General features: G+C 46.7%; 4 protein-coding genes, 2 long non-coding RNA genes and 2 pseudogenes across 7 annotated transcripts; 4 read left to right on the top strand and 4 right to left on the bottom strand.

Moving 5' to 3' along the window:
- Positions 1-4448: 4448 nt before the first annotated feature.
- LOC144134089 (tubulin beta-4 chain-like) lies at positions 4449-10935 on the bottom strand. Of its 2 annotated transcripts, none has more exons than XM_077667078.1 (7): positions 10226-10935; positions 9411-9519; positions 8270-8380; positions 7110-7354; positions 6761-6960; positions 4821-5257; positions 4449-4676 (listed from the first exon to the last, which is right to left on the bottom strand). In XM_077667078.1, the coding sequence occupies exons 1-7, from the start codon at positions 10280-10282 to the stop codon at positions 4522-4524; spliced, it is 1314 nt and encodes a 437-aa protein (XP_077523204.1). In that variant the 5' UTR covers positions 10283-10935; the 3' UTR covers positions 4449-4521. The 2 variants fall into 2 exon arrangements, with proteins under 2 accessions (XP_077523204.1, XP_077523210.1); XM_077667084.1 differs by having other exon boundaries at positions 8270-8377.
- An 8029-nt stretch (positions 10936-18964) lies between these two features.
- Positions 18965-22511, bottom strand: Fen1 (Flap structure-specific endonuclease 1). The gene is made up of 9 exons (XM_077645552.1): positions 22254-22511; positions 22062-22164; positions 21827-21993; positions 21539-21648; positions 21083-21219; positions 20924-20990; positions 19725-19856; positions 19106-19192; positions 18965-19033 (listed from the first exon to the last, which is right to left on the bottom strand). Exons 1-9 carry the CDS (start codon positions 22333-22335, stop codon positions 18965-18967), a joined length of 954 nt encoding a protein of 317 aa, XP_077501678.1. The 5' UTR covers positions 22336-22511.
- Positions 22512-47939: 25428 nt separating this feature from the next.
- Positions 47940-76911, top strand: LOC144113299 (DENN domain-containing protein 11-like). The gene is made up of 9 exons (XM_077646287.1): positions 47940-48383; positions 49333-49432; positions 49512-49670; positions 55865-55997; positions 67170-67308; positions 67374-67499; positions 67562-67712; positions 67777-67839; positions 74658-76911. Exons 1-9 carry the CDS (start codon positions 48167-48169, stop codon positions 74854-74856), a joined length of 1287 nt encoding a protein of 428 aa, XP_077502413.1. The 5' UTR covers positions 47940-48166; the 3' UTR covers positions 74857-76911.
- A 606-nt stretch (positions 76912-77517) lies between these two features.
- Not1 (CCR4-NOT transcription complex subunit 1) lies at positions 77518-222979 on the bottom strand. The gene is given in 45 exon segments (XM_077646286.1): positions 77518-77760; positions 81280-81414; positions 88268-88400; positions 94954-95203; positions 103628-103885; positions 103951-104334; positions 105891-106130; positions 112547-112750; positions 112752-112791; positions 114818-115242; positions 118387-118596; positions 118703-118819; positions 118955-119059; positions 129568-129714; positions 134328-134483; positions 135862-136002; positions 140973-141128; positions 145600-145947; positions 146035-146145; positions 146237-146353; positions 146528-146707; positions 146769-146912; positions 156636-156851; positions 156923-157001; positions 160775-160885; positions 160963-161087; positions 161175-161347; positions 183593-183612; positions 183614-183706; positions 183708-183896; positions 184074-184235; positions 186006-186157; positions 191136-191378; positions 192544-192651; positions 193384-193519; positions 193598-193725; positions 197911-198081; positions 203447-203672; positions 203895-203950; positions 204267-204379; positions 205717-205860; positions 209393-209573; positions 214700-214798; positions 216148-216255; positions 222563-222979. Coding segments are annotated over 45 exon segments (7200 nt in total). The 5' UTR covers positions 222665-222979; the 3' UTR covers positions 77518-77696.
- Positions 159873-160638, top strand: LOC144113298 (uncharacterized). Its single transcript, XR_013310723.1, has 2 exons — positions 159873-160124; positions 160469-160638. It is a non-coding gene; the product is annotated as an uncharacterized LOC144113298 (long non-coding RNA).
- Positions 222980-229719: 6740 nt separating the features above from the next.
- On the bottom strand, positions 229720-230889 carry LOC144134083 (uncharacterized). The gene is made up of 2 exons (XR_013315119.1): positions 230531-230889; positions 229720-229841 (listed from the first exon to the last, which is right to left on the bottom strand). It is a non-coding gene; the product is annotated as an uncharacterized LOC144134083 (long non-coding RNA).
- A 7394-nt stretch (positions 230890-238283) lies between these two features.
- LOC144134073 (uncharacterized) lies at positions 238284-239954 on the top strand (annotated as a pseudogene).
- An 18258-nt stretch (positions 239955-258212) lies between these two features.
- LOC144112713 (uncharacterized) lies at positions 258213-261764 on the top strand (annotated as a pseudogene).
- Positions 261765-263501: the final 1737 nt, after the last annotated feature.

Below are 263501 nucleotides of genomic sequence, written 5' to 3'. Positions count from 1 at the left end.
TCTTTCCGCACGTCGCCGAATCGCACGTAGCTGTGCATAGAGCACATATATTGGTGTAATGGGATTTGGCGCCAAGTTTCTACGCGATTACTCTTGCGTAGCCGTAATCACGCATTGTTCCACATCTACTGGGGTAGTGAGGCACTCACAGCTCGCTTCTAAAACGCTTCGGAAAGAATTCCAGTCAGTGCAGCGAGCCATATGTCACGTGGAAGACGGTCAAGCCAGCGAAGCTGTACACATGTTGGTTTGTGGTCACTGCCGTAAGTTTCGACATCAGCACACCAAGTCGTGGATAATGATAGACGCCTTGATACCAATGCCAGGTCCAGACAGCTGCTGTAGGCAGTTCCGCGGAAAAAGGTCGGCGACCCGTCATTGAGAACAACAATTTGTCCAAGAATGTGGCAATATTCGCGTTCGTCACCGCTCTTCCCAAGCAATGTTGATGATGCGCATTGAAATCTCCGACCATAATATGGGGCTGTGATTTGCTGTCCAGAAGTGAATGTAGTCGTGTTGCGTCAAATGTACTCCTAGGTGGGATGTAGCCACCGATAATGGAGGTTGTGTGCCCATTCAGGTTCACAGTTACAGTAACATACTCGTTGCTGCTGCCTCCAGGAACTGGATGTTGAACGTAAGCCAGGTCGCGGCGAATATATACTAGAACTTTGCTTGGATGTCCAACCGCTTGGATATAAATTGCTCACATCCAGACAGGCGAAAAGGAAAGGCGGTATTTGGCTCAGATATCAGAAGCACTGGAAACCGGACCGGTAGTGAAATATTCTCTGCATGAGGTCCGCAAGGTGGCTTCGCAGGCTTCGTGCATTCCAATGAAATTTTGCAGGCGAAAGTAGAGCCATGATTGCTGTCTTCTATTAAACAGTTGCAAGAACCGGCGCTGCTGCGTCTAAAATTTGGACAGCTGCACTGGCAACGGGCGTGTCCACACCAGCAATGATTACTCGGAGGTTGTTTATTAGTTGCTTAAGCATAACCCGGATTTGGGCATCTGTGGTAGACACAACCGGCGGACGGATTGGCGGACGCCCTCAGAGATTACATTGTGCGTTGGTTGAGGTGGCCATGCTGCAGAATCCTCCTGAGGGGTCGGAATATTTGGCACTTGTGCAGCTGGAGCCGATGGCTTCTGCATAGAAGAGTGGCCCTGTTCCTGTTGATGCGTTGTCGCTTCATTTGCTGTATGAGAGCTTTTCTACCGGTTCCGTGTACGCCTTCGCGAGCGGTAAGTGAACCGAATTTTCTGCTTTTCGGCGAGGAGAGAGATCTTTGACCATTTTCTTTAGAATCTTCATCTCTGTCTTTACTTTCGGACACTCCCTTGAGGTTGCCTCATGAGGTCCCTTGCAGTTTGCACATTTGGGCACTTCAACTGTGCATGCAGGTCCGTTGTACTCTCCACCACAACGCAGGCAGGTTTTCTTGCTCGTGCATGCAGCGCTCATGAGTCCCAGCTTCTGACAGTTTCGGCACTGCAGTAGGCGGGGTACATAAGAGCGCACTGGATGCCTCACAAATTCCACCTTCACGTGTGATGGCAAACTGGTGCCTTCAAACACTAGTTTCAAACACTTGGATTGCCAAAACCGGTGAATGTCAGTGATTATAACTGAACAAGATAATAGGTTCATCAAGTTCATGTCTTTTATCTCGATGTCTACACCAGAAATCACTCCCGCTGTAGCGTGCAAAGAACGAGCAAACACGCATGTTGGCAATCTTGACAGAGCCGTCATCTTGTCCGGTTGGAGACGCCAATAGATAGGATATTCCTTCCCGCATCAGTGCGCACTTCCTTGACTTGGCCCGGAACCAGCCGTTCTAGGAAAAGAGTGAGAGTCTGCCTGTCGATGGAATTGACATTATCCTTATCACCGACACGCATTTATGAAATCGTGTGAATGAGCGGTTGCGCCCTCACACTGGCCTCATTAACTCACTTGGTGTTCGAACTAGACGGGTTATAGGCCGCTTCGTACACTCTGCCCACACTCTCTCGAGGTCTAGCGGAGCTTCCTTTTCAGGCGCAGGCTCACGATCACAGTGTAGCCAGCATTGAATTCCGTGTCATCTGTGTCGGAGAAACTAGATGACCCCGGTAGGCACACAGGACACAACGATGAAAAATGAGACGAAATAAATTGTACTTTGGGTACGTTTGAAAGCAAACGAAATTTCCACACAGAAATTTTCTGATTCTGGCGTGCGCTTTGCGGACCATCTGTATATATGCACTGCACAGCATTTTTTTTCTTTTTCAGCATCGCTGAATGTGGCACAACGTTCGCGAAGCTTACTCTATTGCCACGTTTTGTGATACTTGAACTGCGCCAAATATAATTTTACGTGCTGTTCGCACGCCTGATTCTGATAGTGTATGTAACGAGTGCGGAAAGTCTAGTATTTTTTTTTCTTGGCAGCCGTCTCCAGACTCATACATTCCAGAACCCAGTTATGTGTAGTCTTGATTATCCGTCACAATATTCAAATGTGTGCAAGCTATGTCACCACAACGCGGATCTCAACAATATATATTGGAAATGCCCTTTTTCCCCCCTGGAGGGAAAAAAAATGTCGCTTGACCAATGGGAGGTTCTTCTATTCAGCACCGATCTGATGATTCAGACAAAGGTCGTACAACTGGCCGAAGACGCCGCCACAAGCCAGGACATTCTGGCTGTCGTTTAGGCGAGGGGCAGAAAGCCTCTCAAAGTGTTGGAAATAAAAGTTTTACTATCCATATGCAGCCAAAATTGTGCGTTGCGGACTATACACTGCGTGCGGACTGTATACCGGATATTACCGTAAGGCGATAAAAATGCAACGAGTTCCAATCCAGTAGTGCACGAGTTGTCGCCGAATTTCGCGTTACACTGCGCGACCTGGATGCTATTTGACCACGAAAGTCCTCGCAGTCGCCGACGGCAACAGATGGCACAGATCCTTGACAGTAACCTCGACTCGCAGACAATCAGTCGTAACTACACCAGCGGTAGCCCCATCGAGAAGGCTTCCCAAATATTCCGTCATGGGGGTACCAGCTGAGAGCCACTTACCATGACATGGGCTCTACACACCGGGAATCAAATCACGAACGCCACAGCTCGCGGTCATAAAACCAAGCGGTAGTCGACAAAGTGGGAACTTATCCTGTAATGCAAACGTACTACGGAGACATGCTTGAGCCCCCTAGGGACATCAGGAAGCGCTTTCCTACCTGCCATGCAAAACTTCGAAGGATCACTTAAGCTCCGCCCTAAGGGTATAACGCGGTAGCGCAATCGGTTAATTACCATATATGCAAACGGTCGTTCTCTACTTTGCATCCAAAAATACCTGGGCATTCAATACCTGGGCAATCAAGAGCTTGCGATTTTTCACTCACAACACCGAAAACACGAACATCGGCACTGTATTTTCGGGTGAACGGGGCCTTTACCGCTATCGCGTTAAGAGCTGGTGATGCTGACGCTAAACTGCTATAGAGACAAAGAGCTGTCTACCCCAGGCCCTCGCCGGAAATATCGCTCCCGCCTCCAACCATAGGGCTTTCAGATCACGAAAGCTCGCGTGGCTTCCAAAGCACCTACCCTCCGTTTCTGTGGACACCACGCTAAGGGATTCTGAATCAATAGCGCAGAATTCAACACGGGCAATGTTCGTTGAGTATTAAGGGTTGAGGGCTCCTCACAGTGGCGAATCGCCAAAACCTTTGACGACGAACCTTTCTGCGCTGCGTCCCGGGTTAGGGCTATGCCGTTCACAGAAGGACGAGATGGTTCGATCACTACAGGTTCAGCAGCCCCGAGGAGCTCGACTATCGCTGAATAATGAATTAGTGAAGCAGCCTCAAATGCTACTTGATGTCCTGTCGGCGTCTTCTCAACGTGTTTTCCTTCCCTCAAGTAGAAGAGCCTCTCAAGGAAAGTGATTCGATCGTCCTAGTATTGACGAAGATCCCGTCACTGAAATTTTTGTTAAAAATCGTAAAAATATGAGACAAAAGATGATGGCTAGATAATACGCCAAAAAAACTTAGTAAAATAACACTGAGAATAATAAGCAAAATGTATTCTCCGTAGCGATGTTCTAAAAACCGGCTCGTCTCATATCAGTTTCGACAGCACAGAGAATTTTCCACATCATCAGACAGGAGGTATCCGAGACCAATAATAGCTCATCAAAACTTGTTTTCCTTAAGATCACCTTGCGTTCGCTCTAAAAGTGGTTCGATGAGAAGATTTTAACAGATTTTAGAGTTTCGTCAAAATGCCGAAAACGCCGGTCACACGGCTATTTACAGATGTGCGCACATTGCAATACAGTAAGGTTTAGCTGCTTTGCGTGACCATCCTTGTGACGCAGTCCGGGCCTACGACATACTGAAGTGCACAAGCACCTGGCTCAAAAAAAAGGATCCATGACAAACAAACACTTTATTGTAAAGCGAAAGAAAAAAGCAGTGCACACAAAAAACTAGGCCTCTGCCTGGGTCTACTCGAATTCCCCCTCGTCCTCAGCTGTCGCCTCCTGGTACTGTTGGTATTCTGACACCAGTTCGTTCAAGTCGGACTCTGCCTCGGTGAACTCCAACTCGTCCATGCCCTCTCCGGTGTACCAGTGCAGAAAGGCCTTGCGGCGGAACATAGCTGCAAAAAAAATAATATATCAAGCAGGCGGGGTCGCACTCCTAGAACTGTCCCCGAAAATGCGCTGTTCCAGAAAATCGACAGCAATGGGCAGCTACAATGAAAGCATGTGCTTTTAAGAAGCACTTTCAACACGATGGTCACCTGTAAACTGCTCGGAGATCCGCTTGAAAAGCTCTTGAATGGCTGTGCTGTTCGCAATGAAAGTAGCAGACATCTTCAGACCTCGAGGCGGTATGTCACAGACAGCTGTCTTTACGTTGTTCGGGATCCATTCAACGAAGTAACTCGAGTCCTTGCTCTGGATGTTGAGCATCTGGTCATCAACTTCCCGCATGCTCATTCGGCCTCTGAAGACTGCAGCAACTGTCAGGTAACGACCGTGGCGGGGGTCGCAAGCAGCCATCATGTTTTTGGCATCGAACATCTGTTGCGTCAGCTCCGGCACAGTCAGAGCCCGGTACTCCTGGCAGCCGCGGGACGTGAGTGGAGCAAAGCCAGTCAGGAAGAAGTGGAGGCGAGGGAAGGGCACCATGTTAACGGCCAGCTTGCGAAGATCAGCATTCAGCTGCCCAGGAAATCTGTGAGGAATGGGACGGTGCTTGATTAGAAGCCCGCTTAATTCACAAGGGGAGAGAGAATTTACAGAGGTATGTCGGGCGCTCTTGTTTGGGAGCAGTCAGAACAAGATTGTGGTAAGATTATGGAGCAGCTACAACGGTCAGTGGAGGCATCTTGTAGAATGTCGCGATTGTTGCCGCTGTTCATTCAAAGCTTTTGAATATCGGGTCATCAGATTTGAAATTCAGTTCTCTTCACGCCAGTGCAGACAACGAAGCCCAATGAAAGAACGAACTCATGGAAATTTCAGACGTTACATAGTTTACACTTTGCCAGACTGTTCTAGAGAACAGTAAAACTGCATGCCTGTTATTTGCCTCAAATTACAACGGCGGAGAAACAAAGCAGCTCCAGTAAGATAACATGATTTCTTCTGTTGCTGGTTTCGATTCATTGGCAAAATCACAAAAAATAAAAATGGATTCTTCACGTGGTCACTGCTTCGTATCCAGCTTCAAAGGTTATACAAATTACTACATTAGGAGAACATCGATGGCTATTAACTTCACCGGTCTGCCGGTTGTCGTGGCACTTTAAAATTATGTGATCGTTCTCCAGGCCCTAAAACACAATCCCCCAACAATGGCAACCAGTATTCATTCCATACTGACTGCTCAGCAGGCTAATGTGGTACTCTGCTCCCAACGTCCTCAGGAAGTGCCACTATTTATCGAAGAAAAACTTCCATACCAAAACGTGGGAATTTGTATTCCATTTTCCCGAAGAGAAAACGGGTATAACTGATTTCACTGTACGTGAGGCTTTATATGGAGGCCCTGTACGCTAGGATTAACGAGCTGAACGAGATAAATGTGCGCTTTATAAAGGAGAAACAGTTCAAAAAGCATTCTCCAGTGACACACAGCTAAATTATTTTGAAGAGATTGGAGATGTTTGCTTTTTGAACAGAGTAGTTTTTCATCATTTACAGCGCGAGGCCTTAATTTACCTTTTCGCCTCATGAGTTTTCTGAGGTAGAGTGGTTAAACACGGCCATTTTATTCCCAATGTGTGCAATCGCATGCCGTAGATTAGGCGCCGCTCCATTAATCCCGACGACAGCCGCCTTCTCGTTATTGCTGCCGCTGCCGAATTCACTTTCCTTGAAGTGATTTTCAAAGCTTCCTTGAGCAGCTGCTTGGCTGGCTATAGCAGGTGCGGTGTTTGTTAGTTTTTATGCGGACGGTGAGGGTGCTTTTATTTGCTTTCTTGCTCGTCATTGTATTTTCTGAAAATATTGCCACCACATGCACTTTATACATGGAGATTAGCTGTAGTGTATTACTCTAAATATTTTGTAAAAGACCTTGGCGACCGCAGTCTTTGCAGTGCATGTTCCATAATGAACCGATCACTGCCGTCGGAACTAGCAATTCGGCGGATGGTGTCGACCTCTTTGGGCTCTTTATGAACATGCATGAGGCGCTTAAGTGACCCCTTGAACGAAGCTGCGAAATACATACCTCAGGCATGTGGTCACACCCGACATCGTTGCAGAAACCAAGTGGTTAAGGTCTCCGTAGGTGGGAGTCGTGAGCTTCAGCGTCCGGAAGCAGATGTCGTAGAGTGCTTCGTTGTCGATGCAGAAGGTCTCGTCGGTGTTCTCCACAAGCTGATGCAACGACAAAGTAGCATTGTAGGGCTCGACGACAGTGTCCGAAACCTAGAGGTAGCCGCAGGAAGAGAATGAGAACTTTGTGCATAACGACTAATCAAATTTCAAGGAAGACGCCTTATAAAGCAAGGCCGAAATGTCATGTTTGATTTGTTTCAAAGATGATGAAATTGGGTCCTGCAGATAATGTCACACACCTTTGGAGAGGGCACTATACTGTAGGTGTTCATGATGCGATCGGGGTACTCTTCACGGATCTTCGAGATGAGCAGTGTGCCCATGCCAGATCCAGTACCACCGCCCAGGGAGTGGGTCAGCTGGAATCCCTGCATGCAGTCGCAGGATTCCGCCTCCTTGCGCACAATGTCGAGCACCGAGTCCACCAGTTCAGCACCCTCGGTGTAGTGGCCCTTGGCCCAGTTGTTGCCAGCACCACTCTGACCTGAAGGGGCAGGTCGTGAAAGGCGTATACTTGCACAAACTGTATCCTGAAGAAAATCAGTACTGGAATATGCAATAAAGGAAAGCCACTATCCAAACACACTTCACACAGCAGCCCGAAAGGCAACAAAAATTGACTTAAGTGGCCTGATGGCCGTAGCCAATAGGGGGATAAACACCGCATTTCATACGTAAAGTTAAGTTTGGATAATATTAGGATGCTGTTACGTGTGAATTAATTTAATTAGTTTTCAGGCATGTAAATACTATAACAAGTGATGGCTATGTTTCACTCGGCCTTCAGAACTCAATCTCGGCACTAAGTCACTCTGGTAAAAGAGCTATGTGGCAGACAAGACGAGGACAGAAGGAGGCTCTCTGCAGGACCCATCTTTTATCGCTGCCCTAATTTTTTTTGCACTCTGCCAGATTTCTTCCGCTGAGGACTACATCCAGTCATTAATTAATATGTCACATACCCGTTTTGCTGGAGTGATGTGGGGCGTTGTGTTCTGCGGTGTACCAACTGCGGATAGAATCTTAATTTGGAAAAAGCACATATATTGCCACTCTCGTACTTACGCCCGTTTCGCTGCACATTAAAGTCGTGTTGAACCTTCAAGCTTACGCGTGAGTCTTGGGGACCCTTCTAACGGAACTTATAAAAATGACTGCATATTCAACTCAAAGGCACTTGATTTCGTGGCTGCATGAAACTGACTGGCACTTGGACTGGATTGAACTCAACAAGGGTACGCAGTGCGTACAGAGATATGGGCACAAATTTTAGCCAGTTCTGCGCATTAAAGTTTAGTCTATATCGTGCGCTCTTGTGAGTGTGCTGATTTAGTGTGCTTTAAGATGGAATGGTGCAAAATTAAATATGTTGCTCAGGAAATGACGAGCAACTTCTTACCGAACACGAAGTTGTCCGGCCGGAATAGTTGTCCGAAGGGTCCCGAGCGGACGGCCTCCATGGTTCCCGGCTCCAGGTCAACCAGGATGGCCCGAGGCACGTATTTATCTCCTCAAACAAAAAATAAATATCACTTAGGTGCAACAAAAGTACGTTTGTGTGGTTACAAGCCATGCGTGCATCACAAAGAAATAAGCAAAAGAAGCAAAGAAAAGAGATACTGCTAACAATAAAGATGTGACAGCTGATAAAAGCAGCACAATAATAGCCCTATACCCCCTCCCCCCCCCCCCCCCCGTCGAATCCTTAAACAGTAGCTTCAACAATATTTATTAAATTTGGTTGGAGTAGCAAAACCACTTACAATGTGATTAGGATAATTTAAATGCATTAAAATATAGTTACTGCAATTAACGTTGCTTTAAGCCATTCTGTTCTCTATTACTAAACGTTTAATGCGGTACATAGTATTATAATTGGTAAGGCGCTACTGGGTTATCAGAGGGGCAGTAATGCAGGCGTACGGACTACTTTGGTCCACTTGGGGCTGTTTCACGTGCAATAACATCACCGAGCACATGTCTTAACATTTAGCCTACATCGAAATGCGGCCGCTGCCTCAAGATCCGATCCCACGATGACGCTAAAGCCGAACGCCATAGCCACTGAAGCACAACAACGTTACTGTTGGCAAACATGGCGTTAAAACTTTTATCCCACCCACGACAACACGGGGAAACTTTGTCGAGGTGAGACTAACGGTATGTCATCGTCAAACCTGACCAGGTTATGATTCATGACTCCGTCAGCGGAATTGTGAACAATCCTGATTTGTGAGAAAAAAAAATCGTTTTTGATGAAGAACGTTCGAAGTGAACCTAGATGTGCTGAAAAAATGTGGCCTGAACAACTGCACTGGCATAACATGCCGCAAGCAGAAGAGGCCATGACGCGTTCAGTGCGACTAATCAAAATCATCCGCGATCGGTTTTACGGTGTAAAACTCGCCAGGGCGTGCCGCTCAAGATGCTCCGCTGAGAGGCCAGGGGTCAGTTTAACAGCGTTAAAGAGCAAAGCGCGCTCTACGGTACGAGAAAGTTCCAAAGTGAAATTATCAACCGAAATACAGGAAGGCGTGTACCGGGGGCCTCGTTGTAGTAGACATTGATGCGCTCCAACTGGAGGTCGGAATCACCATAGTAGGCTCCGCTTGGATCGATGCCGTGCTCATCGGAAATGACCTCCCAAAACTGCAAACGTGTAAAGACATCGGTACTCATCATGGTGTCACAGTGAGCAGCGACCACTATCAAAGCACATTTAGAGGCATGAATTCGCTTCTAACACGAAATAACTCCAAAGACCTCAAACATCATAGCTGAAACCGGTTCAGGTGGCATTCTGGGGCTCATAATCATCAGCGTTCCTGATGGCGAAAAACTGGCAGAGCCTAAAGCACTTCAGTCCATTGAATAGCGTCAGGCGCAAAACCTAGACGATACGGGAAAAAATCCCATTAAAGTATCCCCGGCCTCCGCGTGATCCCTTTTGAGGCAGTCAGTGGGCCTAAGACTGCTACATGTCTCCTCTCCGCCAAGAACGACGATAAAGGCTCAGGTAGGTGACATAAACCAACAAGACACTCAAATAGCGAGCGGCAAGTAAAATGTCAACTCGAAAACAAAGGTCAAGATCCAGAGATTACACTTGCGCCGGGGCGCAACGTGCTACGCACAGAAGGCACGACTAAGTACAAAAGCAGTGTGGCTACTACCGGCCATGACTTTTTTACAAGTTAAGTACTTAAACCCGTAGCCTGAAACTACATCCTAGAGCACGGTGTTAAGGCCGCAACGCAATCGCTAGCGTAAAACGCTTCGGAACAGGCACTGAGGTCGTAAGAAAGTCGCGACAGCTCCAGCCACGAAATATCCCGAGGCGAAAGAGGCGGCTTACCTTCGCTCCAATCTGGTTTCCGCATTGGCCTGTCTGGATGTAGACTATCTCGCGCATGATGGATGCCACTCCGCGACTCAGCTGCCAAGGTGCCGACTGCCAGCCTGGGTCAGGGGTCCACGTATCTGTAGCCTTGCGCCGCAACGTCGCTAACTTCTTCTTCAACTGTTTTCCTATGTTTACACGTGGCAACTTGATAGCACCTAAGAAAGCGCTACAGGCTGTTTCTCCCAAGGTAAATGTGCCTTTGAGCCCGTATGTAAGACTTTCAGTTCACGTAATAGATGCCGTGTAGAGCATATGCGCAGTACAATACGAACTTTTTCTCGTTGCGGATATCATCCGGCCAGACGGGGTGCTCACACCTGGCTGCAGGGGCGAACGCGCTGGCACGCGTCATGTCCAGCTTTTACTTTCTTTTCTCAGTGCTCGAGAGGTAGAAAAGAAGAGAAAGAGGCTTACCTGAAAAATAAATATCTGGCCGTCTCTTACTGCAAGGTTTCGCCTTTTGTGCCATTGTGTGAGGTCAACAACAACAACAACAATACTCTGCACTGGGGAACGGGAAGAGGAGAAAAAAGAGGGTCAAGACGGGACATGATGATGATGGGAGGAGGCAGATGGAAAATACAAGGGAGAGAAGAAACTTTATTAGGATCGTATGGCGGGACTTCCCTTAAGCTCGGTGGGTAGTTTGCTCATTTCAGGATTCGACTGGCCTTGGCCGCCCGGCGAACTTGTTGGATGAGTTCCTCCAACAAGTTCTGCCTCCAGGATATACAGGGTAGCTGTTGTTGTTGCCCTTACAAAAGATGGCCCGTACCAGCACTAGAGGATCGGCTAAAAATAGGAAGGCAAAGATATCAGTTGTTGTTGGCCTGATAAAAATCGCGCATACTCACAAGAGGTATTGGCCATGACCAGGCGGTGACTACCACTTTTGTAGATTGCATGTGGCAGAAATGAGACGATATTTCGAATTTGAGCAACTCAGTTTCTCTCAGAGATGGTTGAGGGTGGTAAGAAAAGAAAAACAGCAATAGCAATATAATAAAATGAGAAGACCGAAATAAATGGATAAAAGGTGTAGAACTACAGATCATGATGGCAGTCGTTTAAATAATAATAATTTGTTTTGGGGGAAAGAAAATGGCGCAGTATCTGTCTCATATATCGTTGGACGCCTGAACCGCGCCGCAAGGGAAGGAATAAAGAAGGGAGTGAAAGAATAAAGGAAGAGAGAGGCGCCGTAGTGGAGGGCTCCGGAATAATTTCGACTTCCTGGGGATCTTTAACGTGCACTGACATCGCACAGCACACGGGCGCCTTAGCGTTTTTCCTCCATAAAAACGCAGCCGCCGCGGTCGGGTTCGAACCCGGGAACTCCGGATCAGTAGCCGAGCGCCCACGAGGCTGCGCTGGTCAAACGGTGGCGGCGTCGCGCTTACGACCGCCTTGAGGACCCCGAGCGGTATCGGCGGCGCCTCTTCCCAGCACGCTTGCCAGCGGCGCTGCCACCGGAGGACCTGGTTCGCGATCTGCGACCGGAACGGGAGCGCCCTCTTTTGCCTGCGCTGCTTCGCGACCACTTGTGGCCTCCACCAGGGCGCTTGCCGGCACCTCCGGAGTGCAGAGATTTGCTGCGGGGCGGCGGCTGCGACCACTGCGGCGCGTACTCCTGCCCCTAATAGCCGATGCGGAGCCTAAAGAGGGGCTTGAACGCGTATTACGGGACGCAGCACTTGTCTTACCTTCACTGGTTAACGGCCCAGGCTCGTTGCTGCCTGCGAAGTCTACTGCGTTTTTTGCCAAACGGATCTTGGCTATGGGAACTGCCTTCTTCAATGGCGAGTTGCGTTTTGGACGAGCAGTCATTTCCTCCGTGGCTTTCTTCTTTTCATCGCCCTTGGGTGCCCCATGGGACGTTCCTGGTTCATCAGTCTAGTCGACCTCGACTGGAGCTACCTTGGGCGCTTTGCGTGGTCGAGTTCGCTTGTGCTCGATGGTGTCTAGAGACCATTTTACGGCGACGTGGGGACCCAAGGAAGTCGACACGACCATCCTGCTCGACAAGACTAACTACATCGAGCCGGCAGAATTCCCCCTCGACGAATTCACAGAAGAGGAAGTCCTCCGGAAGCTCCGCAAGTGCGAGAACAGCGCCCCCGGGAACGACCGCATCACCTACCAGCACTGGAAAGCCACCGACCCGGAAGCCAAGTTCCTGACCGCAGTCTTCAACACCTGCATCAAGTTCAAGAGAGTGCTCCCAGAATGGAAGGAGTCTCGGACGATCCTGATACACAAGAAGGGACCGGAGCAAGACATCAGCTACTGGCGCCCCATCGCCCTCGGCTCAACGATCGCAAAGCTGTACGCTGGTTGCCTAGCATCCAGGCTGCAGTGTTGGTTCGGAGAGCACGAGACCCTCTCGCGCTGCCAAAAGGGGTTTCTGCCGCACGACGGCGTGTTCGAACACAATTTCGTGCTGCAGGAGCACCTTGACGCGGCGCGGGCCGGCCGTGGGGAGCTCTGCGTGGCTTTCCTGGACTTCGCCAACGCCTTCGGCTCCATCACCCACAACGCCATCGTCGACGCCCTGCGAGGAGCCGGCGCCGTAGACGACTTCTGCGCCATCGTCGCCGACCTGTACCGCGACAACACCACCCGCATCATGGCAAAGGACGGAGCGACGCAGTCCATCGACATCTCTGCCGGAATTCGCCAGGGGTGCCCCCTCAGCGGACTACTCTTCAACCTCGTCATTGATCCAGTGCTACGAGAAGTTCAAGGAGACGAGCGACAGCACAACATCCTGGCCTAGGCCGACGATCTGACCCCGCTGGCCGACAACCTGGAAGAACTTCAAGTCCGAATTAACAAAGTAGCAGCCCTCTCTTCCAGGTTGGGACTTAAACTCAACCCCGAAAAGACCCTGCACCTCTCCGGCCGGACGCCTGTTGGAACCAGGCCAACAGTCTTCGAGATCAACGGGACAGCCATACCAACTATTAATGACTTTGAATCTCAATCTGATTCCCGCGAAGGGAGAGGCCCTTGAATTTCCTTGGTTGTCCAGTCCGCGGGCCGACAGCACGCCTCTCAATTTCGAGGCGCACGAACGCGTGATGCGCGGGCCTCGGGCGAACGGTCCGTTGTGTGAATCGGCCTTTACGACGCGGTTCGGGTGTCGGCTGATATGTGAGATTACCCGCCGCGGTGGCTCAGTGGTTAGTGCGCTCGACTACTGATCCGGAGTTCCCGGGTTCGAACCCGACCACGGCGGCTGCGTTTTTATGGAGGAAAAACGCTAAAGCGTCCGTGTGCTGTGCGATGTCAGTGCACGTTAAAGATCCCCAGGTGGTCGAAATTATTCCGGAGGCCTCCACTACGGCACCTCTTCTTCCTTTCTTTCATTCCCTCCTTTATCCCTTCCCTTACGGCGCGGTTCAGGTGTCCAACGATATATGAGACAGATACTGCGCCATTTCCTTTCCCCCAAAACCAATTTTCAATATTTTTGGCCCCCGAACCACGCCGTAAGGCAAGGAAAATGAAAATAAAATTGGTTTTAAGGAAAGGAAATGACGCATGTCTCACATATCCCGATCGACGCCCAAACCGCGCCGTAGGTGAAGGTAAAGCACCCTTCAAAGCCAACACCGTATTCACTAGACGCGCCTTTGTTTATTCCAAACCATCGTGGTGACATGACGGTGGGAGTGGCTAGTGAGTGGGTAGTGCGGGAGTGACTAGTGACTAGGGAGCGAGAAATATCATTGGCGAGGCGCGCGTTGTGACTTCATGGGACTCCTCGGCGCACCGCCACGGCGAAATCGCAAGTTCGCGGCCAGTAAAGCTTTCGCTTTAAAATTTGGAGGACGCTTAAGCTTTGCCTATAAGAGCAGGACGCGACTGCGTGTTGCAGCATTGCCAAGGAATCCACGGAACGCCATCGTTTTTCGGTGCGACCGCTTGCCCGGACAATTTAAGGAAACATATCTTGGTGGAAACTCGAACCGCGCTGTAAGGCAAGGGAAATGAAAACAAAATTTTTTAAGGAAAGGAAAAGACGCCTGTCTCATATGTCTCGGTGCACACGCGAACCGGGCCGTATGAGAGGGAGATTGAAATGAATAGTAATAATTGGTTTTCGGTGAAAGGAAATGGCGAAAATGGCGAATGACGCAACGCACGACGTGTTTATCTCGTGGTACCTGACTATATATGTCTTAGTCCTCAAAACTCCCGCCACTTGGGAGAGCCATCTGTCGGGCCAGCATCAAAATGTGTGTGTAAAATCAATATGACGTAGAGCTGGGTTGTTTCGTCTGCAGTTAAAAAGGAACTACGCTGAGACGCAACTAAGTATTGCTGTTCTGTTCTCTGTGTCCCTGTCAATTTATTCTTCCCTTCTTTTTTTAACGGTAGATATAAAATACGAACCCTGTGGCTCTACCTCCCACCGTATCCGTGGCCTCGTGGTAGAGCATCCGCCTCGGCTTCGGGAGGTGTGGTGGGTTCGATTCCCACTGCCGCCGGTTACCCTCCGGTCATGCTCTAATGGGTACAAGCCATTCCCTGGCCTTGTGCCCGGCTTTCTGGGGTGCATGGCATGAGAAAAGAGCCCGCGCCTTCAAATCCCAACACTATGTGAGCCCTGAAGGGGAGGCCAGTCATCGTGGGGCTGGAGGACTGGTGTTCGCTCACAACCAATCCCACCCCATCATTTGCTTGACTGATGTGTTGGTTGGGTGGCACATCAAGGGGCTCCTTCTTTTGGTTCTTGTCATGGCTTTAGGCCCGTTCATGGTTTATGGCGATTTAACGTCCCAAAGCGACTTAGGCAGTGAGGGACGCCGTAGTGAAGGTTGACGGGACTCTGGGGGGCATGATGAATCGTTTGCAACATGCCGAGCGTCGCTAGAGTCGTTTCCATGAGGGGCAGGGTGGGGTCAAGGTCTGCAGTACACCCTACACCCCTTCAATCGGCACAAGGGGTGGCGCAAATTTTATTGTCGCCTATCCTCCCGTCCCCTACCCTCCCCTATGTCCCCTATCCTTACATGGCCGCCGGAACGGTTTTTGGGTAAGAAACTAGGTGCAGCGCTGGAGAGTTCTACAGTCTGGGAAATGCCGCGAGTCTCCTTGCCGGTTCTCCGAAGCGGCTGCTGCACAGCGCGGGATGAAACGCAGCCATTCCAAGGCTTCTGTGGCCATTTTTTTAGTATCGCCTTTACCGCCGCGGCTATAGTTTTAGTTTTGTTTCAGCTGGCCATGCCGCAGCGTCCCTTAAGCACACGTGTAAACAGTAGCGCCATCTAGTTACAAGACGTCAAAGCACATCAACGCTCGGTGGAGAGAGAGAGAGAAACTTTATTGGCGCCAAAAATTGGTCGATTCAGCGGGACCCGGGTGTCTTCATGTTGAAGTTCCGAGTCTTCCAGGGGTAGTGCCCTTATTCCAGGGCCCCACTGAGTCTTGCTACCTCATACGCATGCTGGACCAGTCCTTTTTGGACCGCCAGTACGCTGCTGGTGAGCAGGCACTGTTCCGCATTGGGCTCTTTTAGTTTATGGAATGAATAATTGTTTTTACACTTCCATGTAATATGGTGTAAAGTGGGGGTGGCTCCACACCACTTGCATGTGTCCGCGTACTGGTTCGGAAACATTTTGTGAAGTATGTGTAAGTTATGAAAGCTTCCTGTTTGCAGTCTACACCAGCCGACTGCCTCATATTGCGTTAATAGCTGGTGTGGTGGAGGATACGCTATCCTTTGTAGTGATTTAGGATTTCCGCGTACGGTGGTTCCACCGTTGTGGTGGGCTCAGGGTCAATTGATGTATCTGCTCGGTTGGCAAGCTCGCGAGCTAGATCGTCGGCCCTCTGATTCCCAGTCACCCCGGTGTGCCCCGGCACCCAGAAAATTTTGTGCTGAATTTCTTTGTTCAGGGGTCCCGCCTGGAGGATGATGCGTAGCACTCCCTTGCTGATCCTACCATTAGTGTAGTGCCTGCATGCTTCTTTGGAGTCAGTGATTATTGTGAGCGATTTATTTCTGCGGTATCCTTCAGCTACTGCTAGCGCAACAGCAGCTTCTTCCCCCTCGGATACTCTGCAGCCGCTCTGTGATATACAGGTGACTAGGTCCCCTCGATGGTTCACCACCACCGATACTACTCTGTGTTCCTTCGTGTTTCTGTTCCATCGATGCAAAGCCGCATCTGTGTATATTACATTTTTTTTCAGCTAAGTGCTTTTCTACATACTCTGCTCTCGCAGCCCTTCTCCCTGCGTGCAGATTAGGGTCCATGTTGCGAGGGATTGGGCACACCCTGAGTGAGGAGCGCTCGGCCGGTGGTTGGCTGCTGGAGCCTGTACATTTGGGCCCCCATTTGAGCTTCCTTTAGCTCGTCAAACGAGTTGTGGACTCCCAACTTGAGGAGCTTCTCGTTTGACGTATTTCTTGGTAGATTTAGGGCCGTCTTGAAAGCCTTCCTGAATTAAAGTGTCTGCTCGTTCATTTTCGTGCTGTGTCATCTTGTGGTAGGGGAGTGAGTATGTTATGCGGCTGACCACCAGGCTCTTGACTAACTTGATCGTGTCACTCTCCTTCATGCCAAATCTTCTCTGTGATACTCTGGTGATCATTCTGCTGACCTGTTGCATTGATTGTTGGAGAAGGCTTAGGGTGTGGCTGCACTTCCCGCTGCTTTGGATCCACATTCCCAACACTCTGACCATGTTGCGTTCCGGGAGAACCTCACCTTCAATTTTTATGTTGTATATTTCTTTGGATGGTCTCTTGCCCACTCGTAGAATTTCCGACTTCTCGGTGCAGCATGCCAGGCCTCTCCCTCTGACGTAGTTCTCCACGCATGTGGCTGCCTGCTGCAGGAGATCTTGTTTTTGCCCTGGGGAGCCCTGACTGACCCAGATCGTTATATCATCGGCGTACATAGCGTGCTGTATCCCCTCTATCTGACTCAGCTATATGCCTAGCCCAATCATGGCTATGTTGAAGAGGACTGGGGAGATCACTGAACCTTGCGGGTGGAAGAAAATTTCATCCCTGATTACTGATATCTAGGGTGAGTGCATCAGGAGCCTTTTTTTGTTCCAAGAAGAAAAACTATGCAAACCAAAGACAATGTAAGAATTGACTAAAAGCTAGAAAACTGCTTCGCCTGGTGTCGTTGCTACGAGGAAAACACACTGCATATAGTTAGGCCTAGGGGGTTGAAAATCACCAAATTGTCTGAAAAACAGCGGCTAGTTGTCGCTTATGTATATACCGCTGCGTGTGGGGAAGAGTAGGCGAAATAAAAGCGAACCGCTACCATTTGAGCGAGTTATTGCGTCGGAGAATCCAGCGGCGTCATGTATTCCGAAGCGGGCGAGTAGGGCGCCGCCATCTTGTCAACGTGCAAAGAAATGAGCTTTCACTGTTGCTACGGGCACCTGCACTTGCTCGAAATCATTGGTCACCTTTCGCACAATTTCTGCATTAATATGCCGTGTCCCAAATGATAAAATCGAGAAAAATCCTATAAGACTAGAAAAAGGCTAGCTTTATGCGATTTAATAACAAGTCTGTGCATTCATTGATAGCTCTGTGGTACATCGCGTCATGCAAGATAACTAGGCATTGTTTCAAACAAGTACGCCAAAGAAAAATATGTCACAAAGAGCATCGTCGCCTGTAATCAACAAGCACCACTGTACAAGGCTCACATCAAACAAGTATATAACAAAAAAAAGCTTGTATCATCTTACTAGGCTTCCACCTTGTAACTCACGAAGGCCGCGTATAAGTTAGCTTCTGATACTTATGTCACCGTGCAAAATCACTGAGAATAATTTTTAAATCAGTCGCATTTACGAGTCTAATATTAAGTGCACTTCGCTGATGGATGTCCGGTTTAGCTTCAGCAGATGTCCAATTGGTTATACAGGTGCCCACAAAAGTATTTAGAACGCCGATATCACGAAAAACTTTAACTTCCTCGGTGGCTAGAAACGCAGCCAGGCACTGAGGGGTGCATTGTGCAGGTCGCGCTGGGAACAACAAAGTGCACCCTTCGGTTCATGGCTGCATGCTTGTGTAAGCACGACATCACTTGCCTTGTCCAAAAAAGAAAAAAATGTATATAAGGAATAGTTTTCCCCATTTCGATTAGATTGTGTTTGTACTGTTTCAGCCCAGTGTGCGCATGCACCTCCCAAATGCGTTTATGTACCTTAGATTAGTAGATGGCATGATTACACGCTGTGCTGTCTTGCCCTTCTTCAAAGACCTTTGTCTTTTGTACTGTTGTAACCACGTCAAATAGCAACCAACTCGCCTAAAGTTTTGTTCTTCAGAGGAGTAGCAATTTGGGCCTGTTGGTAAGTCATGACGAGGTGTAGAAGCGCAAAAACACAAGAATACAGCAGAGAAGTGGACAGAACACCCTTGTGTTTTTGCACTTCCTCGTCAGTTCTTTGTTGCACCTCGTCAGTTCTTCAGAGGCCAGTAACCTTACTGTATTCCTAAATGGCTATCATTTAGGAGTGTACCAGTGCAGAGTTTACAGACAGGCACGTTTCTGACAACAGCTTCGAATACATGCTGCATTATCTTGCCTCTAAAATCAAATTTTTGCATGCAAGTTTTTTTGTCCAAATCAAGCACAACACAATGTGCTACTAACGAGACCAAACCTGCTCTAGAAAAATACAAAGCAGCAAGCAGAATCACCTGAAGCCGTTCTCTTCACAAAGAAACTTGACAAGGCCTTCTTCATCGGGATCACCCCATTTCAGCTGGAAAATCAATGCCAAATAATGCCAGTTGAGTCAATAACCATGTACTGAAAATGCTTTATATAGCCTTACTTGAACTTCATCAGCTGCAGTAACTTCGGGCTCCAAGAAAAGCTGACGGGCTTCTTTGTACGGCCAGTCTTCAGGCACAGGATACTTCTAGAAGTAACACATCCTTTCAATATGCATCTAACTACTCAAGAGTATTTGTACAATATAAAACTGTGGAAAATGTGTTGGACCAGTTTTTGAGCAGGTTATAGACACTAAACAAACTTACAAGACAGCTGACTGCACTAATTAGTGATGTCACACGCAGTTAGATACCTATCCAAATGTCTAAAAACATTGACCGGGCACCATCACAAGGCTGAAGAACAGGTTTTCACCTCAGGTGCAATGGCCTTGTACAGCAAAATGACGGCAGGCTACAGAAATGCTATTGTACCAAAACAGCTGCATAGAAAAAAAAAACAGCCTGCTGAAAGTAACTGTTCACTGCAGTACTTCTAATAAGAACAAAAGCATAAACAGAACAAAAACAAACATTCTGGCCTTTAAACGAAGTCACTTTTTCACTATACACTTATACCAAAGAAGCACCTCCCAATCAAAAAGCAGGCATCAAGCCTGCATTAATGCTGTAGCATATTAACATTCTAGATGAGATTTGCATAGGTTTCAAGCATACCTTGGTGTCAATTGAGCTAATGATCTTTTCAATGCACTTGTGCTGCTTGATGAGTTCCAATGCACGTTTTGGTCCAATTCCTCGAATGCTTTCGCAGTAATCACACCCAAGCAGGATGCAAAGATCTATAAACTGTAAAACAGCATGTCAAGATCAGGTACTCTCAGTAAACTGAACTGCTTAGCTAGCTGGTTATTTTCAGTCATTTTGTGGTGCACAGCCCTGGCAGACAACGGACCAGAACAAGGAGGAAACACAACTGGGTCAGCGCAGTTGCGTCTCCTCCGTGTTGTTGTTGGTCATATGCCAGCGCTGCACACCACAGAAGAACACTCTCAGGCTCATAAACATATGTGTTAAAAGTGCTTCACATGTGAACAATACAGTCGAACCCCGCTACTACGAAATTCACAGGGTGCGCGAAAAATTTCGTTGAAGCGGAAATTTCATTGTGGCGAAATCAGCCCAAAAAACAGGTATGACTACACTGTTCAAAAATACCATTTATTTCCAAAAAATTCGGTCATCTTGGCTTGCGTCCTTTAAGTGGACATCAGCGTTGTGTGCGAGTTTCACACTCGGCCAACAACTGCATCGCGATGTCGTCGTCATGCACACCAATGAAAGTATGAATGGTGTCAAATGATTCCATCACATGCAATGCAGACGATGTCACCTTTCTTCCTCCCACTTGAGGCCTCTCGGATTATGCGTGCTTTATCCTCTAAAGAAAGGAACCTGCGCTTTCTGCACGGCGTAGCCGTGCTGGCGTCGAATCTAGCACACTAACACAAATGAAACACCGGACAATCGCACTGCGTCGGGCCGGCTCCTCTGCGCTTCTCTGTCGATGTGATGGACGATATCGAATGGCACCACCCATTCGCACTCGACGCATTGTGGGGCACACATCGATTCCAGCAAGAGTTTTCAGTGAAATTAAATGCCATGAACGTGCGGACGGGTAACATTATGCTTGTTTTGTAGTAAAATAAATGTTAAGCCCATCTCCACTGAACAAAAATTTCGTTGAAGCGGAAACGCACCTGAAAAGGTAATTCATTGTGGCGAGAACTAGCATGCATTGTTTTCTATGGCTAGTTGACGGGGAATCTGAAATATTTCGGTGAAGCGAAAATTTCGTTGAAGCGGCGTTCGTTGTAGCGGGGTTCGACTGTAGTCTTTACAAAATCACATACCTCGTTGCGATTCATTTCAAGCCCACTCAGGACTTTTTCAAGGCTGAATTCCTTGATGGGCATTTTGCTGCAATGATGCATAAAGAGATCACTGGCATCATATCCTCAGTCGTATGTAACGGCACGAGGAAAACAAAGCTATATGACAAAGCCATTTACCGAGCTTCACTGTAAGTCATATGGCGAAGAAGAACGTTAGTGCCAAAAGTCAAACCATCCATGTCCTCAGTTGCAGTTCCATACACTTTGCCACCCTTTACAAGCTCTGCACACTGAGCTTCAGCTTCACATGGAGCCTAAAAACGATAGAAAAGCAGAAAAGCATGGTACAAGTCACACACGCATACAACAATGAGCCTGTAAAAACATGAACAACTAGACAACACAGTATTCCTGCTACTACATAAACTAGGTGCAGTTTAAAAAACGTTTAGCTTGCACACATGGATGATGGCCAAAATGCACTTGAAATGGAATTTTGTGAACAAGAATCAACACCGATCAAGTATCATGTCTTGTTCACAAATGTGTATAACAATTCTCGTCATAACTTTGAGCGCGAGTTACAGGTTCGTGGTCAAATCAATAAAATGTGACCATCAAATGTCAGCTTACTTCAATGAATGGGACGCCCATGAGGCTCAGAAGTTTCTTGCAGTCTTCGCTATGTTGCTTGGTCACTTTCGCAAGTCGCTTGCTGAATTTGTTGACTTCCTCCTGGTTTCCTAAAGAGAACAAGCGAGAAAGGCATGAATAATCGTCGTCTATGTCATCACATAACATGATGAAACATGAGCACATTATAATCGCTCTGTAGACCAGTCATTTCTCCGCAGTAAGCGGCTAGTAAATATGTCGTAAACGACACAACACATGCATGACACTCTGTAAAAAGCCACCTGCCTGCCTCTTCTGCCTTCTCAAGCTCCTTCTCTGCTGCTTCCCTGCGTTCTTGGCGTTTTTCAAGCTCCGATGACTTCATACCCGGCGGTTTTCCATCGAACACGTAAACTGGTTTGATGCCGTTTTCAATCATACGAATGGTTCTGTAGAAGAACCAAACAAGGTGGCTGCCGAAAGAAATGAAACATGCGCTCACATTAACTCGCGTCATCGAACGCCGTCTACACGTGCTCACCTTGTTGTCTCCCCTTCACTGTTAGTGAGCATGTTGTTTTCCTGACGCACCGCGATCAGAAATTGGTACAAGCACATCGAAGCATCGATTGCGATTTTCCTTCCTGGAAAAGCATGGCACAAGAGTAAGCACAGGCTTATTCACAAAACAATCTTAAATTAAAACTTGACGGACATTGGAAAGAGGATATACCGAAGTAGTTCTTAATTTCAGATTCCTTAATCGCGTCCGGAGCATTGTCAGCGATCACCTTCGCTAAACCCGTAATTCCCATCCTGAATGACCTTATCAAGAATCACCCGGGGGATGAAAACCTCACAAAACACTATCCAAGCTGCCCAGGCCTAAAAACAACTAGAACTGCCGCAACTTCCCAAATCTTCCTTTGCAACAAGAGCGCAGCAGCTCTCACAACTATACCGCGTCGCAGAGTCAATCGCGCACGCGCTCCCGCCAAAACAACGCAGTTTCTTGATGATGATGATAGTATTACAGTGTTTCTAAATACTCTATGGCCCATGTAACGTAAACAATCTTAATAAAAAATTATGAAATTATTATTATCAAACATGCCATAAAATAGAGTGAATTGCATTATTTAAAATATTTTCTTTATTTTAGGTAAATAAGCATAGGCACCTAAATTTAAGGTGCGTGTTTTCTTGTTTGTAAGATGCGTAAGGCATTATTATACATGGATTATTACCTAGTATTCTCCTACGATCGCTAAATAATTTATAATCGCATTTCTTTTTCGTGCTGTTTCGGTTTCGGCTTCAACAATTGAGCGAGGGCTGTAACGTCACATGTACTTACAGGTCACGTGAGGCATAAAAACTGCAATATAATCCTTGCTTCCACATTCGTTGTCATTCCAGCTCTTGATGAAGGCTGGCTTCAGCACTGCTGTAAATTAAAACGATGAAGAAGCGATTATATGGACGTTTTTTCATGCCTCACGTGACACAAAAGCAAACTGCGCAACCATCGTTCGGCTATTGAAACCGACAGACGGGCTAAATTGATCAACGTCCCGACTGCTCTCCGCCAGGTATTTACACGCAGTGGCGAATGCTCCGCGAGTTCTACCTTGGACGATTAACAACTGGACGCCCTACTCCAGTTGTTGTCAACATAGTACTGTGCGCGTGTGTTTTTATTGCTCCATCATGAACTAATCATGCGCACAACCTGGACACATTTCTTATTGTGTAAATTGTTTGTGTATATTACCTCTCCCCCTATCCTCTCTTCCTGTCTCCTCACCTCTTTCATTTCATTTCTCCATTCGGCCTGCTATCCTTTATTTCCGCTGCCCCAGCTCAGGTGCTTCAGTGTCGATGGCAGATGCCAGGGCTAGCAAAAATCTTTCCTTCCTTTTTATTATTATTTTAATTAAAAAACACTTACTACTATTGAAACCGAAACAGCATGACAGAAAAAAATTTGATTGTAAATTATTTAGTGGTCGTAGGCGAATGTCACATGGTGATTCATGCATAGTAGTGTCTTCTGCATCATTGTAGAGAAGAAAAGATGTCAACAGAATTAGATGTCTATACTCCTTTAAAAGTAGAGCAATTCCCTGGGTTCGTCCTTCTTCCTGTACGTCTTGTGCCTGAGAGAAAGTAATTTACTGAAAGGGAAGGTGGAGAAGTCGGCCGGTGGTAAGGTGACCCTGGCCTGCTACTCCACACTGGGGAAGGGGGAAAGGGAGAGTAAAGGGAGAGTGAGGATGCGAATGAAGGGTGACGATGCCATAGTAGAATGAATTACATGGAGTGTCTGAGTTTGAGGAGACTACGCACACACTGGGTGACACTCACTTCGCGAGATGAGATGTAGCACATGGAGCCTGGTCGCATTCACAGGCTCGGAAAGCAAAGCGGGAAAAGACCAGTCATCTTAAATATCTCCAAAATTTTGCTGAAAAGAAAGCAATACAAGAAAACGTGACGAAACTAAAAGGGCCCGGTATCTTCATTCAAAATGACTATTCCCATTCAGCTCTTAAAAAAACGCAAGCTGTCGTGGGAAAGTGCGAAGGCAGAAAGGGATGCTAAAAGGAAGGTTTTGCTCGTGCATAATAGGCTGAGAAGCGAAGAAGATGTTTTCGTTTGGGATGAAATGCAAAACAGGCGTATTCAAGTTATGGCTACTCACCCTGTGGAAACTCAGGATATGGAGTGACCCGCTGTGGAATCAACCGCTGTGGAATCACCCGCTGTGGAATCCCAGGCATGACGTCACTCTCAAACTCAAAAGAAACATGTGCATTTGCTAAACACAAATGCTCAAAACGTGATTAACAAAGCAGACAGCCTTGAAATAGCTTTACTCTAATATGATCTACACATCACTGTAATAACATAAACTTGGCTTCACAGTGAAATATTTGAAGACGAAGTTTTTCCTCCCACATGTCAGGTATTGGTTTGGTTTATGAGGGTTTAACGTCCCAAAGCGACTCAGGCTATGAGAGACGCCATAGTGAAGGGCTCCGGAAATTTCTGCTACCTGGAGTTCTTTAACGCGCACTGATATCACACAGTAAACGGGCCTCTAGAATTTCGCTCCATCGAGATTTTACCGCTGCGGCTGGGATCAAGCCCGCGTCTTTCGGGCCATCAGCCTAGCGCCGTAACCACTCAGCCACCGCGGCGGCGTATGTCAGGCATTCCGAAACGACAGGTCATCTATGGGAGGTGGTGTGGCTGTGCTTGTTAAAAATCAAATAGATGCTTTCATTCTGGGTGATGTCACTGACCTTGAATGCTTGTGCCTAAAACTGACATGCTGGGGTTATAGCTTTGTTCTGTACGCAATCTACAATTTCAAAAGAGCCAAACTCTTCTAATTGGGGATTTCAATTTACCTGGCGTCAACTGGGAGCTGTTTCAAACACGTTCGCATCATAACCAAAGCATCGATGTCATGTTTGATTCAAGGGATGGATATATATATATATATATATATATATATATATATATATATATATATATATATATATATATATATATATATATATATATATATATATATATATAAGCCAACACGCATACAAGGATCGAGTAGTACTGTTCTAGATTTGGTATTCATAAAACGTGATATCGCTGAATATTCTGTACATGCTGAGCAGGGGCTCTCTGATGATTATTTAGTAGATGTTTGCTTTCTTCTGTTATCGCCTAAGAAACGTCAGAATTCTTCGATTAAATCTTTCAAAGATTACTCCCGTGCCAATGACGCCTGCATAGTTGAATATATGGAAAGCTGCCTGAGTGAATTCGTTGACTCTGACGCCTGCGGCCTGTGGGACCGTTTTAAGCGCATGTGCCATTACTGATTGCAAACTTTGTGACCAACAAACGAAAGAAAGTAAACAAACAGACACCATGGATGACGCGTGATGTCATACACCAGAAGCGTAAAATTAAACAATTAAAAAAAAAAGCAGCGAGTGCAACCTGGCATAATCAAGAAATTACAGGATAATATTTCACATTCAGTCCGTAATTCCAAAAATCCCTGTTCCAGTTTACGTCTCTACCAAACTTATAAAGAACGCATCAGAAAAGTTCTGGAATTACATAAGCGGAAAAAAGACAGATGTCAGTCAACAGTTCCAGTTCATGTACATGACACCGAAGTCAGTTTCGTTTCTTACGCTGGGATATTTTCTATGCTACTGAACTTGAAAACGAAAAAAGCATGTGGCCATGATAACATTCCGAGCATTTTTCTGTGAAGATATGCCGAATCAGTTGCAACTTTGCATTATTGCGAACTGGGAAATTACTGGAAGACCGCCTGAATCGTCCAAAGGAGATCTTTTAATGCTATCAAACTGCCGCCCAATCTCCCTTATTTCATCTTGCTGTAAATTAATTGAACCCGTTATTGCTAATTGCATAAATGAATTCCTAAATCGGCACTCCATTTTATCCAAATTTCAGCATATTTCTCGTAAAGGATATTCAACAGTTACCCAATTAGTAACAATCGTTCACTCGCTTGCATTGACCTTTGACTTTAACTAGAACTGACACATTTAAATTTTCTGTTTTTCTCGCATCCCATCATGCGAGTGGAGTTCACCAACACGATTAATGTCAGCGCATAGTCATTCCGCATGCCTTCTTTTTTTTTTAGTAGTTCATTTTACTTGTGCCCTTGTAGCTGCAATACCTACATATTGTAAAGGAAGACTTCAGGGAAGACGTTTATTCTAACCCGCTGCCAGAGACGTGCTCCGAGCGATCAGCCCCAAGCGATGACGATGGGAATTTACAGGTGAAAGAAAATGAAGTCGCATCCAGAGAGGCGACAACGACGAAGGCGCACACAGTGCTCACGCTAACAACAACAACGACTAACTACCCGCGCGCTCGAAAGCCTGGCCGCGATTAGTCTGATATAGGGCGCCGAATGAAAGGCTTCAGGCCGGAAACGTGGACAAATTCAGTCCCCCATGTAACAACGGTCCGGAGGAGGATCAACCGGAGTGACGCGGTTGTTAACTGGCGAAGCTTGGTTGAGCACCAAGTAGGGACCAATTAAATGAGGCTGAAACTTGTCGCAAAGACCAGGCGCCCGCAGAGGGGTTGAAAGCAAGACCTCGTCTTCAGGGTTGAGCGCGACAACTCGGTGCGTCGTCTTCCTGGCAGGCTTCAGTGTTCAGGCGAGCAAGGTGGCGGCATCGGGCCATGTGGGAGAGGAATTGGTCGGGGAGAGACGGTGAGGAGCTCGCAGGCGTCGAGAAGGGTAGTGGGAGAACGGCCATAAACGAGAAGGAACGGGGAGTAACCAGTGGTTCGTTGCAACGCGGAACTGTAGGCAAAAGTGACAAAAGGAAGAACGGCGTCCCAATTCCGGTGCTCAGGTTCGACGTATACATAGCAATCATATCTGACAGGGTGCAATGGAATCGCTCAGTAAGGCCATTGGTCTGGGGTAGTAGCTGGACGTCATCTTGTGAAGTGTAGAAGAAGCTTGCAGAACTTCGGCAACAACGGTCGGAAGGAACGTCCGGCCGCGGTCACTGAGAAGCACCTGAGGGACGCCATGGCGCAGTACGATGGTTTGGAGAAAAAAGGTGGCAACTTCGGGCGCGTAGCCATCAGGCAATGCTGCGGTCTCGGCGTAGCGTGTCAGATGGTCGATGACAGTGACTATTCAACGATTACCTCGTAAAGTCATGTCATATGTAGATCTTGTCATTTAATCTTGCTATCATGTTCGTAAATTTTTCATGCCTTGTTCTGGGAGTAGCAATTCTCTTGCTTTTATGCATAAATGTAATCTTTTTCTGTACATATATTTTTTCTTGTTAGCTTGTCCTGGCTATGATAGCGCACTGGTGGCGATAATGTACTGGCGTATAAAGGTGGTGTTTTCCGCAATAAACTCAGTTGATAGTAGGCGCTCTTTCTGTCTCTGTGTCTTCCTGTGTTCGTTCCCTTGCGCCATTGAACTTTATGATGAACCAACTAGCCCAACAGCAAGTACTTCTGCAACGATTACCTCGTGTAGAAAAAGGAAACGGACCATACAAATCGATGCCGACGACGGCGAACGGCGTGGCGGGGCATGGTAGAGGCTGCAGATGTCCAGCGGGAGGTGAAGTCGGCCATTTTCGGCACTGGCAGAGCGGGCAAGATGCGACGTATTTAGCGACGCTGGAAGAAAGGCCAGGCCAGAAGAAACGACTCTTGACGCGGTCATAGGTTTTGTCAAAACCTAAGTGACCGGCCGTCGCGTCATCGTGGAGGGCCTCCAAAATACGGGAGCGAAGTGTACGCGGTACCACTGGAACCCAGCGGGTGCCATCAGGGCAGTAAACGGAGAGGCAGAGCACATCATTTTCGAATTTGAACTGGTGAAGTTGCCGACGCAACCGAGCCGTAGGAAAATAATAAGCTCCCCTGGGACGGTCGACTAGAGAGCGGCAATACGCATCGTTGCGTTGATACGACGCAAGGGCGTTTAAATCGTCAGATGAGACGCAGGGGAGGGCGCCGAGGTGCAGAAGAGCTTGCGACGATGAGGAGTCGCTGGGACAGGTGGAAGGTGGTGTTGAAGAACGACACGAAGACTCCAGAAGCGGTGCGTTCGACCGGACTTGTAGGTGACGTCAAAACTGTATTGTTGGAGACGAAGAACCCAGCGGCCAAGGCGGCCAGTCAAATTTTTGAGGCTAGACAACCAGCATAATGAGTGATAGTCCGTGACGACCGTGAAGTGGCGGCCGTAAAGATATGGGCGGAATTTATGAACTGCCCCAGGGCCGGCCTTACCTCATTCGGCGCCCTGTGCGAACTCCTGCCAAGGCACCCCCCCCCCCCCCCCGCCCGTCAAACTCATCTTTTCTTTATAGTTACCTTTTTTTTCGATTCATTTTTTTTTATGTGCGGGACGCCTGATATTAAAACAAAATTGTTTTGACAGTTCATTAACGCGACCTGTGTATTTCTATGGCTGAAGCCTGAAGGGAGACCGCGAATCAATATAGCGCCAGCCAAAAGTCGTCACCATGACTCCGCCCTAGGTTATACCTAGGTCCCAGCGGGTAACAGACCGCCAACATTACAAGCAGCTGATGCGGTCTAAGAACACGCACGCAAAGAGGCTTATCAGTGAAAAATAAGTTTATGCATTTCCAGACAACTTCAGTTATTCTTCAAGAAGGTTGCGCGCACGAACAAAGCTAAAATATTGGCTGTCTGATTGATTTAAACCATTATAAGAAACCAGCTAATCTAGAGGCATGAATAGAGTGGACACCAAATCGACACGTATAGTATATAGCTGTTCTAAGATAAAAAGCAGCAATTAGTTCCTCATAATGATGGGCCCAATAAAGTGTCCATCTATTAACGAAAAGTCGCATAGAGCTATAGCTAGCTCTCTACTTATTGAGCGCAGTCGGTCGACTCCGTTGTATTGCTCCCAAGCCCTTGAATTAGCACACTGGCAAAACGCTGTGTACACGCACACGCCCGCACATACACAGTATTAGATGGAGCAGTATAAAGCCAGTTTGTGCCTGCCTGAGCATTTTTGCCGGCGTACTGGGCATTCGCCTCCAGCGTGCACTTGCGACCTTGCGAGCCAAGAATGCAGGCATCAGAGGCAAAAAAGAATCAACTTCGGTCATTTGATGAACTTATCTGTCCGTGCGTCTTTATTTTATAATGCACGAGGTACAATAATGCCGCCTTAGATTCTCGTGCTGCGTGTTTTTGTGACGATGGTGTCAATTCAGTTTTTTTTCCCTCTAAAATGGCGAGACACGCTGGCGTGACCGGGGCCTCACCAGTGCGCACGGACAGGAAGGTCATCGCACAGAGAGCGCGGACCCCTCAAGCTGACACCTATGGCGGCAAAGGATTAGGTTTCTTTCTCCCCCTGCGCTTGCCCGGTGGGAGTGGGGACACGAGTCTCTTGCTTGAAGCCCCGCTGGCTTTGTTGCTGGCGGTGGCGTGCTAGCTTCGCAGCAGGCGACATGCGAAGAGGACAGCGAAGACAGCGGCACTGGCCGATCGTTTGTGTGAGTCCTTCGGATCCGAGTCAGCCGAACCTAATGCTTTACGCCCGACAGGGTCGGCGCCCCCTTCATGCTGGCGCCCTGTGCGACCGCACTGGTCGCCCACCCCAAAGGCCGGCACTGAACTGCCCAAACGACAGCAAGACAGTCTTGTTGCTCAGTGATAATGTAGCAACGTTCCTCAGGTGTCAGACTGCAGCTGGCGAACGCAATAACTCTTTCGCGAGAAGTACCATCACGCTGCAGAAGAACAGCACCAAGGCCGTGGCCGCTAGCGTCAGTGTGTATAGAATGGTGGGAGCAGCATCGTCGAAGTGGCCAAGGACAGGGTCGGAGGTGAGAGCTTGCTTCAAGGCTTGAAAAGCACTTTCGCATTGCTCAGTCCAAACGAAAGCACTGTGAGCGGTGAGGAGTTGATGCAGTGGCGCGGCAATGCATGGTAGCGAAATTTCATATAAAGCGCCGAAAATAAGAGGACAGACAGGGGAAACTACGCAGTTCTTTAGTCTGCTGGGGACGGGCAAAGTTCAGGACAACGGCAAGCTTGTCAGGGCCGGGTCGAATTCCGTCCCGGCTGACAAGGTGGCCCAGAATTGTGATTTCATTCCTGGCGAAACGGCACTTTTTCGTATTGAGTTGAAGGCCAGCAGAAGCGAGGCAAGTGGGCACTTCATCGGCGCGGCGTAAATGTCGTCTAGGTAGCATAAGCAGGTTTTCCATTTCAGGCCGCGAAGGACTGTATCAATCACGCGTTCAAAAGTAGCAGGAGCGTTACGCAGTCCAAACGGCATAACATTAAATTCGTAAAGGCCGTCGGGAGTAGCGAACGCGGTTTTTTCCTAGTCTGCTTCATGCATGGGAATCTGCCAGCAACCGGAACGAAGATTCAGGGGGCAAAAGTATTCAGCTCCCTGGAGAGAGTCGAGGGAGTCATCAATCCGGGGCATATATATGGTAAACGTCTTTACGAGTAATTTTGTTGAGTGCACGGTAATCAACACAGAATCGCACTGACCCATCCTTCTTCTTCACCAAAACCACCGCGGAAGACTAGGGGCTGGCGGAAGTGCGAATAATGTCTCGGCGGAGCATATCACTCACATTGTCGTCGATGACTTTGCGTTCAGATAAAGAAACGCGGTACGGGCGGCGGCGAACAACCGAGGTACCTTCGGTCAAGATGCGATGCTCGACCACAGAAGTCTTGCCCAGGGTAGCAGAAGTCACATCAAAATTTTCATGTGACTTTGATGTGGCAAGCACCAAGGCTCGTAAGAGCCCTGATGCTTGGGACTTGCGAAGCAAGTCCAGTAACTTTTGCCGTTGCGACGCAGGAAGTGCTGGATTGATGGCAGAGAGGACGGAGTGAGAAACGTCCGCTGAAGGCGCCGACTGGGATCAGAGCGCTGTAATCACGACGAGGGAAACCGGGTGCATGTCCAACGTGCAGGAAAAAGAAGTGCCTTTGGATAACACAAGAGGTTCAGGGGAAGTCTTCAAGGCAGCGACGACGGCTGATCCATATTCAAACCAAACTAGGCTAGGCGGCAAGGCAATCAAGTCCCCTGATCAGCTAGGTTTTGATCACAAGGCGCGATGCAGGGACTTCGAAAAATTTTTTGAAGGGGGGTGGGGGTGGGGGGGGGGCAAGGCTTCGAGTTTATTTTGTTATTTATTTAGTGCTCATTTACATAATAAATTTTATATTATTACCTGTCACGTTGGGGTGACGAAACTCTAGCAGTCAGGGAGACAACGAAAAGGCTTCCAAAAAACTGTTTAAGGGGCTGACTCCCGCCCACTAAGAACTGAATGACTCGGCGGCGGCAATAGTCACAATTAAGCGTGCTGGGCGGTCATGGAACTGAATGCATGCGGTTCTTGGCCGCGTTCAATTTAAAGCTGGCAACGAACCTTCGAGATAAAGAACCAACAGCAACTATACAACAATATGGAAAAATGTGGAAGCATTTGCACGTGACCACGATCAGTGGAGATAAGTCTGGTCGCATCTCGCGTTACAAAACAAAATGATAAAGCCGCGTGCCTACGGTTTTGAGTGCGATCGAACAAACGGTGCAAAGATTCACGGCAGTATAGAACGAATTGAAATGGGAAACTTTATAGATGGGAAGCTTTATGCACGAGGAGTGATCAATTGCATTAAAGAAATTTGTTCAGTTTGTTTAAATTCTGCTAATCATGATCATGTACACGGGTCAGACAGTCGACTTCTGTTTGGACATGACTGGCTTAGGTTAGTCGTTTACGAATTGACACCCAGCGGGCAAAACCGTATCTGCAGCGGCAACGAGGCGATGACAGGCCTCGGGGGCTTCAGAGGATGGGTTGCTCTCGGTCATGTGGACGATGAGGTCGCGGCAAGAAATAAAAGCACTTGCGGCAGACAAGAAATCCTACCCAAAAATCATAAGGTAAGCGCAAGGAGACAGCACAGCAAATTGTACATGGTGACGGACACCGTCAACAGAAACCCCGACAGTGCACTTTGCGGATGGGCGAATGATGACGTCGTTAGCTCCACGCAAAAGAGGCCCATCGTACGGCGTTTTCACCTTACCGAAGCAAGAACGTAAGTCTGCGTGAGGAACAGAAACTGGAGCGCCCGTGTCTATCAAAGTCTCAAGTCGTAAACCTTCAAACCGCACTAATGGCATCCTCGATGAACTGCACCAGTGCGCACCTGGCGTCCTCGATCACCGGAAGCGTACCCTGCCGCGTCAGTTTTTCGTTGCCTCGACTCGCGCCCGGATAATCGACGTCTCGCAAAAGGATGCAATCCCGGCAAGCATTGCGGGACGCGTGCTGCGGAGAAGCCGCTTTGCCCGTTCTGTGTTACTCGTGTCTGCGCGCAGTCACGCGATGGAGCAGAGAATACGGATGATTGCCGCAATTAATAAACTGGTCGAGGGTTTGACGGCATACCGTCTGGTCTAGAATCGGGGTGATGAGGAGTACTGGTCACTGGCCAAAGTCAATAAAGATGGAAAGACGTTTCGGGAGCACTACGGCTCCCTTGTTCACTATGAAGCAGTCGGCGCAGTATGTTGCCATGAAAACCAGAGCCAAATAATACTCTTCTACATGCAGCAGACGACCCGCAATAACGCGCGGAAGTTGGCGAGCCCTTCCCGGTGACTTTTTCACGCTCGCACCCTCCTCCGTTGCTCGCAACTGCGTATACAAGGTGAGAGGTGGCCATTGGTTGTATTCTTGCAGACATCAGGCAGCTACCGTGGCGGCGGCCAATAAGCCGCTGAGCTCTGGCGGGTCGCGAAGCTCCGCTCCCAGAGGGGGTGGGGTCGACGGAGGAGCGCTATACCTTCCAGCGTGCAAAAGTGACGAGAGGAGAGGGAAAGGCGCAAAGAATCTAAAATTCAAATTTTTACTACAGATAACACAGGTTCTACAAAGCGCATTTAAAAAATTCTTGCTGGACACTATTCATGAAGCGGCGTGCTTTAACATCCCAGGCATGCCGCAACTTTATTAGAGCCCCTTTCACAGCCCGTTTAAGCTGTATCTTGAAAGCTAGTGGTGACCGTCGGGGTTCCGTTGATTAAGAGGCACCCCCCCTCTTTTCGAAGAAGGATACAGTGGAGGGCGACTGACTCATCTCCCCTCGTGCTAACCCCTTCAGTCAGCAGAGCAGAAAGTAAAAACGGGGTCTGTGAATGAGCGTTTTGGGTTGGAAGAAACCTTCTCTCTCTGTGTCTCAAGGTATGAGAGTAATCGACGCCACTGTATTTGAGCGAGCCGGTTGTGCGAGTTGTCCAGAGCAACATGGCTACCGCTGCTGTTAGGGTGGACCCGGACATCGTCACTTTTGCCTGTATGCTCAACGATGAGAAGGCCCTTGATGAGTTTTGGCGGGAATACGGGCTGCTCCCAGCAGCGCCAACAGCCCCGCCATCGGACCCGCAGCGCCGCGGAAGACTGCTGAAAACCCAGCACTTGTGGGGGGGTCTGCGTAGACCTCGGCTGCAACCCCGGTTAGCCAACCTGCACGGGCTCTGTGGTGACACGGATGCGAAAGTGTCCGAAGGGTCCTCGGCCCACCTTCCGCTGCGGCACCTGCCGGAAAGAGCTCTCCCAAGAAAACAGAGAATATGTCCTTCGCGGCCGTCAGGCCACGGCCAGCTTCCTCGTTTTCAGGGATGCCGCCGACCGGCCCCATGTGAAGATGTCGCGGTGTGCAATCATTTGGCTCATGTATACGCCACAGCCAAAGGAATGAACGCCACGCTAGCTTCTGAGTGGAGCCGGGTGAGGTTTAAGCTTGGAACGGAGGCCCACGCGCGCACGGATTGGACAAACTTCATTCGTGAAGTTGTGGCCAAGGACTTGCTGCAAAGGCCACGCATGTGCGGCCCCGGGGAGGAAGTTCAGGTCGACGAATCCCTGTTCCGCGGTCGACGAAAGGCGAACCGGGGTCGTCTGATGGTTGGGGACGGCGTTCCAGGCCGTTTCAACGGGAACTACGGCGGTGTGGAGGATTGCGGACCCTGTGTCGTCGGCCTGTACCGGGTTTGTACGGAAGAGACCAGACTAAGGAGTTTCGCTGGGGTACTGCCCCCGGCCTGCGGCGTCCTTCGGTACCTGTGGAGAATCCTTGCCAAGCGTGTTTTAAAGACCCATGGACGTTTTTCTTCAAAAACTTCTTTACAGTTCGCACGGCGCGTTCCGCGAGCCTGTTGGACTGTGGATGATACGGTGCTGTCCGGAGATGGGTTATGTTATTCAGCTTCATAAACTCCTGAAATTCAGCACTTGTAAATTGCGGGCCCTTATCAGAAACCAGCGTCCGGGGCAATCCGAACGTGCCGAACAAGGTGCGCAGGGCTTCTATGGTGGCCCGTTTCTGGCGATGCGCCCGGGGATTTCTTGGGGGGCATAGGCGCTGCTTGTACGCAACTGGGACACGACTTAAAACCATGTACTCAATCTCGTTATCAATCCCGGGATACCACAGCAGGGAGCGGCCTAGCCGCTTTATTGAGCAAATACCTTGATGAGAATCATGCAGCAGGCACAGCAACTGAGAGTGCTTTTCAGTAAAAGTGTTCCGACGAGAGGAAGCCCTCGATGTGAGAAGGTCGCTCTTGGCCGTACTCTGCGCCGTGTTTTATAGGGTTTTTCTTCCCTGAAATCCTTAGATGGAGGCCGGGTTTGCTAAGGAAGACGTGTCCACACACTCTCTCCCCAGGCAACAGGCCCCCGTCACGTGTTGAGCTTGGGAGGAGGGTGCCCTCTACGTCGGGCAGTCACAGGATGGATGGATGGAAAAAAGGTCCATGTGACATGCTCTAGTGTAGGTTTACCCTGGCACCACGGACATTCGTCTACGTATTGTGTAGGGAAAATATTGTGTAGTTTGTGCAGGTGCGGGTAGGTACCGGTTTGTGGTCTGCGCCAGTCTACCGCCTCCTCTTTGATTAGCCTTCTGTGTGGGGCTGGGTAGCGTTTCCGCTGACCCCTGTAATAATCGAGTATGTCTGAGTACGGGGGGGTAGCAGGGTCAAAGGTGCCCATGGTGCAAAGTGTTGAGTCTGCTGGGTTGACGTGCTCTCGAGCTAACTCGTCTACTGCCACGTTTCCCCTCATCCCCTCATGTGCCGGAACTCATACTATGTTATGTTTAGTATTTATGTGTCTTCTCGTCGTGTGTAGAATATGATTGCGATGCTGTCGATCTTGCCTCTTGTGTAGTTTCTGCATGCTTGTTTGGAGTCCGTCACTGTAGTGAGGTTTTGTTTTGTCCTGTTGCGTTGCCGTAGAGCAATGGTGGCCTCTTCAGCTGCCTATATATGCTTGGGTTGTTTATCGTTGCGCTGGTTATTTCTTTCCCTCCTTCGTCTGTTACAACGGCGATCGTTTTGCGTTGGTGCCGGTACTTAGCTGCGTCCTTGTAGACTACGCCATGGGATTGTCGCTGAATTCCCTGCTGAGTGCTCGAACTCTGGCATGTCGTCTTTCATGGTGTATATTGGGGTCCATGTATCCGGGTATGAGTCTTACCCGGATGTTGTTTCTGTCTTCATTATTAATCTGTTCCTTGTCTTTTTGTGTGCCGAGGGGTAGCCTTAATTTCTCCATTAGGTAGGTGTCTTCCCGTTCTGGCTTGAGTGAGTCTGTCTAGTTGCGCACTACGTTGCGCTTCTCGTAGTTCGTCGAAGCTGTTCGATACTCCCAGTGCCATTAGCTTTTCGGTTGGTGTGGACATTGGAAGCTTGAACGGCGTCTTGTACGCTTTGCGTAGTATGGTGTCGATTGGTAGAGTCTCTTGCTTGTTTAATTCGTGGCAGGAGAGACTGTACGTTACCCTGCTCGTGACGAGACTGTCTATGAGTCTTTGGGTGTCCTGTTCTCTCATTCCCTTCTTTTTGCTGCTGACTCTTCTCACGATTCTGGCGACTGGCTCTGTTGTTTTCTTAAGAGAGGCAATGGTTTTGCCACATCGTCCTGTGTTTTGCTGCTACATTTCAAGCACTCTGACTTCCGTTTTTTCAGGTATTGTCTCGTTTCCGAGTTTCAGGGTGATTTGGGAGTCGTAGTTTCGTGTACCTTTTTTTATTCTTATGTATTCTGATTTTTCTGCTGAGCACGATAGTCGTCTGGCCCTGGCGTATTGTTCAGTATGGTCGATCGCTCTTTGTAGCTGCTCTTCTGTTGCGCTAGGGAGCATGTGGTTGTCGATATTATTATGCCATCTGCATACATTGCGTAGCTGATGTTTTCTATTTCGTCGGGTACTTTAGTGAGTCCTATCATCGCTACGTTGAATAGTAGCGGTGATATTACTGAGCCTTGTGGGGTGCACTTGTTTGGCACCGTGAAGCTCTCAGATATTGTGTTTCCGATGCCTATCGTAGCCATTCGTTCCGTCAAGAAGGCTTTGACATAACGGAAGGCTCTGTTTCCGCAGTTTATGTTATTGAGACCTTCCATGATGGCCGCATGTCCCACGTTATCGAAGGCTCCCTTTATGTCGAGCGCTAGTACTATGTGTTCTCCACTTCTTGGTATTTCAGTAAGGACTTCCTCCCTTAATTTTAGGAGTGCGTCTTGCGTATACAGTCCCCTTCTGAAGCCAAACATGGAATCAGGGTAATATTCCTTGTACTCCATGTAGTTTGTGATCCTTTCATTTGCCACTATCTCGTGTATCTTGCCTAGGCAGGAGGTTAGGGAGATTGGTCTGAGGTTTTCGATTTGTAGTCTTTTGCCCGGCTTGGGTATCATAATTACCTCTGCCTGTTTTCATTCCGCCGGCACGATTTCTTTTTCCCGGATTTCGTTTAGGTACTTGGTAAGTTCGGCGATGGACATGTCTCCCCTGCTTCTAATGGTAGCGTTATTTATTCTGTCCTTTGCGGCTGCCGTATCACCACGAGTGACGTCACCACGGTTTGCAGGTGGTCTCAGATGTTTCTTATCAATGCATGGGCCCGGCTGTCAGCTTCCCCTTTGGAGACGAATGCCGATGTCAGAACATGATGACTGGACCCCGCTGACCCCTGGTTCTTCTCGACACGGTCAATTATGCTGCCAGAGCTGCGTCGGCGGCTTTCAGGGAAGGCTAGCTGGCGTCGCTGTCGAGGATAAGTCGGGCATTGACCCCGCAGCGGTAATCATTGGTAGTCCGTGGGGGACTCCGCTGCAGTCGCGCAGGGCTGTCTTCCAGCTCCCCGTCAAAGTGGCCAGGAGGTGCGATCGAGGGGAACCCCCCCCCCCCCTTTTCTTTTCCCCAGACAAAGGGCATTCGGTATGCAGCTGTCGCGAGGTTGTCGCTTGCTCCGGCCCGTGCGGCCAGAAGTACGATCACAACACCGGTAAACTGGTAACAAGATTAGGCATATTGTGATGAGCGCAGATACCTTCCACTTCGGCTGCGATGTGAAACCCGCTAGGCCTATAGCGACACCTAACGAGCGTCGCGTGGGTGCACATCCTGATTTTTGCGCAGGGGCGAACGTCGTGACAGCGGTCTTTTTTTGGTTAATTTCTGTTTACAACGCCTAGCACAGAGAATGAGTTAGCAGCACTGAGGCATTGCTGTATGGAGGCGAAGTGTGATAGCGGCTCTAGGCGGAGTCTGAACGGGTCGACGCGTCGTCGGCATGGTCGTATGTATCGCATGACGCAGGCAGCTGTCAGCATCCGGTAGCTGCACGTCGAACGTGCCGCGCCATTAAGATTTTCCACAACTACTCTGGGCACGCTTTTTTCGCTGGCTGCTAAGCTGGGGGAGCGGCACCTACACGAGTGCGGCACTTCCAGGTATTGCAGGAACGTCGCTTGACAGCACGACGGCAGTGACGAGTTAGAGCTCGATAACAAGCAGTGATATCTGAGAGTCATGATCATGCATCGCACGGGAAATTGCCATGCAACTTTATGATCATCATCCGACTGTACTACAGCCGCTTTGATATTGACATAATGACACTGCACACGCAGGCACTAGCTCAGTGCGATGTGAATTTCGGCAGTGCTAAGTTTTTTTCAAGATAAACTTGTGAAACTTGGGCGCTTTTACCAGCCATGATGCAATACTTGATGCAACCGCCCAAACACGTGACATTCTTTCTTTTCCGCTCACACTTATATATAATGTCCTTCGGCCTTACATGATGGCATTGAGACTGCGAATACACCGAGTGGTAAAGATGGCTGCCAACGAACGAAACGCCGGTTTACTTGCGCTGCTAACAGGGTTCAGCGACTTCTTTGACTGGAGGCCTATTCAGTTCGTTGGGTCCCGTCCACCTAGTAATGTGTGCGACGTTTGCGGCGTTCTCTCTAGACGTGCCAAATTCGCTCCCTGCTCCCACGTCTTCTGCGTCTTTTGTAGCACCCGGATTCAGTTAATCGGCGCAAAGTGCCCCATTGACGGAAAACAAATCTGCATCGAGGATGCTGCTGAGATTCGCATCGACGAGCGATCATTCATAGGCTACCCAGTGCGCTGCTTCAACGCTGACCGCGGCTGCCAGTTTGAAGGAATTCTGGGAACCCTCAAGGAACACTTCCTGGAACGTTGCAGTTACAACCAAGCAAGCTGTAAAAAGTGCGGGCGACTGCTTGCTCGATGGCAAGCTGTGGAGCATCGTGTCGGCTGCAAAGTGGGCGGCATTCCTGCCGCGATTAGGGCGCTGGAAGCCTTGGGCCAAGTAGAGCACGCTGAAGACAGGCGCAGCGGGACTCTGAAAGCGCGTGACGCGCATAAACGCACAAAAAGCGCTGTTAGACCGTCGCGACAGTCAGCGCGGGTGTGCACAGAAGACGTGGACAAGACTGCCGCAGACAAGCGAAAAGTTCCACAAAACGGCCCACTTCTGAGCAATGCGGCTCACACCGTCCATGGAACTCGGCAGACACTGGCAAAAAAAAACCCTTCCAATGCTCGGGGCAATAGTCGCAATAATTTTCTGACCGACACGACAGCAGTCGCCGCTTCTGCAACAGACGACAACGAGGTCATGGTCAGCAATGCTTCGTCAAGAAACGTCGTGGTCTCGGCGAAGTCCGTTCGTGTGGTTTCACAAAATTTTGTGGGCAACATTTTCTGCTCAAAGGCTCGGCCAGTTTCGACGGCTACTTCAGTCTGTAAAGCGTTATCGGCCGGAGCAATAGCAGACGCCTCTGTGCAGAACAAGCTATCTGCGCCAGAGAACGTTTTGACAGATTTAAGCATTTGTACGTCGTGTGTGCCATCAGGTGCGCCGGAAGAGCACGCAACCGGCAATATTGCGACACAGTTATCTCCGCAAGAAAGTCTTCAGCTGGACAAGGAAGCTTCACGGGGCAACATCACCGGGCGCTCAAGCGCCCCTGCCGAACTTCTAATACCAGATAATACTCTTGCCGTGGACGTCCGGGACAACGGACTGCCTTCGGTAGACAGCGTGGCGCTGTGCCTCGCTAATGCGGTCGAAATGCCTCCCCGCTTTACGCAGAGTGTTGGAAAAGTGCACAAAGGCTTGGAACTTGGTGCACATTCAAAGCAAGAAGCCAACATCCAAGGGGACATATTTGGGCAGGAAGACTCATTAGCCCGACGCAGCGCAAGAACGACCACGGCGGCCCAAAGCAACTCAGCGGACCTTGCAGGTGCTGACGCAGTCCCAGAAGGAGGCTGCGCAATTCAAAGCAATTTGGACGCTGTTTAGGAAAGCTTGGCAAGTTTTAACACGAGCAGTGCCGATGTGTGCAGCCGCCTTGCTTTGGAACTGGCTACCGAGGACGAGACCGTTGAAATCCTGCTTCCGTGCCTTATGAACCCAACCTGCATGGCAACGTGTCGGTTCGCTGATGTCCTGCGCGTGAGCAGTGTCCTCCAAAACCAGGACTCCGTCCAGATCCTGAGTGACGAAAATATGTTGTCTGGCTACACGTTCCACACATCCTGTCGGTTCCGGCGATCTGCGGACGCCATCTTCTTGGCTTTCGAACTTTCTTTCTGCTCAGGTGATTGCGACAATTTTTGTCAATGGCCTTTCGACAAGACTATATTCTTCAAACTAGTGCATCCTCGAGTCGGCGCGTGGAGTTTTCCCGTGACGCCGCGTGCCGGCGTCCCCGCTGGTGCATACGCGAAACCGCAGCCCAATTCGTCCAATCCGAGCATTGCTACAAATGAGCTTTCTTGGAACGTTCTCGCAGCGATCGGCTTTTTTGCTGACGGAGTCCTTCGAACTGACATCATATTTCGATAATGGGCCCATCATTAGTTCGCTCTTTCTGAACTTCGCTTTTTAGACAGTCATGCCCACACCTCTCGTTCACAACGCAAACATCCATGCCAATAAAATCTATCGGAGACGTTGATTATATGGGTATATTTTAACCGCGAACTGTTGGCGCCGGTTCCGATGAAGTAATTTTGCAGCTGCAGCACTGCAGTCCGTAATGTGTTACGGTATACACTTAGCTGCTCATGATCGTTACGTAAGTACAAATGGCGGAGTACTGCTGTACTCCGCTATCAGATTGTGCCACACTCTAAGAAAAAAAAGGAGCGGAAGGGGGGCGAAAGGCTTTCCGGGCCAAGTGATTTTCCACAAGTATTAGTCCTTTGCGGGGCTCCCTTTGGGGTTTACTGCAAAGGGTCTAACTGTTGCTCCCCTAAGAAAAGGAGTGAAACCGGCAGTTCCAAAATATTTCGACCCCGCGTGCACAGGGAAGTGCCCACACCGTGAGGAGTACTCCGACATTTTCCACATGGTGCGGGCATACCGATGAACCCCAAACCTCGGGAGGACTGGGAGGCGACCCTGCTCGGCTGCTCTGACCTGGAGAGCGAAAAGGCCCTGGTCGGGCGCACGAGCAGCAGCTACCGCCAATGGGCTCCTGTAATGAGCAGCCCGCCTAGTGTTTCTAAGGAACGGCCCCTAAAAGGACCGCTCCACTCGCTCCACTTCGGCCAATAAATTTTTCAGACAGCCGTTTATAGAAAAATGCAAACAGAGCGTGATTTGCAGCGTAACTTACAGCGGGATAGTTTGGTTTATGGGGGTTTAACGACCCAATGCGACTCGGGCCATGAGAGACGCCGTAGTGAAAGGCTCCGCAAATTTCGACCACCTGGTTTTTTTTTTTTTTGACTTGCACTGGCATCGCACAGAACACTGACCGGGATAGTTTCCAACAGCACTTAACACACATAATAGCAACAAAGGAAATAGACGCGCATGAAAATACGAGGACTACAAACCAGACATTTGGATTGGTAACCGAGCGCGGATATGACTAGGCTACCAAGAAATAAAAGCCTTATATACGAAGCACGCACAGTGCTTGGGTTTATCGCTCGTAGTATTGCTGTTTAAAGCAAAGTACGGTGATTTTGCTGTCATATGCTTCTGCAACAAGCTACGGTAAACCTTAATGCATACGCACAGCGGTCTAAATCACTTTTTCGTACAAAAAAGTGCCGAATCCTGAGTAGCTTTCGGACGTGAAAGGGGCTCTCTGCAAAGTTGCGGTATGTGTAGGATGTTAAAGGACGCTGCTTCACAGACATCCTCCAGCAAGAATTTCTTAAATGCTTTTTGTGGAAGCTGAGTTATATGCAGTCAAAATTTGAACTTCCGTGTCTTCGCACCTTTTCCTCTCCTCTCTCCAATTTTCACATGCCAAAACGTCGGCGCTCCTTCGCCGGCCCCACCCACTCGGCCCATCCCCTACCTCCGCCGGCTGCCGACGCGCGCGGAGCGTCCGCAGCCGTAGTAGCTGCGTAACGTCTGAAAGAGTTTGGCGCAGTGAACCAATGATAACCCCTGGCTGCTGACGTCACTTGCATGACTTGACGTCGTATGCCAGGTTTCGCGAAAAAACCCGGGCACCACGCGTCGCCGCGAGGTGTGAAATCCGGAATTTGTAAAAATCTGTAGTAAATTCGCTTTTGAGGTCTTGTACGCGGCCTGAACGCTCGGTGGCCTGCACTATACATAGGTGCTTGCTTGATATGTAATTAAGAGTGCTCTGTGGACACTTCTGTTATGGTTACAGATGTTTACTTAGGATACTGCATTTTTGCATGAGTTTCACAAGAATGATGTTTGTTGCTTTGTCTTTTCAGAAATCCAGTGGGTGGGATGGATGTGCATCCCAAGTTTGTCAAATTCGAAGTCAGATTTAAGATACTTTACGTATATAACCCTGTCCTCTACTGATGTACATCAATGACAATAAAATATGCCTGCTATGCATTAAATTGATTTACATTTTATTGCCTCGCGGAAGTAAAAAAGCTTGCATGCACCATATATACGAATATCTGAAAAAGATCCGGCACCGGACGTCCGCAAATGGGCGTCCGATGGCGAGACAAACGTATACTTTTGGACTCCTATCGGACGGCCGACGGACGTCCACCGGCTGTTTGCGGATGTTCAGAGGACGTCCGGAACACCATAAACGGACTTCCGTCGGCCGTCCGATCAGTGGTTGCTTGGGTTGTGATTAAAACATTATAGTAACGTTCACCAAGTTATATTAGCTCAACGTACGTTGCTTTTTGATGTTGTTCCAACGATGGCAGATGGCATGTTCCTAACCAAGTTTCTGAGCATGTGGCTGAAACGTTAGCAGATAGTGTTGTCTTTATAACTTATGGACACGTTGTTGTAACGTTGGAGTATGTTGAACAACATTATAAAACATTTGCGGCATTTTTCTTGCCATCACTGCGATTTTCGGTGCCATCTGCGAGTACACGCACACGCCGCCGACTTTCCTCGTAATGGCACTATTCTTTCACATTAAAATACCCGCTAGCCGCCTTCTCACTGCTCGTCTTCGTTTGCTTACGCGGAACTAAAGATACGAATGTGACAAATAGTTTAACAACCCGCAAAATGCTTGTGTTTAGCATACGTAAGTGTCCATACGCGTATTATATGTAGACAGCGTCAATTTATCCTCTTTCCTAACCATATCTGTGCAATCTAACCTGACGCAAAAGCGGCTAAACGGAGGGGTGGATGAGGCTGAAGCCTTTAAATCAGGCGGTAGCTCAAGCCACCAAGCCATGACTTATGAAATTTCACTCTGTCTTGATTTTAACCACCAGCCAGATAACCTTCGCTTGGTTACTTCGACCCGCTTGAAATCTATTATTTCTTCACTGTCCCGCTGCTTTCCACTGTAGGGTGCAGCCCTTTGCAGAGAAGTGTGTGCCCAGCCGTTTCCTCCTCCTCCTTTCCACACGCACCGCATAATGTATCTATCTCGTGGTGCCTGACTCGATATGTCTTAGTCCGCAATACTCCCGTCCCGCGGTCTCGAACGACAATTTAAGACCTTCCCCTAGAATTATCGTAGATATTTTCTTTGGCGATTTCCTGCTTAAATATTTTGTATGCTCCCAGCGCCGATTTCGTCAGCATCGCTGTTTTCCACACAGCTCTTTGTTTCTTGAACCTTTTTCTTAACCGAGAATTGCTGATCCCCCAACAGCTGTCCATGTTTTTTGTCAATTTTCTAGTTCGCTTTCTACATTTTGTGTCGACATTCCTCATGTACAGGTAACTATAAAAAATTTACTAGCCCCCCCCCCCAACTTCTTTTCCGCCATTTCTCTCAATCGCTCTTTAAATGCTGTCTTACTGCTAGCTTCTCTGCTCTCGAACGACGCCCAATCCATATCACCCTATACCCCCTGATTTGGTATACTGTCATATGTGCTCACCTAGTGTCACCGTTTTCTTCCTCGTTCTTTGATATAGCTTCAAGGCAACACAAGACTGCTTTGAAATTTATCAGAATGGCCTTACATGATTCAGCGTGTCTTGACCACCTGGTCTCAGAAAGACTTTTCAAAACAAGCTGCCTGCCAGTTCCGCCCATGCTGTCCAAAAGATACCTCCATCGCTTAGGTGAGGCAGCAGAGAACGCACACAGTCTCTGAATTACAGTGAAAAATTTGACTGCGTCAAGGCAACTGTCAACGCTACACGCGCCAGATATGTTCAGTGAATGACCAGCACAAGGGTCGTAGACAGCCAATTCGTTCAGGTGTTTGATTTGAGCTTGCAGTCCTTTGTATTTTCCTGACATATTACTCGCATTATCATAAGCTTGACCCCTACAATCACCAATTGAGATGCAATTGGTAGTCAAGAGGGGCATCACGATATCGGAAAGATACAAGCCGGTACGCGATTCGATTGGAACAAATCCAAGAAAGCGTTCGTACACTTTCCCATTTAAATAGTATCGTAGAACAACTGACAGCTGATCAACGTGAGTAAGGTCTGGAGTCGAATCAACAATTAAAGAGAAGTATTTTGCGCGTTTCAGTTCTTCAACGAGACGTTCCTTGACAGCCTTTGCCATATCCTCGATAAATTCATCACAAATGGTTTTTGACAGATACGATCGGTGACCTTCTCCTTTGTTCCCGTAGCGTTTGATGTGCTCCTCTAGAAAGGGATCAAACTTGGCAATGGCCTCAAGCACTCCCATATAATTGCCATTTCTCGGTGAACCAAAAATCTCCTCACTGCCCCTGAACGCTAGATTGCGCTCAGCTAAAAGCTTAACTACAACGACTACGCGCTTCAACACCTCTGTCCTGTAAGCGGTCTCAGTGACAAGATGCTTAACCAGCTCCTTGTCAATTGTGCTGCTCGAGTTAGAGCGGCCGAGCCACGCTGCCACGCAGTTCCGGTGATCGACGCTATTTTCATTTGCGCAAACCTTTTCTTCTGCTCTTTTCCAATCAGAAAAGCCGTGCGTGGTGAAAGCACTGGGGTTGCTTGAAATCGAAATAGTTTGCACATGAAACATTAAACGGAACCTTTAGACTCCGAGTACATTAACCAATGTCGCTCGTACGGCTCCCCATTTACAGCCTTCTGCACGAAACGATGAGGTGACATATAGCGTTTCTGAGTTTTGTATTGCCTTTCGGAAGACGGAAAATTTTCTGCCCGATTTTGAAAATACAATGGCCCTTTATCAAGGCATGCACTCCGAAAGCTGTCAGTAATAACGTCCGGCCACTTAGCAGGGTCACTTCGGAGAATCTCGCAACGTACTAGCTGCGGGGGTGTCTGCACATCTCTGTTGCCGCAACGAGAAGCCGTCTCATTCGTCCTCTCTAGGCCCAGTTTGTGGGTGGGAGCATGATTATTTAAAGCCAAACTAACAGGAAACAAGTGAGTCGGTTCTTGGAGTGTTGTTTCCTGGCGCTCGTCAACAGAAGGAGGCTCATCGGGGAGGTTTGGCACCTGTTGATCAGCAGTAGTAGAAATCGGGCGTGGCGGACCGGACACTTGGAGCTCTGTGGCAGGGGCCCGGCCGAGTAGCATAGACGCTGCGAACTCAGGAACAGGACAGGGCTCGGTTAGCGTCGGTTGTTCAGAATTATGGACGACCGAGGTTGGCACCGTTTTCACAGGATCCAGACAACCAAGATGAGTCAGACCTTGCTTCTTGCCAGGAAACCGTGGTGATGGAATTGGCAAGTCCTCCACAGAAGCACAGTCGGTACCATTGGGACTATTGGGAGTTTGACACGGATTCTGGGTAGAGAGATCATACTGTTCCGTGGAAGCTGCATTCAGTAGGTAATTTGCCATCTTTGGCAGCTTCTTTTCACGCTCTTCTCTTTCTAACTTCGCCTTTCGTTTAGACGCACCACTTTGATGCTTCCGACCGAGCATTTTCGCATGAATGGATGCTTATTGTTCGCCGCACCGGGCACTTCGTCAGTCCGATGCGACCGCAGGTGTCCAACGGTGGCCGTCCCGATGACTGGCGCGCGCTGTCCGGATGGTCCGTGGCTGGGCGAGAGTGGTGCATCCCCCAGGAGCTCCTCAGCTGGCGGGCTTATGCAAGCTTAACCGGCGGCTCGGGGCTGAATCGCAGCCCGCGATCAACTTCCTTTCATAGACGCGCGCCGCGTCTGTCGGTCACTAGCGCCAAAGCAGGCGTTCACATACGCATAGAGTTCCTTGTACAAATTCCCGTTCCGGTCTCGTCTTCCTATTGGCTAGGAGCAATCGTTTGTTCTGTGAGGTTCTCGATTTTTCTTTCGCCCCGTCGACGCCGGGCGCGAGAACGAAGGGGAGAGGGCGACTCCTGGCCAGTCTGACCTACTTTTTCCGTCGAGCGCGCGCGAGGGTGCGCAGCCACTATAGGCAGGAATGGGCCCTGGAGAAAGGCCTTTGTGTCCAGCTCTCCCACTTCCCCCTTCACGCTTCCACAACCCTAGCCCGAGCAGTGAACATTCCATACTCCACGGCACGCGGACAAAAGCACGTGTGAAGTCTTCTTTCTTTTCCTGCCGACTCTGCCAACAGACTCACCATCATCTGCTATCGGACTCATCCTCCCCAGCCCAAATTACCATCACGGTAAAGAAAAGTCGAATGGGGGGCACTGTTGGGTACTGCAGCACGTCCTTTCTATGAGAAGGACAGCGGCGGAACTTTTTGAGAGGTGGAGGGTGGCGTGGTGGTGACGAAAGGCAAGGGAGATTTTAGTCCTCGTCTCACCTTACATGTTTTAGGTGTTTCCCCCTTGCCCCTCCTCTCCAGACAGCACTGGGCAGACGGACTGACAGGAAACCACGAAAACTCTTCCAAGAAAACGCACCTCGCTTCGTAAGAAAGAGGGCCCCGACGAGGTGGTGGGGGTTCCTGTTTTTGCAGCTCGACAAGCTCTCCCCAAATGATCAGGCTAAAGGCATGCTGTTACATTAGGATAGGATAGGATACACTCTAACAAGGTCTTTCGGTCAGACAGAGGTTTTCACCTTCAAGCAGATGTCTCCCTCCGTCTTGCAGAGGTCAGCGCCCCTATTCCAGGGCACCGCTGAGTTTGGCCGCTCGCTGGGCATGGATGACCAATCTTTGGAGGATTGGGTTGCCGCTGGAGAGCCCACTCTCATATTGCTCCGCACTCGGATTTTCTGAGCCATGGAATGCTTTATTTCTGTCACATTCCCAAGTAATAAGGTATAGGGTGGGTGTTGCACCGCACCATGGGCAGATGTCCCTGTATTGGTTCGGGAACATTTTGCTAAGGATGTGTAAATTACATGTGTACATTAGGCGGGGGCCCCGTCTGCTCGTTCTGGTTTTCTCGCTTCGTACATGTCGCTCGAAGTTCCCTTGCCCATGGTTCCATATACTAAGCAGGTTAAAATGGGCCCCCTTCTACTGTCCGAGGTGAGGCCCTGGGCTGCAACCCCCTTAGCCCCCCCCCCCCCCCCCCCAATCCAGCGCTGTCTGTACCGTAGATGTCTATCAAATTCTGCAAAGGACGGGTGCCAGAGGGCGGAGGAGGGACGGTGCAGAAACCGAAATTTCTAAATTTTGCGGCCATGTGTCAAGATTAGATCACGTGATATGGAGATGCGTTCGTGCCCCGGGGCGCAATGCGATTAACACTATAGCGATAAGTGGGAGACCACGTTTATCTGAAGCTCCAACGAAAAAATTCAGCGCTTCGCCGTCCGCCTGGCGGCCGAGGCTGAAGACCTCTTCACCTAGACCAGTGCCTCCAGAAGCACTGCCTAGACGGGGACGGATGTCCTCCGGTTGCTGTGCGACAGACTGCCTCGCCGCACGCCTGCGTGCGGACCCGGAGGTGGCTGCCGCGCCATATTCGGTAGAAATAAATGTTATTCCTCCTCCTCTGCAAGGATAGAGGACTCTGTTACCTATCTTTTTCCCGCGCATCGAGGCACCCTTTTTTTGTTTCACTGATCGCCATCTAGTGGAGATCAGTGTTATTATTATTATTATTTTTAGCGCGATGCAAGCGCCTTTCAACGGCCGCTGAGAACACCATTCGGTAATCCACGAAACAGCGCACCGCTGCACCGCTGCGACCCGCCTCGCGAGTGCGCGAGTCTGTGCGTCATACCGTGTCTCGCATGGATGGGAAGTGTCGAAGCAGTTTACCATACGGTGGAGTTTCATGTCCATAGTGTACCAACTCCATGCGTTTAAGAATGGTTCTACTGAAGGGGTCGACGTAATACTGCAGTGACCGACCACTCGTTCGTATTACGACTGCAGAAATGGCAAGACGGAAAGGGGCGACTGATCGAGCTCCGCTCCTCTCGGATGATGAACCAATTGATGGGTACAGCACTTACACGAACATTTCATGCCAAATGAAATGCCAACTGGGACCAGCGCTACCAAGGACTGACAGTATTAAGACCAACAAGCTAGGAGACGACACTGTGTACGATATCGTCGGTGTATTTGTGATTGCATTCGACACTCGAGCTGGTGAGTCCCACAAAATCGGCGCTTGTCAGCTACGTTAAACACAACTAAGAGCGTTAGCGAAATGTAGCGTTTTCTTCAGCTTTTTCCTGGATTACCATTTAGTCGTGTAGTTTGTTCTTAGCATTCTTTATATATTTTTGTCTTCTTTGGCTGGCTGTCACGTTGCGACAATATGGTCCGCCACGTGAAAGTTTCGTTTGCAAACCTCGCACTGTTGCACCGTCTTTCGTGAGTCATATATTCATATTACGTTTCAACTCATAAGTGAGCGTGGCACCTACTGAGGACGCATGTGCAGCGATTGAAAATTGAGCTCTGCTGAAGTTTCACTGGCCCTCGACTCTTCGACTGCACATCTTCACGCGTTTCCCGAGGAGGCGTACCAGACTCGCCCATCTTTAGTGCGGTCGCCTGCACGGCGGTGTTGCTTGCTGCAGTTTAATCTATGAACTCGTTGCGAACATACAACAGATTACTTTAGGCTGCTGAATGACTTCTGAAGCTGTGAGCCCAAGAGACTTCTTTCTGGGTCATGTTTCCACTATGTATTGTTTTTTGACTCAACCTTAACACTGAGTAACTTGCTGAATAACATGATGTAATCGTGTCATTTGAAATAATAAAATCGCGCTTTAAAGCATTGGCTGTGAAAGATGGCTCCAGGAATCCACGATTGCGAGTATTTTTGCGTTCACTTTAGTATTGTTTTCTAAAGGTGCATGGAAAAGCTACATACATTCATGATTATATGTCCAGTGTTGCATTGTGCCCCCCCCCCCCCTTTTTTTTTTCTCGAATTTTTTTTTAATGCCGTCGTAAAGTTATTGTTAACATTTAATACCAAGACCATGCATCAAGAATGTGCACCATCTTGTGCATAGGTTTGTGCATTACCTGTTTTGTGGTGTGCATTTCAATGAAATATACTTCTTCATTGCTTTCTTCATAGGAAACACTGTGGAGTGGTGGTTACCAGATGATTTAGATGTGTCTGGTATCGAGTTCAAAGCCATGACCAGTGGCGCTCACAGAGTTCATACAGACTTTATGTAAGTATCTTACCAAATACTCGCATTGTACATATGTGTTGCTATTTGTGAAACATATTCTGCATTTTTGTTTTCAAAGATACTTCAAGAGGAAAAATTACTATGGGCTATCCTGCTTTGAGAACATGAAAGTGGAGAGTGAGCAGGAGCGTGGAGCACGGATGAAGTCCATAGGGGTTCTTGCGAAGAGCTACTCATTGTTGCATCTCCATAAGGCATTCCTGCAGAAGCAAGTACGGTACGCACACAGCTGTCTTATTGCCCCCGCAATAAGTCTGAGGGATTGACATTTTGAATGCTGACTGAAAGATGAAGTGCTGCCAAAAAGCTCTGGCAATACTCTGGTACATACTTGGCACGCAGTACTGTGGAAACTGCGCAGGTGCTTTAATGTGGCTGCACGATGGATGGACGATGAATTGCGAACAACTTTTTTTTTTAACACAGCTTTATGTGGTGATTGTGGCGAGCTTTTCTCACGGATCATCCCTGCTTCAAATATGTGGTGGAGCGCGGAAAGGAAAACACAAACACGAGCAACAAGTAGTACTTGGCAAATTCCTGCACCTTCATTAATTCCGACAAACTGCAATGAATAATTAAAGAAAATACTTCTAAACATCTTAGGGGAAATATGCAGAGAATTTCCATAATGGCACAGGGAAGAAGTGTCCAAAATAGGGATTTTTTGGATTAAGTAAGGGAATTTTTGGTTGCAGCATGAAACACATTAGTAATGACTAGGTTTTTTAACTTGTTCATTTTAGCAATGATTTTTGGAGTGCTAATCCCTGCGCGTTGCAGCCCACCAGTGGACTACCCTTTAATTTTCTTGTGTGCGGCTTGACTTGGCCTACCAATGAAGCAGTTGCAAAGCCAGCTTCCATGAACCACCAACAGATGGTAGTAGTGACCTGGCATGTGTGCTTTTCGTGGGCTCTTTGAAAAGTCTGAGCTGCCCCATAGCTTTATTGTGTAACTCGTTATTCGTGGCCGCACAGCATGAATACACGATGTCACCCAGCATTGACTCACGATGCAGTGAACGTGTTAATCACAACTGCCGTGGCCAATCGCAAGTGCCCTACAAAGGAGCTGGCAAAGTAAGCACACAAGCGATAAATCTGAAAAGGCATCATAAACATGTCTGGACCCAACTATTGGGAAAATTGATAGGAAGGCACACTATATTTACTCACAGTAAGACAACTAGGAATACATGGCGTGCGTCTCGCAGATAAAAAATGTGTTACTTTTCAAGGGCACTGAAACAATAAAAAATAAAGGAAAGGCAACTACAAACGTGCATTCAGAACAAAGATGTGAAAAAAATCACTGGAAATCTAGCGAAATAGTTATTAAGGCTTGTACTATAGGTAAATATATTACTTGTAAACTTGTTTAAGAAAGCTGTATTAGATCTTGAGGTTGGGAGGGGTTGGAAAACAAAAGCTAATGCACTTCACAAAAATGCCGCAGTCATTATGCATTGTAAGTAGTGTAACTTAGGTCATGATTCAGTTGTGCTGTTGGTAAGCCAGACTAACAGATATATGCCGATTGTAAGTGTAAGATGAAAATTGGAGAGCTTTTTTAAAAAATTTTAACTTTTATTGTAAGCTACATTGAAGCTTTATTTTTAATGACAGAATCTTTACTTCATATGATGTGCATCAAAAACCTTTATATGTCACTGGATAAGAAGTTGTGTGTCTTCACGTTAAAAAACAGTTATTCAAACGAATTGATGGCTGCAATTCTGCTCGAAACTGTTAACTACTGGAATTTGTGGGTCCCAAGCGCCTACATTTTGTATGCTGATATTGTGTCATTTTAATTTAAGGGTTATGTGTGTGTTCAGCAATTCGTATGTGGGAGATTTTCATGTTTCTCTGTCACGTATCTTAGAACACACTCATGCACTGCCTTTTTGAAGAGTCCCCACTTTAGAATTCTAAAGGCTAGAAGCAGGCTAGAAAGCCTGGAATCGTGTTTTAATGCAAAAGTATCTTAATTATGTTTCAAAAAGTGTAGTATGCTTTCATTGTAAGCATTGTTAATTTAGTTGCTTGATATGCCTTGGTGTTAGTCAGCTTTGAAAAGAGACATCTTCATAATGTGACATACAGTAGACTTTCAATAATTCCGACTTCAAGGGATCACAATTTTTTGTTTCAGTTATCAGAAGTGCACCTTAATATTATCCAAGACTAAATGTGATTTTCTTCATGGATATCTATGCAGATAGCATTTTGGGTCTGTATGACTATGCACATGTAGCTAAAAGCTTCAGAACAGCATTAAATATGGCTGAAAGACAGTGATATGCTTACTAAACCAACAGTGTCCAGCTGATTGTGTGGTTGAAAAACTGTAATCGATAGTGGACTGGTTCCCCTATAGAGAAAAACCATGTTAGTTGGTATCTCAGGACTTTAAAAGAGTTAAAATTATCCAAAGACCAAGTCATCAAATGGGTGCAAAAAATATTTCAAAAACCGAAAATGAAAAAATTGGCAATGGTCGTCAGCTTTTGAGTGAAAACTTTCCGACGATTTTCTGCAATTTGGTAATGGTGTACTGCATGCCCACTGTTGGGAATATCAAAGCAGAACGGCTTCAAAATAGGAGGTCCTTCTTTGTCCTCCTTCACAGGTGCTACGCAGTAAAGGTGGAGCCCCCTCACAAGCGGCAGTGCCTATGTGAGAAGGCTTCACCACACAGCGAGCGGCTCGCGATGAGCGCACATTATCGGCGCACTTCCTACTAGCAGAGGTCTTGTAGGTAGTGAGTGTAAATTTTGTCTTCTATTTGTGTTGAATGCACTTAGTAACTGCGATGAGGAATTGAATGCTTATTTGATAAGAGGTCATTGTCAGGCAAGTTAGCGTTGTGCCAGGTTTTAGTTTTGTTAGTTTTGGTATCTAATATCTGGATTATTTCTGGAGAGAGGATTTTTAAGTTCTTCATATTTGTTCTTAGTGCTTCTTGACAAAATGATAAGCAATGAAAGCTTTACGTTGTAGAGCAGTCACTGAGACAGAAGTATGATCATCTATATATTTATGCATTCTTGCTGCCCTTTGTACTACTTAAGAGTGATTCAGTCTTGTTGCACATGCGGTCCTGGTGCGAGAGGCGGAAAATTGTGAATTGTAATCCTGATTAAACTCTTACACTGCGAGGAGAGCAGTATACTAGGTGTTCCTCCTAAAATGTTATGCAATTTTTAAGAATAGCTTCTTTGAGTTAGAAGAGCGCTTTTTTCAGCATAGCATTGTCAGCAGTGTAGCGTATCAGAATACAGCTAAGACGTGCTAATTAATTAGTAGGTTGGTTAACTAATATTGGATAACTTTTTAACTATTGCTGTTAGTCCTTGTATATTAAGAGGTGTGTAGGCCACCGTAAGTAATATCCATGTAAATTTTTAGAATTTCGAAGCAGTTACCCTCGGCACTGTGACCCAACAAATTTTGTTTACATCACACCATAATGCATGCGCTTTCGAAAAGCTTGCAGGCAACGCAACTAATTGAAATAGCCAAAATTTGTTAGGCCACAGCGCTGAGGGTAACTGTGTTTACAAAATTCTAACAACTGAGATGCCTGTTCCTTACGGTAGGCACACACCTTCCAATAAATAATGAGACTAACAGTAATAGCTGAAAGTTAACTATTCATTATTATTTAACAAGCCTACTAGTTAGTTCGCATTAGCTGTTTTTCTGATGCGCTACATTGCTGACAGTGCTGTACTGAAAAAATTGCTGTTCTAACTCAAAAAGCCTATTTTTAAAAATTGCAGAACATGTCAGGTGAAGCACCTGGTATATAGTATTCAAGTTACGTGTAATTTGTCCTGTTAAGCTAACATACTCCTGGTTTAGTACCGTAGCTTGTCAGGTTGAAAAATTTTGCATAGATTGCTTTGTCTGCAAACTCATCATTGAAGCACTGATTGGAACTTAGCAAGTTGGTACATGTTGAAATTGGGGAACATCAGCAGGAGTATGGGTAGGTACAAGAAAGGGAAAATAAGAAACTATGCTTAGCAGTGTCATGTTTCGGCTACCTTTCACCATCACTGTTCATATTTCAGCTGATGCTCTATAGTTTTGTCAGAATTCTCCAATAAAACATGCAAAAAAATTTGCTGTGGTTTAGCTCTGGTTAAACCTGGAGTGACGCGAGAGCTACATCTGCCTGGCTACGCTTATGTTCGGCTTGAAATTGAAGACACGATGGTTTTGAACACATAGTAGTCACATAACGGCTTGAACCGTGTGACCAACCACATGACCAGCCACGGCGCCGCCACGGAGCTCAAGGGGTGGCCACGGTGGCCATGCTAAAGGCTCGAAGAGCTGGCGTAGTGTAGCTCTTGATACAAAAGTGCAGCAACACTGTAGTGTTTAGACTGTCAAAACGTTCACCCACTCCAGTGCTCTTTTGGAGCTGCAGTCAAGAAAATAAAAGATGTCCGCAGCATTAGCCAGCACAAATGTTACTGCAGTGTATAAAACTGCTGCAGTTTTAGTCAATTTGCTTGTGAGTGCCTCATATCAGCTGATGAGAGAGAGAGAAACAGCTTTTATTTTGAGCAAAGCTTGGTGGGAGGCCTTCAGAGGGCGGAGCCCTTAGTCCAGGGCCCCATTTGCTGTAGCCATTTGGTTGACCCGGGCAACCAGGTCACGTTGGTCGTGGGGGCTGTGCTGAACAGGACAGCTTCCCACAAGGACGGGCAGGGGTGGGGTATGGGGGGCATCGAGGGAGGATGGGGTGCTACAAGATAAATATGAGCTGGTGCTACAGGATACATACGAGCTAGCTCTCCGAGACAGTAGAGTTGCCCTGTCTTACAAATAGAATTATACTGAGAAAGGAATAAGAGCACTGTGTCTTGAGTTCGGCTGTAGTTCCCTGTATCTGTAGTAGCGCTCTACAGCTTGGTTTGGTAGAGCATAATTTGGCGGTGCATAATTAGGGCCCTTTGTTTTCGGGTTTTATTTTTTCAAGAATTTAGAGGGCAAAAATCAGGCGATAATTTCTTTAATTCAAATTCGGGTACATGTTCGGTTATTCAGAAAAAATTTCCATAAAGAGGTTTTTTTCTGGGGGGGGGGGTTCTTTTTTTTTGCAGCAAAAGGCAATTTACTCTTAAGTGCTCGTTTTTGTGCAGGACACAAAATACCCTATTTTTTCGTTCACTAGTTCGCAAACAACATGGAAATGACAGGTTGGACAGAAAAAAAAACTGTCAACCAAATTATTTCTTTTTTAACTTATTACAGTTATTTCATCGCATAAACTGTAATCAGCATTTCATGTGCATGCAAGACCTGCCTGCTTTGTACACTACGAAAACAGTCATTGCGCTTCACAGACGCTATTTTAAATGGACAAGAGCCTTGGAGAAGGGCGTCGTTAGTGTGGATAGCGCTTGATACGTGATGGCGAATAAATGCCTAGGCAGTACATATGCTTTGTCATCTCACTTCTAAAAGTTAAGAGTTTTCGAACGCATTGTTTCGGTACACAGTCGCGAAGTGAAGAGGACGTTGTTCTGTCACTGTGCTGTTGACGAGGACAAGGACGCTGCAGCTAGTGCTGGGGTGACCTGGTTTTTGTGTGCTCCCTGACTGCGGCCTGTCGCGCCTGCTACTGAGCTAACCCCCCATAATATTTGAATATTTGGTGGAGGTGCATAGTCGTGTCATGAATAATGAGCGTTAAGAGAGGTTTAAGGCCACCACTTGAATGAACACTCCTCTGGAATAAACATAGAACAGCTGCTAATTTTCATGCGGTTTGTTCAGTTTCGTTCAGGAAAACTTTCATATATATGTATATCGTAACAAGCTCCTCATTCCCTTGCCACTGCGTGCACTCTAGAAGGGGAATTTTTGAGGAGAAGACGGGTTCAACCTGAATTTTAAGAAACGTGCTCAGGATGTGAAAATCGGGTAAAGTCGAGGAAAATGAAGGGCGCTATGCATATTGTGCCACCTCTACTGTATCATTAGATTCATACATGCGGAAGGATCATGTAAACCATGTCTGGAGTGCCAGGTGCTTTGGAAGGGTGGTGCAAGCTTGGTGCAGAAGCAGTTGACACTGTCACACCCTGTCTGCTTGAAGATATGGCAATACTTAACTGTGAACTGATGGTGCCAGTGAAACCAAATTTATATATGTTTCACTTTGGCACTAGATGCCGTGGGGATTTGATAAATAGCCTTCATAATTGATCGGATCAGTATAGTTTGTGTACATTTATAAAAGAGAAATGGGAAGCTGGCTCACTTTGCATGGAAATGGGTAGCTTAATTTCTATTAGGCTTTCTTTTTTAATGTGAATTGAATAAAGTTAATATCTAGTTCCCTGTGGTGGCACACTTCATTTTACATGCTTTTCTTTCCTACTTGCAGACAACTGTTGGAGAGGCCAGGAGTATATGAAGACCTTTTTCAGTTTTACCTGGCACATAAGTCTCCACCTGCTTTGGATACCTTCCTTGGTACCGCCTACAAATCTATCTGTGATGGCATGCATTCTATGGAGGTAATTATCAGTGCTTATGAACTGCCATATGATAGCATCAGTACTATTGCATCTCTGCATAAATGTGTGGAAGTAGATTTTTTTAAGAAAAGCTTGGTGGGGCCTGATAAATCTTTTCTGCTTACCAGGACTTCATTGTAACAGAATGCCTGAAACAGCTGCTCACTTGAAAGCATATAGGCATGATTGTTAATGGGACATGCGGGTCTTTAACATATTTGTTATTATACCGCAGCGGTGGCCAAGTGGTTGAGCATCCGCCTAGTATGCGGGAGGTGCGGGGTTCGATCCCCAGTGCCGCCGGGTACCCACCGGTGATACAATGGGTACAAGCTTTCCCCTGGTCTGGTGCTCGGCTTATTTAGGGTGAAATGCTTGGGAAATGGGTCTTTGACCCCACCTTGAGAAAAAGAAAAATACCTTGTGACATGGCGCTCTTTGGCCATAGCTGCCCTTGCGCCATAAAAAATCCATAATCATCATCAGTCATATTTATTATTAAAGATATGGTAGTGAAATTAGGCGTGTATATATGTTTCTTATTCCTGTTTTCAAAAATATAATTAGTTTCAGTATATCTCAATTAGTTCCTATATTATAGAGAAATAAGGGGTCGTTACAACATTTTGGTGTCTATTTTTTGGTTTCGATTGGAATGGGGCCGCAGCCAAAGACCTGCCATCTGGAGCTGTGCTAATTATATTGTTTTTGAAGTACATCGTCATATAAAAATGTTAAATTTTGTCCAAGCAACTTAATTATGAAGTATAGTTAGGTGACATTATGGTTCACAAAATTTGAAATGTTGGCTATGGAGGCGAAACGCAAAGGCACCCTGTGTTGTGCAGTGTCAGTGCACGTTAAAGATGCCCAGGTGGTCGAAATTATTCCGGAGCCCTCCACTATAACACCTCTTTCTCTCTTTCTTCTTTCACTCCCACCTTCCTCCCTTCCCTTGTGGTGCCGTTCATGTGTCCATGGAGATTTGAGACAATTACTGCGCCATTTCCTTTCCTCAAAAAAACATTTTTTTCACTCCTCCAAACAAAAACAGAATAGCTCCACAGTTTAGTTCTTTCTGAATTCAACGATATAAGGTTAATTGAAATTGCACCATAAAAACATAATAAAAACTTCCGTAAGGCTATGTTGGCAAACAACACGAAGCTGAGAAAATCGAATTTGAAGTATGCGCGGCCGACCATTCGGAGGTCATTGTAGAGGCCTTAAAAAAAGTGCGGAATGTGGACGTTCCAAAAATATTTCACTGTAGTGAGCAATACCAGGTAGTGGGAAAGAAGCCCAGCTTTCAAACAAAACCAAGATGGCGGCAATCAGGCACGCGGTTGTGGGAAGCGACGGGCACGAATTCCTGCTGCATTTCGCTCCCAAATCGTCATTTCTGGGCTTCATAGGTGCGAAATATATAGGCATTTTTGTCGTTGGAGGTCAGCTATAGACCTTGAAATTTTTTAGGCAGGAACTTTTGTGTATTCATCCCGAATATGCCATTTTTGCAAAATCGAAATTTTTGCACTTTTTGATCATATCAAAATCCGCGTCTCCCCGTAAGCTGCTTATTAGGCAAATATACTATACAGGGTGTTTCACCTAAGACTGTTGGCAATCTTTAAAAACAGGCTTTGTGAGTTAGAACTTAGAAGAGCGCACTCTTTGGCACAGCATTGTCAGTAGTAGTGTGCATCAAAATGCAGCTAAGACATGTTAACTAGCAGCCATTAACTAATATTGAATATTTAACTTTTTATTTATTTTTTCCTCAAAGGTCCCTTTCGGGACATTACATGTAACTATCCCAGTTAGGCTCCTCATTTATTGAGAGGCTCGTAGCCGACTGTAAGTTATATCCATTTTCGAAAATGCCGTTCTCATCGCTGCTGCAGCTTATGGAATTTTGGGGCCTCATATGGGTAAAAGCGAAACTGCGCGTCCAGAAAGAGCTATACTCGTGGACAAGTTTTTTTGGCAATGCAGTAAAAGGTAGGCAGGAAAGGGAGAGATACGGGCCTTTGTCCCTGTGCCTTGGTGGGGTGAGGTTTTCATTGTTCGGGCTAGGGGTGCGGAAAGGTGAAAGACGAGAAGTTAGAGGGACGGTGCGGGGTCGCTAGGGCTGAAAAGCCTGGTTCCCATGGCTCAGGGACAAAGGCTCATCTTTTTTCTTTTCCTGCCTAGCCTCTGCTGCATTGCCAAAAAAGTTATTCCAGACTATAGCAAAGCCTACGCGCACCTCACACAGTTGTCATACAGTGCCCGGCTGGAAGTGGCTAAAGTTCTTAGTTTAAGCTTATCAGGGGATTTTGGGAGCAGCAAGTGGGCAGAGAGCCACGTGACAGGCATGTCGCTGTGTCATGTGCGCACGTAGGCATGGCTAGCACTCTTTCTGGATGCATGGTTATCGCTTCTGCCCATGTGCAGCCCCAAAATTGCATGCGCTGCAATGGCGACAAGAATGGCACTTTAGAAAATCTTAAAAACTGGTATGGATGGTGGGCTCCAAGCCTCTCAATAAATGGAGCTGGAATAGTTGCAAAGTTAACTATTCAGTATTAGTTAACCAGCCTGTTCGCTAACACATCTTAGCTGTATTCTGATGCACACCACTGCTAACATTGCCATGCCGTAAAAAGCACTCTTGTAACTCAAAATATTTTCAAAAATTGCTGAGTCTTAGATGAAACACCCTGAATGGAGCACAGCAACAGTACATTGTGCATAAATTGCACATGGTAGCTATATTCAGTCACATATTTTATATGGGTTTATTTTTCTGCAACAGTCGCTCATTTGTCCTACACAAAAACATCTACTCAAATCTTCCCGAAGGCTGTTCACAGCCTTTGTGTTTCTGGCTTACTAGCTTGCTTTGCTTAAGGAACAGGAAATACTGAATTGCATGTCTCTTGCAAGGCTCTTTCTCCACAATTGCTAATACCAGGGTCAAAGGACAAAGATCGACAACAGTGCAAAGATTCACAGCGAGATGCGGCCCTGTCACTGATGGCTCCTTTTGGAAGCTCAAGCCATGATCTACGCCGCTGCAGTCTGCAGTCCCTGGCCCTGATAAGACCCGCCCTTCTCTCCCAAGTTCATTTTGACGTGAACCAGCTGTTCCAGAACGTCGCCCCTGCCCGCCCAGCCTATGAGTGATGCTCAAGCCTCAAGAAATGCGACGCCTGGAGAACTTCTGACAATTGCCTGCTGTGATTTTATTATGGTGAGACTGGCCATATTCTTTGTCACAGCCTGTATCGATGTTTCAGTCTTCATGGTTTTGCCATGAACACACCATGACAAGGCTCCAGCCAATGCCCACATGAAACAATGACTACCTGTGTCGAGACGAGTATGTGCTGAACCGCCTTTTTCGCTAACCATTGCCATTGGCCTCCCGCTTCGCGTCGCCACCCGGCAGCTATGCAGCTGTGGTGCGAGGATGGTCCCCCAGACAGTGTAGGGGAAACTAAAGGCAGCAACCTTAGGAGGTGAGGTTGCTCAGGAGTGGAATGCCAAAGCTCCTCCACCAACCACGCCGCATGAAGACGGTGCCCCCACTACACCTATGCCGCATACAAAGACAAGCTCGAACACGATGCGATCTGACTTCAGAATGACGCTGCTGCCCAGCGAAATCACTGCGATGTACCCCAGCCATGACCGCAGCACCTGAAGCCAAGACCGCTCCAAGGCCAACTTGTAATGTGAAGACGCGAACCAGCAACATTGAAGTGGCTGTCGATGGTCGCACAGTAATTGCGTTGCACACAGGAGCGGTCTAGTCTGTCATTACTGGACTGTTTGCGACTCGGCTCAAGAAAGTGACAACTGGTTGGGAAGGCCTGCAAATCCGCACCACTGCAGGCCACCTTATTACGCTATCAGGATGATGCACCGCACAATTTGCCATCAACGGAGATACCTATACTGTGGTCTGTTCCCGAGATGTGATCTTAGGCATGCACTTTTTGACTGAGCATCAAGCAATCATCAACCTTTAATCTAAGTCCATCACATTTTAAAGAATGAAGCTGTATCTCCGATCCCAACCCCAGAAGGTCAAACAGCCCGCAATGTACTTAAACAGGTGAGCGACCCACCCCGGTCAGATGTCATGGTTTCCGTAGGAGTGGGGAATGCCAAAAACTTCAATAATATCATCAAGGGGAGCACGCAGTTGCTCCTAGGTTGAGGGGTTGCATCGCAAGAGGAATCGCCCACTTCCAGAATGGACAAGCTGAGGTGCTGCTGACAAACTTCAACGAAGAATACAAGCACATCAACAGAGAAATGATGATAGCTTTCTTAGACAAACTGTCCGATGTTAGAGACTCCTTTGCCCTCTCCGATGAAATCTCAGATGATTCACCTAAAGAAGACCACATGCGAGTCTTCAACATAAACCCAGCCCTGCCCCGGAACAGACAAGACCAATTTCGCATTCTTCGAAGCTACAGGGAGTGCTTCTCATTGTTGATGAAGGTCCAACAAACTCCATTTGCTAAGCATGGCATTGTAATCAACAAGCAAAGCACGGCCAACCTCTCTGCCAAAGCCCCTACCGTGTGTCGCCGCGAGAACGCCAAGCCATCCAGGATTAAGCTGAAGAACTGCTTCATGACTGCATCATCCAGACGTTGAAGAGCCCCTGGGTAGCACCGATTGTTTTGTTGAGAAAGAAAGACTGGATCTTTTCAATTCTGCGTCGATTACTGATGACTGAGTGATGTAACAAAGAAAGATTTGTGGCATTACTTATCTCTCAAACTAATGGGCTAACGGAACGCCTAAATAAAACAATCGCCAACATGCTTGCCATGTATGTTGACGCGGGACAAAAGACCTGGGGCGCCATGCACTTCACACCCACAAGACCGCCATCCTTCACCATCCCTGCGAACCTTCTTGAGGAATTTCTGCAGGCTTCGCACCATGAGCCAACAGCTGAATTCACAAAAAGTATTAATGGCCTCGTCTGTCCACCTATGTCGCACACTATGCCAAGAGTTGTCGTATCTGCAAACGCTGCAAAAAGCTGCCAAGACCAGCAGGATTTCTTCAGGCAGTTCAACCTTCAACGAGAGCTTTCCAGCATATCGACATGGACCTACTTGGCCCCTTCCCCAAGTCAACATAGTAGCAACCGACTACTTTACCCGCTATGCAGAGAGAAAGCCTTACCCCATGGCAGCGCTGCAGAAGTTGCCAAATTATTCGTTAAAGCATTCTCCTTCGCCACAATGCCCCTGAAGGTTTCATTACAGAAATGGGAACTGTGTTTACTGCCGAGCTCACCAAAGCTATCCTGCAGTACAGTGCAACGAGCCACCAAAGGACGACTGTGTATCTTCCACAAACTGATGGGCTAACGGAACGCCTAAGCAAAACGATTGCCAACATGCTCGCCATGTACTGACTATTGCAACGCTAAAACACATCGTAAAATGCTTACCTTGCTTAAAGTGCTTGCTTATTCATACCGAAATTTGACAGAGATGGCATACGATTGTCTTGCTTTTTTAACACCAAGCTTGGATGATGTACTTGCCTGATTAGATCAGAATAAGAAATCCGTGTCGGCTGCAGCATTGGTGACCCAAAACAAGCAGCTTTCGCATGGGATGGATAGAGGGATGGATGGAAGATCGGAGCATCCCCTCTGAAACAGGGTGGTGGCAGTTGCCACCATGCTCAGCATTTTTTTGTTTTGCTTTATATTGCTTTCAGGGTGTTATTGATTTAATAAATATGTCTATAAATTCGCCATTTTTCTTAAATACAATTTTTAATTCTGCGCTTGTAACCTTATGTCACCTCCCTGGTTTTGAGCCACCAATCTTCCAATCACTTTTGCTGACTTCACTGCAGATTCATTCACATGATCATTTTTATCTCTAAACCCTAGGGCTTCAGGGAGAGTGACTGTGCTTACATCGACAACTGGATGGATACCACCACTGGTATAAGATGTTCAATTGTTTCTGCAGATTTACCACAAACTGCAGGTCTCATTGTCTTGGTTAAATTTTCTTTTGTAGCGCCGTGTTCCTAGGCACTCTGATCTAGCTTCAAAAAGTAGGTCACTGTCTCACGAGTTATCAGAGAACGTTTCCTTCTTGATCTGCCTTTTCCACTTTCTTTATAGCTCTATAGTCTGTGTTTTTTACCTCTCGCTTAAGACTCGTTATTTCTCTGTTCTTGTTTCCTGCATACTTACTGGTCAATTTCCTAGTCCTTTTCCACCACTGTGAGTTAGTCCAGTTAAGATTAAGAAGCTCCTTTCCATTATGCTGTCCTGGGCTACTTCTCCATTTGGGAAGTTTACCCTATTGCCACTCCTAAATGTCTAATCTGCAACTGATGTAATGATTTCACAGCGTCATCTCCCTGTAAACATTTTCCCTTGCCATCTTAAATCCATTCCTCCACTCTTTGATTCTTTTTACCCAGACAGCTTATATGGCTCCATAATTTTCATGGCCCACCTTTAGTTGCATCATGAACTTCAGCTATCCAGCAATCAGTGGACATCTTTATTTTACTCTGGATGAGGATTTGTACTGGCAGTTTCTTTTGTCAATAAGATTCCCATTTTTGGTCCATTTCTTATTGAGAAAACTGCGCCTCCTTTGCCTCTGTGTTCTCTTGAAGCCACCCATTGTTTGATGGCCTCTTTCATTTCCTTATCCACCCAGCTTTGGGGCTTCCTCTTTCCTTTCCAGTGGTTTGTCAGTTTTACTTGTTTCATTTTCATACCGATGAGTAGTTATTATAATTCCATTCTTCCATGGGGCACTTCCCTATTGCTTCAGTGCCTGCTGCTATTACCGCTATTCGTTCATTTAATTTTGCACTCCCTTTATGTGCTTTCTGCATTTCTCTTTTCATCAGGGCTCCCATTTTCAGACTAATACATTTATAATCGCTTCTTAGACTGTACTCCTCCTTCTCTATTTCAATTTTTGCAAGCTTGCTACTGATTCCATGAGACATTAAGCATTAGTCAACGGTTGTCTGCCTCTTCCAGAGTTCTCGTACAATCTGTGTCTCCATCCAGATCCTTGATGTGGCTATTGTTGCCCCCCGATAAAATACTACTACTACTACTGGTAGTGCCATCTGGTGCCTATCCTAGGGACAGTTATTTTATTCCAGCAGCCACAGACCAAACTCTTTGAACTTTGGGGAAATTTGTGCAAATGCTTTCTGTGCTCAGTATTATTAAAGCAGTTGAGAAAGCATCTTCAAATGAGCTGCTCCCCCACTCATATCGCAGCTTAAAAGGTAAATTAACCGTTCCTCGAATAGGCACCAGATGGTACCACCAGTATGTTATGCGAAAGCTGCTTGTCTTGGGTCACTGATGCTGTAGACTATGCAGATTTTTAATTCTGATTGAATCAGGCAAGTACATCATCCAAACTTGTCATTGAAAAAGCAATGTCATCTCTGCGTCAAATTTCTGCGCAAATAAGCGAGCGGTTTAAGCAAGAGAAGAATTTTACAGTGCGTTTTTAGCGTTTCTCAACAGTCAGTATGTGCACACATCACACGACCTGGGTGCCATTCTTCCCTAGGTCGTCATTGCCTACAACACCACAGTACAGGAGACCACCCAGATGACGCATTTTAGCCTCATTCATGGCGGGGACACAATGGCCACCCTTGACACCATGCTTCCAAAGATCACCAGAAATGGCAGCCCTGACTTCGCCACCTACCTTTAGCATGCAGAAGCCTGACGAATTGACCAAATACGGATCAAAGACCAGACGCAGACTGATGCCAGATGCTACAACCGACGAAGATGTAACGAACCTGGAGACCGAGTCTGGGTTTGGACAACCATTCGCCACTGTGAATTGAGTGAAAAACTTTTCCAACACTCTTTTGGCCTCTACAAGGTTCTTCGCCGATTAAGTGAACTGGACTATGAAATCATCACCGATGGAATAATCAGCATCCCGACGCCACCGCACAGGACCAGAAGTTGTGCATGTCGTGCGTCTCAAGCCGCATTATGTGCACTAAATGACGCTGTATTTCCGTTCTCAGCATTTATTTTGTACTGTGGGGGTTATTTTGTGGCCATGTTTCTTTGTTTTAAAGCATCTGGTTGATGCTTCTTTGAGAGTGAACTAATTCCACGAATCTTTTTGTAGTGTTTGTTTGTTTACTCTCAAAGCTGCCAGCACTCGGCTCTATCATTTTGCGACGCGAGATGTGACCATACTTACCTTGAATGATCGTAGCCACACGCAACTGCTTCCACTTTGTTCTATGTTGTTGTAGTCGCTTTGGAGCCTTATCTCGACTGTTCCCTGCCAGCTTTAAAGGGCTCCAGAAAGGGGTGTTTGAGCTTGGCTTTAAGATGCTTGCACTATGTAGAGTACAGGCCACCGAGCGTCCATGCCACATATCAGGCCTCAGAAACGGGCGGAAAATTTACAATACATTTTTAAAAATTCCCGCTTTCGCACCTCGCGGCGACGCGCGGCGCTGGGCTTTTGCGCGAAAACGTGGCAGACGACGTCACGTCTTGCAAATGACGTCAGCAGCCAGGGGTTATCATTGGTTCACAGCGCCAAATTCAGATGTCACGCGCTACCGTGGGTGTGGCAACTCCGTGCATGCCGCAGCCGGCGACGGTAGAGGAGGGGCCGAGTGGGGACCGGCGGAGGAGCACCGCCGTTTTGGCGTGTGAGAGGAGAGGGAAAGGCGCGAAGACACGGAAGTTCAAATTTTGTCTGCATATAACTCAGCTTCCACAAAACGCATTAAAATAATTCTTGCTGGGGGTTAATTATGAACCGTTGTCTTTTAACATCCCAGAAATATCGCACTTTATTGAGACCCCTTTTCTGGGTCCCTTTAAATTGAGTGCGGCGGAGAGCAGCAGGCATTGTTGTCACCACCAAGTGACAGTATCATGTGCAGCCCATTTAATGATGTTCTTGTGGCACTGCAAAAGATTGTTCTAGCCAATATGTACAAGTTTAAAAGTTTGTGACGAGTTTTTTGTAGCGGGAGCTACGCTAGGCTACCAGTCGAGCATTTCGAGGCAACCGAAGAGGAGCAAAGGGCGGCGTGCGCTTTGCCGTCGCCGCGGCCGCGTGCCCGCTCCGCCGTCAAAGCCGAGCGTGACGACACGCGAATGAGCAGTTGTGCGCATGCGCCAATGCCATCATAACCAGACAGACCCCACAGCTGCGCCGCGTTTATCGTCGCCGCCTCGCCGCACACCGCTCTATCACCCGAACCCCGCGTCGCATGAGCAGGATTGCGTATAAAAGGCGGAGATGTAGTGGGCGTTTGTATCACAACGTTTGATTTGACATGCATGCAGAGGAGAGTCCAGCCGCTGCTAAACGGCGGTATAGACAAGAGAAGATTAACTCTTCAGATCCTGAGTGTGGAGTTCGCTGACTTTTCTGCGAACTCGTTGGTCTTGTGTTCACAAGGCCGCTCCAGTGGGGTGGGAAGTCGTCAACAAAGGGACCCGTCCCGTCCTGGCCTCCCCTTCGTGCGGCGGACGTCCTTGCTTACTCCACGCCGTCATGGGCATAACCCGTCTTAAGAAGCCTAACCATGTACAGCTGTCAACATGTGGTCGCTGTTAAGGGGTTGACAAGATTTCGGCGCCGCATGAGATACGGCTGAGTATTAGCCGATTGACCGGAAACCCACTATTCCCGTAACGACTGTGTTCGTCCCTTGCAGTGTGTTCTGTAAACACTTTAGGGATCGTTTTGTCGGCATATGTTTGTCGCGTGTATGACAGAGAGAGGAAAGTGGTAACGGCTGGGCCATGGGTGCCTTGGGAGAGGGTGGTCGCGTTTGTGCTGTTGGTGTACTTGATTGCAACCTCTCCTTTCCCAAATGTTTAATCAGCACTCTTTCCCCAATCTGTGATTAGTTGGCTTAATCCTTATTTTCCTTTCCCTGACCACTGATTGGTGAGGTGTGTCGCTTGTAATCTTATTGGTGGCTGTCCCCGCTAAGGGCGGAGACAGAGGGTTTAAAAACAAGCGCGCTGGGTTGAACGAGGGCTGAATTCGTCTGATCAACGATTTAGTCATGTAAATAGTTTTCTCCTTTCTTCGTTGCTTCTTGTTTTATTTATGTAGTAAATAAATAGTTAACCTTCTCCTTTCTTCGAGTAATGTGAATGTTTGCGAGTTAGAACCACCGGGTCACATCTAGAAACCCCGATTTCATCATCAACAAGGTGTTTCCTCTCATCACCACCTGAAGAGGGAAACTCAACTCTGAGGTTGTCGCCTGGCAGTTGGCTTGAACTAAATAAGAACGCTGAAGTCTGTGTACGTGAAGCAAGGTATCACCGCTGTCAGATATCTGCCTTCGATTGCGGTGAGTAATGGTGAAGCCTGCTGCATTCGGCTTCTGCAAAGCGGTATTATCATCCAAGGAGTCTACGTGGCACCACGAACACCTGTCAAGCAGACGATTGATGTGGTTGCCATGTGTATACCAGCCTACGGCGCGGTTTCACAGTTGTGTGCGACTTTGGGTGATTTTAACAGGAAACAGGACTCTCTTAGTCAGTTTATGAAAGAAAAGTTTGAATTTAATTTCGCTTTGCACCCTCACGTCCATATTACACAATGGGGAACTACTATAGAGCTTGTATACTAAAGAGGCTTTACTAAATCGAAATACTGTATCGACAAAATTGAGACCGCTGCATGCTACTTCGGGTAGTCTTCGTCTCTGTCAAGCAAAATGAATAAAAGATGTGTATACCCAATGTCTCTCGTTTCTAAATGTACACTGACCACAACAAGCTCAGCCAGGGAAGCATACCTCTCGCTACGTATATCCTGGCATAGCCGAGCTAAGCCACTGTCAATTCTTTTCTTTTCCTTTGAATAACCCCCAAACTGTTCAGCTTATTAGTGTTTAATGTAACATAGGTCACCGTAAAGGCTATTTGGTTTTATATGCTTAATTCATGCGTTGTGGTGACCTAAGGAGTACAACTTTTTTTTTCAGTGCCATAATGCTGATTGTGGCTTAGCTTGTACTGCTGTCAGATTTGCTCTTGCTGTTGTGTTGTACTTGAGTGATTTGAGTGCATGGAAAGTTGAATCTGTTAATGCTTCATCAGTTCCTTATAGATTTTTTTTTTCTCTTTAGATTACGCACCCAGCAGGTTGCTTCTCCCAGTTCCTGAACTTCTTTGGGGAGAAAATATTCCTTCTGTGGAAGTTTGCGCTGCTGAAAAAAAGGATCCTATTTTTTTCCCCTCCACCAATTGGTGTGATTTGCTATCGTGGTAAGTTAAATCATGCTGCTGTCTGCTAGCAGTAATCCCCATTGCAGGTTTTCTTTTCCTTCTAGTGTACTGTACGAGCACCTTGGTTGCTCACGTATACCCCGACGTAGAAACATGCCTGTGCCCACCAAATTTCTACGTGAATGTCACCGATGTGGATGCCCTGGCAGAGCAGCTCTCCTATGTGGCTTGTATGCTTTTATTTATTTTTTCGCAAAAAGAACATAAAAGTACAGTAGGTTCATTGTTTCAGGCACAACTGAGAAGATCTTTGAAACAAAACAAAACCTGTTTGACCTATTTGTTGATCAGCAAAATTTAAAAGTTCATTCCTCTTTGCACGAAAGGTTGCTGGAACTGAGTCCTGCTGACAGGCTGAAATACAACCACCTCTTAGAGCTCAGGTAGGAAACATGACTAGATGTTGTAGGCTTGTATAAAACTTTTTTTTTTTTTCCCTTTATCCAGATCCAAATGCCAACCATTGCTAGCTGGTGATTCTGATGCTACAGATGACTCCTGGTTTACTGGGTATGTGTCTAATGCTGTTGGAAAATCATGCATGTGGCAAAGTAGCAGGTAGCCTTGTCTTGTGTAGTTGAATACAGCTTAAGTCTGCAGTTTCACTTTCCTAATTTCTCTTTTATTGGCTTTTTTCTTTTTAGAGGCAGTGAGGGTTAACCTTGTGTGGCAAGCTACCCTTCATTTTCGCTCTCAGCGCAACACGAACGGGACACAAGACAAAGGACTAGCACAAACAGGCGCTGTGTCCCGCTCTCAGCGCAACACAAACAGGACACAGCGTGTCCCGTTCGTGTTGCGCTGAGAGCGAAAATGAACACTTACCAACTCGCCCAAATTTCCGCCTTGCTGAAAGCTACCCTTCGTTCTGTCGTATTGGGTTATAGTTGGGGTGTACAGTTGGTGAGGGAAGGGCTTGCTTTCAAGTTCCTGCCCTGCCCCCTTGTTGGGCTCTTTGGTGGGTGGCTGGCACTGCGGCCAAAAAACACATGCATCCTATGGCTCCCCGTCTCCCACAAAATGATCGCCCCCATAAAAGATAGTACTGGCCGATGTAACCGCCCAGTTGGTAATGAAACAAGAAGCGTTCTCGAAGTATCTTGTGATACACAGTGAATAAGCAGAAAAGCCAGCAAGGAAAATATCACCATTCATAGTTATAAGTCTCTCACGGCAGCCTTGGGCCTTGGCTACAAGGTGACGAAATTATCCAGTGGCGATATACTCCTCCAGATGTAACAAACTTTGAAAACATTCCTGTCTCTGTTAGTGCACATCGATCCCCAAACACAATCAGAGGCGTCATTTCAGAATATGATTTCAGGACACTAACCGAAGAAAAAATGTTGGAAGGTCTTAAAGAACAAAACGTCACAGAAGTCCGCCAAATAAACATCTAAAGATGACAAGGAAATACTCACAAAGCACATAGTCCTGAGTTTTTCCTCCAGCCAGCTCCCAGAATCAATAGATGTAGGATATCTGAAAGTAACTGTACGGCCCTTTCTCCCAAATCCCCGACACTGCTTGAATTGCCAAAAATTCGGCCATGGCCCTTACAGTTGTCGCGACCGCATGACCTGTGCCAAATATGCATCAAACGATCACGAATCCGAGAATTGCAACGCTGTGCCGCAGTGCGCGAACTGCGAAGGGGATCACCCCGCATACTCGAGGTTGTGTCCAACCTCGAAGAAAGAAAACGAGATAATAACCATAAAAACAAAAGAAAACATAACTTTCAAAAAAGCATGTCAGCGATTCAGACGGATACAAGGCACATTCTTATTCACAGCAAGAACAAATTTCGCGGATGTGGTGCAACGGGGCGGTGCCCCACACCAAGCTTTGGCACCTGCCCAGGCCACGCACAGTGAGCCTGAGGCAGGGCCACCCGTGCCCTGGGTAGACGCAGCGAAAGCTACCCTGCCACCCTAGAAAAAGGGCCAGCCAGCATGTGGGCTGGCTGCCCAACAGGCTTCCACCAGTCGAGAGAGGTATACAAACTGCACACCTATGGTCTCTCCGCAGGCCTCCAGAGCCTTGAGTGAGGCGATGGACATAGCGCTGAGCTCACCTCCACTGCAGCGGAGCTTTCTTGAATGAAAAAAAGGGAAAAATCCCAATAACGGGCCCCAGAGAAACAGGGATATAAGTTTCTGAAATACATTTCAAAAAAATTCATCATGTTATCCTAATACACTGGAATTTTTGGGGGACTATTAAATAACTTAAACGACATTAAAAAAAAAATTTTAGCTGCATTCTCACCTGTTTCCTTGTGTATACAGGAAACAAATTTAGGTGCCCCACACACAGATATACTCAAGAAATATAAAGTCTTTCGCCGCAACCAAGAGAAGGCAAGCCGGCTCTCCTGTGGAGTTGCCGTCATAGTAAAAAATGATGTTGCAGCTCATGAGCTTTTACTAAAGACTAAATTTGAAGTTGTAGCAGCCACTCTGCTTACACACAAAACAATAACTGTGTTGTATATATGTCGAACCCCACCTTCTAGTAAACGTGCTTGAATTAGGAGACTAGAGCAGCTACCAAGCCATGGTTAGTAGTTCGGGATTTTAATGCTCATTCACGTCTTTGGAAGAGTGGAAAAACCGATTCAAGAGGCCAAATCATAGAGGATTTTATTCTATGTAATAACATTTCCTTAATCAAAATGAGCTGTATAGATTTATCTTTTAGTTCATCCTCTGTGTTTAGCGATTTTAAATGGGATGTCATCGACAACCCACATGGGAGTGATCACCTTTCTGTACTAATCACCTTAACACCTGCACGAGAATAATAAACATATCACGAACTGTATTGTAACTCTGCGTGGCGTGCCTAGCTATTCCTCATTCATGAGGAGTAGTAAAATAAAATCACTAAGTTTGGTATACGAAAGAATGTAAAGAAGCAAAAAAGAAACAAAACAAAAGTCTGGGGCATTTTTCATTGGCACCCAACAGAAGAGAAAATTTAAAATTGGTTTTTTGGGAAAGGAAATGGCACAGTATCTGTCTCACATCTCGGTGTACACCTGAACTGCAGTGTACACCTGAACTGCACCATAAGGGAAGGGATTGAGGAGGGAGTGGAAGAAGAAAGGAAGAAAGAGGTGTCGTGGCTAGTGAAGGGCTCTGAATAATTTTGACCACCAGGGGATCTTTAACGTGCACTGACATCGCACAGCACATGGGTGCCTTTGCGTTTCGTCTCCATCAAAACGCTGCCGCCGCAGTCGGCTTTGAACCCGGGTACTCCTGATCAGCAGCCGAGCGCCCTAACCACAGAGCCACCGCCAACAGAAGAGAATTTCATTAATTTTAAAGGCCCAATATGTTCGTTGCAGTGCCGAAAAAAGTTTATGGCAAAAACGTGTCGTCCATTAATAGCTGAGCACCTTCTAAAGAAATGTGGGAGAAGGTTCAAAAGCTGACTGGCAGCTACTCCCCATTCACACTTCCCCTTCCGACAGCCCAAGTACACAGACAGATATAAAAGAACAAGCAGACATTTTGGGTGAATATTTTTCTGAAATTTCCAGTTCATCACACTACACAGAATCATTTTTAAAATACAAACACACAGCCGAAAAACAAAGGCTGCTGACAAATGGCAGTAACAACGAATCTTACAGTTAAAAAAATCCATACAGTGTTGTCCGCTGGTAAACGGACAGCACCTGGCCCTGGTGAAATACATTATCAAATGCTCGCCCACCTCTCTAAAACTGCCGTAGAGGCACTTGTAAAATTTTTTAATAAAGTTTGGGCATCGGGGAAAATACCCGAAGCACGGAAGAAAGCCATTATTGTTCCATTAAAAAAAAAAAAAACCCCACCTCTAGTAGTTATGGGCCCATTGCCCTTACCAGCTGTCTTGCGAATTCCTTTGAAAGTGTCCTGAATATAAGATTAAGTTTTGTCCTTCAATCCCGCGAACTTCTTGACATCCATCAATGTGGTTTCAAAAAAGCATGCTGCACAACCGACCATCTGGTTCATCTCAAAAACACATTCCGAGAAGCTCTTGTACACAACACTGTCTTGTTGTCTTTTTCGGCTTAGAGAAGGCATACGACATGACCTGGAGGTTTGAAATTCTTCAGGACCTGGCCGAGCCTGGCATCCGCGGCAGGATGTTGAACTGCCTTAAAGACTTCTTGTCTAAGCGTTCATTTAATGTCCGCCTAGGCTCAACCCTTTCGAGGGATTTCATTCAGGAAAATGGAGTACCTCAAGGATGTGTTTTAAGCACAATGCTATTAATTGTAAAATGAATTCTATTTAGGAAAATAATTCCAAGGTCCGGTATGTATTCAGTCTATGTAGACAATCTTCAGATAGCTTGCACGTCCTCCAATGTATCAGCATGTGAAAGACAAATACAGTTAACAATAAATAAACTGGCAGCATGGGCGGACCGAAATGGTTTTCACTTTTCTCCACAGAAAACATTGGCCATCCTTTTCTCACTCAAACGAGGCTTACAGACGATCCCACACTGCACCTGAGTGAAACCGAATTACCAATAAAAAATAAACACAATTTTCTTGGCATAACTTCTGACAAAAAACTTACTTTCCTGCCTCACATAAACGCATTGAAAAAGAAAGCTTCCCAATCTCTAAACATACTCAGTCCTTTCACGCCAACACTGGGGTTCTGATAGGACATGCCTTTTGCAAATTTATCGCTCTGTTGTACGCTCCTACTTACACTATGGTTGCATAGTGTATGGTTTAGCAAGGCAGTCATAATTGAAACAACTGTACCCAGTACACAATTTAGGTTTGAGTCTTTCAATTGGTGCATACAGGACGTCGCCCATAAACAGTCCGTATGTAGAAACTAATGAACCACCACTTGCAGACAGAAGAACAACGCTCACATGCTCGTACGTCCTGAAAATCTGTTCATTGCCGAAACATATCTGTTATCCAATATAGTTACAAAGTGCCCATCTCGAACACTGTTTACCAACAAGCCGCAAACAATCAGACCACTTCTCCGCTCTGAAGAGAAATGCCAAGAACTACACGTAATCGACGCATTGCCTAATATTTCTCAGAAACCTGATCCACTCCCGCCTTGGTACTGTCTGCCCTCTGTTTGCGACTTCACACTAACATCATTTCAGAAAAAACAAACACCTCATGAAATTATAAATTACAAAAATTTTTACCACTGAAGGAAAAATGCAGGGAATGCACTGCATTTTATACAGATGGTTCAAAATCAGCCCAGCATGTCGGAAGTGCAGTAATACAAAACAAATGGGACAAGACAGTAAGGCTGCCACAGTGTGCATCCATTTTCAGAGCCGAGTGTTACGCATTCTCTGTGGCTGTAGAAAGAATAATAAATGAGAACATTGAGAATAGTATAATTTACACTGATTCTTTAAGCATATTCGCAGCACTTCACCATAGGAATGCAGTTACGATAATAATCGGCGATATCATACACAACTTAAGAGCCACAACACAGGGACAAGAAAAAAATTTTGCTGGTATCCGAGCCACGTTGGAATCAGTGGAAATGGGAAAGCAGATGTATGTGATGCAAATGCCCAGCACAAAGAAATCAACATCGTAAATGACCCCTACAGAGATGGAGTGAAATTGGTACGATGCAAGCTGAAAGGTAAATGGCAGGCTAAATGGAATATTGAAGTAAATAATAAACTACACCCAGTAAAATCCTTTATTTTGTGTTCATGTACACAGTTCGAGAATAAGGAAAAAACATTTCCCGCAATTTTTCAATGAACAGATTCCATCCCCGATTACTCTTAGAAGAAAGTTCACCCGTCGAAATTTCCTGCATTATATCGTTCTTAAAAGAAGCAAAGCTTCTAAGCCAGTTGTAGTATTTTAAGAACTTTTAACTCCCACCTACCAAGCAAACAAACAAGTAGTCTGTTAAAACTTGTGTTCGTTATACAATAAGCTATTCAAGAGAAAAAAAATTATAAGCTCTAGAATTTTGATACCTGGCTTGTTTAATAAAAGCTGATTTTGTTTATTGTTGTGATGGGCTAGCGGAGTAATACAGAACACCGCAGACTGTGGCCCAGTGTTACCAACTGCAATTTCTTTTTTAAGGTTGTATCCTACTATAGCTGCTGCAGTTAACAGAGGCTGCAACTGAAATACAAATTGGAGACAGAATGAGTGCGATGCAAGTGACATGTTTGAAGCAAATCGAGACCTTGGCGATGGCAAATGCCAGTTAGGTTTACGGGCCTTGCAGTTCCTTCAGGCTCTTTTTTTCCATAGCCCGTCAGGGAGCTATTATAGAAGTGTGGTGTAGCACTAAACAGTGACCACATGTCATCTCCAAGCTTTTCGTATTGCAGTTGCAGGCTTGGCCATGTGGTGTTATGCAAAATGAAAAAGAAACTGTAGGGCACGAGATGAGGGTGGCGATGGCAGTGCTGTGAATATTTGTTTCGAGCGAGAGAATGGTGTTCATCAACCTTAGTCTTGCAAGATGGTCTTGTAATTGACAACTGCGATGATGACCCATACTTAGAAAGATATTTTTGAATAGTAAAGACATTTTCTGTGGGATGTATGGCAACCTTGCAGTTAGACAAAATCTGGAACCTCTGAAATGTTGAACATCTTGGGACCAGCAGACAGACAGACAGGGTCACTAGAAGAAGTACACGGGACAGTGCTGGACTAACAAATGAAGTTTAATTAGCAAATGGGCAACCTAGGATACCAAACGATTGCACAAGTATCAAACGCGCAAAACAGACGTAGCGAGTCACCGCTGCACTGCAAACACGTTCAGACTTATTTGGCACACACAACAAATGACAACTTTTTGTTGTTTCAAACCTACACTAGTGCACTGTTGTTTGTTTAATAACCTTAACTCTTAATTTTTGAGCAACAGTGATTGTGCACTGATGCACGTGTTACTACTTTGCATCTCTATATGATCGGCTTCTAGTAGCTCCCTCTCTTCCCTGTTCTTTCCCCTTTTCTGTTACTGAAATTTTGTTCAAAGCCGGAACACAGTTTCCACACTGTCTACAGGACAGGGGAGCTTACTTTGGTCACATTTTTCAGTGAATTTTTGTGTTCTCAACTTCTGAACATGAAAATGTTTAGAATCTTAAATTCATAATTCCTCGAACACAGTTCAAAGAGAATTGCCATATTTTCTTTGAATTGCACTGAATGTTGATTGGTAAATCAAGATCTGCGAGATAGTGCATGCGTTTTGAGCAAAAAAAAGAAAACAGTCAACTACATAGCCTGCTTATTAATATCCCGACACTGTTGTTTTACTTGCTTCTGTCTGCAGGTTTTTCATGGCCCAAAACACGCAGCTGTTCAAAGAACTGCTTGTAGTGTCCAGAAGCACCGAGAAGTTGTGGACCGATGAGCACATGCACAGAGTGGGCCTTGACCCCCATGGTGACAAGCTGTTTTTAACAGAATTGGTGGAGCGTTACGGCATAGACATTGTGCTGATTACAGACAGTGTTTGTTGCCCAGCATGACTGTGATAACTGCATAACCTTGCTACGCTTGCCCTGGCTATATTCCAGCTTTCATCCAATAGTTCTTGTAATCAGGTGGTCAAAGTTAGTTTCATGCATGCATGTTGTATGCTTTATTTTACACTGCAGCATGCTACTTACTCCAAAGTAATTGTGTAGTATTTGCGATACCTTTTTGTACATTTCGTGAGCATGGGTGAATAGCGTTTCATTAATTATGAATGCAAAAGGTAATGTATTTTGTGGAAAGAAGAATGTTGAATACTCAAATAATGGTGCAGCTTATGTGTTCAGTATATGCACAACAGGAGACATGCTGTTGGCACTACATAGGTTTATTTGTTGCTTAAGTGCAGGCCTTCCTTTTTTTTTTTTTCAAGAATACAGATTTTTTGGTCTGTAGTCTGAATGCAAGGCTTAAAAACTTGCAAGTCAGTGTACAAGTTCCTCATGGAAAAACCACCCAAGGCAAGCAGTTCAATAAGTATTCCTCATGTTCTAAGTCGTTTTGATCTTGTGATGCTTTACTGTAGAGGAAGTTTCTGTTAATTCTTATAGCGCTATTTTATAAATAAAGATACTATAGTGATAAAAAACTATGGCAAGTTTCTTCCAAGTCTAACCTGGCAACCACGTTCCTCACTCAGCCTACAACTGGCAACTAATGCCTAGAGTCAAGGTGTGTGTCACAAGGCTTGTGGGCCTATTTCTGAAGCTTAGCAGTTTTAAATTTTAAAATTAATTTTAAGAAATTATTTTTCCTTTCACGTACCATGTGGGACGTTGGCGCAATGCTGGTTCATTGTGACGACAGACAAAAATGCTTGCAGTGCTCTCAACTGAAAGCTTGTTGCAAGCCCATGGTAATAGGGAGACCAAACAGTGGAGCCAGAGAACGAGATGATAGTGCTAAGAACACGATGTAACAGAAACTAATTTCCTGCCCAATAATTGCAGCCAATGAACTAATAGATACTTGTGTCTGGTGAGTTCACAATGCGATAGGCCTCCATCACTTCCTTAGTGAACCAGTTGACATGTCCAAACAATACCACTATCTTATCAAAAGCTGGGAGATAGCCACCTGTGCACAGGGTGCCCCTATGCTCTCAGCCAAAGGTTTCATCAGTCTTGGCCATGCAAGGATGGCTGCATGTCAGATAATTCACAAAATACGCAGTGTTTGCAAACTGGGTTCCTTGAGGTGTTTTTTGGGTTTCCCAAGCACCTAAATCCATGTGTGCTTCAACTTCTGCCTTTCCTTTCAGGCACTTTTATTTTGAGACTAAGCATACTGTTTCACTGTACAGCCAGTCATTATTAATTGAAATTGGGCATTTTCTGAGGTGCTGCGAGTCTGTATACACTTTTTGCTTGCATGTCTGGCAAGAGATGGAAGCCAAGATGCACAGATTTCTCAGTACCTCTTGAAAGCTGTTATTTTAAGTTCCTCAAGGTTAAAAAGATTTGAACCCCTGAATGAAAATAAGGAAATATGGCATGAACTTCACCATATGCCAAAGGCATTTTCTGCAGCTCATTTTTTGTGCACAGCTGGACTAATGTGTCAGCAGAGCGCAAAAAAATTAGAGCAGCAGCTTTTTGCCTTCTGCTAGTAATGCGAGCACCATTTGTCTCCTTTCATGCATTAGTCACAGTGGATTATCAGAACTGCGTTAGCAAAGGCAGCAGTAACTTTTAAAATTACCTGTAGAAGTGTTGCACAACACCTTTACGAGGCAGTGTTTGCCAGTATGTGCAGCTCCGCGCAACAGACAAGCAGTGATCACCGAATTTAATAAAGATGGGTGCTTGAATGGATATGTAAAATCTCCAAATAATGAGCACTTTCTCTGTTTCAGTTTTCGAATTAAATGTTTCCTTTCAACATAGTGATTTCCTGAAAACTTTTTCCTGCCAGGAAGCAGCAGGCAGGGAATTTTCAGAAATTTGTGCACTGAACCATGGACATAAGATGCCATGTTCGAGCTAATCTGAGTCAACAATTTGTTTGCCCATACTGTACATGAATAAACAGATTTTTATTCAAACTTGTGCAGTCTAATGTTGCTTCTGTTTCATAGTCTATTTGCATGTTTGGTTTACATCGTGTTGCTGTTCCTACTTTTAATTACTTTTTTTCTGTTTGTGGGTGCCATGGCATCATACCAGAATACTGAATGGTGCACTGTGTTCAACCAGTGAATACCACGAGAATAAAAAGAAAACATTTGTATTGTGCGTCCTGTCCACACCTTGCCTAGCGCTAGCGTGCTTTTTGCTAGTTTCACCCGTCATGAGTACTGAAACATGTTCAGAGAGGTGTTCCACTTATTTTACTGAGCACCCATGTATTGTGCATTATTAAAGCATGCTCTTGTTTACAGACCAGAGACATGTTTCAAACAAATTACTACCTCTCACATTTTGCTCTGTAGTACAAAAACAAATTGCAATATGAACAGACGCCTCTGAAAGTAACACCTGTTATTTAAAAACTACTTTGGTATCAAAATTCCTATATGCCACGTGATTCTGTGACCTATATTTTTTATTAACCATGCACATCTGAGAGCTTTTTTAAGACTGCATGAGACAGTGCAGCTAACATATGTTTGGGACCAGTCATAGTATCCAATAGTTTCAAGAACCAAACATGCCTTTGCAGTACCACACACCATTTATTTTCGACAAAAGACAGGTCAAGTATGTTTCTTTCCCTTATGTACAATCTCCCCCTTGTAAAGCCTATAAAAAAATGAGTAGCATACAAGATGCTTTCCAAAATGATTAGTGTAGAAAGAAAAAGCCTATACAAGATGGGAACCTTCAGCTTGTTGCTAACCAGAAGGCTCCGTGGGTGGCTTCTGCTGCATGCAAGAGCGTGCCACTGATTCGAAGAGCCTGCAAAAAAAATAATAACAGGCAATATTACTGCTGGTGAACAAATATGCACAGATAAGTTAGACGTGACAATGTACTTGGTCCTTACGAATGTCAGCAGAGAAAAATCATGCATAAGGGAGCACCGCAAACCCTTCAAATCCAATCTGGTGGCTGCCAAACAATATAAATTTCTCAGCAAGTATAACTAGTAATGGATTTCACGCACATATAATAAGGTGCATGAAACTGGTTTCGTTTACTCATTATACAGCAAATGACCACCAGAGTGATGCAAGACTAGAGTCTGATGCTGCCTTAAAGATTTTCATCTGTGTACTCCACTATTCGACCAAGGTTTTGCCAGTAGCGGAAATGGCCAAGAGCATTTTAAAGCAGGCTATGTAGAAGGCAAAATCAATTTGAGGCAGCTTTCAGCTTTCTCATGTTTTGTAGCAGGAGCCCTACACTGAGAATGCCCTGGTTTGAAAAATGACAGCATACTGCACAAGATTTGAGTGGTGTAGGGTTGTAGGCAGTCATCTTGGTCAGCTATGCATTTTTTTTTAAATGCGGCCAAGTTTACTTACTGTGTAACAATTTAAAATGAGCGAAATTTTGTACTGGCAGTAGAGCAAATTTTTTCTGTACAGAAGTTGCAAAGTATGTTGACGAAACACCCATTTTCTTTAATACCACTTTAGTGTGGTATCTTTTCTTCACAAGGAAAAGTTGCACATAAAATTAAACGACATATTTGGAATCGGCACACATACATATGCCCTGATGGTTTCATAAATGGGACTTAAATTTATTAATACTTTTTTGGTAAGTGCCTTTTTTGGTAAGTGCACCTTGCCCCCTTAAATATTCCTTCTTATTAAACAGATATTCAAAGCCATTTTTCCTTCTCATTCACATTCCATTCCTATTCAAAAATTTCCATGTTCACACACCCCTACTTTTTATTGTTGCAAAGGTGTACAGCAGTGTACACGTGCGTACAAACCAAGAAGTGAGCATGCCATGCCTTGGCATTGCATAAATGGATAATATAGCCGTGCTGCATAAACAGCGATTTCGTCTCTTTCAAGTGCAGTGTTCTCAAAAACGACTGTGACAATGCAAAAATGGGAAAATAGCATACCTATAGCTGTCACTTCCAAGCCTTGCTGGAAGATCAATGAGTGTGGAATTTTTTTTTTTTAATAACTTGAGAACGTTTTGTAATAGCTGCCAGGGTGACAATAAACGATTCATTGTCATTTGCCACATGCATGCTTGTTAGTATATTTCAAATACCTATGCACTTCAGGCATAATTATTTGCAATTGTATATAAATTCGATTGCCTCATATCTGCTGTCAACGCTCGCCTTTTGAACAGTTTTGCAGCGGTTCAGACAGGTTCTGCCGAACTTATTCCTTGGACACACTGCTTAAAGATGAAACGCATGCCAAGTAATGACAGCGGCACTTCGGAGCTGCAGTGAGTTATGCAAAGCATCAGAGCATTTGCTTGAGTGTACAGTAGGCTCCTGCCTTTTCCACGTGAAATATTTAATCTGCAGACATAGCTTACCTACATTCACGCGACAAATGCCTAAGAAATAGCTATAAATGAATATAAGGCCATTTTATAGCAGTAGCTAGTGCCAGGGTCCTGCAGTGCTGATGCCGCTTTGTTGCCTCCTGACTTGCCGCTGTGCACCTACCAGCAGCTTCTGTCCCTGTATCAAACTTCCTCAGAAGCTTCATTACTACTAGAAAGGTATTGATGGACTCTGGTAGCACTACAAATAGTAACTGACTTCATTTTGTCAATCGCGTTCAGTGAAAAAAAAAAAAGTTTATATTGTAGCTTGAAGCCAAATGCTCACATGACGAATTGTTTACTGAGTCATGAAGCACTGTAAGGTGGCCATGCAGGTACCTCCTTACTGGAAAAGTGCTGTGCTGGCAGCAGTCGATTATTGGAGGGGCAAGGCGCAACAAGACTGCTCGCGAAATGGACATAAGAAGAGCAACCTGAGCTGCAACACAAGTGGGACTCTGCCATGCTCACTCGCGATGCCTGAATGCAAAGCATTGGTTGTGGAATGCTATCAGAAACACAGCGTCCATGAAGGTGCAAGAATGAAGCCACAGCGCGCAGGCCACGGGCTGGCTTTAAGCCCAATCATTTTGTTGTAGGCGTTTTTCTCGTCTTCTGTGGCTGAAGATACGCACTTTATAGATTGTAACTGACGAAAATTGTGAACGGTCATTATTAGGACTTTCTTGCGGCACTGCAACATGGCCCATAGAGCCAATGTCTAAGAGCGCCTGAAATTTCGGACGCACCGCAGCTGACTGCTCAATTTTTAGGACCTCATTCGCACTTGCCACCAATGCTTAAGCCACCATATTATGTGTACAGTGCAACCTTCTTACCACGCGCACGGCTTCACGGAGATGATGAGCATGGAAGAAAATGGTGGTGCATTTCAAAGCGAGGTTAGCTTACCCATGCAAAATGTACTGCAATCCCGACTTTTCTACTGACATTTTATTTTGATGATAGGCAAGATGCATATTAATATACACAAGCCACTGCAGAGTGCACATCGTCGGTAACAACGGAGATTTTGGCTCCAGTCGCTAGGCCTAATTACGGAAATGAACGCTGATGGAGCACTTGCTTCAGCCTTTCGTTAGTTCTTACCGTTCCCCTATCGTTGCCTTCTTGTCGTTTCGGACTGTGGGAGCAGCGCAGTTCCCACAGCAGCCGGTTCGCTTTCACGTCTAGACTTTGTCCCAGCCCATTCGTTTGTCGGCGATGTGCCGAAGGCCACCGTACATTGAGCTCAAGAAAGCGGTCACCGCGCGTCACATATACAGACGACGGGCACCAAGATTTAGTCGCGAGGAGCTTCAAAAGTGCACATAACTACTGATCACATCCTCAGACATATTGGGAATAAGTTGAAGGGATTTTTTTTCAGTCAAATTTGATTTTTCGGACTGCCCGATTTTAAGAGCATTAGCTCGTACTACTTACGTTTGTCAAAGACTTGGCAGTCTGCAATGAAGGTCAAATTGACCAAAACAGTAACCACGTGACCACACTATCACATAACAACAGTGGGTGCGTAGCCTCTAATTGACACTTATGCTTTTGATCCATTATATATGTGCCGGTATAGTAGCCATCGTTAGCGGTATAGCCGGTATAGCAACTTCGCTAGCCTATTTTCACTTTGCTAAAACTGCACCAAGTATCTTTTTGCTTGCTACAAGCAGCTGGAGCAGTTGGGCAGAAAAATGAAAATACCGCAAAGCAATAAAGTTGCACTTTAGAGTGGGGCTGAAAAGAAACAGAAGATCGTTCTTGGATCAAAGTGCACCGGCATAGAAAGCTCCAAAATTTTCAATACCCCAGACAACTCCAGTGCAACAATATCAGAGAGCCATGTTTTTCAGATGCTTCTTTGTATAGCAGTGGAATTAATTTTGTTTTTTTAGGCACATGAAACATGAAGTTATAAAATGTTCCGCTTACTTCTCAATCTCAGGTGCACAGCGCACGAATTCATGGGTCCAGAACTTGAAAGTTGGGTTCTTGATGAGGTCAATGAAGGTTACTAGGAGACCCCACGGGTGTGGACGATTTACAATGAGACGCTCTAGCAAGACCCTAAATAAAAGGAGAGCAAGAGAATACACATTAACCAAAAAAAACATTAAATGCTGAACACAACCACCTCTTGCTGGTTACTGCATAGTTTCAACCATCAGGCTATATATTTTACATGGATGAAAAATTCAGTGCGAAAAGACAAGTACAAACGAAGAAGTTGACAGGACAGCGCCAGTCCTGTCCACTTCTTTGTTCGTCCTTGTCTTTTTGCGCTGCATTCTTTAACCATGATCACTGACCAACAAGTCCAAACAGCCACTTTAGTTCAGTTTTTTTCTACACTGGGCTCTTTCCTATCTACCTTGAGCAAGCAAGATGCTGCCATAACCTGTGTGAACCTTATCGAGATTTCTACTTGCAAGGCCAGGATCCTCTCCTTCCATCTCAAAAGGAAAATTGTGCCATTTGAAGTGCGGGTGTTGTTCGGCCCTGTGGAGCTGTCTTGGGGACATGCTCGACGTACAGCTCCAGTCCTGTCCACTTCTTCGTTTGTCCTTGTCTTTTCGAACTACCGGGTGCACGAGGTATTTGAGCGGGGACATGCTCGACGTACAGCTCCAGTCCTGTCCACTTCTTCGTTTGTCCTTGTCTTTTCGAACTACCGGGTGCACGAGGTATTTGAGAACACTATGTTGACTTCAGACACAGAACCATATGTCCAGCAAAAATAAACATATTTCTATTAAACTTTGGGAACTGCTTCTGTTACCGTTTATTTGCACAACTGCTCAATGAACCTGCTGTCCGCAGCAATAACCGATTCAATTCAGGTTCGGAACTGACTGCATGCTCGAATCAGGTGGTCCTAAAAATGTTGGCCATTGAGTCTGCAATGGTGGCCTTCAGCGCGTCTTTTAATGTTATGTGGCTGTTTGTTGGCCTCCCTCTTAATGATCCAGACATAGTAGTCCAGCAAATTTAAGTCTGGAGAAATAGGAAGCCACAAGTTAGGAGTGACATGGTCATGAAAGCTGTTGGCCTGAAGGGCGAAGTATTCCTTTTGAAACAGTCTTTATCCAGGGTTTTACAACGATGTCAAGCACCCCTACATACATATTAGCATTTATGAGGAGTCCTTCCACAAAAAAGTATGGTGGCATGATGTCACCCTCGTGGCTGATGACAGCTAACACCATCACAGATAACGGAAATTTTTTGCATGCATCACTGTAGGCACTGCAATCAGCACTTGCGAAAAGCCACCGTTCATTATGGGGGTGTTTTTGGTTTTGGTAAAAGTTCTTTTCATCTGATAAAATCAAAAACTGGGCATTCCACACTCCTCATACTTTTCAGCTTGCTTAGCAAGTGCCTGGACCGGAGCAGATGATTCTCCAGAGTTTTAAGGGACATGTATTGCCTCATGATGTAGGAATGGCACCTCAAGTCCTGATGCACAGTGAGCCCGACGCCGACACTGACTTGGAGCTCTTTTGCAACGGCCCTCATCGATTTCCTGGGTCATCAGACGCTGGAGAAAATCATGCGCTCCGTCGGAGCGCATCTGTTCTTTCTACACTTTGTAAACGAAAGATTTTCCTATGTTCAGAAAGGTGGCACTTTCCAAGTCTCTGTAGTGTATGGCCAGGGTGAAAAGACTGCATGGCGTTTCATTTGCTGTGTGAACTTGTACGCTTCTATCGTGGAACAGATTGTGCAGAATGAATGATAAGGCGTCAATATACAAGAAGTTGCACACCTAGATAGGTGTGGCGACATTCCTGGTGTCTATGGCAATAGAGAATAGTATTCTCAAGTACCTCGCGCACAGAGTATACCCAAGAAAACTCTGCCATGTTATGAGTAGTGCAACTTTCATTTCTGCCCATTTCTGAAGGACCTTTAAAATAAATATTGTGTAATTAATACTAGTCCTTGTCTCTCTTACATTTCCTAAAATTTTCTCTACCTCTAAAAAAAGAGTGCACATCCACAAGTTTCAATGTTAGCTGGACCATACTGTACATCTCCTTCAGGTGCCAATTAAATCTGCTGAAGCGAAAATTCTTTTGCATAAAAGATGATCAGTAGACTAAGCAGAAGTGATGTGCAGAAAATTATGCAAAAATATTCATATTTAATCATATATTATTCGAGTCCACATTTGTGGACATGGCGCCTTAAACCTGATACATGAACGTAAAAACTGCTGCATTTGCTTGCCTTTTCAAATTGATCGTTAGACATGAATAAATGTTTAGCTGTGAGAATATCCGCTTCACGGAATTATTCTGTAGTTCATGACTTATAAAACAGATAAAGGCAGCCGTTCTGTGACAACAGGCAGAGAAGAATTCAGTATTTTGAGCACCGAATGCGGCTTTAGATGTGCAGCCTTCATGCCGGCCCCGTTGTGTAATTAACAAGTTCAGAAGTTGGGGCCAATGGTTGCTTCCATCATAAGTAATGCTTCAAGTCCGGCTGCATCGAAGGGGCCCCGAGTGATCTGAGCACAGGTAGAAAGGGGGAGAGAGAGATAGCATCTTGTGGCCTGTTTTACACATGCTTTTTGCAAAAATGAGAAATCCTTTTTAAAGGCCATTGTTTGCTCAATTTATGTCAGAGACCTGAAACAAACTGTCCCCTCACACTACCAATGTGCTGATTGTTGTTTTCCAGCCTTGGAGCTGAGAGGCCAGCTCTGAACTGACCATAGTGTAAGGGCACGGGTTCCGCTTTTTCATCCCCTCTTTGTGTAGTGCTGCCACTTTGTATTTTTCTCTGTCTCTGGTTTCATGCAAAATGTAATGATTCTTGCTAAAAACCGAAGCAAAATTTTCAAAACGATAGAGAAAAAATGTTTTGACCGTCACTGAAAATGGTTGCTTCCTTCGGATTCATGCGTTCTACAATCTAGCACAGGTGGTCTCGGACCTCATTTTGAATACTCGCAGGGCGCCTAAGACCCTCCTAGACCTCCCTGACTTTAAGCACTGGTCATAGCACGTTGTGTTTGTCAGCAGCGGCTCAGCTAAGTGGCGGTTCTTTGCGACCATCTGCGGGTCTTCGTTGCTCGGTCGGCCGCACTTCTTTGGAGGTGCTTCTCCATTGCTATTTTCATAAAAATGCTTCAGCACTGGAGTCATCCAATGTTCTCTTTGTATAGACCTCCTTCACCCCGCGACGTCATGAAGATGCGGTGGCACCGATGTCAGCAGCGACTTTCGCATGGTAGGTAAAACAGGTTCCGCCTGCCAGTGCCTACCGCAGCTGCTGCAGCTACCGGCGGCTGCATCATGCCTGCGCACTGCAGAAGCAGCATGTATTGACCAGCTGCGTCACTGTTGGATCCGCGTAGTAGAATAAAAGTAAACTTAAATTAGCCTTGACAGGTTTCTCGCAGATAAATACCGCATTAGGAAACTAGCTAACAGGGAATGGGCCGCGGTAGTAAAGCGCGAAGTCTGGGAGTCGATCGGCACTGCCACTCAATGTACAATAAATAGCATGCAAGTTACTGCGTTCATTCACCTGGACACCAGCATAGTACACGTATAACTACGCAAAGAAAAAAAGCACATATGTAGCTCCACACATATTTATCACCTTGAGCCGGTGTGCACGGGGCGAGTGATGCTAATCGCAGAAGATGTGAAAGGTCAGAAAACGATCCGTAAAATTTATTCCCTCGTTTATGGCCTCTTTGATTTCGCTTTGGTCAAAGAAATGCGGCACTGCAACCAAAGAAAACCTCAAAGAAATTACCTCACAATTTTCGACGACCGCACATCTAAAAAACGTAATTTAGATCTTTCTACAGAATATTTTGCTATAATTTTTCGTCACGAAACATAAGAGCCCAGGGCTAGGAAAGAAAAAATCCAAAAATAAAAAAATTTCAGCAAATCGACCAGTTTAACAAGGGGAAAAGTCTGCCTAGCTGGTGCGTGATCTTGCGGCTAAAAACAGTGCTTAAGCGAGACAGAGGAGATCGGAGACACGACGCTGTCCCCACTATTAGCACTGCGCGACAAGTGTGTCAACAGACTGTGAGTGCACGTCTGCTCCGCCGAAACAACGCCAGCACTTCCCCTTACTACTGTCCCGAAGTATAATCATTCTGGCAAGTGCCGAGTGTCAAGAAGTTATTTTATTTAATGCTTAGCGTAGAAATGCGTTCTGTTTACTACTAACTATATTTACAATACACAGTGACGAACTATTTCTCTGAATACGCCGCAGGTGGCCAACGCGAGCTCGTGTACTTCGAGAATTACTAAGTTGAAAGCGTCAACCATTGCTGTGATTCGCAGAAACTGAAAACATGCCTACAAGCCTTCAAAACCCGTGCTCAACACCTCTTTAAGACGCCACTCCCTGGCCTTTTGCCTACCGCGAGCCCGCTAGCGACTGCAGCGCCACCTCATTTGTTTGCAAACATGCAAGGAGGTCTATAAGGACAGTTTTCAATGCCCGTGAGCAGTAAGCCCATTTCGTACCATACATGCACAAAAAAACGGCGCATTGTGGGGAGAAAACGCCACTTTGATATCTTCGGCATTAAGGTGACCTGTCCACATTTGTGGACGCGCCACTCTGAACATCCACCGCAGCACTTTTTCTTCATCTATGACGATTAAAATTGATGTGCCATTTCACATTTTGAGCCCTGAATTGCATTATTCGTATCATTTGTAAAGATAGAATGCAAAAAGTAAAGCTATTTACTCGTCCCGCCAAAAAGCGACGTGATGCGCATTTTTTTTTTTACAAACCCATTTCGCTGTAGGTGCAAGTGATGGCGCCATAACTTGACAGGGATGGTCAAAACGGTAAGAGCGTGGAATTCAAAGGTGGAATTTGCCTTGCGTGGGAAAATATCAGGAGGTTTAGGTGGCGTCCACATATGTGGACGCACCACCCGAAGGGGATATGTGATGACGCACCGTTTCCCTAAACCACACATCCATAAAAAGCCAGCAACATGAATTATGCAAGAAAAATACAACCTTAGCCACCTTCACAAATTACCACTGTATCAAAGTACTTCCTGCAATGTCATGATGCCACGGTAAAGAGGTCTAGAGATTCTTACAGAAGTGATACATTCACAATGCCACGGTGCAACATGGTTTTGACAAACCTCTATGGTGTTCCATATTTATCAACTAAACAGACATTGAGGTCAAACTAAAAGATATATATTGATTACCATGTTCTGATCACAATAGGGTATAAGAATACACACACACACACACAAAAAAAAACGAAAACTACAGGTATCCCTGCCACACACTTTCACAAAATGCCTTTGTTTGTTCACAGACCTCTGAGGCTGGGCCACACCATCATGCACGTCAGTAATCACTCGGTCCTTTCTATCAGATATCACGAGTTTGAATTGAGTGGCAGGAAAAAATGTTACATTTTTACCTACAATTTTTCAAGCAATACTTTCATCTTTTACTGACGAGCAAACGTCACTGGAGACAAAAAAATCAAACTATCAACTTTTACACAGAACAAAAATCGGGTGGAATTGTTTTCGATTCTCTTCAATGTCCTTATGTCAGAATCATACAGTATAATTTCATTTCGTGGCCAAGGCCAAAGGAGTGGTTACAAGGCACACTGTAGGAGAGGGCTCAATTACTGTATTTACCCGATTCTAACAAGCAATTTAGTTTTGTGAAAATCAAACCTTGAAATGGCATGTGCATTATAATCAGAGAAAAAACCGAAAGAGCACCACGAACTCCTGCGTCACTGTTTTGGTTTATGGGGTTTAAAGCCCCAAAACTCTGGCTACGAGGGACACCGTAGTGAAGGGCTCCGGAAATTTCCACCACCTGGGATTCTTTAATGTGCACTAATATCACACAGTACAAGGGCCTCTAGAATTTCGCCTGCATTGAAGTTCAACCGCCACGGCCGAGATCGAACTCGCGTCTTTCAGGTCACCAGCCAAGTACCATAGCCATAGAGCCACGGCAGCAGCTATCTCCTGTGTAATTACCATCACAACATGCAGGTTAAGCCTTTCTCTGCTGCAAGTTGGCATGGATGGCATCTTGGAGACATAGGCCGAACTAATTATATATTTTGCTGTGTATCAGTCAATTCTTTTTCTACAAAGACCATCCGAAATTGTGGGGCCAAGCAACTGGTTGTACGCGCCTCCTGCTGGTGCCTGCTCCCTCCCGCATGAATGCAGGGAGCTCCATGCAGAAAAAAAGTTTATTCATAAGCAAATTGGTTCTGGCAATGAAATTTTTAACTGCACGTTATTGAGCCGGCTCATCGTGGTTGCTTTCCCAGACGAGCAGTAGGTCCTTGCAGTAGGCAGCATTAGAGACCTTACTTTCGGTGGCCCCCAAAGCATGAAGGGTGCCAGAATCTGAAACTACAGGACCGTTTGCAGTTAGGTTTGCTGCTTACCAGGCTAGTCAGCCAAGCTGCACCAGAGTGTGGAAGGTGTGCTATGTAATTGCTGTTGATGTCCATTTGCCTCCAACTGCTGACCTCGCGATTAAATTTTTATGCATCTGTTGTCTTGGGGTACACTCGAAGCGACGATAGTGAACCATCAAGAGAGCGACAAGGAGCAACGCAAAAGCAGGTTATGAATGTTACCTTAAGGTTCTATATAAAATGTGCTTCTTCCATCTTTGCAACACTGGAAATCAGTTACGCTTTAGAATCTGGTAATTGCAGTAATTTTAACCCTCTAACAAGGACAAACATCCACAACTTCACTTCTGTTCATTAGTAACCATACTCTTTGTAGACAACTTCAAGTTGAAAAAACAAACCATGCAAACAGCATGTTTTATTGCTACATGAAAGCAAGCATGAAAAAGCAGAAAAAAAACAAAGGCCTCTACGACAACCTGCATTTTCAGCAACTTGCCTTGTTATTTGTTCCTGGATGGCTTCAGTGTTGGCTTCCGCAAATAAATACAGCAGAGTACAGCTGAAGTAGTGCGTGTGACTATTGGGATACCGCAGCTGGTTAGCAATCGCATTCAAGAAGAGGTACCGTCCTGCATCAACATGAAATGGTTTTACATGCACTCAGACACGAAATTAGAAAGGCAGTGCACTGACATCCCACACGCAAAAAAAAACATCTCACTAAAAAACAGCTAACTAAACAACACAATACACCGAACAGCACTACAACCACCTCAACATGCGAACACCACCAAACTGCTACAGCCAAGATTACATAACAACGTAGAGGAAATAATTGAAGTGCACTTATCCAATCAGCAACAAAAACTGAAATACCCCAATGCAAAGCTGACAACCCTCACATCCCACCTACAAACAACCTACAAATGAAACCACTCCCCTGAAACATGAACCCACGACCACCAAAAACGTTGAAGGAAAGAATGCATGTCCTACCTCACCAGACTACACAACATAAGACATCCTACAAACAGATGCAACAACACACCCGCAAATCCTAGGTACCCACATAGCCACCTTCCTAGACACCGCCACTACTTGAGAAGCAGCAATCCTCGGAACCACAAACACCACAGAAGCGGAATGAATCTCTGTATCCATTAGCACACATCTGCACACCGACCACAGACCATCTGTAGAAATTCTCAAGAAGCATACAGATTCTTTTGTAAAGGCACTGTCCTTTCAACTTCAGCCCACATACTATTTTACACTACCAGCATGAACGCAACAAATCAGTGCATTCAATGCGTTTGCCCATGAACTTAGTATTTGGGTGGCAGTGGATGGCCTCCCCAACGCATACCCATTGACTCGCACCCCAAATGAGCCCCTTGACTACTGCACCATCATACACCACCCACTACATGTAAAGTTGCATCATATACCCTCCTCCCCACTCCACACTAGACAACTTACAAAGCACTCACCAGAGACAGCTTAAAACCAACTCACTCTTTCCTCCTTACTGTACCACCTGCGAAGCAACACACCCTCACTCCACTACTACATCTGGGAATGCCAAAGCCCAATCTGTGTTCCACCCATTCACACCCTCATCCCAACCTCCTGGATATCACCCTTTTGATCACATGAGCAAGCGAATAGCTTAAGCCGATCGACTGTGCCAGGCTGGAAGGGAAGGTCGAGAGGACTTTTGGACTAAGGAGCCTTCTCAGCAAGGAATTAGTTTATTCTCTCTCTCGTATTAGAAATCGCTGCACATGCCCTACAGTGTAGCAATGATAATGGCTGCTGCAGAGCACCAACATCCCACCCCTTTGAAAAACACGATTTATGTATTGTGAAATCCACATAAATTTTTGTCAAAATTATTTGTTACAGTTTACTGGCACAAAATTTTATTTTTATCTAAAGCAACAAAATCCTTTCACTAGGAAGAATTCTTAAGATCATTTTTGTAAAAGAATTCTATTGAGAGTTAAAAGACAATCTTATTTATTTAAAAGCAAAAGGTCCTCTTCAAAACCCTGAAGGCTTATTCCAATCACGCGTGCAAAAATGTCAACTAGTTTCTAGCAGTTTTATTGCGCCGAGAATTGCTAAAAAACATGAAAAATACATCAATGCACACATTTATCTACACAGTTAACCACATGCACAGTATACATTTCTGTACATGTGATGTTATTCTTTTTGTATGGTACTGCATCAATCTAGCTTTGTTTAATTTCGGTTGCAAAGACCCTCCACTATTTTGAAGAAAAAGAAAGTAAGGACAACATTTGCATATTTATCTTTTTCTGAAAAAAAAATTCCATTATGAACAGATATTTGATTAGATTTTGAATAAAAAATTCCAATATTCGCACACCCCAGTAGTTATCTTGACTTCGCATTACATGGCCTGCCCAAGCCCATTTCTTCCTCTTGATTTAGACTAGAATGTCATTAACCCGCATTTGTTCGCTCACCTACTCTGCCCGTTTCCAGTCTCTTAATGTTACACCCATCATTTTTCTTTCCATAGCTTGCTGCATTGTCCTTAACTTGAGCTGAACTCTTTTCGTTAGCCTGCATGTTTATGCCTTATAGGTGTGTACCGATAAGATACAGCTGTTGTATACTTTGCTCTTCAGGGATATTGGTAAACTGCCATTCATGATCTGAGAGAACCTGCCATATGTGCCCCACCCAATTCTTATTCTTCTAGTTAGTATTTCAATCTCATGATCCGGATCAGCGGTCATTACCTGCCCTAAGTAGACATATTCCTTCACTTCCAGCACCTCGCTACCACTTGTGAACTGCTGTTCCTTTGCTAGACTGTTGAACATTACTTTGCTTTGCTGCATGTTAATTTTAGACAAACCCTTCTGCTCTGTCTGTCTAACTCATTGATCACGCTTTGCAATTCATAGCAAGACAGTGTCATCAGCGAATCGCAGATTATTTAGGTATTTAGACCTTTGCCCTGCAGTGGGCGCAGTCAGGCTGACGACGACGATGATACAATCCCGCTTGACACGAATTCGTAAAATGCCCTAGCCAGAGTGCATCTTGTGGAATGGGCAGAAATCCAGATGTAACAAACAAGCCCCCCATTCCCCGTGAGTGATAACAGGAAGGCACCAACACTGGTAATCGGCGGCGCACGGGCCATACATTGCAGACACCATGATCGCCAGTTGCGCAGTGTGCACCGCAACTATACTCCGGGGACAACTTTTTTTGCAATGCAGCAGAGGCTAGGCAGGAAAGGGAGAGACAAGCCTTTGTCCCCATGCTGTGTGGGGAAGGTGGGGGGGTGTTTGGGCTAGGGGCATGAAGCAATGAAATGGGGGGAAGATAAGACAGTGTGGGGTGGCTGGGCTGAGCAGCCCACTCCCCAGAGCATGGGGACAAAGGCCCATCTCATTCCCTTTCCTGACTAGCCACTGCTGCATTGCCAAAAAAAGTTGTCCTCAAGTATAGTTAGTGGTGGTGTGCGGCACATTGGTGACGCTGCGAAACATGCCGCTGGCAGTAGGCGGCGGCACAGTACGGCCGTGGCTCAGCCGTTCACATCATCTGTAGTGGCGCGGGTGAGAGTTCGAAACATCCGGAATTCCGCACATTGTTCCGCCGAGATTCTACTGTATACGTAATTCATTTCGACAGCAAGAGCAGTGGGTGCACTTATTATGCAAATGTGTCCACTGTGAGAGATTTCCTATAATACAACAGTTTGATGCAGTCCCCTGAAAGTCATATAATCGAGATTGTACTACACTCACAAACATCAATAACAATAACAAACAGTTTAAATTAAGGAAGATAGAAAAGGAGAAAATAGTCCTCATACAGGGAGCCCACAAGAATGCACTTATGTATATGGTAATCAGTCTCCACAAAGAAGCGCTCACCAGGGGAGTCCGATACAAAGTAGACAAACTGATAGAGGACCACACAATGCCACAATACTTACAATGGCCCCTTCGAGCAGGAAAATATTAAAATCGACTGGGATGAACCACGACTTAATATGACGCCAAAAGGTGTAAATGCTAAGAAACATCAGAAAGACAATATGCATAAAACTGCTGCCCCAGAACATGGATCCTACTCATCACAAAGAGCGGCGCAAAGAGCACTACAATACAGCTTCTCTGGCAGGGAAGGAGTCGCATACTTGGGACGCCACCTGGAGAGGCTACGAGCGATCGTTGATCGTGGTGGTGAATGAGGCTGGAAACCTGAAAGTGCCTTCCTGAAGACATGAAACATCGAGGAAGCAGAGAAAATGATAATAGCGCTTGCCACCACCAACTCTAAGATAATAAAAAGCAGTCCAAAATTTATTTGGGGCAGGGTATCTCCAGATGCAGCCTCCAGCAAACCAAATACCAATGCAGGGTTCAAAATGGGCCCCTGCCCATGCATCCCTTGTCTGGAAAGCGTTGCCCACAACGCGACTAGAGGATTTGCCTGCCGAGCCGTGGGATTGTTACAGCCACCGGATTAGTGAGAGGATATAGAAAATCTCGGTTATGGATTTTTATGGCACAAGGGCGTCTACGGCCAAGGAGCGCCATGGCAGAAGGTGTTTTAGACTGCTCAACGTGGGATCAAAGACACATTTTCCAAACATTTCACCCCAGATAAGCAGAGCACCACGCCAGGGGAAAGTCTGTACCCATTGCATCACCGGTGGGTACCTGGCGGCACTGGGGATCAAACCTCGCATCTCCCGCATGAGAGGCGGATGCTCAACTACTTGGGCACCGCTGTGGTATATAGAAAATCTCGCCATGCACCAAAAATCCTAGAACACTACAAACTAGACAGGCTGACGTACCCGCCAGCACACACATTTTCCACCAAGGTACATTCAATACCATGGAGAAGTTTGCAAACACCTTTCCACACCCTACACTACATCTCAATGTATAACCTGAAACATACCTGAAACACTGTAAGAAGTGTCAACAACCAGAAAATCTTTCCCAGCTGTTATAGGCAGGTCCCTAAGAACCACTACAGTACACCACAAGCATCCAGCTCCCACCTGGCCATTCAAGCCAGGGCCATAGCCCAGGCAGAGGTGGCTGTGGCGGTCCAAGGGCTACCAGCTGGCCAAGAAAAACATCGTCCTCTGCCGATCTGCAGCAAGACCTCCCCCTTCCCAAGCCCAACCAGTACTATTTGATGTACCAATTTGAATTAGAGAAAACCTAGTGCCAAAACCATGCAAACCACAAGGACGAACGACGACGAGACAAGCGCTATACTCACAACTGAATTTTTATTGAAGCCAGGACGCAGCTTATTAGGGTGAAGCTTCAAGGGGAGAGAAGCGTGACAAGGAGGAGAAGGTGAGCAAAGGCAACATCGCTTCGCAGAAACGGGCAGGCAGCCAAAAATCGCACAAGAAAAAGAAAAATTACATGATAGCTGAATCTAAAAAGTTAAACTCTGAGGCAAAAAGAGATAAAGGAACTGATGCACCTACAGCCAAATTCCTTTATGTAGAAAGCCTCCAGGCTAATAATACGCGCAGTCTTTATCTATGCTCTTGCCAAGAATCTTCGTCTCATTCAAACGCGCCTCTCACCCGTCGCAGCTCATTACATGCTAAACCAAATGTGCGCACTTATCTTTTGAGTCAGACAAATTTCGGGCATGGTCCCCCAAACGCTCGTTGATGCAGCGGCCAGTCTGACCGACATAAAACTTCCCACAAGTTACGGGAATAGCATAGACCACTCCTACGGAACACTTGATAAACAGAGTGTCGTGCTTTATCTGGCAACCCCCTTCCTAGAGTTTCAGATTTGGGGACACAACTTTTCCAGCTTGTTAGGAGCCGAAAAAATGACACTCACGCCATACCTGTTGGCCACTTTCCTCAAGTTATGCACAAGACCTCACACAAAAACGACACTCACGCCATACCTGTTGGCCACTTTCCTCAAGTTGTGCGAGGTCTTGCGTGCAACATGAGGAAAGTGGCCAACAGGTATGGCGTGAGTGTCATTTTTTCGGTTCCCAACAAGCTGGAAATGTGCCCCCGAAACAAACTCTAGGAAGCGGGGTTGCCAGATAAAGCACGACACTCCGTTTATCAAGTGTTCCGTAGGAGTGGTCTACGCTATTCCCGTAACTTGTGGGAAGTTTTATGTCGGTCAGACTGGCCGCTGCATCAACGAGCGTTTGGGGGACCATGCCCGAAATTTGTCTGACTCAAAAGATAAGTGCGCACATTTGGTTTAGCACGTAATGAGCTGCGACGGGTGAGAGGCGCGTTTGAATGAGACGAAGATTCTTGACAAGAGCATAGATAAAGACTGCGCGTATTAGCCTGGAGGCTTTCTACATAAAGGAATTTGGCTGTAGGTGCATCAGTTCCTTTATCTCTTTTTGCCTCAGAGTTTAACTTTTTAGATTTAGTTATGTAATTTTTCTTTTTCTTGTGTGATTTTTGGCTCCCTGCCCGTTTCTGCGAAGCGATGTTGCCTTTGTTCACCTTCTCCTCCTTGTCACCTTTCTCTCCCCTTGAAGCTTCACCCTATATAAGCTGCATCCTGGCTTCAATAAAAATTCAGTTGAGTATAGCGCTTGTATCTCGTCGTCGTTCGTCCTTGTGGTTTGCACGGTTTTGGCGCTAGGTTTTCTCTAATTCAAGTATGCACCAACTAGCCCAAAAAGAGGTGTCAATTGATGTACCAATGAAAGTCTTTACGCACCGTCATATGTTCACAAAGAAACACATTGTAAAACTTAAAAGTCTTCTGCAAAATAATCAGAGAAAAACTTAAATCACTCAAGATTCAAGAAGTCTAGACTCATTATGCACAACCTGACGTCTGTTTCAGAAAGTTGAGAAAGTGCACGAATGAGCGTCTTGCAATGCTTCGGCACATCTCATGGGGACCCCGTGGTGTGTGGTTAGTGCTTTACATTATGTTGTATACTAAAGGGAATTAGAATGCCTGTGACAAGTCATTTGAACTCTTCGCTAAGAGCGAATAAATGCATTCATCTAGCTGCAGGTTGAGCAGCATTTTTGTACGAGCCTAAAATGTACAAGGGAAATTGCTAGACCAAACAGCTACCATCAGCAACATTCCTAAATAACATACAACATTAAATTAAAAATTTGTACAAAATGAGCATTCTCACCTTCAGTGTCCAGGTCAACAGCCAAGTTCTGGAATATGTCCATGTGCGATGAATGAGTAATTGTGCTCATACTGGGAGTCAGGCTCTTGCTCTGAATATAAGCAATGGCCTGGGTGCCCACATAGAGCACCAGTGCATTCATCAGTGGCACATTGTAATTAATGCCAGGCTCAGTTGTTGCCTGCAGGTTGCTGCGAAGTTCTGACAGAAATGTCACAGGACCGCGTGTCTTGATGTAGGAATCCAAATCCTGCAACGAAAGCCAAGGAGTTTTACATACAATAACATTCTGTGCCATTTTAATCAAAAAGAAAACTCCAATTTTGATGTCCTCAAGCACATGCAAGCCATTTTACATATTACTTTGCCCCAAAAAACTTCTCACAGAGGTTTATACCCGTGTCAAGCGCACAAAATAAATTACACTCACAAAGAGTGTCACTTGCTAAAAGTACACTCTAGCACATCTAAACGGTGTAACATGAGTGCACTCGCCAAAGTGCGCCCTCAAGTCGGACACACTGACTGCTGAGTATGTAGTCTCAACGGCAGTGATTTTTTCACCATAATAAGTAATATATAACAAAAACGTTTGAGGTCACTGAAGTAACCCGCATTGGAGGAATGCAAAAGCATTGACGCCCCGTTTCTCTTTGGCCCCCTTTTCCTCTCTTTGCTTCACTCGTCGCCTTTGCTCCACTCGTCTCTTCTCACATTTATTCGATTAATCACTGATGTAAATACATCCAATTTCCAATTACCACAATTAATTGTCTTACTTAATCAAGTTCCATCAATTGCCCATTTTGAGTTTTCAAACTTGGCGCCACACTTCATTTTCAAATTTGGCGCCAGACGCTGCCCTGGCTCTGCACACCTTTTGGACATTTTTGGCTACAATTAACTAATCACTCTATTGACATATTTTTGGCACAGCATCCTCACATCATCCTCTCTCCATTACAAGCATTCGATTGGCGCTACCTCTTCTAAGTTTCTCACAACTGCTGCGGATATGTTTTGCGGAAACGACCTTGTCGATATAGCCAGTAAAGCTTTCGCTTTGAAATGCGCACACAAGTTGACTTTAGCTGTTGCTTATATCCTTTATTTGTGCAATGGTTTTATGACAGCGACCAGCAAAACAATACATCACAAAAATGCACTGTAGTCCGCCATGCTATTTGTGGTCCGGATTCTGGACGTGCTAGGAACTTGCCTTGGCATGTCACATTTTTACCAAATTTAATGCGGTCGCAGCCAAAAATTAAGTTATGCTCATTTTTATGTACTCTACTACTCGAAACTGGCATATTTCTGAAGGTTATGTTAACAAATCACCATTTATATATATATATATATATATATATATATATATATATTGTTTTTAGCCAGCTGCCACTGTCTATCTACACGCGCACTCTGTTTTCCTGTTCAGCACCGCATAGCGTAAAGTGCACTCAAGGGACTGAAGTGGACTCCCCATAACTGCACTTTATTTTGCATGCTTGACAGCGGTATTAGTGGCAGTCCCAGTGAACAATTCAGCATTCAAAAAGTCTATACTTAGAACTAACGAGAAGACAACACATAGAATGAAACTGTTGCTAAAATGGTTGTATGAGACAAGTACAGAAAAACCTTGATAGTTCGAACTCGGTTCATTCAAAATCACTGATAATTCAAAGCACCAGCCTGATCCAGCCCGGTTAGTTCATCCGGTGTGCAAAGCAAAAATTCTCGATTCTGGTGAAGCAACGGCCCCTGGGAGCCATGCGCCGCTGCTGAGCGATGCAGATGCTTGGTATGCGAAGCACCCCAGCCCCAGTAGTCCCACCGAAACGTGTGCCTGCGCTTTTCACACTACGCGACCACTCTCACTCCATGCCCGCGACTGGTTTAATGCGTGCAACGCCAGCCCGCGCCAGTGCCGTTTATTTGAGATGTGCCATAATTAGAGGGGTAGGTTACCAGCATCATGTTATTTGCAGTGCAAGTAGTTTTGGACGAGCGGCAGGTAGTATGCGTCCCGTGCCAGTGCTCGTTCCTGGTAGGACGTATAGGGCTCCAAGCGTCATAAAAAGTCGTTAATCCGTATACAACTTGGATCCACTAATGAAAATTCTCACTGCGCGCTGTTCACCCAGCTCTTTTGCACTGGCAGTCTCTAGCTCGGACGAGCGGTAGATAGCGCGGCAGCAAACTTCCAATAATCCCCGGGGCGCGCAGAGTTCGAAACTATGGGACAGTTTACAGTTCAGTTTGCTGCTAGTCAGTCGGGCCATACGCGAATGTAGAAGGCAGGGTGGAATGCTGTTTTTTTTTTTTTGCTTATGATCTCCACCGGCTTCAGGCTGCTGTCCTTGTGATTGCTCATTAGACGTTTATTGCTTTGAGTTGTGCACACGCTGCGGTTCCATCCCACGGGAAACTACAAAGCACGGTGGCGAGATGAAGCGGAGAAAGGGAATGGGGGGGTGGGGAGGGGTACATGACTTTCATTTGGAGCAAACTTTTCTTAAGGGCACAGGGTAAGGTAAAATTAGAAAAAAATCGTTTTTTTTTCTTTTGGAGTTTTAGAAGTTCAATTCTTTCTACACATGTTCCATGATCGCACTTTCCTCAGAAAGCCATATTTACGGCTGAAAAACGCTTTTTCCGAAACCAAGTAGTGAGCGGCCACGCCCCCTTTCAAGATTAACGTCAATTTTTTCAACCAAAAAGTCCACCACCTGATTTCAAAACTTGTCTAAAATCAGCTACATATAAAAAATTGTCTGGCAACTATTGTACAGCTCCTCTTTTTTAGCCAAGACAATCCTGAGACGCTTTGCACGTTTTTTCCACGTTTCTGCAACCTTCATGCAGCTGCGTCCGAGTGCTATCCCTTTCGATCAGTATTGTAAATTGTGCCGGTGTTGGTTGCTGCTGATAAGTTGAGATGCCCAGGGCAAAGAAGGCCTTCGTCAGGCGTGAATTTCACGGCAATCGCTACGCTCATCATGAAAAAGCAAAAGGATGTCCACGACCGAATGAGATCCCGAACGCCGAACGCGCCAGCTCCTCGACATCGAAGCTTTCAAGATTCTCTCTGTGCTTCCAGGAAGAGGATGTGCTACAGAGCAGCAGCCAATATGCCTTAATGGACATGGACGGCATTTGTGCCGCAATTACGCAGATTTGTGTGCGCAGAGAGTGCGGTGGAAGTGTTGAGCTCATCGAAATTGTGACAAAACGGGTAGGTGTTGCAAGCGTTTACAGTTTGAACTGTGAAGTGTGTAGTGCCGCACAACGATTTGAGACGTCGAAGAAAGCTACTTCTGGCCTCTATGAAGCCAACCTTAGGTTAGTGTATGCCTTGAGGTCCATTGGTAAGGGAATGGCTGCAGGAAATATACTCTGTGCTATGCTAAACCTTCCTAAGCCGCCAACAAAGTTTGCGAAATACAATCAAGAGCTTCTAGGTCACATCGAAGCTGCTGCTCAGGAGTCGATGAAAAGGGCAGCTGACGAAGCTGTGCAGCTGAATGAGGGGGATAAAGACATCGCAGTTGCTCTTGATGGAAGCTGGCAGAAGCGAGGCCATACTTCCAATAACGGCATAGTCTCTGCGACCAGTGTAGACTCTGGGAAAGTGCTGGATGTGGAGGTTTTGTCTAAACGTTGTCCAAAGTGCAGCATCAAGGGTACAAACAGTGACCCCCTTCATAGAGAGGTGTGCCAAAGCAACTACCAAGGCACCAGCGGTGGAATGGAAGTCGCAGGAGCACTGAAAATTTTTGGCAGGAGTGAGGAGCTTCACGGCGTTCGATACGTCAAATACCTTGGGGATGGTGACAGCAAGGCTTTTATGGCTGTGAAGGCACAAATGCCATATGGTGATTCCGTTGAAATATCCAAGGTTGAGTGCATAGGGCATGTGCAAAAAAGGATGGGCACAAGGTTACGAAGACTAAAAAAAGGAAACAAAGCAGGAAAACTCTCTGATGGAAAGAGCCTCTCGGGCCGAGGCCGACTGACTGATGCAGTAATAGACAAGCTCCAGACGTACTATGGTTTGGCCATCAGAAGAAATGTAGGAAACCTGGATGAAATGCGAAAGGCCGTTTGGGCAACCTTCTTCCACTTATCGGCCACAGACGATGACCCATGCCATGGACTTTGCCCAAAGGGACCTGATACGTGGTGTGCCTTTAACAGAAGTCAGTCAGAGGGCAAGCCATTTTTCCACAAGGAGAGTTTGCCTGCATCTGTCTTGGAGGCTATCAAACCCATTTATAGGGAGCTATCAAAGGCTGAGCTCCTAGAGAAGTGCCTGCATGGGCGAACTCAAAATGCAAATGAGTCGTTCAACCATGTTGTTTGGGAACGCGCGCCAAAGAATGTGTTTGTTAGGCTTCGGACCCTACGGATGGCAACACTGGATGCTGTTCTTTCATTTAATGATGGTAGCATTGCACGGGCCAACGTTGTGAAGGTGTGTGGATTGAACCCAGGGAGCAACACCATCAAGTGGCTGAGGGAAGCTGACCATAAGCGCATGTACTTTGCGGACCGAGCAACACAACAGCTTACAAAAGAGGCCCGACAGTCAAAATGACAAGCCGAAAAGCGAAAAAATGACGGCGACAGTGACTACGAAGCAGGGGGCTATTAAACCAATTACTATGGAGGCGTTTCTGCGAATAAAAAATGGTTTTTCACATCTTTTTTTCTCTTTACGCTCTATTATCTCAAAACAGTGTTTTTTCTTACAAAGGTACCATTATTTCCAATGCCTTTCAAGACAGACGGCTGATTTTTTTTTCAATCATCTACATAAGTGTTGCCAACTACTGAACTAGAATTAAGCAATTTCACTGAGCAGTTATTCTGTTATGAATTGTGAAATGCGCAAAGAAAGGACAGATTTGTGTACTACCGGAAAAAATTTTATTAAAAATCGAATTTTCAACACATTTCAAATATTCTAGTTCAGTAAAAAGAGCACAAAATTTGGCAAACAATGATATATGTATTATTAGGCTACTGTTATTAGTTAGTGAGAAACATGTACCTCAACATGGCCTAAAATGCATGGGAAGTATAGGGCTTACCCTGTGCCCTTAAGGCATCAGGGGCTACGAGTTGGGGTGTCGACTTTCACATGGCAGTATAGAGTAACCACAAAATTTGTCCAATAAAAGTAGCACGTTCCAGCATTGAAATTTTTTGCATGGGTCTCATTCTTTTGCCATGATCGGTGAATGAGAAAACCAGGTTAATTCGAACATTTTTTCCGATCCCAATGACTTCGAATTAACGAAGTTTTAGTGTACTCTTTCCATCTGCAGATTATTCCTTCGGAGCCTAAAAGTGAGTCAGCAAAAGGAATGATGTCAAGACTTTAGACCCTTGGAATGATGTGAACTAGATATTCTAGCAAGAAGGCAGGCCAGCCAACATGCCCACTCCAAGTGCTCTACCAGCATTCGCTTTCATTTATGAACCTGGCAAAACATTACTGCTCACACTTTGTGGCTAAGATAAATGAATAGAAGCAACATGCTACAGTACAGTAAAACCTCGCTAATTCAGATTTCAAAGGAATGTAAAAAACGCCCGAATCATCTGCATTTGGAACCAATGAATGGCTGCCCAAAACTGCCAGAAACTGTTCACGTGAAAGCGAAATTCATTTGGTGGGAACATGGGCAGTTGTTATACCCTTTTATGACGAGAACTGCACGACAATAGGGATTTCTCACAGTTTTGTTAAGTTTTTTAATTGGTGCACACTATCGAGAGTGTCGGAAGCTGAACTGCTCCACAATGGTAAAAGCCTCCATAGCTTCTTTCAGTGTCTTAAAAGTGTAGTGCTGGAGCTTCTTCGCACACGGGTGTCACGTGTGAGGAGGCTTCACCACACAAACAGCGAGAAGCACGGGACGAGTGGAGAGTTTCAGCGCACTGGAAGAACGGAAATACCATGCAGGGGGAAAGCGAGGGAAGCACGCATTGGCACAGGAGCGGCAAGACAGAAAAGTCAGTTTGAATAAACTGAATTTGAATTAATTAAGTGAGTCCACTGTGTTAACCTCTAAAAATAGAAACAGGCAAATTGGTGTCCGTACATTTCTTAACACCATAAGTTCACAGGTTCAGTTTTACTTACAAAAATTTTGTTGAAGTAAACCTTTGGTATGAAAATTGCTTGCTGAAGGGAGAATTGCTTGCATTATTCTATGGTTAGCTGTTCGGGGATCAGAAATACTTCAATACAGCTGATGACAGTTTGCTGTGATCTAGTGATAATGTGATCACGTCAAAATGTTGAATAAGGACCAAGTTGCTGTCTACAGATTTTTTTTTTTTATTGTTGAAGAAATATGAATCATACTGCAACTCAGTGAAATGCAACTGGTCTGAAACTGCTTCCGTCAAAAAATAGCATAATATGAAATTACTTTTGTGCACTAAGGGCAACTGAGCAGTGTATAGAATTCAACGAAGTTCATGAGGCTGAAGGTGTGAAATTTGCAAATAAAATCAAGCCAACTTTTTTCATGCTACCGCTTGAAATAAAGATGCAATTGCTGAAAAAGCCATGATGGGTACAAGCCGCATGATGACGTCACCTATGGGCATAGTACGCTGCATTGCAGAAATGCTCGCTGTAAAAAAAAAAAAAAAAAACCAAGATGACTGCAAAGCTAAAACCTGCGCTATGTGCTTGGTGGCATTAAATGAGGCACGGTAGGACGTGGGCAGAAGCAGCCAAAATCGGACTGCTTCTGTAGATTATGGCATCACATGGCTTCTCTGCAAGCACGAAACCAGATAGTTATCGCCGCTTTAATCAGCAATTACGCCGCCATTTTAAACGCTACCGTAAGATAACCTGGCACAATGAATGCTTGAAGCTTGTTGAATAGACCTCTCCCGGCCTGCATCATCATCGCACGGCGGCTCTAATCGGAAGACTGCAGAAGTACCTAGCCACCCCTAATCAGAAGAGAGGCTTATGGTTTATGGGGGATTAACGTCCCAAAGCGACTCGGGCTATGAGGGACGCCGTAGTGAAGGGCTCCGGAAATTTCGACCACCTGGGGTTCTTTAACGTGCACTGACGTCGCACAGTACATGGGCCTCTAGAATTCCGCCTCCATTGAAATTCGACCGCCGCGGCCAGGATCAAACCCGCATCTTTCGGGTCAGCAGCCCAGTGCCATAACCATTGGGCCACTGTGGCGGCCAGAGAAGAAAGGCGGTGGGGCAACGCACGGCAACATGCAGAACCAATTCATAAGGGAAAGAGGATGATTTTAGCCCCTGGGTCACGCCCTTTTGACACCGCGCTGCTTACACCAGGGAGAGGTCTATTTCAAGAATCATTCAGCTTCCCTTGAATCATCTCTAGTCTAATGCACCACAGCTGCGGCTACAGTGCATGTATTTACTTCTGCCCCAGGTAATAAGTACTCCTTAGATGCATTTTTGCTACATGGCAAAGACAAATATAATTCAAGGACAACAACCACACTTTGGCTCATAGTACTACAATAGAATCTCAATGATACGATCCTGGTTGATACGAATTTCGAAATGATATGAATTCATGAAACGCCCCAGCCAGAGTGCATGCATTGTGCGCGATGGGTAGAAATTCGGATGCTACGAACAGCCCCCCACCAGACTGTGGATGATATGAACGCTTGAGCCGGGATCGCCAGTCGCACGGTGCGCACCACGAGTAGCGAGTGGGAGTGCGCTGCCTGTACATCGCAGATGCCATGATCGCCAGTCGCGGTGACGTGCGACCAGCACAGCACCGACAACGCGAGTGAGCAGTGGCGCGCGGCTGTAAGTAAACCCCGCCAGCCGGAAACGGATCTACGTAAATTCTGCATACAAATTTCATTCATTTTGAATGATACGCACATCAGATACGGATTTTTTTCGGGACCCTGAGAAATTCGTATGACCAAGACTCTACTATACAGAAAAAGTAACCAAGCATAGGTCTAGCACTATACTTTTTGCTAAAAATACACACTCCTTGGCCAGTTTTTTGTGAAAATATCATGCAAATAGCTCTTATGGCAGCTGCTGGCAGCGAATAGCTGGCAAAAAGGCAGCCATTTGTAGTTAAAGCCCAATATACAGCAGGTGTACTGCTTTCACATGTGACACCAATAAAACAGGCGCTGCACTAAAAAATTCAGGGGGCACTTTGTTGACCTAAAGTGCGCGGCGAGGCGAAAGCCTTTAGTGCAGTGTTCCTGCTTGTGTCACTGATGTGTGGTTAAAATGTTGATTAAGTACACAATTGTTTGTGAATCTTAAATGCTAGACACCGGAGGGCGTTTGGGAGGCATCCGTCTGATTTGATGCCGTTCTGCAAACACTCTCCAGCGTCCTTACGCTGGACAACTACATACGCATTCGCAGGAAGTAGCGTAGTCATTAGCACGCTCAGCTGCAGAATGGAAGGATGGTAGTTCGAATCCTACAGTGCACAAAGATTTTTTTTTTCTTATCAAGTTAATTTAGTCATCGGTGTGACATGACTTGAGACCGGACAAGGTCATGGCCGCAAGTATGAGCCATTAAAGGCTTTCGCCTTAAAAGACACTATATCATAGTGCCAAGGAGAACATATGCCTGCCTAACAAAGATTTAACACTGCACTTGCCTTTTTGAAGCTCTGGGGTTGGATAACTGAAGCGAAGTTTGTGAGGACTCTCGGCGCTTGTGTGATCTCTGGCAGAACTTCCACCTTCAGGTTTGGTGTGAAAGGATCAGGCAGCCGCATGTGTCTGGGAAAGGCACTCAATATCAAGTTGCGCATCTGAATGCAGTTAGCTGGAATGAGGTCACAGAAGCCATAGTGGTAGTCACAGAGGAACTCTGGAAAGTCATGCAGCAGTACCAGCAGCACTCGCAATGTACCCTGAAAAAGAAAAGAGTCGTCACTTGCTGTAAGCAGGCCCTTTCAGGCTAGTTTCCATGCCTCACCTTGTATAGAAGCTGAATGGGCTTCTCAAGATCCACATTGCGCAGGAAAGGGGCCAGGAACTTGAATAAATCATTAAGGAGCTGCGCAAACATTCCCCAGGCTTTCTGCTGTGGAGTCAGGGCCAGAACACGGCCCAGGAATACACGGTGAGAGATGAGCTCCAGCCAAGAGTACGCAAATGCAGGGGCCTTGCATGGCTGCAGAACATGCAGCGTGTTGCAGAACGCCATCAGCACGTGAAAGCCAATGGCTTCCAAAACTGGCTCAGGGGCACTCAATTCAAGGAACAGCATCATAAATATGCGGTGGTAAGGAAGCTGCTGGAACTCCAGGCCCCGTGACTCATGATCCTGAAGCAACACGCCAGCCACAATCCCAAGAACCTGCACAAGGCAAAGCAAACGAGAAAATGAATGAAAACCACGATGCCAGAACCGATGTTTCACCAGATGGATTTCAGTTAGTTCTAATTTGACACCAGTGAATAACTGATGCTAGAGACACTAGGAGCTCCAGCTTGCCATACAAGGAACAGAATCTTTATACGGGATGAACCAATTTCAACCTATTCAACCGCATATATATGAAAAGTAGGCATTCTTAAAGGTTATGGACCAACAACTTATGAAGAAGTAACATTACGATGATCATTTTGTACAACTCTGCACAGCACTAAGAAAGCAGGTAGCGTGCAATGGCTTTTGTCATTAGGCTTATGGGCATCAGAGATGCAATCTCAAAGCCGGTGATAACGAAACTGCGCATGCTTTCGGACTTTTATCTAAGCCAAGAAGTGGAGCCAGGTAACGCTGTGTGAATGGTTTCTTTTAGTGCGTATGGTCCTCACTTTGAATGGCGCTGAATTTTGCTTTGCTCGCAATTTTTGAGTAGACATATGTTTCCTGTAAGCTTCACTACCTTGTTTTTGCATACTGGACTTGAGCTGACTTTGGGGAAAAGATTTCGTGAACTCTAATACCACCCAAGCAGGGACAGCAGTGAATGTGCTATAACAGTTGAAGCATGCAAAACTTAGCATTTTTGCATTCCTGCTACTGCGCGCCGAACACTCGGAGGGAATGCCAGTTCAGCCACATGAGCATCCCCCACTGGTAGAACCTTAGCTCTAATCAACCAAATTTCTATTTTGCAGTTTGAGATATGAGCATTAATTCAAGACAACCAGTACTGCACTTGGATAGTGCAGTGTTTTTATTTGATTCTGATAGACTGCACTCTTTATCAGTAGGACCTTGTTGATATGTTCCCAGTTAATACATTCAAACTAAAGAGCAATACAAATGTCCAAGAGAGTTATAGTTTTTCTTCTGCTTCATACGTTCCGGAGTAATATGATTTCTTGGCAAGTACATGCACGGCTATGCATTGTACACCATGTTTAGCGACCAACAGACATCGCGCTAGAACACTAGCCAAGTTAGGAATATGAGACTGGAGAAGGCACGCAGCAGTGACTAGCCGCTGCCAGGGCAGCTCCTCCACACGGCACAAGTGCAATGGGTAGAGGCATCCAGAAAAGACTATGATGAAACATACTCCCAGGCAAAGCTTGGGGTACAAGACATGAAAAGCAGAATCAGCAGCAGACAGTCTCTAGGACAACATCTCCACAGTGAACGATGGAGCATTCAGAAAAGACATACAACATGCCAGCAGGGCTTTTCCACAGGGCATGAGTGCAATGAGCACCCAAAAAACAACTACTATGATGAAATTCTAGCTACTTTTGCCCTGGCTGCCTCCAGAATGGATACTCTGAGAGATTTCTTTCAAGGTAAAGACAATGCAAGTGTGGACAGAAGTCTACAAACAGCAGAACGGGCCCTATAGCCCTTGCATTAACAATAGCTAACCAGCCTGTTTAGCAAGTGATTCTGAATGATCCACTTTCCCGGACATTACGCTCTATACAACTCACCTTGTTGAGCAGGTTAACCTTGGTTGTTGGATTCGATGCATCCCCACTCAGCTTGACCAGCAATGCAATTAGACGCATGTATGCATCAAGAGAGTTAAAACATTTTGAGCGAACAATAGTTGCATTGCTGGGAGTCTGCTCCATGAGGGCCCGGTAACAGTGCTCCACACACATCTCTGTGCTGAGGCGGAAGAATCGTGTGATCAAATCATCTGTTTTCAAAATGCCTTGCACATTCATCTGCAAAAAGGTTTAAAAGTTAAAATTAGCACCTACATGAGTGACGCCAGATGGCCACAAAACAAGTTATTCAGCATTCTCAAGTTTGTAGACATAAAAACAAAATCCATCTTGGAGTCGCACCCTTGCACGGCTTTCTTAACACACATCGGAATAAAAATGCAATTACACAATCTTCGTATTGAGCATAATAAGGATGAACACTTTCCTGCCCACGCCTATTCCCACTGACCTGCTATTGATGGTTCCAAATTTGTATTTTTGCACTTTCAAAGTGAATGAATGGATGGATGAATGGATAAGGCTGAACCCTTTAAATCGGGTGGTGGTTCACGCCACCTAGCCACGAGTGCTTTAGGACAGCTAGCATCAGCCAGTGGGGAAGAGAGGAACTATTTGTTTAAATTTTCTGTTTTGTTTTTCCACCACGCAGTGTTAAAACCCCTCCGGCATCCCCTCCAGAGTCAGTTGATGAGTGTAGTTTTCATGATACCGCCGATGGTGCTGGCAATTGCTCCACGAAAACAGCATGTTTCTGCAGATTGATGATTTATGTGGATGTTTTTTGATGATGGCAGCAGTGACACAAAGTACATCTTCATGTCCACATCCTCTGAACCAAAGGTTGCCCTTCTTGTTCTTCCTTGAGATGCACCTTAGGGCGTTCAGAACAAGCCCCAAAGAATGGAGAAATACGGAAACAAAACTGTGCTTATGCGAGAAGAAAAGTAGAGCAGAAAAAAATTTCTTGCAAGGCACATGCAGCCAATCTGTTCCACAACACCAACGAAATGCTTTGCACAGCGCCACAATACTCACTAGGGCTAACCTTTCTTTACGTATCAAGTTATCCTGTACACAGAATTGCTGAGATATTATGCAGGTCCCTCGTGTATAAAATCAATATTCGGAAATTTCTTTACATTATGTCTGTACGAAGAAGCTGTGAAGTTTATCTTTTCCTTTCTGGTTACAAATTTTTTCAGTAAATTGTTTTTCATATTCTCTTTGAAAACATGTTGCTTGGGACTAATATCACTGGAAAGAGAATTTCCTCCTCTAGAATTTGATACTAAGCACTTTAGAATCAAGCATGTGCTGTTAAAGACAAAAAAAAATATTTACTACACTACCGAAAAATTCCAGGGGTGCACTTAAGTATGCTTAGGTGCAGTAATGCGAAAGCATTTCTCTTACTGCTGCGTGGGTAGTGACAATCATTTCCGAGACATCTGTGCATTCACTAGAGTCCCCTTTATTCAACTTCAAACGATGAAGCGTCGTGGCGGAGTTGAAGCGTTCCCGTCACGCACGCCGGAGCCCCGAGTTCGATTCCCACCTATGCCGCCCTTTTCTTTTCGTTATTTTTAATCAGTTCATGTGGACATGCTCTTTCCACAACTTTCGTTCACACCACTCATTAGACAAGAAATGCTTTCGCATTAAAAACTACTATACTTTCTCGCAGGCAGGTATCTGTTAAGGAGAGAGTAACTTTCATTCTTGGCACGTACTAAGAATACATCTTGGAAAGTGGTAAAAGTCTTGCACTGTTGGGATTCTTGAGGATAGATGTGCTTAAAATTTCCAGCTTTCAGTATTTCTCAGCACGCGCAGCACCTTTGCATATATGCATAGTGCAGCTACAATTTTCGATTGACGCTCTTTTAAGTGAGACTCTTATCGTGATTTGTGTGTTCTAGCAGCACAGATATCCATGAATGTCCCTGAACAGATTTTAATCTTCAATGTTCCAAAATGATCCTTCTTGCCAACAAACACTTCTGAACAGTACTAAGCCAAAGGGAGACTGCAAATGGCTGCAGCACAGACGCACAGCCTTGAGGGTTCAGAGGCGCACACACTGAAAGCCTTGGAGGCAACGGAGGGCACCACAGATACTACAGCAATGCTTACAGCTGTCAGGTAACGCCTATAAACTCATTGTATGCCAGCTCATGCAAGCCGTACCTTGCAAGAAACTGCGAGCTGTTTAATAAGATAAATGATATGAAGTCTCAAAGTTCAAATTACTGCAAACAACTCCATTTTTGCAAAGACTGTGGGGACCTGCCCTGCAGCCCCCTGAGTTTGCTTTCCCGCGAGGCACCGTGCAGCGGCAGTCTCACCTCGAGGCTGAGCGCATTCCCTTGTCAGTTACATTAACTGGCAAGAGAGGGCGCCAGCATCGCTGCGCGGGAGACTGCCAAAGCCCGCGCGCGGGAGAGGGGGCATGGGGGCTTCGGCTGGGATCGTCGGCGCGGGCGGACGTGTCGCTCGCGGCTCCGCTGAGGAAGCGACGGGGAGACAGGCTCCCGTACTCATCCCGTCCGGACTTCGGAGGATATATCCCTTGCCCTAGCGCGGGCGAACATTCGCTCGGAACCTTGCTGGTGAGTCGGACGACCTTGATTCATTAGCGTACCTTGTTGCTAGCTGGCGTTATTTTCTGTAGCAATAAATGCCTGTTTGTGTCAGCCAATGTGTCGTTCCTTTGTTCCCTCAGAGCAAGGCCCGCCGTGGTTGGCGTGCGCTCGGTAGCGTACGCGATCACGGGGTGGGGTCCGGGCGGCTTTGAACCGTGTCAGCCGCGATTGAGTGGGGAGAACGTACTTATCTCCCCAATTCAAACCCCACATCTGGCAGCCCAACGTCGGGCCTGCTCTTGGAACATTGGACGACTGTCGGTTCGGTTCGAGGAACACTCTTTGTCCGGACTTGACAAGTGCTAGGCCTAGAGTGAATTTTGATCGCTAGGACCTGCGGCATGCTTTCTTGAGTGTGAGGTGTATTGCGCTGCAGCATGTTTGAACTTTTCGACATGCTCAGCGCATTTTTCCCTGGAGTTTCATGAGAATCGGTCCGCATCGAGGGAGCGCGAGGCCTAGCGCCCGCGGAGTCGCCGAGCCCAAAACGAATGAGTACGGAAGCCACGTGGGTAGTCCGAGTTTCTGTACATATTTTCTCTACTGTCTCTTCAACTCTGGGAGTCGCGGCTCCGGGAGCCGGGTGGCCTGGGGCCACAGGCTCGCTGGTATTGCAGCTCGGCACCGGGCGCTCCGACACAATCCGATACGGTGGGCGCCGACCGCTCAGAAGCTGCTTTGTGCAGTGAGCGGGGTAGGACCACCCCACAAAGCTGACGTCTCCTCGCGGCTGCGCGCACATAACCCGTTTCGGGTCTTTGTTGTGGTCACGGTCGTTGTCGGAGTGGTAGTTAGGCCTGAGGCTTTTCGGAGCTGCCTGCACCACGTTAAAAGAGACACAACCACCGGACCGTGTCGTTGAGAGGGGGTGCACTTTGCTGCCCACCCGTATTTTTTTTTTTGTAACCTCGCACGAACTGAGCGGTCTCGTTCAACTCAAGAAAGGGCTTTGTTCACTCGAACTTTGCGTTTGCACAGCCGCCGACACGTTTTGCTAGCGAGTTAGGCATTGTGCCACGAGGCCTTTGCGGATGCCGTTTCCCCTCCCGTGACCTACGTTAAAGGCACGCCGAGAGCGTTTCGGCAATTTTGCAGATCCGGTGGAGCCACCCAGGCTTGCTGTCCGGTGCACATCGTCTCGCTGCCACCTGCTGCGACGGCGCGGCCTGTATCCTGTTCGCCGCATCCATCCGGGGCAGCTGTGGCGAGACCAGTCAGCAGTCACCTCCGGCTGCTGCTGCCCTGGCGACTACTGCAGGATCCTGGCCTGCAGTTTTCCCACCGGCCTTCGATTCGCGGGCCTGCGGACACGGTAGTCCGCGGGCCATACGAGTCGTCCCAGCGGAGACCTTCACGCCGCATTTCGGAATACCGCGGAAGTCTGCGTGGACACTGTCGGCGTGACCTCCGCTGCAAGACGTGCCTCAAGGACATGAAGACCAGGAGACTCCTCCATAGCATGTACTTTCAGGTGCGTGGGTCTATTTAAGGGTGGGGGGATGTGGGGACCTGCTCTGCAGCCCCCTGAGTTTGCTTTCCCGCGAGGCACCGTGCAGCGGCAGTCTCACCTCGAGGCTGAGCGCATTCCCTTGTCAGCAAGAGAGGGCGCCAGCATCGCTGCGCAAAAGACTGCCAAAGCCCGCGCGCGGGAGAGGGGGCATGGAGGCTTCGGCTGGGATCGTCGGTGCGGCCGGACGTGTCGCTCGCGGCTCCGCTCTTCGTCGGCGGGGCGAGGAAGCGACGGGGAGACAGGCTCCCGTACTCGTCCCGTCCGGCCTTCGGAGGATATATCCCTTGCCCTAGCGCGGGCGAACATTCGCTCGGAACCTTGCTGGTGAGTCGGACGACCTTGATTCATTAGCGTACCTTGTTGCTAGCTGGCGTTATTGTTTCTGTAGCAATAAATGCCTGTTTGTGTCAGCCAATGTGTCGTCCCTTTGTTCCCCCAGAGCAAGGCCCGCCGTGGTCGGCGAGCGCTCGGTAGCGTACGCGATCACGGGGTGGGGTCCGGGCGGCTTTGAACCGTGTCAGCCACGATTGAGTGGGGAGAACGTACTCCAAATTTCTGCTTTTTCACGAATCGCAAAGACCTCGTGAAAAATTGGACCTGCAAATAATTTTGACAAAAGGAGAGCTAAGGGGCCTGATAACCTTTGCTTGGCAAAATTTAGTACTTGTGAAATACTCCAGCTCACGACTTTACCTGAATTCGTTAAATATTGAGCTTGCGGAAAATAAGTCATTTATATTAAATTGTCTCAGGCACTTATTGTGAATCCTTGCAGCCACTATGCAGCAATTTCCACTCACCTGCTATGTTTCTATGCGTGCTTACAACATATTTTACTATAATTTGCATTTCCTACATGAGCACTACAAAGAGTTTTGAATGTAATAGTAAGGTGGAAAAGTGGGTTTGCCTTTTCTTTGAGAACATGGCAAATGCCCACAACTGCATGATGACGATCATGAATATGATGGTGCTCTTCACAATATGTCAGCACGTCCATATGCGCCACCTGATTATGATATCAGATTGACATAGCTGGGCTAGCAAGTCTGCATGCACACAGTGTACAAGAGAGGCACCAATTTTCTTCTCTGTCAATTTTGTGAATAATGAGATTGTAAACTTTGTATGTACTGGCTAGAGCACAAGGCATAAGCAGCCAAATGGTGCTTAAAAAAAGAATGCTGCCTGGGTTAGAAACAGATTTAGCAAGTTAACACAGTTTTCCTTCGCTGTGTATATTAGAAAATTTTCTAATCATCATTGTTTGTTCACTTAAAGGCCCTTAAGTTGGGGCATTACATAAGTGTGCAAAAGGTCGGGTGGGGAGAGGAATCTGTTACATGTTACAATGGTCAGCACAACCATATTTCGAACCAAATATGAACCGAACATCAAACATATTTGTATTCAAAATTTCAAACATTTGAACACCCCTACTTTTGTTTTGGTTTGCAAGAAACATAAATTGTCATTTCTGTAGTTCAGCATCCTAAAGATGCACATGCGTTATGAGGGACTCGTAGTAGAAGGGTCCGGATTGCTTTAGACCACCACCTGGGGTTCAGTGACGTGCGCCGAAATCGCACAGCACACAGGTTCCTTTTGCGTTTCACCTCCATCAAAACGGCGCTGCAGGCTTGATGTATTACAGTTGTATAAGGTGTCTTATCTATGTGCCTTTCCATTTGCTGCACTGCATGAATGGTTGTGAAAAAAAGTCTCTGCAGTTTCTGCGATGCTAAAAGAGACATCACTGCGCCACGAGATCCCATCAGGCACCATTAGGTACTTAACTGCACTTCCTTCTGTTTAAGATAATGGTGACCTAGGTTGACCTTGAAGTTCCCAAGATTTGGTCTAATTTCCACTCCACACCAGAAAACAAAGAAGCAGACCTTAATTAAAAATTAGTGACCCCTTTAACAAGGCACAACTGAACTGTAGAACCACGCTATAGTAAACTTTGATATAATATAGTAAAGTGAAACTGCGGCCCCATTTCACCTTTTATAGACAACTGTACTTTTTTTTTTGGTTATAGTAAAAACTTTTTTGAAAGAAATGGCTATAGTAAAGAGCCGTAGTGACGTACTTTCCAAGAAATGATGACAAACGGCGCGTGCGAGGCCAACATTTGGAGGCAAATGGATACCAAAGACAATAAAACAGTGCTCTGAGATAGCTTCGCTACCACGCTCGGAAGCTGTGAGGGGAAGCCAACTTATAAAAAGCCTTGGGATCACGAGGCAAAATGTGCAGCATGCATAGAAAAAAAGTAAAGCTGGCTGTGAACGCAGAAAGGTGGCGCGGATCGCTAAGAAAAGAAAGACAGTAAATGTGCAGTGAAAAGTAGGGAAAGAAAGAAAAGGGCGATAATTCGCAGCACAGCAGCACGAAGCGCAGGGAAGTGGCGGCACTGAGTGAGCGGTGCCGCAAAGCACCGCTCACTCAAAGTTTAGCAGGCAGCCTAGCCTTACCTGCTGTACAAATATCTGGAAGGCCTTAGTGGAGTCCTTGCCAGCAGTGGGAGCATTGTACATCGACACCCACTCCCGCAGCAGAAATTCTGTCTTCTCATGCAGACCAGGCGGGTCGTCGTACTCGCGCGCCTGGCTGATGCCAGAGTGCATCATTGACATGGGCCCACTGCTAGGCACACCCCCGTACTCCACTGCGCCCCCCACCACTTCCGCTGCGCAGCATCTCCATCACTTGAGACAACCTGAAAACACACCATCTTTGAATCCCTTCTAAAAGAATAAATGGTTCTAATAAATGGTTTTGCTATGCCTATTTTCTGATTATCTTTTTCAGAGACTGGAGTCCACAAGCCCCAAACTGCACTTCTAATTCCAAGTGGCCAATTCATGTTCTACAGTACAGTATATGAGGTTCAGCTCTAGACCAGAGGTTGTCGTTTGACGGATGTTTATGTGCCACAGCAACACTGCGGACTGTACCAATACACTTATTACATTTATTATGTCACTACAGTCAGTACAACACATCATGGACAGCATGGTGGAATGTAAGGGCTTCTCCAATTTAAAAAATATTTTGAGTCCAAACCTGTACTCATGCATATTAAATCTGTATTAAATAAACGTTATACATTCGTAGCATTCGTTTTATGCTTAAGGGTACAGTGTAAGCCCTATACTTCCCATGCATTTTAGGCCATGTTGAGATACATGTTTCTCACCAACCAATAACAGTACTCTGGTAATACATATATCATTTTGTTCCAAATTTTGTGCACCTTTTACTGAACTAGAATAATTGAAATTTGCTGAAAATGTGATTTTCCATGAAATTTTTACCTGTAGTGCATAAATTTGGGCGTTCTTCGAGCATTTAAAAATTTATAACGGAAAAACAGCTTAGTCAAATTGCTTAATTCAAGTTCAGTAGTTGCCAACACTTCTGTATATGATTGCAAAGAAAATCAGCCGTCTGTCTTGAAAGGCATTGGAAATAATAGTACCTTTGTATGAAAAAACACACACTTCTGTATATGATTGCAAAGAAAATCAGCCGTCTGTCTTGAAAGGCATTGGAAATAATAGTACCTTTGTATGAAAAAACACTGTTTTGAGATAATTGAGCCTAAAGTGAAAAAAGACGTGAAAAACCATTTTTATTCAGCTTGTCGCTTTGCTTGCCAGGCCTCTTTTGCGAGCTGCCGCGTTGCTTGGTCCGCAAAGCACATTTGCTCGTGGTCAGCTTCCTTCAGCCACTCGATGGTGTTGCGCCCTGGGTTTAATCCACAAGCCTTCAAAACGTTGGTCCATGCGATGCTACCATCATTAAATAAAAGAACAGCGCCCAGAACTGTAAACGCTTGCAACACCTACCCACTTCGTCACAATTTCGATGAGCTTAACACTTCCACTGCACTGTCTACACACACAACTCTGTAATTGTGGCACAAATGCCACCCATGTCCATTAAGGCATATTCGCTGCTACTCTGTAGCACATCCTCTTCCTGGAAGCACACAAAAAATCTTGAAAGCTTCGATGTCGAGGAGCTGGCGCGTTCGGTGTCTCATTACATCATGGACATCAGTTTCCTTTTTCACGATGAGTGTAACAGCTGCCGTGGAATTCACACCTGACGAAGGCCTTCTTTGACCTGGGCACCTCTACTTATCATCAACAACTAACACCAGCTCAAAGTACAATACTCATCAAAAGGGAAAGCACCTGGACACAGCTGCATGAAAGTTGCAGAAACGTGGAAGAAATGTGCACAGCGTCTGAGGATTATCTTGGCTAAAAAAATAGGAGCTGTACTATAGTTGCCAGACAATTTTTTATATCTGGCTGAAATCAGTTGGTAGACTTGATTGAAAAAACTGACAACAAACGGGGAGGGTATCCGGAAAGGGGGCGTGGCCACTTACTACTTGGTTTCGGGAAAAGCGTATTTCAGACCGAAATATGGCTTTCTGAGGAAAGTGCGATCACGGAACATGTACAGAAAGAATTGAACTTCTCAAATTGCAAAAGAAAAAAAAACAATTTCTTTTTTCAAATTTTACCTTACCCCTAGTCCTAAGGGGACAGGGTGTGTAATGTGCTTGGCTGGACGGATGACCATATTCAGCCAGCGTCTTCAGCACTGCCAGGTGGGCTTCGCGAAAGCGCACTGCAGTCTCGGGGTCTGCTCCCAGCGAGTGGCCACCCAAGCTACCCAGAATTACATTGTAAGCCCAGACACGTGCAAAATGCAAGCGAGCTACTTACCCTTCCTGTGGCTGCCTGGAGTGAGCATTGATGCGCACAAGCGTCTCCAAAGTATTGCACAGGTCCGACTCCGAGAGGTTGTAGTCACCATGCCGGGCTTCGGAGAAGTAAAGTCGCACCAGTTGCTTGGCAAAATCGACTGCTGGGAAGTTCATGCCATTCTCCATGGACTGTGCCAGATGAAGGTCAAAAGTAGCCAGCACCAAGAGGCCTGAGCGCAGCAGGGGGTCAACCACGTCCACATTCCAGCGGATCTCCTCGCGCAGCTCAAGCAGAAAGCGTGTAATGTGTTTGGCTGCCCATGGATGACCGTAACCTTCAGCCAGCGTCTTCAGCACTGCCAGGTGGGCATCACGAAAGCGCACTGCAGTCTCGGGGTCTGCTCCCAGCGAGTGGCTCAGTCCCTCAGCCATGCTCTCCACAGTCTGCACACCACAACAATGGGCATTGGTCTCCCCTAACCCTTAACCCCAAAATACACAGCTCCCTGTGGTGCCACAAGAAGCTAATTTTGAGCTCAAGTCTTCATATACCAATGTGTACGCCAAAGCTTCTACACAAAATGACTGTCATGCATACACTACAGTTCAGTCCACACCACGATGTATTTAAGTGTTGACGCTGACCGCTCACCCCTACGCAGAGCACACTAAGATAATGTTTGCACCTCAAGGAGTGAACATTGGGTTCTCTACTTCTACGTTGTGGTGGGCACAGTGCATGAACGAGGTCTGCTAGAACTAGCCTTTTGTGTCATGGTTTAGTACCAGCTGCGATGATCGTTGCGCAAGCTCAGGTGGCGGAGCGGGCCGACCAGGCCAACCCTGTAGACTACCGTGGACGATTGTCATGGCCTATGGGCCTGGTGGCTGTGATGTGTTGGCTGTTAGTGCCGGCAGTGCTTTGCATCCAACTGCAGGTCAGGCTACCAGACTTGCCTGATCTACAAGCATTGTGTAAGTATTTTCTCTCTTCGCGTGCATGCCGGCCTTTCGTTGAAATGGTCAACCGCTCAGCATCGTCGGTGTCTGCTTAAATGATGAGCTTGGCGGGAAGAATCATTTTCGCATCACTAAGCTAAAAGTGCCCTGCACTAGTAACTAAAATGTCACAAATGCACTCTTGGCTTCCTTTTGGTCTTGGCGATCGCACATAGTGGCGAGAAGTTCTGCTACCGAACACATGAGCAGGGGTCCGATTCCAGACTTTGGAGGCAGTATTTGTGATGCAGGCGAAATGTGGAAATGTCTGAAATTCCTATGTACATCAAAAGAACCCACGTCACTGAAGTTAACCATGTTCTCAGCACGGCGGGCCTCATTGTGCCACAGCGTTGGCTCATTACACTGCTGAAGCAATGTTTTAAAGTATGTGTTGGCTCTTTGGCCCAAATGCGGCACCGTGCGTGTTGAGGCTGGCGGTTTATCTTTAGGAGGCGCTTTAGTTAACCGTGCTCCCAGCACCCAGCAGTTGCGAACATGAACGAAAAAAACCTAGGAATGAATGTATTTCGATAAAGGCCGATTCACACGACGGACCGTTCGCCCGCGGCCCGCACATCACGTGTTCGTGCGTGACCAAATTGAGAGGCGTGCTGTCGGCCCGCGGACTGGACAACCAGGGAAGTTCAAGTGCCTCTCCCCTCGCAGGAATTAGCGGCGGCCCGCGAAGACGCGCGCACTAGCTCTGACAACCACCGCTCTTGCCGCATTTCGGTGAGTGGCGTTGAGCTGGAGCGCTGTTTTGACAAGCTGCACTACGTTCGCTACCATGACAAAACGATCGACTGGTCAGCAAGACGGCCCAGGCCATTGAGGAATTGGACAAAGGGCCGCACCTGCACCCTTCAATCGCAGTCATGGGTCGGGAGGAAAAACCAGTTTGACCAGCGTTGCAAAACGCTTTAAAGTAATCTGGCAACAGTGGTACACTCAGCGCGTCATCTGCTCTTTTGGTCCGTTGCATCCACTTGACGTCATTGGATCGCAGGCCAGTTTTTAGTAGCGCATGAACACGTGATGCACGGGCTGCAGGCAAACGGACCGTCGTGCGAATCGGCCTTAACGAGCTCCGAAGGGCCCCAGGGCCACATCCTCAATGCTGCTCCACCCATTCATGCAGTCCTGCAAGTATAAAAAATTCCTCCACGTCGACAGCACTTTCAATCCTTCTGTGCACTGTTGCACTTAAATCACACATAACACACTGTGGCACAGAACAATCGCGCAACGCTTGCAGTACAGCCACTGCAAACCGGTGACTCGACCAGCCGATGTTGCGTGGTGACATTTGTAAGTGTTAAAATGCAGCAAGAGGAGCAGCAAACAAGATCTGGTCGTGCCGCTGGGCAGTGTCAACCCCCCCAATACAGTCGACAACTGAAAATTACAAACCCTATTTTTTTTTCAGTCGTGCTTGATTATTCGGACTTTTTCGCGCACTTTATGGGCCATTTTGCAGCACCACGAAATCGCCCATAAAGCTAATGTATAAGGCACCTGAAATTTCTGATGCACCGGGGCTGACTGCTCGATTTTTTGGATCTCATTGGCATTCGCCGCCAATGCCGAAGCTGCTGTGTAATGTGTATAGTGGAACCTAACTAAATCTGCAAGGAAGCTAAAAGGAGCCTTGTAAATGGCAGGGCTGATATTCTCCACGAGTTGGAATACTGTGCTCGCATAGTTTCGAATTCAGACCATTCTTGGATCCTATCCCAAATCTTCCGTCCAGACTACAGGAAAAGGTAGCAGCGAAGACCATGAGAAGCATATGGCTTCACAAAGACAGCGAGCGCAGAAGAAAATGGTGATGTATTGCAAAGCAAGGCCGGTGCACCCATGCAAAAGAACCGGAACCCTGACTTTTCTATCATAAAACTGTCAACAACTCCCGTTTTGATGACAGGCAAGATGCATGCCATTATACACAAGCCTCCGCAAAGAGCATACTGCCGGTTACGACTCTGATTTTGGCTCTAGTTTCTAGGCCTAAATTCGGAGGTCAACGCCAACACAGCACTTGCTCCAACCGTTTATTGGTTCTTATCATTCCAGGCCCTTCGTACTACAGGCAAAGCGCAGCTCCTGCAGTGGCGGGTTCACTTTCGTGTCTAGACTTAGTCCCAGCCCATGCATTCATCGGCGACGTGCCAAAGGCAGTACAGCCATCGTATGCCATGCTCATGAAAGGGCCACCGCGCATCGCGCTTACAGACGACAGGTGGCAAGATTAAGTCATGAGGAGCTACACAAGTGCACTTAACTACTGACCACAATATCCAGCCTATTAAGAATAAGTCGGTGATTTTTTTCGATATAATTTGATTTTTCGGACAATTTTGCATTCCCCTAGAGTCCGAAAAATCAGTCAATTGTATAGTCTTGCACCGTAGTCCATACATAACACATACAAAAACAATTTCAAAGTATTGAAGTTTTACCACATTTAAAAAAATCAGACTTCTCGGATGCACTTTCAACCATTTATCATTCACCAGAAAACGCCTACGTGCAAGAGAGCAAGCAGAACAGTAATGACTGACTGCACCGAGCAGCGATATGACACACCTTCTGGAGGAGAGCCATGGCTGTAACAGCTTCTCTAGAGTTGCGTGCCACCAGTACAGCCTCATGCAGCACATGCAGAGCTGCAACCTGTGGGTTTGAGGGTACAACAGTGCCTAAAAGACCATGGACTTGCTGCTCCAGCTCGGAAACAATCTTGTCATACAGGTGCGTCATGTCATCCACAGAACTCGCAAAGCCAGTCTGTCGCACCTAGGAAAATACAACATTTTATCATTTGCATAAAAGAAAAGCAGAATACGTAGCTTCAGAGACATTAATCATGCCCTAAAGGATGAATGAAAAAATAAATACTAACCACAGGTTTTGGAAGAAACAAAGAAGGCTGGTCTCTTTCAGAAATCGGTTGAAAACCAGGGATGTTCCGGGCAAATTCCTCATATACAGCCATCTGCTGTGGAGTCACACAACCAACCTGCACACACATTAATGAAAAAAAAAGAAAACATGCTAAGAACGGCAATAAGAACAATGTGTCAACTTAGCTCTAAAATTTACTGTTCAGGTGACATTTAACGTGAGGAGTGCAGCACTGTTCTGAAATCCTTGCCTTGAGCCGAATTTGCTCGGGCATCCGTTCTGCTTGATACGTCAGGACAACAGGATCGCAGTAGCGCCGGCCTTCACTGCGAGCACTCTTGCGAAACTCATATTCCTAGAAACAAAAAAATTGCAGATATGCAGTGAAATCTTGGTGTAACGAACTCCAGGGGACCGTGGGAAAATGTTCGTTATTCTGAAAGGTCGTCATAGTGAAAGTCCTACCTTTGAAACGGTACCTCCTTGAACTCGTTTCTTACACAATGCATACGTGATCGTCAGACAAGGCACATTTTTTTGAAATAGTCCGTGATCCTCTTCTGACAGGTGCAGCACAGACTCTGCAGCACAAACGATTCCAGACCGTCCGCATTCTTATGCACGCCTTCGGTCGCTGTGCCGCTTTTGGCTATAAATATGCGGAGTTTTCGCAAGCAGTCCAACGCATCTGTGGCCGACACGGACTCGTCGCAGTCTTCGGGTGCAGCCGTAACGTCATCGTCCATGTCGTCGCTGCATTCCTCATCTTGAGTCGCCGTGCCCTGGACGCTCTGCAGTATGTCATCAGTGGTAAGCTCCGCTGAGGTCCACGTCGCCTCGTCACACTGGACATAGTCGTCAAATGTGACTGAAGGATCGACGGCCAGCTGCTCGGCCACCTCGCTCCAAAGCTCGCTCGAACTGTCCTCCGCTGCCGGTTCATCGGTTTGTGGTTGGCCATCTGTGATCGTCAGGCCGGCCTTCTTCCAGCAGTTTTGGATGGTGGTGGATGTGACGCTCCACCATGCGCCTGTCAGCATTTCCGCAGTCTGTCGGACGCTGATGGCTGTCGAGCGCTGCAGGCGCAGGTTGAGCAGTCGCTGAACAAGGCGCTTCCGGAAGTGCAACTTCACGCTCCTTATTATTCCTTGGTCCAGTGGCTGAAGTACTGATGTGCAGTTTGGCGGCAGATACTTGAGAGGCACATTCGTGAGCCATATGTTGACAATGTGCGCCGAGCAATTGTCCACAATCATCAAAATGTGCCGCCCCTCCTTCCTCATCTTCTCGTTTACCGTCAGCAGCCACTCAGAAAAGACCTCGCGGGTCATCCAGGCACGCTGATTCGCCCTATACTGGCACGGCCGCGACACTACATTTTTCATGCAGCGCGGCTTCGAAAACCTCCCGATCACTAGAGGCTTCAACTTTTTAGTGCCATCTGCATTGTAGCAATACAGCACGGTGGCGCGAAGCTTCGACTTTTTGCCTCCTCTGCACTGTTCTCCTTTAAAATGCATTGTCTTGTCCGGGAGAAGCTGATAAAAGCAGGCAGTCTCGTCTGCATTAAAAACATGAGCTGCTGCGTAAGACTTGACCATTTCGTGGAAGCTTTCCTCCCTCCACGTGGCTGCTGCTACTTCATCTGCTGCCTTCTCCTTGCCAGACACAGACTGCCAGGTTACGCCGTTTCGTTGGCGAAAACGGTGGAGCCAGCCAGAAGACGCTTCGAAGCCGGTGACCTCAAGAATTGAAGCGAACTGCCGCGCCTTCTCCTGCAGCATTGGGCCTGACACGGGCACATTCTGTGCTCTCACGTCTTTAAACCAAGTCAGCACTGCTGTGTCAATATTCTGGAAATCGCCGAGCCGCAGTCGCTTCCTTGATGGGGTAAGCTGAGATTCTTGCGGGTGCTTAAAGATTTTCTCTTTATCTTTGAGAATCGTGGCGATCGTCGACCACGCCACTCCACGTTCTTTAGCCACGACGGATTGGTTCTTCCAGTCTTCTATCTCGCGAAGAATGTCTACTTTCTCGCTCAAAGAAAACTGCTTTCGCTTCTTCGCCGTAGTAGAGTTGTTGAGCTCATGGCAACGCAAACGCCGGCACGCACTTCTAACACAATAATATTGTCACAGGCCAGACGGAGAACAGTCGTAGACGTAGAGGGGGACCGCAGAACGGCCGAGGTTTTTAATCGCCAAGAACAGAGCCAGCTCGAGCGCGCCTCACGCGAACGCGACCACTTCGTCCTCGTCACGGCTTAGCGCGCAGGTAGCTCGAGCCAGGTCCGTGGCATTAGTCCCCCGAAAAAGAAGAGCATCGTCCCGATGCGAGGGTATGTACAAAGCAGAAAACGAACAAAAAGAAACAAATTAAAACGCAGAACCCGAACACAGTTTAAAGTGGAGCGTCATCGCTCTCACGCGAGAAGTATGGCTTAAGTCGCATTACATGCACAATGTCAGTCCGTGGTTGCCGACGACCGGTAGCCACAGTTCCACGTGGAACAACCTCATAATCCACGTTTCCAACACGACGGAGCACCTCATAAGGTCCGAAATATCGGTGCAGCAGTTTTTCGGACAATCCCTTTTGGCGGACAGGGGTCCACACCCACACGTGGTCACCGATGTTGTAGGTAACCTCCCTGTGGCGCCGGTTGTAACGTCTGGAGTCCGTGTCTTGTTGAGCTGTGATGTGCAAACGAGCAAGCTGGCGAGCTTGCTCGGCTTGTTCGACAAAGGAGCCCGCATCTGGTGCCAAGGCATCATCCACGCACGGGAGCATGGCGTCCAGCATCATCCGCACTTCTCTGCTGTAGACTAGACGGAATGGTGTAAAGCGGGTTGTTTCTTGAGTCGCAGTGTTATACGCGAATGTGATGTAGGGGAGTATTTGGTCCCAGGTTCTGTGCTCCACATCCACGTACATGGAAATCATGTCGGCCAGTGTTTTATTCAGGCGTTCTGTGAGCCCATTTGTTTGGGGATGGCATGCTGTCGTTGTTCGATGGCTGGTGTGACTCAGCTCAAAGATGTCGTGGACAAGCTGAGCTGTAAATGCCTTCCCTCGGTCTGTGATGACGACGGACGGAGCGCCAAGTCGAAGCACTATTGCACGCATAAAGAAGTGCGCAACTTCGAACGCTGTGCCTTGAGGGAGAGCCTGCATTTCGGCGTAACGCGTCAGGTAATCGGTTGCAACAGCTATCCATCTGTTTCCTCCCGACGACAAGGGAAATGGTCCGAGGAGGTCCATGCCGACTTGTTCAAAGGGTATGTTAGGAGGCATGATAGGTTGCAACATGCCAGGCGGTTTCAGAGGTGGCGTCTTCCTACGCTGGCACTCACGGAAGGTCCGAATATATCGCTTCACACATGAGGCAAGGTTGGGCCAATAGTAGTTCTGCCGCACTCTGGCAAGTGTGCGCGTGAATCCAAGGTGCCCAGAGGTCGGCTCGTCGTGGCAGGCGAGGAGGATCTCGTGGCGGAGGGCGGCTGGTATAACCAGAAGGTGACTCTTACCACTGGAGGCGGAGTTTTTCTTATACAACACTCCGCCTAGAAGACATAGGGATGGCAGCCTACGAGCCAGGTGGGAGGGTATCGAGGGATGGTGACCTTCTAGATGCTCCATGAGCAGCTTCAACTCGTCGTCCGCACGTTGTTGTGCGATGATGTCGGACGTCGTGACTGCACCAAGGAATGCTTCGTCTTCTGCGTTACCTTCGTAAGGTTGCACGGGTGAACGCGACAAGCTGTCAGCATCGGTGTGCTTGCGACCAGACTTGTAGATGATCGTGAAGTCAAATTCCTGTAAGCGTAATGCCCAACGTGCTAGGCGGCCACATGGGCCCATTTGTTTGGGGATGGCATGCTGTCGTTGTTCGATGGCTGGTGTGACTCAGCTCAAAGATGTCGTGGACAAGCTGAGCTGTAAATGCCTTCCCTCGGTCTGTGATGACGACGGACGGAGCGCCATGTCGAAGCACTATTGCACGCATAAAGAAGTGCGCAACTTCGAACGCTGTGCCTTGAGGGAGAGCCTGCGTTTCGGCGTAACGCGTCAGGTAATCGGTTGCAACAGCTATCCATCTGTTTCCTCCCGACGACAAGGGAAATGGTCCGAGGAGGTCCATGCCGACTTGTTCAAAGGGTATGTTAGGAGGCATGATAGGTTGCAACATGCCAGGCGGTTTCAGAGGTGGCGTCTTCCTACGCTGGCACTCACGGAAGGTCCGAATATATCGCTTCACACATGAGGCAAGGTTGGGCCAATAGTAGTTCTGCCGCACTCTGGCAAGTGTGCGCGTGAATCCAAGGTGCCCAGAGGTCGGCTCGTCGTGGCAGGCGAGGAGGATCTCGTGGCGGAGGGCGGCTGGTATAACCAGAAGGTGACTCTTACCACTGGAGGCGGAGTTTTTCTTATACAACACTCCGCCTAGAAGACATAGGGATGGCAGCCTACGAGCCAGGTGGGAGGGTATCGAGGGATGGTGACCTTCTAGATGCTCCATGAGCAGCTTCAACTCGTCGTCCGCACATTGTTGTGCGATGATGTCGGACGACGTGACTGCACCAAGGAATGCTTCGTCTCCTGCGTTACCTTCGTAAGGTTGCACGGGTGAACGCGACAAGCTGTCAGCATCGGTGTGCTTGCGACCAGACTTGTAGATGATCGTGAAGTCAAATTCCTGTAAGCGTAATGCCCAACGTGCTAGGCGGCCACATGGGCCCATTTGTTTGGGGATGGCATGCTGTCGTTGTTCGATGGCTGGTGTGACTCAGCTCAAAGATGTCGTGGACAAGCTGAGCTGTAAATGCCTTCCCTCGGTCTGTGATGACGACGGACGGAGCGCCATGTCGAAGCACTATTGCACGCATAAAGAAGTGCGCAACTTCGAACGCTGTGCCTTGAGGGAGAGCCTGCGTTTCGGCGTAACGCGTCAGGTAATCGGTTGCAACAGCTATCCATCTGTTTCCTCCCGACGACAAGGGAAATGGTCCGAGGATGTCCATGCCGACTTGTTCAAAGGGTATGTTAGGAGGCATGATAGGTTGCAACATGCCAGGCGGTTTCAGAGGTGGCGTCTTCCTACGCTGGCACTCACGGAAGGTCCGAATATATCGCTTCACACATGAGGCAAGGTTGGGCCAATAGTAGTTCTGCCGCACTCTGGCAAGTGTGCGCGTGAATCCAAGGTGCCCAGAGGTCGGCTCGTCGTGGCAGGCGAGGAGGATCTCGTGGCGGAGGGCGGCTGGTATAACCAGAAGGTGACTCTTACCACTGGAGGCGGAGTTTTTCTTATACAACACTCCGCCTAGAAGACATAGGGATGGCAGCCTACGAGCCAGGTGGGAGGGTATCGAGGGATGGTGACCTTCTAGATGCTCCATGAGCAGCTTCAACTCGTCGTCCGCACGTTGTTGTGCGATGATGTCGGACGACGTGACTGCACCAAGGAATGCTTCGTCTTCTGCGTTACCTTCGTAAGGTTGCACGGGTGAACGCGACAAGCTGTCAGCGTCGGTGTGCTTGCGACCAGACTTGTAGATGATCGTGAAGTCAAATTCCTGTAAGCGTAATGCCCAACGTGCTAGGCGGCCACATGGGTCCTTGAAGTTTGTCAACCAGCACAATGAGTGGTGGTCAGTAATAACCTTGAACTGCCTGCCATACAGATAGGGGCGGAACTTTGTGATGGCCCATACTACGGCCAAACATTCCTTCTCAGTTGTAGAGTAGTTACACTCTGCACGGGAAAGTGCACGGCTAGCATAAGCGATTACTTTTTCGACACCGTTCGGACGCTGGACGAGAACCGCTCCAAGACCGACGTTGCTGGCGTCCGTGTGAATTTCAGTGGCGGCATCATTGTCAAAATGGGCTAGTACTGGTGGTGATTGTAGCCGACGTCGTAGATCGTCAAAAGCAGTTTGCTGCTCGGCACCCCACAAAAATGGCTCCTCATTTCGTGTCAAGCGCGTCAGAGGACTGGCCAGCTTAGCAAAGTTTTTTATGAAACGTCGGTAGTACGAACAAAGGCCTAGAAATCGTCGGACGGCTTTTTTATCAGTGGGAACCGGGAAGTCCGCGACGGCAGAAATTTTGTCAGGGTCTGGCCGGATGCCCTCGGAGCTGACGACATGCCCGAGAAACTTCAATTCAGTAAATCCAAAATGGCATTTTTGCGGCTTTAGAGTAAGATGAGCTGATCGGACAGCTTCTAACACCACTCTGAGCCGCTGCAAATGTTCCGAAAACGTTGTTGAAAAAATGATTACATCATCCAGGTATACTAGACATGTTTGCCATTTAAGGCCGGTGAGCACGGTATCCATCATTCGCTGGAACGTTGCTGGAGCACAGCAGAGTCCGAAGGGGAGCACACGAAATTCATAGAGGCCGTCCGGGGTGACAAAGACGGTTTTCTCCCGGTCCCTCTCATCAACTTCTATTTGCCAATATCCGCTGCGCAGATCTACCGAAGAAAAGTATTTTGCTTGGCGCAGTCTGTCGAGGGAATCACCTATACGAGGTAGCGGATGGACATCTTTTTTTGTTACGCTGTTAAGCTTTCTGTAATCCACACAGAAGCGCAGCGTGCCATCCTTCTTTTTTACGAGAACGACAGGAGACGACCAGGGACTATTCGATGGCTGGATTATGCCGTCATTGAGCATCTCCTTCACTTGCGTTTGGATGGCCTCCCGCTCTCGGGGAGATACGCGATAAGACTGTTGATGTATTGGGCGCGCGCCATCGTGCGTGACTATCCGATGCTTAGTGATGGGCGTCTGACGTACCTTAGACGATGAGGTAAAGCAGTCCTTAAACTGCAGCAACAATTCTTGCAATTGCTGCCTTTCTGTGGGTGGGAGGCCCTCGTTTATGTGAACGGCGCGTACTGCCTCTTCATCAACTTCACCAGGCGTGTCTTCTAGGCATGCGAAACACTCAGCCACCTCTTGGACGGGGTCGACGTGGGCGATGGCTGTGCCACCAAATAAATGGCGGTGTTCATTACTGAAATTGGTCACGAGGACTTCAGTGCGACCGTCAGATAGAAAGGCGAGCCCTCTTGCTACGCAAACACCCATGGTGAGCAAAAGAGAGACATTTGGCTCAACAACACGTTGTCCGCAATGTGGCGCGTCGCAAGTGACCCTAGCCAGAATACTCGCCCGTGGAGGCACCGTTACGGCATCGTCGGATATACGCAGTGCGGCTCTGCAATTCTCGGGGGCGGGTTTGGTGGCAGCGAGTTCAGTTGAAAATGTAACCAATCGATTTCGAAGGTCTATAGTCGCACCATTTTCTCGAAGAAAGTCGAGACCGAGAATGACGTCTCGTGAGCATTCAGGCAAAATGAGGAACGTTGCCACGAACGGGCATCCGCGCACCGTAATTCTTGCCGTACACATTCCGAGCGGCGTAACCACGTGGCCACCAGCCGTACGTATCTGTGACCCTGCCCACGGCATCATAACTTTCTTCAGCACCTTAGCCATCCTACCGCTCATTATCGAGTAGTCCGCACCCGTATCCACTAGTGCGCTAACCTCCTTAGAGTCAATCAGCACGGGTATGTCAAGGGAGACCTTGGTCTTACCAGACCCAGTCGTCAGCGCCGTCTTCGTCGTCGTCATCGGTATCGTGGTCGTCGATTCGGGAAGGGTCAGTCGGCGCGTCGGTGGAAGCTTTTCGGCAATACGGCGTTCGGCGGCCTCGCCTCCAAAGGTCGCCTGTTCTAGTTTTCCCGGTGCGGGCTCGAGGACCCACGCTGTGCACCAGGTCCATAACCGGACTGATGAGGCGACGGATGGCGAGGTGAGGGCGATCGGGACGTTCGGCGCGGAGGAGGTGGTGAACCACGCCGGCGGGTGACGTATTCGTCAAACTCCTGAGGCTGTTCGGCATGCCGCGGACGGGGACTACCTGCAGACAAGCCTCGCAATCCCAGAGGCCGATATGGACACCGCCGGAAGATGTGACCGGCCTCGCCACAATGGTAACACAGGGGACGTCGGTCTGGCGCACGCCAAATATCGGTCTTCCTCGGCGCCTGTCCTCGAGCTTGCCAGTAGGGAACCGGCTGCTCGGCGTGTACTGTGACTACCGAAGGGGCATACGGTGGCGTGCAGGGAACCGGCGCAGGACGGCGCAGCACGTCCGCATACGTCGCTGGCGGCCAAGCAGCTGGCTGTGGTGGCGGCTCTACTGGAGCGACGGGCGATCTGAGCGCCTGCTGAACTTCCTCCCGAATGGCGCTAGTCAGAGAGTCCACAGGAAAAATCCCCTGAAGTTTCTGCAGCTCCTCACGGACCACAGAACGCACGATGTCCCGAAGGGAGCTTGTATTGGCCCCCGAAGCAGCATCCAGGGGGTGTAGAGCCGAGATAGGGTTTAGCTGCCGGTCGTAGAAATTGTACCGTTGCTGGAGCGCCCTCTCCATGAGCACAGCCTCGGAGAGGAACTCGGCGACTGTTCTGGGCGGGCTTCGCACAAGACCGCAGAACAATTGCTCTTTCACGCCTCTCATCAGGTGTCTGAGCTTTTTCTCTTCCGTCATGGTCGGGTCCACTCGGTTGCAGAGGCGCGTCACTTCCTCCACGTACATCGCTACGTTCTCGTTTGGTAGCTGAATGCTACGTTCTCGTTTGGTAGCTGAATGCGAGCGGTCAATTCACGCTCGGCCTGTTCACGGCGATCGCTGCTGGTGTAAGTCTCCAACAGCTGGCGACGAAAGTCCTGCCACGTCGTTAGACTCGTCTCGCGGTTTTCGTACCAGATCCGAGCGGCGTCTTCTAAGCTGAAGTAAACGTTCCGGATCTTAGCACTGTCGTCCCAGCCGTTGAAACGCGCAACGCGCTCGAACTGATCAAGCCAGTCTTGGGCGTCCTCCGAGTATCCGCCGTGAAAGGGCTTCGGGATCCGGGGATTTTGCAGGCTCACAAAAGAAGCAGGTATGAACAGGGCGCTGTCTGACCTTGCTGCCGTGGTCGTAGCCATGGGTGCGCTCTCTTGAGGCTGGAGTCCGAATTCTGGAGACAAGCCGCGGAGCCTGCGGCTGACACGATGGACGGGGGTTCGCACAAGAGGCACCGGGCTTGTGCTTCGGCTCTCCGAGGAAGGATGGAGCATCAGCCGAGAATACCCAAGCGACCTCCACCAGATGTCACAGGCCAGACGGAGAACAGTCGTAGACGTAGAGGGGGACCGCAGAACGGCCGAGGTTTTTAATCGCCAAGAACAGAGCCAGCTCGAGCACGCCTCACGCGAACGCGACCACTTCGTCCTCGTCACTGCTTAGCGCGCAGGGAGCTCGAGCCAGGTCCGTGGCAATATAACCAGAACAAAAACAAGATGAACAGGCCTGATACGGGTAACAGCATGCAAGCAACTGAGAAAACAAGCAAGAAAAACGTGATGCGTCGTCGCCTCCGCAACAGGAAAAAAAGAAAAGGCCCACTTCCGCGTTAATTACTTTTACGAGCCCATGATCCCCGCCTCTCCACTCACAAAACCTGGTGCGTCGTTGCCTCCGCAACGGAGAAGGAAAAAAAAAAAAGCCCCCGCCCGCATCTTTCTCCTCCCGCGCCATCTCAGGTTTTTGCGGGAAGCAAGTTGCAAGGCGCCCGCTCTTCGCTCTGCGTCGTCTGCTAGCTTAGAGCTCCGACTGCCATGACGGATACACTGAAATCTAAGAATCCTCGCATTTTGGGATATGAGTTCGTAGTACTGAGGTGTTAAGATGACACGGAAATTAAATAACGATCGTTATTCTGAAATGTTCGTTATTCTGAAGTTGTAGTAAAAAACCGCACCATAGGTAGGACCGGAATATAGGTCGACCCCCCAACTAACCAATTCTAAAAATGAAAAAAATCTTTTTCAATGAAAAAAGTACTGAAAGTCACCCTTACATTGAAACAAATGAGACTCAACAGGTTGCGCAATGGTGACAGTATTTATTCTCATTTAAATGCTGCTCATAGGTACACCCGGCAAGTTTTTTTAACAGTATCGCGTGCCCATCGACCCGCGTGTTTGTAAGCACCTTATCATTACGGCATAGAGAGGCAAAAACAAAGGAGGTACGCGCATGTGTACACATGCGCTTACTCTCGCTTCTTTCGCCGCTCCGTGCCGTGATCTCTACTGCTTTCACGCGGATGCATTCGGCAGTCACAGGTAGCGATCTTGCATGCAGCTCGCGAACTCCGCAACCTTTCCTTCCAATTCTGGATACCCTGTGGTCCACACACGGAATGATGTTTCCTTCTGGTTGCTGCAATTTGTAATACGCATCTTCTGCCTCAGCCAGTACCGAAGGCTCTTTTCAGATACTCCAAATTTGCGCTGTTCCACCAGGTTGCTTTGAGATTCCGCATACCCTATCGCGTTTTTCTTGAAGGCGACGGTGAATTGCCGTTGGGTTCCGCTCATTTTGAAACAAATTGTGAAAAAGTAGCCTTTAACCAAAATAGCTTTGCAATAACGGAAACGCAAAATGGAGATGCCACAACATCGCCACGCCGCGCTGCTGCTGATGGTGATGAAGGCTTTTGACTTCAGCTGCCCATTGTTGGAAGACTTGCATAGTTTTGCGCCAATGACCGGTATATAAGACGGAGGTCTGCTTTTCGTCATGTTTTTTTTTTGAAAAAAAGTTCGACCTATATTCCGGTTTTTACGGTAGTGAAATATTTTTACATTGAAACTATAAGCAGTCAACATGGGATTTCTTAAAAGTTCGTTAATCTGAAATGTTTGTTATTGTGGTGTTCGTTGTAACGGGGTTTGACTAAGTGCACTACACAACAACAAACTCGTTTATGCACGGCAAAAGGTACATGCCTGGCCAAGCTTCTTGTCAATTTCAGGGATGGCCTTTTCAATGGCAGTCTTCTGAATAAAACAGCAGGCGAGCTCCACATTTTCTTGAGCCACCACTGTAGTCGCCTGCTCCAGGAGCTCCTTCTGAGGAAGAGTAGCTCCTTGAAGCTGTACAATCAGGGAAAATAAGGAAGTTGGGCCAGTATTACATATAGCATTGCCATTATGCACTATAATGATGGTTATCAAGAAAGATATACTACAGCCACCAACCAACTTTTCTCGACTCCAATAATTTGAACTCGCAGAATATTCTGGACATTGTCGAGAGACTACTGTGCCCCTCAATACAATGTGTACGACTTTGCAGAGTTCAAAATTTCTATATTTTGGACTGAATTAGACTAGAGCAGTCACTACTGCAACAATCAGATGACTCTGGCACTGTATGGCGATTTCTGATCTCATTGCTGCCACTCATAATGGCACCCATTTCCTTTCAAGGTGGCCTGCAAAGAAGAGTGTGCAAGAAACACTGACCTAAGCATGCCTCGGTTCACAGTACAACATCCACCTCAGCTCAGGCGCTGCCACAACTCGTAGGTTAAGGGATGGGGCGAAGGGTTATCAGAGGCGCTTGCTTCTGGCATGGTCTGCCCGCCTGTCACTACCGTGCTAAAAAGACTATTTGCAAACTTGCACAATAGGAAGAAAAGTTTGTATATGCCCTTTACTGAAGAGGCAGCTTCAATACCCTATAACTCAAGTTCTATGATATATGATAGGCAGGATGATAAATTTACCCTTACTGCATTCCTTGATGCCAAGAGAAACCAACCCACACCAACACAAGGGTTGTGTGTGCAAAACTTTTCGAAAATTAGTTGGCTAAATATGCTGGTAACAAAAAAGAGTACAAACAAAACAAAAATAAGCTGCTGCACTGAGCCAGAAGTTGATTACGAACATTAAGATATACAAAACGTCGCACATGTTCTTAGCCACCATTCTTGTGATGTTCAGCCGAATACATAATACACTGCACTTTCCGCGGCTTTTCAAGTTAAGCAGTGTGACTGCTGTACCAGTAAAGAATGCAGTTGTGCGAGGACATGAAGTGGAGGTAGATATACGATACACTGCACATTACACTTGTTATGAGTTCTGTTCTTTTGTTATAGCAGAGCTTGCAGTTCCTCATTTTCTCCATTTTTCTTTTTTTCGGTGGGTAGCGAATGGGTTCTATCGGTGAAAAGGGGGAGTGGCTTTTCTTTGGTTCAAATATCTTGGCAGTATGTTGCGAAGAACCTAAATCACCAAATAAAACCACCCTCATCATTTACAAATCAAGCACACTACATAAAATGCAACGTGAATGTTGAACGAAACACATGCGAGTCTCCCAATCGGAACTGAAATCCGAACATCTAAGCACTTTTCTACTCACCACTGTTGTTCTAAAAAAAAAAAAAAGCGGCAACATAAGAACCCACAAAAGTGCTCAGTGTAGCCCTTTGCCTTTGAGGAGCGCACGGCAAAACTGACACCCTGATACAGGGGACCGCCGAACTACGCCTGGTCAGTTTCATTTTCCATGTCGCCTCCTCGTGTTAGGAAAGGAAAAAAGCAAAACTGAAACCAGGAGATTGTGTTACAGGAGCAAACTAGGTGCCGAAGCTTGTCCAGGAGCGCATTCTTAATTTTTGGCAGCAGGTTCAAAATGTTGGTCATATGACCGATGGCCTGTGGTGCGGTAAGGAAAGAGTTTAAAGCTGTTCACAAGAAAAAATTTAAATATTAAGAAGTGCTAAAGGAATTGTTTTACATGCAATTAAATGGCATATTTAGAATCAGCACAAAAAAATACATGTTCCCCGAAGATTTTATAACTGACTTCGTTAAGAAACTTTTTAAGACTCTCTTCCCACCTGAATTTTCATTTTTCAGTTCCCACCAAGTATTTACCAAGTCGGAAAAACTGGTCTGTGTCTGTACAAGGCTTTTGCACGGATTCATTACGCATCCCAGAGTCAATGTTAAAATTTCAGACATAGTGCAACTGCTGTCCAGTTCTGTTAGTTTGCCATACCAACTGTAACTGGCACTTTACTGGTTTCATTTGAGTAAAAGAATGTGAATAATAAAGTACCGCTGCTTTTGACATCTACTGCGATGTCTAAGCACCACTATGACTAATGATTAAATAAGATGCCAGCAGATTGGTTTGGTTTTACCAGGTTTAACATCCCAAACCGAACTAGGCTATGAGGGCGCCATAGTGGAGGGCTCCAGATAATTTCGGCCACCTGAAGTTTTTTAACGTGCAATGATATCACACAGCACCCGTGTCTAGCATTCACCTCCAGCAAAATGCAGCAGTTGCGGATAACCAGGACACATTTATGCGAATTGTGACAAGGGCTTGAAAGAACCTGCGCCCACGTGCTCCATGCGCTCAGCATGGTTCATCAATATTGCGCATCGATACAGAAGGCCACTGTCTCAGCCATTCAGAATCTATCGATAACACTGAAAAATGCGTCTTCTCCGAGGCAATGAAGATGGACAAACATAATTCATGACTATTTCGCTCTGTAATCTGTGTGCAGCAAGTGGCTATCATAGAAATACATTTTTCCCCATCTCGATGTGTTTGATGATGTTAAATTATGTGAGTAGGTCCATTGTGGGAGTAAATATGGTACATCCCCATCTTATTCTGCAAGCACTCACACTGAAGCTCCTTTGCGAGGAGGCATTTCAGTATTAATGTGGTGCGTGTGCTAACAGCAATGCCCTGAACATATGTGCATAAAAACTGATCAATGTTTGAGATGACATGATAGAGCCAGACTCGCTCAAGACGTTTTGAGGCACACAATATGACCATGCAGGCAGCTCATCATTTCACTCAGCCTCCGCCCGAAACTGCTTCCCCATGCAGGCTTCAACAACTAATGCAGCAATGCCTTAGCACTGCTCAACTCATCCCTGTGCACTTGGCAGTAACACCAGAAATGATAAGCATTATCACAATGCTTGCCTCCTACTCCAGAACAAGAGTAGGATGCATGCATGATAGCTGAAAACTTCCTGCAGTGCTGCAATAGACAGTTGTACTGCTGCCAAGCCTTGATTTGGAGCAACTTTTGGAGAACCCAAAAGCATATATTGGAGCACTTTGGAGCACTCTGGAGCAGCTGAACTCCAATTCTAGAAATGGCTTGCCCAACAAGAAGCAAATTTTGAAACAGACAATTATGCAGACAAAAAGTTGAATAATAGCTGAAATATAACTGCCTTTAAAAGACCATTTCTATGGGATATCTTGCACAAAGTACTTCATGCACATTTTTACCTGGTGAGGCTTGCCCGATATTGCGTAGTGCATTTGTTCTCTTTAAGCGGGGAAGAGGGTCTTAGAAAAAAGGTTTTATTAATGAAGCCACAGTTACGAAATTTCAGAAAAAAATGCATTTATGAGTGCAGATTCCAAATATGTTTTTTAATTTTATGTGAAACACGTCCTCGTGCACTTACGTAATATTTTAGGTAATTTTTAGCAGAGAACTTTCAAGAAATTTTCCTGCAGAGGACTTGTTAAAATGCATGCCACTGGTCTATATTGACATCAAGGAATGCAATAAGGGTAGAGTTATCATCCTGCTTATCATAGAACATGAGTTATAGGGTTTTCAAATTGCTACCTCAAAAACTGCAAGACAAACTTTGATTCCCGTTTTTGAGGTGAGACATTCAAAACCCTATAACCAGTTTCACTGTATACAGCCCACAGGGTTTAATTCTGGGCCTTGCAGTGCAGCTCATTTTGTGCCAAGAGCATGCCAGAACTATTCAAGACTACAGGAATTCTTGTTCTCACCCATTCTCAGCTGAAGACCTCCCGGAGAGCAACAAGAACACCACTGCGTGGCTTTGAAAAAAACTCGAGGGCAGTATACTTTTGACAAAGGCTGCACATTCATCCAGTGAAACATGGTAAATTACGATGCACAGAGAATATTTTGTGCTGAATTTCCCTGGCAGATCTAGGCAAACAGCCCAATTCTAGAGCAAGTGCTAAAATTGTCAAAATCGAAACCTGCCAACGAAACACAAAACACATCCCGATGGATCACTGTTATTTGTACAGCACAATTAGTTTTGGATGCCTACCAAACTTACATTGTTATAGCTGTCACATCCTAATGCTCATCCTAAGCCGTTTTACCTTTTGTTCAACCCACAAGGGATGGGATGAATAATGTCACAAAGTGATGGATTGTACCACCACTTGTTTGAAGAAGTCGGTAGAAATAAAACGCTAACAAGTGTAGCACTGATGCATACAGGCACAATGCTGCATAGCTAATTTTTTAAAGAAGCACCAATACCAAAATGAACTCATCCTTTCAATATGAGGGAGTGATGCAGTGCAGTCAATCAATGCTATTACAATCATGGAAGAAAATCATAGACCAAGCTCTCTCAAAACAACCAGTGGATAACACACATCTACTGAGGATCAACCATTAGAAAGTCACTTTCCTCATGTAAATAAAAAAAGCTGGTGCCAATCATATATCAAAACTCGGCATTCAATTTTCAATTCTCATCAACATAAATAAAAGTTTAACAGAAATCCCACCAATGCTATTTCCTAGTGTTCATGTTAACGAGCTGCTGTGACTAGAGACCAGATAAATATACTGATTGTTCAGTATATAATACTTATTTCATGTAGATTCTATGTTTATTTCATGTAGATTCTATGTACTTACCCTCAAAGCAGTGTGAAACGCAGCTTTAAGGTTGTTACTGATGGTCATTAACATAGGATCACGGCAGGTAATCATGGCCATGCCAGCTGTCAGGCTTCGCACCATGTGGTGGGCTGCTGCACGCAATCGAGACTCCTCAGGATCTAATGCAAAGTCCTGCACAATGTATCAGAAAGCAAGAGTGCACTTCATGAAGGTCATGCCTAGACACAAGAAGGACTTGCTTAGGATGTTTCCATCACTAAGAACACCGCACAATGCACCACGGTTCTTTCAACACTTCCCAGTCAAGGGTGCTTTTCAACAGCAGAGTCTCAAACAGAGCACAACCCAAAGGCGATTGTTACCACAGATGATACAGTTTAATCTCACCATATCTTCTCATAGAAAGATAGAAAAAAAAACTGATCGTAGGCCATATCAAACTGTTACATCCATCTGCCCAGTCTTACATACAGTAACACAACCTGGTTCCATTTCTCTTGAGAAACTTTAGAATGCTTGAAATGACACAAAGAAAAGCCGCGTGATATAGTTACAACAACTATAGACGTACACACTCTGCACTGCTATGCAGTTGCCAAACGTTCCTCCCGTAACACACTCTGGTGGTTAGTCGAGCTGCACAGAACATGGGATAGCTATGCTCATCTAGCTTGCGGTGCAGATTTCCAGGAGCACACAGAGGTGGCCAAGGAGGGTAATGTGGAAAGGGCAGCACACTCTTTAATACTTCTATGCTTAGCATGTTTTCAGGAGATGATTTAATGCAATTGAATTACTCAACTCCACAGGCCTTGACATGCTGTTCAGTTGAGCAAAATTACATTGTCCATTATTTTTGTATTTACTACTATTAACAACTCGTGCAAGATATCCTTTAAAAATTTTGTTCACATTAATCAGACGTGGAGAACTCGACACAAGCATGCACTCACAACTGACTATTTTGTCATAATACTATATGGTATTCATACTTTCTGCAAGTAGTCTGAGGTTAGGAGCAATTGCACCCACTGATTACTGTGCAGCGAACAGTTGACAAATTTACCGAACTTGTTGAGAAATCTGTTATGTTTGTTTTGGCATGACTTAATTTCATAGCATACTCTACAATATTATAGCATTTCTCTTTGGTACATTTGAAAGATGCAAGTCCAATTCCTTTGTTTGTTCTCGATGTTTGTTGTCCCTTTGTTAAGGCTTCAAAATGAAGTCAAAGATATTGTACTCAAGTATATACTTTTGTGCCACTGCTATAAAATTCCCAAAAGGGTACAGCATTTTCCAGTCTATGCTGTATTTACACGATTGTAAGTCGACCTGTTTTTAAAATTTTGAAAATCCTAAAAAAAATTATGAAGGGTATAAATGGTATAAACACAAAGCACAAAAAAATGTTGGCATTCAACTTCTCATTTGACACATAACTGCAGATCTAGTTAACAAAATGCACTTCGTGTAGCAAATTAATATGAAATTGTTTGCTACACTTTCACAAACAATAACCTGCAAAACAAAAGTAAAAACACACCTTTCGCACAATCTGGTCACATGTTGTAAGTGCAATCTTGAGAGAACGCTCTACTACTGGCATAATCCATTCCTGAATTGCCCGATCTATAGCTGTGCGCACATACTGCTTCAAGTGAGGGTGTGCCTGAAAGAGTGGAAGCTGAAAAGGAAAAAGAAATGTGGTATATTGCACATTATATGAAAGACACAGTAAAAGCTCATCAATTCAAAGTCACTGGCACTGCAAAAAATAGTCGAATGAAAAGAGCACAGCAAAACTTTGTTTGGGAACATGTTACCTTTAATAGACAAACTTGTGATTACCACATATTGCTACGTAAAAGTCAACCCTCAAAGTATAAGTCTCCATACTTTCCTTGCCACCCCCCCCTCCCCCCCTCCCTAGACCGTTTCGTCCTGCGGCTACATTTTGTTTTGTAGTTGCCCACACATGACTGCATCGCAGGGTGCGTACAACTGAGAGAAATAAACGCTTAAGATGCGATCACAAAGACAGCAGTCTGAAGCCAATGAAGGTCAAAAAAGTTGGGCTGAGGCTTAGCTAAATTGTTAAGCCTGGATATCTCGAAGTGAAAAGCTGCGTGGCGATGCTCGTGGTTTAGCTTAAGGTTTTATACACAGGGTTACAATTTGGGTATACCTTTCTAGCTTTTCCAAAACGTGTTGTCTTAGGTATACAAAGCTTGTACAATCGTCTAAGATCCCGCAAATGCCAGTCTTTCACAAACGTCACACACGTGGCCGAACGGGTTGTCCACAATGTCTGTCGTAAAGACCTTGGTCGCGCTGGCACTTTCATTGCGTTTCAACATGTAGTCTGTGTAGCGGCGAGTCTTTACCTCTTCTCCCTAGCGTCGTCGTCTTCACTCTGTTGGCTGCTAACACTGGTAGCAGACGCGGCTAAGAGCCGCTTTTGAGTGTCTTGTCGTCGTCGTTTAGCGAGACGCTCCTCTCGTTGCTCGGGTGTTTCGGTTGCTCGTTTAGCTCTGGCCTTTTCATTCTTTCTTCGAAACCGCTCTACATCTCCCGAAGTACAGTCTTCGCTCACCTGGCCACTCTGAATTGACGCAGCCAAACGGCGCAATTCAGCGTCCTTTTGCCACCGTTTAGCAAGGCGTGCCTCTCGTGATTCTGGCGTTTCAGCCGCTTGTCTAGCCTTGCACTTTTCATACCTTCGCTGCTTTTGAGCCAACTCCCATGCTACCACTTCTAGGTCTTCTTCTCCTCCTTCCATGGCGAAAGGTGAGACGACGGAGGCAGCGCGCGGCGGCGGCGACGGCGACGGCTGCGGCAGCAGCGGCCACCTGCGCTCCGCGTGACATCACTCTGTTTCACGGTCAGACGACGGAGTCAGCGCACGGTGGCTACGACGGCTGTGGCAGCAGCAACCACCTGCGCTCCGCGTGACGTCACTCGGTTTCGCGCATGCGCAGCTGTGGCAAATCTGTAGTGTGGCTCACGCGAAGCCCGGTGTTGACGGGCCTAGTGAAGCTTTTTGCTTCAAAACTAAAAGCAGCGCTCCAGCCTGCGTTCCACAGCCGCGGGCGGCCCAACTGACTAGCAGTAAACCAAACTGCTAACAAACCTGCAGTTTCAGATTCCAGCAAGATGCACACCTAGGAGATTATTTTGAAGCGAAAGCTTCACTACGGCAGGTTTTCAATGGTAGTGTAGTTCCATTTATGACCTTGAAAATCTTTAGAGGTCAAACCGTGGAGCAAAGTCACGTAGACCATGGTGGCGCATATATGCCAAACCAAGATGGTGGGCCACCCCCCAAATTTCTCGAAGGTCAAGGTCAAAGGTTGAAGAGCTGGGACAACTTGCGATGCTGTATGACGGTGATATCATATAAAAGGAATATGAGTAAACAAGCACATCAATATGGAGACAGATACTCTGCTTGACAACAGGGGCGGAGCCACCGTCTGTGATGTCAATGGAGAGCTGCGTATAAATACCAACGGCGGGCCGGTGGGGGTAGAAACCGGTTTTGCGATGGAGGAGGAAGAACATCCTGCCGTGATGGTGCGCTGGAAAGCGAAGCTTCAACTTTTCAATGAGGCTAGGAAGAAACGCCGTGCCGAAGAGACAAGAAGAATGCGCTACACGCGTCAAGAAACGATGGAAGAGTGCTACGGTGAAGAAACTGCAGAAAGTACTTCAGGCGGTACGTCTAACCAGCAACGCACAGTAGGAGGTTTCTTTCACTTCTCACCAGGTTTAACCAAAGCTAAACCACAGGTAATTTTTTGTGCTCTCATGCTATCTACCGCTCGTCCGAGGAAGCGACCACCAGAACAAATGAGCCCAGTAAACAGCGCACAATTTTAATTTTCTTCAGCGGAGCCAATGTGCATGCATATTTGCAACTTTTTTTGACACACAGAGCTATGTGTCCTGCCAGAAACAGGCACCGGCACAGGGTACATAGTAACTGCCGCTCGTCCAATACAACCTTGGACCCAACAAATAGGTCGGATTCACATATAGGTTCAACTCCCCAAATCGGTCTCTCAGGAAAGGTTGACTTATACACGATGGTAATTAAAGTAATCAAAGGTCCCCGTAACCTAATCCCCTTGAAATGGCACAATGCAAACATGTAGTCAACCCATCATAGGCACGCAGCAAGAATGGTCGCTCCTAGGACATGTACTGATGCTGCTAGCGATGGGAGGTGCTTCAATGCCAGCGCCTCAACTAGACATTGCCTTCACCACATCTGGGCTGAAAAGGAGCGACAAGTACATGCACTGATGCCTCTAGTTTGACTGTGTCTTGACAATGCACTATGAACACATTCTTTTGAAACTGGTATCCACGGCTATGTTAGTGAAGCATATAGTCTTCTCTGCAGTTGCACGCTTCGGCGGTCCGCCAGCAGTGCCATACACCAGTTTTGGGGCTGGGAGTACTGGGGAAAGAGCGATTTGCATATCAAGCATTGGTATCGCTCTGTGGCACTGTCTCCTGGCTCCGAGGGACCGGTGCTTCACCAGTTCGCGGCAAAATCAGGATTGGACAATCCCGCGCAGCATCGTGGATCCTGATGGTTTTGATGGTTGTTGCCACACATGTATGGTGGTAGATTCCCGTCCCGACATTCCGTTTAAAATTTCGCACTCTACTGAAGATGCATGCTTATAGGGAGGTGCTGCCAACTTCTAGGACCTACAAGAAGTGTCAGAAAATTGCTTATGGTACTGAAAAGAGAACTGATTTTGATCTTCAACGTGCAGTACCGTTTACTGGGACATGCCTTTGTGGTTTTGGTTTCTCCGCATGATCGCAACTATAGCGTGCGTGTTTATTTTTATCATTATTGGCACTCTCTTGCTGAGGCCCTAAAACACTGATTTCTATCTTTATAAGCACTCTCTTTAGTTTGTTTATGACCAATGCTAGGGGGTAATACTGCGCTCTCAAGGTATACAGAGTTTCCAAATGTTCAATTCTATCTTTATTGGCCCTCTCCTTCGTTTAGTTCTTGCTGATGCTCTCACAGATATTTTTGCTCTCCGGGTTCACTGAGTTTTGAGTTGTTCAGATACCTAGTAACGCGGTGTTATGGCTGCACGCGATGTCTTGTCTTTTGACAATTACAGCAATGGCTCTTCCACCTTTTTGCACTTTCATCTGATCATGTAACAAAAATACTGCCCATAATTTCTTCATCATTTTTCCCGTCTGTACTCACTTCGTTTATCCGCAATCTTTTTCGAAACAATTCGACCATCAAAGGGTTCATAAGGCAAGCCCGGGCCTTTGCTCCGATTTATCTGGTCAAATTTACTTTAGAAATTACTAGGGCATGGAAAATTTTCAAGTTATCTGCGATTTCAAATTAACAGAGCTCAAATTATAGAGGTTTTACTCTATCATAGCCTGCTTAAATCTTGTGGAAACAGATGAACGTAATGGTATACAAACAGTGGCGGAATTCCACAATGAAGGTGGAAAGTAGAGATGTATGAAGTGTGAAACTTCATTCTGAATCAATTTTAAATAATCACTTTCGAGCAACAGCGAAAAAAATTGTAAAGAAATCAACTACTGCATTTCATAAACTTTGCACCACAAAACCACACAAAAACAAGATAAACTGCAGATGATGCATGTTCGTTTTCTTTCCGGCTGAATATGTGTGTATTTATATCATCTTGAAGGTCCCAGGTTGGGCACATTACATGAGGACCCCGGCGGGCAGCTAAAAACAGCAACAACAAAAAATGGCAGTACAAAATAAAGGTAAAAAAAATCAATGATTAAGATGGCAGACAAAGTTAGATGTAGCTAATGGGGATAGCATGGGCAGGGAGGTGATTATAGTTACTGGCAATACAAAAGAACAATGATCGTTGAAATGCAGTGCAGCAGGCACATGATGGGATGACGGCATGAGTGTGCCTCTGCGTGATGCACAGTCAGATGGTGTGGCTATTATTTTTTTTTAGTTAACACTAAAAGAAAAGAGGCTAAAAGGTATAGCCTAGATTTTAGTGCAGTGATGTGGACATTTAATGAGTCTTTTGAGAAAATGAATCTGGTGGCTTGGTTCTGAATGAATTCAAGTGCATTAGTAAGGAAAGTAATAAGGAGGTCATGAGTACCACTAGTATATACGCATTTAGGAAGAACAGACGTTTAAGATGAAAACGGACCTAATGACCTCTTACAAGCAAGTCTACCTTATATTTATTAACCATTGCTCTCATAACGTTGGGAAAAATTATGGAAGTATTACTAACAATTCCAGTGATGCGCTTGTTGTACTGCAAGATAACACCATAAACAATAAGCACTACACTGAGTCTATGTTCAGCACACTTTTGCCATGTTTTTAAAGGAAATTAAAATTGGCACCTGAACTGCTTAGTATAAAATAGACTTCAGTCTAAAAAAGACTCCCTAATGGGAGTCCACATTACATCGAACCAGTCACATATATCACAATCTAGAAATTTACTACATTTGCTGCTCTTTGTGCATTATATAATAAGCAAAAAGAAAGGGTTAATTAAAACCTCATTGAACAGTGATAAACCTTGGCAACGATGTTCGCAAGTCCTCAGCTATTATTATTAATAGCAAGCCAAGTACCCTCACCTGGCTGTTGATCTGTATGTGCTGGGCCAAGTTGGTCATAGAAAGTACATTGATATCATGGTAAGAAAACTGTGGTTGGGGAAAAGCAGCCATTGATGTACCAGTCACACTCATTGCAGAAGGAACCTCCTCAGGCTGCTGTGGTGCCAGTCCCACCTGCACGAATTGCAACGTATGCGCACATACTTAGAGTAGAGCAGACATGATGAGGTATCACAAGAAATTCTGTTTTGTTAGAAGAAAAAAAAATAGAAAGAGGCGCAACATCAATAAAAAATCAAGACACAGATAAACATATAATTTTATTGATGCACCATTTACGTCTGCCTAATTAGCCTCAATTACATGAGCCCTGTTCTGAGTGCACTGTTGATGTCCAGCTATGCTGAGTGAGGTACTGAATATCACTCAAGTATGAATATCAATTACATAGCAACATAAAAATGACTGTAAATAACACGACAAGTTCTATGACAAGTTCAGCTGTCAATGGCAACAAACCGACATTGTTCCCTCAGGAAGCGACAAAATGACACTGTGCAGGCTTTCCAACTAGAACACACACAGAATATAGCAAACCTCTCCCATAGTGAGGTTTTTTGTTTTCTTGCCTTTCATGCAACAGCATCCCAGCAAATCAAGAACAGAGTTACTGTTTCACACTGCATAAACTGAAAACTAGCGTGCGTTAGTACGCTCAGCTTGTATCAGCAGTTTCTCGTGCAGGTTGCTAAGTGTGGCGAGGAATGATCTGGAGTTACGAATAAGGTTCAATTATGTTCAATTGTAACACTAGGGGTGACTTTTCACTCTTATTAAGAGTACAGGAACTCATGTTATGTTGAAGTAAATACTGAATTACACTGCAGTAAAAATAACAAATGTTACTGTTCAAGTCAGTCCGCTCTCCTCTCAATCCCCACCATACTTGCCAATGACAAAATTTGGGAGAAAACAAGGGAGATGGTGGGAGGGCTGCATGCAATGAGAGGTGTCCAAAGGTCGTATTTGTTAACTTTCTTCAACACAATATCTGACTTCATTAATTTTCAGCAGTACCTTTTCCGAAGAAATCTTTTTAAGTGGTGGCGCTTGTTCAACATATATTTTGGAGTGTCGAGGTTATGTCCCAGTGGCCTCTGCTTTCCGCCTCCACCCCCCGTGCCTCGTCTTGAGCAAGGTAGAGACAGCAGTAGGCATATAAAGATAATTCATTTGCAATATTTGCAGCTCGCAGCATCACCTCACAGCGGACCATTCCTTTTTCTATACCATAGGGTTCTTCATTACCATCCCATAAGATGCACACAACAATGCGTGCTGTCCTAGCGCGCTGCCGCCCTCTAACTTGCCCGACAGAAGGATATTTTGTCATTCCAAAAATGAACAGGTCTTGAAAATAGGCTCCCAACTTACTTGCTGAGCGTATGCGTGTTTTCTCACCAGTTTCGTCTATGCTCATCTGTGGAAACACAGGTGGTGGTTCCATGGGCCACATGCTACACCGTCCCTTTCATTAATTTGAGAACGCAGACGACGGCCACCATGCCCCCGGAGTTGGGGTCATGGGCACCATGCCCCCTGCCCATGCCTTTCACTTTCAAAAATTTCGATCTTTTCTAAACTAGTCGCAAACAGCACTTTGCCCCTTGGGAAAGGTGGCACCTCGTCATAAATATACGAATAAGTCCAAATTTTTGAAGTCCAAGGAACCTGCCAGCAGCTGTGTTAGCTGCAGTCACTCTGGCCTAAGCTAGGAAACGAGCGCATGCTAGCGACTACAACTCATTGACATATTGCGTGCAGTGATTTTATTTGGAGAAAACATTCCGTACAAAGTAGAGATTTTTGGGAGAAGAATGAGTTTGCACAATCTGGAGGTTCAGTCAAAATTCAGGAGTCGCCTGAGAAATTCAGGACAGTTGGCAGGTATGCACCACTACCTTGACTATAATCTTGTTATAATGCGTGCTTTTCTTCCTCTGGGCCCTGCACTGCTCATGCAGTCCTAGCTAGCAACATAGGACTGAACGTTAGCACTGCAATTTGTAAGCACTGCAAGACACTTCTATAAGTTCACATAGCATTAAGCACATCGTAAACAGCGAACCTTGATCAGAGGGTTGATGGAAGCATCAATGTTTTGGTGCACAGGAGCCATCGGAAATGTGAAACACAAAGGAGTACTCATACTAAACCTTCCAGTTGCATGTCGTTGTTAAGATGAGACAGGAGCCCTAACACCAAGCAGAGCCCTGCAAGCCAGTGCATGTGAATGTCATGCCGATGCCATGAATGCTTTTAGTGAGCCTCGCAGATTATTCGACATTTACTTTTTAAGAAGGCTCTATTTTTGGTGCTATCTGCATATCAGCATGGTCAAAAAAATAGTCTGATATGATGAACAGCATAAGCATAATGCACATTTACTGTGAAGCTTTTCCATTTGATGCTTTTTAGGCTCGCTAATGATATTACACTTTACATTTGCTTCCTTTGCACTTCGCTTTCGTTTGGCTGGCTTTGGCTTGGAAATTTTTTTTTGTTCTTAACATTTGTTGCATTATACACATTTTGCCTTGTTGCAACATAATCGCTGCCGCTTCTTGTTGAGATTCTGACTCCTGACACAGTAGGCTTTAACGTTTCAGTGAATCATAACGACAAAGCAGTGATTATATTGCTGTTTTTTTTTTTCATTCCTCACATGACATGACCTATGCTCACCTTCGCCATGACAGCCATCGCTCGGCTATTGAAACTAATACTGACAAAGGTGAGAGAAGAAATTCAATTATAAATTACTGAGCAGTCACCAGTAAATGCCATGCAGTTATGTACAGCAGCGTCCTATGCATCATTATGCGTTATGAATGCATTATGAAAATTAGGTGCCTTTATTCCTTTACGGACAGTGCATGTACACCTGCATGAGCAGGTGCATTCAGTATGCCATAAATGAGAAAAAATTATGCCAAAAAATCATGGACAATTTAGTGTGGTTAGGCAAAATATAGATTAGGTGCGCTAGCACATCAGTTTTCATACTGGTTTCAGTGTTTAGGTTTCACTGGTAGGCACACGACAGCAATAATGCGTTAATGGCCATATATGCGGAATTGGACATTCTCTACTGTATATTCGCGGATAGCTGGGAGTCCTCATACCACTCCTGGCATAGTGGTGCAGCAGTTAAGCAATGCACCACTGCCCTGTGATGGCAGATGCTGCTGCCGGTGAGGCTTGCGAGACCCAGGTTGCTCTTCCTGACCAGCCCCTCACAACCGATAATTATAGGGGCTCTGAAACACCTAAGAAAATACGCTCAGCCACTATACTCTCTCATCGTCTACACCTGAGCCAAATTATGCACTTCTACACACACAGGGAACCCACAATCATGCGCGAAAGTAAGGGCGCGTTTCCACTCGTCCAAAAATCTGGCGAGCGAAGCGGATTCTCTCGCAGGGAAAACTAGGACCTGTTCTATCCTGCTGACGCTTGGGCGAGGCGGAACTGCCGCGCCGCTGCCGTTTCTCGCTTTTCCACACACTTCCCGGCCACCACATCACCGCTCGCGGAATACACAGATATGGTTATAAAAGAGCATAAATCAATGCTGTCTATGTACAATAACCGTATGCTTAGTCGCGCCATCTGCTTTTCAGGACTGGAACTAGTACTGTCAACAAAACCGGCGCTCCTCTTAAGCCTAGTAGCAGCACAATTGTCACTCTAAATAAAAAATAAAGCAAATTTATCACTTATACGTTTACTTATGGGTGAGGTGAGATAAAGCGATGGACTGGTGTCCCATTTATGGCCAGTGAACGCGCTGAAAAAGGCCACGACGACTAATTCATTCCGAGGCGAGGGGTCCTGCGTCGAAGGGCGCCACTATGTTTGTCGCCGCGGCGGCGGGTGAAATCGGTCCCGGCCCGATCGGTCTCGCCGTGCAGCTTTCCGCCTACGTCTGCATCAAAAGCGGCCAACTCTGCTTCGCGCGTCGGATTTTTGGACAAGTATGAACACGCTTTTAGAGAGTCCTTTCCAGCGACTTTTCATTCTAGTGCCCTCCTCCGTCGCTCGCTCCTGCATAATTCTGTTCAGAGATGGCTATTGGTTAGAATCTTTCAGGCGTCACGCAGCTACGATGGTTGCGGCCAGTCAGCATGAGTCGCTCCGGCAGGTCAGAAAGCTTCGCACCCTTGGGAATTCCCACATGCGTTTGTAACCTACAAAGGAGAACTGACCCTTGCAAAAAGTGAGAGGAGAGCAAAAGGTGCGAAGACGCTGAAATTCAAATTTTGTCTACAAATAACCCAGCTTTTACAAAAGGCACTAAAAAAAATCTCACTGGAGGATAATCGTAAAGCGGTGTCCTTTAACATCCCAGGAATACTGCACCTTTATTGATAGCCCCTTTCAGAGCCCCTTTAATTTAACTGCCACCAGCCACAGTGGCCAGTTTTCTCACAGTCCAGTGGGCCTGTGATGATGCCATGGGTCATGTGACCTAGGTGGGCCAGCTAGGGACCATACAGATATAACAGCAAAGTGGCTGAGTGGAAGCTTTCATGCTAACGCACTAAAATGATGAGACACACGCAGTAACAGGCAGCCTTACCTGTGCCACAGGCACTCCAGGGCCCGCTACCGCTGTCACAACCCCTGCAGGGCCCTGGGACGCCAAGGGTGGTGGGACAGCAGAAGGTGCCACAGTGGGAGCCACCACGGAAGGGGGCAGTGGGGGGCTTTCCACTTTATGCCTAGGTGACAGTTGTGGGTCAAGCCGTTTGCGACGCTCCTGATCTTTCAGGATCAGACCAGGCTTCAGATCATTGATGTCCAGGTTCAGGGTCTTGCATAAAACCTCAATCTCAAACTTTAAGTTCAATTTCAACTCTGGTTCTCGGTGCAACTCTGACAGCACATCTAGAATTCCCATGGTCCAAGGATTTGGAGGCTTGAAAACCTGGTGAAAACATTACATATGAGAGCTTAGTCTAGCAGCAACCCAGGGGAAGGAGAGAAAAAAAAAGAAGAAAGAGCTCTAACATACCCTGCTCTTTGCACATGATTCCAGGACTTTGGCAATAAAAGGTACTACATAAAGCAGTTCCTGCTGCCCTTTGTGGTACGCCTCAACGAGCAGGGACTTCACATCCATGTCCTGAAGAGAAGAATATAAATGGATCCATGAAGTTTCAATGCTGAATTAAAGAAAAAAAAAAGGGTGCATCGGATATTAGTGCAACACTTACCACTTGTAGTACAGGCTTGTTCTTTGCCATGGTCAACATCCCTAGCCAATGACCAAGGCTTTTCAACAAAGATCGGTCAGAAAAGTTGGCAAGAGCCTTATCACTTGTCAAAAGGACCTGTAAATAACAAAACAGTATTAGATTAGGTACCAGCCATCAAACTTTACATAGAAAAGCTTCATGAACACTGAGCAATTAAATTAGCAAACATAATCAGCAATCCTTTGAAAATTGGATGTCGCACTATTAGGAAGACCACAGCGGGAGGACAACCCAATAAAGAACGCTTACTTTTATGTTGCGAAAAGTCTCCCGCAGCACAAGTTTAGAGAGCTCCCCTATCTTGAGGGTGTCCAGAAAGTTGGCATACAGAGTGTGGAAGTTAGGCTCAATGGAAGCCCGCTTCATCACCATGTACTGGGCAAACCATGGCCAAAACTCTTCTTTCACCACCTCCTTGAACTCCTCAGTCTGCGAATATAAAGAGACGTACATTTAAACTCCCACTGTTAAATGCACACCCTCCACTTACCTTCTGGGGAAGGTTCATCTGGGAAAGGTTGTTGATGATAAAGGCCACCTTGTCTTGAACAGCTTCTGGTGGTATCACCAGCTTGTCATCCTTTTCTGTGGCTCCCAGCAAAGTGTCTATGTTTGTGGCATTTGCGATAGATGGCTGTGCAAAACGCAGTTCAGAAGAGAAAATCATATCAGGTGAATGCACACTTTGTGGCACTTTTTTTTTTTCACACTCCCGGCGTTACTTTAGGCTAAACAATACACTTAAAGGGCCCCTGACCATGTTATAGCATTTTAAATAAAGAAGTGCAGTACATAGATCAAGTGGTTATGAACACCTCTAAAAAATGCCATATGCACCCTGAAAAGTGGTGAAAATGAAAATCAAAGCCAATTCACGTTAAACTTTCAACAAAAGCCCATCTCCCCATCCACTCCAGTAATATGCGAGTGCACCTGTCGCTGAAAAGACCTGAAGTATTTGACTTCTTGGTCCATCACACAGACTGATGGGTGGCTGGCACATGTACTAGCACAGAATGATGCACTTTCCATGAAGCCCTAGTGTTGTGCTCATGTCTTCTCATTACACACACGCAAGCATGCTCATGCACAATCACGCACAAGCACGCATATGCACAATCACGTACACAAATGCACATGTATGTGCGAGCACACACAAAAGCATTGTTTCTTTTCCACGCCCATGTCTGTTTCTACATTATCTGTGCCTTCTGCCATGTTATCATCTGCCTTGTTCCAACTATGGATGCACTAACTCCACTTAGAAAATCTCCGCTGCCCAGTTGGCACTGCACTTGGGCCACAACAAAGCAAGGAGAATACCAGCGAAAATGACTGACAACCGCCGCAGTGTAACAAATTATTGACGGCACAGTGGTCAGGGGCCATTTAAGACAAAATATGCCCTTCACAAGCAACTAACCATATCCCGTCTATCAAACGGAAGGGGCTCCCTTGTGCAGTACTGGTTAACAATCCCCTGAATGTCACATAATTGTGGAAGTGGCGGTGCTTCAGGACATGCAGCCGGCAGGAACTCGGCACTTGCACTTACGCCAATCTGTGCTGGACAGTGCTGAGCAGTGCAGTAAAGTGCATTAGTGCATGAGTAACAACCAACCCCTGGGCAGGACAGCATGCTTCAGTTTCCATGTAGGGAAGGACAAAAAAGGTTCGCTTAATCACGATTCATCTAGCCCTTGTTTCTTATTTTTATGCATCCTTATGCTGAAGTACTGACACAAAATTTCAGGCTCAGTAGTTACGGCGCTCGGCTGCTGACCCGAAAGACGCGGGTTCGATCCCGGCTGCAGCGGTCGAATTTCGATGGAGGCGAAATTCTAGAGGCCCGTGTACTGTGCGATGTAAGTGCACGTTAAAGAACCCAAGTTGGTCGAAATTTACGGAGCCCTTCACTACGGCGTCCCTCATAGCCTGAGTTGCTTTGGGACATGAAACCCCATAAAACCAAACCAAACAAAATTTCAGTCATCTGTGCAGTTAAACTCATTAAAAAAAAATTGTGTAGAAAACAGACTTGCTAAAGCCCAATAGCTTTAGCAAGGAATCAACGACTGATATCATCCTGCTCCTGAAATAGCAGGTGCCCACTGAAAGTTGCCAGGCCAGGGCACCAGTGAGTGCAGTCAGCCACGGCAACGCAGTGAGCACTGCCATCCAGTAGTTATGGCTAACGGTGGTCAGAATAGACATGACTGCTTCAAGTGGATAGTGTGTAGCAAGTGAAAAGCCACATGCCTTCCACTGCACAATTTGTAATAAACTCAACACATGAGCACTTAAACTGTCAGAAAAACGACTACGTGACATGAAAAGAATTTCGGCTCAAGTTATAGCTAGCATAATTGACTATTCTTCATTAGTAACTGAAAGACACTTGCATCCATTTACTCACTTCCTCTAGAAGAATATTGTTTGGTTGTTAAGAGTCACTTAGGTTTTCCAGCTGTGTATACATTTCTGGACAGTCATCCTTCCTCGACTACTTTCTTTCTATTGGTGATAGCATTTACAGTAAACCCCATTAATTCCAACTCGCATACGGTTGAGCCCACTCATAACGGCTGCAATTGTAACCAATACTAGCTTATTACGAAAAACGGTGAATCTACGGTCACAATAAGGCTATGGCACTGCGTCTCAGATAACACAAGTGTGGCCCACCATTCAGATATAATTAATGAAGAGGCACCATGTACTTGCCCCTGCAGTAAAAAAAATGTGTGCTTTCTGCCAGCGCGGAGGCCGAAGACCATCTCCCAGCTCCTGTGATCTCACCCCAAAGAAAGTGTAAACCCCCAAAAAACAAAAGGTGGCATTGAAACTACAGTTCACCGTCAGCCAAGCACACTCTGACAGGCTACAAGGTCAATCGTTGCATGCTTGTGTACCAGCTGGACAAAGCGCCTAATGTGGAAGCAGAAGCGTTGTAAGCAAGAGGCAGGCACTGTGCTAAATGTGAATCTACTGCACACGGCCGGTGAGCAACCAATGACAGCGGAGAAGATCCACATGGGTAGGCGTGTGATGCCTCCCCACGTGGATCTCCCCCTTCTGCACTGCTACCCCCGTACAGGCAGCGCACAGACAGCGGACGTACGTTCCACACACATACACTGCGGTAGCTGCGTCGCCGCACCTTTACAACTTTGTCTAGAATCGCAGATGAGCGTGCTGACTTGCCATAAGCTGCTGTGAATGCCTCAATGGCTATTGCATTTTTCGCGTCCCTAAAGCGGCTCGTCTGCAGCAAGGATCTCTGCCTGAAGCAATGAACGCACTGGAGAGGTTACAAAGCAGTTTGGTAGGGTCTGGTTTGAAGAAACAGACATGTACAACGCACTTTTAAATAAATAAATGCCAATTTGTGCGATTTTTGTACATTTTGCCTGTACTAGAGCAAGTCCACTCACTAGACTCAGGATACAATAACAAACGCTATCCAGGTCATAGTCAGGTCCGTTATAAGTGGGCTCAACTGTATTTTTAAATACTAGTTAAGTCAAAAGATTTTTATGTCATGTAGTAGGCGCAGCGTGCTTGTCGCTCTACCTCAAAATGCCTTCATGATGAAATTCGAATATGTGGAAACCTAGCCAGTGAAAGTGCGCGCCCTCTGTTGGTTTATGTTCTCTAACGCACTATACTTTGCATGGTTCTGGCACCTTTCAATGCCCAACAGCCATCTGCAATGACCCAACAAGAATTCTACTATCTCCAATAAGTGAAAAGAAAAGCATTAATGGTTCTATTTCACTGATGTATAGGCATGAGCGCAATCTGTAAATGGGCATTTTGGCCTGGCGACTTTTGCAACAGGAACAGTCAAACCTCGATATAACGAACATGGATATTATGAATTATTGTCTATATCGAACCCTTCGTAGATATTTTTGACAAACGCATGCAATTTCTACTTTACATATCAAACGCGGCTGGCCATGAAATGGATATATCGAACTCCCCAGTGCCAACCTGGGCCCGTTTGGATGGCAGGCGAAGGGCTTCGTCGCACTGCACAAGTGACTGCTAATGTGTGCACTCTTTATCTCGCACTTGCCAACAGCGGCATGTAGTGTTGCAGTCCGGCAGTCAGTACGCGTTCACGCCTCTGGCATCCGTCGATAGCGACATGGAAGCAGCAGCGCAGGTGGTTGCAAGCTTGCTTTAACAATCCTGTGCTCACGTCAACTGTCACGGAGGTAGTGAAAACTGCGATAGCTTTCACTCCGACGTACTGCTTTCTGCGCGACACAGCTGTAATGGGGGAAAGGCGCCATAGCCAGCGCTTAACCTGTGCTTGCAGTGCTGTGCGAGAAAGCCAACTTAACTGGCACTCGATTTTTTGCGGCCTTCGGAATAGCCGCGAGACCCTTCGAAATGCCGCCAAAACCTGGGAGAACATCTCTCCCTTTCTCTAGTAAGGATCACCAGAATTGTTGTCCTTTCAATTACTAAATTTCACCTCTATTGCGCGCATTTCTGACAAAATTTTTAATCACTAATTTCGGGCATAGTAACTATTTTACGACTTCTTACTTGTTCGCTATAACGAGGTTTCACTGTAGCACCTTGTACCTAATGACATGAACGCCAAAATTTGCCACATTTGACATAAATCATTGGTCTCACAACAGAGTTATAGCCCCAAGAATGCACCTCTAATAATATGCGTGAAAGCAATAACACATTTATAGCTGAAGAGTTTTGTGTCAGTATACTTACAAGGTGCTGCTATCATGTGTCAGAAAAAATGAAAAGGAGTGTAGCAGGCAAAACCCACAGGCAAGGATTTTACTGGGCAAAAAGGAGAGAGCCAAACGAAGTGCTCAAATGTGAGCTGTCATGCCCAGGGATTTTTCAAGCAGAGCAGAGAATATCAAAGAACCAAAAGCACAAGCAATAGCAAAAGAAAAGCACATAGCCAGAGAGCAGAAGTATACCTTCTCAAAAACAGTGTGAAAAAGATGAATACAGTAAGCACTGCAAGGACTTACAAACCGCAAGTGGGGAGGTTATGTGCCGAGAGGGGCCAACTTTCTTTTCGGCCAGCAAGGGCTACGAGCTGAACGGTCGACCTTTACGCGGCAGTATACAGCAATCGCAAAGTTCGTCCATTAAAGGTAGCGTGTTCCCGCAACGAAATTTTTTGCCTGGGTCAATTTTTTTGCTGTAGTCGGTTAAATCGAATATTTTTCACAATCCCAATAATTTCATATTAACGAGGTTTTTACTGTATGTGCGAGAACACTAGTGTGGCCATTTTTTTCCCCCTGCCACCTAGATGGCTTTGTGCGTTGAAATCTTATTACTCACACACCACAAATCACAAGAACTGCTTAAAGTAACTAGGTGTCTTAAGAAGTGGCTTGTTGCTTCTCAGAAATTTTACATCCAAGGTTGAGACTGACCCAATCAGCTCACTAGGCTGAACACTGCCATCACTAACTAGCAGAGAAGAAAACGTGTCTGCTGTATTAGGTTTTACAGAACGTAAGCAGCTATGGCTGTCATGCATCAAACACAAGGTTAAAAAATAAAACATTGTATTAAAACAACTGTAATGGGTGAAATCTATAGTTTAAGACATTCGCTTTGTTTAAGAACTTAAAAGGGCGAGACAGATGATTAAGTGCATTTTCACCTAAGAGTAGTATTGGGTGAAAAGGGAGGGATGTGGGTGTTGCAGAGAACAATAAAATTTTTCCTCGAGTTTTAAGTTTTGAGCACGAGAAAAAAAATGGTTTAGTTTCACTAAGAAATTGTGTGTCAGGTGTGCGTGTCCTATTCAAAGATTACACAAGACAAACATTCCTGGTGTCTGCATAGCTTCGCACTTCTGCATAGCTTCGCAGCTGCAGACACATTGTCAGCCATCTTGTCTTGGGCAACATTGCTTATGTGACAAAGCGCACTTGCAGAATTTTGCATATCCCCTATTGGGTTGAGACTAGTGTCCTTGCACGCTCTCTTTGATGTACTCACCTTTATCACACTATTTTGTAACACTAAAAGTAATAGGTAAAACACAGCTAGAAGAATGCAAATAAACATTTAGCCATGCAAATGACACCTAGAGGGTACAGAACAGAAAAAGAACATGCATTAACCACTATTTTATGCGCTCATCAACAAAAATTGGCCAGGGACATAAACTTGCTTGTTTTCTCCAAATTAACAAAAGCTATAAGCACCACACTATGCTGGAATTAAACTCACAGTTTATGTCACTAGTGCACACACTGAGCAGATTTTAGCCTTCTGGTCAAAGCTCATTTGTCATCGCCACAATCTTACTACAGGGTCGTTCCATCCCAAAACTGCGCGAGTGCCAAAACACCTATGGCCAAATTGTTTAAAAAGTACATTGGCAACACTGAAAAGCAGCCATAATTCCATCAGCCAGACTATGAATAAGACTGGATGGTACTTGTGCAGAAGTCTTGTCTAAAAATGCTGTCAAACAATATCTGGCCCCAGCCTGCCACAGCTATGCCCTTCCAGTATTATTTTGTGAAGAGGTCTTTAATGCAAAATCTGATCATACTTTGCTTGTCCACCACGTTTAGCCACTCTTTTCCACGCAATGCCCATTTCCTGGCCACTCATTTTCAAAAAGTGAATTAACTGAAAACATCAATTAAGTAAGAATCAAGAAAAAACCCTGCCTAAACTGAGTAGTTCTTAAGTAACTGACTACTGACTGAAGGATGCTCTGACAGGACGTAGTATATACAATCAAAGTTTTAACCTTCACAGTTGCAAGCTTGACATTTTTTAGTGACACATTGCATTTCAGACCGAAGCCAATCATAACAGTCACTGAAAAGTTCTACTATTCATATTGCTTCATTCAGCTATTACTTAAACATTAAATTTGTTATTCACAAGAAAAAAAAAGCTAATCATTAGACGAAATTCTGCACTAAAAAATTTTGTGATGCCTCTGGCTTGCTTGATGTAATCAACATTAAAAATCTCCTACTGTTCACTGCTGTGACTGCTCAGCAGAGCATTACAAGATGCTGCGAACCATAGCCCACTGTTACCAACTGCAGTTTTTTTTTTTTTAGTTGTATCCTGCTATAGTGCTGCTAGTGCATGCACGGAAAAAGTGAAGGTACAGATTTTCCACATTCTTCTCTCTATAGCAGTACTAATTTCAGGAAGTCTGAGAAAAGGTACTTTAAACAGGACTTGCATAAAGTCTTATTGGCTAATCCTGAAAAATGCAGGGATGCACAGTTGCCACCAGAAAAAAATGGGCCTTGCATGGGATCAATAATGAGTGGCTTTCTCACAATTGCTAACAGTAGCAACAAAACTCTCAGTGACAGACAATGAGTAGTGTGCACATCTTATGGCCAAAAACAAAAGACTGCCCTATCAGAATTGGTTCTGCCGGACCCTGCAATGAAAATTCTTCTGCACTACTCTTACCTCTCTTACTTCTATTTTCCAGCAAATAAACTGAGTCATGCAGCTTTGAAGCAGTAACCAAAATAGCCCCTGAGTTGCATATTAGGCATGTCTTAAAGGTGACAGGCACAAAAGCCACAAGGGTGCTGACTTGGTTGTAGATGCAGCAAGCCTTATGGTTGAAGAGTCACTACAATGACCCAGTGGCATGCAAAACTAAACAGACTAGCTTCACATCAGTGCCAGAAAGGGGGATAGAGATGCAGCCAACCTCCACCTTGAGCCCCTGCAATGACCATGCAAATATTGAGATATGCTGTGAGTGTTGTGAGAATGCACAGTCAGCACAAAAATTTTTGCTACTTTGTCTAGCTCCCATATCCCTTTACAAGCCACTTCATAAATGCACACTACACCCAAGCAATAGCAGCTCACCGCAAAGGGTATCAACCTAGCTGAACAGTTAGTAAACCACACTTCATTATAGCAGCAGCCCATCAATTCCATACTGCATGGACTACTGAAAATTCAGAATCTGGGCATACACGTTGCAAATACAAGTACTGCAAGCCATGGGAAATGATCTCGGCAAAGTCAAACACATTAAAAAAATAATAAATGAAATAGAAAAACAAGTCACAGTGGACAAACCTAGCAACGCTTGTGAAATATGTTGTTGTGTGCTGCAGTGATTACTCAAAAGTCCCATTTCTGCCCTTGCGACAAAAGTGGTCTCTTCATCTGCCAATGCAAGAGCCTTGCGAAAACAACGCCAGCACTACATATAGGTCAGGTTCAGAGCTAGCCTGCCCAAGATAACGCAAATGTTAGTGCAGACAGCAAGAAAGGGGCTAGCCTTACTAGCCCCTATTTTGCTGTCTGCACTAAAATTTGCTTTATCTTGGGCAGGCTAGCTCTGAACGTGACCTATATGCAGTGTTGGCGTCGTCTTCGCAAGGCTCTCCTTAAACTTTCTTGCCAACTCCCTGACCAGTTTTCAAGAACTGCAACTAGCACGAATTGCATCAGAGCCAAGCTGCTTCAGATAAGGTATTAGCATCACTCAATGAATTCATTGGCGGTCCTCAAAGCACAAAACAAAACCATGTTTCCTGCAGGGAGTTCATCTTGAATCCTGAAATGAACACTGCATACAAAAGCAGTCTGCTGTGCAGGGTTCTCAGTCCAATTTTCGGGTATTTTATGCTTGAAGTGATCGCATCATGATCCAGAGGAGGCATTCAATCGTTTTTAAGGGCTCCTCAGCCTGCCAGTAATAAGCCACGATATCCACAACAAAGATACTTGTTAATCATCAATATGAGTGTGCTTGGGGTGTAAGCCATGCCTTATACAGTTTCTACAATAATGAGGTGCACAATTGTTAACAGCAAGCGATAAACAGGTAAACACTATGTGAATCCGTACAACCTGATTAGCTTAGGCAGCATGTTGGGCTGGTTTATGCACAAGGTAACTATACGGCTGACAGCTGTTGCCGTACCACTTTTCATGGAGGTTTCTGGCCAGTGCTACAGCAATTCCAGCCCTCCTACTTCCATACACATTTGAGCTTTATAACATCGCCAGTGCTAGGTGGACGGATGGCAAACAACTAGCAGCACAAACTGATAATTCTGAGCTTGAATGCAAAAACGGGTGCAAATGGTGTGCATTATAAGATGAGTATGTGCTAAGGCACAATGGCTTGCCTATACATTATACTCTATCCCATAACTAACTTGCAGCACTACCAAAGGCAGAGACCTCCTCAGCCAGTCAGGAGAGCGCGTTAGACGTGTTCCTTCGCGCCTAGCTGTCTGCGCGTCCTCTGCTCGCGGAGTACACAAATATGGTTAGAAAAAGAGTATAAGTCGACGCTGTCTACATACCATCTCCCTATACACGCTTACGTACGCTAAATGCAAGCATTTTGCATGACGTTACGCCTCCTGCCACATTTGTACTTTTAGTTCAGCGCATGCAACGAGACAGAGCAATAAGGTCAGCCTAGTGGCACCATCTGGTAGTTATAATGGGAAGAATATTTATCAACAAATCGACACTTCCCTTTAGGACTAAAAGTGGCAGAATCATCACTTAAAAAAAAAATAAAGCAAATTTATCGCTGATACGCTTTATTATAGGTGAAATATGTGGAAGTGAAGGCTCGTCGCCCCATTTATGGCCAGTGAATGTACTGAAGATGGCAGCAACAACAACGAATTCAGTCCAAGATGAGAGGTCCTGCTTCGAAGAGTGCCACCATTTGGGAAACGATGTTTTAGAGCACGCAAGAGTCACGCATGCAAAACTCGGAAAATAGCGTACGTAACGCGAGTGTACGTTGAGCTCGACATGAAATAGCGTTTGGCGTGTTCGCACTTTGAAGCAGGCTATACATTGTGGGGCCTGCCCTGCAGCGGAAGAAGACAATTTAGTAAGCGATGCCTGAGCAATGAAAATGTTGCATGGCAGAAATCGCGAAGTGTACAGTGCACTGTCCAACCACAGTACTGAACACTTAAACACAACCACAGCATACCTGGCTAATTCCACAAGGTCAGTATACCACAGACTGGCATGTGATAAAGTTAACTAAATGCTGGGTTGTTATGAACATTTTATACTGATATAAAGCTTCTAATACCTGAGGCATGCAGCACAGGAAAAAATGCCTACTTTCCACAATTCTCGCTCTTCTGCCTTTTCTTTAGCATGGTTTACTGATGCAATGATGCTATGAACAGTTCCCGAAATGACCACCACATTGAAATGCTTTGCTCAGCTAATGCATAACTATAAAACTCTGTCCGCAGGCATGCAAACAGATGATAGAAAATAGAGAGAAAGCAGCTTTAGCTGAACGTAACCGTGCATATTTCCAGGTACATATTAGCATCTTGCCGACGCTCACCTTGCCTCCAACGTTGGTGGGTTTGGCGACAACTCCCGATGTAGCTGCCAGGCCCGCACTGGATGTAGGCACAGTTGCAGGTGTAGTCCGTACAACTGAATTCTGGGGTGTTGCAGCTGGGTTCAGTCCTTGGGCCAGCATGGCAAGATTATGTGGCAAAGTTTGGCCCTGAGGGCGATTCAAGGGCTCTTGAGACCTTGCACCGCAGTCGACATACTGCAAAACCGCATCGTAAGCAAGGATTGCAGAACTTGCAGCGTATGAAATGAAGGAAAGTTATGAATTACCTCTCTCAAGTGCTCAGGAAAGTCTTTGAAATGTGGAATAGATGCCAAGTGCTGGCAATACTGCGGGTAGTCTTTCAATCTGCACCACAGAAAAAATATATATACATATTAACCACACTCCACAGGTTCAATCCCTGCCACTATGACCACATTTCAGTACGGGCAACATGCAAAAATGATGCATCTCTTCTGTAGTCTTGCAATATAGCATCTCTCAACCAGAATGAAGCTTTGGGACACTAGACTTATATCAGAAGTTAACCTTAACGAACCCTAACGGTCGTCAAAAGGTACCAAGGAACACTACATGCCTTGACTTCTGTGCTTTTCCGCATAAGATGCATGCAAAAAAGAGCATGCACACACAAAGCCCTCGGAGAAAAATGCCCAAATTCAATAAAGCTGAACCCAGACATATCGAACTCAAGGGGGATGGTGAAATAGTTCCGAGACATCGACAACAAGATTAAAAAAAAAATTAATGGATAAGCTTATGTGTAACCTAGAAGCACGAGTACATTGCACCCATGCTAGTCACGCGCTTCTTGCTGTAATGTGCCACCTGCTGGCTGCGCACAGCTCGCCAGGTGTTGCAAGGCAGAACCTGCTTTGCATCTAAGCCACAGTGGACAGTTTTGAAATTAGCCCTTGCCTATCATAAGACGTCTTATCCTGTTACCAGAACACTATACATAGAATACCGTTATACATACATAGTTATACACACATAGAATTAACATATGTAATGAACCTACTTTTTTTCCAAAGAAGTTGGCTTCAGTTTGGGGGCAGGGTTCATTACGCAGGATAAAAGTTTTAACAGGTTTTTTTAGGGAAAGTCAAAATTTCATATCATACGTCCACCCGTCCATCATTCATATTGAAAGGTGTTTGCTATGTCACAGCGCGATCCAACCATTTTGTGATAGTCAGTAGCGCCAGTAAATCACGGCGATATAAAGCGAACATGCCGAACAGCATGCACGGTGTTTACGCGAGGTTGAAAAAAACACACTGGATGTTGAGGTGTTATCCATTTTCGCTCCTGATCTCGAGCTTGCCAAATCACTTGGGGGTCTGAAGAGCTAGCCTTGTTCATAGCATTTCAGTGTAGAGGATGTTTTATAGTGTTTAAACTGCCTTGCTCCTCCACGATGTACGAGCACTCGCTGACTTTAAGCATACACAGGGTGATCCGTATTTATCTGTCCGGCTTTTAAAAAAATCTGCACAAACCACTGGTCTATTTTGGCTCCAGCACAGACCACAGGGTAGCTATGATAGTGTTTTCCAATAAATAATTTAACATCGGAACTTGCCTGGACTGACCGGAATCAGTAAAAAACTGGAGTCGTCTGCACGCAGAATTTTCATAGAGGCAAGTTCCGATGTTTAAATTTATTGAAAAACGCAGACTGTCATAAGCTACCCTATGGTATGTGCTGGAGCCCAAACAGGCAAGTGCCCTATATACTCGCGTAATGAACCCACTTTTTTTCCCAGAAAAGTTGACATCAGCTTGGGGGGCGGTTTCATTAGGCAGGAAAAAAAAGTTTCAACAGATTTTTTTTTTGCAAGGGTCGATATTTCGTACCATACCTCCGTCCGTCCGTCTTCCCGTCATTAACAAACTAACGCAAGCGGTCAGACCCGTCAGTACCGCCGGTGTTCAGCATCGTTCACTTAGACGCGATCCTATCCGGCAATTTTGCGGTAGCCGGTGGCGCCGGCCAATCGCGTCGAGATAAGGCGAGCATGCTGAACACTGGCCCTGAAGGTCAGGCGCGCGTTTTTTACGCGAGGATAAAAAAAAAACATACACAGGACAGTGACGTGTGTATAGCGAATGACTATGCCTTACAGCACACGTCTTGGCGGTCTGCGAAGTTCGCCAAGCGCACCACGCTCTACCTCCCCCCCCCCCCCCCCCCCCCTCTTTCCCACCCTTCTGGCAAGAGCTCCCCTGAAAAGATAAACAAGTGGTGGTGTTATCGGCGGCGGGCGGTCTCAGCTGTCTTGGCGCGCCGCCAAGGTGTGCGCTGCGCCCCCCCCCCCCCCTTCCCGCAGGAGCTCTCCTCAAGAGATAAAACAAGTTGTGTGGTTATCGGCGGCCGGCAGCATCTTGGAGCGCTGCCAAGGCCTGCGCAGCGGACGGCGCAAAAACTGAGGAACCATGCAGCTACAAAAAGCTAAAGGCTGAAAAAAAAAGTAAATTATAGCCAACAAAAGTGGGAGGGGGTTCATTATGCGAGTATATACGGTAGTTTGCCCAGGAGAATTTTTTACAACCAAGACAGATAAATACGGAACACTCTGTACACTCTGCATAGTGCAGCCGGGCGCGCAGCAGCGTGCCGAGCAAGCCACCGCCGCCGGCACTTCAGTCAACGGCGCACAATGTCTTGGCGCTCTGCCAAACGCAAAGCGTGGCCCGCATGGAGTTTTCGGCCGGCGAAATCGCGTCGTGTGCCCGGCGCCCGCGCCGGCGTCTACGAATTCACTGCTGCATAGTCAGCAGCCGAGCGGCGTTTTTTTGCCGCCCAGTTGTGCGATGCGCGCGCCCCCATCCGGGCGCGTGCGTTGAGGTCGCGCGCACTTAGTTCTCCCTGTCGCCAGTGGGTCAAGCTACAGTGCCCTCTCATGCTAAAGCCCCCGCTGGGTCTCGCGCGCAAGCTGCGCGTACGCAGGAAGCTTGCGTACGCTGTGAACAGCGTAAATAGGACACTTTTAGTTGGCCGTGCCGTAGCGTCCCTCAGGCGGATGGATGGATGGATGGATACGGATTTTGCCAATAATAGCACAAACTATGCATGGCGATTACAGCTATCATAAAAGTAATTTGTTACAATTTAAAAATTATTAACTTATTTTTCATGCTAGAGCAAACAGCATACTAAGTGTAAAAAGTTGCCGATACAAAACAAGCGCCAGTTTCGCAAACACCGTCCGTAGTAGCCATGGCGACAATGGTTGCACGGATGGCGTGCGCAGTTTCTCATCTTGTTCCGCGGGAACGTTGTGTTCGAAGAACCTCGACATAGAATTTTTCGCATACTATTGTTGGCGAGATTGTTCAACAGTTCTTTCCTTGATGGCGCTGAAGAAAGAGTTTGCTTGCTTTTACAACTCGGCGAAACTGGACCCGTCAATACGAATTAGGACTAAAAGTCGTTTTCACCGGCTGGAATCCTGCCCTTTCCAGGTGCGTACTCAGTTCGCTCATTTAAGTGCGTATATGCTATTTTTACGCTCACTCGTTTGGCTGTTTTGCCAAACTCGCTGTTCATTGAAACAAAGGCTGGTGATGTATGCAACTGATCTCTTTTATACAAGAAGTGGGCATGCATTCGGATCGTGTGCCGAAGTGCAGCGGAAGGAAACTCCGCTCAGTACGACTGCGTCTTAATGCTGCAGAGAGCACCCCTGGACGCCTCATATACTTGCGTCGTTACAGACAGCGTAAATTACTGGGCTTGTTTGTAGCTGCTGTGTGCTATTCTCTTGTTTGTCACCTATAAAAATGAACTATTATGTTTTGCTTTGCAGCAACCCTGACCTATTGGGCTCGGCAGAAGAGTATTAATGCCACCGCAGCTGTCTCAAAACATGACGAACGGGCTCAGCGAGAAGATTCAAGATTCAGGCCAAATGCAGTCTCCATACTCCCATCAGGCTAGGAAAGTGCAATATCAATACAGCAGCCCAGTGAAAAAGTACTGATGGAATTCTGCTTCATTTTACAAAAACAAATTTTTTTTCTGAAAGGGCTGACTGCAAGCCAAGTCTTGGTATGAACCTAGAAAGGACAGTTAAATTCTCGCTGTGAGAAAATGCAAAAGAATGAAAACTAACCTTGTCTTGAACCTGTCCAGTGCGGTGATGCCAAAGTAGTACATCTTGGTGCCATATGGTTTGCGAAGCGCATCCAGCACATAGCGGAGAGCAAGGCCTAAAGCCATGTACCTGTAGAAATAGTCAGTGAATTTCAAATTTATCATGCGAAGTAAAACTTCCTTGAGAATTGTTTTCCAGACACTCACGTGACAAGGCTCTGTTCAATGATTCCTCCAAACAGCTGTGCTGTTATAATGAGCTCTTTTTCCGGATACTGAGGAAAGAATCTGTATTCCTCAAAAAGATTTTTGATCATGCAGTTGAATACATCCTGGAAAGCAAAACGAAAATAATAGCACCTTCACTGATTCCTGGTCAAAAGCAGGGAATTGCCAGGCCGGCACCAGTTTATACTTACTCTCTCCGATTTGATGGGAGACTCCTGAAAGCGCTTCAGCATATCCAACACCTCAGCAATGGATAAGGTGGGGTGCGGAGGATGATTATAAATCCGCTGAAAATATCCATTGGCTTCATCCTCTATCTCCTTAGACACTGGTTGATTCATTTCAGGCAGAATGGTTGCCACGTCTAAGAAAAAAAATGCACAAATGTAACCAATCACCAGCTACCAAAGCCAGAACAGTGGAAGGGGCCGGTGTAATATAGCAAATCTATTCAGAAGATTCCACTCTACTTTTATTTTCCCCACACTGTCATTGGCTCAAGTTAAGCTATGCTTCCCCTATTGCTGGTCTTGAGCAAAATAATGAACAGCAAAGATGGGCCAAGGCATCCCTTCAGCTAATGCGAATAGTGGGAAAAATCAAAAACAGAATGGAATCTGAGCAGAATCCAAGTACTCCCCCAACCCAGTAGAAAGTTAAAAAATGCAATCTGCAAAGACGCCTGATCTGTTGGGAGGCAACAGTAGTCTGGCGGGCACACAAGGACGACAAGTCTCTCTTAAAATGAAAAACTTGGCAGTTAAAAGATCGTGGGCGTCCTTTAGTCTCTTCATAGTGCTGCACATGGTCAGGCCTAGCTGCTGAAATCAGCTCCTAGGCGTCAGGCACTGGCAACGGCTAGCGTGGAAATTTCCTTGCTACCGCTCGGGAGCTGCTCTCCAGTACAGGAGCACCTCCTCTTTCACAATTAACACCAGGTACGTGCAGTGGCCTTTAGTAAACAGCCCCACCAAGCAGGCTGCGATCATTCAGAACCGGCCCCGCGACTCGGCGGGGTGAATGCGCTTTAAAATATGATTGTTGGAAAATATTTAATGCAGTTTCAGCACAGCGGAGACGCGATAGCACAGACGTCTACCACAACAGCGTTGACCGGGCCGGCCGGGTGCCGTCTGCGCATGCGCATCACAGGCGGCCTCGAGCCACCTTCGTTAATTCCTCCTCCATTTTGCATGCGCAGCAAGCACACTGCAGGTCCGGTATGTCTACGCTAGTACGCCTCCGTTGTACTAGAAATCGAACGCGAACGCAACCATAGCTGCCGTCCGTTCCTGCTCCGGTCCATGCCGTTGTAGCAACACCGTTGAATCAACTAACAATCCAGGTGTAAACGGCGGATCTCCTACGGCTCAAGCAGGCATCGTAGCAGTAGTTCAACTGAGGCCATGAAAGCATCTCTACATCCCTTCTACAAGATCGGTCGCTCAGAGCTCCGTTCAGTCTCGTAAGTCCCGATCAACCAGCTTTTCCAGCGGTCAAATGCCGTTCAGCAGTCTGCTAAAAGCCTAAACCTGCAGATCGCGACAACCACACGGAGCCTACACGTAACGTAATGCAAATAAACAGCCGATGAACCCGTCGCGTAGTAGGGAGCTAGGTGTCTGTCTGAGGACCCTAACTCGCCGTGCGTGGACTTACCCATAGCCAGATCCACCACGCAATCAGCGTCACCCTTGGTTCCTTCTTGGCTCCTTATTCACACCCGATCCCCATGCAGACGACGCTCTTCGTGGCGACTCTCAGCTGTAGAAGGCCGGACGCGATCCCACTGGAATCCACGGCCAGCGTAACCACTCAAGTGTACGCACAACAGCCCCTGCCACGCAAGCCTCCCTTCATTCAGCTGCACGATCAACGCCTCTGGCAGGAGCAAGTCCGTAACACCGACGTTCTCCCCGCTTGGACGTCTCAGTGGGCCTCAAGCGCAGCCGAATGGCCACCCGCCGTATCGCACCGCTATGTCATCACCTGTTCGCCGGCTTCGGAAGAATACGAGTGCACGCCGTGGTCCTATCTGTCGCAACGTCGATGCCGGCCCACTCGCCGGCCTCGGCCTCAGTTGGCTTCTGGAGCAGCAGCCACTAGCGCCTTGCTTTTCGCGTTCGAACTGCCACGTTGTCAAGAGGCGCTTACAGACTAACGGCGGCCCTAAGCGTGCCCGACAGAGCGCGTGCGAGCCACGCTCGGCACGCGAGCCACGCGCCATCGGCGGCTTCGTCACCGGTCACTTAATGGGCTACAGCCAACCACGGCTCCTTGGCGCAGCGAGCGCCCTGATCAAAAACGCTTGATGGCGAAGCATACGCGCCCTTTGCGGCGCGGTGCAACTCTTTAACCCGCCAGTGCTGGTACACATATCGCCGCCGTACACTGCCGCCGCGAACCTTGTTCAGCCACCTGTTAAAGCAGCGCATGCGCAATCTCGCTGTTCCAGGCAGCCCTTTGCCACTGAGGCCTAGCACACTGAGCGATCTCGGAAGTACCGCTGCCACAGTACACTGGTTATTCTGACCGTATGGGTGCCCACGGAGTTGCCCCGAGGACGCTACCTATAGCACGCGATGGCAATGGGCAGTCACATGATCCTGAGGCCGTGCTGCCTGCCCGACACGACGGCGACCCAAGCAGCAAGAGAGCACAGACTCCTGAGGCCACTAGGAGCATCCCTCCCATGCGCTGTGTCGGCGAGTCGAACCGCGCCGCGATGCTTCGTCCAGCTATGTTATATGACCCAAAACTAGTGGGGTGTGCGCCAAGAGTCGTGTTCCACTTAAAACCTGTTTCACTAACCTATGGTAGCTGAGCTAACCTACCACAGGTTACTGCAACAGCCTGAAGTGCAACAAGGCTCATCTAACTTAGCTGAATTTTTAACTTCCAACAGCAACACCAGTGTTGTATTCGGACACTGCTACACTTACTCTCAGAAGCAAATACTACAATTGAAAATTTCTAAAGGCTATCACAGGTTTCTAACTGCATCGAAGTATCACGGAAAAAAAAGGAGGACAAAGTGAAAAGTGAACTTGTGACAAGCTTCCATTCAACAAAGCAGCGCAACAAGGTTGCACATCATTTTCTCTTAGAAACTAAAGTTCGCATTCAAGAAATTTTTAAAAAACTGTGCACTCAATGCAGTTATTTCTACCAATAAAGCGAATTCACACAATGTCATTGTCCCATATTCAATGGGGGGGGGAATGGCACAGTATCTCTCTCATATATAGGCGGACACCTGAATCGCGCCGCAAGGGAAGGGATAAACGAGGGAGTGAAAGAAGAAAGAGCTGCCCTAGTGCAGGGCTCCAGAATAATTGAATAATTTCGACTGCCTGGGGATCTTTAATGTGCACTCACAGCGCCAGTAAGGGAAAAATCTGTTTTTGGGGAAAGGAAACTGCGCAGTAACTGTCTCTCATAACTGTGGACACCTGAACCGCCCTGTAAGGGAAGGGATGAAGGAGGGAGTGAAAGAAGAAAGAGATGCCGTAGGATAATTTCGTTCACCTGGGGATCTTTAACGTGCACTGACATCGCACAGCACACGGGCGCCGTTTCGCACCCATCGAAACACAGCCGCCGCGGTTCGAACCCGGGAACAGTTTTTCCCCCCCTCAGAACACTTGTCTCCTGCAATTCACCACCTTTGTCTTGGCCACTCACCCAGACTGGGTATGCGCACCATCTTTATTTGAGGCCAACCAACCAATTCCTACCTAGCACGCAGTGCCATTAATACACTTGTGGTGCAATTACACTGATCAGCAGGTAACAACTATCAAAGCTGAATGAAATAAGGTGCATGGGTTTACTTTTTTAACCAGTGCAGTCTACAACATGTGGCCAAAATAAAGGCTGATTTAGCTTCTCTTCAACCTATGACCATTAATTATGTTATCCTCTATGCTAACCAGCACTGTTCCAGGTGGCCGAAATGAGGGACTCTTTATGATATGATTGTTCCTGTACTTGTTTGTTGTTCTGTGCTTTCTCGAATTCTGAGCAATATTTCTTTATGTTGTGTTGTGTTGGGTTTTATGGCACATAGCAAGGTTAATGTGGCTGCTTTGTGGGAAAGAACTGAAATGATTTAATGTTTTGTTCAGAAGCTCTGCTTCCTTTAAGAATTTAGAAACACAGCAAATGTCAACAAGCGCTTTTCCTCCCAAGAGTAACCTAGGGTGCAGTGGGATGTGTTCATCTTAAAATTGTGGGAAATGTTGATTTCTTTGTCTCTCAAGTTTTGTGCATGAACAAAAATGTGTTCCTCTGCAGAGTTCATAAGTAGGTGTGTCTTGTTTTGTCAGGGTAAAGTTGTGTGTAAGGTGTGTTTTCCCAGTGCAGAATGACATACCACTTCAATGAAATGTTCTTGACATCTGCACGACTTCCTTCTCCTAAAATTGGCTTTACCAGGTGTAGTTTATTATTCACTTGACTATTACATGTAGATTGCCATTTACCCCTCAGTTTGCAAAGCACTAACTTCATGCAGTCTTTAAGGGGATGTTTATTTTCTTCAGAAATATTTCTTTAAACGTAATAGATATATCAGTGCCAACAAATCATACTGTTTTGTAGATCAATTTATGCAGAATGCAATGTAAAATAGTTATGGCTGCAGTTGTCTTTGCTGAAATGAAGACCTCCAAAGTTAGTAAAAAACTTCCTGTGCGCCAAGTTAGCAAAATTTCAGAAAAAAAAAAGTTTGAAACAGACAAGATCTCGTTGCCATAGGCAACGGGGGTCGGCTAAGTATTGAGCGGATGGTCTTGTTTTCCTTTTCCCTCTGCCCCTTTGAGCCTTTTGTCTTGTGTGAATAATGCACGCAGTGAGTTTGTAAATCTAAGGTAATGTCTACGCAGTCTCCCAGCCAGGGGAGCTTCCCTATCGCCTCATGAGATGCTTCTGGAAGCTTTTCAACGCTCTGGCGTCCGCAACATTCCTATGGCGCTAGTGCCAAAGGATGGTGTTGCTATCAAAATTAACAATCTAGGGCCTGTTCAAGCTGCTCTCCAGGCAGCCATTTCCCTTTATGAGGCAATCACTGAGGTAAGGTGCAGTTTGGACGTGGCGTAAAGGATCTTTTAAACTGCTCTTCTTTCGGGTCTCTTCTGGTGGTGTGGACTCTTGCTTGTCTCCAGTTGAGACCCTCGACCTTCTCTCTCTAGCAGGTGCTGTTGGTGTGTGTCGCTGTAGCCGGGAGGTGAACAATGTGCGTTTACCAGACCTGTCGTGCGTAAAGGATCTTTTAAACTGCTCTTCTTTTGGGTCTCTTCTGGTGGTATGGACTCTTGCTTGTCTCCAGTTGAGACCCTCGACCTTCTCTCTCTAGCAGGTGCTGTTGGTGTGTGTCGCTGTAGCCAGGAGGTGAACAATGCGCGGATGCCAACGGAAACGGTTATTGCCACTTTTGTGGGTACTGCCTAGATTTCATACCCCGCAGGTAACTATGGTACAAAATTTGCTTGAACCTTTAAATGTACTCCTGTATAACAACCTTCCGAAAGAAAACAGTGGGTCCTCTGTAGAAATTGTCTATGATAACATTTTCCCGTAAAACGCTGAGCATTTACCACCCTGCATTTTAAATAGATTATTAGAAGACCATTTACAAACCCTACCTATTAGCTTAACGATACAACGATAGCTACTGACGCCTCCCAATGTGATGAAAAGGCAGGTGTGGGAATATATTGCCCACTTCTAGATTGGTCTTTTTCTGTGCGGCTTCCCAACTACACCCCAATTTTCCAAGCGGAGTTTCTGGCGGTGGTGCTTGCTCTTCGTAAACTAGACCCATCTTTCTCTGCAGTGGCTGTCATTCAAACTCTCTCTCTTTGTGCTCGTCCCTTGCTTCGACTATGGATTCTCCAATCTTGAACACGTTCCTATCTTTATTCCCTCCACATTTGAGCCTTGTTCATATGATATGGGCACCAGGTCATAGTGTAACAGCCGATGAAGTTGCTGATAGCCTGGCAAAGGCGTCCCTCAATGGCCCCGTGCTACCTATCGTTCCGGCTACACAGTATATCACAGCAGCGAGGTTTCGAAGACAGAATTTGTTAAGCATGACAACTGCATCTCTTTCAAGATCTGATGATTGCCTGCACGTCAGGTATTCATGGAGCAGGAACTCATGCCATTCACGGCAGCTTGAGGTCTCTCTAACAGGGCTCCGCTGCTGGATCCCACCCTTCAATTTTTATTTGCACAGGTTTGGTTTGGCGCTTTCTCCAGTCTGCGTACTCTATGGTGAACAGGAAGCCATAGACCATTTTCTTGTTGTTTTGTTGCCGCTTCACCATGATGAGAAGATGGTTTTTAGAGAAGCCATTACAACAACTTGGCCTCAGTTTCAGCAGCCCAGTCATATTGTCGTTTGGAGCCACCTTACTTCGGTACAGCCACAAGTCTGTTTTTACCGCTGTCAAAAATTTCTTAATAGAATCAAATCAGCTGCTTTTAAAAATTAATTTGCTTTTAAAAATCAATTTCAAAAACTATTACATACATATATAACGAAATTAGAAACTTTACAGCATTCTCCATTATCTCAGAAGTCATGCGCAACAAAATCATTCTACTGCCATTGGTTACAATATGCTGCAGGGTTGAGCTACAGCAATCCGCCTTTTTCACGGCGCGACTGCGCATGCGCCCATCCCCTGGTGGCGGTGTCACAAAACATATTGGAAGGGTCACGCGCTCCACTCGAGACCGTCCGTGGAAGTGTAAACAAACTGGCTTCTTACGCGGGGTGCGTTGCTGCAGCTGTCGGGCGTTCAGCGCGACGCATTTGGCGATGCATACGACATGTGTTACATGCGGCTGCAATGCCCAATATGTAAAGGGAAGTAAACTCGGATTTTTTCACTTTCCGAACGCTTCCCGGGACCGCCTTCGACGCAAAGCATGGATAAAAGCAGTTCGCCGGCTCGACGATCATGGCCGCCCTTGGGCACCGTCAAGCACGTCAAGACTATGTGAGAATCACTTTGTGACAGGTACGGACGAGGTACTGCGTTTAAATGCATGTGCAGTCTATCACAAAAGGTTTCATTCATGGCCAGGAAGACCTCGAATGTCACCGCGGCATTTAGACTTCGTTCCGACACTTTTTGCTTTCTCAAGCAAGAAGGCCGAATGGGCAGGTGCTGTGAGCCGCTTTCAACGCGCGATGGAGCGGACAACGAAAAAGAAGTTACGAGAGTATTCACGCATGGTGCTAGAATTTCGTCATAATCTCCTATGGAAATTCCCTTGTTTATGCCACTACACCCTGGCCAATCCCCCGGAGTGGGTATGTGCCATGTATTAAGAGGCAGAAGAAGAAGGTGCGTTATGCGTGTGTTCACATCATATCCATGATGAAGAGCGCTGCGTGGTATTGCCGGAATGACTCAATGTGCGCCCCTCGTGCTCGTCTTTATGGACGCGCATGCTTGTTTAACCTATGCAGCGGTGTACTGTGGGAAAATAAAGTTAAATTCTAGAAGAGCTGCCATGTTGCCAGTACGCTTGTGCTTTTGTAGTTCGTGTAGCTATTCGGCAGCGCTTGAGCACAACGATTGCTTGTGAAAACTGTTGTCCCCAGTCGTTTTGTGTGCTACGGCGTTCACGATGTAGTACCCACCTTTTAATGGATGGCAGGCATACACAGCGGAAAACGCCAACCTCACTGATCGGGGATATTTCATTGAACATTATGTTCCGAATGTAGCCTTCATCTCTGAAGCGGCGGCCCTTGCTCAGCTGGCGTTCGCATCGCATGCCGGTTGATCAGAGATACTGAAGAATTCGCTCTTCGGTGGGCACAGCAGCCTGCTTCGGACGTCGCACCGAGCCATCAGTCAATCCTAGAAATCCTCCAGGTGACCAGGTGCTGCCCAGGACACGCCATCGTTGACAGATTCCAACAAAACGTGCTCCGCAGCGGCACTCAGTCCGGCCGGGTTGGGCGCACAGTACCCTTCCAGTGAGCTTCCAGCACTGTACGCGAGGTGGCAGCACAGGAATATGAAAAAGGCGGAGTGCACAAAAAGTGAAAGCTGAGAAAAGCAGGCTTGAAGTTCATTCCTGTGTATGCCTTCTCTATCACCCTGTATGCAATTCCTATTTGTCAAACAAATGCAGCATTATAACCAATGGAAGCGCTGATCTTCTGGTCTCTCCCCTTCATGGCGGTATACTAAGATGATCATACTTTGTCGCCTGAAACCTGTGGAATTCGTGATGCACCGGGACCATCAGAAACGTGATTCGCTTAAAATTTTTTGATGACCACACATAAAAAAAACGTCATTTTCTACACTTGTACAGCATATTTTGCTATATTTTTCATCACGATACAGATGGAGACCCGAGAGCAAGACAAAAAAAATTAATTGAAGAATTGATAATTTTGAACTGGCCATTTCATTTGCCGCTCTGAAATACCTACTCAGGAGAGTAAGTAAACTCGTTCAATCGCAATGTTCTCTCACCATGAACACCTGAGGCAAATAATACACTTCCCACAATCCACAATCGCGCAAAGTTGGAGAGTCCTTTCCGGCGACTTTTTCATGCTCGCGCCCTCCTCCGTCACACGCTCCTGCGTAATTCTGTTCAGAGATAGCCACTAGTTAAGATTTTTTCAGGCGTCGCGGAGCTACCATGGCCGCGGCCAGTCAACAGCGTCACTTCAGCAGGTCAGGAAGCTTCGCACCTGAAGGAATTCTCGCGCGTGTCGGCAGCCAGCAAAGAAGCACTGACCTTCGAGTGTGCAAAAGTGACAAGAGGAGAGGGAAAGGCGCGGAGACGCTGAAATTCAAATTTTGATAACTCATTTTGATGCAGATTTTGATACATAACTCAGCTTCTACAAATGCATTAAAAAGAATTCTTGTTGGAGGATATTCATGAAGTCGCGTCCTTTAACATCCCAAGAACACCGCACCCTTTTAAGATCCCCTTTCAGAGTCCCTTTAATGAGGAAAATCAAACATAAAGCCCTTTGCAACATTGTCGTTGGCTGTGTGTCCCATCGGGTGAGTTACCATAGTTTTGACATTTGACAGATACTGGTTCATATAACTGCACAGTTGTTTTGGCATTCAAACAAGGGTGTCTGCTAACACTCACTACCGTCCACCAGAAGAATAAGGCTAACTACATGAGGGAAAAAGAAATCATACTTTTTGACAGCCAAAGTACGGGGCATGTTCATTATAAAAGCGCATCCATTATAAGAGTAAATTTCTGATTTTTCAGAAATCACTGCTCATAATGTGCCAAATCACAATATTCAAAAAACAATATTTTTGTAACTTAGGGGCTACAGAGTAGCAAACATGATCACATTAGCGCCACTGCTATTAGTAAGCATGGGTACAGCCTGTTTCACATGCAAGCGAACCGCTCGCGAATGCCGCCGCGGCGGCGAATACAACCTCTCTCAAGCGGCGGAGGAAGCTCCAGTGGCTGAAGCGGTGAGGTTTTTTTTTTTATATGTTGGTTTTTGGGGAAAGGAAATGGCGCAGTATCTGTCTCATATATCGTTGGACACCTGAAGAGCGCCGTAAGGGAAGGGATGAAGGAGGGAGTGAAGGAAGAAAGGGGTGCCATAGTGGAGGGCTACGGAATAATTTCGATCACCTGGGGATCTTCAACGTGCACTGACATCGCAGAGCACATGGGCGCCTTAGCGTTTTGCCTCCATAAAAATGCAGCCGCAAGTTGGAAATTTTCGCAGCGGCGATGCGGCAGCACCACATCTCAACCAATGACGGCCCGGCATTGCCACGTGACAAGTAGAGGCCTCATGCAAGACAGCATGTGCATAGACTAGTGTTTGTATGCTTTTGTTTAAAAAAGAAATTATATAAAGTGGCGTTGAATGCTTGAAACGCAATATTTACATCTATTTAAATAAATATGAAAATAAATGACAAAAAAATGCATATATATAACGCTTTTTTGTGTTTGCAGGCCACCAAAACCAGTTGCAAGCCACATTTTGCCAGCAACATTGGTTTTCGCAGTGGTGGGGAAACGCCCAGTGTTAACGCATGTGAAACGAAAGCACTCGAGACGCTTCGCCGCACCGCTGTTCGCTCTATTCACTGAATCGCTTGCATGTGAACCACCCTCAACTCCTACAAGCTACCAAGAGCAGCAGAAGATGAAAAGGCTCTTGAGAAATATGAAAAATCGGCAAACTAAGCGTAAAAATGTGTGGCCTTGTTAAAGTAACATTGCACGAAACAGATTCCACTACATTTTCCACTACAAGCACTTCCCACAAAAAGTGTTGAAGCTTCCATACTTTTTTTGCCCACAACTTATACCCTTGTCACACAACTAGTTCCAATGACCAAAGAGTCTAAATCTAAAGCCTTCAAAACTCTCAATCGTTATCGAACTCGGAGTTGCTGCAGCGTTCGGAGGTACACATTCCTTTTATTTCTCAGTGCACAACCTGCATCATGGTCAAACGCTTATGATCACACACTAATGCTTTCATCTTTACAGCACAAGCAGCCTTAAGTGCCCTCAGAAATTTTTTTTTTGTTTGAAAGAAAGTAAATTTTACTTTGCACAAAGCAAGCACAGATATGCTCTTCGAGACTTACAAGCAGCACTAGATATCTTTCACATTCAAAAAATCTTTAGTCTGAAAATGAAAATTGCACATTTATGAAACATGAGCTAACTACGCGCACAACCTGTGCACACTTCTTTTTGTATAAATAATTTGTGTATATTACCTCTCCCCCTATCCTCTCTTCCTGCCCCCTCACATCTTTCATTTCATTTCTCCATTCTGCCTGCTATCCTTTACTTCCCCTGCCCCAGCTCAGGTGCTTCAGTATCGATGGCAGATGCCGGGCTAGCAAAAATCTTTTCCTTCCTTTTTATTATTATTTAATAAAACCACTACTACTACTACTCCAATGAGAAATCATGAGACTCCCAATTTTCGTTCCACCCTATATTTAGGGGTTGGAGTTCTCAGTTTATATATTTTTTAAATGTGGTGCACTTTTTCGCTGTTTATTTCATAATTCAATTTTCATAATGCATTATGAAACGTTGCTAGTCTCAAATACAGCTTTACGTGCCACTTTTCAGTTCCTAGGAGCACAAGTGGACTTTATATATCCCAAAAATACATGCCTGACTGATCCGTTTAGCAGCATGCGGAAAGCAAAAAACTGCCTCAAGACCAACAAAACTATCACAGGCGGTGGAAAGTGTCAAGCAGAAGCATGCGACTGCTTGCGTTTGAAACTGGTTATTCGTGCTGCCTATCACTGTGGCGAATTTGTCACTGGAAACTTTTCTGTGTTCACACGCTTAAACAGTCCCCTGTAAAACTTTCCTAGTGCTTCACTATGCATGACACTCGCCTGGCTAGCGACTGGCTGTGCACTGAGACTTCATCTTCAATTTCTGCATGTTGTATACCTGCACACCGTGTACCTGGTTTTGGGCAATTTCTCATTTTTGCACCGCGTGTTAACCCTGAAAACATATTCAGCACCTTAAATTCGTCGTAATCCGTACCATAATACAACCATGCCTGTTGCATGCACTTCGAAGCAGACGAGGGAGCTCAGTACTACCCAGGGTAGGGTGCCTCGATGCCCGCTCGCCACGCCTCCGCTTTCAGGGTGAGGACACCCTCTGTAGCACCCCGCGCCGCCGTTTCCCCCTCGCAGCGGCATGTTGGGTCACACGCGTCGGTCGCGTATACTGCGCGCTATGCATGTGGCGTCGTTTTTGTGCGGTTGCGTGGCGATTGCAATGATGCGAATAAACTGGAAATTGACGCTACATGGTTGCTTCGCTCGTGGCAGCAATGTTCTGCCAGTTTTGAATGTTTTTTACATGATGCAGTCGCGGCGAATGCATGCCGATCGAAAAGTTATGACTGGCCGCTGCGTTCCCCACTCACTGGCTACACTGAAAAAGAGCCTGCGGTTATTGGCGCCTCCTTCGTAGTCATAATTTACAGTATCAGAGTCGCCGAATGCTGTTGGATTATGCTACATTTGCTGTTCTAACGTAAAAACTGTTTACTAGATCCCAAGTTTCTCAGGTATGCCAGCAGCGCGGAGGATGACCTGCCGAACATAACTATTTTTTGCATGGTTAACACCCGCTTGTCCAACATTAACTGGGATGACTTTGTCTTATTACTCCGCAATATGTAAAGGATTCCAAGCAGTAATAGGAAATTTCTTTTCCAAACGATCCGTCGCCACACTCTTCTGGGGCGTACAACTGAGGACATGTCTGAAACAATACGTTCATATTTTCTCGTTTGCTAAAAACTTGTTCCGCAAAAAAATTATGCACATGGTCAGAGTTTCCCTCTGAATAGTGCTGAATAGACGTTGATTGATAGTACGATGAGACACCTTGCTGATTATTCAGCAAGACATCTGTCGTTTTTATGGGTTTTTCTTGGAAAGAATTAAAAATAAACGGCCCAGTGAAATTTGTAATTGAATAAGGCAACATAGCAACAAATTTCAGTTGCTAAGATTGGGGGGGGGGGGAGGTTCCGAAAAAGTGAGTTCCGAAAAAGTGGGGTAGAAGGTGCATTTTGTACTGAGGTGTCTCTAATCGGGAGGATAAAAGCGGTGGGGAATGCTGGAAACATGCTAAGCTAAGGCGGTAGTGAAAAATTTTGCGCGTCATGTCGCACCCCTTTGGCGCCACGTTATTTACAATCGGGAGACGTCTATTTAAGAGCCAGCGGATGGGGTCTTGCTCTGTTTGTGGCACTACCGAACCGGCTGCTTGAAGTGAGCTCGTGTTGTGTGTGTTGAAGCAGTCGCATATCAAGCTATGATGGGCTGTTGTGTTCCCGGGTGTTCTGCCAGCACTAGAAAAGGAAGGCGGCTATTTCGCTTTCCTCGAGACAGTGTGAAAAAGTGAGAAACGCAGGTCAAACAAGATGGCTGGAAGCCAACAGACACAACTCCAAAGTATGCGAGGTAAGGCATGCGAAACGCTTCCATTTCAGAACAATATTTGCTGGGGCGGAGGCATAATGCACAACTGAAAAGTTGTACCTTCATAATTACTGAAATTAGCAGTCGTCAAAGGTGACTTGTCGGTCTTCATTTCTTGATTTCTTGGCGAACGAAGCAAAAGAACGGGATGGAGTACTCATAAGTGTGTGCGCGCGTGCGTATTGCGAGCATATCAAGGTGGTGCATATATCTGTGTTAATAGTGAACGTACTGTTTATGAATTTACTATTGCATGCATTTTGGCTGCTGGGTATCACTGCTTTTTGTCGAGGTGATGACGCCACGAGCCTTACACCTGACTGATGAAAGGCTCCAGTTCCTCGTATTACCATGCATTACTTTATTTCAGCTTCATTTTGACCAAGACCAATATGAAGCCAATCGGCAGGATGGTCGGCACCTACTTAAATCCACAGCTGCGCCGACGATTTTTGAATTCAGGCGTAAGGAAATATATACTTTCTCGAAAGTAAACATTTCGACTCAGAAACGTCGGGTCACTAACCTCTACTTATGCTGGATGCTATTTAAATACTCTCCAAGCAGTGTCTTTATGTACTGCGAGAGGATTCTATTACGAAATGCTGATGGCATAAAAAAGTCGGAAGAAATAATAGTGACATTTTCTCGCTGATCTGTCCCATAGTTCCTCCAGATCAGATGGCGGAATTAAGCATGTCGAGACCTGATCACGGGTCTGTGTTTGCTAGCTTATGCATGTCTTTCGAAATCCAAAAGCATATGCGAAATTCAAGACAAGTTTAGTGCTTCGTGTCCTCAACGTAATTTGTTTGTTTTTTAACATTTTCAGCTCGACCTAAATACAGAAAGCCGCCTCGTCAACGAATGTTCCCAGCTACCATTGTCAGTGATAGTGGCCAGAGCTCATCAGCCGCAGAAGAATGCTGTTCTGAGAGCGCTGACAGTGATGTGAGCGAAGAGCATCAAGCTGCAAGGGAGAGTGGAGCACGAACAGCAGATGTGTTTTCTATGTCCGCAACTGAGCTCGTGAAACAAGTACAGGAACTCCAGAATAAGAACTCGATTTTGAGGGAACGATGCTCCCTGACTAAAAAAAAAGATGGAAAGAAAAATTAGAACTACAAAACACCTTCAGAAAGAGATGTCTACTTTGACCTCAAATCTCAGCTTCCTGAACAAAGATCAAAAAGTCGCCCTGCAGAAGCACAACAGAAAGGGCTGTTCATGGAGCCCAGCGACAGTAAAGAAGGCTTTGCAGCCAAAGTTTGCTTGTGGCTCTACAGCATACGATGATCTGCTTGAGCAAGGCAATCCGCTGCTGTCAAGGAGAACACTCTGCAGAAGGCTACAGCATTTTCCATTTCAACCAGGCGTGCTCACTGAAATATTTGAAATAATGAAGACCAAGGTATCCATGATGGCCGATATTGAAAAAGACTGCATATTGTTCCTGGACGAAATGGAGATCAAAAAAGGGCTAGAGCTAGATCGCAGTCCTGATGTTTTTCTTGGAACGACGACTCTGCAGGAGTCTGATCAACCAGCTAATCATGCTCTTGTGTTCATGGTTGGAGGCATGAACAGCCACTGGAAGCAAGTGATAGCTTATCATTTTACAGGTGCTTACGTTACTGGTGACACGTTGAGAGATTTTGTGTTTTCATCTCATACGACTCTGCTCGGAGATCTCTCTTCGCGTACTCTGTGTGACCTGTGACATGGGTGCCTCCAACCGAGCCACATGGAGGTCTTTTAAGTCTGTCGAGCTCACGTAACTCGGTGACTGTGTGCAGTGTTCCCCACCCTTGTGATGAAAGAGAGCTTTACTTTATGCCCGACCCTGCTCATGTACTTTAGAATATTAGAGGACATCTTGTGAAGAAGGATGTCATGCATCTTAGTGAAAAGATTGTGCCAAGATTTAATTTGCTGAGCACTGAAATTTTGATAGGGCATGTTGAGAATTTGATTGAGCATCAGCACGACGAACAGCTCAAGGTTGCTTCAAACCTCGGTGAAATTCATTTTTAAAATGGTCACTTCACAAAAATGAAGGTGGGAATCGCTGTGCAGCTATTCAGAGAAGCCCCTGCAGGAATTAGGTACGTTGTAGATCAAGGAGTGTTGCCATCGAAAGCTGACACCACTGCTTGGTTTTTTGAACTTCTATTCAAGTGGTACACGATAATGACAGCTCGCCATCCGTTGGTCGCCTTAAGGGGACACTGAGGAGAACTCTATCATTTTTTTTTTGGTTAGCAAAATCTGATAGTTCGGCATTTCATGGCTTTGTTGCCGCTTGTCCGGGCGAGAAAGATGCATTTATTTCAAAGAAATTTGGATTCGAAGATGAAAAAGTTTTTCCCGCCGCTCTGATTCAAACTCAGGGAACTCTTATGACGTCTCAGAACGGAGTGACGTGATACGTGACGTAAACGCAGACTCCGTGATTTCTGACGGCTAGCGGTGCGGTGCGCAACCTTCCTTTGCCAGCCGGAGAGATTCGTGGTTTTCATGAAGTAAGGAAAATTCCTCCAAGGTGGCGCCTCTTGTCCTAGGAAGTCATCACGCTTGTACTTGCGAGATTGGCCTGTGGCGGCGACACCTGTATTTTGGTTCTTGCTATTTTCTACATTACAAGAGCTTTGTTTTCAGTAAGAGTGGCGTTTTTGTGATCAGGAGCTGCTATTCTATCGATACAAGCCAACTTCAATTTCTCCTCAGTGTCCCTTTAAGCATGATTGACAAAGAAAAGTATGAGCGAGCAGTTTCAGTTTTGAACCTTGCGTCAGAAGTTTTCTCGGAACACAGCATTGGCGTGCGAAAAATCTGGAAGCCCTGCCAGTCAGGCGTAGTTATGTCGACAGATGTGCTGAAGCTACACCTTTACCTCCTGAAAGACTGCAGGCACAAATTTGTCCTGACTGGCAGGCTTGTCCAAGACTGCTTGGAGAATTTGTTTTCCGTAATCCGAATGCGGGCGCCTGTGCCCAGCTCATATGATCTAAAAAATGCCCTTAAAATTGTGTCAGTGAGCCAGTTTCTAAAAGTTCTAAAAAAATCTGGCTATGAAATTGACGACAGTGATTATCTAGTTGATTTTCTCTCTCCAGAAATACAGCATGCGAGGCAGTGCGAATCTGACGAAAATGAGGAAATCCTTGATGTCGATCTGCACCCAGTGTCTTCTATCGAGGGCGACATACTTTCTCATTTAGCAGGATTCTTAGTTAGGCCAATTTTATCTACTGTGGAACATTGCCTAGTCTGCATGTGCATGCTGACCGCGGAAGAGCCGGAGAACAGCACAAACTCGTTCAGCTGAAAGAGTTTTGTACAAGGTGGGAAAATTTTAACTTACACAAGCCAAGAAGTTCTGAAAATTGTTGAGCAGTGCGAAAGGACATTTAAATTTTTTTCTGAAACAAGGGATATTAGTCATGTCAAAAAAGCCAATGAAGACACTAAGACAAATGATTATGAGTAGTATGGCCCTCCCATAAGTTTCGTGCACACAGCACTCAGAAATTTTCCAGAAACTTGTTGACCGTTTTGTGTCCCTTAGGCTTCATATTTTCGCATGATGGCTGAACACACCTGAACTTCCTGATTGATCCTATGGAAGCAAAACAGCAGCAGGCGCAGGCCTTCAGTAAATGCAAGTTGCCTTTTGTTTTAGAACACAGAGCGGAATGTGTACATTCAATATCATGAATATTGTAAATAAATCGATTATTCTTTGCTGTTCTGATATTTACGTGCTGTGTTTCACTCAGCAACACCGACTCCTATGGTCAGTGCATTTGATCTCCGCTGTATTCCGATGACGAAAAGTGCGAGAGGCTTGGAGTAGCGACACACAAAATATATCTTTTAATTTGGTTTCGTTGAAGTGGACAGGCTGGTCATTACGAGCTGGCATTGCCTTGAACCTTCCCAAAAAGTCAAAATTTCACGGCCGAATAAGCATGTGTTATGGCTATCACGCTCTTGTGCAAAGTGAATCATACACACGCACAAGTTAATTGTAGACTACGAAAGAAAACCACGCAGTAGCAGATTCAACAAAGGTGACCGTTTCACACATTTCTTGAAAGCAAGACAAATTATAAAATAATGTGAGTCAATTTTTGTGCTACCATTAAATAGAGACTCCTACACAGTTTCACTGGTCTGTTTCAACAACACCCCAAACTGGAGGTGAGCAGTGTATGTCAAAATCTTCTGACAGTTGTTCTGCTTTCATATATTTTTTCTCTTATACACTGCCACTGCTTTGTCGCAGTAGCAACAGAGGAGCAAGTTAATGCCCAAAACATCCTCGAAACTGTCGTTGACAGGAAAGCTTGATATCTTATTAGAACTGCCCTGTAGTGGCAGTGTTTGGCGATTATGAAACTCCAGCTCTAAACAAGCAATCGGTGACTGTTGAAAAGCAATCGAGATGTAGAGTATCCGGGTGTACAGATAGCGCTGGAAATGTTACAACCGCTGTGAGGATGTAACGAATGTCATGCAAGGCGCCGAATTTCTCAGCAGATGAGCTGCGAAACATGACATATTTTAGCTTCACTAACTCCGATTCACTGTTTGAAACATCTCTGGTACACCCTTTCTTGTTAGAACACCAGGTTTGCGGATTTTCACGCGATAGTGGCAGTTTTGTCTTCGAACAGCCCGCCGCGCATTGCGCTCTATGCAGCCGAACGGGAGAGGTGTGACCCAACGTGTTGCCGTCGCAGGCAGTGTCCTCACACTGAAAGCGGAGGCGAGCGGGCATCGAGGCACCCTAACCCAGGGGGCACCGCAGTGGCACCTGGGCAGCGCAGAAGCCCTATACGTCACCGATGTTATGATCGCCAGTTGCGCTGTATACACCACAAGCAGTAAGCAGTGCCGCACAACCGTAAATAAATCCCGTCAGCCGTAAGCAGACCTGCATGAATGCATTTCCCGTGCTTCCGCGTACAGATTTTGTTTGTTTTGGATGATTAGAATTTCAGATGATACGAGTATTTTTCATGGCACCGCAAGATTTCTAGTCCCTGCGTTTCTACTGTAAATGGTAGTGTAGCCTAACCTCTGAGATACGCACCCCAAAAACAATGCCCATGCAGATGCACCACAGTTTACTCGTGAAACCAGCCGTTGGTGTTTAATCTAGCTTGTAAAAAGTTCAGTTTCAGTGAAAGTAGCTACTTTGTCACGACTGTTGGTGGCGCCGCTCCAGAGCCGCTGCCGAGCACTTCACACGCGGACGAAACATCGTGTGCGAGCACGGGGGGACTCTTCTGAACTTTCTACTTCACGCTCTGCATTGCCGGAAGCATCAAGCGATGAAGGCACCGCGCGTGTCACGGGTTCTCTTGGCACTTCACGTGACGACGCCACGCCGTCCACGAGCACCGGGTGCACCATTCAGGCGCACCTGGAGCCGCGTTTGTGTCGGAAACATCAAGTGATGAAGGCACCACGCATGTCGCGGGTTCCTCTTGGCACTTCACGCGACGACGCCACGCCGTCCACGAGGCACCAGGCGCACCATTCAGGCGCACCTGGAGCCGCGTTTTGTGTCGAAACATCAAGTGATGAAGGCACCGCGCATGTCGCGGGTCCTCTTGGCACTTCACGCGACGACGCCACCGCCGTCCACGAGCACCAGGCGCACCATTCAGGCGCACCTGGAGCCGCGTTTTGTGTCGGAAACATCAAGTGATGAAGGCACCGCGCATGTCGCGGGGTCCTCTTGGCACTTCACGCGACGACGCCACGCCGTCCACGAGCACCAGGCGCACCATTCAGGGCGCACCTGGAGCCGCGTTTTGTGTCGGAAACATCAAGTGATGAAGGCACCACGCATGTCGCGGGTCCTCTTGGCACTTCACGCGACGACGCCACGCCGTCCATGAGCACCAGGCGCACCATTCAGGCGCACCTGGAGCCGCGTTTTGTGTGTCGGAAACATCAAGTGATGAAGGCACACGCGCATGTCGCGGGTCCTCTTGGCACTTCACGTGACGACGCCACGCCGTTCCACGAGCACCAGGCGCACCATTCAGGCGCACCTGGAGCCGCGTTTTGTGTCGGAAACATCAAGTGATGAAGGCACCCATCGCATGTCGCGGGTCCTCTTGGCACTTCACGCGACGACGCCAACGCCGTCCACGAGCACCAGGCGCACCATTCAGGCGCACCTGGAGCCGCGTTTTGTGTCGGAAACATCAAGTGATGAAGGAGCACCGCGCATGTCGCGGGTCCTCTTGGCACTTCACGCGACGACGCCACGCCGTCCACGAGCACCAGGCGCACCAGTCAGGCGCACCTGGAGCCGCGTTTTGTGTCGGAAACATCAAGTGATGAAGGCACCACGCATGTCGCGGGTCCTCTTGGCACTTCATGCGACGCCACGCCGTCCACGGAGCACCAGGCGCACCATTCAGGCGCACCTGGAGCCGCGTTTTGTGTCGGAAACATCAAGTGATGAAGGGCACCGCGCATGTCGCGGGTCCTCTTGGCACTTCACGCGACGACGCCACGCCGTCCACGAGCACCCGGGCGCACCATTCAGGCGCACCTGGAGCCGCGTTTTGTGTCGGAAACATCAAGTGATGAAGGCACCGCGCATGTCGCGGGTCCTCTTGGCACTTCACGCGACGACGCCACGCCGTCCACGAGCACCGGGCGCACCATTCAGGCGCACCTGGAGCCGCGTTTTGTGTCGGAAACATCAAGTGATGAAGGCACCACGCATGTCGCGGGTCCTCTTGGCACTTCATGCGACGACGCCACGCCGTCCACGAGCACCAGGCGCACCATTCAGGCGCACTGGAGCCGCGTTTTTGTGTCGGAAACATCAAGTGATGAAGGCACCGCGCATGTCGCGGGTCCTCTTGGCACTTCACGCGACGACGCCCACGCCGTCTACGAGCACCAGGCGCACCATTCAGGCGCACCTGGAGCCACGTTTTGCGTCGCCAGAAGCATCGCAGGAAGCCGCCGCAAAAGTGCAAGCAAAGCTGAGTGCCGTGCCCGTGACCGCGCGGAAAATGGAACTGACGGGTGACGGCGAGGCGCTTGCTACTACAGAACAAACGGATGAGTTTGTTGTTGTGCACGGCCCTAAACGCGCTTCTCGAGAATGCCAAGTGCCAGCAGTGCTCTCAGCCAGGACTTTCGGTCCAGCCTGGAACAAGGTTTGGGTTGGCAGCACAATTGGAGCTAACATGCGCTTTGTGCGGTACCGTCGCAAAGGAGTGGTCATCACCGCGGAAAGAAGGCCGCAGAATCTTTGACTGCAACAGAGACAGCTCTCAACGAAGCGGTTTGCAAGTTCAATGCAGGGACCCGCCGTGCTTACACAGAGTACTGTTCGATACTTGGGCTGCAAACTGGCCAACATGCTCTTCGCAGAGCAGCGGAAAAGGACGCCTTGCGGAAAAGAAAGCAGCGAAAGCACTTCAATCTCGAGGCAAGGCATCCAAGAAGCACCGTGTTAAAAAGGACACAAAAGACTACAACCCCGGTGCCTTTTGATGAGTGAAATACAAGGTGCAACTTCGGAAGCCATTTTCTCAAAACTGTTTTTTTTTGTCATTTGCTCTGATTGTTCCGCTGATTTCTTCGCGACCGCTGGGGCTATTTTGATACGGTTTTTTTCGCTGCATTCCTTGAGAAATGCTTCAGGTCGTGACATTCTTGGTTTTCCGGCATCCCGTTTGCTAGACTTATTGATTCGACTAGTTGTTCACTGTTTAGGTGCCCATTGTAATGTCTGCTCATAAAATATTAAAACTAAAAACTTTTACATTGTAAATAAAAAAATCTAAATGTCATGACCTCATCCATTCATTTTGGAATGCAAACACACTTTGAAGAAGTCTTCTATCTTATTTGTGAGTCGCTCAAGCCTGGTACAAGATGAAAAGGAGGAAAATTTTTTAAATAAAAAAGTTGTTGAGATATCAGTTTGAAATTTTTATGGTGATATCACAGAAACATTACCAGTAACCCTGCCAATTTTTATCAGAATCCATGAAGAAATAGGAAAGTTGTTCCCGAATGCCACGTCCCCCCTTAACCGCTAACCAACGTATTCGGTGGCGGCATCCATGGGAGCCACTGAAACCCCCCGCCCACTCGCTGAATAAAAAAAAATCCTGTGCCGAGGCTCAGAATCGAGCCAGGGCTTTCGGGTGTTTGAGGCAGAGACGCTACCACTCCGCCACGACAGCTCATGGTATAACCATCAATAAAGGCGCATCTAGTGAATGCACTCTTCCTATGGCAGAAATCTCCACGCTTTTGCTACGTAATATACTGGCCTAACAGAGCTAGGCCATCAGCAATTTTTCTGAACTGCCTTGTACCTTGTCTCCCGTCCCTAATAAACGATTTCCGCTAAGTGGTTTGAAGTTGACTGGCACAACCGGGAATGGTTTCGCCGGTGCGAGCGTGCGAATACACAAGTGCTGCCTTGTACGATCACCAGACCATCGTGGCATCATAATTTTTCATCGATCGTGGCGATCATCTGACCAGCCTTAACAGGCTCCTTCAAAGGTTAACTAGAACTTGAAGCGGCACTTGGAGTTCCTCTGCTGTTTGGCACTTGTATATCGAGGCGCGTCAAAAACAAAACCACGGGGCACGCAAAGCTCATAGACGCAAAGCGCCATAACAAATCGAAACTCTCCTGGCCGCCTGTGGCGCCGCCAAGCATCGGTTTTCTTTGCTTCACATTCAGGTTGTCTTTTGTCTGCCTTTCTTGTGTGATAAAAGTGCACTATCGGTTTTAAAACAAAACTTAGTTCAATATTGAACCGCGCAACCTTCCTTTCTCAGCCTCAGAGATTCGCGGTACATGTAGGAATAAATATTCCCCCAAGGTGTCGTCTATTGTCTTATGACGTCACCATGATACCTGTATTTTGGTTCTTGCTATTTTCTACCTTACAAGAGCTTTGTTTTCAGCAAGAGCGGCGTTTTTGTGATCAGGAGCTGGTATTCTATCGATACAAGCCAACTTCAATTTCTCCTCAGTGTCCCTTTAAATGGAAAAACTGTTCTACAACAGCATAAAACAAGGCAGAAAAGCTACTTGAGAAAATGGATGTCGGCTTACTCTATGCTTCGTTTGTGGGTGCTACACACCACAATTTCTGTTAACAAATATCTCAAAACTTTCCTGCTTAGATTCAGGGCCAGAATAGAAGTTTTTAGGCTACTGCACCCTGGAGGTTCCCTGCATTTCAGCATGCATAATCCAAGAACTTTGTGAATGTGTTTGGCTTGGACTGCAGATTCATAATAGAGCGACTGGTACAAAAGCGTGGAATCAACACAAATACACTAATCAACTGCTATTCCAAGATGTGCAACACACATTTACAAAGGTATTTTTCAAGCTTGTGCAGCAGAAGCGTTAGAAACTACAACCATTTTCATTTACACCGGGACAAAATTATGGTTTTTACCATCTTCCAGGTCTGCAGCTCTGGCACACTCATTCAAAACCACCTCCATGCTTACAAAGCATATCTGAAAAGAGCTTCTAGAAAGCATGCAATATGACTTGCCTAGTTGTGAACCAAACTGTGGTTCCAAGGCTGGGCACTACACTAGAGAAGCTCGCCGTTTGAGCTGGTGGTGGTGGTCCATTCGAAGGAGTCCCACTTGGTGGTGCCCCAAAAGCTGGCTGGTGAGCCTGGGGTGGCAAATGAACTACCAAAGAGTGGCGGTCCACCTCCCACTCCAAGAGGTGGGGGTTGAGCTGCAGCAGGGCCACTTATAGACAGGCTTCCCAAGGAACTCAACACTTCGAGCTGCTGCCTGCTGCTGCTGCTGTTGCTGCTGTTGTTGCTGCTGCTGTTGCTGCTGCTGCTAAAAAGGCACAATTTGCCCTCATTAGATACGAAATCTATCAAATGCAGCATTACAAAAATGACAGGGTGCTTACACAGTGCAAGTAAATACAGTATTCGACCAAGTTTTCAGCATTATTTTGAACAGTGACAAACAATTACAACGCTTGGCGAGCAAGGCATGATGGATACTCACAGGAGCCTGAGATGGGTTGAGACTGGCTGCTGAAAATGCTGGCTCCAAGCCCTCGTGGCGTTTTTGACAACACCTGGCGGTGGTTGGCGTGGTTTGTTCAGCAGAATGCTACAGTTTCCTGCCATCGTCAAAATGGTTTCCGAAAGCTCTTGACTCACACCACTGCAACAAGAAAAACATGCAACAGGAGGCACCTTCAATCAACTGAAATCTGAAAAAATTGCGAACCTACAACAGTACAAAGTAATAGAAGCACCTTATGGAGCACATTTTAACAGCATTGTACAGACCAAAATATCAGTACACAACCTGACAAACATCAATGTAGACAAACCTCAATGCACGAAGATGCGCAGTACTGAGTGTGATTTGAAATACTTTCCCTTCTTTCCCTTGAGTAAACTGAAAAGCTGAAAAAAAAAAAGCTAAACAACCGTCTGCTTCTTCAAAAGTGTTCTTAGCTCAAACTGGTTATGTCGAAAGGTACATTTATCAAGCTATATTTTAAAATATTACATTTCACTTCGTAATTTTTTTGCTGTGAGAAACATTTTGTATCAAGGACGCTCTGAAAACAGCCTTTTTCCCAGTGTGTCAGAAGTTTTCCAGCTGAAAAAGTTATTGAGTTATAACTTCAAACTTTCAGTGACTAGCTTATAAACAAGTATTTTGTATGTTCCAGAACGGTTTTAATATTTTTTTTCTCCAAGAGATATCACCTTGTTGATAAATTTTTTCTTAACTCTCAACTTTTCTGCAGATTTTTTTCGCAACATTCACATTAAGTATTTGTGATTAAATAAATTTCTTCAGAAAGCACATTCTACTGCCATCATTTCCATGCATTTGCATTTTTTACACCTCGCATATTTTGCAGGAAAAAATTCTGTCCGAGACCTATGAAAAAGTTCATTTTTCCATTTTTCTCACTGTCAGCCAGCGGATTTTTTTTCCGTATAATCATAAAACAGCGGATTTTTTTTTCATATAGTCATAAAACAAACAAAATGCATGGGTAATAACAAAATCCATGGGAAATGGGTAATGCATTCAAACAAATTTATTTACAGATGACAGGTATTCAGGAAGCTGCTATGTTAGGCTGATAAATGGATTCTGAAATATTCTCAATGGTTGAAAAGTTTAACCCAACCCACGATTGGGTGCATATCAGGTAGTGGCATCACTCAGTATGCAGGTGCATAATGCACAACTGATTATCACGGTGTTGACAACGTGCAAGCCACATGCTGCCGCCCAGTTCTTGTGGATATGCAATACATGACTGCCAATTACCGTAGTGGTTTGCAGGCAGCAGAGTCACAGTTGTGTGTAGAACACGCAACATCATCCCATTGAGGCCTTCCTCCTACAATAATACTGGCAGTCATGGCTCCCACATTTGTACCAGCCACAGTGATGAGGGACTATTCAGAACACCCAAAAATCTGCACATTGTACACAATGCACTTCAGCCATGAAATTTTATAAATTCTTACATCAAAATTTGTATCAGCCATTATCATGCTGAGATTCCCATGTACACACACATGAAATGCAACTGCCCTTTGCAGACTTTTTCTTCTCCTTTTTTTGAAATTATCAGCTGCCAAGTTGATGATCATGAATTTTTATGACACAAGGGCATCTACGGCCAAAGAGTGCCATGGCACAAGGTTTTTTTTTTTTTTCTACTACTCAAAGTAGAGATCAAAGACCCATTTCCCAAGCATTTCACTCTAAAGAAGCCAAGCACCAAGTAGGGGAAAGCTTGTACCCACTGTATCGCCGGTGGGTGCCCAGCGGCACCGGGGATCAAACCCCTCGGCGGCAACGGAGTACAGCCCTTACACAAGTGCAGATATTATGTGAGTGCATACAGCATACTTTCTAACATTGTACAATACCGATTAATGATATCCTTTTACTTACCCAGCATATTGCTGGAGACAGGAGAGCATAGTTGCCAATGTTTCGGTTGGCAGCTGAGCACTTTTGGGCAAATTCTCTTCCTTGACAATGCCACCCATTATCTGGGGACACCTTCGCTTCAGGAAACTGACACAGGCTTGTATGAAGGGCTCCTAAAATAAAAGAGATATTGCATGAGTAAAGGAACAGCAAAGTCATGCTGCAGCGATACACAGTTTAAGAACTGTTATAGGACAGTACTATGAAAAATGACAGGAAATTTTTGAAAGGTAATGCAACATATGATAATAAGACTTCTTACATATTTGTTAAAAAAAAGAAATTTCCTAGATAGATAGTGGATGCATAATTATATGGCTCAGAACACGAAAACGAAAAATTGTACACATGCATAGAACTGCTGGCTTGAGATGTAACCTAAATATATTCACACATGTTCGGCTACCAGAAAACCATCATTAAAGTCAATGCCAAAGCTTTTTCAGAATGTTCTCGATCACTAAAGAGAACAAGTACCGTATACTGCTGTGTTGTATATAAAGAAATAGCAACAATTGGAGATCAACTGCTTCAAGAATCTTTGCTCAAAATATGTCACTGGTGTGAAGAATGGAACATGCATTTAAACATTGATAAGAGTGTACTTCTCAGAGTTACTGGAAAAAAAAATGTTCGTAATTACCAATATTGCCTTCACCACAGCCACATTAGAGAGGTCTTACAATATAAATATCTAGGAATTACTCTTAACAACCGATTAACTTGGGGCACTCATATTTCTGAGATCTCTTCAGCCGCTTTCTCTAAGCTTTGTTTCTTGAGACGTAAATTAAAACATACGCCTACCAATATTAAGCTTTTAACTCTTGTCAGGTCCAAACTTGAATATTCTTCTGAAATTTGGGACTGGCACACCAAGAAAGATATCTATCAACTAGAGCTCTTCCAGAGGAAGGCAGTAAGCTTCACTTTTCATAAATATAGAAGATCTGATTCCCCAACACAGCACATGAAAGACAATAACATTACGTTGCTTCATAGGCGCATAAAACTTAACCGTATTTCTTTCCTTCATAAAATTATCACAGGTCTCCCCCAGCATTTCTCCCCCTTCATTCCTCAGGCACTCCACTGCTCGAAGGACCCGCCATAGTAGGGAGCACTCCTTACAGCCTCTTTTTGCTAAAACAAACACATTTAAGCACAGTTTCTTCCCTCAAACAATAGCAAATTGGAACGCACTCCCTGAATCGATTTTTAACTCTCCTAACGTGCAACAGGCACTAAAAACTTTTTTTTGCTTCACTAAAAAGGAAGTGACTCTCCTATATTCAATTTTCAGCATGTATTTCTATTTGCCTTTGCTATGTTGTACATCTTACAAGTTTCATTTTTGCTGTGTGTTGCATGAAATGCTTTCACATGGTGTTGTGATTTGTGTTTTTTCATGTCCCTCCTGCTTGGGCCAATGCTGGCAAGCAGTATTTTGAAATAAGTAATAAATAAATACCTATAAGTCAACCCCCAACTCGCACCTCTCGCTGGCCAAAAAAAAAGCATTTGACTCCAAATATAAGTTAATGATCCTGCCATACTGACTAGAAAGCATGTGTGAATATTCGATAATTTCGAATATTCGGTTGAATAGTAAAGCATCAGATATTCGATTCGATCCAAATGTTTGGTATGGAAAATTTCGAAGCATTCGTCTAGAGCGAATAGAGTTTATGAAACTCTTGCCGTGTGTGGTTTCGTTTCAGTGTATCTCCTCCGGGATGACACTGCGGCGCGTGCAACCAAAGCCCCAAATCTGCGCTGAGTACCTGCGCTCCCGTGCATGCTTGCGGCAACAGACGCGAGTTGGCCGGCACTGGCGCAAACAGCTGGCCAGGACCTGGTGCCTTGTAGTGTCAATCTGTTCATGCACAGTGGCTCCCCACGGAAACCGATCACGCTATGCTAAATCTTTTTAACTGGAGGACGCACAGCTCCCTTGACTTTCACGGAACGAGTCTGAGCTGACTGCAACTGCTACAGGCGCTCTTCTCCGCATGAATCTGCTGAACAAGCGCGATGGCGTGAGCACGAAGGGGAGTTAGTATGATACATAGAGATGGGTGCCCCTTTCCGATGCCTGACATGGGGTGACCCTTGAACACCTGGCAGCTTGCTAATGTCAAAATTCGGGAATGAGGGGGGGGGGGGGGGGGGGGGGGTGATGCGCGCAAAGAGTGTACATGCTCATAGGTACTTATAATTGTCTACGTTAAGAGTGACTTTGTCATTCAGGACTTTCGTTCACTTCGAAAATTTTCCGCAGCACATTTTCTAAAGGCATTTTTAAACATGATGGAACTTGAACAAAAATTTTGGAGTCTCATGTTATGCCCGGTAGTCTCCGGTGCCTTTCTTTTTTTCCTCCTGAGCCCCGTGTCACACATTGAAACGGCAGCAAGCATTTAAAGATAATTTGCTCACAAGATTTGCAGATCGCCGCGACAACTCAAAGAGGACCATTTCTGCAAGACAGTGTTTCTGAGCGATCTTCAGTATTGTCACCAACGATGCACGCAAAAACAGGGGCTGCCAGAGAGCGCTGTCGTCCTCGCTCCGCGTTATAACTTACATGACAGAACCGCACATTTTGTCATTCCCAGAATGAACGGGGCTCAATGACAGCCATGCAGCTCGCAGAATACATGTGCGCAACATCAGCGGTTTCAATCATACTTATCTTTAGCAGCGCAGATGGTACTGCGTGCCATGCACCGCATCGTTCCTTTTTACCTAACGTGGGAATGGCGACAGTTCCAGGTGGCCACCATGCCCTCTTAGTCGAACCCTCTCTGCTTGCCTGTCACTTACACCCCAACGACACGAGGAAAATGGCGAACAGCCCAGAAATGCACAAATGAAGCTCACAGCAACATACTAAACCAATAGGAAACTCAACATGGCACTATCCGCTTCAGGAGATCAGCACCAGATACATGCTGCTCAGTTCGAAAAATCCGATTTTCTTACTTTGCTTATTTAGAAAAACTTTTCAGAAACATGCAATAGCCCCACATAAAAGCTGGCGGCTTCTCATAGAAGTATGAAAGAGTCCAAACTTCCAAACTGCGAAAAGTTTTCTAGCGGCTATAGTAACTTCGGCTGATAACCAGCACGTGCTAGCGATTACGGTAAAACTATAGTTCGCCTATACATTGAACAGCAAGTATTTTTTTTTAGAAGAAAATTCTCGATAAAAAGACAGGGACACTTTTCAGGAGAAACAAGGTCGTGTTCGTGCAATCAGGAGGTTTGATCGAAACCCTGGAGGCTCCTGGACAATACGGGAGAGTTGCCAGGTATGCACGGGTGCGCAGTGCGTACGCCTGTCATGGAGCCGCCACATGAAAACAACAGCTGCACAATGGCGCAATCGTGATTAAGAGCCAAATGGAGGCCCCGCATGTACGTCTCATACCCCACAGATACATCGGCACCACATGCAGGTCGACTGCCCCATTTTCTGATGGCCATTTTTTCAGAAAGTCCACACAGGTTCAATGCATTCTATTTTTTATGTAATGGCCTTGTATGTTCAAAAAATACATTAATTTGAAAATGCCTACTGTGCCATTGAATTTTTCTTGTGTGCCAGAAATATTTGAAATTCTCGCTTCGATATTATTAGAAGAAAATTACTATTCACTTCGAATTCGATTCAAACCAAAAACCACTATTTGCACATGCCTACTGGCTAGCCTTTAATACAAGATGTCTACAGCGCATAGCTCTAAAAAAACAGATAACAGACAGGACAGCTATTTTTCAGTACTTTTTATTAGTCCCATGATAGTGTTAGCTTAAAGAAACAGATGCTTCACAATGCAATCGCAATGCCAGGAGAGATCAAAGGTGATTAAACAGTGCACCTTCCTGCTTTCCAACTCGCATGCGGCCTTTTTGACTGGCCTAGCAAGTAGCAACCCAAATTGTCAAATACAGCTTCGGATTTCGGCACGGCATGCTTCGGAGGTTACTGGGAGGTTACCGTCAGCACAAACGAGCCGGGTGAATGGTGCGGAGTTCCAACATTCATTAGCGCAGTCAATTTATATACAAATAAACTTTTTTTTTTATCGGGGAGCATACTACCCGTGGCTAGGCCGAAGCTACCTAAAGTCTGCAAACAGGTTAGCTCAGTGTATAGGTCAGGCCCCCCAATTTCATATAGTCTTTTTTTGTAAAAGAAGGTCGACTTATACACAACAATACAGAGTACATAAAACCTGCTTTCAAAAAATCTATACATTTCAGAACTACAGCAGAAAACCATGGCAATTACTCAATCATGAGTGGAGTGCACCCACAACTGGCATAACCAAGCAAGTGCAAACTAAGGTAAAGAAAACAATACCTCTTGTATTGAAATATCTTTGCCACAGTGAATAGCGCTAGATTTGCACGGAAGCTTTACTTCAGGCTGCAGTCCAGCTCTATAACTGAATACATGACAAGTGCAGAAATACCACTAAACGAACACTGCTGAACTGATTTAGATGGAATTAATTTAAATGAACTGCCCAGTGAATAACGCTAGATTTGCAAGGAAGCTTCAGGCTGCAGTCCAGCTCTATAACTGAATACATGACAAGTGCCGAAATACTACGCCAAGGACACTGCTGAACTGATTTAGATGCAATTAATTTAAATGAATAGGTTGGAGGCTAATCACAGTTCCGAGATCCAACTTTAATTTGAAACTGGAGCTTTTAAATTAAAATTTGGAAATGAATGAAATTAGCAAAGAATCTTAAGCCCAGTAGTTTGCTACATACGACACGCTAATTCCTGCAACAGTTTAAAGACAGCCCAATACTGCATAATGGTATAGGCCTCGATTGCAAGGGAACCACAGCGAAAATATTCTCCCAAGGAATACGATGACTTCCTCAGAGACCATTATTTCAGCAGTGATAAATGCAGCATCCAGACTGATGGCTGCAGCATACTCAAAATTCGGCATTTTAAGGTGATATCCAAGCACGAGGGAAACAGTAAAGGGGCATTAGTAAGAGAGAAACCACAGTAGGAAATAATACTTTCTGCTCAAATATAAACAGCACCTAAGCAACATACCTTGTGCTCGAAGATCTTGTCATTGAGCCACTTGTCTAGCTTAAGATACTCCCTCCGAGAGGCCAAGCAAGCCAGGTCAATGACCAGAGGAAAGGAGTTGCTGCTGAGCAACACTGACAAGGCCTTCAGATCCTGAGCAACATCCAGAATCCGAGAGAGACGCCCTTGCTCACTTTCTCCACCACGCATGTACCAGTCTGCCATGGTGTGCATAATCAGGGGGCGAACAACGTTGGCATGGCTCTGTAATACACACGAGAAATGAACAAAAGTAAAACAAAAGTAAGTCTCAAGCTTCAGGTTGCTTTGGCAGAGATGATATACCAAAATACCACAATCTACTGAAATATCCAGAACAATTCAGTCATGAACAAGGATGGATGGGGTGCTTACGCATGTGTCGCGGTTTTTGTGAATATGAAAACCTTCGCTGATTTCTCCAGTTAATAGGCACCTTTAGCAATACCATGTAGTATGTGTATGGTATCGCTATTATCAGAGTATCGAAAGCCCGCCCACCACCAGTCCGCATGCGCTGATTGGTCCCGACGCAGCTGGCTTCAGCTTTGCCTACATTGATGCAGCAGCTTCGCCGTTGCATTTGGCGGCAGAAATTTGATGGTGATCTGCTTTAACTGGTAGACGACATGATCGGCAGAACAGCTGTCTAGAAGAAGACAAACCTTGCGGCCTGACTTCTCCAGTACGGCATCCCAAGTTCAGAGCCACTCGATGAAAAGATCACGTTCCATCCAAGCCTTCTTATAAAATGTGTATCAAACCGGGAGGCCGGGAGGCCTTTCGTGTTTTTGAAACAGCGTGGTGACCTGCTTTTGCCGATAACCAGTCGCCGTAGTTTGCATGGCCCATCCATACTTGCAGAGAGTAAAGTCGAGACGCGCACTTTGATGTTCTTTCCACCATGGCATGCACTGCCCTTCAGGTGCACTGAATATTATTATTATTATATAACCCACGTCTTTCATAACCATAACCACTGAGCCCCCGCGGTGGCAGCTCTGTGCTAACAATTTCGAGAGTGTGCATGCAGTAATGCACCCGACATTAAGAAAAATCGTCGTTGACGCGCAGTTTTCATTTCAAAAGAAGAGAACAGTTACTCAGGCTTCTGGCAATTTTGGGGGGGACATTCATAATTTGGACCTGCAGACAATGCGGGCATTTTTCCCGCTGCCCTGAAGTCCGAACTAATGAGGTTTCACTGTAATCTGTCGAGTAGCATCGGGAACACCCGACTTGTTTATGACCGAGAAAGACAGTACTACACAACTTTATATCTACTGAACAGGACAATACAAAAGATTAATTAGAGTAGGCACTTAGCCATAATGGTTGTTACAGGCATCACTTTCACCACAAGAAAATTTAAATTGCACCAGTTCTTCACCTGAACATTCCAGGCTGCTTGTAGTACTATGGCAGAATTTGGGTGGTTGCTGAGGAACACAAACACGAGATTTGTCAAAAGCTCCTGACGAAAACCTTGCATAGGTCCCTGGAAAACAAAAGAGCAGTTTTTGCATGTGCATACAAACAATCTCCCAAGGCTCAAAACAAGCAGAACGTTACATAGCAGTGACGACAAGCAAAAACCTAATCAATTGAAAACCATGGAAGCATACTGTTTTTTGGGCACACTTGCACCCATTATGAAAAAAAGAATGCAACTCCAGCAGCTGCAACACCAATGCACATATTTCGAGCTCGATGGGACCAGGATAGCTGCGGCTCCCGGCCATGCTCTATTCAAGCAGGGGAAAGACTGCAGCTACACCCAAGGTAGTGCTCGTGCACGTCACCAGTCAGAGCCAATGGTCACTGGCTGTGGGATTCATTAGCTACTCCTCCTACGACGTGAGTGTAGGGCTGAGAACAAGAATGAAGGCGGGGATGTCAGACCATGTGGAAGAGTGAATGACAGTCTCCACAGAGTGGTTACCATTGTGGGCTGAGGGTTGGGTAAATGCAGGAAAGAAAGTGGTGTGAAAGTCATAGCTGCAGAGTTGTCTCCAAACCACGACCTATCAATGGGTAATGGTAGGATTATGAAGTTGGGAGTGCCCAAGCATCGAGTGAGGCAAGGCACGATAACTTGCCTTATGCAGTGCAAAAAGGTCAGGCCGGTAGTGATGAACCAAGAGCAGTGTTTAAAAATAAACATAAAAACTCACAGAAATACTGAATATTTCAATAAGTGAAAAGGCACAGCAAAAATTTTTATACTCACTGAAGTCTGGAGAAGCCCAAGCATTAGCAAGTCCGGGCAATGCTGAACAGGATATTTGAACAAGTCGTGTACGTGAGATGAATACTGCACTTTTTCTGACAAGTTCAGGAGGGTCTCAATTAGGTCAAGAGACTTCCTAAGAAAAGAAGAAAGGAAACTCTTTAGAACTATGCAGGAAAAGGATAAATTATTTTTGAAGCAAATGCTTGCTAACCAGTTTGAGACGTCTCTATTATCATCTTCTGGAAGTGCCTTCAGGATTTCCATTGAAACAGGCCGATACTTGTAGTCAGTCAGGCAAACAATGTCGGAGTTTTTCATTATCTGGTGGAACAGCGATACCTAAATAGAAGAAGAAAAAAATAACAAATATTGCTGCACTTGTGCTACTTTTTGAATGCACTCAATTCTGCGAACTCAACCTAGGCAGAATATGCAAAATTAGTTTGCATCCCTTGAATTCACAATGAATTAAAACCTTTTGTGACTAGTAATACAGTTGCCGAGCAATTTTTCGGACTTTGAGGGACCCAGAAAATGGTCCGAATAATCGAAAAATCTGTGAACTTCAAAAAAAACACTTTCCTGCAAAAAACCGGTTTTATAAGTCCCATGCTGCGGCCCATGTTCTGCTAGCAAGCGATATATTGGACTGTACCTAAGCCACAGTCATGCTTTTGTCATGTCCACAACACCTCACGTCACGATGCCAGACAGTGTGACGCGGCCGCAAATGAATACACACGCCGCGCGAAGCAAGAACAGTCAGTTTTCATGGGCAATGACGCTCGCGAAGACCAAGACAAGAGATAACTTATGGGAAGACACAAGATCCTGAGAGTGCACCCCCACCTCTCCATCCCTCCCCCCGCATCTGCTGCCCAGCATAGGGTCGTCCAAGCCGTGGCAGATGGTGCAACTGTCAGTTTTCAACATTATAGCAAGCTCTTTGCAGGCCATCTCGAATGACAACGATGAAGAACCAATAGCCAAGCCTAGCCAAGCCTATCCAAGCCAGTCCGCTCGGTTCACTTCCATCAGCGCCCACTGACTCCGTTTAAATCCAAGTTGGCGCCTTTCACGGCGGCGAGAAACGGGTTGGCTGTGGCAGCAATGCCCGCTCGCGTCTATATTAGGCCAAAAATATAAACTTTCAGTTAAAAGCCGATCTCCACGGTATTGTTCGCATCTGTTTTAGTCCGAAAAATCAAACTTTTGGACTCCACAGAGTCAGAAATATCGGTCATGAAAATGTGCGGGTTTCTAAGAGGTACCTGACGTTTTCTCAGCGAAGTCCAGAATATCGCGCAAGTCCGAATTATTGGAGTCCGAAAAATCTGTCAGCTACTATACCTAGTAAGAGATATAAACCTTATGCACTTCTAGAGTTTCTCAAGATCCTTCCCAGAACAAAATAAAATGCCAGTATACTGTATCAATACCATTCCTATAACACAAGATATAATCGTGAATTATAAAAATTTAAGCCCTCTTTTTAGTTATTCTACAGAGCAAACTCAGTTACACAAACCAGGCACTTAATTACGATAAAATGAGCACGGTGCAGTAGAAACATGGCCAACAAAGAACAGCGTGGTTGCTTTGCGCATGCAATCACGTCGATAAGGCGGTGTGACTATCTGTGGAGGAAGGAAAGGGGAGGGGGTGCTTGGATGTCCATGTGTCCCCTCCATAGGTCTGCCCCACTGCCTTGGAAAATGGATTCGCCTTGCGTCCATTTTGCACAGCGCTATAAAATCATACGCGAATGGTGGCCAGGGCTGCACACTGCTAGTCACTGGAAATTTTTTCCAGTCACTGCACACACTGCTGTGTGAACCATTGGCTGATGGCCCTTATACCCTTTTACCAAGCTTCAAGCTTCTTGGCTGTAGCAGCAGCGCAAGCAGGAAAGCCCACAGCACATCTCTGCGATTCTCTACGTGTGCCTGCACCTTCGTGCCTGTACTCTCTCTGGTAGGTTGGAAACCCTTCTCTACGCAACATTCGCAATTAAGAAGCCCCTCAATGATGCCCTTCAGACAGCGGGACCACAAGGTATTAATAGCGGTTGTAATATATACTGCGCAAGTAACTAGCATAGACAATGCTGCAGTTTGCAAGAAATGGTGCCGCATCCGCAGAGTCGGGGGGCGACTCCGACAAGTAAAGTTAATATTTCTATTGTAAGTAGACATTGCAGTTCTCATTTTAGACCTAAAAAAAAAAAAGATCAACATATGCCAAATTCATTTTTTGAAATCGTTTTAACCAAAACAAGGTAAGCATCTTCCAGATGTGCATCACAGCTTGCTGGCTATTGAGTACGAGTTACAATAAGTGATGAGAGAGAATTGACATAGTTTTGAAGCCATGACTGTGATGACACAACGAGAACATTAGATAAAGTGTCACAGCTGTACATTCTGAGGCATTGCTCCGCTACTTTAGACATACTCTGGTACAGATCAAGAGGCTCCACCACCTTGCCAAGTTTCATCTAGTACAGTCAAACCTGGCTATAATGAACAGCACGATTCACCACAATTTTTTCAATATATGAAGTAGTTCAGTATAAGTAGGGAATGAACTCTTTGATTTAAACAAAAAAAAACTTATAAAAGTAAGCAAAATTCAGTTTTCGAAATACGGTTTTAACCAAAAAAGGCCAGTATTCTTGGCACTCTAGGGATAGCTAGCTGGCTGTTGAGTACAAAATACGCTCAAAGTTAATAATTACCTAAGTAGGCAAACCAAGGGCATGGTGCAACAGTGGTATTGTCAGAAAAGAAGTGCAGTTGTGCGACACAAGATATCGCTCTTCTAGCTTGAGCACCTCTGCAGACGTGGAAGCACCATCTCCTCATCGCCTCCTAGCTACCGTATTTACACGATCGTAAATCGATTCGAATATATCACACATATCACATTTCTGAAAAAAAAAAAAATCTTGGAGGTCGTTTACGCTAGGCCTTTAATAACAGAACGCGATAGCACTATCCTGCGGCCTCCGCTTATTGCCAGCCGCTATCGATTGCCACGCGCGGGCATGCCCGTGGACACATTCCAAAACGAAAACGTATTAGTCACTGGACTACTCGTCCACACTTGCGCCCTCGTCCCCGCTAGTGCTCCCGTCGTGATCGCTGCTGCGGTCCCACAGCTCGTCGTTCTAACATCGTCGTGCAGCGAAAGCCCACACTTTGCAAACAGCCACATCACGACATCGCTTGAAACAGCTGAAAATTTTGCCTCGCTGCAGCTGCCACACCTGTATCACCCTTTGTGAACGTCGAACTTGCGGCCTGGTGCACAGTTGTCCGTTTCTTCGACGTAAAAAATGACAGCCATCCTGAATGTAGCCGTGAACGAAAGCCAGTCGCTTACCGGACCCGGAGCACAAGTGATGAATTACGAAGCACTACATTAAAATCTTGTGAAACGCGGCCAGCAGTAGTCAAATACGTCAGAGCCAAAGAGAAACTACATGTGAGCAGAGTCGGCTCTTCCATCAGCTACCGACACTCCCCGGTGCCGCTGCCGTTCCGAGTGGCGGTGCTGCTGCGATTGGAACAGCGGCCCTTACATCAACTAGCGAAGCTCCCTTCAGCGCCGAGTGTGCAGTTGAAAGTAAACAAAAAAAACTTGGGGGACGACGCCTACTAAGAGTAGAACGCGAATGCATTATCGGGCCACCACCGCTTATCAGCAGTCACAATCTGCGGCCATGTGTAGGGAGTGGGCTGGTGCTGGTTTGCTGCTTATCAACAGGCACCATCGGCTGCCGCGCGCGGGGTGGGGATGCCGGTTTTGCGTGTTGACACAGCAGCTGCTCAAGGCCAGCACCAAGAGCTGTAGAATGCCTGATATTTCGTTTGTCTCGCCTTTATTTATGGTGCGATGCTTTGGTTTCGATTTTAACTCGACCACCCCACTTTGGATTTTCAAATTTTGAAAAATGGGTCAACTTACAATTGTGTAAATACGGTATCACCTGCTTAGAGCAGTTAACCTGTTGCGCGAGTTAATCAACTGCTTATAGGACACTGACACAATACCATGCATTGCAGTTCTGCCTACTGTGATGACTGAGCAGCAGTTCCACCACTGCTATCAACATGCAGACCTCGTGATGCCCCACACTTGCACTCAACCAAACGGTAACATGTCAACCTACTTTTCAGAAGTGAACTTCCACTTCCATTTTTGTGCTCCAGATGCCTCATTTAACTTGAGTTACTCTTTTAACGACGGCAGCAATATCTTCTTCAAGCACAGCACTAAGTACTACCATTTGTACATTAATAAAGGTAAATAAACTGTTCATGCTGACAAAAACGCCAAGATACTGAAACTGAACACAGCAGAGTACTACATAATCACTGGGTAAAGTCAGCAATTCATTTGTTGAAAAAATTTTCCATAGGAAATGCCATAAGAATTGCTTGTGTAATCACTAAGCCACCATACACGTGAATCTCAGAGAAATCCGTCTCGTTCTCTTGCACAAACTTATACATGACCCACCTGAGAGTCAGGGTTTCTCCAAACTCTGTATAGCCGATCTGTAGGGAAGGGCTCACTGCCTAGCCCTCTACAGAGGCCATGCCAGAGCAGTTTCAGACCTTGTCGGTCCTTTACGAAAAACCCTGGGAAGTCCAGTTCACTAACCACATCTTTCCAGTTCAAAGTTGGTACCTGCAAAAATTCACAAGCAACAAACAAACATTTAAATATACAAACATACAAGAGCCATAAATCACTAATATACACACCAAAGAGACAGAAAACAACAAGGTAATTACAATAGGATCTAGCTGGGATCTGGCTACAAGGAAAATCTATATGCATTTTCTTAGAATTCCCTCAGAAAAATTTTTGTCAAGGTTTCAGGCTACTCTCAGCCTCCAAGGGGGATCACTAAACCCTCCTTTGAAATTCAGGCAGCAGCTATAAACTGACAACTGATTGGTTAATATTTAGTATAAACGACAGGAGCCATGTTCCTTAAACAGCAGACCTCTTCGATTTTCAGTCCTGGGCTACTTGCTGGCAACCCGTAAGGACAGCCCCACATCTGCTTCTCGCGGAGAGCCTGAAAGTTGCCAGAAATGCATTCAGTTTCTACCTCTGACAGTTCGCAAAAGAAGTCGGGATAGTCAAGCATGTCCGAAATACTTGTGGTCCTACTTTTCGGTCGGTTACTATGCATACGGACATGTTCAGTGTCAAGAACAGTGTTTCCATGCACTGTTCAGGAATTTTTGTTTGTTCAGTTTACCATATCGTGAACCCACTGTCATCAGCCATGCAGTATTGCAGTAGAACCTCACGTATACATTTTAAAAAAGTGTTAAAAAAGCACCTTATTAGCAAGACATATCCAAAAACACTGAGATTGTGAAAAATGATTTAAAAAGTACTGATGGTTTACTGACCATTTCCTTACTAAAAATGACAGTGAGCACTTGGCGCAATGTGAGATTTTTTTTCTAATACTCGTAAGCAAGCCTCATTCATGTAGTTTTTGACTACTAGTCCCGCAACAAAAAGGGAAAAAGCAGCCAGGAAAACTCTGTTGTTACGTTTAGCATTTTCAAATGCCCCATCTCAATTCTGTACTGCAGAGAAGCTACTCTGGCAGCTGAGCTCACTGCACAGAGTACATGCCTGTGTCACGTGCCCCCTCTACTTCCACTCGTTATTGCATTATCATTAGATAGCTTGCCCAATCACACTTTTGCACTACGAAAGCATTCTGGCAGCAGACTGCTACTGCACTCCTGCTCTTCCAAGTCAGATGCCCGAGCTTGACACGCTCGTATGTCCGTGCACTGTTCATGACACTTTGCGTCATTGCACTCGTGCATTAGCTGCCTGGCAGCCAATTACTGGTGTTGCATGCCACAAACTCAGCCCTGTTATATGCTAGCACAGCTTGTATTGTCACTAAACCTTAAACCTATCATGTGATCAGAATTTGATGGAAGTCCTGCTGTGCTGATGAGGAAAGCAAATGTCTGCATAGGTGCTTTCATGCATCACACTGAAAATAAAAATGTGTGATAATGCTGACTCTGAATATCAAATTCACAGCATACTTTTGGGTGCAGTGCAGTTCATAAAGATGCTCAAGTAGACATGCGATGTGTATATTGAGATTCTCAGGTATGTGAAGCCTCGTGTGTGCTGTGACCACATGCATGTGCTCTGCCGTTCACGGCGGGTACAATACAGTTGCCTAAATGCCAAGCGTTGACAGCATACATTGAGCGCCACTTCTGGGGAAGAGCCAATTAATTTAATTCACACGTGTACTGATGATCTTCAGGATATGTAGTATGTGAATGCCAACAGGTAAAGACATGATCGGCATGGCTCCAGAATAACTCAGTTTTCATTCCAGCATTGTAGTCACCTGCAGCCTACCCCTCTGCACATGCACAGAAGGAGCAGGAGCGCACACGTAGGATCGCTTTGCCAGCATCTGTTATCGGCCTAAACTAGTGGCATTACTCATGCTAAAATCTGAGTTGCCATGTCAAACAGGTTAGCTTTAAATACACATAGTCCAAATGCAATCCATAGCGAACAGCAGACAGAAGACACAGCAGGAGAGCCCAGCTTCTACTACGATTCTGCAGGAAGCTCCTGGCAATTAGCACGCGTGGCCATAATGATATCTTCTGCCAGAGTGGAAGCTGCAGCCAGTCAATTAAGAATCTGGGACACGTAAATCAAAAGGGCTAATGGCAAAGCACACAAAGCGCTGCACTCTTTGCAATGCACTAGCAGCCCCACTAACTCATTCTTCTCTTAAAAATAGGTTGTGGGGACCTGCCCTGCAGCCCCCTGAGTTTGCTTTCCCGCGAGGCACCGTGCAGCAGCAGTCTCACCCCGAGGATGAACGCGTTCCCTTGTCAGTTACATTAACTGGCAAGAGAGGGCGCCAGCGTCGCTGCGCGGGAGACTGCTGAAGCCCGCCCGCGGAAGATGGGGTCTCTTCGGCTGGGATCGTCGGCACCGGGCGGACGTGTCGCTCGCCGGCGAAGAAGCGACGGGGAGACAGGCTCCCGTACTCGTCCCGTCCGGCCTGCAGAGTTTATATCCCTTGCCCTAGCGCAGGCGAACATTCGCTCGGAACCTTGCTGGTGAGTCGGACGACCTCGATTCATTAGCGTACCTTGTTGCTAGCTGGCGTTATTGTTTCTGTAGCAATAAATGCCTGTTTGTGTCAGCCAATGTGTCGTTCCTTTGTTCCCTCAGAGCAAGGCCCGCCGTGGTTGGCCTGCGCTCGGTAGCGTACGCGATCACGGGGTGGGGTCCGGGCGGCTTTGAACCGTGTCAGCCGCGATTGAGTGGGGAGAACGTACTTATCTCCCCAATTCAAACCCCACAAGGTCTAGCATATACCTTAGGCCCATGCAAACCAGCAAAAGAAAAGCTCGCATGATGACCCCATTTATGTTTCAGCTGTCACTAAGCCAGTCAGCTCAGAATTTTAAACCTTTTAATGTAGTACTTATGGGAGCCTAGTAATATACAAACTTCATTGTAGCGAAAAGGTAAAAGATTGTAAAACAGTTTGATAAAGCCAAAGTTTCCAATATAAAATTTCGCCTAAAACGCACCCAACAGAAGCACAATTTAGTCAGTGAAGGGACGGCACCTTAGTCAACTCTTACTAGAGACTAAGTAGAGACCTTTTGCAAAAAGGTTTAATGCAGTTTTGAAACCACTTGCGGTGATTCCAGAGACCACTAAATACAGAGTGCCAAATGCCAGTTGGGTCGGCTTCCCCGCATAGCACTGCCAGCATGCAGCGATGGCAGGTTAAATGCCAGCTAGGGAGGCTTCATCACATTAAAGCAGTGTCGCGTGAAAAATTGGACGCAAGAATGAAAGCTATCACTATATTCACCACCTCAGAGACAGCCGACATCAGTGCACGATGGGCACTGGTAGGTCACAACCGACTGTGCCACTGGTTTCCGGGGCACAATCAAAGGACGCAAGACAAGCGATGCATGGCGACCACATGGCTACCAAATGTTCATGCTGCCATATCTGCCATGGCACTGTTGGCAAGTGTGAGATAAGGGCGCAAACCATGGCACAAGCACTTGCTGCACCACAACCAGTCACTTGTGCTGCGAGGCAAAGCATGCTGCCTGCCATCCGAGCAGGTTTGGCACTAGGCATTTTGACATACATCCGCTTTATGGCTAACCATATTCGACATGTAAAGTAAGATTGCATCTGTTTGTTAAAAATTGGCTGTGGTATAGCTCTGGTTAAACCTGGTAGGTAGCGAGATCTACAGGCCAAGACTACGCTTAGGCTTCGCTGTGGTTAAGCGATGTAATGCTACTGATTATTTACTTGGCTAATCTCTGTCTATGCTTGTTTCATTCCAAAGCTAAGTCTGGCTTCCTTCAGAGATGCCAAACTCGGCACGTCATCTTCTACCACCGCAGATTCACTGTCTGAGGCTGAGCGAGCTCGCCTAGCCACGTTGTCATTACGACGCTTATCGAAACGTTTGACACGCTCTTCTTCGGTCTCTTCGGCACGCTGTCTCCTCTTTGTTTCGTTCTGACGCCGAAGTCTGGCTTCTTTCTGCCTAGCTGACTCACCGTTCTCCATAACGGCCGAAGCACAAGGCAGCGTTTCTTCGCGTCGAGTCAGCGTGTCGGCTGCTGGCGTAGCCGGCAAAAATTCGGCGCTTGGAGCAAGGCGACGCAGGGAGACGATAACTCGTGAGGCCAGATCTCGGCGTCGGCACCGGAAATACCTCGTAGGTGGGGATTAGTGGAGCCAAAAGCGGCGGCCAGTTTCTGCGAAGGCAGCGGAGCCCCTTCTGTACCCTTGCTATTGTCCTTGCCCCCGCATAAGGTTCCCATCGCAGCTGAATGGGACGATTAGCTATGGACAGGGGATAATTGAGGGGCTTTACCCACGTTGTCTCCCCACCCACGTCTGGAGACGCTAGTTCGTATGCCCTCATGTGTTTGGTTGGCCTCTCCTGCGGGCCCCGAGCGACGACACCGGTAGACGAGACGCTGACGTGACGCCGAACAAACACTGCGGCTTGCCTCCCGCTATGCAGAACCGTATGTATATACACACTGCGACAGCCCCTCTCCCTCTACTATGCATGCACACAACTGGCGAGGCGAGCGGCGTCTGCTCCACGACGAGCGCAACGGCGGAGTGACATCATGCCAGATGGCGCGCCGAGCGGTGCGACCACGGCCGAGGTGCAACCACGGCGAAAGCGCGACCATGCTGAAGAGGCGAAGCAGCTGCAGTAATGTAGCTCTCGCTACAAAATATTTAGGGAACAGTTTGATATAGCTAAAAATTCGTAATATCAGTGTTCGTTATACTGAGGTTTCACTGTACATGTACATTGCACAAACTCTGTCTTGATACAGTACCTCCAAAAAACCTACCAGTACAGTCTAGACCACGAACAGTCTGAATGGGGCTGGCTCTGCTCCCATCCCAATCCTTCCACTGTCTTCACAAGAGACAACACACTACATCCACCCAAACACTCTCCACACAACTCCACGCCTCACTATGCAATTCACAGCTGAATTTTTCACAAAAAGCAACTCTCTCTGATTTACAATTTTTTTTTCTCACACAGCTTACATTCTATAATCTCTGAAAAATATTTATAGACTTCTTTGCCCTCTAGATAACTTGATAAAAATTTGAATATTTTATATTTGTTGAAAAATAAAATCAATTCATCTGAAATTACTTAGTATTAAACCTTAAGGCTTTTTATTCACAGAAAAAAAAAATGCCTAGTGATGCGCAAAATATTTTATTTTGTACAAATTATTCGTTAGACTAAGTTTTGCTACCGTTTCGAAATAAGATTGTAGCCATGGCAGGAAAAAATTTTTTTCGCCCAAAACAAGCTGGGATAATGTTTGGCACAGTAACAAAATACACCATAATTTTGTTAAAGGAAACAGAAGATGATCGAGCACGAAGTGTGGATCAGTTGGCACGTTAAAATGGGCAGTTAAGTCGTCAGTAAACCAACCAGGTCATAGAGTGCTTGGATGAAGACATCAATGTTCCAGGTGACATTGCTTGCATTAGCATCCTTGTCAGCACCCCAAGCAGTTGTTGTTGAGGATCCCAAGCCCTGGAGTGGCTCGGAGAGCCCCGAATGAGTGTTGGCCATCATGGACAGCACCCGAGATACCATGCATGGTCCTGGGTCCCGCAGACCCATCTGCACCAGGCTCTGGCGACACTCCTCCACACTGCACCCACATAAACAAAACATCAGCCATAAAGTCCCTTACAGATTCAGGCACACACAACGTAAAATTTTACTGACCACAGGAACAGGCTGGAGTGAGAAAGGGACAAAGCATAACAATGACATGCCCCATAAAAACACTGCTGTGAACAAGTAGTAGATAAAGAAAAGAAGCAGAGCAAGAACAGGACAAACTGCATATGATGCACAAAGACAGCCTAACCTTGACGTGAAGCCATAGCCGACTTCTTTGATGACGTCTACGTGCGACAATTCCATCTGAAAACGAATACACATACGTGAAAAGGTTGGTTGGTTCATTTATTTGGTTTAACGTCCCAAAGCGACTCTGGCTATGAAGGACGCCGTAGTGGAGGGCTCCGGATAATTTCGACCGCCTGGGGTTCTTAAACGTGCACTGACATCACACAGTATGCGGGTCTCTTGCATTTCACCTCCACCAAAACACGACCACCGCGGCCAAAATCGAACCCACGTCTTTCGGGTCTGCAGCCGAGCATCATAACCACTGCACCACTGCGGCGTGGAAAAAGACTGACATGCTTAATAGAAGCTCACACGAGGGCACACTTACTGGTTTTGACATATTTGAAGATGGCTCCGTCATTCCTTTTGCCATCAGCACATCTGAAGCTTCGCCGTAAAGTAGTGGCGCTAAGACTACTGGAACTCTATCCTGAGGAAAATCTAGACACATGTGAATTTGAAAAGAAACCACAAGCACTATAAAAACCCATGTCACAAACATCTTATTCAGAAATCAAAACATTAGCACTTTTTTACCATACGAACTCAGTGCATTCTTTCACTGTTCAGAGCAATCAATACCGTATAAATGCACGTAAGGGCCGCACCCTGTATTCCCAAAGGAAATATTAAAAAAAAGATCCATGTAAGGGCCGCACACAAACTTTCTACGATCTACATGGGAATGGCCTTCAAAATGCACACGCCGTGGCCTCCGCGATCAGCTCCGGCTGCGAGCAACGGCGCACTTGATCACGGAGGCCACGCACATGCACAAGAGCTTCCAGATGCCGCTCAGGGATGGCGCCCAAGGCCACAGGTCATCATAATCATCGTCAACTTTTTTTTGCAGCAAGCTCCCGCTATCCATATCAGCATCAGTATTGCCAGCTCCAGTTTTTTGTGGCTGTCAAAGGCACGGGAGTTGTGCTAGCGTTAGTTCACTGTAGTTCCGACTGTAGTTCCGACCAAACATTTCAACTTAAGCTCGATGGACAAACACCTTAATATCTACACGGCTCGGAGTCTGACTCAACATGGCAAGCATGCGGTCGGCAGGAAATTTGACGAGGCCAAGAAGTGCATCCGACAATGGTGCAACCAATAAGATGCATTGAGGAACACAAGCTGCAAAAAGTGCGCCTTCTGAGGTAAGCCTTGCAAGTTTCCCGAACTGGAAGAAGAGCTGCTCTGCGGTGTGATGGATGTGTGGTTCAACCGCTACGCGTTGACAACGGTCACGCTGCACGACTTCTTGTGGGATGAGCATGCACCAGAGCACAGCACTAGCTCGGAGTCAGAAGACTCTGGGAGCGACGACTGGACGTAGACTAAATGCTGCTCATTCCTTGATTGGTGTGTTTCTAGATTTAAAAAAACATTTTCACGCATTGGATGTATGGGCCGCACCCCAAAAATTGGCCCTTGAATCTGGAAAAAGAAAGTGCGGCCCTTACACATTTATACAGCATTTCATTCAATGCTCGCAAAAAGTGGGCTAGGCTCAGGATATTCTGAACATGTCAGAATATTACTGATCATTAAAAAGGATTACAGATAATTTTTTTCCACTTCAGCTCAAAACTGCACTGTTTCACCAGCCAGAGCAGAAAGAATTCAACACAATGTGGTGCGATTAATGTATATACAGAGCTTGCTTTCGTTTTAATCGGCTTTTTCTAAATATGTACAAAAATGCCTTAGCAATAATCAAATCTCCTCTCTTTCAGACAAGAAAACTGCAATTAGCACTAAAGAGCTGAGGATTGCTTACTCACCTTTGCGGAGGTTTTCGAAGAAAGCCTCCTTCAGTTCATTAGTGACACCGAAATGCTCGGAATTTTTGTTCAACAACTCTACAAGCAAAAGGTGAAGCACCTCAGGAGTGCAATCCTGAAGATCACCCTCTTGGGTGGACGAGTCTGCAAATTATAAATGGAGGTTTCCAAGTTCAAGTCAATCATGGTAACAACTAAAACAACTTGCATGCAGTACTGTAGCAGAAACAGCTGCATGTGAAAATGGCAAGAATTGGGTCTAGTAGGTTGTTCATCAGCCACATGTGACTAGAATGACAGCTTGCTTTGGTTCCAGATCAGTCACATGCAGCATGACCTCTAATACTGAACCAACTTTTCAAGACTACTACGATATACAGCACAGTCACAGTAAAACTCCAAAAGCAACAGTGCATAACAGCATGCCTCTACTTATGTGCATACAAACTGTGTTGCCGCCTTTGCAGCATCATTCAAGAAGCAGTAGCTAAGAAACGCGCGCGACGAAGTCAAGCGCTGCAAAACCACCTACGCAGTTCCATCGTGCCTCCACTTTTAGCCACTGCTTCCCCGTGCATCGCACTGCCGTGCTACGAATGGACGCTCTTTTCTTCCCTTTTCTACTCTTCACTGCACTTCTACTGGCTTTCCTTTCCCAGCGGGCCGCGCCGCCTTCTTTCTACGTTCATAGCCAGCTTTACTTTTTCCGTGCACGCCGCGCGCATCCCCCCCCCCTCCGGCCTCGAAGTCTTTAAAAAGTTGGCTTCTTCTCGCGGCCGTGGAGCTTGGTGGTGAAGCCACCTCAAAGAGCACATTCGGTATCTATTTGCCTCGCATTCCTAGACTTCGCTTGCGCCGAGATATCATCACTCCACGGGAGGTACACCGCCATGGCCAGACGCTTTTTACTATGGCCGATTCTTTGAAAAAAAAAAAAGTGCACTCATCTATGGAAATCAAAACGGGACCGCAGCTTCACTTTACTATGTCCGAGTTTTTGCTATAACAGAGTTTACTATGGCGGGGTTCTACTGCAGCAGAATGTTGTATAGTTACTAACTACAATATGGCAACTACATCAATCAATTGACGCCTTCCTTAGCCATGCCAACTGATGCCAATTGGCGTCAACTTGAGCATAATCATAGCGCTACAAAGAAAACCTAAACAGCCAAAGAAGAAAATTGTCGCAATTTGGGGCTCAAACTCGGGATAACTTGCGCAGGGCAGGTGCTCTACAGCTATGCTAACAAGACGCCTAGCAGCTGGCAGTGCAAGGCCAAAATAATCGACTCGAAGGGGGAGAGGTCTTAGTCCTATGTATTTAGGGAATCTGCCAATGTAGAGTAGATTTCAATTAAAGGAGTAATTACACATTAGCAGTCATCTATGCAGCCACAAGCCTGTTAGAGAAAACCAAAATGGCATTCTCAGAAACTTCAAAACACCTACTCCATCTCTGGGGATTCCCTAAATACAATGGCCCTAAATACAATGGAAGAGGTGTAATCTAGTTCAATTGAAAAGACAATTAAGGTAGTAAAGAAAGTACTACTTCAAAACCAACCATATCTGAGGTGCGTTCAAACTAAACTTTTTCCAAGCAATTTTTTTTATTTCGTCTGCAAAAAGCTCAGGCTACCTTCATTTTTCAACATATTGCACTGCAGAGCGACATTCATAGCGATGACGCCATGAATGCACCACTCCTGCAATTTGGGACATGTTTAAACCGCTGAAACACTGCTGATGCAAGAGTGGATCAGCTTGAAAATGTGCAACTGAAGTATCTTCAGTGTTGGAAAAACCCAAAAGTCACCAGGTGCGAGGATAGACATGTAGGTATGAGGCCTGACAAACCACAACAAAATTTTTTCACAAAGCAACTTTAAAACAGAAGCCATACAATAGCCAAATTGTTCTGATAGAAGTGTGCAGGTGCATTCTTTTCTTGCCATTTTTATCCAAATGCTGGTAGACACTTCTGAGAAGTGTTCCCATAGTCTTCATCCATTACCGCTGTGCCCTTGGATGTAGTTAGTATAATGCCGTTGCAGGCCCCAGAAATAGCAACCATCAGTTTCACAGCACTCGTAGCAAGTAACCTGCAACTTCTCCAGCAGCAATGGGTTCATGTAGTTTCACTGAGCCAATTGCCACTTAGATTCAGGATTGAGAAATGGAATCTATGTTCCATATATTGCAACAACTGAGACAGCACACAGTTGATACCATCATGCGTCAAACATCACCAGACACACTGTAGCGCGTGAAGCCGTCATCAGTAAGCATTCACAGAAGCCATTAGGAGAAAATGTTCCACATTTCCAGGCCTTCATGCAATAGTGTGCACAGATCTTATGGAGATACTGATATTGACAGTTATGTCTTTTACGGTCAGTCTCAATCCCGCATAGGCATTTCATCTCTTTGAGAAATTATGTCGCTCAAAGAGCAGGATTATGCCCAAGGCTCATTTGCTTACACTCACGCGATGTTCAACCTTTATTGAACAGTCGCACCCACAAGAGCACATTTCCCACCACAACAACGACCTTCCCACAGGTCTTACTCAAGTGGAGATGAATTTCAATTGGGTTCAGTCCATGCAAGCAGAGAAACCAGATGAGCACACACTGCACACTGTTCTTGGGGGACAAATTTATTGTTAGTCCTACAGTAGACTCCTTTAAAAAGCCGGCCTCCAAGGGGAGAAAAACCTGTAAGTAACTTGAGAGCTTTCACCCCGACAAGGATGCGGAGTGAAAACAAGCCATTTGCTCCCGACCTAGCTTGGTCAGATATCCTCACCCATCATCTGCCATGCACCGGTGGACATGAGCCAACCAGTGCGCAGAACTGGTCCTCATGGCACCACCCTCCATGTTTCTGACCCATCTGCTCGTAATGGCTGCCAGTGGCGGATTTCACAGATTTGAGCACGATTTTGAAATTACTGTCAAAATAAGTGCTACATTTGGCATGATTCTTCACGTTTCTGAAAAAACAAAATCTAGGACCGAAGCTAGCATGTCCTCGCAGCACCAGAGGTGTCATTTGGAAAAGTTGCCGACAGCAAGCGTAGCGTGCTGGCTTCTCAAGTGAGGTAAATGCAAGTTTTTCCTCTCTGCAATCATTCAGAGGATGGCTCATTGCAATGCAAATAACATAAGGAATACTTATAATTAGTCTTCTTGTGCGTTTCAGTTGTGATGCGGAATCATTTACAAGATTTGAAAGCAAGTAAATATGCTCTGCCAATCTACACTGCCTCATCTGTTTGCAGTGTTTCATCTATTATACAATTTTAGGTGTATGGCTCATGTGAAATGATGCCCTGAAAGGCTAATGTGAAGGGAACGCTTACGATGGTTATATAAATAGACTCCAGTGGCAATAGCGAAAATACATAGCAGCTGGGCAAGCAACTACTTTGGCCTAGCTGCTACTCAAATATACAGGGTACGATCAGGCCGGAAGCAACAACAGAGCTAAAGCTAACTACAAGGGTAGACAAAGAACAGCAGATGGAAAACTATATCCTACTACAACTTTCCATCGGCCATTATACAAGCCAGTATTCAGCCTTTCAGACCTCGAATGCATGCAAAGGCTTAGGCATAAAAATAGGTGCCGCCATTACAACAAACTAGACATCTGCATTTAGGACACTTACCAGAGTCTGTGTAAGACCGCAAAAGGTCAGGCAGCTTGAGCCGGATGAACTGTGTTGCGCAATGACAAAGCTCTGCACTAGACGAATGAAGCAATGAAGTGCCGAGAACAACTTCTTGTACACGATTCAATCTCAGCACACGGCTTATGTGGGGTAGCAGCAAAGGACTTGGTCGAAGACTCTGTGAACACAAACAAACATTCAAATCAAATCTTTATTTAATACCATCTTTCTCCTATAAGCTGGAGGAAGAAAGAAAATACTATAAGTAGGAACAAAAAGCTACAGGAACAGTAGCTTGACGGGGCTCCTGCCCCTTCCTTGGCACAGGTGGCGAACAGACCAGCATGGAACTCTACATTCCAAAAAGGTAACAGGTGCACATCTAATATGGACTGTAAGGCACATGCTCCATTCCCACACCCATGTCAGTATTTGCTTCTGCAAACCAGAGTTTGAAGTCCAAAGACATATTCAATGCTCTTTGTGCACTTCTGACAATTTATCCAAGAAAAAGTTTCTGAAACATTGTCAATGAACCTTCCAAACAGAATGCAACTGAAGACGTGATTAGGGTGACATTGATAAGTCAGTTGCCACTCCTGCCAGAGACCCTGTGAAGTTGTGCGTTTATCTCTGCTCTGTCATACTGCGCACCTAGCAGCTAGCCGGCACAGTCAATATATCATGATTAACCCAACACAGTTAAGTGGCATACAAGGTAACCAAACTGTTTTAAACCAGAAGTAGGCAAATGCCCTCATTTTTACTTTTCCTCCCTCACCCTCACTTTTGAATCCATGGCCCTCCCTCACCCTCATCCTCACAGCGTCCACTCTCCCTCACCCTCGCTAACAGTCGTTTTAAAACTCGTTATTTTTTGCAGTCTGCAATTTCTGGCAATATTACTGAGTAATAAACACATAAGGCAAGCCCTAAAGGCACTATTGGACGAGAGGCTAGATGCTTATATTGTTGTGTGTGTACGTGCACGTGTGTGTATGTTGTTTGAGCTAATACATGCAACGAAACCACCAAGACAATGACAAGTTCCATGCACTGCATGCATAAATGTACCCTGCACTTACAACATTTCATTGTTATTTATATGCCCTGCTAAAATGAGTCAGCACGCTGTTGTGTCTGTGTACAATAACTAATGTACACCAAGAATATTTGGAAAACAATGCAGTAGCGTTTACCACGACAATTACAATAAGTGCTAAGCACAGAATAGACTCAGAAAAGGGAAAGTTTGTAGGTCGATTAATTACCATTAACCGATGACATTGCGACTGCAATGATTGATTGTAAAACATTTTAGAGCTTGGTGCCAAGAGGTTGGGTCTTCTGAATTTCACTGCTTCTAATCTCCCGCCAATTTGTGCGGATTGCTGCATGCTTGTCTGATTACGCTTCCACACGCATGGATGGAAGATGGTGAAGACCATGCTTTCAAACTATGTGAGAGACTGGCAGTTTAGCACGCGTGAACGAGAGTATGTGATGAAGACGATGGCACAGTAAACACAGCTCAAGAGATTAGTAGTTCATACAGGCAGCATGTCAAGATTTCTCCCAACTCATTGTTCATCTGAGAGAAGTGTATGAACCGACCGACATTAAACCGGACTGGCACTCCCTCTTGGTGATGTGCTCAGCCTTACCGCGCGTCTAGTGCTCTGTTGTTCTTTCTTTGCGATGTGTTTCGTGGCGTTTCCTGAAAGCTTTGTAAATTAAGTTAATGTAAATATATAGAATATATTTTCAATGTAATAAATACCAGGCTTAAAAAAAGCTGTGGTGATGGCATAGTGGTCTGAAGCAGCGGCCAGCACAACTGATTTTTTAGCGCCACCGCAGGTTCGGATCCCGCTCCCCAGCTATGAAATTTTTTATTTCTTTAGTGTCTTCCCCCAGTGCAATGACGGCTTTCGCCGCAGTGAGGCTCTTATGCTGTCGCTTAAAATGAACATTATTCAGGCCACTTGAAAATCAAACTGGTTTCTAAAATGCAGCATTTGGGCTGAATAATAGTAATCATTAACTCCCCGAGTCTGGAGCGAACGATTCCTGTGGTTGCCGTTTTAGTGCCCTATAACTCTTCCACTCCGCCAAAAAGCGGATGTCTTATCTGTATGAAGCCTGCTTCTAGCACGTGGGCCACCTTGGTCACATGACGTTGTGACGTCATCAGAAGCTGCCCACCAGATTATGAGCAAACTGCCCACCGTGGCAGTTTAATGATTAGTCGCGAAAGATTCCTCAGGAGCAACATAGGTCTCACAAGTCCCACCGATGGCAGCACCTGCCATCGCAGGGCAGTGGCGCGTAGCACCTCTGCGCACCGGTGCACCTCTGCGCCAGCAGCGGAATCAGGAGTCTCAGGAATTTGTGAATGTAGAGAATGACCAATTCTACCTCAGTAAAAGCCTGAAATGATGCAATATCACGCAGACTTCCATCATATGATATATCAACCAAAGAAAGAGCCTGTTCAGGTAAAGCAAAAGTACAGAAAGTCAAGATAAACCATGCAAACCAGGGCTAGTGGGGCTAGCGCACGGTAATACGTGGTTAACCAACCCCAAGCTAAACCGCCCGTGATTTTGCTTGTACGTCTACGCATTACCCAAACACTGCGTGTCAATTCCCTATCATGCCTGCAAGAAATTTGGTTCCTAAAATCAGGCGCACAATTACGTGGTCACACGTCTCACCAGGGACAGAAATAAACAAGAGATGTTCCTGTTATTTTGAGAGGAACACAACATTTGTTTTTGTTTTTAACACCTCGCACAATGCAAGGCGGAGCGAGCGATGATTCAGACAAAGGTGGTTAAGCTGCTACTTTATTTCCATGGTAAGACTACAGTGGTTGGCTTTGCCCACCACACTGCGACACCGCTTTCCTATACCACAATTCCATCGAGAATAGAAAACAAAGAAGATACGACTGTACTGAACTAGTCACGTAGATGAAAAAATTCCGCACCAATGCCACCAACAGGCTTTTAACAGTGGATTTTCGCAGAAGTATTTTTTGCGCCTCAACCAGCCCCTTCTTTGAAACTTCACTGAGCAAGAATTCAGACCTCATTCTGGGAAACAAAGCTTAGAACTTGAAAATTCAACAGCATTACTAGGTACAATTTCTACATGTTTTACTCTACACTTTGATCATCTGACAGACTAGGGGCTGATAATGAAAATGTTGACTGCAGTACCACGGTGCCCGTTCGGCCGATGGCCACCTGCACGGCCCGGCCAGTGTCCCCTTGTTACCGCACTACACAGGGTCTTTTACCTAAGACTTTAAACGATTTTTCCAAAAATAGGCTTTTTGAGTTAGAAGATCACTTTATTCGGCATACCATTGTCAGCAGTGTAGTACATGGCGGCGACGGAGAAGGTGTGCGGCTCCTCGCCTTTCGTGTTCGACTAGTGTACCTCCAGACTACAGAAGCTACATCATCCCCGGGAACCTTCACCCTAAGAACTAGCACTTTAAAATGGGAATTCATAACGAGCGACACAAACAAAAAACGTTAGCCCGAGTACGGCTCTGGCCACCACCCTCGCCCTCAGACAGTGCATTTTTCCTTCCCTCACCTCACCATGTCCTTCCTCCCTCACCCTCACTGAGTGAAATCCTCAAGGGGTGAGGACGCCCTCATGTGGACTCACCCTTGTGAGGATGCCCACCTCTGTTTTAAACTATGTCCACGCAGTCTTACATACCGTATTTACATGATTGTAAGTCGACCTATTTTTTTTAATCTGAAAATCCGAAGTCTGGGGGGGTGAGGGGAGACTTAAAGTCGATACCAAAGCATCGCACCATAAAGCGAGACAAACGAGATATCAGGCATGCTACAGCGTGGTTGCATTTTTGCCGCATGGCTCCGTCGCATCGCTCTTCGTGCTGGCCTTGAGCAGCTGCTATATCAACGCCCAGAACCAGCAAACCCTCCCCGCGCGCTGCGGCCGATTTCAGTTGCTGATAAGCGGGGGTGGCCTGATAACGCAATCGTGTTCTACTCTTAATAGAGAAGCTTAAGCGTCACCCAAGTTTGTTTTTTTTCTTTAAACTGCGCACTCCGCGCTTAAGAAAGTGTCGATAGTTAATGGAAGAGCCCCTGTTCCAATTGCGGTGGCACCGCCACTCGGAACAGCAGCGGTGCCGGGGAGTGTCGGTAGCTGACGGGAGAGTCGACACCGCTCACGCGAAATTTCTCTTTGGCTCCGACGCATTTGACTACTGCCGGCCACATTTTACAAGTTTTTAATGTAGTGCTTCGTCAATCGTCACTTGTGCTCTGGGCCCGGGAAGCGACCAGGGCTCGGTCACGGCTCAATTCAAGATGGCTGTCATTCTTTACGCCGAAAAAAGGAACTGCAAGCCGGGCCACAAGTTCAAAGTTCGCAACGGTTGATACAGGTGTGGCAGCTGCAGCGAGGCAAAATTTTCAGCTCTTCCACGCAATGTAGTGATGTGGCTGTTTGCGAATTGCGGGATTTCACTGCACGACGATGTTAGGACGACAAGCTGTGGAACCGCGGCAGCGATCACAACGGGAGCACTAGCGAGGATGATGGCGCAAGTGTGGACGAGTAGTCCAGTGACGAACACATTTTCATTTTGGAATGTGCCCACAGGCACGGGCGCGCACAGCGGCTGCTGGATAATGCTATCGCGTTCAACTATTGAAAACCAAGCTTAAACAACCTTTTTTTTTTTTTGGAAATGTGATTTTGGGGGTCGACTAACAATCAAGTAAATAGTATTCAATCTTCAAGCAGATTCTAAATATGCCATTTAATTTCATGTAAAACAAGTTCTTGCGCACTTATGCAATATGTTAAGTAATTATTTTGCTGCAAGGAACTTTCTTAAATGCATGGCATTACTTTTTGTGAAACCGCAGAATGCAACAAGAGACAGCTTCTCAGGCATACCATGCAAGGCATTATGGACGTTCTACGCATGCAGAACTACAATGCCTTTCAAATTTCAAAGAAGCATGTTGCACTAATAAAATTTTTTATGCAAAAGACCTACAATTTTGTCACACACTGTTTTGGCTACTACATTTCCTGGCTTTTATGTTGTTTTTTCCGCAATCCCATAAACAAAACCTAGCAGCGGGTTCTACTGTAACTGCTGCAATTTTTTTTTCCGGGGTTAATAATTACTCATGCCAGCAGCAGGTTCATTTCACACGATTGCTCAGCTGACAGTCATTATCATATAGCTAAGAATATAAAGTTTCAATACAGAATACTTGGTCATACCAATCAACCTACCTTTTGATGATGAAGAGGATTTTCAATTGCAAAGCACACGCTTGACACAAAATTGGGCTTGGCAAGAATGGAGCTGAACTCCTGGATCAAATACTGGGTCTGTTGGATACAAAAGATCAATAGCTATAGCTCCTTATTTTTAAGACTGTGTGCAACATGCACAGGATGGAAAAATCTTGAGCTGTGGAACAAAGACACAAAAATTGAATGGCACAGTCCTGTGAGGTTGCTGCAACAGCTTTTGTGAGATGTGTTAGCATGTTAAATCAATGTTTCATTTTATACATCCAAAAGAATTCTGCAGCTTATATTAAAAGGCAATATCAATTCTGAAAAAAAAAAATTAGAGTTCAAAGGACAATTACAATTCTCCCTTATGTGACATTTGAGCGCAGCTCTGTTAGTGTCTCAGGCTCTGTAGGCTCATTGTTTTGCTTTGCTGGGTCGTCAATACGTCTGGCGACGATATTAGTTCGAAAGTAGCATTATTTGAAGAAGACGACGATGTGTAATGCACTGCACAAGAGTGTGTTGCAGTTTAACACGACGCGTGATCGGCTGCAGTAATAGCCTAGTGCTCTCGTGCAGTGGCCAGCGAAGCTAATATGTTTGAGGCACCGCGGGTTTGAATCCCAGTCACAGCAATGTTTATTTTTATTTATTTATGGTTTGGCTTGGTTCCACGACGGCAGCAATGTGGTTCAACCTACAAACGGGCACTTAACTCTTTCCTTACCGTGGCACAGGCTATTGGCTATATGTCACCGATGTTTTGAACCTGCCGTCCAAAAAATTCAAGCCTGCGCTTCTCGACAAGCTGCGCCATCTAGTTTCCTTCTATAACACCATCTCTTTGGTTTCAGTTTTGTTTTTTCATTTTCTAACGTGAGAAGGTGACATGAAAAATGACACTTTGAATGGACACAACCTGCTCGTTAGCAATCGTGGAGTCAACTGCGCAGCAGTTAGTTGGAAAACCATGTTAAAAACCAGATTTCAATTCCGAAAGCGAGACTTCGTCACAACAGATTTTGGATGATTCGAAATTTCTGATGACAAATATCTTTTGCAAATCCGTGAGAATCGTATCATCGAGATTATACTGTAAATGAAAAGCCACATTAGAAATTTTAAATGGAATGAAAACTAGTAATATACATCAAGTGCAGTTCGAACAAGCCATGATAATGGGTAGCAAAATACATGTACATGTACGCCCTTTGCCAAAAGTAACTTAGCAACAGGTTTCTGACTGTCGACCGTATAACGGAGCCTTTACGGTACCTCTAAAGAACGAAAGGTGTCAAAATGTGAGAACAAGGGTTCACCTTACTTTACACAGATTCAGAGCTTAAGGGCTGCCACAAGTGCTTCACTACGTGGCTAAGAAACAAACCACCGTTGCCAGGTTCCTTTTGGCAAAGACGGTACATGTACTGCCAGCTTACCTGATGGAAGTCCTTTCCGCTACTTTTACCATCTCCACTGAAGTCAACGTGGGAAAAAAGGCAACGAAGCAGATGGCGCTCTGCCTCAAACCCGTGCAGGGCAACAAGCTGAGGGGAAAAAGAAGGACAGCACAATATACATAAAAAATGCATATAAGATAAGGCAGCTAGTGTGATTTTTCAACACATAAGGGTTTTTTTCAGTAAAAAGTGTACTGAGTACAGTAAAATGCTACGTCTTTTTTCAAGGGCAAAAAGGCCAAGATCACACCTCCTGACAATTAGTTTACACTCAACACACACTAAAAAAACAGAACTAAAGAAAACCTACAGGTCAAAAGCTATGCCTTGTTTCAATAAGTGTGGAAACATTTGTCACTGAAAATAACAGGGGTTTACTGATAAGACCATGTCAGATCATCAAGGCAAATTATGATTTTTTAGACTCAATATTCAAGCAGCTTATCCAGGGGTATTATTGGCGATATAAATGCATTAAAAACAAAAGAACTGGTACAGAGTACAAGCTGTCAATTTCTCACTTAATTCCATTATAGATGTTAATACTTCTACTATGGCAAACCTGATCAAGTTATACAGTCACAAAGCCATGTCTTATTCCCAGATTATTACGTCACAGCTGCTACCCCATCAGCTTTGACTAAAAAAGATAATCCTACGAGTACGGCATATAACTTGTGTGCACTCAAGAACTAAAGCCTATGGGCCACTAGTGCCACAAAAAGTGAGTATCCTCCAGGCTTGGGCATGAAACCTCAAATTCAAACTGAAGCCTAAACTTTGGCACAGTTTATGCATTTACGCTATGAAGACATCCAGTTTTTGACAGCACCTGCAGTCTTGAAACTTGTTACCCAGGGCACAAGATTTATAATCCTTGTGTCCTGGGGAACAAGAGAAACGCAGATTTAGCAGGACACAAAGAATCAGGAAATACTGGAGCCATGATCATCTAGTCAAAACCAACCGGCCATAGTGGCTCAGTGGTTAGGGCACTTGGCTACTGAGCCAGAGTACCTGGGTTCGAACCCAGCCGAGGCGGCAGTGTTTCTATGGAGGCAAAACGCAAAAGATGGCCGTATGCTATGCGACCTCAGTGCAGGTTAGAGATCCCCAGGTGGTTGGAATATTCTGAAGCCCCCACTATGGCACCTCTTTCTTCCTTTCACTCCAACCTTCCTCGCGGAGTGACTGGGGTGTCCATCCAGAAGTGAGACAGTTACTACCTTTCATTTCCTCAAAACCAATTTCTCAAATCTAAACCAACTGAATTTTACATCTCAAAATAACAATACCAAAAAAATCAACTAGTACACCTAAATGGCAGGTAGTATTTCTGTGACAAACATCATACCTTTACAAGCTATATGCTTCCATAGCATTGTTAGCTGACATGAGACAAAAGAGGCAAATCATGCTGCTCTCACACATCTCTTTCGTTTGCCATCCCTCGACAGCAGATTCATGTGCAAACATTTCTTATAATGGCACATTTAACATTTTTCATCTAGCATGAACACTTCCTGCTAGAGCACAGAGCACACACATATATGCCAAGCTTTACTCAAAGAAAAACAATGCTTACTGCAGTTTATGGGAACAATTCCTTTGAAATAAAACTGATCTTAAGCAGCCACAAAACCTAGCTACAAAAATAGAACTGTTGTAACAATGTTAAATGTTGTAACATCGAAATTCAGTACTGTCTCCACAAGTCCAAATTACCACTACTTGTCACTTGTGCAATCAAATTTACATCTGAAAGTCTACCTTTTGCAATTGTAACATTAAAGAACAGAGTTTAAGTTGTGCAGTTTAACTTCCCAAAGCGACACATAGGCTATGAGGAACGCCGCAGTAGTGGCTTTGGATTAATATAATATGCGCTGATATCAAACAGAACAGAAGAGTCTTTTGCCCATCGAAATGCGGCCGGGGCCGATAAAAGAACAATTTTGCCGTAATAAAGCACTTCAGCAAACGCAATCACTCCAACAGTCAAACACATTAAACCAGATAAATTATGGTGAAATAAAGTGTACCTTAAAGCAAGGAAATCCAGGTACGACTCAAATGTTACCGAGCAGGAGGGCATTCGCATGTGAGTAGATATATGCACTGAGTTTTCATCATTATATGTCTGTTATATAAGCATGGCAGCCCTCAGACATGCAATGCTCATGACAGGCAGGAACCAAGTAGGGCTGACGTGTCCAGTAGGTGTGCATTAAATATTCCTAGGTCAATCTCAACTTATCTGCAGCGGAGTGGAAGCCATGAGCATAAGGCAACAGCCAAAAAAGTGTGCTGTTCTTGGATGGGCGTGCACCAACCGCAACCTCGCACTCGTAGCCTCCCCTCATCTGCCAGTAAGTTGCTAGACAAGAGTATAAAGACCTTACAGGTTCAACACAGACGACATATGACACATGACACATGAATTTAAATAAATGTAATGACAGATGAACTCCTAAACAACAAAATCTCCACTTGTTTTCGCCATTTTTCAAGTAAGCGCTACTTTTAAATGATTCTAGAATGGTTTCTGGAAAAACTACTTTTTCCTACTGCAAGCTTAAAATATATACAATTTTCCCACATGAAAAAAAAGGGGGGGGGGGGCAAGGCATATACTTCATAACTGAGCAGCACTAGATGAACTCCTAAACAACAAAATCTCCACTTGTTTTCGCCATTTTTCAAGTAAGCGCTACTTTTAAATGATTCTAGAATGGTTTCTGGAAAAACTACTTTTTCCTACTGCAAGCTTAAAATATATACAATTTTCCCACATGAAAAAAAAGGGGGGGGGGCAAGGCATATACTTCATAACCGAGCAGCACTGTTATAAAAGTTGTACACCCCCACAAAGTAAAATGGCAACAAAGACCATTTCCGATAGTACTAAGCCCAAGGGTACCGCTTGGGGCTTTCACAGAGATTCGACAAAAAAAAAAGCATTTACAAGAGTACGCCATGTCTCTCAAAAGCTCCAATCTTAACGGTTAAATTTTTTTTTTGCTTTTTAGAAGAGGAAGAGTATTGAATATTTTCAAAGATTGTTTGTGAACCTAACACCTGAAGGAAAAGGCAGACAGGCCAACAGGAAGCTGTAAAATGAGACAGCTATCTATGTGCACTCACCCACAACCTCGACCTGACACTGTTGGCCTGCAAATGCTGCAAAAGTACACGGTGGGCCACTTCAAATAACCGTGCCACATTCTATGGAAGAGGCCATAGCCCCTTGCTCTTGTCTGGTGACATGCTGTTGCCTGTGTGCTGCGTTTCGGTTTTATTTCGCCTTACTATACACTGTATACGTTGTGTCAGAAAGACGATATTCTCCCTGCAACAGTGAATAGCGATTGTCGAAGGCTATGTGCGAAGTGCAACGATTAAGGAAACGAAAGAGGCCTTTGCTATGGCCACTATGTTCCTTGAACTTGTCCACATCTAATTTTAACCTCTAGCAAAATTTAACACTGAAAGCGCATGGCAACTATCTCCATAACCTGGATGAACCCTACCTACAGGGTCACTGCTGAAGAGCTGTAAGCAATATGTTCATATGTGCCCAAAGGTGCATAAGCATGGATGGGGACCACTTTAAGCATCTGCTGCAACTTCTAAGCAAGTGAATAAGAACGATCCCCTTGCTTGCTCATCTACTGGAGACAGGCTACCTTTCCACGGCCCACTCTGTATATGTGCAGTCCTCAGCACACGTCTTTAGTGCACAAGTGATGCACTGTGCCACACAGAAGTTTGACCTCCGTTGCTGCATTCAAGGTACAGACCTTGTGCCTGCGTGGCTTGTATGCATGTGCATTTGTGCACTGCCCACAAGCAAACTCTAAAACCTAGCAGGAACAATCAATTTCCAGTTACATGCTCTGCTGTGCATCACTTGCATACTCTAGGCAAGCATACTGGGCGTTGACCCATGCCGAACACTCAACCGCGCTTGTGAGAAGCTGCTCTAAGCATGTGCGTGACCACTTCGCACTCACTTGCTTCGGATTTCATAAGGTAGATTGATAGATAGCTGCTCCTAGATGATGCCTGCGACAGTGGAATAGAATATGATGTGGACAGGTGGTGGCAATCCCTCTGATTTTCACCACTGCAGTTACGCATTACAGAAATGAAATACCAAGCAACTGTGGTATTTGTAGAAGTTTCCACAAAACATCCACGAGATTTATGTTCTTGCATGCTCTGGAATATTTCCAATCATCTAAAAAACAAACACCCATTTTACTATTTATTCAGAGTCTGAAAATATAGTGGGTGATGCCCTGGAACGATGATGATATATAACTGCTAGCCACAGTTCCTGGCAACACAAGCAGTATTGCTGATTCATGGAAAATTTCCCATATTTGGTGAAAACCAGAACTGCAAAGGAAAAAAAGGGAATTAAAGTTTAGTCTATACAAAGTGTGGGAAATTTTTGCGATCTCAGTAAAACTCGTTTTGGATGCTGCACTCTGCCAAATCAAGACCATGAAAGCTATGACCTGCAAGAAAGTGCTGTCAGTCATTATACTTGGCTGCATAGCATTATCTGTGATACAGTGAACAGAATATCTGTGGAATGAAACCGCCGAGGGCTCGCGCTTGATTTCCCAGTGCCTTGATGAGATGTGCTAAGACCTCGCAAAGCAGGAACTCCAAAGACATGCTGATGTTCCCTGACGTAACCAAAATGAAAAGGTACTTTTTAACGAGCCACACATAAACACCGAATAGGAACAAATTTTCACTGTAATTCCCCATGTGAACACTGAGATGAGAAATTGGACTTGTATTGTTGTCATTATTGCGGTGGCTGTGCTGCGCATATCACTCGGGAACCGTGAGCTCATGTGGAGAGCTGTTGGGCTAACTTTGCAGTAACAAGAAAGCATATGAAGTTCTCCATAAATGATGCAGTTTAGTTAAGTTTAGAGGGCTTAACATCCCAAAGAAACTCAGGCTATGAGGGACACCGTAGTGAGGGGCTCCAGACAATTTCGACCACCTGGGGTTCTTTTAACATGCACTGACATGCACAGAACACAGGCCTCTACCATTTCACCTCCATCAAAATGCGACCGTCGTGGCCAGGATCGAACCCGCGTCTTTTGGGTCAGCAGCTGAGCCCCATATCCACCGAGCCACCACGGCGGCTTTCCATAAATTATACAAAACTAGTCTGAAAAGGTTTTTATCTGCGCAGCGTGCATCGGAATAAAAGGAGTGTGGGAAACAGAGTTTCCTTTCTATGCTCTAGAAAACTTATACCAGCCTTTTGTCTATTAATGGTCAGAAACAGAGGTCTGAATCACACAAAATTGCCACAAGCAGTTGCCTGGAGATAATTTCGTCCATTATGTAGTATTAACAGTTAAAATAGAAGTCTCCAGGAACATTCTGTATGGGTCACCTTGAATGAAAACCATCTAACAACTGTAAAGTGAGGTTTTCATTTCAATTAATGAGCATGTGAGCTCTAGAGCAGTGCTTAATTGTTTATTGCTTCTTCATTTATTTATATTTAATGCATTCTTTGCCACTAGTCAAATTATTATTTGCATAAAAAATAATTTACAGGGAAAAAAGGGGAAATTTTGTGTCAAGATGGGACAAAAGCCAATTGAGTAATACAGCAACGCAGGACACAAGTGACTACATGAAACAGTCTAGCACAGTGGTGAATCATGAAGCAAGCCCTCATTTCGGTAACGGCACACTGCTACTTTACAATCAAATGGGAGCCACTGAAAACACCTTGCCTGAAACGGCAAGGTGAAATAAGTACATAATGACTTGAGAAACCTGCCAAGCGCTAGGTATCAAAGATTCGCAAACCCACAATGTGCAAGCCAGAAGAATGTGCGATTTTAATCGTGGTTTGACGCATCTCGAATATTTAGACCGCCACCAGGAAATGGGGCAAACCACTCGCAAAGTTTCGCAACTGCCGCAGACCATTACTGACGCCCCGAAGGATTAAAAAGCAATATCACGCTAGGCAACAAAAAAAATGCTAGATAAGCAAAACGACTAAAAACTCGAGTCTTGCTGCCTGACCTAAATAAAGGTAACTGCTGACTAACCACTTCCCCAGTCGCAAGGACACAAGGCAACCTAGGCATTCTGAACACATTACATGTACTACAGAGGTACTACGAAGAAAAACGGCCAGTGAGGCAACCGCCGCCCTTTAACTACTCACTGCACTGAGCTGTCGACAGATACTTACCCAGCTGAAGTTTAGATTACCCCCTCCCCCCAATTAAATGACGTCACTGGCAATAGCGGTTATCTATTGCGCGTCAAGACAACTTAGAGCGCGAAACACGCAACAAAATCGAGAGAAGAGAGCTAGCTCCATGTTGCTACTTACGCGGGAAATCTCTTGAACACTGGACTTGAAGTTCTTCTTTGTCAAGCTGGACACAGAGTAACTAATGTAAGACAAAGCAAAAGACAACGGATCTAGGTTCATAGTTCCATGAATACCACACCGAAAGCTTCAAACTGCTTTGAAGCTTTCTTCCATTTACACGAAAGGTTCCTTGAAGTGCTCTGCTTGCTCCAAACAAAAAAGCACAATGTCCGTGCGATGTCCAACATCAGGACCGCTTGGGAACACTTCACTCCATTATCATTACGGCGACGCTCGACAGTTCGCAACGCGCCCAGGCACGGTGCCTGTCGCGATGCGACAGGCCAAACTGAAAAAGTCCTACCAACGCGACGCAAGTCCTACCAACCAGACGGGTCGCACGCACTACCTGCGGCCGCTGCGCTCCGCGCAGCCAAAAGAAAAGACAGTCGTGCCCTCAGAAAGCCCTGTCGCACCCCACACCCTGCTTGCTCCACGACGTCACGACTCAGCCAGTTCCGCTTCCGCTGCAGTTCAACAGCGGGCGGTCGTTCTGCATAAACCATAGTAGGATGGCTAGACCAGCACCTTAACCTCTAGCTACCTTAACACTCTAGCCACCTTAACCATGGCGTGAACGATCCCAAGGACTGTGGGCTCAAGGATCGCTTCAAGAGTTTCTCGCGCACATTATGCTTTGTAAATGTACATAAATATCATCGCTGACCGTGCGAAATGTCGCGCGAGAAATTATGCGATGAATCATTCCGCGACTCATCCTAAAGCCCTGACGCACCGAAGCACTTGCAGATTATGAATGGTACCACTGTTTCTTCGCAAGGAAGTAATGCCAAAACAAGAAGAAAAAACAAGCTCGTTTACAAGATTTTTTTATATTTTCCTTCTACGTTATCTAATAGATTTCCTGTAGGCAACCTTTACAGATAGCTATATATAGCGGATAAAGCACCGCATATGAGTCAGCTTTCGTTTGGTTTGTCGGGCCATAGAGCTTCTGTGATTCCATAGAGATTCTTACTATTAACTTGAGGGAAAGCTGGCGCCCCGCCAGTGCCCCCTCTATACTTTCTGTGTCTGGGGAAAGGAGAGGCGAACAATGGGAGCCGGCCGTCGGGGCTAGTACGGCCTTTCGCCGCCACGCGCCGCCACCGGAGTAGGACGCCCGTCGCAGCACCGTCACTCATAGAAACGCAGACCGTTCGCAGCTGTTCTGTCGTTGACTTTTCTACTGCATTCATGTTGTTTCAAGTACAATCAAACCTTTTTTAAAAGGGAGCTCGGAAGCTCTTGTAACCGGCCCATTTCAGTCGTGTCGTTTGCGGCTATTGCTGTGCGATTGCGCTCGCGCGTCGTCTGCTGCGCTGATATGACAGCGCGCGCCTGCTTGAATACAATTCGTGAAAAATTGTTCTGTCATCTTTAAGTTCGCTTGTCTGATGGTCGTTATTTGAAAGCAGTGTTTGGCAGCAGCTAATACTGAAAGCTTGGGCGCTGAAAAAGCTCTGTTGCGTGCTGTTTACTCATGTAACAGACGACGCAAGCCGGAAGGGCATGCGCTAAGTAGCACCTAAAGCCGTTAGATTGCTTCCAAAGCGATACCTGATCCCGCGTTTCCTTCGTAAAGTTTTTGAGAGTTGCCATTGTCGCCACCGAAGCCACAGATGGCGCCAGAAAATGTGGAGCTGTGCCATGTGGTTTTATCATTTGATCGGCCGCGCACTTAATTTCCTGCAGCACTGTTTCTCGAGTCGCATTGTTGACGCTCAACTTAATTGAGCGGTACGCGCGGAAAATGCGCCCTGCTGTCAGTGCCATCAGTTATGTAACGTGAGCTAGGCGCTGCACCATCTGCCTGAAGATAGCACTGAGCTGACTACCTCAGCGCAACGTGTCTTCAATTCTTCGATCTTTTAACTTTATATCTCCCGCATTCCATCCGCTTTTATCAACTTATGCGTCATGGCACACTTTTCGAATAAAAAAAGATATAGGGGTTCATGTATTCAATATCGGTGCGTTAATTGTGACTCAAAACTTACTCCAACTCGAAAAAAAAGCATTTATTGTGCAGTCCCACTCCCACATGGCAATAAAGCGTATGCCGCTCTCACAGTTTCGCACACTTTCGCGAAAGGGGCTTTTTTGCAAAATGCTTAACTACATCCTTGGCAGTAACATTGAATGCGTAGTTGCAGAGGAGCGGCCTTTGGAAAAGAAGCGATTCATGAGCTTAAGCCTGTGCTCGTTGCTGCCATCGCTCTTGCACTTAGCAACTTTGAAGCACAAAGAGCTGGGACAGCGTGCTCTACTTATGTGGTGAAAGACTTTTGCAAGGTCTCATCTTCCTGCATGGTGCGGTCAGCAAAAGCTCTTATTGTATCGAGAACGAAGAGAAGTTGATCTTACGGGTACAGCAGCCTATCTCGGTCTTGGCTGGGGGTGAACTAGCCATTATATTTGGTGTCACACGCTTCAGAGACTACTTGCTATGTCGCAGCTTTATCCTCATCACTGATCACAAGCCACTGGTCGGCATCTTCCGTGAAGATAAAGCAATTCCAGCCATGACTGCTTCACGTATCCAGCGTTGGGCACTCACACTTGGTGCCTACACGTATACTATTGAGCACCGACCTGGACGTCTCAATGGAAATGCAGATGCCATGAGCAGGCTACCACTGGCAGTGCTCTTTGCTGATCCACCTGAACCACCAGAGCTGGTGAATTCAGTCTCAAGCATGGAAAAACTGACAGTGTCAGTGAAGCAGCTTCAGCACTACACGAGTTGTGATCAAGCCCTAAGCCAAGTGCTGCGGTGGGTCAAGGACGGATGGCCACAAAGCACCCCGGACAAAGCCCTACAGCCATTCTGGCAAAGACGTGATGAGCTGAACACGTACAGAAATCTCTTGTACTGGGGTAACCGAATCGTGGTGCCTACTCCTGCCCAGAAGCATATCTTGGAACTGCTACATGAAACGCACCAGGGAGTGGTTGTCATGAAAGGCATGGCAAGGTCTTTGTTTTGGTGACCTGGTATGGATGCTGAAATCGAAAAGTGCGCTCGACAGTGTACACAGTGTCTGCAGAATTCTCCAATGCCAGCAAAGTCTGAACCAGTGCCATGGCCTGAGCCGGGTGCATGCTGGGAACGTGTGCACCTGGACTATGCCGGACCATTTGAAGGTAAAATGCTCCTTGTACTTGTAGACGCCAAGTCAAAGTGGCTTGAAGTTATCATCGTGCCAAGTGCAACAGCGGAAAACACTGTAGAGCATTTGAGGGATATTTTTGCACGGTTTGGGCTGCCAAGGTGCATTGTAACAGACAATGGAACCCCATTTACTGGCCAAGCTTTCCAGGCATTCCTTTCGGAAAATGGCATTAAGCACCTACGGACAGCTCCTTTCCATCCAGCATCAAATGGTTTGGCTGAGAGAGCAGTTCGAACTGTAAAGGACGGCCTCAAGAAAACCACGGGTGGAGATCTCAAGCTCCGGCTAGCGAGATGGCTGCTTATGTACCGTAGAGCACCCCGCCCAAATGGAACGTCACCATCTGAGCTGATGTTGGCATACCCAATGAAAGCGAAGCTGGATCTTTGCATTCCTAGAAGGGAGAATGAGAGTGCACCCGAGCAGTTGCTGACAGAATCCAAGAGGCGTTGCGGAGAGACGAAAAAGGGACCCAAATACAAGAAAGGTGACAAGGTTGCAGTTCGCAATTTCGGCAGAGGAGCTAAATGGTGGTTGGGCGAAGTTGATGAAACGAACGGAACTTCGATGGTAACGGTTTCAACCCCTCAAGGGAAAGTTCGCCGTCACAACAACCAAGTGAAAAAGCACTTGGCCACTCCAGCACCAAGTACAGCGGGTACACCTGCAAGCACCGAGGAAGACGTAGCCAGCACCGCAAGCACCTGGGAGGCTGCGGCGATGCCATCTGTGAGACGTTCAACTAGAACTGTTCGCAAGCCCCTACGTTACCGATAACCTTCTTAAGGAAGGAGGAGTGCTGTGTATGTGTATTGAGTGTGTGGCAAGAGATGGCGCCACCATCCCAGCGCCTGTGTGTGCGTGTATGAGTGCGTGGCACGAGACGGCGCCACCGCCGCAGAGCGCCCCCCAGCAAGTGCTGTGTGTGTGTACGGCCAGCGCCGGCCCTGTGTAACGTGTAACCCAGGAGAATAAAGATTGCTGTTACGTTATCCCAAAACACAACAGAGACCATACGAGCGGCCGACGCCAACGACTGCAGTCAGCAATTTGTATAGTTAGCAACAACCTCTTCAGAAACAGCGCGCAGGACCGGCGTTCATAGAAACGGTGGGAAATGCGGGAACCATATCCCAGGCAGCACAGGGCATCGGCCCGATATTGGAAATCTGTTGGCAAAGGTCGGTCCTACAAAGGACCAAAGTCGCCACTGTGCTCCCAATATAGGCAATGCCACCCTCTTACAAGTTCAATGATGGCCCGATGTGTCCCCAACATAGGGAACGTCACTATCTGACGGTGCGAATAATGGCCCTACTTCACCTCTGTTCTCCCAATACTGGCTGTGACGCTGCGTCACACTGCCAACAATGGCCCCTGCTGACCACTATTTCCCCCATGTTGGCAGTGCCACTCAGTTACATTTCCCATAATGGCCCTAGATATCCATTATGCCACCCATATTAGCACTGCCGCTCCGTTACACAGCCAACATTGGCCCTCGTTTTGCAGTGTTTCCCCATGATTGGCATAGCCATTTTAACAGGCTGGGCAAAATGGGCCATTGCTTGCCTATAATCCTCCTACATATATAGGGTGTTTGACGTAACTTTAAGCAAGGTTTTTAAAAATAAGTGGCGTACCGGGGCTACCTGAAAACAACGACCTACTGTTTCCCGTCATGTGAGTCTTCTCACAGCACTTTTTAAGTTCCGGTTAATAAGTTAGTTAGCTAAAGTTAATTATGCGAAATCTTAAATATTCTCTCAGCGTGACGTGCTTTCCGTCAAGTTGTACATGCGGTTCAGAAAGACCCAATCAATTTTTTTTTGTAGCAACGCCTACGTGTCATTTTTTCAGCCGCTTAAAGTCGGCAAAATATAAAACAATCACGCGACTGGGCTCATGCGCTACCATATTGAACGAACGGACGTAATGTGAACAAACTCTACGTGCGCTTCAACCATGCCCAAGTGAGCGGCCGCTGCTCAGTTCGCCGGGCTGCAAAATGACAAAAATAAAAATGGAGGCTACTTTGAATTATGCGACTTCACTGCTTTCTTTACATTTTTTGTTTTGCCTGTGTGATATGCCTCACTAAAAGCCCCGTCTGAAATGGCTGTCTGTGACCTGCCTATCACATATATAGCAGATCACACAACGAGCTTTCCATGTTCAAGAAGAATGTGCCAACGCTCTTTTAAGACTGTTGAGAGCGGCGCCACCACTTCGAGACGGTGAGCGCGCGCGCATCTTTCATTTAGAATGCGCTTGGCAGTGCTACAAAATGGTAGCATAAGTGCTCAATCACGTGTTTTTTTTTTCACATTTCGCGAGCCTTAAATTCTGCAAAAAGGACCACGTCGAAGATACCTTGCTACAAAAAATCGGATTGGTCCTTTCGATCGTTAACCCCTCTACAACGTAAGGAAACGCACGTGTCCCTAAGGTGAATATTAAGTTTTTCATAATTAATCTTAGCTAATTAATGAAGTGGAATTTAAAAAGTTCTCTGAGGAGTGTCACACGACGGAAAAAAATACGTCGTTGGTTTCGCCTACCTACTACACTGCACAATTTTTTAATCCTCTTTTAAAGTAATGTGGAACACCCATTCCGATAAAATAGATGCTGTGAATAAAGCGAGACTGAGGTGTTATCGAAAATGAACAGTGGACATAATCACTTTCTGCACATAAACTGCGTTAAGAGGCAGGTGACGAGAAAGAAAAGAGGTATAACTTAGATTTTAAAAAAAAACAGAAAACGCATCTGCATTCTCAAGCCGTGAAGCTCATTAACGTGGCTAGCCTAGCTTTTTTATGCTTGCAAATTCTTTTTGTGATCTCACTCTGCGTTCGAGTATTTTGTACTTATAGCTCTCGCATACGTTTTTACTTATAAACATCGCCTTTATTTAATAAAAGCATCGGAAGCTGTTACCACTCGCAATTGACCATTTGCGGAGAAGTTTCTGCGCATGCGTCGTGAGGGCGCAGGCAGCGCCCTCTCTGGGCGGTTTGGTTTTTGGTTGGAAAACATGAGCCAGCCGTGCATTCCTGCGCTGTAGTGCGACGACTGATGTGAGCTGTAACTTCCACGGAACTGACATGTAACTGCAACGCGATTTATCTAAGATAACCACGTGTTTTGCAACAGCGAGACTTGTACGTAATAAAGGCCGCGACGACATACAAGGCGCAAAAGACGAACCCGTTGATGGGGCCAGTAATGCGCACATCCAGCACGTTTCGAAACGGGTGTTGCTGCTTTATTTCGCGCTTACTGCCGAGTACACACTGCTCGGTCGTTCTGGAAGAGTTTTGCCACCGACGCAGGAAAACCGAATGATATATACTAGTATGAACATTCACCATGCGCAGCCTCGCGTATATCCGCGCATTCTAACGCTCCCGCGGCCCGTGAGCACGCAAAGCAACGCTCTGCCGTATCAGCACGAGCCGGGATTGAGATAGTACAACGGGTCCTTTAATAATCAGCTAAGTGTGCCCTGAGGCAAAAGGTGTTGTGTTAAGTTAGCAGAAACTCCGGCCCTATCAAGAAAGCGCAAACGTAAACGTCGGTGTGCATTAGGAAAGTGCATCCCATTATACTGTCACACTCGCCCGCGCATACCCAGTCAAAAAAAACCATTGGAAATTACCAATTGGAAATTTCCAAATGTGTTTTCGACACCATTGGAAAATTCCAATTGGACTATTCCAATTGGCCGAAACCAATTGGACTATTCCAATTGGCCGAAACCAATTGGACTATTCCAATTGGAATTTTCCAATGGTGTCGAAAACACATTTGGAAATTTCCAATTGGTAATTTCCAATTGGTAGACTCCAACTGGTCCACTCTATGGCCGATACCGACTGGGCTGCTCCGATTATCGGGCACCAGATGGCTATTAAACAGTCAGGAGGCAAGCAGTGCATTATCTGTAGCATTTTATTAAAGTATAAGAATGAATAAATAAATAGTCGTGACACAAATCTTCTTGCAGGTCCTAGTGCAGGTCCTAAAATTAAGGCTCCATTTCTTTCGCGAGCTCCCTGCAATCAAACAGAAGCATGACACAGAATGCATTACTGCAGAGAATCTAAAGACCGAAAAGCAAATAACAAGGAATAAGATTTAATGTGTGAACAAAAACAAACGAAATCCATCAAGCTGCACACTAAGATGCTCTTTGTGGAATAAAGTTATGGATTAGCATTCAATGCAGTAACTGCGAGAGTTTTGATACAACAGAAAAAATAATTTGTGCGTCATGAAAACTGCAACATGGGAATGCTTGTTTTTATTCTGTTGTTGGCGATTCATAAAGCACCACAGGAACTTGCTATGTTTTATTTCGTAATTGCGCAATGCGATCAAATTAATAGCAAAATGTAATATACTGCATTCCAGGAGTAATGTCCTGCGCTGCAAATACAGCAATTTTATAAATGTATACTCCTGAAGATTTGTATTATCCACATCATCAATGCTGAAAAAGTGCCTAAGCTGCAGCCATCCTCCACGAGCAGAAAAAAGATTCAATCATTTGACCTATTCCCATTATCAAACTACGTTCGTTCATTAATTGTTTTGCACACAAAGATGTGACCACGTGCTCTGCTTAATTCCAAGCATAGATCGCGGACGTAGGCTCTATAACAGCTTCACAATTAATGCTTAACATTTGCATCAGGCACACACATATAACACAAAGTTAACAGTGAAAAGTGCAGGTAATTACCTCCAAGCATGAGAATGCGGGCCGGATAAAAGTCTGCTTCTCCTTCGGCATCTGTCCACTTCACCTGATGATAGATTCGCGAATCAAAAGTCTTGGGCATTTTCAGGTGCAAAGTCCTTTACATCCGTGACGGGCACCACCGCACAGCTTATATTGTCTTTATACCTGACGTACGCAAAATCAGGCGCACCCGAAGACATCGCGCACACAGGTATCCTAGTACTACACCTAGAGCACTGTACTGCAGCGCAAGAACCACGCCACCACGAGTCCACGACCATGTCGACCACGCTGACTGCGCGCGCCATGACAAAAACACAGTTGTGGTGATACGAAACTGAGAATCATTTTATTTTCCGAGAGTAAAACTTTTGAAAGTGATTAACAGCAACAAAATTTTTAATACATTTTTAAAATTAAGTATTGCGATTTTGTTTATAAATTGTTAATATTTGACTATTTTGTACAGTACTCTGCATTATGTGAAAATGTGGATAACATCGCTCACTAGCTGACTGGATCAGCTTGAACTGCAATATGGCGGTCTATGGAGTGAGGCTATGATGGAGCTGCCAGTTTCTGAAATATTGACTGTTTGTATATTAGTAAGAACAGGTGAAAATGCTTATGTCTCGCCAGTGCCGAGTTCATTCACAATTTAAACTCAATATTGCCGCAAATCTTTGTACTGAATGTTTGTTCTTTCATTCATGAAAGCTGCTGGCACACAAATTTATCTCAGTTGATCGCACCGAGGCGGAGCCTTTTCTGCGTTGTTCCAGACTTATGGTAACTTTGCACGCCGTATCTCAGAAGTTCGCTATCAGCTTTAAATTGGGCACGGCCGAGAACAGTGGGCACTCTTTTCGGCGACCGCCGAGCATACTTGTTGCTTTCATCGCCGCCAAGTAATTCGATCAGTTCATTGTGGGCACAAGTCAGCCGAAAGAGTTTCGTTCGGAAGCTATTTTCGCTATCTTTCCGACCCGCTGGACTGCCGTCATCACAACGTGACATCTGTTGGACCAGTCCATTTGGGAGCAGGGAACCAATTTGGTAGTCCAGTTGGAACAAGGAAAAACAATTGAGCTGACCAGTTGGAATATAAGTCCAATTGGAAAGTTCAGTTGGACCCAACTCGAAGTACACAACCAAGTGGATGGTCCACTCGGAACTAAAGAAACCAATTGGGCTGTCCAGTTGGATTCATCAGTCCAACTGGCTGACCAGTTGGCTCCCAATGGGTCCAGTTGGCTGACCAGTTGGCTCCCAATGGGTCCAATGGGCTGAACATTTGGGTCCAATGGGTCCCATTGGCTGACCAATGGGTCCCACTGGCTGACCATTTGGGTCCAATGGGTCCCATTGGAAACTTCAATTGGACCCAATGGTTTTTTTTGACTGGGTAGGCGCACATTCGCGCACATTTTCACTTGGTCATTCGGCGCGCCGTTGAGGTTGCAGAGTGCAGGTATTGCCACACATGGTCGTTTTTCAGGCTACAACGCGAAAATAATCCGCTACACCCTGTTTCTAAAAACGGAAATGGGATGTTCTCCTCTTCCATCATACTCTTTCGTTAGCTGACACACGTTTCCTGCCAATAAACAACAAAACAAGCGCGCGTGAGCTGCTGAACGCTGCCTTGCGCATGCTTGCTCGAGAGCCCCTTTCCAACCAAAGGTACCGGCGGAGCTTCTCTGTTTGCACGACAGGCGGCGCTCGCTTTTTCGCAAATGGTCAATTGCACTCGTTTCTCTGCTTTTTCTTGGCTACTTCAAACACGTGCGGGAAGGCCGCATGGCCATTGCTGAGGCCGACCTGTCTACCTTAATTGTTGTGCATAAAATGTACAGGATTGTTTTGTCTGCTAGCGAATCATTGTATTGAAAAATTGTGTTGCTTGGACGTGTGTTATTCTACTTTGATTGCCTCATGTGTCACATACGAAACACTCGCACACATATATTGTGCATGCTATTTGCCGTTATTGTTGCACATTTTTTTGTATTTTCATGGAAACGCTTTTATCAACATCTTGTGCCAAAGAAGCAGCACGCGAGCGCAAACATTGCGCTAGCATTTGGAGCCTTTGTCGGTGAAATCGATGACCAAGTTCCAAGTTTTTGCTTCAAAAATTTCCGACGCGGAACATGAGGGTCGTTCTTCATTCTTGCTGTTCCTTTTGCACTCAGGCAGTAGTAGACACATTCACATCGTCTTTCTTTTCAGCTTATCGTTCTTGTCAGCTGCCTACGACGTATCCCCCAAGCATTCCGGAATCCTGTCACTCTTTTCCTCCCCTCCCCGTTCCTTCAAGTCCCGTAGTCGCCTTTTGTCCCGACCGAGCGCTTTAAATCTGTACATGCCGATATCCGCGCCTCCGCGCGGGCGCTCTCGGGACTTTTTTTTTCGTGGCTTGGGGCTCTTTCAAGTTTCCCCCACTTTTCTCCGCGGTTTGGATGGATGGATGGATACGGCTGAACCCTTTACATCGGGCGGTGGCAAAGCCACCGAATCATTCATGTCCTTTCAGCGCCCCCAAACCCCTTTTCTTCACGCTTGAAATTATTTCCGTGGGCACAAGAGGGGGGGAAAAGCCAGCACCAGAAGCATGGAGGTGTATGCTCCGTTTCGACTCCCGACGCTGCCATTTCTCTTGATACAGCCAAGTTCTTCAAAAAAAGAAAGCCTCCCCTTGCTATCTCCTCGTCTCCCCGGATCTCGGAGCGCGATCCACTGCAATGCCGCAGCTAAGACTAGGCGTGTTTGGTGTGTGGCTGGCATGGCGGCGAATAGCCACACAACCAGTGCGCCGAGAAAGCATGTACAAGCGATTAATTCCGTCAATTGGTATCATACACAGACAGTATGGTTCTACCAGTAAGCATTATTGCCCGCTATCCCGCTGGGACTTTCATTTACACTGACTGCAGAGCAGCTCGTTCAACACGTGTCGTGTGTTTTGCGTATAGAGCTTACATTTTTCTTCATACACAAGTATTCAAGAGCAAGCTCACTCGAGGTGATGCCGTTCGTACTCTGCGCAAGCGAAAATCCACACCTCAGGCCCGTTTCATATGTATGCGATTTTCGCCTGCGACACTGCGAATTCTGTCGGTCTGCGACTGGGGAGGGCCGTCGGTCTAGCCGCAGACGGCTTGCGATCGAGTTCCGTCCGGTTGGTATTCAGTCGCATGCATCGTCGGTGTTTTCGCTCTGCGACTGACCATTGGGGAGCGCCGAGACGGCGTGCGACGTGCGGTCACGTGGGAGCTGTTGCCGCGGTGGAAGCAAAACTGTTTATTCTAATCAAAACGTACGGAATAATGCCTTGCATCTAAAAAATACGCTGGTCATAAAATCAGTAACACATTCTGCGTGATGTTTCTGTCGCGTTTAATAATGGGTTGCCTATGCAAACGTCAAGGAACCTTGCCGGTTCTTCCGACCGAATTCGTTGTGTCGGTGTCGCATGTGAAAGCAGTGACCGAAAATCGCACTGCGGCCTCACCGACTACACCGGATATCTCCGGTCCAGTCGCAGCATGTGAAACGGGCCTCACGCGTTATGCGAACTCTGACGCAATTCAGTGCCCTGGCCTGCAAGATTATATTTGTGAGCATCACTATCCTTTCATCTTTAAATGCGCTGGAAAATAAATATTTCTGGGTGTAATTCCTGGTTTGATTATGCGCCGAATATATTTTTTCCCCGGCAGGAAAATACAATGCCACAAAGCCCTAGGACGACTTTTAGCTGTGTGCCAACTCTGCGAAATGTCGAGCTTGACGGCGTGCGCAAAAGAATGCAACCGCAATGGTGAGAACTATTTTAAATCGTTTGTGGAATGAATTCACCGAACGTTGACCACCTTTTCGACCATCGGAGTGGGGTGTCATATGTGGCCCGACACATGCTGTGTTCATGAAGACGTTGGCCGATTGTGCAAGATGGGAATAAGACATATGCTTCTTCTTTCACTGCAACAGGCCAGTCAGAATATGTGAAACAGTTCCATGCAGTTTCTCTTTCGCTTGCCCACTTGCAGGTGTTCGAGAAGATACTGAATTCCTGGTTCCAGCTGATTTTGCCCAAGTTGCCTCATGGACTCTCAGAGGAGTGTTGTGTGGTTTTCAAGGGAGCATGCAACATGGGAGACGACTTCCGTCTCCCATGTTGCATGCACGCGAAGTGACGTAAACTGCTTACTTTTTTTTTCCCCAAAAGAAATGTGCCCTCAGTCTTCGGCATTCATGCGCAAGCTGTCTTTGCATGGAATAATGAATTTTGTACAGAAAAAAAGCTTCGTTCAAAGTTGTTTTGACATCCATTGAGGTGAGATGCTACCACCTGTGGCGTAAGTTGCTGGAATAAAATGGCAAAATAGCTCGTTATTTACAGATACATAAATATGATAGTACAGATAAATATACGTTCATTTGTATTCATACATTTAACTTCTTTGTGAATTTTAATGTGTGTTTCGGCGTGTGAAACGGCGCATTAAAGGACTATAGACACCTAATTTTATTGCGCGTTTTATTCTGTCAACGATGCGTTAGACATTAGAATACATGAATTACCAGGTGGTATTTGCCTACAACCGCTAAATAATTTATAACTGAATTTCTTCCCTCATACCGTTTCGGTTTCGTCGACCGACGACTGTAACGTCAAGTTGATGTTTTGGTCACGTGATCCACTAGAAAAACTGCAATACAAACACTGATATGCAGTTTTGATTCACTAAGACATTTAATCCAGCCTCGCCCAACACCTGGAATAAAAAAAACGATTTGTCAGTGAATATATTACAGTTTCTTTAGTGGATTGCGTGACCAAAACATCAACTTGACGTCACAGTCTTTGATCGGGCGATGAAACCAAAACAGCGTCAAGGAGAAATTCAATTTTATATTAGTTATAGCGGTTGTATACGAATTCAACAAAGTGCTCCATGTATACGAATGTCTAACGCATCGTTTGAAAGAAGAAAGCACGCAAGCAAAAATTTGGTGTCTGTAGTCTTTTAAGATTAGGAATCGGCATTTCAGTGCAAGGCAAATATGATAAGTTCGATTACAGATTTTACAACTAATGTGGCGATAGTTCTTAAGCATCATTTACAAAAATATTATAGACATCTTTTGCGAGTATCTTCTCGCGTACTGTGCGCCGCAAAATTCAATGTGTTAATAATATTCGCCTTTTCTTGCTATGGTCATACTTATGCTGATAATCCAGCCGCCGCGGTGGCTGAGTGGTTATGGCGAGTTGCTGCTGGCCCGAAAGACGCGGGTTCGATACCCGCCGCGCCTGTCGAATTTCGATGGAAGCGAAATTCTAGAGGCCTGTGTACTGTGAGATATCAGTGCACGTTAAGGAACCCCAGGTGGTCGAAATTTCCAGAGCCCTTCACTACGGCATTCATTACAACCTGAGTTGCTTTGGGACGTTAAACCCCATAAACCAAACCTATGCTGATAATCATAATGTGCATCTCTTTACAACTCCGACATATTGCGAGGACATCGTGCAAAAGCTGGACGAGGAATTTGGTTCAGGAAATTGCAAAAGTTCTCTTGCAATACAAGTGTCATGAGTAGTTCGGATACGACTCAGCAGTTCAATGGATGAAGCGCCACGAATCACTTTATGGATGTCTGCCATGCCACATCAGCTTGCCAAGCTGCGTAGCCCAACCTGAATAATCAGAACGGAATCAAACCTGATAATAAATGATGATTCAATAATATATATCCGCTAGAATTGTTTGAATCTCTTATTTGTTGTCAAGTGATAAACAGCATCAAAACAGATTCCAGCATTACTTGAAAATTTAGCCGCCGTCGTTTCTCGCGGCGTCTGCATTGCTCCGGCCCGGCGAAAAAATTTGGTCACGCGCGTTTTTATCCGCTTGAATGCTTTAGACGCTGACAAGTATCTTTTTTCAGCAATGTAGACGCTAAGATAATTTAATTTAATGCTTCACTACTCTCATTACACATGAGAAACTACCAGCATCGACCACGCAGCTGATACAGCGAGGGGCTTAATCTTCAACGCTTATCTCCAATGCCAAGGTTGGCGCACTTATGCGTTGTAGAAAGTACAGTTCGAAATAGGAATAACTGTGGAAAGGTCAGAAAGCTGGAACAACCTTGAACATATGTCGCCCGCGCATTTGTCACATATTTGCGATTCTGATAGTACTTTAAAGGGAGGAAGAGATTGGTGCACTATATACAGTCGTTATGGAACAGCCGTTAAAAAGATTATGAAGTACAAAACGTTGGCGGCTCAACCCAAGTTTATTACAAATAGTGCAGTTATTACAGAGCACATTTTTACAGAACACAGCGCTTAACCCTCTTGACTTTTTTGTGAGTATCAGGCTGCTTTAAACTTAATTTTAACCCAGATACTCCCTACTCGCCGAGGTAAGGAGTACCTGGGTTCCATTCCGGCCACATTTCGATGGTAGCGACACGCAAATGCACCCGTGTGCTGCGCGATGTAAGCGCACGTTAAAAAAAAAAACCTTAGATCGTCCGAATTAATCCGCAAATCCCCACTACAGCTACCCTCATGGCCCGTTCCTCGCATCGGGTTGTTAAAATCTCAAGTTCTGAGAGAAGCTTAAACACGTACCTGGCGTCGAAGTGCCTTTCGATAACCGCAGAATTCTCTTGCAGCGGCTTGTCGGCCCTTGGAATAGCACGTGCCCACTTTTCAAATTCATGTTTGATCCGGAGTTCCCGGGTTCGAACCCGACCGCGGCGGCTGCGTTTTTATGGAGGCGAACGCTAAGGCGCCCGTGTGCTGTGCGATGCACTGACATCGCACAGCACACGGGCGCCTCCGGATCAAACATGAATTTGAAAAGTGGGCACGTGCTATTCCAAGGGCCGCCAAGCCGCTGCAAGAGAATTCTGCGGTTATCGAAAAACACTTCGACACAAGGTACGTGTTTAAGCATCTCTCAGAACTTGAGATTTTAACAACCCGATGCGACTAACGGGCCATGAGGGTAGCTGTAGTGGGGATTTGCGGATTAATTCGCACGATCTAAGGTGTTTTAACGTGCGCTTACATCGCACAGCACACGGGTGCATTTGCGTGTCGCTACCATCGAAATGTGGCCGGAATGGAACCCAGGTACTCCTTGCCTCGGCGAGTAGGGAGTACCTGGGTTAAAATTAAGTTTAAACCAGCCTGAAACACACAAAAAAGTAAACTACTTCCATCCCAGGCTATCTCCATTTATTAGAATACATCAACCAGATCTGGGACGGGCGTCCACTCCCTCCCGAGTGGAAAACGTCACTTTTGACGTTTATCCCTAAAACAGGTAAGGCCGTGAATAAGGACAACCTGAGGCCCATATCACTGACCTCATGTGCGGGCAAGCTTATGGAGACGATGGTTCGGGATCGCCTCTCTCCATACCTGGAGAGTAAGGGCGTCTTTGCACTCACCCAGTTCGGGTTTCGCCCCCACATGTCTGCACAGGATGTCCTTCTCCAGCTGCACAGGGATGTAATACGACCCACAACTATGCAACACAATGACAAAGCCATCCTCGCCCTTGACCAGAAAGGGGCTTTCGACAATGTTAAACACGGAAGCATCTTGGCCAACTTGAGTTCTACCGATTGTGGGGCTAGGGCCTACGCGTATGTAAGAGATTTCTTGACTAATCGCCAGGCCTTCCTTGGGATTGAGGGCGAGGAATACGGCCCTTACATGATGGGAACACGGGGTACCCCTCAGGGAGCGGTGTTATCACCGCTCCTGTTCAACATAGCTATGATGCGCCTCCCAAGCCAACTGGCCCGGGTGGAAGGCATTCAACACGCGTTATATGCAGATGACATTACAATTTGGACCACTGAGGGGAGCCTTGGGGACATGGAGGCTCGCCTTCAGCAGGCCGCTTCCATAGTCGATGCGTATGCTATCGACTGTGGGCCCCAATGTGCTCCAGCGAAATCAGAGCTTCTGCATGTCAGAGCGAACCCAAAGGATAGGACAGTAATTCACATCTCTCTGTCAGGAGGTCCTATTAGAGAGGTGGAGGAGCTCCGTATTCTGGGCCTTTTCATTCACCACAGACTCAGACCGGACTCCACCATTGTGAAACTCAAGAGAGTAGGCGAACAGGTAGGGCGTATGATCCGCCGCGTTTCCAACAAGCGGGGCGGTCTGCGGGGCAGGGACGCGCTTCGGCTCGTCTATGCCTTCGTGACTAGCCGGATCCTCTACGCCGTGCCATATCTCCGCACTACTAAGCAAGACGAGGCGCGAATAGACGCCATCATCCGCAAGGCAACTAAGCGAGCCCTGGATCTCCCGGTGGCTACCTCTAATGCCAAACTGAAGGCATTGGGGGTGCTAAACTCCTACCAGGAGCTGCGGGAGGCCCACCTCGTGAACCAATACACGCGGCTCATGCAGACGGCCCCTGGGCGCCGCCTGCTAAACCGCTTACACATCCAACACGACTGCACTCCAGAGGAGACGGAGCGTATCCCGGTACTGTGGCGCCATATGCTCTGGGTCTCCCCGCTCCCCCGTAACATGGACACCGACATGCACGAAAACAGACGAAAAGCGCGGGCTCGGGCTCTTGAGAGACAACACGGCTCCCGACCCAGTGTATATTATGTAGACGTAGCAGGGCCGTCGCCCACGGGATTTTACACGGCCGCTGTTGTTCACCGGGAAATGCACGTCGATGGACTCTCTTTTCGAGCCCCGAATTCAATGCGAGCCGAGGAAGTAGCGATAGCGCTTGCTGCCGCCCACGCCAATTCGAGAATCATCATTACGAACTCCCGAAAAGCATGTGATCATTACTTGGCTGGGGAGATCTCCCCCTTAGCTGCTTGCATTCTAAGACGGACTGCCACTGATCCAACACCGAAAAGAATCATTTGGGCTCCTGGCCATCAGGGCGTACAGGGTAATTAGGCCGCTGACGCGGCTGCCCGAGCGCTTATTTACCGGGCTCCTCATCCCAGCTCTTCTGGCTCGGAGACTAACCAGCCGCTGCTGCGATTCAGGGAAATAATAACGCATTATAGCGACAACCACCGCCTTTTCCCGGCCCCTGCCAAGGGGCTGAGTAAGACGGAGGAGCGAACTTTAAGGCGCCTGCAGACGGGTACTCTGATCTGTACTGCAATCTTAAAGCATTACGATCCTAACACGGATGGGCGATGCCCGCACTGTGGGGAGATATGTGATATCTTCCACATGGTGTGGGCATGTACTCAAAATCCCCACCTCCCCCCTTCCCCTACCCCTTCCAGAGAGGCATGGGAGACAGCCCTCCTCAACTGCTCCTCGCTTGAGTCCCAAAGGGCTCTGGTGAAACGGGCGAGAGACGGGGCATTGTCATGCGATGTCCCGGACTAGGGACGCCGACCAGGTAGCGGGGCCACTCTGTGGCTCCCCAACTCTATTGCAGCAATTAAAAGTTTTCACCACCACCATGTCAGTGCACGTTAAAGATCCCCAGGTGGTCGAAATTATTCCGGAGCCCTCCACTACGGCGCCCCTTTCTTCTTTCACTCCCTCCTTTGTCCCTTCCCTTACGCCGCGGTTCCGGTGTCCAACGATATGAGACAGATACCGCGCCATTTCCTTTCCACAAAAAAACAACTATTATTTGCTAAGGCGCCCGTGTGCTGTGCGATGGCAGTGCACGTTAAAGATCCCCAGGTGGTCGAAATTATTCCGAAGCCCTCCACTACGGCACCTCTTTGTTCTTTCACTCCCTCCTATATCCCTTCCTTTACGGCACGGTTCAGGTGTCCAACGATATATGAGACAGATACTGCGCCATTTCCCTTCCCCCAAAACCAATTATTACTATTATTAGGCAGGCGCGCGGAAGGACACCTTTTCGCTGCCCGACTTAATTGTGGCCGGCATCGCAACCTGGCACAAAACCAGGCACCACGGAACAGGGGAGACGCCCTTCCCCCCCCCCCCCCCCCCCCCCCCCCAAGTCTTCAACTGCTTGCATTTGAATCGGAGTTGTGACAAGTGAAGCATTTCAGTTCTAGGACTCCTTTAATGCAAATCACAGTGGCGCTGAGCTACTTTGCTTCGTGGCCAGATGTAAAGGATTTCATATAACCAGTCATGTCCCAACCGAATTAAGTCGACTGTCTGACCCGTGTACATAATCATGATTAGCGGAATTTAAAAAAATAAACTATGCACAAACTTTTTTAATGCAATTGTGATCACTCCTCGTGCGTATAGGTTGCCGCGTTTGTTTGTGTAGCCCCTGCAGTTCCACTGCCAGATCATAATTTTCTGAGTTGTTTGAGGGGGGCTTCGTGGCAGTTGCTGCACGAGCATTTGCACGGTAGCTTCTAGAGCCGCGAGGCGGTCTAGTGCTGTTAGGCGTTGTAGGATTTGTTGGAGAGTCTGTCCGACTAGTGAGAGATTGTGTTTGGTTTCCGGGTTGTCTTTTTCAAGTTTGTCTAACCTCTCGTTTATGCGCGCAGTGCCTTTAGAGGTGACGGTGGTTTTTGGTTTGGGCTGCGGCTCACCCTCTGGAGATGTCTAAGCTACTCTCTTCGCGTTAGCATCTATGTCCTTCGACGCCTGTCTCTTTAGCGTTCCGTGGTTAGCGTCCGTATCCATCGCATCCTCAGTTACGATATGGGTCGGAGTAGGTTGAGCCGGTCGCGCGGTTACCGGTTTGTTGAGGGGTATATGATTGGGACCAGCTTTGACGAGTTTTTCAAGCTCGTCTAGATCCCGACGGAGTGCAGCATTCTCTTATTTTAGCTTTCTATTTTGCTCCAGAGACGCGCGCGCCCTAGTGTCCGCTTGGGAGACAATGTCCACCCAGCTCACCTGTTTGTCGGCGTTCTGGGTGGTACTGCTGCTTCCTGAGAGGGGGGGGGGGGTTTCTTGCGCTCGTTGCTCTTGTTTCTCGGGATGCTTGATCCGCGGTCGTCCAGGAGCGGGCAGGAGGTAGACCTGTCCCTCGACTGACTTTCGCTGCGGCGTCGGCTCGAAGACCGTTGTCTGGATCTCGAGCGTCGTCCGGGGTTGTCGTCTTCCGACGAGAGCAGGGTGTACCGATTTCCGGTCGGTGGCTTCTTGGCCTAGAGTTTCTTCGGTTTCTCGACGAAACGGTGCTTGCAGTTGCGGCTTCCCGTAGCGTGCGCACCCTCGAAAATGATGCATTTGACTTCGCAGCTGGGGGACTCGCCTTCCTCCGGTGGCGGCCGTGCTCCTCCCGGCAGCGACGGCCACGTTGGCTTTTCGGTCTGCAGCCCACATCGGCTCGGTGCCCGACCCCTGCGACAGTTGAGACATGTTTCTACCCGTTCTTTATACGGATAGCAGGTGAAAAGGCCTGCTTGGAAAATCATTTCCTTCGGCGGTTTGGTGCTCTCGAAGGTGATGACGACCGCTCTGGAGCGTCCCATGCGGCGTGCGTTGACGATGGGGAGTTGTGGCTTTTCATTGATGCAGTAATGAAGAATATCATCCGGCGTCTCGTTGCCGAGGGCTCCGTAAATCACTGCTCTCACGGATCGCTCTGGCGTGGGGAAGTAAGCCATTACTGGGTAGTCTTCGTTGTTCATTGTGAATCCTGGCATGCTCCGGTAGGCGTCTGCTCGTTCTTTCACGGGGGTGCTGACCGTGAAGGTGTTGTTGTATGGGTTGATCCGCAACCTGTCGCTCGTGAAGATTTCTTGAGGCGGGATTGGTTGGTTGTGAAACTTTATTTCCAGCGGATATAGAGGAGCGACACGAAGTCGCCCCCCGCTTAAACGGCGGCCGCTATCCCTTGGGCAGCGGCGGCGTCTTCAGCCAGCTGGAGGAGCTTGATCTGTATCCCCGGGTTGGGGCTGAGCAATAGAGCCTCCCAATGAGCAGAGTCGGTAATGAAGTGACTCGCGGGTTTGGACTGCGGGCAGTTCCAGATCATATGATTTAGATCGGCTTTCGCATCACAATTTTTGCATTTGTTTGAGTAGAGTCCTTCCGAATAGAAGCTACACAATTGGGGATTTGGATAGGTGTTAGTTTGAAGTTTACGCCAGGCTTTGGCCTGTTGCTTGGAGAGCGTTTTATCTGCTGGGGGAATCTGAGTCTTGCAAGCCTGTAGTGCTGCAGGATTTCTCTGTAAGAAAACAACCTGTCCTTGCCAGAGTATAGGGCGGGTGGGCTGCACGACCCAGCTCGGCGGGACTGTTCTCGAGCTAGGTTATGAGCCGCCTCATTACCAGCAAGGGAAGCATGAGCAGGCGTCCAGATTAGGCGAATGCGCCGCGTGGGCTGATAATTTAGCAGAATCCGTGCTGCTTGTGGGGAGATTCTTCCGAACGTGTAGTTACGTATAGCCAATTTTGAGTCGCTGACAATGGTTTCTGCCGAGGATCCCACAATGGCTAGAGCAATGGCTGTTTCTTCTCCAACATGTGTGTGCTGAGTGCGTATAGTGCCCCCAGTTATGAGTGTACCACGTTCCGTGGTGACCACAGCTACCATATTGTCAGCCGAAGAATCTGCCGCATCTACATATACCACAGAGGTATCATTAAGCAAGCGTTTGCCTAATGATTTGGCTCTCTCTGTACGACGTTCAGCGTGGAAATCTGGGTGCATGTTCCGAGGTAGTTGAGGAATGACCAGAAGCTGGCGTATATGTTTGGGAAGGTCAGTTGTGGGTCCGCCTTGTCGTTCGTATGTTATGCCTAGTGTGGACAGAATGTGTCTGCCAGTTAGTGTGGCCGATAGTCGTTCGTACTGCGAGACGGTTACCGCTTCAATAATCTCGCTTAGGGTGTTATGAAGACCGAGACCTAACACTTTCTCAGTCGCTGTGTGCATGGGTAGCCCAACTGCCTGTTTGACGCATTTTCTGATTATGGCCTCCACTTTTTCTTTTTCAGCCTGACTTGAGATGTAGGTAAGGGCATACGTAAGCTATGCGGCTTATCACAAAGGCTTGTACTAAACGGAAAGTATTGCTTTCCTTCAAGCCCGAGTGGCGGTTACTAATGCGGCGAATGAGTCGCATAATTTGCTGCGAGGTTGCCTGAAGCTTCCGAATTACGTCACCGTTGAAGCTGTGTTCTTGTAGAATTAGGCCCAAGATTTTAATTTTGGGCACTCGAGGAATGGGGACTCCGCGAATACTGAGTTCGATGGCCGGTGGGGTTTGCGCAAGGGATCTGATGTTGCGGAATATGAGAAATTCAGATTTGGCTGGAGAGCACCGCAGCCCCCTAGGGTCTACATAGTTCCCCACGATATCTATTGCATGCTGTAGTCTCTCTTCGATTTCGGCATCACTGCCCTCGGCGGTCCACAAGGTGATATCGTCAGCATAGAGGCTGTGGTGGAGTTGCGGAACCTGCGCTAATTGGTGTGGAAGTTTCAACATTGCAACGTTGAAGAGAAATGGTGATAGGACCGATCCCTGCGGGGTGCCCTTGTTGCCGAGGGGGAAGTCATGCGAGTGGAGACCTCCTACTTGAAAATGCGCCTTTCTGCCTGAGAGAAAGTCGCGGATATAGTTGAAGGTGCGGGCTCCCACCCCGAGTTCATGAAGGTTCTCCAAGATCGCATCATGTCTGACATTGTCAAAGGCCTTTTCCAGGTCAAGTCCAAGAATTATTCTGGTGTCCCGCGTTTTTGCCTCAATAATCTGATGTTTGAGTTGAAGCATTACATCCTGCGTAGAAAGTTTTGGTCGAAATCCAATCATGGTTGGAAGGTACAGCTCGTTCTCCTCCATAAACCGGTTGAGGCGGGTATGAACTACGTGCTCCATGAGCTTACCTACACAAGACGTGAGCGAAATCGGCCTGAGGTTCTCAAGGCTGAGTGCCTTCCCTGGCTTTGGGATGAGAATGATCTCTGCCGTTTTCCATATTTGTGGGATGGAGCCCTCCGACCAGCATTTCTGCATATACTCAGTTAGTGATTGTAGCGACACTTCATCCAGGTTGCGGAGGATCTTGTTGGATACTGCATCTGGGCCAGTGGCGGATTTGCAGTTTAGCCTGGCAATCTCTGCCCTAACCTCATCCACAGTAATGGGGGAGTCGAGCTGCGTGTTTTCCGGACCAGCATAATCTGGGAAGGCTTGGATAGGAGCATTGCCAATATATCTATCTTTAAGTTCAAGGAAAAGGTCCTCTGGTGGGCCTGCATACTCATGCACAAGCTTCTGCAGGTTCTGCCTCTGGGTGGTTCTGCTACCTGTAGGGTCAAGTAGATGACGGAGCAAGTGCCAAGTTTTAGAGACTCCCATATTGCCATCCATTTGGTTGCATATGTCATCCCAGTTTTGTTGAGTAAGTTTAGCTGCATGATCCTCGATCTTCTTGTTTAGCCTAGCTATTCTTCTGCGCAGATTGCGGTTCCACCGCTGTCGTTTGAGTCGGTTCTCGAGTCCTCTCTTTGCCTCCCATAGGTGAAGAAGCCGGCTGTCCGCAATCTCCAGGTGGTCAGCCTGGTCTAACGTATGGGTGAATGTTTTGGCATCTTGACAAAGATCCTGTGCTCAGATATCTATGCCTAGTATTTCGGGGGTATCAGCTTCTCGGGCGGCTCTTTTAGCGCGGAACGTGTCCCAATCGACAAGGGTGGGGGCTCGAGCGCTACGACGTTTTGGGCCAGTTGAGGTCACTATTTCCAATATGTAGTGATCGCTGCCGAAATTTTGTTGAGTGTTTATCCATGTTGGAGTGCCCGAATTTTTAGCAAAAGTCAGATCGGGAGACGTATCCCTGGAAACACTGTTACCGCAGCGGGTGGGGACTAGTGGATCTATAATAAGAGTCAACCCACACTGTTGTGCGGTGAGCCACAGTTTTCTACCTTTAATGTCCTCCTGTGCGTAACCCCAAGCCGGGTGTTGGGCATTAAAGTCTCCCGTGAAAATGACGGGGTGATTGCCTGCGAGCTTCAGGGTCGCCTGAAAAAGCGGGCCGAAGCTTGCTTTCCGTAACTTTGGGCTGCTATAGATATTCAGCACAAACAGGCTGTGGTCGGGTTTCCTAGGTGGAATTAATTCGACTAGCACGTGTATGACATTTGTGACTGGTGTATCGTGCTGTACTATCGTAATATTTCGTTTGACAAGAGTCGTGACTCCAAGCGTTCCACCCCCCGATGAAAAGGATTGATACCCAGCTAGCTTGCTATTAGTTTGTGTCTCTTGTAGTGCGATTAAGTCCGGTCCGTCCCTATTGTTGAGGAATTGTTGGAGTACAGCTCGTTTGCGGCTAAATCCTCGGCAGTTCCACTGCCAGATGGTGTAATTGGGTTGTGGCGCCATGTTGTTGCTAGTCGGATACCGCTTCAGAAGAAGCGGGTTTGCGAATTTTGTGAGGAAGGAGCCTGCTCTCTGCTTCCTGCTGCCAGCTGCCTAAGTTAATTCCTGCCGGTGTCTGCATAATTCTTCCATGATGGAAGTCATTGTAAGCTGCACTTGAATGAGGGTGCTGTTAGTCTGCGTTTGCGCTTCTTGAATTTTGTGAATGGTGTCGGCTAGTGTTTGGCCTTCGGACAGGGAATCGCCTGCTTTTCGCTTAGGCGGGGGCTGGGTCAGATGTTGGCATTCCTGTTCCCAGCGGCGTTTGCTGACAATGTATGGAGTGCGGTAGATTTCGCGGCATTTGTTGCTGCCCAGTTCATGGCCCTTACCGCACAAGGCACACTCAGGCTCGCAGCTATGTGTCTCAGGAGGATTGGCCACGCCGCATCCGCGGCAGCGAGCGTTTTTCGGGTCCGGGCAAACGTCTCTGCGATGTCCGAGTTGTCCGCACAAAGAACACACTTCGTATTTTTTTTTTGTAGAGGCAGCAGCGAATCATGCCACCACCGAAGCTGATCCAACGGGGAACTCGCTCACCGTTGAAGAGAATGAGGACCGTCTGCGACTGCGCACCCATGCGCCGGACTCCACATATTGGAGGATTCCTTGGATGCTGAAGGTTCGCAAGGATGTCAGCGTCCGATAGATGTTTCGGAACGCCTTGGATCACTCCTTTACCACTGCCATCCGGCGTGGCGACATTCGAGGTGATGGCGATCTTGTTCTCGCCGTAGATGAGCTCCTTGATGTTTAAGTAGCGTTCCACTCGTACCGCGGAATGGGTGGCCACCAGTATGGTGTGTTGCTTGAAGTTGAGTAGCATGCAGTCTTCAGATGATTCTGCCAAGGTGAGGCCCGCGGCGTCCCGGATGAGTTGAAAGATGCCGAGTTGGCCACAGCTCTCGAGTATACGGAGGCCGCCTGATGGCCGGAATATCACCTTGGTTAGGCCCTTGGGTAGGCGAGGTAGGTTCGACGCCACCGATTGTCGAGCAAGTCGTCGGCCAAGCTTTTTCGCAGAGGAGTCGGCAGAGTGCCGCATGCTGCCCTGTCCCTGGTCGCGATCGGTTCCATTGTGTGCCACGGGGTTATTCCTTTGGCGTTCGTGACCGGAGCGTTTCGATTCACCGACGGTGAACCAACCATATTGGTGCGAAACTTCTTCGGGGCTAATGTCAGTCCCCTCCACGGTGACTTCCATGTCCAATGTTGGAGGAAGATCCCACTCAGATAATGCGGCACAGCCCCGTCAGAGCGGGGTCGCTAGGCCTGGCGTGGGCCTAGCGGGCCGTGCGTAACGGCGAGAGCCGAAACGCAGAAAAGTCCGCAGAAACAGGCAAAAAGGGACTTGCCGATGCGTCCGACGGCGTTATCCGAGCTTCGAAGACGAAATCCAGACAAGAGCGGTGTTGACCGTCGCTGAATTCACCGGTGGGCATGGGTGAAGCGAGGAGCATTCGCGCGAGCGTCCAATCCACGCCACGTCCGAGCCGGTTCTCCCTTGAGGCGGGAGGTTTAGCTGCTGGCAGATCGCTTTGAGCAACTGCCCTGGGGTAGTTGTGCGAAGGTTTAAGTTCTTCGGCCTGACTAGGACCTTGCGGTCATATTCCGGTAGGCGTGGGAGTGGTGGCCTCCTACGTCTCGTTGACGACTTTTTATGATCGGTCACTACTGAGGACTTGCCTGTGTTTCGGGCGCGTCCGGCGTTGGTCGATCCGGCGTGCTGCTGCTTTAGGCCAAGCAGCTCCGCTCTTTCCCGGATCCTGGTTTGGCGTGCTCCTTCATATTTTCCGCTGATGTACCCCATCCTTCCTCGGAGAGGGCTGCGGGGGTGATCGTCTCGCCTTCCACGGCGTATACCTCCATGGCAGATGTTGTGGGGGCCCGCGAGCACGATGGCGGGCCTCCGGCGTCCGATGTCGGGGTTACGCCTAACCCGTCCTCGCACGCGTTGAAGTCAGAAATGCCCGAAATTCGGCCAGATGGTGTCCCACCCGGAAAAATTTCGCGTCGGTCGATGCGGCTCACCTTGTCGAATCTGGCGATGTAGCACACGAGTCAATCGCGATGGCGCGTAGCGCCGAAAACGGCTGCAAAGCCGGAGCGTTCGTGGACACGCCCGCACCGCTCAGTTTGGAGAGAAAAACCAGCTAATCCACTTAACTTCTTTCTAGGGGGTGTAATAACGTTGTTCGTATCGCGGAATGGGGTGCGCGCTGAGTTCACGTTGGATCCTTGTACGCGTCTGTCTAACAGCTGAAACCAGTCATTTACAACATATCGCAATGGAAACAGGAACATACCGTTCTCAATCGGAGCCAGTGGCCTCAACGCACGCTACAATATCTATTCGTATTTAGCGCTGGGATTAGTGAAGGCTTTGCCTGTCATAATTAGGTTAGGCATTTATTGCACCTTTGTAAAGGCCGTTGTTGCTTTCCTTATTGGCAGTGCACTTAAAGCATTGCATGAAATAGTAATCAGAAGAATTCAGTTAAGCCGCAAACCAGCATTCCGGCTGATATGCGATTAGTGTGGCGGCAGCCACGTAAATCGACCGTATTGCGTTCACCTTGAGATTGAAAATTGGTTTTTGAGGAAAGGAAATGGCGCAGTAACTGTCTAACCTATCTCGGTGCACACCCGAATCGTGCCGCAAGGGAAGGGTAAAGGAGGCAGTGAAAGAAGACAGGAAAGTAGTGGTACCGTAGCGATGGTGCCGTAGCGGAGTGGCGATGCCTTCCCTAGTAACGCTAAGCTATGATGCACCGGTCTGACATCAGTAGACAGAGAGTCTGGGAAATCCATTCAATAATGTGTATTAGCCCAGCTAATCCAGGATATACAAAGCGAAAGCGATATTGCGATTTGCACTGACCCAAGGAGCCGGTTGTGCGCCTTTCTTTTCGTGAAAATGCGTTGTCAACGTCAATGAACGCTATGAACGCCGTCGGATCACTTGTTTTGTTTGCTTTTGAGGAAAGGAAATGGCAAAGTAACCGTCTCGCATATTACGGTGGACAACCGAACCGCGTCGTAAAGAAAGAGATAAAGGAGGGAGGGAAAGAGGAAACAGAAAACTGAAAATTGAAAGTAGGATTTTGAGGAAAGGTGCGGCGCTGCGCAGCGGCGGTACACCTGTGGCTCGCTGCTACTCGTGGCGCATGCGCAGTATGGACAAGGGAACGAGAGAGAGAGAAACAAACGGATGGAACCAGGCGACGGAGTCGCCGGCGGCCAGCTGCGCCGTGCGTGACGTCACTCGTGGTCCGATATACGCCGGCTTCGTGAAGCGCGGTGTTAACTAGCGTAGTGAAGCTTTTATCTTCAAAAAAATAGCTGCGGCTTAACTACTGCCTATAGGATAGGATAACTTTATTGAGCTCCGCTGGATGCTGCCGTCAGCTGAGGTCGCCGCATCAGACCGATCTGGTCATCGCGGCAGTCGCTGGAGAGCATACCCTCCCATTGCTCCGCACTTGGGTTTGGTATAACGGGAACGACGTTTACTTTTGAAGAGAAAAGCTTCACTAGGCTCGTCAACACCGGGCTTCGCGTGAGCCACACTACAGATTTGCCACCGCTGCGCATGCGCGAAGCTGAGTGACGTCACGTGCAGCGCAGGTGGCCGCTGCTGCCGCAGCCGTCGTAGCCACCGCGCGCTGACTCCGTCGTCTGACCGTGAAACCGAGTGACGTCACGCGGAGCGCAGGTGGCCGCTGCTGCCGCAGCCGTCGTAGCCACCGCGGGCTTACTCCGTCGTCTGACCGTGAAACCGAGTGACGTCACGTGCAGCGCAGGTGGCCGCTGCTGCCGCAGCCGTCGTAGCCACCGCGCGCTGACTCCGGCGTCTGACCGTGAAACCGAGTGACGTCACGCGGAGCGCAGGTGGCCGCTGCTGCCGCAGCCGTCGTAGCCACCGCGCGCTGACTCCGTCGTCTGACCGTGAAACCGAGTGACGTCACGTGCAGCGCAGGTGGCCGCTGCTGCCGCAGCCGTCGTAGCCACCGCGCGCTGACTCCGGCGTCTGACCGTGAAACCGAGTGACGTCACGTGCAGCGCAGGTGGCCGCTGCTGCCGCAGCCGTCGTAGCCACCGCGCGCTGACTCCGTCGTCTGACCGTGAAACCGAGTGACGTCACGTGCAGCGCAGGTGGCCGCTGCTGCCGCAGCCGTCGTAGCCACCGCGCGCTGACTCCGGCGTCTGACCGTGAAACCGAGTGACGTCACGCGGAGCGCAGGTGGCCGCTGCTGCCGCAGCCGTCGTAGCCAGTGCGCGCTGACTCCGTCGTCTGACCATGAAACCGAGTGACGTCACGCGGAGCGCAGGTGGCCGCTGCTTCCGCAGCTGTCGTCGCCGCCGCGCGCTGCCTCCGTCGTCTGACCGTTCGGCATGGAAGGAGAAGAAAACCCAGAAGTGGTAGCGTGGGAGTTGGCTCAAAAGCAGCGAAGATATGAAAAGCGCAAGGCTAGACAAGCGGCTGAAGCGCCAGAATCACGAGAGGCACGCCTTGCTAAACGGCGGCAAAAGGATCAAAAACCAAACAAAACAAGTGAGCCGACGGCGCTCATATATAGTTCATTGGCGTTGACAACTTTGCAAACTCCGTTCATTTTCACGAAATTAAAGGGGCAAAACCGGCTCCGTGGGTCAGTGGAGACCTCAATCTCGCTTTTCGCTTTGTATATCCTGGATTAGCTGGGCTAATCTATATTAATTTTTTTACTCACTTTCTCCCAGCTGTTTCTCCCGTGCGAAGCTACACGCTGCGCCTTTCGTGACCCCCCCCCCCCCCCCCAGGCACCCACCCAAGATCTTGTTTCCTCTACCTTTCAGCTGAAAACTTTTTTTTGCGACCATGAAAGCTGTGTAAAAAATGGCTCTCCCCCCTGCAGCCACCAACCCCTCCTCCCCCCCTCATCGTCGTCTCCCCTGTCATTCTTCACAGTGGTATGCATCGCCACGACACATTCTTGACTGGAAGAGTCTTGCCTTGTCTGGCAAGGCGGCGCCCAACCGCCCAACCAGCGCGACGAAAGAGCATGCACACTCGAGCTGGCTCCGTTCGTACTATGCGCAAGCGAAAACCCACATAGCTTCGACGCAGTTCGCTACCCTGGCCTGCAATGTCTTATTTGTAAGTGCCACAAATATTTTATCTTGAGATACGTTCGGAAATTAATGTGATTTTGGGAGTAAGTGTTGCTTTAGCTACATGCGGCTTTAGTTTTACCGGCAGGAACAGAGAACGAGACAAAGCACGAGGACGACTTCTATGTACCTACTCTCATTGCCAAATGTCTGGCTTGACGTCGTGCGCAGTGCAGATCTGCCCGAATGGTAAGAACTTTATTTTTCGTCTTTGGTGCAATGAATTCACCAAACATTCACTACTTTGTCGAACAGCAGGTTTGAATTCATGTGACCTGACACATTCAGGAATACGTTTGTCATGTACAGCTTATGCAGGATAGGAATCGGAACTGTTTTGTGTTCCACTACAGACCAGTCGGTAAGGATATGTGCACTATTTCCGCGCTGTTCCTCTTCGGCTAACACACTTGCAGGTTCAATAGAAAATTAGCAATTTATGGTTAAAGCTTTTGCCAAGATCTCAATGAAAAAGGGCATTACTCTGGACTGTCAGACGGGTGTTTTGCGTTGTTTTCAAGTCAAGTTTCGAATCTGTATTACATGCAATGGAAGCGACAAAGATAAGCTGCTGGATTTAAAAAAACAAAGGTGTTCTGAGTTTTTTTTCATCCAGCGTATTTATTTTGAACCCCATCCAAAAAAAACGAGTTTTGTTCAAAACTCTTGTTTCGACTCTATGTGGAGGAGATGCTACAACCTGTGCATCTTTACCCGAATAAAAAATGCGCTCTCAATTTACATACGTAGTTATGATATTAAAACAACATACATTAATTTCCTTTCAATATCACGTTACTGTGTTTTTTTCACATTGGATACCTTACTGAAGGTGCGAAACGGCGCATTAAACTAAAAATCACCAAATTCGTACAAGGCAAATTAAATTTCACTTTGTGCAAGAAATGTGCTAGTTCTTACAAATACAAATTATCCTGTAAAATGTGTGTCGAGTGCTTTCACGCCGACTGTGCCTCACAAAATTCAGTGTTATTTAATCATTTCTGTGTTTGTCCTGTGACGGCCATATTTAGGTTCATCATGACATCACGCCTCACTTTGCAGGCCCGACGCATTGTGAGGTAATCGCGCAAGAGCTGGACGAGGAATTTGAGTGCAGTGGAAGAGTCCTCTTGCAAGAGGAGTGCAAAGATTACTTCAGATATGACTGATCAGTTCACAGGAGGACAGCTCCGTTAAGCACTTTACGGATGTCTTAGCCGTACTACAGCAGCTTGCCCAGCTGTGTTGTTCAACCTGAATCATCGGCACGCAGCAAACATGAAAATGATTTTCCCACAGCCTCTGCCACCATGCTCTTGGGTGCTCCTTTCCTTTAATTCCCAGGATAACCGGTAGCCGCGCAAGCCATTCTGCGTGCGCTAGGACTCCTATGGATCTATGAAAGGTTTATGGTTCATGGTGGTTTTACGTCCCAAAGCGACTCAGGCTATGAGGGACGCTGTAATGAAGGGATCCGGAAATTTCAACCACCTATACTTCGCTTCATACATCAGGTGCAACGCTGCGAAAGTTACGGAAGTAGTCCGCACGGGAAAATAAAGGGAGGCGTGTTACTCCGCGTTTGTTCTGCGGTCGAGTAGTCTTAGGCACGAGAAAGTGACAGCGTGTCGTCAGCAATAAGAATGCATTTAATCAAGCTGATGACAAATGTAAAATGCAGTAAGCCTGCAAGCAAAGGATTTACTATATTTTGCTCACCACAAGGAACGCACTACTTTTTGGTCGCGGATGCAGGCAGTGCAAACAAGATGCTCGCTAGCTTCGACAGCGTTGCACCTGCATGAAACGGAGTTTAGGGTTCTTTTACATGCACTGACAACGCACAGTACACTGCCTCTAGACTTTGGTAAATTGGTTTTTTGGGGAAAAGGAAATTCGCCTCAATCTAAATTCGACCGCAGCGGCCGGAATCGAACCCGTGTCTTTCGGGAGAGCCACCGCTACGGATCTACTAAAGTAAAGTAGAGAATGACCTCCTGCATATATGGAAAATACCCCATTCGAGATAGCGCAAAGCAAATATCGTGCGATGCACGTATGCTAAAAGAGAGTTTTAGCCCCACCGTACGGTAAACACGGCAACTACGGCAACTGCTACTGTACTACTGCAAATGTGGCTAGGCAAGCCTGGCAACGGTAGCAACGGCAACGCGTTGCAATTGCCGTATTTACCGGATGGCTGTCCGGCGGCGCTAAAACTGTCTAGAGTTTAATTTAAACACCGGGTATAGAGCAATATATCGATCATTATGTTAGTCGATCGAAGCAATATAGACCTCCTTCACCCCGCGGTCACAAAGATGCGGTGGCGCTGATGTCAGCAGCGACTTTCGCATGGTAGGCAAAACAGGTTCCGCCTTCCCGTGCCTACCACAGCTACAGGCGGCTGCATCATGCCTGCGCACTGCAGAAGCAGCATGTATTGACCAGCTGCGTCACTGTTGGCCAACCAGCACGCCGATAATGACCCGGAACTGGTCGAATACCTGGGAAAATTGGCTCCTATAACGGCCTATAATGGCATCTGCATGGGGCGCTACCCGATCCAATGTTTGAGCCAGTGCACCTCACTGGCTTTCCTATCAGCAGCCAGTAAAGGCATACAAGGTTATTGATTGGCTTGAACGGCATTCCTTGGCTATTCAATATAAGTCATCCAAGATTCCTCATTGGCGTATATATCATAGGCAGCCGGCACACCTCAGCGGCTATCCAATATTTCCCGCCCAAGCTTATCGCTGTTTGTTTATCACAGGCATCCAGCGACTCGCTGGCTACCCACTATTGCCCACCCAAGCTATTGCACTGGTTTTCGCCAAAGGCATCCAGCCACTCGATCACTGGCTATCGAATATTTCCCACCCAAGTACACCCACTGGTTGTTCACCGCATGCATCCAGGTACACTCAATTGCAGTCCCATTAGTCGTTCCCCGACACTGCTTACTATGGGTTCTGTGCTTCGCACTGCCAAATTCATCTATGACGAATGTTTCATTTTGTCAACCATCGTCTATGCAATGACTTTGTAAATGCCACAGTCGATTGTCACTTGCACTGAAAGTGAGCAAACCAGCAATGAAGTTTAATGTTTTAACATTTATTAAAAACATAACAAAGAGCCGCAGGTCTAGACGGGCAGCGTGGAAGCGATTAATTAGCCATGTAGAGTCTCATCAGGGCTCCACCGCCTCGCCAAAGGCTCTGCTGCTGTAGCAAGGCCCGGGTTCGAGGGAGCGGCTGCAGTGAGGGCAGGCCCAGGCGCTATCACAGCCAGCTAGCACCTCAGCCATGCGCTTTTTGCGGCCGCCTAACCCAGTGAAGAGCTGCGTACGGCTGCCTGCCGATGATTGCGGGGCAACCTACACAGCTGTCTTGTCCTTTTCGGTGACGGCATCTACACATACAAATAGCAAAAGAAAACGTTATTTGGTAAAATGCATTTTGGACAATAGTAGCTAGGATGTCTAGTACATGCGGTAAGGATTAGAAATAAAAATATCACCTGTAGCCCCTCTACAGAGCCTTGTCAAAATAAAGGCTTTCTTGCTGAATCTGGGCTGGTCGGGAAGGCCCATTATCTTCACAACACTGGCCGCAACCTCTCGCAGCTTGCGGGCCCCTAACTGGAGGAGCTGCCGGCGCTGAAAACAAGAAGCAAATAATTGTGAATGATAATTTGAATAAAAAAATAGAATAGAACCGCTCGGCTAGTTGGTCATGTATGTTAAGTCATACAGTACAAAAATGAAAAGGGACAAGCTTGAAGAAGCACGGTGACCCTTGTCATTCTTTGCGAAAAAAAAGGATATCTGCGTGTCTCAAACTTATTTCAACCTGCAGCCGCTTTCTACCACGACCTAAGGGAGCAGCGAAGCAGCCGGGCTTTGGAGGCAGAGGGGAAGGGTCGAAAAGGAAGGAGGCGGCCAAAAAAAATACCCCCTTGCCAGGCTGTGTTGGTGTCTGGACACTAGACGCGAAAAAAAAAAGACGTAAGCGGAAACAGAATAGATGTGCCAAAGGAAGGGAGATAAGAGAAAAGAAACCAGAGGGGGAACGGCAAAAAAAAAAAAAGAAACACGGCAGCGGGCTGCATCCCACGCATGCCATTGAACGTACTACCGGCCGAACGAACTGTCTCCTCGTCGGTCGGCGGCGGCCGCCAGAGCAACAACAGAAGCTGCGTCGCAGCGAGCACGCTCGAAGGCGTCACGTGTACGCAGCCGCCGTCACTTAGAGAGCGATTACATAGCCGGTATTATCGACTTCGCCATGTGTTAACAGAATGAAAGCGAAGTCCTTTCCCTGCTGCTCCCGGTTCGCATTTCAACCACCCTTCAAGGGGGGGACCGAGTTGGTCTTGAAATGTTCGGCTTAAAATAGATTATTTGTTGTATCAATATTTTTCAAACTTTTGTTTCTTTTCAAAATTCTACTTCGACTGTACGATTATTGCACAAAGTTTCTGCTTCGAGTGAACTTCGCCGAAGGCGTACAGCTCAAAAATTATATGCAACGTCCGCCGGCGCACAATGACCCATCGGTTTGCTGTCATTCAAGATGTGAATAGGAAAAGGAGCAAAAGTGAAGCGGCCCATGAGAGCTGTATCCCATCTAAAGAGAAATACCACACCCGAGGAAGAATTTCTTGAATATGTAACGTCTACATGTGCGCAATGACCAATCGTTATCTCGGTCGAATTTCGATGAAGGCGAAATTCTAGAGGCCCGTGTTCTGTGCGATGTCAGTGCACGTTAAAGAACCCCAGGTGGTAGAAATTTCCTGAGCCCTTCACTACGGCATCCATTATAACCTGAGTTGCTTTGGGACGTTAAACCCCATAAACCAAACCTATGCTGATAATCGTAATGTGCATCTCTTTACAACTCCGACATATTGCGAGGACATCGTGCAAAAGCTGGACGAGGAATTTGTTTCAGGAAATTGCAAAAGTTCTCTTGCAATACAAGTGTCATGAGTAGTTCGGATACGACTCAGCAGTTCAATGGATGAAGCGCCACGAATCACTTTATGGATGTCTGCCATGCCACATCAGCTTGCCAAGCTGCGTAGCCCAACCTGAATAATCAGAACGGAATCAAACTTGATAATAAATGATGATTCAATAAAATATATCCGCTAGAATTGTTTGAATCTCTTATTTGTTGTCAAGTGATAAACTGCATCAAGAGAGATTCCAGCATTACTTGAAAGTTTAGCCGCCGTCGTTTCTCGCGGCGTCTGCATTGCTCCGGCCCGGCGAAATGATTTGGTCACGCGTGTTTTTATCCGCTTGAATGCTTTAGACGCTGACAAGTATCTTTTTTCAGCAATGTAGACGCTAAGATAATTTAATTTAATGCTTCACTACTCTCATTACACGTGAGAAACTACCAGCATCGACCACGCAGCTGATACAGCGAGGGGCTTAATCTTCAACGCTTATCTCCAATGCCAAGGTTGGCGCACTTGTGCGTTGTAGAAAGTACAGTTCGTCATAGGAATTACTGTGGAAAGGTCAGAACGCTGGAACAACCTTGAACATATGTCACCCGCGCATTTGTCACATATTTGCGATTCTGATAGTACTTTAAAGGGAGGAAGAGATTGGTGCACTATATACCGTCGTTATGGTACAGCCGTTAAAAAGATTACAAAGTACAAAACGTTGGCGGCTCAACACAAGTTTATTACAAATAGTGCAGTTATTACAGAGCACATTATTACAGAACACAGCGCTTAACCCTCTTGACTTTTTTGTGAGTATCAGGCTGGTTTAAACTTAATTGTAACCCAGGTACTCCCTACTCGCCGAGGTAAGGAGTACCTGGGTTCCATTCCGGCCACATTTCGATGGTAGCGACACGCAAATGCACCCGTGTGCTGCGCGATGTAAGCGCACGTTAAAAAAAAAACCTTAGACCGTCCGAATTAATCCGCAAATCCCCACTACAGCTACCCTCATGGCCCGTTCGTCGCATCGGGTTGTTAAAATCTCAAGTTCTGAGAGAAGCTTTAACACGTACCTTGCGTCGAAGTGCCTTTCGATAACCGCAGAATTCTCTTGCAGCGGCTTGTCGGCCCTTGGAATAGCACGTGCCCACTTTTCAAATTCATGTTTGATCCGGAGTTCCCGGGTTCGAACCCGACCGCGGCGGCTGCGTTTTTATAGAGGCGAACGCTAAGGCGCCCGTGTGCTGTGCGATGCACTGACATCGCATAGCACACGGGATCAAACAGCGCCTCCGGATCAAACATGAATTTGAAAAGTGGGCACGTGCTATTCCCAGGGCCGACAAGCCGCTGCAAGAGAATTCTGCGGTTATCGAAAGGCACTTCGACGCAAGGTACGTGTTTAAGCTTCTCTCAGAACTTGAGATTTTAACAACCCGATGCGATGAACGGAACATGAGGGTAGCTGTAGTGGGGATTTGCGGATTAATTCGGACGATCTAAGGTTTTTTTTTAACGTGCGCTTACATCGCGCAGCACACGGGTGCATTTGCGTGTCGCTACCATCGAAATGTGGCCGGAATGGAACCCAGGTACTCCTTACCTCGGCGAGTAGGGAGTACCTGGGTTACAATTAAGTTTAAACCAGCCTGATACTCACAAAAAAGTCAACTACCTCCATCCCAGGCTATCTCCATTTATTAGAATACATCAACCAGATCTGGGACGGGCGTCCACTCCCTCCCGAGTGGAAAACGTCACTTGTGACGTTTATCCCTAAAACAGGTAAGGCCGTGAATACGGACAACCTGAGGCCCATATCACTGACCTCATGTGCGGGCAAGCTTATGGAGACGATGGTTCAGGATCCCATCTCTCCATACCTGGAGAGTAAGGGCCTCTTTGCACTCACCCTGTTCGGGTTTCGCCCCCACATGTCTGCACAGGATGTCCTTCTCCAGCTGCACAGGGATGTAATACGACCCACAACTATGCAACACAATGACAAAGCCATCCTCGCCCTTGACCTGAAAGGGGCTTTCGACAATGTTAAACACGGAAGCATCCTGGCCAACTTGAGTTCTACCGATTGTGGGGCTAGGGCCTACGCGTATGTAAGAGATTTCTTGACTAATCGCCAGGCCTTCCTTCGGATTGAGGGCGAGGAATACGGCCCTTACATGATGGTAACACGGGGTACCCCTCAGGGAGCGGTGTTATCACCGCTCCTGCTCAACATAGCTATGATGCGCCTCCCAAGCCAACTGGCCCGGGTGGAAGGCATTCAACACGCCTTATATGCAGATTACATTACAATTTGGACCACTGAGGGGAGCCGTGGGGACATGGAGGCCCGCCTTCAGCAGGCCGCTTCTATAGTCGATGCGTATGCTATGGACTGTGGGCCCCAATGTGCTCCAGCGAAATCAGAGCTTCTGCATGTCAGAGCGAACCCAAAGGATAGGACAGCAATTCACATCTCTCTGTCAGGAGGTCCTATTAGAGAGGTGGAGGAGCTCCGTATTCTGGGCCTTTTCATTCACCACAGGCTCAGACCGGACTCCACCATTGTGAAACTCAAGAGAGTAGGCGAATAGGTAGGGCGTATGATCCGCCGCGTTTCCAACAAGCGGGGCGGTCTGCGGGGCAGGGACGCGCTTCGGCTCGTCTATGCCTTCGTGACTAGCCGGATCCTCTACGCCGTGCCATATCTCCGCACTACTAAGAAAGACGAGACGCGAATAGACGCCATCATCCGCAAGGCAACTAAGCGAGCCCTGGATCTCCCGGTGGCTACCTCTAATGCCAAACTGAAGGCATCGGGGGTGCTAAACTCCTACCAGGAGCTGCGGGAGGCCCACCTCGTGAACCAATACACGCGGCTCATGCAGACGGCCCCTGGGCGCCGCCTGCTAAACCGCTTACACATCCAACACGACTGCACTCCAGAGGAGACGGAGCGTATCCCGGAACTGTGGCGCCATATGCTCTGGGTCTCCCCGCTGGACCGTAACATGGACACTGACATGCACGAAAACAGACGACAAGCGCGGGCTCGGGCTCTTGAGAGACAACACGGCTCCCGACCCGGTGTATATTATGTAGACGTAGCAGGGCCGTCGCCCACGGGATTTTACACGGCCGCTGTTGTTCACCAGGAAATGCACGTCGATAGACTCGCTTTTCGAGCCCCGAATTCAATGCGAGCCGAGGAAGTAGCGATAGCGCTTGCTGCCGCCCACGCCAATTCGAGAATCATCATTACGGACTCCCGAAAAGCATGTGATCATTACTTGGCTGGGGAGATCTCCACCTTAGCTGCTTGCATTCTAAGACGGACTGCCACTGATACAACACCGAAAAGAATCATTTGGGCTCCTTGCCATCAGGGCGTACGGGGTAATGAGGCCGCTGACGCGGCTGCCCGAGCGCTTATTTACCGGGCTCCTCATCCCAGCTCTTCTGGCTCGGAGACTAACCAGCCGCTGCTGCGATTCAGGGAAATAATAACGCATTATAGCGACAACCACCGCCTTTTCCCGGCCCCTGCCAAGGGGCTGAGTAAGGCGGAGAAGCGAACTTTAAGGCGCCTGCAGACAGGTACTCTGCTCTGTACTGCAATCTTAAAGCATTACTATCCTAACACGGATGGGCGATGCCCGCACTGTGGGGAGATCTGTGATATCTTCCACATGGTGTGGGCATGTACTCAAAATCCCCACCTCCCCCTTTCCCATACCCCTTCCAGAGAGGCATGGGAGACTGCCCTCCTCAACTGCTCCTCGCTTGAGTCCCAAAGGGCTCTGGTGAAACGGGCGAGAGACGGGGCATTGTCATGCGATGTCCCGGACTATGGACGCCGACCATGTAGCGGGGCCACTCTGTGGCTCCCCAACTCTATTGCAGCAATTAAAAGTTTTCACCACCACCATGTCAGTGCACGTTAAAGATCCCCAGGTGGTCGAAATTATTCCGGAGCCCTCCACTACGGCGCCCCTTTCTTCTTTCACTCCCTCCTTTGTCCCTTCCCTTACGGCGCGATACTGCGCCATTTACTTTCCACAAAAAAACAATTATTATTAGCTAAGGCGCCCGTGTGCTGTGCGATGTCAGTGCACGTTAAAGATCCCCAGGTGGTCGAAATTATTCCGAAGCTTTCCACTACGGCACGTCTTTCTTCTTTCACTCTCTCCTTTATCCCTTCCCTTACGGCGCGGTTCCGGTGTCCAACGATATATGAGACAGATACTGCGCCATTTCCCTTCCCCCAAAACCAATTATTATTATTATTAGGCAGGCGCGCGGAAGCGAGACACCTTTTCGCTGCCCGACTTAATTGTGGCCGGCATCGCAACCTGGCACAAAACCAGGGACCCCGGAACAGGGGGGAGTCGCCTTCCCCCCCCCCCCAATCTTCAACTGCTTGCATTTGAATCGGAGTTGTGACAAGTGAAGCATTTCAGTTCTAGGACTCCTTTAATGCAAATCACAGTGGCGCTGAGCTACTTTGCTTCGTAGCCAGATGTAAAGGATTTCATATAACCAGTCATGTCCCAACAGAATTAAGTCCACTGTCTGACCCGTGTACATAATCATGATTAGCGGAATTTAAAAAAAAAAATATGCACAAACTTTTTTTAATGCAATTGTGATCACTCCTCGTGCGTATAGGTTGCCGCGTTTGTTTTTGTAGCCCCTGCAGTTCCACTGCCAGATCTTAATTTTCTGAGTTGTTTGAGGGGGGCTTCGTGGCAGTTGCTGCACGAGCATTAGCACGGTAGCTTCTAGAGCCGCGAGGCGGTCTAGTGCTGTTAGGCGTTGTAGGATTTGTTGGAGGGTTCTGTCCGACTAGTGAGAGATTGTGTTTGGTTTCCTGGTTGTCTTTTTCAAGTTTGTCTAAGCTCTCGTTTATGCGCGCAGTGCCTTTAGAGGTGACGGTGGTTTTTGGTTTGGGCTGCGGCTCACCCTCTGGAGATGCCTCAGCTACTCTCTTCGCGTTAGCATCTATGTCCTTCGACGCCTGTCTCTTTAGCGTTCCGCGGTTAGCGTCCGTATCCATCGCATCCTCGGTTACGATATGGGTCGGAGTAGGTTGAGCCGGTCGCGCGCTTACCGGTTTGTTGAGGGGTATATGATTGGGACCAGCTTTGACGAGTTTTTCAAGCTCGTCTAGACGCCTACGGAGTGAAGCATTCTCTTCTTTTAGCTTTCTATTTTGTTCCAGAGACGCGCGCGCCCTAGTGTCCGCTTGGGAGACAATGTCCACCCAGCTCACCTGTTTGTCGGCGTTCTGGGTGGTGCTGCTGCTTCCTGAGAGGGGAGGTTTCTTGCACTCGCTGCTCTTGCTTCTCGGGATGCTTGATCCGCGGTCGTCCAGGAACGGGCAGGAGGTAGACCTGTCCCTCGACTGACTTTCGCTGCGGCGCCGGCTCGAAGACCATTGTCCGGATCTCGAGCGTCGTCCGGAGTTGTCGTCGTCTTCCGACGAGAGCAGGGGGTACCGATTTCCGGTCGGTGGCTTCTTGGCCTAGAGTTTCTTCGATTTCTCGACGAAACGGTGCTTGCAGTTGCGGATTCCCGTAGCGTGCGCACCCTCGAAAATGATGCATTTTACCTCGCAGCTGGGGGACTCGCCTTCCTCCGGTGGCGGCCGTGCTCCTCCCGGCAGCGACGGCCACGTTGGCTTTTCGGTCTGCAGCCCACATCGGCTCGGTGCCCGACCCTGCGACAGTTGAGACATGTTTCTACCCGTTCTTTATACGGATAGCAGGTGAAAAGGCCTGCTTGGAAAATCATTTCCTTCGGCGGTTTGGTGCCCTCGAAGGTGATGACGACCGCTCTGGAGCGCCCCTTGCGGCGTGCGTTTACGATGGGGAGTTGTGGCTTTTCATTGATGCAGTAATGAAGAATTTCATCCGGCGTCTCGTTGTCGAGGGCTCCGTAAATCACTGCTCTCACGGATCGCTCTGGCGTGGGGAAGTACGCCATTACTGGGTAGTCTTCGTTGTTCATTGCGAATCCTGGCATGCTCCGGTAGGCGTCTGCTCGTTCTTTCACGGGAGTGCTGACCGTGAAGGTGTTGTTGTATGGGTTGATCCGCAACCTGTCGCTCGTGAAGATTTCTTGAGGCGGGAGGTTGAGCTGCTGGCAGATCGCTTTGAGCAACCGCCCCGGGGTAGTTGTGCGGAGGTTTAAGTTCTTCGGCCTGACTACGACCTTGCGGTCATATTCCGGTAGGCGTGGGAGTGGTGGCCTCCTACGTCTCGTTGACGACTTTTTATGATCGGTCACTACTGAGGACTTGCCTGTGTTTCGGGCGCGTCCGGCGTTGGTCGATCCGGCGTGCTGCTGCGTTAGGCCAAGCTGCTCCGCTCTTTCCCGGATCCTGGTTTGGCGTGCTCCTTCATATTTTCCGCTGATGTACCCCATCCTTCCTCGGAGAGGGCTGCGGGGGTGATCGTCTCGCCTTCCACGGCGTATACCTCCATGGCAGCAGTTGTGGGGCCCGCGAGCACGATGGCGGGCCTCCGGCGTCCGATGTCGGGGTTACGCCTAACCCGTCCTCGCACGCGTTGAAGTCAGAAATGCCCGAAATTCGGCCAGATGGTGTCCCACCCGGAAAAATTTCGCGTCGGTCGATGCGGCTCACCTTGTCGAATCTGGCGATGTAGCACACGAGTCAATCGCGATGGCGCGTAGCGCCGAAAACGGCTGCAAAGCCGGAGCGTTCGTGGACACGTCCGCACCGCTCAGTGGCTTGGAGAGAAAAACCAGCTAATCCACTTAACTTCTTTCTAGGGGGTGTAATAACGTTGTTCGTATCGCGGAATGGGGTGCGCGCTGAGTTCACGTTGGATTCTTGTACGCGTCTAACAGCTGAAACCAGTAATGTACAACATATCGCAGAGGAAGCAAGAGCAAACCGCTCTCAATCGGAGCCAGTGGCCTCAACGCATACTACAATATCTATTCGTATTTAGCGCTGGGATTAGTGAAGGCTTTGCTTGTCATAATTAGGTTAGGCATTTATTGCAGCTTTGTAAAGGCCGTTGTTGCTTTCCTTATTGGCAGTGCACTTAAAGCATTGCATGAAATATTTATTAGAATTCAGTTAATCCGCAAACCAGCATTCCGGCTGATATGCGATTAGTGTGGCGGCAGCCACGTAAATCGACCGTATTGCGTTCACTTTGAGATTGAAAATTGGTTTTTGAGGAAAGGAAATGGCGCAGTAACTGTCTAACCTATCTCGGTGCACACCCGAATCGTGCCGCAAGGGAAGGGTAAAAGAGGCAGTGAAAGAAGACAGGAAAGTAGTGGTACCGTAGCGATGGTGCCGTAGCGGAGTGGCGGTGCCTTCCCTAGTAACGCTAAGCTATGATGCACCGGTCTGACATCAGTAGACAGAGAGTCTGGGAAATCCATTCAATAATGTGTATTAGCCCAGCTAATCCAGGATATACAAAGCGAAA

Source organism: Amblyomma americanum, chromosome 1 (genome assembly GCF_052857255.1).
Source record: "Amblyomma americanum isolate KBUSLIRL-KWMA chromosome 1, ASM5285725v1, whole genome shotgun sequence".
Classification (NCBI taxonomy): domain Eukaryota; kingdom Metazoa; phylum Arthropoda; class Arachnida; order Ixodida; family Ixodidae; genus Amblyomma; species Amblyomma americanum.
Note: the sequence above shows the minus strand (reverse complement) of the source record. Positions and strands in the feature narration are given on the sequence as shown.

Excerpts from the sequence above, each read along its gene's own strand:
- LOC144113299 (XM_077646287.1), top strand. The coding sequence starts at position 48,167 with ATGGCAAGACGGAAAGGGGCGACTGATCGAGCTCCGCTCCTCTCGGAT. Across the intron at positions 48,384-49,332 it reads TGCATTCGACACTCGAGCTG|GAAACACTGTGGAGTGGTGG; the intron begins GTGAGTCCCACA and ends CTTTCTTCATAG. Across the intron at positions 67,500-67,561 it reads GCAGCTCTCCTATGTGGCTT|GCACAACTGAGAAGATCTTT; the intron begins GTATGCTTTTAT and ends TCATTGTTTCAG.
- LOC144134089 (XM_077667078.1), bottom strand. The coding sequence starts at position 10,282 with ATGCGCGAGATAGTCTACATCCAGACAGGCCAATGCGGAAACCAGATT. Across the intron at positions 7,355-8,269 it reads GCCGGACAACTTCGTGTTCG|GTCAGAGTGGTGCTGGCAAC; the intron begins GTAAGAAGTTGC and ends CTGCCCCTTCAG. Across the intron at positions 4,677-4,820 it reads GATCTCCGAGCAGTTTACAG|CTATGTTCCGCCGCAAGGCC; the intron begins GTGACCATCGTG and ends TTTTTTTTGCAG.
- Fen1 (XM_077645552.1), bottom strand. The coding sequence starts at position 22,335 with ATGGGAATTACGGGTTTAGCGAAGGTGATCGCTGACAATGCTCCGGAC. Across the intron at positions 21,994-22,061 it reads AGTGAAGGGGAGACAACAAG|CCACCTTGTTTGGTTCTTCT; the intron begins GTGAGCACGTGT and ends TTCTTTCGGCAG. Across the intron at positions 20,991-21,082 it reads ATGACTTACAGTGAAGCTCG|CAAAATGCCCATCAAGGAAT; the intron begins GTAAATGGCTTT and ends GCATCATTGCAG.